Below are 238,427 nucleotides of genomic sequence, written 5' to 3'. Positions count from 1 at the left end.
TTTGTGAAAGAGGCCAGGGAGAGACTAATCTTCCTGCCCCTTAATGCCTCTCCCCACAGCAACAACTAATGACATGTTATTCCTGGTCCAGTTTCATTTTCTCTCTTTCTTTCCATTTCTATTCTGGGCTGTTGTGAGATTCCTCGCATCCTGTAGTGGCTGATTCAATTACCCAGGATCCTCGCGAGCGTGGGTCTCTGCGCATCGCTGCGTTATCTGTGACAGAGAGTAATCATATCATGTTGATTTGTATGCTCGCTGGAAAAAGGGTAAATGTAATTGCCACACGGTGAAAGCAGTCTTTGGGTAAGCCCCTGCTAATGATTGGCACTGTAATCCCATTTGTAGATGAGAGATTTTCAACATGCCGGTGCGCTGAGAACGATAAGGTATCGTTCTGAGCCACAGTCTGCACCCCCCTCCCCCCCTCCCCCCCCCCCCATGTTCCTGAGCAGGGGGGGGTGAAGGCTGAAGGGGGACGGTGGATGGGGGGTTGCTGCTGCTGTTGACCAGTTTGGGGTGGGATGTGGGTGTGCAGATACACCCGCGCCGCTTCCAATCCTGCAGCTGCCTCCCCTGCTCCCAGTGTGTGCCCCCCGAGGGCTGTGGGGGCCAGACAGCCTTTATATTCACTCCTGCCTCCGATATTGAATAATTACTGTCTGTCAAGAGAGGTGAGGAGCTGTTCATGACTGTCTTCAGTCCAAGCCCTGAGGAGAGGGCTTCTTTTTGTACCCTTGTGCTGTTTGCTGTCATATGTGTTTGACTTTTCCAGAGGCCCAGAGCTCTTCTGCCTTTTGAATACTCAAGCAAGCTGGTGCTAAACAGGCCCCTTTAGGACCTCTGTGTGTCACTACCCAGACATAGGAGGGGGGAGAAGGTGCATTAAGAGGCTTGGATTGCTTGCCAACCCGCAGATCAAAGGTCCACCAAACGTGACCCGGACAGTCATTACGATCCACACACCGCAAAAACGGGCGTCCACTGCAGTTTTCCCCGAGTCGTGTTTAACGGCCGGGAGAGGAAGGCCCGGGGCGTTGGTCTGTCTCGGCGCTCTCTCGCGTCACCCTGCGAGCCGTCAGGCGCTCCTGAGGCCCGTTTATTAAGAGAGCGCTTAAATTATCCACCACTGTGGCAGGCGGGCAGCCCAGCCATCTGCTCAGAGGCACAAACAGCCAAGGAAATAAGGCTGCAGCCGCTGCCGGTGTTCTCGGGATGAGTTTATGAGTAACCTTTTCGCAATGATAAAATACAGATGACTTGAATACTTGAAAGGCAAAATCTTCATCATTGCTCCTGCAGTCGACAAAAATAATAAGAATAAATACAATATATATATATATATATATAATTTGAAAGTCAATGTACAATGTCAGATGTTATTTTATTTTTAGGTGTTAGTGTTCTGAAGACACTCTGCATGAGGTCACAGCAAATAAAGCAGCAAAGGACGGAGACACAGCATTACATCACATTACATGCATTTAGCTGACACTCTTATCATAAGTGTATCCATTCAAGTTAAATGAGCAATGGCGTCAGACCAGGCTAACAACACTCCCAGCCCAGTGAGTGTGAGTGTAACGCCACACAAGAGGCATGCGTTTCCATGGTCTGTCTGCCCCCTTTTGTAGAGCGTGACCATGGCGGTGCCTCCTGGGTGTTTGTGCGAGGCTCGGACCGACGGCGGTGTGCGCCGCACTGTTCTGCGTGACTGAACCAGCTCCCTGTCCCGCGCAGCTCCTCTCCCACCATCTGGAGGCGCTGCAGAGCCCATTAATCACCTCCGTCTGGAGGAGCCGCATCAGGCATTCCATGAAGGTGCGCTCTGATTACCTATCCCCTCCCTCTCTCCCCCCACGCCTGTTTACTCGGGCGCACACGAAAACGGACCCAGTTTCGAAGCAGTATTTCGGTTCCGTTTACTTTTGAATTATGGTGCTGTTAGTGGTAATCCCAGCACAGGGCCTAGAGACCACACCTGGCATTTCTCCAGGAGGGGGTGCTGTTTGAACGCACAGCCTGGAACTCTGCTTACCTATCCCTCCCCTTCTCTCCCCATGCCTGTTCATTTGCACATGCCTAAAAAATGGACCAATATCCGAAGCGGTATTTTGGTCCCGTCCACTTTCAAGTTATGGTGCTGTTGGCGGTAATCCCAACGCAGGGCCTGGAGATCGAACCCAGCACTTCGCCAGGAGGGGGCGCTGTTTGAATGCACCGCTTGCAGCCTTTGAATGGAGTGCCAAACCGATCAAAAGCTGATGAAACAGAACCCGTCCGGTTAACCTCGCTCGACCCAGTTAGGTATGTTGTGCTATCCAATTGGATACATCGCCTGCTCCAATTTATTGAAGGCCAGAGGGGTCATAAATCACCAGGTAACCGGTGTCAGCTCTGGAAATAATGTTTTGGACAGTGACAAAATAAAACCTCATATATAAGCAATGCTTTGGCAGCCTTCTTTGCCACACTTTGTAGGAGGAAGAAACCAGGTCCATGACTGAGCATAGAATCCTTAATTCTGTGACATTCTACATTTAATTGAAATACAAGCCTTTGCATTTTAATTGCATTACAATGTTTTTAAAATTTAGGTATTTTTAATTTTTAGGTATTAGGGTGGGTAAAGCCTATGTTTTTATTACTTGAGAATTCTGTTGGTATTGGCACATACCTTCCCAATGATTCAGCACTTATTTCAATGTCATCTTATCATCTTGTGATAATACATCTCTGAGGGTAGAAACTCCTCAATCAAGCTTGCAGTATTTGACTCTGACAGTGAAGGATACCCAACTGCAATAGGTAATATAACATGCAATAGAGGAACATACCTTGTATGACATTACAACATAACCCAAGTAGGTCATTCAAGTGGAAGGCTGGCTTTTTTTAATCAAAATTTTTATATCGTTCCAATCAGGGCAGTATACCAGCTTCATTTGGTATTTTTATACTCCATAAATGTAAAGAGTACTAGTTGACACTTCAGATCCATTCAATAGTTGTTGTTCTTTTTTTTGAGAAATACTTTCAATGGCGAAAACCACCATTGGTACATTACTTTTAGTAGTACTTTTAGATATTTATAACGGATATATTAGATGTGTGTTCCAGGTTATTTTCTCAGCTCATATTCATTATTCATCAATCATTTAGTCAGTTGGGTAGTGAGTGTTCCTTTATGTCTCCTACCACCAGGACTTGTTGATAAACAGCACTCCCTCGACTAAAATCTTTTTAATTAGATTGATCTTCGGGCCGTCACTAATAAAGGATTTGTTGGATAATTAGTGTCCAACCGCCCCCGTGGTGATTCATGGCGGTGCTGAGCGGGGAGGTGTTTGTCTTTGACTGAGGCTGGTGAACCCCCCCCCCGCTCTGCTTCAGTCGATTGCATCGCACACCTGCCTGCTGTGCTTTGAGTCGCCACACAGTGGCAGCCGCGCTGCGGAAACCGCAGCAGCCTGACCGAAATGGCTGCTGCTCACTGCAGACCACATCGGCAGAGGAGGAGAGGGGGGAGAAAGAAAAAAATCTGCGTCAGATTAGAGGACAGAATTTAGTGTCCAGCTCCCACTATGCAGGGATGCTGATATTTCAGCAAAGAGGCAGTATGCACCCTCCCCCCACCCCGCCCTACCCCCCCACACACACTGCTGTGGTGCATAAGAGAGTTTAAGGGTCCCATCAGACATGTGTCGATCTGCGTCAGAGACAGACTACATTTCTTACAAGGCTGTAATTACAGGCTGTTCTCTCTCCTAGAAAGCGTGCCACAGCTTCACTGTCGGTTACGATCCCTTCTGCCTGACCAGCAGTAACTCCCAACTGATTTTCCCTTTAGTTGAGTGTGGCCAGCAGTGAAGTGTGCTGAGAGCTGGAGTTGTAACCAAAATGTCACTGTGTGCCACCTCTTTTGTATCCTCAGGTGAGAACCTTAACCAGAATGGAGAGAGAAGCCAGAGTTTTTCAAAGAGGGCAGGTTATGCACTGTCAAAAGGTGAGCTGAGAGCAAAAGGTACACAGAAAACAAATAGTAACGAATTGCTTCTACTACAATGCATTACAGCCTTTCTCAGAGCACTTCACAGTGAAAGTGGGAATAAGAGTTGATTTTTTTTCCATGGAAGAAGTTAACAGGTAAAAAAGTCTGCTTTTAAAAGCTGCAAAGTCAGTCTTTTTTCTAACTTTCGTATGCTGACTTTATTAGCAGCTGGCTTTTGTCTCCCTCACTGGGTCAAAGCATACCTTAGACATTTGCCTAGCCTTGCGTGTTTTTTGTTTGCAAAATGACGCAGAGAGAGAGATGATGGGGAGAAATTGTTCTCTTTCTGTTCTACTCACAGTAGAGTGCACCTAGTGCACTTCATGCAGTACTGCAGAACCGCCTCTTCTTCATTTACGGCCAATAAGACAAGACTGAATCCTTGTTTTTTCCAAACGGTGGATGAAATATTGTTCTAGAAGCAGGGCCAGAAATGTAACAATAAAGGACAGTGGATGAAGCAATAGAGAGGGAAAGAGAAAGAGCCTCTGATAGCCTGTGGTTCACAGCCTCATGCAACAGGCTGAATCAGCCCTCTCTCTGTGTGCTTGTGACCGTCTGAGTCACAGCCAATGCTAAGCTGTAGCTGCAATACAATGTTCTCAATTCAAGTCTGCACAATGCATCAAAGTTCAAGTTTAAAGCAGAGCTGTTCATCTAAAGATAAATTATCTGCTGCCGAATTACTAATTTTAAAGACCTATTAGCTCACAGACTTGACAGGTAGCTAATGAAAGTACATCATAATTAGATTGGAATTCCTTTTGCATACTTCAGTGCAAGTCATTGCATTGCAAGTCATGGGCTGAGGATATTGTATTCAGTTATAAAAGAGTTCTTTTTGTGTGGCTGGAATTCAAATGGACTGACCATGCTGGGCTGTCACTAACTGGCTAATGGCTGGCTGAAATTCAAACAGCAATTCAAAGTTGTATATAAAAAATGTCATGTCACACTTTCATAGAAGCGTTGATTGGAGACACACTGCAGAGCTATTGTAACAGCCTTTCAATGCCTCTGACTGTGGACTACATCTCCCATCAGCCCCCACTACCAAATGCCACCTGATATCATCCTATTAAAGACAATGCTTTTATGTCAGTTGGTATTTTACACAAAAATTAGTTGAGTGTTTTTTTTTTCCTGCCTCTGCCTGTCGCAAAGTTTGCCACCTACCTAGCTCTGGACTAGCAGTCTGGTGTAAGTGCGCCCCCCATACATCTCTTTAAAAAGCTGAATAGTAAATTCTACTCATAAGTTGCTTGTGATTAATGAACTGCAGCTCCCACAGGTGCGGTGCAACAAAGTTCACCCAGATAGCTAAGGTAGCGTGAGTGGAATATTGCTGCAGAGCTGAATTTATTGCTCTGGGGGTGAACCCGCCTCAGTGCACCCTGGTGATTAGTTTACTGCAAGCAAACCAGGCCCTCCCACCAGGACACCAATATTCAGAAGCAGGTGAGAGAACTGTGAGACTGTTCAGAGTATGTTGTATGCTATAGCCCCTTTCGGGATGTTTTGACTGACTGGTGTGGAGTATGGTGGGACATCTCCCTGTTGGGAAATGTGACAATTATTATTGGATTAAACACTTGTTGTGGAATAATAAATACGTAATAAAGCATGAACAACTACATTATATTTCATCAACAACCTCTGTGACTCATTTACTTATGTTAGAATAAGCACGTATTTCAGAATAATTTTGAGGCTTTTTGAACATTTATAACTGCACTGTATTATTAGTCCTTTCTTCATTGTTGGAAGAATGTTTACTCAAACAGAGGGATACAGGTACGGGTGCTTATATAAGTCATTTCTGTTTGAGTCTCTGTTTTATTAGTGATTAGCAGTAATTAGGAGCAATTGTTTGGTCAACTGGGGCCAGAGCAATTAATTGAACTATCAGTTAAGCTTCATGAAGACAGCTTTGTTTAAAGGACATATGTTGGATATGATCCTTTTTACCTCAAGCAAACATCCACCAGAACAAAAATGTATAGCAATTTAAATGTAGAGATGCATTATTCAGTGTTATTTAATTAACAATTCAGTCTAACCTAATTAATGGTTCAACTGGATTGAATAGCCATATAGACAGTTTCTCCCCAGGTCTAGGGTTGGGGAATATTTATGTGAAATGGTATATCCCTCCAGCAAGAACCTTTGAGCACTGTAGAGTATGCTGTTACATTCTCCTGCCAGGACCTGTGAGCATGTGGCGTTAGTGGCAAGTATGGCAGAGTAGGCCTGCTGACCTGCTTTCGGGTGATGTGTGTTCCGTGGCAGTCCAGGGGAGACCTCTGGTCCGGGGATGTCAGGTGTGTTTGGTGCTGGGGCGACGGTGTGGGTGTGGGTGTGTGTGTGGTGGGGGGGGGGGGGGGGGGAGGGGGTTTCGCTGTCGGTAGCAGTCAGGCACTCCCCCGTCGTCATGGTGAGGAGGGCAGTGGAATGAAGATGAAAGGCTCATGGCTGCTGTAATCAGATTGTCTCCTGCAGTCAGGCCGAGTATTCATCTTAGCGGGGGCCCCGTGCTCCTGCCTCTGCAGCCAACTCCCCCCGTCATAAATCACAATGCTGCTCCGGTCAGCTCCCATTCCCCGGGAAACGGCAGGACCCCGCCACGGCCCGGCAGGACCCGGTTCCCCTGGCCCAGGTCACTCTTGCCAAGGCCCCCGTTATTTACTTTCTAACATGTTTTTTATACAAAGAGAGTACCCAAATAAAGATGGATTCAGCGCTAACAGTATAATGATTCTGTTTATGAGGAGGGAACGCTTTAGATTCCACCGATAAACAGTAGGTGTGTTTTTCAGTGGCTCTTTTGGTCATAATTTATCTAGGCGCCAGAGGGCAGATGAGCGCCTGGGTTGCATGACTGCCACGATTGTCCTTAATAATTAGAGGGAGGTTTATAATTGGCCAGTAGCTAATGGTTTGATTACTTATTCTGTCTACAGCTCTAGATGGGACAGCTGGACTCCAGCCTCCTGTTGTTTTGAACTGAACGGCAGGTTAGTCCGGTCACTCTAATGTGCCCAGTGAATTTCTCTTGCGAGGCTCAAATATGTGATTCTAAGCTCCATTTGGCCCTGGTCCTAGAACAGTTGTTGTGTGGCAGTCACCAAGACAGGATAGGGGACATCTGGTATCGTGAATGATCGTGGAGGGAGGGCGCTCGTCTCTTGAACCTCTCTCCCGCACCTGGAATTCGTCCCGAAATATCTGAACAACTGTTTGTCTGATGCAGTTTAGGAGCACATATCTCAGAATTTAATTTTCAGCATAAATAAAACTTGAACTACCTTAATCCTATTTATCTCTTATTCAACAAAGTAACTCATTTCATGTCTGCTTCTCTTTGCTCTTTGATGAAATAATACCATTGTTCTACAATCAACTATATTTAGTTCCCTCACGATTTTATGTAACAGGTGTGGTTTTGGCAGGGAGAGTTTAAGTGGTGAGGCTCTATTTTTGAAATGAAAAGTATCCTTTTTTGTGGAAAACAGCAGTAGTAGCGATAGGGTCAAGATTGGGATGGCAGTTGACAGGCACCATCTCAAGGGGTGTCTGCTTGGAACCAGTAAACAGATCATTAGATCAGACCGCAGCTGGATAGACCTCTATGGTAGCCGATGAAAGAGGGCTTTGGGGAAGTGGTTCAATGTTGGGGGAGACTGAGAAAGTGAGCTTTGCCCACTGACACGTGTGTTAGACAGTAGAGGTGTTAATAACACAAGGTGCTGCAGCATTTCCCTTTAGAACAAGACAGAGCTCTCTGTTTTTCTTACACTGCCACAGAGACGGACAGGTTATGTAAAAGACGAAGTGCAGCGAATGAGATTTACACAGAGCACATGTTTTTGAGTCGGAATATGGCTAACTGTTGCGTGTTTCAATACCCTGTTCTGTCGTCCCTGTGAAACACAAAAGATATGCCAGGTGGAGCGGAAACGATTGTGCTCACAAACACAGTCTCTCTCTCTCACACAGTCATACGCACACACACAGACACACGAGTACACACACCCAGAGTCTGACAGCTGATGTCACGGCTCTGAGTCCACCTACCCATTCCTGCTGTATGATATCAACTCAGTGTTAGTTTGCCGTAGAAATCCAGCACCGTCCTTCAAGGTGAACCCCGTGTCATGGCATCGGTACTGCGCACACACTCTTCTGTTTATGGATGTATTTTTTCGGGCAGGTGTCTTGGAGTGGGCGTGTGGGCTCGGGGAGTAGAGCCGTCGGGCTGTCGGCGGCTCGACAGGATGAGTTGCGGTGTTGTTCCAGCGCGACAGGGCCCGGCTCATCCGTCTCTCCCGGCATTGCGGACCGATTGCAGCCGCGGCAGCCCTGCCAGTCCGCTGAAGTGACGATCGTCCGTGATTAGACGTTTCACTGACGAGACCGAATTCAGAGGAGACCCGCGCCGGCTGAGAGGGCTGCCGGGGTCAGTAAATAACCCAGATTGTCAAACCTCCCCCATTCACCCTCCAGTATCTGTCACAGTGAGAGATACCTCTCCGAAAGTATCCACAAACAATGCTTACACACACACAGTACAGCACAGCACAGGGAACAGACTACACACACACCACACCGTGTGTGGCACCGTGTGTTACAGACCGTGCTGTAAAAGTGGAGGTTCACTGGACAGGAGCTGACTGAGGTTATGGTTGGAATGATACCACAAAAATAGGGCCGAATACCCACATTCAAAGCTTGTATAATGCTCTCCTCCTGTTGACCTCCTACCCCTCTGTGCCCTGACTGAATCAGGCCTGGCCCAACTTGCCAGCAGTTCCTCACTATGGCTTTTATGACATAGCTTATACCTTAAGTGTATTTTAAAAAGCCTACTGCATGCAAATGCATGAGAAAAAAGGGAGAAATCCCGGGTGCTCCCACATCAGTGATGAACAACCACCGGAGCTCCGGCTCCATTCATTAAAAGGTTAACCTTGAGCACCTGGCCCCTGGCGGACTCCCATCAGGTGCACCTGTGGCAGAGACTGACACTCTGAGCGGAGAGCAGTCTGTCTCCAGACCCATATCAATTAGCTGTCTGATTCATCCCCTAATGTTTGTGTGAGGGAGGGGTGATAGCGTGAGAGAGAGACACCACTGGGACTTCTACAGAGCCGGCCTGCAATAGAGCATCTTTTGCACATTAGGAAACTATTAACAACCACAATGGTATCAATGTTATTGGCAGAGGGTTAATTAAGCCAGGTATTCATAGCAGAGGTTTCATTTTGAAGCAATTTCTAAAGGAATGAATCTGCAAATCGATTCATGTCCTACCTTTAGATAAGAAAGAATCTTTTTTTTTTCCCTCTCCCTCATTCTAAATGATGTTCGCAATTCCGGGAATTTTTCATTTGTTCCCCAAAAATCAAACGAATGAAGTACACAATAAAACCAAACAATCCTGCACTGGTGTTCTACGATTTCTCTCCTCGTGTGATTAAACCAGATCAGCTTCTGTTTCATTTTGTGTTCTTTTATTCAGCTTGGAGAAGACAGCCCTGTACACACAGCTGAGAGTGAAATTGCTCCCACTGCTCTGTTGGCATGAAGAGCCCAGCTGGTCTAGTAACAGTAAACTGAAATGGATTCTGTGATCGCGGGCAGATACAATAGATACATCTGTAATCCCTGAGCATGAGAAATGACCCGCGAGAGAGCCTAATATAACGCTCCCCTTGTCCTGAAAAAACAAACAGGAACCCGGCGAGCTATTCCCCACCGGGCCAGGACAAATGGACCTCATTACCACGGCAACCACAAGAGGCTCGGTCACAAGTGTGCTTGCAGAACTTACCGGGATGAAAATCTCTGCAGCGATGTCACAGGATGAAAGGGTCTCTAGATTGATGTTTGCATGAATTGTTTGTCCGTTTTTTTTTTTTTTTTCTTTTTGGTTGTGGCAAATGTTCTCATATTCCTGAGTGTTATTCAAGTAGACTAAGGGAATGGGACAACGTGCTCCTGTCCCGTCTGTCAAAAGACCCAGAAGCCACACAGAGCCGGAGCAATACCTCTCCACTGTGGGCTCATAGGTAGAAGTGAGAGGTTTGCAAGCAACGTTCTTTTGAAAAAAAAACCTTTGCAGTGTACCACATGTACTCATTCACTGAGTCTTTAAAAGATTTGTTCCTTTTATTTACCAGTTAAGCAGCCCCAGGTGCTTTTAGCGACTCCTAGCAAAACCACAAAACAAAAAAGTGACAATTGTGTGTGGAGGAAAACATTACAATGGGACTGCAGAATATGGTCAGTATATTTCAGTCTGCTGATTTCTTCAGTGCTTCGAGGATGTGGAATTCATCTATGTGGTTCCATACATGTTTACTGTTCCAACAACAATGTCCCCAACAGTGCTGCAGCAGACCAAAATAGCCTAAATTTTTTTTTACATTTACATTACATTTGCTTACTTGTCCCTCCTATCTAGAGTGACTTGCGCATCTTACAGTTTTCACATTATCCATTTGTATACCTGGATATATACTGAAGTAATTCAGATTAAGTACCTTGCCTAGGGGTACAACTGCAGTGGCCCACCTGGGAACTCACAACCTCCGGCCTACAAGCCCTGCTCCTTACCTCTTACGTCATCCTGAGAAGTAGACTAGCAAATGTTGAGTTGGTACTGATGTAGAGTTCTGCTCTCAGTAACTGATTATAAATTAAAATCAAAATTAAAAATTAAATGTTTGGGATTAGGATTTGGCGCGGAAGAAGAAGCTCCCTTGTTTGCTTTCCAATCACTGTGATTGTAGCAAAACTTTATTTAAACATGCACTCGATTTCATGTGGCCCACAAGTACAGATCATGCTTTGCTGTGGCATGCTATAAGAATAATACAATTGTATTATTATATTTGTATTACAAATATAACTATTGTCATACATATATTTTACTTCCTAAGTTAGTTACTAGTGATAGCATAACTCTCAGTAGTTATGTTGAACTGGACACAGATGCCACATCTGTAACATTGGGACAAGTATTAATAGGTACTGTTGAAAGGTTTTTGATAAACTAAGATATTAAATGCAATATGCTTTGAAGACATTTTGTATAAAGATCATTTGATTTTTTTTTTATTATGAAGTAATACTTAACTGTCATTGCTGAAGCACATAGTTAATGGTGTGGTTTTATCATGGCCGCGGTTATACTGAGTGACCTTTGCGATGCCTGTTATACAGTAAAGGACATTAAACTTCATCATTCATTTTCTCTTTGTCACACACACACACACACACACACACACACTCGCACACCTTTCTTGACTGACAGAGGACACAGTCAGTTGATGCCACACCACAATCTCCACGCCTACCTGGATGAACCTGCCTCTTCCTGCATTTTGACAGGGGACTCTGAGAAGGTGAGCTTCGCCTACTAACGTGTGTTAGAGAGTAGAGGTGTTAATAACACAAGGTGCTGCAGCATTTCCCTTTAGAACAAGACGGAGCCCTTTCTGTTTGTATTACACTGAGAGACAGGTAGGTGGCTATGTCAGAGAGCTGAGAGCAGTAAATGAAATTCAGAATAGAACAAGCTTTTTTTGAATTGTAATAACTGCTGCATATTTTGATGCTGTTATATTGTCTGTAACTTTGGGGCAGCAAAGATTTGTTGTGGCAGAGGGTGGGACACACACACACAGACACACCACCCAACTGAGAGAAGACAGACATGCACAAAAACAGTTTTGTAGCCAATGTCACATCACTAACTTCACCTGATGACCCTGTCTGTTCTCTGAAACCAACCCAGTCTTAATCTGTGGTGGTAGAAATCCAGCACTGTCATTCAGACGGGCCCCCACGCTGCGTCTACATTCAAGAGAGAAGGCTATTTCGTCCAGTATGGAGCTGAGCAGACAGCTGATGTGGACGGCTCACCTGCGTCCTGGAGTGAGGAGGAGTAGGAGGATGATAATTATTTTTTAGTTAGTGGTGAGCTTTGTTAAAAGGTTCAAAATGTTTTTAAGACTGTAGATAATGTAGAGTTTCATGTGGAGTGATGTGGGTAGAAGTTCAGAGGGTTTTAGTTTTAGTTATTTAACATATGTAATCAGCTGAGAACCCCTCTCTTACACATTGACTTGTGGAAGTCATGGGTAGAGAATGGAGGGATTGCATAACCATAACCAACTAACATACAGTCTAAACACTATGGCACTCTGACCCTATGACAAATGTCAGCAATTTCTTCTCAGGCAATATTTTTCATTAATTTCATTGACCACAAACTAAGAAAAATTCTAGCTGCTTAAATGTCACAAATTGGGTACAGCACACCATGGTGGTTGGATTGAATGCCTCCTCCCCCTCCTACGGTATCAGCCTGTGTATAAATGTCATGTACAAGAGAGGAGAAAAACAAGGAAGGGAAATGGTCGTAGAGGGCCCAAAGTGCTATTTAATCAAACATATGCTGCTGTTAATGGCCACTGGCACACACCTCAGGAGTCTGCAAAGCTCAGATTGCCTGGTGGTTGGAGGCTCTCAGAGGTAGAGGCAATAGAACGTTATCACTGCGCTGGTATATGGCCTTTTCTGACTTCTGCTGATGTGCTGACATCGGGAAGTGGCTGAGTGTCACTGAGAGGTAATGTGTGAATCCCTCCGACGGCAGGAAGCCACCGCGGCTTGTCTTGCGGCTTGTTATTTCTAAAGGTATTGTGGGTTTTTTTTTTTTTTAGCATTTGCACAACGAGATGGAGGATATTTTTCATGTTGTGAAGCAACTCTGTCTATGTCATTATTTTATGAGGTGCATCATGGAACTAGCCATTGACTTGCTAGTGTTTCCATCCAGCACCATCTCTGCCAGACACTATTGTGAATAATGTATTTCATGTGATGCTAGTTTGGTGTTTGAGACTCTAATGATGTAGGATTGGGTGGCAGTGTTTGAGGGAAGACTGTACATATGCGCTCTGCTTGGACCAACAGTTTGGGGTAATGGAGGAGTCCAACATCTGATTAGCTGGTGGATCAACAAAGATGGAGTAGATGTGTTGGCGTACACATTAACTAGAGTAACAGTTTTCCCATTGGATACCAGAAGAGTCAGAGCACATATATATGGTATGCTTATATCTTAAGCAGTGACATTATCCATAATCCATAATCCATTTTGTTATATTAGTTCATAAATATTTTTCATCCCCTCTTCACCAAAAAAGATATCAGTGTGATTAGAGTTATTCCACACTGTCAATACTCAAACCATTTTTTTTCAAACTTTTATAATTTGCACCACAATTTCATTAAGTATACATTTCACATAAGCTTTTCATACTTTTATCAAAGTCTGCAGTGTCCTTGCAGGAGTGATTGGTTTAAGGAAAACCCATGTTCCAGCCAGCTGCATTAATTTATCTTTTGTCAGAAAGATCAACAGGGCCAAGGCTAAGGATATGCCTAGAACGCTGGGTGGTTCCAAGCGAGAGAGAGCGAGAGAGACAGTAATATTTCATTATTTCAGCATCTTTGGATTCCAGAAGGGTTGGAGGGGATGAGCTTTTGAATGGCTGTAGGGGTGAGAGGGCAGAGAAGATGTATTTTTGATGGGGTGAGGGGTGTGGGCAGGAGGACGGGACAGTCTGTCCGCTCGGCCTTGAAGGCGACTCGACCCGCCGGGGCCTGACATGATCAATGTGGCCATTACGGCTCCACGCTGCTCCTCGCCCGGGCCGACGCTTCGGCTCAAATTTATAGAATGAATTAGGGGGAAATGGACTATAAAGGCAGTAAGATGGTTAAGTAGCTGATGTAAATTCACTGGATGAAATATGCCACGAGCGCCTGTCCATTAGTCAGGCCGCCGAGTGCGGAAACGCACGAGAGCCGGGTGACAAACGGGCGAAAACAAGGCTGTACTCCTGAACAGCGGTTAAATGCAGACACAAACAAGGACCTCTTGGAGCCTCTTGCCTGCTGTGCAATCTTTAAACCCTCCCTGTCCTATCCTATCCAGGTTATGGTGAGCGCAAGGTAGGAAGGTCCCTTTCTCTACCCTACCTACAACCACGTATCGGCGTGAAGAGGACACAGGGGTGGGAGCCACAGCCAGAGTCACACACTTTATAATCACCAATCAGTTGCCTTCATCATCTCTTCATTATGATTCATTATTATTGATTCTGACACATCCACTGTAAAGTGTTCTGTCACAGCACTGACATTCTTGCCAGACGCCTTCATTCAGTTTGGGAAAAGTGGCTACTTTGCTATTACATTGTTGTGCTATCATGTAAGTCTACAGCTGAATTGAACTGATAGACTCATCTGCCAAGAAATAACTTTTAGTATCTTAACAATCTACTGGGAGGGAGACAGAAGGGGTGAGGAAGCCGCGACAATGTAGGAAACTATAAGGAGAGACAGCGGACGCTATAGGGGGAGTCATTATTACCAGGTGGCTAGCTGGAGAGGAAAGATGCTGTCTAAAGCACCATTATTCCTACTTTTCATGTTATGGTATGTAATGTATAGTGATGAATTATGCGTTATTGTTGAAATGTGGACTTTGCTGTTCGGTCATATGTTTCAGATTGTGTGTAAAAACTTTAAAGACATTTATGTTGGATCCCACTGCCTGTCCTCGAAATCAATATTTACATGTTCTTTAAATGGCCATCTTTTCAAAGTCTCTGGCAAGTGTTAACCCTGACACTTTTCTTGTGGGGGACACTGGGGGAACACTGTGAATTGATGTGAATGACCACTAATGAATGTGCACTATTGTCTTTTTAAATGAAAAATCAGTTATCTTTCATATTGAAACAATATGTTCATGTTTGTGGAGAGTATTTCATCATGTGAGTGGCTGAAGGGTACACAGGACAGGTGGCGTCCTGAACAATTAAGGCAGAGACGGGTATATGAGATCCTGGTAGGATTTCCTAGTCACATTGTCAAGTGAAATGAAGAGGTCAGTGTAATTATTACAGAAGGTGTCGTGGTTTGATGCATTTTTGATGTAACTGAGCAAATTCTTGACAGGTCAGAGCTAGTAAAATCAAGTGTTCTTTTCTTTTTATGTGACAGTCATTGGGTGGTTATAATAAATACATGAAATATCAGACATATCAAAAGAAATGTAGAACCTCTCATTCAATTGTATTGCGCTGTGAAACCTTTGTGTAAACGTGTCATTTGACATTTATAAAAGTTTTTAAAACTTTCTTTGCCATTTGTAAAATAAATAAATAGAAATGAGATGCTTCAATGTAGAATGTTCAACATTTCAGCATCAGTGTTGTCAGATAAGATGGCAAAAGAAAATGGACGTTTTTATGACGTGTCTTCCAACGTCATCAAACTTCTGCCTTAAATGATAAATGCGATAAATTAAGAAAGAAAAAAAAGCGATAAATCAAGTGTGGTATCTCCATCAATCGTTCGCTTTGTAGTGCCAAAGTAATATTGGTATTATATTTTTATATGATACGATCTTAAATACAATGTGCATACATTCCCTTTTCAGATTGGTGCTATTATGATATTCCCACCGATTTTCCGATTGCGTATTGCAGGTATCCCAAATTAGTGATGGGCTAATCATGGCAGAAGCATGTTAAAGCCTGTGATGGATGTATATGTACTCGAAACAAAACACTAACATGCAAAAACAAGAAAATTAACAATATACACAGTCTCTCTTAGCACATATTGACAATACTTGCTTAATTTAAATGGTTCTCGATCCCAGTGTATATCGTCGGAGTCGAAAGACGGCGATGTTACAGCTATCATTCCTCAAATGTTCGAATAACTTAAAAACTCATATAAGCATACAGTGTTTGCCTGTACTGTATTCGTGGATATTCCGTTATAACTAATGCAACACTTAGTTGACGGATTACCTGTAAACTAGTTCAACATAGTTACATGTGAAATATAGAAACTGGAGACTAGAAAATGCCCGGCGGAAAATAACACAAAAATAAATGTTTAATGTTTAACGATAAAATGATTGTCTTTGCCAATACCGACATGTTCTCATTTTACGACCTTTCTTCTTTGTCATTTGAAATTTCTTCTTGATTTCGGCAATTTATGGAGCAATTACCCTGACTGGGGAAAGTTTCCAGGCAGAAAAAAGAGGGCGCCGTTTGTTCCTCATATCCAGAGGGGGGCGCTGTAAGACAGTCAGCGTCTGACAAGGGCGAGGGGCGACCGCTATACGCTGTGCACAGACAATTTAACAGAGGAAGGGAGGCAGCGGACACAGGGACGCACTCTCCCTCTACTTCTCTCTAAGCCCCTCCCTGATGCCGTCTCCCGGAGAGTCAAACCGACGGTTCATTGCGCAGTAAGTGGAATAGATCGTGGCAGCCTTCTCTCAGCATGGACTCCTGTTTGTTCTGCACCCGCCGCTGTGATAAAACGTCTCCCGGTGCCCAGTCACTTTAACCTTATCAGATAACGGCAATTTTTATTTCTCTTTTTTGTACGGCCCCCCACTTTCTCATATTTGTTAAACATTTCGGCCCATGGGCTAGAATAATGAAAACGCGAGGAATAGCAAGTGTGATAAATGTTCAGTGTCTGTGTTTTGTGCGTAGCAATTATTGGCATTTACACCCATGTTTTAACCTAACCATTGTTTAAATGTTTTTCCTTTCTGATGAGAGACTCATCAAGACTCAGTGAATAAGCAAGCAAATATTTCGTCCATATTGGTGGTGAGGACCAGTTTAAGGGCTTTGATATTTTAGGAATTTATTATGTGAATTATTATTTTAGATTTCAACCCACAACCCCTTTGGTTAATAGTCATTGTCCCTAGACAGCTTATATAGTCATCTTACCTAAGCTGGATAATTTCTCAATACAATTGTATTTATGTAGTGCCATTCATCCCTTTCAAGAATCCTAAAGTACTTTTAACTGTGTTTGTGGGGGTGGGGGTGAGTAGGTGTGTATGGAGGGGGGACGTTTAACTCACCCCATCTACTGCTAATGTGTAGTCTCCGCCTATATGATGCACAACAGTTGCATTTTGCAAATGGGAATTTTACCAGGACACAATATGAGATGCATGATCTTTAATGACCACAGTGTGTTACAAACACTCTGATGTTTCATTGGGAAGACGAAACGGCTAAGGACCTCCAGCACATTTTCCCCATGTCTGCAACTGGGCATTGAATTTACTTAACCCAGAAGGAAGAGAGGCCCCTCATTGGCTCACTAACACCACCTCCTGCTGCAGCTTTGGTTTCCACCAGAGATTTCCCATTCAAGGACCAATTGAGTCCAGCGCCATTTAGCTTCAGGTATTTGGCAAGAGAAGGAAACAAGGGGGCAGTGGCGGCTGGCTGCTAGACCATCCTTTGTCTCCAAACAGTACATCATGACGCGGGTATCACATGGACTTGTAACTACCGCACAATGCAGTAAGTCTCAGATGTAGGGGGGGCTGCGACGTTTGGTCGGACGCTCTGTCAACGAGAAGCATCCACCATGGATCCCCGTGAGTTTTTTTCCGTGAGTGTTTGCCCACCGCTCAGCCGACACTGCTCATTAAGCCGTGCCAGCGGCGGGAGCAGATGGGCCGAGCATACTCAGGTAATCAAATAATTACAGCAATTATGTAACGGAGCTGAAGTGGAGCCGCAGTCGTTGCAGGGCCCAGGGTTCCTGCAGGAATTGAGATCAGTGGCTTCGGCTTGGCCGGCTCGCGGGCTCGTCCTTAATGACGGGTTTAACACTGCCGTAGGGCTGTTCGTAGTCTTCCAATTCAGGCCGGAGCTCCTCCTGTTCTTCTCCATGGCTTACCCACCCTCCCCTACCCACAAAAAAAAAAAAATAAAACAAAAAACAAAATGTCATTTACAATTGGTGTCTACCTACCAATCCCCCCTGCCCCCCCTAAAAAAGTTTGCAATTTGCAATTGTTTGAGCTGGTTTCCAGATGCATGATTTTCAAACAAACCTTGTTTTCAGTCAATTACGCTCTCCGAAATGACTCTCGTTTTAGTAGGTTGTGAGTCAGCAAATGAGCGAGAGAGTTAATTGCGTCATTTAGAGGAGAATGGCACAGCACGCCCTGAATGGGCGATCAGCTCTGATTTTTTCCCTTGGTGTGAGGAGACAAAAAGGTAACATTACAAAGTGTAATTACTTTAAGCGTCATTAGGAGTACAATAATGCAACCCTTCAGAGGGGAACAGAGTCCTGCTTTCCCCCTTACTACCTGTACTGTACAGGAAGAACCTTCAAAAAAACACCTAAGTTACTTACCCTGGCTGACTTAAATCCAGGTTCTCAGCCAAGATTCTACCCTTCGCTCATGTCAGTGAATCGATTGATAAAAAAGCATGTGTGCCTACCCCACTTTCCTACCTTTGTACTGGCTTGCTCCTGCAAATCTCTTCCCATGGACCGAGAGACATTCAAATAAATCGTATCCTTCACAACCTATACATTGGGTGTAAGCAAGCCATAAATGCGATGTGAAAAGGGTTAAGAGACCATGGCAAAAGCAGGGTTCTCCGGTGTCCAGTACACATTGATTTGAAAGAACTTGATCAAACCATCTGTCTCGCCGTCCTCGTGTGCCACCTGCCATCTGGGAGAGACCAGACATGTAGAGACAGGGACTGCCGAAATCATGTGGGAGGGAGAAACAATGGAGATACTGGCCGAAGCTCCATGATGCGACTGTAGATTAGATCCGGGGCCATCTGTGTGGTGACAGCAGGAGCCTGTGCAGCAGGTAGTTCGGAAGGGTTGATCACTACGGGGGGGTGGGGGTCTGACTGGAGATGAAGGTGTCAGTCTCAGTCTCAGCGGCAGGACAGGACAGACTTCTGTATCTGGGGGAGGTCTGCGCAGAGGATCTGAGCGCCTCCATTTTACCGTCTCGTGTGTCTCTCTTAATTTACTCGCTCTGTGCTACTGCCATTGCAAGGAGCAAGTAAACACAGCCGTCCTTGTTCCAGGCTAGTCCCTGCTGCGGCAGCCAAAGTGAGGGAACTCAGTTGGCAACCCTGTTCCCAGACTGCCGCAGTCCCTCGGAGTTTGCAGAGGTTTCTCCAAACATTAAAATACTGCCTGCTCTGCACACGTGGTCTGCCGCAATGCATTTAGCCTAAGAATTAAGCCAATCGCATAATGGATGGTTTGGATGGAACACACACCAGAAGCACCTCTGGCACTTCAGAAACAGGTTTGCATATCTCAGTAATGGCATTAGTATTAAATTTATTGTGTTTCTGAGCAAGGGAAATTACATTATCCATTTGCTCAACTGATGCCATATCCAGGGCAACTTACTTAGCTTTTTACACATAGATATAAGCTATGACTAGGCCCTGTAGGTCCACGTTTCATCCCTGTAGGCTGCTTAATCACCTAAGATATATATATAGGAATAAAGATGCTTGTTATACTTGAAGTTACATCAGAAAAATCTTTTGTCAAAGAATAATTCCTGAGAGGTTCATCAGGAAAGGAGAACAACATGATTGCTGTTGCTTGATCGTCAACAACAGAAACCTTCCTCAATAGGGCCTTTGTCTTCATCATTATACCTTTGGCTGAGACACAGGGAGCCTCAGTCTCAGCTCACAGAAGCAGGTACTGCGGAGTAAGGCCAGTAATGAAGGAGCGTGTGTCTCCTCCTCTCCCAGGGAAAAAACGAGGCACAGCGGTATGCCTCTTTACTTCCTGTTGGGATGAGGAGCAGGTGCGAGCGATTAAGTGTGGATGGTACAGATCTGTCGATACCGTCCTAGGGCTGGTGTCCTTGCCGAGGGAGGAGGGCCCGCAGTAATGCAGCTGTCAGTGCACATAGGGATGAGTGCAGACCTCTAATTCTCTATGACCTGACTCACTTTGTAGGGGCGTAACTCCACCCCCTACAGCAGTGGCCCACAATGATGTCACAAAGACTTCAGGCTTCTCATTTGCTACGAGCTTGTGGGGAGGAGAAATCAAGTTGGAAAAGGAAAATACACAATGAATCAAATCCTACAATTTGCTGTTGATAGGAGTGAAGACAAGTCATTTTGGAACAATATGATATTTAATATTTGAAACAACATAGATGAGACTCCAGTTACCTTTCCCTGCTCTGTGACTGGAAGCGTCTGTGCTGCTGGTTGTTGATTTGACTGTCTCAATCTAAGTTCAGGCCTGCACACTCTTTATCACTCGGGTAAATGACATTGATGGTCCTAGTCTCTGAGGTCTGAGAGCAGAGTACATCACACTGCATCTAATTTCCTGTTACATCTCTTAGGGCTTCAGTCACTCCATCCATCTCTATTTCGGCTCATCCCGAGTTTCTAATGTACCGCCATCATCTTGTCACGGGGAAGATCGACGTGCGAAAGTCTTCATGGGGCTTGATGGAGCCGGCTGAAGCCGGATGAGGCACAGGTGTAATTATGCTCTGAAACTGTTGTCTCAAATCAGTCATTTCGAAAGCTGGAAGCAGCTGTTTGTTTTGTTTTTTTTTTTTATTTCTCTAATGTCCCTAGGGAAAGGGCTGAGAATGAGACAGTGGCCCTCAGCAAGATTCTACCTGTGAGTCACAGAATAAATCAATGAACCAGCGCTGGAGTGAGTGCACAAGGGAAGAAATGGAATTTACTTTGTAGACGGGGGAGATTGGAAAATTACCAGGCTTCATTGTCATGCTGGTCCAGATAGTGAGGTAATGTATGGGCCATATCAAAACAGTGAGCAAAACACTGGCTGGAATGGAGCAAAAATATCTTTCCATCATGGCAGGAAAAAAATGTAACAACAAAAGGGCTGTTTGGAATTTTTCTCCTGCAGTCATTTTTATGTAATAAAACCATTAAACTGTGTGGCATCTCATTCTTCCTCCGTCCCAGCCATGTGTATTTGTCAACAGAATGAGCTCTCTGGCACGTTCAGTATTATTGAACGTCCTTAAAGATAACAAGATAACTCATATTGGTTCCATGTAGCATTTTTATATTTATGTCCCAGCGGTGCTTACAGAGAGCAGATGGGCCACCCTCCCTTTCATATGGGAAAACCCTGTGATGTATTTCCCCTCTGTTCAACCATACCGTACAACACAACTTCACTGGTGCGGCTCTTAACAGACTCAATACCTTCTTTACCTTAAAACCAGACTGACCTCCTGATAAAGGTTCACGCTATAGATAGTACAAAACCTTAAATTGTAACTTTTTATATAATTTAGTTTATATTTATACCCTTATTGTTTAGGGCAACTCAGTTGCAGTCTTGAAGAATGGAGATTTTCCAGCTCTCTTCAAATGACTCTCAGAACTGGGGAGGCAATCTAAATTGGTTAAATGAAGGCATTGATCACTTTAATCAGGTGGGTATGTGCCTGACTCAATGAAAAGCCACGAGACACTGTGCTCCTCTAAGGACCAGGGTTTGCGTGACCCTGCGAGAGGACACAAATGGGAGGGCAGTACATTAGCTGATTTGTTTTCGCCAGAGTTCCCAGGGTTATCGGACATTGAGCGCGCCTCTCGTGACTGGAATTTGATTTCAGTGGGGTCCCACGGGGAGACTCAGAGGCAGACTCGATCACAGCTGAGAGACCTAGAAGGCTCCAGGCCCTTTCAGTGAAAATTCTCCGAGATTGAAGGACCTCCCCAAGCTTGATGGAAGGCTGTCTTATGAAAGCCGCTCTCTCTCAACCCCTAACTCTATTTCCCAGGGGTTGATGTCCTGGCCCTCTGACTCTCTGATCCAAACTTTATCGGGTTAGACACACATTTTTATTCAGTCTCCACTTTCTCCGAGGTCCTCCAGATCCTCTCACCTTGTCCCCAGCACTTTCAACTCCCCTTATCAGTCACCTGAAAGTTAATCGAGTCCAGCCACCTAGAATTCAGCCCCATGGCTTCTGAACTCACGAAAGCTGTCAACCTACTGCTGTCAACCTACTGCGTCTTATAAAGTGATGGATGAACAATCCGTGTTCAGACAAAGCCGAGCTATTCGTCCATTGCATTCTGGTTATACATTTGGTTACACTTCTACACATCACAAAACAGATGTAGAGGTTTGTGAAATGTTTGTGTGTTCAGTGGTGTTTGTGTTGCGTTTGAAATGTCATGGACCAATCAGCACTGACGAAATGGTTTCTTGTTTCATTGTTTGGGAATGACAGCCCTCGTTTTGAGTCCCGGTGCATTTTGTATGGCGTGTGAGCAGTGTTGTCATATGGGAGTGTGGTGTGTAAATGGCTCTGAAAGAGTTTGTTCGCCATGCTCACCTGTCAGGCTCTGACACAGATATTACAGCCTGATCACCTGTGGCCACTTACTCCATCATGCTATTTTTCAGCACTTTGTTGCGATGACATGGCACTGTTCAATGAGCAATGAATCACTGACTTGGGGTGTGCAAAAAAGACTTGTAGACTGCGAGAGGAGGAGGAGGAGTAGGACGAGGAGGAGGAGGCGGTAGATGAACATCAGAGTCATGTGGAAAAGAAGTCCACTGAAGTGATTATTGGTGGCCGCTATCTGCAGACCTACCGTCTCATTCAAGACTCTGACTCTGACCATCAGCCCAGTAAATGAGCGGATGTAGAAGCCCCACTTTGAGCAGAGCCACCCAGACCTTCCAGCTCTGTGTGATGAGCCGCTTTCTCTTTAATGATCTGTCAACAAGGTCACTTTCCAGGGGATGGCATGAGAGGACAGGAATGGGCAAGGAGAAATGATTCAACAGACCTCAGTAACACCATTCAACAGATTTTTAGATGTCATTTCATAGATTTTATTCATTCATTTCCAAAAAAGCCATACAACTCCATCATATTCAATACAGCCTACACATTTGACTTCATCTTGAAACCTGCAAGATTGTACGGGATAAATTCTGCATTATTATTACACGTTTTTTTTTTTTTTACATTTTCAGTCATTGCTTATCTTTTTCTCTAAGTATTCATCACGCTTATAGCTGGTGAATGTGACATCTCTAACTGCGACAGCACAGTGGTTCTGGTCCTTCAGCAAAGAGACCTTTGTGGGAAGTTGGCAAGGATGCATACAGACTCATGTGACTCATATGCTGATTCATTTGCACAGCACTGAATCATCAACATGCCCCTCCCTCATGCTCCCCAAGTGGAAATGATGACATAATGCACGCCCCCCTGCTGGGCTTTGATTGGATATAGTCAGCAGCTATGCGCGTTAATGCTATCAGGGTGGCAAATTAGCTCTCCTGATTACTGCAGCTTTAAGAATACGCAATTAAAAAAAAAAGAAGACAGTTATAATACTGAATATTTTAAGGCAGCACCCTAATGGACCTGGACAGAAATCAAATATCAAACTGTGCTGGTACAGTTCAAGAGTTTAGGTCCTGCTTCTAAAGAGGGGTTGTCAGGACGGCTGATGTATCGGCGCAATTTTGCAAAGCAACAGGATCTTGGCTGCAGAGAGGAGCAGCTGTCAGATGGCTGCCTGGTGTACCATTCAGAACAATCGCATGGGCAAGGCGAGGCAAGGCTTCTCACAAATAGGGCCAACCCCGCGGATTTCTAAATGAGGCCACTGGGTGTTCCCTCAGCATATTTTACGTACTGTCCTTGACCTCCCCCTCCCTCCCCTTTCTTTTTTTCTCCCTGGCAGCCACTCCGTGCTGCTTCCACTGTTATCATACCCTCTCCCAGCACAGACATGTCTTGTGTACCTATCGGCCCTGGCACCTGCTCCTGGTGTAGTGTGAGATCCCATCATCATTTACCTGTTATACTGCATCTGACTTAAACTAATGAGAATGGGCAATTTATACAAGAGGCTAAAGTCTGGCCTTTAAATGCTGTCTTCTCATTTTCTTAAATTGCCACAAAATAATGGAAGACATTTGAGTGCATTAACATTCAGTGTGTCACCTCTGACACAATCTCTGTACTCTTACTGGTCTGTTTGAGTAGAAATACCACCTTGTTAAACATCAATAAATAAAGCAAGAAAAAGGAGTCAGGAACACCACGATTAGCACTGCAGGAGTCTCAAACACAGAGCAAAGACAAGGATACAACACAGAACAGGAACCTAGAGGAACAGCAAACATTTGCACTCTGACAGTATCCTACAGTACAGAAACGCCACAAAGAACATTCCTTATCCCCAGTACAAGAACAGTAAGCTAATGTAGTGAGAAACGGAATTACTCTTAACACAAACACACACCTACATCTAAAATTGAGTTGCTGTACAGTTTACCGTCACTGCAGGGATCAGACCAGCGAGGGGAAAAATGAACAAAAACACTGTTCACACAGCGGACTTACACAATGCCTACTCAATGCACATACAGACAGTCTGCTCATTGCTCATACACAACACCTACACAATTACCAAACATAAAACCTGCTTGATGGTCATATGTAGCACCTATTCAACACTCATACATTGCCAAATCACATTCATATGAGACCTCGTCAATGCTCACAACCAACACTCGCAACCAAAGCTAACAAAACCTGAGGGCTGCTTGGCCCAGGTCTGCTAACAGGTTTCCCATGTAACTATGAACTACTAACACACACAGCTGGGAGGAAACATTCAGGTAGCTCAAGCAACACCATGATTGGGTAGTTAAGCACCTGACAGGAATGAAACATGGACCTACAAGGCCTGGTCATAACATACAGTACCAGTCAACAGTCTGGACACACTTTTCTTTATTTTTACCATTTTCCAAATTTTAGAATAATAGATTCTCTTCAAATTAGAGAAAATAAATAATTTTGTTGGAAAGAAATTCAAACATAAGCATCAACTTCACCATTTATATTTGTCTAAGAAACAAATTTGAAGCATGTAACCATACGTCTTTGAATGTATGTTTCCCATTATCTTAATCAGGTGTGTCCAAACCTCTGACTGGTACTCTTACTATTGCAGTTTTGAATTAAAATACTATATATCCATTACAACAATGGTGTGCACGACTCATAAACAGAGTAAATGAAACTGAGTATGAGAAAACAATTCTCTGTGAGATGCAACTGGAATGGCAGACAAGGTTAAGTGCTGTTGGTGGTAACACTTGGACTGCTGCTGGATGGGAATGTAAGTCTTAAGGTCACCTACGGCTGTACCCTGAAACATGACCCACGCATGACTGGTGGAAAATGTCAAAAGGATTTTGATATTAAGCTCCAGGGGAAGGATTTAGTGGGGCATACCGAGAACACAAGTGCCCCTTGCAAGGCAGTTCAGTAAATGATCTGTGTAGCCGATCAAACTCTTTCCCCCAGGAAACAGCCCACGGCTGCATTTTAAAACTTTCCAGATTTTAATAATTTCCTTACAGAATATGATACTTGTATGATGTTTTTTTCACAACTGCACATTTAAAACATGGATTCTCATGCAGAAGAGTTTAGTCAGGTCTCTATGATGCTGAGAACAGCAGAGGTCCAGCTGAACGGAGCCCAAGTGTTGGAATGGCATGAATGGTCCACCATTGTTAGCATTGTTTATGAACAAAAGGGGCTTCCGTATTACCAGAAAGTACAGCTTGACAGTAGTATGCTACAATATGTTCTTTGTGTTACAGCAAGTACACCATTTAATCACACATCTATTTCTAGATACATTTTTGGCATAGAGGCAGTAATCTACATCCTTAAAGGGTAACAGTTATTCTATCTTTCAAGACAACAATAAAAAATTACATAAGCTTGTGAATTCACGAGTTCTCACAATTTCACATTGCCTGCAAATCTACCTGAGGGTGAGACGCTGAACCCAGACAGTCGAACCTGAGGCCAGCTCTATTAAGACTCATTCAGGGATGGAGGGAGATGTTTAAAAACCACTCAGTTGGTCTGAGAAGAGAAGAGACCCCTGTTGGTCTTTCATCAAAGCATACCTGGGTTTGCTACTGAAATCAGTTGACTGCATGTTCTTAGACAACTATATCCAATTATACAGTAGAACCTTCCTTTTGCAAAATACAAAGATCACAAGAATTTATCAGGCTTGGTTTTTAATTTGACATTTGAACCAAGCATGCAGCCAGCATACAGAACTCTTGGCCCTTGTCCTGCTAAAGGTCTGTCCTTTGTTTGATATTTCTGTTTTTTCCACGGGTCTTTGCCATTTAGACAGGGATATATTTCTGAACAGCACCCTGATAGTACTGTGGTACTCTGCAGTTGTTTCATATAATTTTCAGGACCAGCACAAGGTGTTTTTTTTTTTTAAAGAGAAGATTCCAAAGCCAGTGCTACAGTTCCCCTCATCCACAGGAAGACTGCAGAGAGGTAGATGTCACTACTACTATAATTTGTCTAAAGGAAAAGCTCTAAACAACTTCTAAGAGAAGCACTGCATTTTGCACTCTTAGTGCAAGACAAAAAATAACCTCATAACCTTAAATTGATTACCCAGAATCCTATTTTTTAACATTCCTTTTGAATGCCATTGCAGTAGACATTGCACTGATGCTAAGCAGATTCATACACTGTCAATTCAATATCAAGTCACATTTGTCAGCGCAACAAACATAATTTCCCAACACCACATTGGTGGGGGTGTGCACCGCCAGATGTCATAGAAACTCTTTAAATTTGCCCCCTGTTAAACTGACTTTTTTGATGATTTTAGAATATTAACCATTCACAGTTGAATTTCACCATTGTGTATCACAGTGAGGTTACATAAAGATGTTTTGTGTCTGGTACAGTTTGCAGCAGATGTCAAATCCAGTAATATGAATGTGTATGTACAGCTACTCAATGAATACATTAACAAAGTTTCTTTAAATAGTTTCCGTACATTCAACATCATTGTGTGGGCAGAAATATTGGTCTTTTTCTCCTTTATAATTATTTACTAGCTAAAATCTTGCTAACCCTGAATGACTAATGATTAGCATGTATGGACATTCCACATTTTAATCAATCTGTCGCACATTAGGGATTTTTAAATAAACTCAAAATGATGATGTATTCTTTTTAGTATAAAACAAGTAAAGTTTACACTACATAATATGGTAACAGTCAAATAAATAAAACTTCTCTTCTCATGGGGCCAGGTAGTATCTTTGTCTGATGATCATAGATTTCAGTCACCATTATCAGAAGGTTACCCAAAACTCAGCCAGCGGGCTGGGATGAAAAGGATAAAAGGGCGACACAGAGTGGCTATAATAGCTTCAGATTATTGAGAACTGGCTCCTCTGACAGTGTACCAGACACCACAAATATCACAGCTAGCTAACAACGCGGGGCATGAGAAAACTACGCAATAGGTCTGTCACACAGAGGATTGAAATGGCGCCATAGCAGTGCAGCACTACCACTGTGGCCGGTGCGTTAGACCACTGTGCCCGGAGCGATCCTGGTGCTCCTGGTGACTCTATATCACAGACGGGACACAGGGGTCGTCGAACACGGGCTGCTCCTCGATCCCTCTCGCAAACAGCCGAATGAGCTGGCAGTGCACTCTGGGAAGACAAAGGTGCGTGGTCAGTTTAGCATTGCAGCTGACGCGACCTGCAATCTTGTATCACCACAGTTGCACTAAAGAGATTTTACTAATTTGTGAAGTAGCGAAAATGCGCCCAGTACAGAGCTGTCTTACATATAATGACATGTACCCATGAGTGCTCATGCACACATTTTATTAAAGACACGACACTCAACTTTTACTGTTATGCAGGGTGACTTACTGAGCGCTAAAACTGGCCTAACTTATCACAGCTCTTGTTATCTACAGAACTGGGTAATTAGAGATGCTGTAGCATTTACTTTCACACTTACAACAAGGGCTTAAAAAAGGAGGATTGTCTTGGGTGTGACAGTATTTCTACAGTGCACTATGGGATTCCCTGCTTTAAAGCAAGACATGGATGACAGTGCAGAGATTACTGTAAAATGCTAGGACGATTAACTATGCAGATTCGATGCTGGCACCACAGCAAAGTCGTTGCGCGCGTTTTGTGAAACTGCTCTTGACTGCCGTATCGTCATCAGTTATCCGAACAACAAGGTTCATTTGCTGACTCACTTCAAGACCGATTACTGGAGGGGAAAATGCAATGAGTGAATGGATTTCAATTTAATTAAAAGGGAGGGCGCTTTTAACGGTGGGAAGGCTATTCAATTAAGGACATTACACGGTCATGCATCATTGACAAAGTACAATTCACTGATTGGTTACAACGATGCATTAAACAAATGACGAATTCAAGCACGAGCAGTCACGCTGTGGAGAGATTTTTCAGCCAATACAGGACTAAATCACTGCTGGTAGCTGCAGTCCTACCGCTGTTCAGAGTATAATGATTCTCACAGTGCTGTGAGAATATGAGCTCACAGAAACCTCTTCGCACATTCTAAGTAGCCTACAGCTGCATGAGTGTGCCAGTGAGGACAGCTGCCTACATTACTGCCATTTAGCAGACTCTCTTATCCAGAGTGACATTCATGTTACCATTTTCACGTTAACCATTTATATAGCAGGATATTCACTGTGGGTTAAGTACCTTGCCCAAGGGTATAGCAGCAATGCCCCAGCGAGGAATTGAACTGGTAACCTTTCGGTTACAAGCCCTGCACCTTACCCCTAGGCTACCACTTTGCTACACTGACGCCCCCATAAGTACCTAGTGAGTGTCTGAGGTGGTGGTTCTGATTGGCCCAGGAGGCCATTTGGTGGGCTGAGAGGGTGAGCTACAGCACTTCCTCCTCCTGCCACTCTGCAGAATAATTAAATTTGGGAATTGAGCACTCCATTTTGGAGTGGAGCTTTCCCATGTGGGGACAGAACTGCCCCGTTTGGGGATGGAGCATCCCGTCTTGGAATGGAATGCTCATTCTGAAACGAAGGGTTAAGCAGGAACACCTGCTGAACAGTCATCTGATTTTTCCACCTTTTTTTCCTGCTCAGCAACTCTACTGGTGTGGCACCATGGTGTTTCACATGCCTTTGTGAAACTCAGAATTCAGATTCATCATTATGTTTTAAACTGGAAATGCTGTCTTTAGGAATGTAAAATGTTTTGTTTGTATAATATGGCCCTATGTTGCCTCTGTTGTATGAAACCTGCCCAATTTATCTGTATTCTGCACTGCATTTTAAAATGCTCTGTAAGTTACCCAGGAAAAATTGCATCTGCTACATAAATAGTAGTAGTAAAAATACTAGCGGAAATCTGATTTATTAATATCTAGATCCAATCCGCACTGCTGGAACAATTGGGTTACGCTCCACCTGTATCTTATACTTGAGACCTAAACTCTGGGCTGATTAAGCCTATCCACAAAAACATTAAGCCCCATTATTTTCTGTATTTTTATTTTTGGTCACGCACTGTCCCCTCAAAGAAATGGAAAGTGGAGCTCAGTAATTGCTGTGAAATGTTTATTCAATCGCTCATTCTTTAATTTTTTTTACCGACAAGGAATCTGCATTTGAAAAGTGCTGAACTACTTTTTATCTGGTAAAAAAAAAGCTGCCTGCATTAATTTAAATTTTGAATATGAATTAAATTGGATCTCTTAGATCACATTAGCCGCCGAGATTACTTTCACTTTTGTACGCGCATGCGGAACACTTTGACAGTGCTCGATTTTCCCTAATAAGACTAATTTAGGATCTAAAGAAGCCTTATCTGCAGCTGTGCACCGTCGCGGTCTCCTCACCTGAAATAATTACGGCGACCAGCTACGCGGAACACTGCCCAAATTAACCACAGGGTCCCAGGTGCGCGCATCTCTGACGAACGGCATTGAACAATGTCATCGTGATTAGAAAACAAATGGTGGTCTAAAGAGCCGGAGACTATTAAAACCAAGTCTACTGCTGTGCGCCAGCTCCACTGTGACGGCATATCTAGTCACACTAATGTGTTTGAAATGTGCCACACTAATGTGTTCCGTGCTTCATGCAACTCCTGTCAGAGCCGGCGTGCTGCGCGCAATCTTTCGCAGCTGACATCGCACATCCCGTTGCACCTGGGCTCCAGGTGAGGGTGACGCACGCTCTGGCTGTTTGACACATCCAGAGAACAACCCTCGAAGTCGAGCGACTGTAAGCCAACGGGTGGCACTATGGCGCCGTGATGCTCATCTGAGCCGTTCCCCAGCAGCCGCGATGAAAAGATACAGCGTCGAACAATTAGCGTAAGAAAAACACACAGGCACACACATATAGAAACACACACACAAACACAGACACACACACACACACGTGCATGAGAGAGAGGCCGCGGCGCAGGCATACCCCACTTCGATGGCGGCGTGGGAGAGGATCTCGCCGTCGCAGTTCCAGCTGCTGTTGACGGGGGCGCAGCCGCAGGCGGGGTGGTCCCTGCAGATGTGGCCGAACAGCCCGAGCTCATGCCCGCGCACGCCCTCCCTCAGGTCCAGCTCCAGGTCGCCCCCGCAGTATTTGGGTATGAAGCGGAACCTGCGAACCCGGTGCACCTCCACGAAGGACAGGTCGAACTGCGGGAGGAGCGGGGAGGGAAGGGCGAGGGCGAGGGTGAAGAGAAGACAGACCCGGGACTGTGGCGGCTTCAAAAGCAGATCCAGCACAAAGAGATTAAATTTCTCCCGCTGCTATCCTCCATAACAGATTGTTATTCTCCCCCCCCCCCGTCTTTGAGGAAGAACGGCTATGTATTCACCATCACGCTCCCTTTGTTAATCCAGCTGCTCCGTGTTCATGCAGGTTATTTTCTTAAAGTGTTCAGACAAAGCGTGAATTTATTTACCGCGCTCTCTTAATCCTGAGCTTCTTTTTCTCAGTGCTCGGCAACTGCAGTCATTACCGCCAACTGAAGGCCTGCTCATTTCCCTTCTCATTTCCTTCAAGGCCGTTTTTGCCGAGACCGAGCTCTCTTGCCAGCGGTCCTGATGAAACAATGATCCGGGGCTTTTAGCGGGGATGGGGATATTTATGATAAGCGGGCAGGCAGCGCAGCGGACCCGAGGTGAACCCAGAGTAAGAAAAGTGCCACCTCAGCCCTACAGCTTGCAAGCATAGCGCTGAGCAATCCTCTCTCTCTCTCTCTCTCCATTTTTCTCTTTTTCCCTCTACCTCCCTCCCTCAACATAATGCCCCGCAGAGAGAGACATGAACTGGGCCTCCCAGACTTCACTACCAACTTCCTACCGCATGGACCTTGGAATAATCTGTAACACTGAGTCCCACTGAGTCTTTCACTATGGCAGATGTTTAATGTCTTCCTTGTGTTTCGAACTCTAATGAGATTCTTCTGTAAGTTGGTGATGGAGCCATGACAAATGTAACATGAACCTTTAAATGGAGTAAAGGGTGCCATGCTAGGACATTTCGGCTAATATATACTTACATTCCTGGCTCCTTGTTCAGGTAAACAGAATGTGTCTGGATTATCCAACTGACAATGTGCTGTACGTTCCATGGCTACCTTTGTAAAGTTTTTGAAATCAATACAAATGTTGGTGTCACCTGTAATGTCATGGGGAGATTTTGGCAAGGTCTGTGCCAATGACATTGACTGCACCTGGCCACTTTTGTCAACTGTGCTGCAGGGGTAATCATGACATTGACCATACCTGTAAGAGACTGTATGTGATTATCTTTGCAATTGTGGACAGTATGAATGGCCGTACCTGGTCATCTTTGTTGGTGTGTCGCAGGAGGTGCCGCAGGAAGTTGATCCGGGAGCACTTGCGGACGAGGATGAGGTCGGTGGTGCCGTCGGCCAGGTGGGCGGAGGGCGACAGGCCCTTGGGACTTCGGGGACAGGCACAGCTCATGCTGGCAGCATTGATGGCCAGAAACTTTCCCCGGATTACCCGCCAATCACTGCCGTACTCTGCAACACACAACCACCGAGGAATAAATACAACTCATCACCTACCCCACGCTACCAAACTGAGTCCCACTGCTGTCACACACACTGAAGAGCACAAGTAGAACGAAATTGCAAAGAATACCTTTGCAGCAGTGTAGCATACCGCAATAAGGAGCAGGCCTGTAACTGAAAGGTTGCTGGTTCGATTCCCTGCTGGAACACTGCTGTTGTACCCTTGGAAAAGGTACTTAACCCAAATTGCCTCAGTAAATATCCAGCTGCATAGATGGATAACGTCAAAAAAACTGTAACCTACATAGGTCGCTCGGGATAGGAGCATCTGCTAAATGACAATCATGTAATGTAACCCTCATACACTACCACTCACAACCAAGAGATGAGGAACATATTTCACAGCAGCAAAAGTGAGGCTGGTCCAACTCCTGCTGCTTTGATAACTCGGATTGGCAAGATTTTAAATGTAACCATTGCCAAAATGCCCATTTGTTTAAAAATTCCTGAGGTGTAATTTCCATTTCCCCTCTTATATTTTGCAGTCATAAAAGCCTTTCCCCAGAGTGCACTGAGGTGAACTGTGAGCAATTAATCAAGGAATTGAAAACCGGGGGGGTAAGTAGAGATACAAAACAAAGGATGCACATTTTCCATTGCGTTTTCTCAACAGAACACTAGCTGTAAGACATTTAAAACCACATAAAAACAGAATATGGACCTCTGGGTCACATTAGCACTCTGTCATTCAGGTGTCACAGTTGCATTCTGGGAAGCTCATTTGCATACCAGCCCACGTCTTAACCTGCCGTGTTTTGTGGTTGTGGGATATTTCCATTCCAAAAGGAGCAGTAATGATGTGGCTGCTCACTCAGACGAGAAGGATCTCAGTCAAGTTTGGCAGCGATGCCATCTCCCTGATTAAGAAGGTCCCCTCTCCCTCCGTCTGCGTCCCCCTCGGGAGCCCAGTCTCCAACCGGCGAGGAGGAACGCTCCGGAAATCAACATGCAAAACTGCCAATTAGGGAGCGGGGCGCGCTATCTGTTGTTTTCCCGTAAACACGACTTATCTGTCGCTCCGCATAAGCAAACACAAATCATGTTTGCCGCGCTCATGTGACACCTTCCCAAAGTCAACGCTTTTGCACACCGAAGCGAGGGAGATAATGTGACGTGTGGCTTCTGATGAACGCAAACCCTCCCCTGGCAGGGATTTGCTGGTCTGTCTCTCCCTGTTTGGCTCCATATTGGTGTATCTGCAAAGGCCGGGCTCTGTTGTAGTTGAGGGAGAATGCACACAACATGCGCAGCTTTGGTAGGACACGAGGCAGCAGGAATACCCACAGTGCCAACGGTCTGAAACTGGATTGTTTTTCTTCTCTATGATACACGCTGGAATTGTTGTAATGACACATGCACACACACACACACACACACACATACACATACATACACACATACACATGCACATGAATACAAAGAACAAACACATACAGTAGTAGACAAAAGTTTAGACACAAGTTTTATTCTTTAGTTTTACTATTTTCCACATTTTGGAATAATAGTAAAGACACCAAAAGTGTGAAATAACAGAAATGGCATTATGCGGTGTCCAAAAAAATTGATATAAACAAAGAAAACTCGTTATGAACTCCTGAAGCTGCTTAATAACAAACTGATCATTTAAATCAGCTGTGTTGGAGCAGGGTCTAAAAAAAGATCTAAAACATGCAGGACAAGGGGTCCACCAGTAGAGGTTTGGGAAACGCTGGTCTAAGAAACAAATTTCAAGCATTTAAGCATAAGTCTTTAGATTAAAATGTCTTTGAATGCATGTTTCCCATTAACTTAATCAGGTGTGTCCAAACTTTTGACTGGTACCGTACACACGAATATGTGCACACATATGTATATGCGTGCACACACACACACACACACACACAGCTCCTCACCACTGTGGAACGTATCCTCATCTGACTTGTAGGGCTGTCCATCTTCAGAGAAGAGCTGTCCATTGTGCTGGCAGATGTAACACCTGTGGGGCAAGGTGTGACAATGTGCAATGTCACCGTGGCACCTGAGCTGGGGACACTTGTTCTGAATCCATCCGCGTCTGACCTGGTGAGGCCCTTCCACCAGGAACAGAGTTTCCACTTGCTATGCACCAGTGAAAAACTGTCCTATTCATATTTAAACAACTTACTAAATATACCTGGTCTGTTGTAACACTCCCCTATTACCACAACTGTTATAACCATCAGAGCAGGTATTTCTTTGGCACATGGGGTAAGCACTGTAGTGGAATGGGAAGGAAATTGAGCATGGTAGTTTTGTAGTTTCAAATAAACAAATCAGGTTATGTAGCCTTGAGCAAGATACTTATCCCAAATTGTTCAGATAATTTGGATTCATAAATAACATTTAAAACCAAAAGCTAATGCCCTTGTGTGTGCAAAGTAAATAAATAATTTAATGTGATAACAGAATCAGAATGCGGGCAGTACTCTGTAGATAAGCAGCCTGTTGTCTGGTACTGTGGTAAGGAAGTAAATCTAGATTTCTTACCCTGCTCTGCACCTTGTCTTGTCTCTGGGAGTCCCCAGTATGTTTGTAGCTGGTAGAAATGATATGGTTCCTTCGTAATAGTGATGCGTAAGAAACGTCTTAAACCCTGTAACATGATAGCATATGAAATTCAAACTGTAACATCTGAAATATGCATGGCAGTACAATTACAGATAAGATTAACAGTAAAGCAGACTTCAGTCAGCCTTTGAACGCGAATTGGCTAATCTACCTGAAAAGTCGTATCTGGCTGGCCCCATCCACCGCTTCCTCTCACTGTCTGTTAACACATCGCCATAGAAACCATATCCAAGCAAGGAGACGGAATACCGAAGGAATGTGTTGTTATGGTGGACAGAGCAGACGTCCAGTGGCTGGGAGTCACCTGTGGAGGTGACCAGACAAAAGCACAGCATTGAAACCCATCAGGCACCCACTGAGTCACATACTAGCCTTCTCTCCCCTTTAAAATCTAAAACACAGGGTACCCTTGAAGAAGAATGCCTATCTTTGAGAACACACTCAGTTATGGAAGATAATTGAAGGTAATTGCCTGAACTGTAAATATCTGGGTTAAGTAACCAGGCTTGTTATCATAAGGATTCAAGCTGAATTCCCTGTATAAATGGGTTATACCCTGTATAAATGGGCCACATAAACCACACAAGCCCTCGATGTATCACAGCTCTGCAGAGAAACCCTGAACAATCTGATAACAGATATATCTGGCTTTCCGCATCTGTCCTGTACATTTAATCATGACTGGAGGAATCTACTCACCCACAATAATATGCAGGGCAGAGGTCACGGGGTCATTGATGCCAACTGTCGCATAGCTAATGCAGTCAGTGGAACCTGGATTTAAAAAAAAGAGGTTTACTGGTGGGTTTTTTTTATACAGTTCATTGAATCTCACACAGAAGAGACATTTTGAAAGGCGGTTTACTCTCAAGGTTAAAGTGGGGGAGTTCGTTCCTGCAGTCTCTGAGACTGGTAGTGGAAGGGGCTCTGCACCTCAAAGCGCTACCACGCAATCAAAGTGCGAGGGCGCATTAGGAAATTCACTTCATACACAGGGCGTGAATCATCAAAGGCCGACAAAGAAAACCTCACGAACAACACCGGCGACGTGACTCCTTCACATGTCACTACCAGCCTTTCTTCTTTTAGAATCAATGGGAGGGGAAAAAAAAACAAGAAAAAGGAGAAAAGCAACAGCACTCAGTGCGGAGCTCATAGGACCGGTTTACACCAGAGCTTGACACTTGCTTGGTAAGGATGAGGTAAGCATATGGAGGGCTGGAAATATGGCAGCAGATTAGACTGATGATTTTATACAAACAAACAAAAGAACAAAACCATTTATGGCCCTTTCCCTGGAGAGTCTTTGTATCCTGTGTTAAAAATGGTTTTTTAATGAGGCACTGAACTAACCCAGTTACCTACCACAGCACCTACCAGAGTGCTTACCGTTTTCCCCAAATTTACAATTTCCTCCAAATTTACTTTTTACATCTTATCAGTATTTATTGTTTATTTTTTAAAAGTGTAAAAGTACAATTATTAGTTCAACTGTCTGGCTGTACAGATAAATCAATGCAAGCATTTAATCAGTGTAGAAGTGTGCCATAAAGGCAAGGGGAAACATGGCATATCACATACCATATCAGTCTAACTAGTTTATGACAGGCTATTATAGCCTGTGGTTACCGCTGTAATGGCTCCATCCACCAAGAGATGTCCACTCTGTTTTTTGTGTGTGCTCTCATCTGTAAATGTGAGCTTTTACGATCCATATTCTTTCTGCCTTTTTCTTTTACGACACATTTAGAAAAATGCTGAACTGAAGCTCAAACTGTGATAAGATTAGCCTTTTTTCATTAGAGTCGGAAGTGATTGGTCAGGGGTGAGGGAGAGCCCACCGTCCATCATGTGCTTTAGTGGAAACTAATCTTGCCTGTAATTTAATTAAAACACAAATGGCAGCAGAGGAATATTTTATGGTCTTTATGTGTAAAATTCAGGCTAGCTGAGTCTCCTCTTTTAACCAACCATATGTAAATGTTGGGCAGTCATTCTTTTGGACTGGGCTTCTTTTGCATGGATGAAATATCGCAGCTGTTCAACACTTCGATCTCAGGGCAGGCGGGGGTGATTTGTTTGGCCTGCTGAGTTGCAGTCAGATTTGTGGATAATGTGCTAAACTGTCCTTTCATTCATTCATTCATTCATTCATTCATCAGTTTTCAGTCTTTCTTTTGAAGGTTGCAACAAACTATAGCCTAACGCACATTCCCACATACACAGAGACAGTTTGGAGATCTTTATGTCTTTGGACAGCGACAGGTGACCAAAATAACCAGAGAAAAGCCAAGCAGAAACAAGCACTACTCACAGAATCATGTTCCAACCCAGGACTCTGGAGCACTGTCCTCTGAATCATCTACTGTGTTGTACACGCATGCACACACAGGCATACACAAAAACATACCAAACCAAAACATACTTTATTCTTCACCCAGATATACATTCCAATGTTTGCCAGTTTTGAGAGCTATGGGAAAGCATCTTGTAATTAGAGATGTTGTGGAGTGGTTTATCCACACCACCCCAGGGCATGCAGGCCCTTGCCAAACTGGGGAAAGGCTTGCGTCAGACAAAGGCCTTTGATTTTTCAAACTCTTTGGCTTTGTGTGCTGAGCTTTGAATGCTGGGCTGTCGGGCTGCGGTTTTCAGTTCGGGTCACATACCAGTGGAGCCAACACTGAACCGGAGAACCCACTGAGGCATGCCCTGAGTTCCCCACATGCACCCAAACACACACGCACACACACACAAAGACATGTTCAGGGAGAAAGGTTTTTGAAGGCAGTCTTGAGAGCTGGATACTGCTGGCCTTCAGAATCTCAGACAGGCAGGCAAAAAAAGCCAACGGAGTGAAACCAAAGCTGTTTCCCAATACCCACGTGAGTACTGAATACTTGTGCAGCAGTGAAGGATAAGTGGGGAACTGCACTTGTGTCTGGAAGGCTACACGTTCGATGCCCAAGTGGTAACCTTGGGTAATGTGTCCTACTTGAATAGCTTCAGTAAATATCCAGCAGGGTAAATACAAAGTGAGTGAATAATTAGTCATCGTAATGCCGCCTTGACTTGGACGTTACTTGTGTGGCCTGCAGCAACTCCCTGCACTGGAGCCCAGACACAATCTCCAGTGACACCAACAAATTGCACATTTTCCCGGATCAGGCAGGGGGGGGAAAGCTGTGTAAATCATTCCCACTTTCTTGAATTTATGATGATTCAAAAAAATGACACACTGCTCTCTCCCTGCAATGGACTTTTGAGTGATGGGTCCCTGGCTTTCCCGAACCATATTATTGCTATGGCCGCAATGCTGTCTCTACAGAAACTCTCTGTCGAAGTTGACTTGAATAACCTGTTTAGCGTTCATTTGTGCCAATGACATGTATGTATTTCAGTTTTGAGGGAGCAACCACTTGGATCATTGCAATCCACTCAAACACAAACTCACTCTTTTGCACATATAAAACACACACACACAGGACTTTCATAGCTAGTACAAGTAATAGGATCTTAGGAACTACATTGACATTTAACCCTTGCAGTCATGCATGCATCTTTTGCACTATTCTCTCATTCCACCCTGTCCTATAAGACATTCTGTTCATGAACAACTTTACCCACTGAGAAACTGTCTGAACAAACAAGTAAAACAAGATAACTGCTTCAAGTGAGCAAAAATAGTTTATTTTCCACTAAGAGCTCAAACAGCTGCAAACAAGCATCTTCTCAATGTTCAAATTCAACCACATGCTCTCTGACCTTGACTCTGTTGAACATCTTCAGTGAGTTCACTCAGAGTTTTTGGAGTGAACCTGGTGAAAAGCCAAAATAGTTTCAACTTCTTCACAAGTATAGTAAGTGCTGTGCATGAATTCTCCCAGCTACTTTCAAGTATTACTTCAGTGTGACAGATATTATCCTGTCAAACACAAAAATATTTATTTCAAAGTCCAAAAGGTTCCACAATGGTCTCGGGGGGGAAAAAAGAGCTTTTTTAGTTTTATGTTGAAAGCACCAAGTGCCTGAAATTGTTTACTTGTTTCTAAAAGCTGCATGAAAAATTTTAGAGACAGTTTTCCTGTTATTGATTTAGAAACTGGAATGTTTCTATTTTGTAATGTTTGGGTTGTTGGATCACCCTTGTGAGAACGGGTCTTTTAAATCTGGCATATAAAGTTTCTGAATATATAAAAAAAATATATACCCGCAGGGATGATGCCGATCCTGAGTCCACACGGCACCAGCTTCTGCTCTGGACGGTTCTGGTCCACCCCGGCATCCCTCTGTGTCCGTGAGATCAGCCCGTGAATGATTTCACTGAACATGCCATCGCCCCCGACACACACCACACTGCCAAGAGACACTCAACAAGGTCAGTCTGGCTATTCCGTCAACACCTTACACAGCACTGACACTACACTCTATGCCTACACATTATACTGCACTAAAGGTAGTCTTAGTCTTACCATCTCCTCTGTGCCCTTAGAAATAACCTTACAACTGTTAAGACAGTATAATCCACAATTTCCTTAAACAATCTTCTTTAAACAAAGAACAATCTTCTTTGAAATAATGTTTTTGAGAGGAAACTTATGAAAAAAACTGCACTGCAATTTACTCATTGCAAAATGCATGCAGCGTGCGTTAAACAGTCCATACAAATAATCTATTTAATCCTCCTGGCCTCAGGGCCATGATAAAGAACCTGTTATCTGACCTTCAATCAGAGCTGATGAAAACTTTGGGTTGGCTGCCAAATCTACTTAGCAGAACACTGGTTAAAATCCATCCCCTGAGTGTGACAGGGCGTGACTCCACTCAGAGCGAGTTTATGAGTCATTGACAGGAGTCTGCCGAAGACATTTGGAGCTGCAATTAAGGTCACAGCTGATACCTCAATCCATTTCAGTGCCTTCACTATCAATCACTTCTCCAGGATAAAGTATTGCTTGAGGAGAAATAAGCAAAATATTGGAGTCTACATGACACAGTTTAAATCATTATTATTTACAGCAGCAATTATGTCTGTCCGTCCCCGTCCCCCCACAGGTTTTTGTGACCAGAGGTGCTGGGACCTCCTACTCTCACTCACCCTGGTTAAAACTCACCCATCATATTTCTTTAGGTCAGCACCCTTCAGTAAGTGGTCCCTGGCATGATTTGCATACTCAGTAACTGTGGAGACAAGTAAGCAGTGACGCACAGACAAGATGTTAAACAACTGGCAAAGTGACAAGCCAAGGTGAGATGCATTGCTGTTTCTCGACACTGAATTTCTCATGTTCCTCTGCGTTTTTATGATCACTGTCTTCCTCTGTCTAAGAAGCTGTTATGACAGGCCCTGTGAGGGACTGTGGGAAGACGCAGGGTTATAACACTCAGACCAAATTTTAGCTGTTGCTGGAGTTTCATGATATCAGCGATAACCTTGTGGAAACAGTCCATATGAAAATGTCCTCTAGGACTGGTTGATTTGCATTAGGATTTGCCTACTCATTGAAAGATGGGCCCAATATGGCTGTCTGCTTAGTGGCTCTACAGACCATCTGCACTGATGAGGGCTTTAGATCAAACATTATTTGTCTATCCGTCGAGAGCAGAAATGTGGTCTACCGTATGTGAAAATGCCAACATGACTGTAATATTCCCTCAAGCTGTTGTAGAATGAGCCATTACTCACACACTGGTTATATATGATCACAAAATGCCAATATCCAGTGTGGACCCGAGTCTCCTTAAAGACTAGGGTAAATAATTAATGTCTCTGGATTCACATGTTCATCGACCATAAGAGCTTCCATTATAGTATTTTAGTGATGGATGGAGCAATAAATAAAATCATATTCCTGGGCATGTTCAGCAGACCGGGCCATTTGCCTACGGAGATCAATTTGCAGGCCATAAGGGCTCGTTTTTATTTAAATGTTAATGCTGGCTGTTGACAACGACTCACCAATCACGTCGGTGGATATCGAGGCGCGGGAGAAGAGTGGAGCCACTTTCTCCTCGTAGATCCTCTTCCCCTGTTGTTTCCCTCCATAGGGATTAATGTACACCAGCAAATGCTTCGGTCTGCTGGCTGCAAAACGATGAGATGCTTGGTCATTTAACGGAACCTGCTTAACTGCAGCGTTGTGGCTGAAAATGACTCCACGGACACTTTTCAGCAGCCACCAAACTTTCCCAAAATGACTTTTATGATGTGAGGTTACATCTCATCCCTACACCAGTGGCTGAGGATCCTGGGAGGAGGACAGCCTTCTAACATTCCTATATATGTGTATACACGGTACCAGTCAAAAGTTTGTGCATGGCTGATTAAGATAATGGGAAACATGCATTCAAAGACATTTTGATCTAGAGAGTTATGCTTAAATGCTTGAAATTTATTTCTTAGACAAATATAAATAGTGAAGTTGCCTTTGTATGAATTTCTTTCCAAAAAATTAATAAAAAAAATATTTTTTGCTACTTTGAAGAATTTAAATATAAAATAGTTTTGATTTATTTAACACTTTTTTGATCACTGCATAATTCCATTTGTGCTGTTTCATGGTTTTGATGTCTTTACTGCTATTCTAAAATGTGGAAAATGGTAAAAATAAAAGAAAAGCCCTTCTATGAGTAGGTATGGCCAAACCTTTGACTGATACTGTATATATATCTGAATCTTATTTGTTGAAGGTGGACAGCCAGGTGAAAACTTAATTCATCTCTTCATAATGTATAATGAAACCAGGTTAAGAACTGACTTAAAGGATATTTGCCGTTTACCTCTATGATCCTCTCATTTAAACAATGCCGCTTTTTGGGAAGAAGAAAACTAATCAAATGACTTGACTTATTCCAAATGCCTCTGTGCTGAGCTGAGGAAGCCGGCAGCAAAATCATCTCCCACTTTCCAAAAAGCTCCTGTTGGGTGAAGTTGTAAAGAGGCTGTGTGTTGTGAAGAGGACATACTCAATAGTGCAAGCTGCTCCCTGATGCTCTGGATCCATTGGAGACACAGTGCGCTGTCAGAGCAGTGGAAGGTGACGTCACTACACCGCCAGCGGTGCTGCCTTGCCCTTTCCACGTAGGACACTGAGGAGAAAGGGAGACAGAAAGAAAGGGGGAGTGATGGAGCAAGAAAGAAGTGAGACAGAAACAGTCAATAGGAGAGATAAAGGACAATCATACAGAGAGAAAGGGAGAGGAAGAAAGGATAGATACACAAAGAAAAAAAGTAGAGGAAAATTGCCAGGCAATCATTATGAGGAGAGGAAGCACACAAGACAAATGACTTACATAATGGCACAAGAACTGTGAGAAAAGCCAGGGTGATAACTATCTTTGACCCACCCGTGGAATTCCTGTCTAAATAGTGACAACATGTTCTTCCTTTGAAAGGACCAAAAGGCCACGCCTGTACCTGTGAAAGCACACACAGAGGTCTTCATACCTGTGAATGCATATGGATACCCTTCAGTTGTTCTCTGAGACATTTTCTGCCATCTTCTTTCATCTTTGGTCCGGCTGTCCACGTCTGTCTCTCGAACTGCTACAATTTCAGACACAGGCACACAATAGCTACCTGTTGAAGACACAAAATACACACAAACATTACAATTCACAACAGATCAGTCAAATTTGACTACAAGATCACACCATGCTGTATTGACTCAAAATTGTACAATATAAAGTGTTGTTGACAAGTAATTATACATTGCACCATGTGCATGAACTCATGGATACAAGGTAAACTGGGATCAATCTCGTTCCAGTAAACATGTACTAAAACTACATGGGTGAGGGGAAGGCCATGGAAAGGTTTAGCGTAAAATGGAAGTCGACAATCATAAAGAGAAGGGGAAACGGCCTATGCAATAAAGACAATAGCTTCATGTTTATCTACACAGGTGCACACAGTACCTATAAACCAGTAAGTGCTCAAAAAACCATTCACAACTAGATGAATGACACACAAATGGCTGTAGCCAGGTAACACATATACAACATACCCAGAACACATTTAGGCTGAGATGTTTTTCTACAGGCAGCACTCTCCACCATTTCTCCATTTACTTTCTAAGCACCTATCAAGTAGATACCCTACACCTCAGAAAACACAAGAGAGAATTACTGTCTTTATTGCCCAGACCAATTCTCCATCTATTTATAAAATGCTAACAATAATATTTCAAAGTGAACCAACCTACAGACAAAAACAAATGCACAATCATTAGTTCATCTTCCAAAAAAAATGTTACAGCTCAGGGAAGATGAATGCCTCCATTTTCTGAAGTTGCTGCAACAACTTGAGAAACTAGCTCCCGTCTCTGTTTTTTTTTTTTTTTCGTGAGCCAAACAAACTGTGCTCTTTGTATCAATTACAGCACAAATTACTCTAGTCCAATAAAGTTTTATGTGGGGAGATGGGAGTATAAAAGAGTAATTACGGCTTTACTTCAGCACTCAGCAGGACGGTCCTTCAGCACAGGTCCCCTGGCAGATTTATCTTACACGTGACTGAGAGTCCGTGATCAGGGTAATTATAGAGCCAGAGATCAGTGAACAAAGACCACACTGTGAAATGATAATGGAGGGAGATAAACAAAGGAAAAAAAAAATAGCACAAAGGCAATTCGAGCACCATAAGCATCTCTCATTACACTCAATCTTAATCGTCAAGGTGCCCAGATCTGCCTTGAATGTTGCCAGAGACACACCCATTGGAGCCAACATTAGCATATAGTTGCCCATCCCACATTTATTTACAATAGGACATATTCCGGGAGGGCGGGGGGGGGGGGACCTGACTTTCAGGCAATGCAAGTGAGAGAACAGCCATTATGCTTGGATTGAACGGGCTGAGAGATACTGGCCGGTCCCACCCTGTGACACACGGTGTGGCAGGATACACAGACACTCTGCTCCTATTACAGCCGCTGCTGTCCACTGTGGAGAGTCCACGTGGAAAAACCGTTCGACAAGCTCTGCTGGAAGTAGAGTGAGCGTGCGAACTTACATTTGAGAGTGCAGTGAGTGTGATGGAAACATAGCATTGAAAGTAAACGAGTGCACCTAGGGTAAGGAACAAGAGCCAATGAGCCGTGAGTGTCTGCTCATTTGAAAGACTGAACAACCGAGGGACAGACATCTGAGACAGACAGACAGGGAGTTGTGTTTCTGGATCATGCATCATTTGGTAGTGCCACCTCCCCGCTTTAGCGTACATACAGACATACTTTATTAATAATATGTGGGCCTCTCTTATATCAGGTCACTGGAAACAGTGGAAGGTCAGTGGAAACTTGTTGCAGTGCTATTTTGTCAGGACAAATGAGCACTTCAGTCTAATTCAGGCTGGACACATTATTACATCTACCCACAGAGGCTGCGTTTGTATTTCCATCTGTGCAAGAGGAGCAAAATGAACACTCCGGAACAGTAGGGTCGATTCTTAAATGTAGTTATATCCATGGTTAATTAAACAAACCATAACCACGGTCATTACAAAGGACACATGTCATTTCCAATAATTCCGAGACTTTCTTCATTCTCTCTCCAAGCACTGGACCTCATTCACTTTTTGCATCTAACTAAGAAACTGGTGAAAGGGGTGGCCAGCTACAGCACAGCTGTGTGTTCTGTGAATCCCCCTGTATAAACATCATTGGCTGATTGGCTGAGGGACACCCAATGAGCGTAATTGGGTGATTTGTCATTCCACAAACAGACATCTGACATGGCTTGTCCTGTCTTCTCTGATTAACTTTCAGATACTCTATTCCTCTGACTGGTGAGATTCAAACAACTCCTCAGCTTGATGTAATACTGTGTTTAATCAGACCAAGTCATTAAGGATTATATAAGTCCTTGTGGAAAGCAACTCAGTTTATAACTTCAAACATTCTAATGAAATTAATCTAAGCAGAAAATACCAAAAGAACCTGCAGTGGATTTGCAAACCACACCTGGGGATTCAGCACATACAGCAGTGCGTAAAACACACAGGGACCCTCTAATGTTGCTAAATGGGAACATGAAAGAATACCATTCTCGCGATTGTCAAGGACAGCACACTTCAGACCTCCTCCACAATCCAGTGCTGTGGAAGGAAGTCCCAAGGCCACAACAAAAGAGAAACATATCCCTCCAACCCCAATTCAGTGGAGCAAATTCAAGACGTGTAATTCTTGGGTGGTCCTGGTTTCTGGTGCTATTTCAAGTTACGGTAAGATTAAAACCTATACAGGAACTGGCCCTGTTCTGGGTTTCAGCCATGGCCTGTCAATGACTCACCTTGCTGTAGAATTTGATTATGTAACAATTGGCTTGACAGACCGCACACCTGAATCTCACAGCACTTCACGATACGGTACGGATGTCACAAAAGCACAGAGGACCACGGACATAAAGATGGTACAGAATTTAGAAATTTGGCAGAGTTTTTAGATTTGCTGAATAAACTATGAATACCCATGCAGTCAGTTACTTTTGTAGCGTTGGAGCAGCAGAAGGGAACAGAGGCCAATCAAGAGACCCATGTCTTTGCTCCTCAGCCACCGTGATCCACTGGAGGTATCAGGGGCAGAAGTCACAGGATGACCTATTCTGGAACCAAGACAACAATTTGGCCTCTACAGAAATCACATCGAAATTTCCTGCTATGGAGATTCATGGCAGCGAGGACCACACGCTCCAGGCGGAAACGGACGGAAGGCTAACCCTGTATCTAGCCTTATAAACATCAAACCTGTTTTTGAAAGGCATGTGGATGGACAGGTTTCCTGCAACTGCATTTTTAGGTCAAAGATAATGCTGGTCTGGTGTGGATTTATGAATAGCTCTGCATTTCAGAATAACTCCACTGTAGAGTGTGGAATGATGACTTACAGTCAGATCATGGCAGGCGACCTATTACCGTGCTGTAGGCCTGGGGATGATTACTGTAGATTCTGTGGGCTTAGCAAAGCCTACACCTACAGAGGAATTTCAGCACGTGATCCTTTTATTGTAAAGTATGACTGGGCTTGAGAAAATGTTAGCTCTGGCTCTCTAGGTGTGTATCAACAGGGATACCACTCAGTCCTTGAGAGAATTAGGGCTAACAGGCGAGAAGGATCTTGTAATCCTGACTGCTCAGTGATTTTTTCTTTGTACACAGGTCACCAACATGGAGAGTGCCAATTCTCACAACTTTTACCAGATATCTTTACAAAAAAAGAGGTCTTTTTGAGGTTCTAGGAACTGGGCAATGATCAGAAGGTCACTTATTCAAATCTCACTGTCACAAACTTAAGCATAATACTTCACTTTAATTGCTTTATTAATATCCACCTGTGTGCATGGATAACATGCAAATTGCAGGATATGTGTATTGGCTAGGCAAATGAATAGACACTGAAATTCGGTTTTAAGAAAATATTGCTTGCACATGTCACTGGGCTTCAGGACAGCTGGGGCAGGCTCTGCAGGGTCAACTGACTCAAACTGTAGTGTAATCTAAACCCTGACTTTCAGTGCAGCTGCATATCTTCTGTGATGCTTGAAGGGCACTTAAACTTATCAGCAAGTAGACAATGAAAGACATGCTGAAAAATGTTTCTTTTTTTCCACAGGTTGAAAACTTTTACCATTACCAGTTTTTTTTTTACCATTTACAGTAAACTCACAGTTATCTTGTTTAATACAGCAAAGACGTGGCACAGAAAAATGAATATTTACACATAATCCACAAAATGTAATTTCAATGGTTTATTTGCCTTTTCAGATTGACTAGTAAAACATACCGTTCAATAACATCACAACAGTAAGATAGTTAGCTGAAAGGTTCAGGTGATTAAAATAGTACAAACAGAACTTCATTTTGTTCAGTGAAAGGTGCATACCATGTAAGATAATGAGTGGCAGCTAAATAATGCTGACATTATTACAGTATTGACACCTAGTTACAAGTACATAGATTGTTTCACAAATGTTCCCCAACATCAGATGTATTATTTGAGTGTTTTACCTTTGAGTGTAGCTTACCGTTTTAATGGTAATATTATAATTTGCTACCTTTATCTTAAACTATGTCTCAAGTTTGAATGTCTGGTGAGTGTTGGAAGGATGCCTACCCCTACCACTGACATGTGGAGAGGGTATACATAGTATTTCCTAAGCAAAAATGTAAATGTGAACTGTTCATACAGACATTTTTGGCCACCAGCCAGGATGATCTGTAAACCGGATAATTCACAGGTGAGTAATCAGGAGCTGATTGTATCCATGCTGCTCACTATCATGAAAAATATGATACACGCTCTTGTACATAATGTAATACACCATATTACAAACTATATTATAAAGCAATTTCCACAAATTTTCACACACATTTACACAAATGCACACATAAAATGAGTCCTCACTGAAATGTTTAAGATATATATAATGTGACCTTAAGCAACTTTAAGCAACTTCGCCCCACATTTTCCCTCCGCGAAACATGTGTTTTACTTTATTTTTAGATAATTAAAAAAAAAAATTCTTATTATTTTTATTATGTTATTTTGTATATATCTTTCCCAAATGTGACTGGACAATGGCATTTACATGACTACAAAGTGCTACATGTAAGCTCCACTATTGGAAGTGAGGCTTACAGCTGGCAACTGCACATAAAACCAGGGGGGCACTAGACAGACCACAACAGAAAGCAGCATACACTACTGTATTTGATGTTAACAGGGGTTAGAATTGCTCACATAAATCTCATCTTGCATAACTGTTTTTGATTATTTCACTCATTTGGTTAAACAACAAAAACAATGAGTCATCTCTACGCCAACCTTTTAATAAGTTCAGTTTTTCAGTTTTCCTTTTTGTTCTAACAAATCTTCTCTTACGTCAACTCAGGTGTCGTGTTCTAACACGTTTCACATGTCAAAATGAGGGCCCCATCAAATACAGCGGACACAAGCACTTCAAACTACTCCGCCTGCCACACCCACCAGACTCTTTCCCAACAGTGTGGGAAGAGCAGGCCTACCTGACTCTTGTCTTTTTCTGCAGAGAACTTTAGCCAAGCAGAATCCTGGAGAAAAACAGCAGGGTTATTGTAGTTGGTCCATACCAAAATGAGAAAAGAGACATGTCACCTTTCAAATAATATGAAAATACTGTCTTTAATGATGAACAAAAGTTGGTTTCTTTTGCAAGTGAACAAAACAAGGAGTGTAAGTTGACCAGTGACTTCCCAACTGGAGCAACAGCTTTAGGTAACGTTGTGAGGGTTGGCAAAAAGACCTCTGTTTAAATACACAAGGTGCTCTACCCAGGTCCAGTGGCCGGCTTGCTTCCAGAAAGGGCCCTGTATTGTTTGATTCCAGACAGATAGAAATTGGAAAAGAATAACCTCATATACGACGTGCAGAAACTCATTTACCCTTTCGGCTGATTGATAAGGTCATATGAAAGGTTCCATTCGTCTTTCGTCTGCCAAGATGGTTATTTCAGTAATGCTCTCAGCGATTGCTTGCTCAGAGCTCACTGGCTTTATGTCCATGCACTGGAACAAAGAGAGTTCTCCAAATTGATTCTTCTTTTTCTAAATCTGAAAAGAATAAGCTTGATACCAAGGCCCTATATATTCTTAAGAGAAAGACCTAAGAAAGACAACACCAGAGGAGAGTGATGGAGAAAGGTACAAGGACATGGCATGGAGAAAAAAACATATATAGCACATGGACTAAAAAGCTGTGTTTATTCACGAATGTATACATTCTTAATAGACATGGATTACACTTTCAATTTCAGTCTGTTATAACAGTAAGGATGGAAAAAGTCCCGTCTGCCTCCCTAACCACAGCCTTTTACCCCAACCCTTTCCTCTTTCATTTTTATGGGTCCGTCTTTGTAATAACAATACACAAGTTTCCAGTAACATGTAAGCTGCTCACCATTAAAACTTTCATTTCACAGAGGTAATTACAACTTTATTAACTTGCAATGAAACTGAAAATGCCAAATGTCATCTAGAGGTATGCAGTAACTGCAGACTAGGCTTCAGTGTTTTTGTACTTAAATGTGTACTCAGTTCCACATACACAACACGCACACACAGGCACACACAAACACACCTATTGTTACATCATTTCACTGGGGGAATTCCCTAATCCATCTTCAAATCTTCTCAACTGTTACTACAAGGAAGAAGCTCTTTTAAATATATGTGGAAACAGTGGTGACTGGATCAATTTAAAATGCAAATGAGGAGGCTGAGCAGGGTGTCTCTCTGTATTGCATTTCATGTGTTTCATGACCCAAAGGGCAACGAACATTCTTAAAAATGGTAGTGGAACCATCTAAGGGCTCCCTTTCTCTGAATACAAGGCCTATACAAAGGTGTATTAAAAAGGTAAAAGAGCCATGAGGACATATCAATCATTCATGAATCTTCCTTATAATCGTTCATTGACTTTGTGTGAGCAAATTACAACAATTAAACACTTTCCATGGGAGCTATTTAGAGTGCCAATAAGATGTAAACATTAAATGACAGCTGAAAGGTGAATTGTTTGGCAAATAACCATTCAGTCTTTAACAGCTATTAATTACAGTCACATTCTAACAAAGAATAGATGTTGGAGTTCCAAATGCTACCAAGTGAAAACTAAAGACACCTAAAGAAACATATCTTCATGTCAGACAGACAAATCAATATTCCTTCATCTGTGGTCTTAGTTTGGTCAGTTAAATAGTTTCAAAAGTGTTTAGTATCTAACTGTTCCTTCCTCAGCATTTTAATGATTACTTGTCAATCAATCATTGATTTATTTTTATAAAATGAAAATAACATACTTAATTACCTGCCAAAAAACCTCTGTGTTTGACTTACTCTATTACTCACCTCAGCACAGTCTACCTCATTAACTGTTCCAGAACTAATGTCACCAACTGTTCCATCACTAATCCATGCACAGGCTGCTTGACCAACTGTTTCAGGACTAAAGCCCCTGACTATTCCAGGACTAATCCACACAGTCTCTCTCACCAACTGTTCCAGGACTAATGTCGCTGACTGCTCCAGGACTAATACACATACAGTCCACCTCACTAACTGTTCCAGAACTAATCTGCACACATACCAACTCAGCAACTGTTCACAAATGGGAAAGAGAGAGACAAAAAGACAGAGTGTAAAAGAAAAAAAAAGAATAAATAATAGATAAATGACACTCTGTGAGACTGGCTTTGTGTGGGTAACGGTTTACCCACTGCAGACGGTGAGAGCTGGGGACTGGGAATCAAGCAGGTGAGTACCATATTTCAGTAAGACTTAGACAGATTATGCACTTTCCAAAAATATGCATCCTCTGTTCTCTCATGGTACACCATGTGCCTCTGTCTTCTGCCACAAGGGTGTGCGGAACTCCAGACTGCAATACACAATCAATCCTTCTACACATTTTAATGAAATTGCACATAGAGGGATGTTTTCTCCAAAATGTGCATTCGTTTTTTGACCCTTTCCTTTCTTTTTTCAGCTTGTGCAGTGAATTACCTCAGTGTCCTTGAGAATTGTACAATTGCTTTTGTCAATTATTTATGGTTCTGTGGCTTTTTCCCTACAATGTCTTATAAATGACTAACACACATACACACCCTAAATCCCCAAAACACATGTATGCCAGGTCTGAGGTGAAGAGAGTGCCAGCCACTGCTTTTCCCACACCCTCTGGCCCTGACCTCATTTTTGCTGACCACAGAACACATACATTGGTTCAGCCATTTCCCTCCACAAGTTAGAGAAAGATCCACTTGTACAAAGGTACAAGAGGCAGACAGGTACAACAGCCAAGTCTATTCTAACCCTAATCCTAACCACCATATACAGAAATGCCGAAGGGTCAGACTGTCAAATGTCAGAACGGTCTCAGCACCAGCATTCTTTTCTTTCCCAACACGGTGACGTGAGCGAACGCAAAACAATTAAATGTGATACACTGCAGAACAATAACCTCCAAAATAACTTGAAGCATTACACCGTCAGCATAGTTACTTGACTTTTCAAGCCAAAAAGTAGATCATCTATGCTGGTACCTATATCAAATATCAAAATATTTTGAAAAAGGAAATGAAAAAGTACAATAATTTTTTAATAATACACCAAGTTCTATACTTGTTATATTTGAATAACTGAATCATTTTGATGGATTGGCAGCCTTTTTGTCTACTACTTAACTTGTCAAAAGTTTTATTTAACTCTGTTGATCCTCTTGCCAAAAGCTTTCATACACTTAAGTGATATATGAGTGTTTCTAGATGAATAATTAATAGAAAGTGACCTTGGGGGAAGACATCCGTGCCAAGAATAAGCACACCACAGTATTCATGGCTCCTCATAAACATTAAGTGTGCTGGACAATGGGCTAGACACTAATTAACTAACAGTACCAGTCAAATGTCTGGATACATCCTTTATTCTTTATTTTTACTATTTTAATTTTTGGGCATCAAAACTATGAAATAACAAAAATGGAATTGCAGTCACCAAAAAAGTGTTGAACATACCAAATCTTATATTTTAGATTCTTCAAAGTAGCCAAAAAAACATTAAAAAAAGAATTTACATACACAAGCATAAACTTCACTGTATTTGTCTAAGAAACAAATTTCAAGCATTTAAACTTAAGTCTTCAGCTCAAAATGTCTTTTAATGCATGTTTCCCATTACCTTAATCAGGGGTGTCCAAACTTTTGACTGGCACTGTAGCTTACATCTTCCTGACATTCAGTCTGAGCTCTTGTGGACAGTTATGATACTGATGATTGCCATTTTTAGTGGAATGGGAGTAGGCTAATTGATCTGTGTGCATATGCCAAGAACAGCCACTACACTGCCCATACAAAAAAAGTATTAAAAATATATTTTAGATGATATATTTTTAGCCCAAATGATATATTTAAAACATGTAGGCGTAAATTAATGACGTTTTGATATATTGCAATACATTTTTATTTCACCTGATTGGAATATATTCTAATAAATGAAGATGTATTTGCAACATATTCTTGGGCCGAACAGCATATTTCTCAATACATTACAGTATATTTTATTTCCGTATGGGTTCATGGGGCCTTCCTAAGTAGAGAGAAAGCAATCCGTAGAATAGAATTCTGCCTGTGACAAGTCAGTTAAACTGCAGATGTGATTCATCTAATGACTCGAACTGAATGGCAATTGCGTTGGTATTAAAAATTACAGTATCAGTTCCCGAACCCTTCAAAAAAATCCCTAATAACAACTTTGGTTCATGCTATGACTCAATCTGCGGCAAATTTAAGAATGTTTATTCCCGCGAGGATTTGTATTTATTCTAAGGCCAAAAACCTTACAGTCAAACACACACTTATAAATACACTAGCTTACGTGTTTTATATATAAATTTATTAGCTTCTACGCCCAAGGCTTCTCTGAAAGTGCTAAATATTTTTTCTTTTTACTTTCCGTGCATTTTTGAAAATAAATGATTCATTATATATACGGCTATATGCCTAACCCTATTAAATGCGCTTTTTAAGTCGCTCTGGACAAGATCGTCTGCCAAACTAAAACATGTAAATTTTAATTTATACATGTATAGGATTTCGGTAAACATATGCCACAAACTGTTAGGATAAGTGGCATTCAATTAATATATTTTTTTCAGCTTAATATCTACAAATTCCGGTCCTAACGCTTTCACCACTATTAGGCGGCCTTAGCATATTATTATTATTATAATATATATTATTATAATAATAATAAAAAAAGTTTGATCATGATTGTGAGCTGCCTTAAGTTGCGTTTTTCTTTCTGACATTGACCTTCTGGACACTGACAGCGACAAAGCATAAACAAACCACAATTCACAATGATATGGTGGAATAGTACACATGTCACGTGTCCGGCACGCGTACTGTACCTTACCGATTGTTTGGTCCTCTGGTGCGGTCAGGCAAATTCACACATGTGATAGCCTGCACTGACTAAGAAAACAATTTTCCATAGTTATAAGCTCGTTTTTTATTTGTATCAATTCACAGATAAGGACTGAACTCCCCAGTGTCAAACTACGCCTCCGACAGTAATGTTATTAGGACAAATACCATAAACAGCCTGGACTGAAAATAGCAAGTTATACTCATTATTTGCTGTAAATCAAAACTTCAAAGGGTAGATTTGGTGGCTTTCGGGTGCACTTTACAGTTTACTGACGAAAGTAATTGGTTGATCAACCGATGATAGTGAACTGATGCACTTTCATTCAACGAATGATCAGCTGTCCACAGGATTACCGTGCGTGCGTCCGGCGCAATCCCGGCTTCTGCGGCCCTGCTGTCCACCAACAAGGACAGCACAGAATAGCTTTCGATCGCCTCCATAAAAATATCTTTAAGCAGTCCCAATTTCCCCTGTTACCTAAGCGGTAAGAAGTTAATTTAGCTTTGTACTGTGACATTATTAAAATTCATTAGGACTGTTCGAATGACAGTAGTGCCCCGGCCGCGTCTTAATGACCTTGTGGATGTTTTATTCACGTTTACATTCAAGATTTAGGGAACCGCTATCACTTCATGTGGCCACATTGTAGAATGAAAGCCCATTTTCTAAATATTCCAAGAAGACAAAGGCGGAAATGCTTTTGGTACACCATCACACAAGGGATAAATCAAACATCCACATCTTTCGATGTACATTCATATCCATATTTTACCGGCCCTTCAAGGGATAATGCAGTCGTGCGTCACTTGTTTACTTCCCAAGTATTGTAGCTTGCTAATGCAGAGATGCTGTTGGCAATGTGTTTTTCCTCTCGTGTGCAACATCAGCCGCGTCAGTCAGTATCACTGCACACATATTACACACTTCGCGCACGGCATAGACCTTTTTGCACCTAATTTCCCGTTTCATAACTTACCAACTTTGAACGTGTTGTGTGCACCCCCCGAGACGCGTTTTTTCTTGGTCTGTATTTCCTTCCATGTCAGTAGTGAACGATTTAAGGTGACTTCAAAAACCCTGCTTTTTAATAAAAACTGAGATGACAGTAATCTTGGCTGTTTTTCCATGACTTCGCCAAGCAGTCCCAGCGATGGGAAAGTGAGGAAGAGATTCAATGTTATCTGATTCCTCGCATCTCTACAGGTAATTGCTATCTAGCGATTGAGGCCGATTGTCCACATTTGTTAACATCGCTGTAGCAGCAGATCCTCTGTTCAATAGCGGTTGCGTTTTTTAGAAAGAGGGCAGTTTGAGCTTTACGCGTGTCGTCACCACGTATGCTAATGTAGTTAAGGGGACCTGTTCATGAGGAGGCACGCTTGCTGACATAAAAGCTGAACTGTTGCCATTATGCAACAACATAATTACACCCCATCATAACTCGCGATTATTTTTTCTATGGTGGCGAAATATCTTTGTTCTTAATACAATTGCATACCGGTGTTTTTGGCACACACCGGAACTATTTATAAGCATGGCATTTTTTTTTATCTCTGTTGTAAACTTGACCATTTATTAGGCTTCAAAGAGTATCTGTCAAGTTGGGTAAATAAAGTTAGGTCAGTACAAGGTCATCAAAGAGACAGAATTATTTTATGTTTCTGTATGCATTTTTTGGTAAACTGTGTGTAGATGAGAACCAAACAAGTAAAGTTAGAAAGGGGCTGTTGGAAAAGAACCAAGAAAACACAAGACAAATGATAATGACAGTGTAATATGTATTACATTCTTCCCTGCATCCATTTCTATTTCATATTATTTTGAAATACTATTTATCTGATACTACGAAAACTTTTTTCAAATTGAATTACGCCTGTCAAGGGGAGCCAAAAAGCTTCCTGTTGTATTTTCTGACCAGCACAATGGATGAGATGTATCATCAATGTCATAGATTTTGCTTGGAGTTGCAACAACTTTTTTGACCACAACATATGTCGCCTGAATTACCACCTTTTCGTGAACTACAATCCCATCACCACATCATGCAAGAATGATAGTTTTATCACATTCACACTAAGTTATTTATGAGAGAAACTCATAAATAGATCACAATGAAATGTTTTGCTGCAAAGGATGACAATATTTTGGACCTATTACTCAATGCATGAATTGTCTCCAGAGGCTTATATCTGTGGATTTGAATTTTGCACTCCATGCATTGATGTTGTGTTTTGAATAATACAGTTACATGTTAAATCCATTTTAATTTGTTTAAGTATACATTATTGGTTAGATATTATTTTCTCTCTTTATTGGCAAATTGTGCAACAGGAACTGCTGCGTTGAGGACTACATGATTAAGGACATATTGCTGGAGAATATTTTAGCTGAATGCTTTTCTAAGAGAACTGACAGTGTCCAAAATCCTGCACCTCCATTGGGTCAAGACACTGACAATTAAATTGGTATTGTGACACAGATGATTGAGTCTGATGCAATCAGCCAAGTCTTGCTGGCAGTGTTAAGAGAGAAGGAGCTCTTCAGAGCAATGGACAGTGAGTTTGAGCCATGTAGCTGTGTCGATCAAGGGTTTGATCCTTGGTTTGACACTTCCCTCCATATAATTGATGATTACAATGAAATCCTGTTCATGAACCACTAGATAAATGTAGAGTGCATGTGGTGGTTAACATTATAATAATCTTCATTTGGTGGGTAACTTTCAGTCAGTTTGACTGACACTCAGGACATAAATGTTACTCTGTGAAATCCAAACAATGGCGTTTGAGCTGGTAAAGCCCTGACGTGGAATGATGTCAATAGACAGCTCTGTCCCTCAGGGGACAGTCTTTATTTCTTAGAGGCTATGCAGAGTACTTAAGTGGTTAGTGTTTGGAGCTTTCTGTTCCATAGTTTAATTTACAAGTAATGTAGCCCTGTAGCTGAGCAATAAACACATTTAATTGAAACTGGTAATAGAGAGATACTTTTCGCCTCTATAAATGTCAGAGTAAAATGTGTTCTGATCTTTCAGTATGCTTTTGATCTTCCCCCAAAAAGTACTTTCCTCACAAATGTGCACAGCATTGCTGAGTTTGAAACTTAACCACTGCATGAACAAGTGAGTAATGAGACACTCAACATTTTGTTAACCTTTTTTAAAAGGTTAGCATTTTAAATAGTGTTTCATTTGAAACACCTAATATTTTCTGCTCTGTGTTCTCTACCTTGCTCCATAACAGCACAGAGCTTTCATCAGCTACTTGATATGTCTAAGGATATAGGTTTTCAGACCCAGGGACACTTCAGAACTGTGTAACTGAATCTGCTCTGAACTCAGTCTCTTGCCTTACAACCAGTGGATAAAAGACAGTTGACTCAATTTCCTTTTTGAATTCTTTCTCCCCCAGAGTAGTGCTATCATTTGGGTTTTAAGTTTCTACTGAATTTTGTAGGACTGATTACATAGTCCAGACCCAGAGAAGCTCAACTGCTGGACAAAGTACTTCTTTCTTAGTCTAATTTATTCAGAACCTGGACAGATCCTGTTTGCTTAAATGAACATGTTTAAAATACTAACTAAAATAATAATAGTTTTTATTTCTCTTAATGCTTTTTCTGTGCATCAGATTTACCAAGAAAACTGTGTAGATGGATGGATGGCTTCTCTTGGGTTTCACTATGCTTTCATTATGCTGATGGTTTCCAAAGAAATTCATGCATAAACACTCAGATTGTTTCAAGGGATCAGTCGATATGCCTGTGTATTTGTGTTTGGAAGAAAAAGAGAGGATCTGACCTTTGTATATGTAGAACAGTTTGGGTAAGTGGGTCATTCACAATTTTCCTATCTGCATGGTGGCAAGTAGCTGCGAAACCCCATGGTTGTGATTCTGAAGCAACAAAATGTGTGTATGTCTATGTATGTCTGTGCATGTGTGTCTATGTATGTGTATACATATACTCGTTTGCATATGTTAGTTGTTAGTTCTTGTGGCACTTGGTCTGTGACAGATGCTATGCCTTCAATCTACTTACATACGCACACACACACACACACACACTTACTGCTCCTCATTCTGACAGATCCTCAGCTGGACTGACAAAGAGAGCTGGCAACTGACACATCCAGTGGAGAATAACGTGTCACATCACCAAACCCACAGGCCCAGACCAGGACCAAAGCACCAAAAGACCCAAGATTATTGGTGTGTGGAGAGCAAAACCCAGGAAAAGAAAACTGATCTAGATCTAGGAAGCGAGGCTCCTGGTTGGGTTGCTGTGTTGTCAAGATTAAGGAAAGACCATGGCAAAATATTATGTTTCAAAATAGCAACCTAACAAACAAAAACAAGAACAAAATGTTCCTCTCCTTTTTTGTAGGCATAAATAATAAGCATAAAGAAACATGAATCATTCTGTGTATACAGATGCATAGAAAAAAGGCAAACATATTGTTCAGTGATTATCACTTGATTAAATGTGTTTATATCAACAATTCTGTGGCTTTTTTCAGATTTTCACCACAGTTGTTGTTTACAGTCTACTGATATTTGCTATTAAATGCTTTGGTCTCATTCATTAATTAATTTTTAAAGACATTCAAGACATTTTTCTATCATACCTCTGTGATTTTGACTGCTGTGTGTACCTTACATCACCACTTTAGTTATTTAAGTGATTTAACAAATTAACAAAGAAAAAAACACAGTACATACATTTCATTTGATGATCAGCAAACTCATTGTCTTGTACTTTTAATTTGACAAAGTTTTACAAAATTAACAGAAATGCCCTTGACTCTACTTTTTAAATTTGATCTCCTGTTCAGAACAAGGAACATTTTTCATTTTTCACTGAAACAGATGGCATAGGCCGTATGTTCTCTCAAACAAAAATATTCACTTTCAGAGCTGTGTTGATGTGTCTTGGCTGCTTTTGATGAGATGTTATCTTTGAAACCAGCTTTGATTAAATTCAAAATTTGATCTTTGCATTTTGGCCCTTTGACCTTCCCCTGTCCTTTTTGTTCAGGTAAAGACTAATGACAGCTGAGCCACACCACTCTCCTTTGGAAGTGGCGTGTCTCTCCAGCCTTTGATCATATCTCCATTAATGAAAGATGGTCTTTACTGTTAGGAACTTCAAGGGTGGCACTTTATTCCAGGAGTCTGAAAGAAACCATAGTATCTCATCCACTAAATCTATTATATTTTAAGGTGACCTTAGGTATTATTTTGACGTCTGCATCGTTGCATTTTGAACCTGAGTATTCAGAAAATGGATTCTGTTATGTGCTGAAGACAAGCTGGATATGCTACTTCTCCTCTTGGCTGTCATATTTTGTGATAATTAAGTGGATCTTAGATTCAGATTCATTTTAGCTTCAAATTTTAAAGAAATTTATAAATTGTAATAATTTGGCTTCATCTGATACATGGATTTTTTTTTTTTACCAGAAATCAAACATCCATTCACTATTCGTAGAAAAAATAACTATTAAGGAGTGAATCATAATAAATAATCATAGGTACTAATTAATCACTTAATTCCTAAACGTTAATTTGAAATGATCCAAACGACAAAATCTGATTTAGATGTGCCTTACTCAGCCCTTGCCCGTCTTTGCTTTATACGGTACGTAATGACGATTGACATTGGTGCCTCTGGATTTGTAACGTACACTGACGTTTCGCCACTTACTGTTGTTGTCACTTCTGATTGGGCGGCAGCCGGGTTCTGCAAAACTAACCAATCGCAGCAGCGCTTGCTCACAGAAGGCCCAGTCAACATGGCGACTCTCTGAGCTCAACAGGAAGAGGCTATTTGTAAATAAACACCCTGGAGGCAACAGGCATCATCATTAAACGTTTGCAATCTCGTTATTCATGAAATACTGCACAGGAAACAGAAAATGTCAAACGACGGCAGCAAAAAACAATTCTGGAAAAGAAACACCGCTAAGGTCCCTGGCAGGTATGTGGTGTGTTGAGCAAACCAGCTAGTATCTTCCAAGCCAACGTGCTAACAAGCTACCTATATTTCACTGTTAAAAAAGAAAGAAAAAAATCTTGGTTTTACACGCGTATTAAATGACAGAATGATCATAAGCCAGTGTCATAAAATATTTCATTTCTCGGTGAGTTGTATTACAGTTTGAGCTAGCAAGCAAGTTGGCTAGCTGGCTGCGGCTGTTTTCTAGCCATCTCTCGAAACTGACAGTGCTCCGTCAGATAAGGTAAATCTCCATCATTACCTAGCTAGATGTCATGGTCTAACCATTGCCAATGGTAAGGAAGTGAGATCTAGTTTTGCTGCCAGCTAACTAGCTAGCTGCGTGTCTGAAAAACATTTTGTGCCTGTGCTAGCTAGCTAGTAGCTAGCCAGCAGGTAACTGTTATCTACTGCTAAGTTAGGTTGCAAGCAACAGACTTCCGTCCGTACCTTGTATTTTACATTACCTATGATCATGCAACGAGCTAGCAGTCTACTTGGCTAGCTTGCTAGCTGAACAAGCAGTTAGTGTGATTATATAACAATAGCAGCTTTTCTCACCCTTGGTAGGTGTCTAGCTAACGAAGTAGGTAGGTTGGCAGCTGGCAGGCTACGTGTTTTGTGCACCTTGCAAGCTAGCTACCAGAGTTACTTCGAAGGGGATGTCAATGGGTTTGGTTTTGTGTTTATTCGTTGTTTGTGTTGGCATACATTGATAGTTAAAGAACCAGTATCAGTGTTTTGGAAGTAGAATAATAATTGCAAACATGTTTCAGTTTTGCAGTTTTTTTTTAACAGTTGGAGACAGTTTCAGAAAGACACAGAATTAAATGTAAACTACTTCTCCGCTTGTGGGTAGCAGCCATGTTGAGATTGTGCTGACGTACTGTTATTCTGGGAATTATGCTTCACAGCATAGCATTACGCATTAACTGAACACGTTTCATTAAGCAAACAAACAAAAATGCTGAAACAACTTAATGTGAACTCGCCCTTAACATACAGAACGTGGTGGCTTGGCGTACCTGCACTCAGAAGCATGCAATACACTCCTCATTCCTCAGTCTTCTTCAGACGGCATAGAAGGGGAGGAAGATTAAGGCTGCATGCACCTGAGTGCAAGTACAAGTCAGTTCCTTAGATTCTGCATGTTCTGATGCTGGCTTTGCCCATCTTCTGCAGTTCAGAGGTTACTCTTTTATTCTTTTAATATTTACCTCACATTTTAAGCACCCAAAAGTAGCAGAATATGCAGGGTAGTAGACACACATCTCTACTACCCTGCATATTCTGTTACTTTTTAAATTCAGAACAGTTACATTTCTGTATGCATTTTGTGACTTATGATTGAGTCACATATCGATGTTGAACAATTACAGGTCTGTTTGATGTTTTTTTGCTATAGCTTGTTATATGCTGATACTGTATATCGCATTTTGGTGCAATAATGTATTTTAGGGGGTAAATCGTTTTGTTGCCTAATTCTTTTCTCCTTTCCTCTCCTCTGTAGCATACAGCATGTCTATGGAGCGCAGCACCCACCTTTCGATCCCCTCCTCCATGCCAAGTATGTTTCTTAAGATAAATTCTTAGCAGAGCGGGAGACTGTTACAAACGTCAATCCATGTCTTTTGTTGCGCGTAATCTGCATGTTGACTTAAAACACAAACACTTTAGCAGAGGCTTTGTTTAAGCCTGGAAATTGGCTGCTTGCCTTTTTTGTGCGATAACCCACAGAAAAGGTAGGGACATATCTACTCATTGCCAGACTTGTCTGATTGCGTCCTCTGCTGACAAAAGCTACGGTTTCTTTCACAGTGCTCAACTTTTCCGTATTTTTGCTGTAAGGGGAAAAACAAATTCTGGCTCGGTAGCGTTGTATTGATTCGTCCTTGCCATTGATTTTTGTGGAGAGTGACAGACCTCTTAATAAAAAATTTCGCTTCATCCACTTCTTTACAGCCATGTAAGGTAATACCCATCAGAGCTACAGTCACTCAAGACCAAGGTTGCTGAAACCTTAAAGCATCTCAGAAAGCAAAGCTAATGTTACCGCTCCTGTTCCTCAGGAAAATTGGGACGGAACACAAAGTACAGCTCGTAACACTGGGGTCATTTTAAAGGGGTAGATAAATTTTTTCTTCTTTGCTCCTTGTCTGTGAGTTGTTCTGAACTTAATCTACTTGTGGGCATGAGGCCAGTGTGTGTACTGTTATGTTTTGTTGTAAACAACCATGTCCACGAAAGGCATGCCAGCACTTTTGGTGATATACAGTTAGGCAGGCCTATGGGGGCGCTTAGGGGTGCATTGCACCCCCAAACGGACCTCAGTGAACCCCCAGTTGTCTCCTTATATCCCGATGTCTACATAGTATTTATGACTTTTTATGCACCCCTGTGGATTGCAGTTGCACCCCTCCGTATTTTCTCCTGGCGCCGAGCCTGCAGTTAGGGTAAGTGTGATGTGCTTGGGAACACTGAGGCAGTTATATTGGTTCAGCAGTCACTTGACCAGCATTTCCTCTTTAGACTTTTCCAGAAGCCCGTGGGCAGTATTAATACATGTAAACAGTGGGTTCTTTGCTTCAGATGGACAGAAGTAATGTTTCAAGGAAAACAGGGACAGTTTTTACAAACTAAACGTGCCGTCTATGGTGTGTAATACCGACTGGGGAGGTTGTGTTGAGCAGGTCTTTGTTGGTCTTAGTGCTATTGGTTTGTAGCTTTCCTGTGCTGGTTGTAATTGTTGTTCCTGTATTTTGTCCAAACTGACTCTGCGAAGTAAAGATCTCTAATCTTTGTAGACCTGTGTTTGTAAGATGGAACCTTGCCTCTGAATGATTTTGATGGATAGAGGCAGTTACAGCACAAACCTTTGTTGGTTTGATAGAGTTTATAGCAATCCCACAGATGATATCTTTTTTTGTATCTGAGGTATGGTCACTTATTGAGGAGCTCTGTGGAGGACTAGATACGATGTATCTGCAAGATGACCAGACTCCTAACCTGCTACAAAATGGAGTTATTTTTGAGGCAATAATCTTGCAATGTCAATAATCTTTAAAAAGACTGTTATAAAACAAATCTTGTTTTCCAATTTCCCTGAGTACAACAATACACAGAAGACATATTTGGAGAAAGAAACAATTTAATTTAATTTGCTTTGTATAAATATTTACTGAAAGATCTGGCATTCATTTAGAGAGCATAAAAATATGCCACTTTTATTTATGGGTAACTTTTATACTTTTTTTATATACATTTTTAAAGGCAGAAGAAGATTTCAAAAGTCAGTGACTTAAATGTTTGACCTTGTGGAAGATTCTCCACTTTTCAGTGTTCTTTTTCTGCCCCATATTCTCTTTATTGCCCTGTATAAACTAGCATTAATTCAGTTTTCCTCTGTCTGCTTTCTGTGTAATTACTGTCTTGGTTGTCAGGTGACTCAAGGACACACTATAAAAGATAATGAATCTGTATTTAAATCCTCAAAATTTGCTGCACAACAGCTAACCAGATCCGACTACCCAGGTCAACCAAAGGGACCATTCAGCTGAAACCACTCCAAACCAAACCACCTAAATCAACCATTCAACTCAAACTACCCAAATGAAACCGCAAAGATCCGTTAAGGCAAATCAATCACCCGAATGAAACCCTGCAAATTAAATAATCTAAATCAACCATCCAACTAAATCAACCCACCCTGCATTTAGTCATGGAAACAGTCATGATTCAACTGTGTTGAATTCTATTTTACAGGCCTTGTACTCATTGAAATGACAGGTGTAGTGGTAAGGACACTTGGGGGTTACAGGTTTGATTCCAGGTTGTAGTGTTGTTTTTGCAGTCTTGGGCCAAGTACTAGAATTTCTCCTGGAAATTTTTAGCCTTACAAACAGGTAACATGTGCATGGGATATTGCCTTGCATGAAGATGTCTCTTATGGGGATAGTCTCGTAAAGTGATGAAGTGCAGTGTATCTGTCCAGTGATCCCTTCTAGCCCCTTATGTGAACTGTAAACTTCTTTCCTTTCTTTCAGTTTAATGAAAGCTGGAAACAAGCCGCAGGTGCTGACACCGGGGAAACCGAAGAAGGCCACCACCTTCCAGGAGTTCGAGAGCATCACCAGCGACGCCTGGGACGTCGGGGACGACGATGACGAGCTGCTGGCCACAGCTGCGCAGAACCTGAACATCGAGGTCGTCATGGAGACGGCCAACAAGGTGATCGAGAACCACAGCAAGCTGCAGGAGCAGCAGCAGCACCAGCAGCAGCAGCCGAAGCAGGCAGAGGCTGGGTTCGACAAGGAGGAGGAAGAGGAGGAGGAAGAAGAAGAGGAACGGGAGGAGCCTGCCTCCGAGCTGGCCTTCAACTCGCGACCCCGCCCCTACGGCGAAAGCCGCATGGTGAAATCGTTCAGCGAGGCCCACATCGAGTCGCCAAAGGGTCAGTAACAGTCTCCCAAACTCCATCTCCAGCTCCACTATGCTTTTGTGCAGTAATTGCCAGCATCATGGGCCCGTCTCCGTAATTTCAGGATGTTTTTCTCTCCAGCTTATAGATTCCGAAAAAAATAAGCACCATTTGTACGAATAACCACAAGCCGGTGCTGGTTTGTTGATAAGACAGCATCTCGGCACGGCGGTATTGCGGCATCACTCAGAGGCTTATATCTCGGGAGAAGACACTGTGAAAGGTGTTTTAGAGCCCTGGCGGCTGCGTGCCGTGCTTTTAGGCCCGGAGCAGGATGCACTCAGCGGCCCTCCACAGGCGGCCCCGGGTCCCCCGCCGCCTGTCCTGCTGCGTCTCTCTGCGCGCCTCCTTCGGGGGCCCCGGCGCCGCTGGTGAAAATGAAATGCCTGGTTTGCCCGCGCTCTCCACGGGTCCCAGGTGTTTCACACCATTCTTCATTCAGCAGGCACTCTGCTCCTCACTGCGGGGGGGGTCCTTTTTCAAAGCAGTCTAGTGCAGTTCTTTTCAGCGACTAAATCGCTGTGCGGTTCTTGTTGGAAGTCTGTCAGGCACTATGAAAACCCACTGTGAAAATGCGAGCTGGGACGGCTGTGAATATAGATGTAGGTGTAGCAGTATGCAGCGGTGAATTGCTGCTCTGTAACTGTGTTTAGCGTCAAAGAGGACAAAGGCACCCAGGGAACATGTGTAGTTACTATCCCTCACACTGTCTCTTGATCTCCTTTTTTTTCCGGGTGTGCACAGAAGGGGGTGGGGAGAAGGGGGTCCTTCAGCGGCAGCAGTCCCTCCCTCACCGGCCTGTCATCCCATTGGTGGCCCGCATGGCTGACCAGAACACGTCCGGGGCCCTCGTCATGACGGAGAGGGAGGCATCCCGCCTGGACAAGTTCAGACAGGTCCTTGCTGGGCCCAACACAGACCTCGGTAAGGGTGCCCTGCGTTTTCATCTCCGTCACCGGGACAGATGCTGTGATGCTTTATCTGTATAGAAAATTCTGCAAACGAGTCATCTTTGTTGTCACACAGTTGCCTGGGAGCATTTCATTTGGTACAGCTCACAGTGCCCTTGGTACCTTTGTTTTCTAGTGAGCCAAGAGCTCACTTTATGCTCCTCTCTCTCAACTATGCAGCATGTTCAGAGGTAATAGTATTTGTCATAGGATGCTGTCAGGGTTTGTGCTGTCCTGCCTTCTGGCTGTTTATTAGACTAATAGAAGGTCACGATCAGACCCATAGTGATTTGAGTTTTATTTTGATCGATTAGATGTATGTCCATTTTCAGTCAGGACACAGTTACTCTAATGATTAATCCACTAATTGGAAATAGTTGGCTCATTTTTTGTTTGACTCAGTTTTTGGTTGTCTCACACCCATTTTGCCATTTCCCGTTCTGAGATTTTTGACAGTCTCTGTCCCTGTCTTGTGATCAGATCTCTACTATCCTGAAACGCAAAGCTGAGAGGGTTCTGAGATTTTATCAAGGGGCTTTATCCTTGACAATTTAAAAGGCACTCACGGCTCTCTGAGACAGTAAAAACCTGTTAAAAGTTGAAATGGTTGGGCTTGTCTGGACTGCATCAGACTGCTTCTTTTTCTTCTGTTTGATTGCTTATTGGTTGTTTGTCCCACCTCCAGGAGTTCAGAAAGTTCCAAGGACTCTGCTCCTTTGTTGAAATCCTCATGCGCAGCTTCTGTCTGTCACCTCCACACATTCACAACAAAAGCATAAAGGCTCCTCCGTCATAAGCGGCATATGGGACCAGGGGATTGTGGGTAGGAGCTGAGTGCACTGTGACTGTTCACAGCTAAAATTAGGACCGCCTTTAGGGGGCTCCTGACTAATGTGGGCACAAATGACCCGAGATTGCGCCTGCGAATAATTTCACATTTTGCGGGATATTTGCAAAGAGTGATCTTATTAAGTGCCACTCGGGGTAAGCAACGCCGCTCACTGCACTTCAGGTAGACACCTCCCTTGTTAAACTGCAGTTTGAATTACAGCCAGCGGAGTTGAAAAATGAATAGAGGGAGCGACATAGCCGAGACGGCACGTGAGCACCCTGCAAATGTGGAGCTAGAAACGGGGGAGGGAGGGAATTTTTTTTTTTTTATCATCGTTCTATTTCTCACTTTGCATGAATTTGAAGCATTCTGTTAAACCAGTGCTGCACCAACTAAGGTCATGTTTAAAACTAAACAGTGTGGATCCACCTCTCTTCTGGGACGAAAATAGCAATTCTTAAACTTGTCTTTCGAAGTTTATGGTGGAGATTGAAAAAATCGTCGTGTTTGGATGTGTCTCATTTTCACCATCAGAGTGTTTCATGCGCATATAGAGGAAGCCTATATTTGGTTCATGGTCTTTATACATGTTGTTTGTTGATCATGGATGTCATTTTATTTTTTAGAAACAACAAAGTACATAAGCCTGCTGCTTGACATAGTTTCGTGAATATAATTACTGATTTTATTTTGTTTTTATTTTGACAGGTTTTATCCTCTGTTCAGTCTTTTTGTTTAGAAGTGATTAGTGCTGGACCGTGTTCTACCAGCAGCTGAGAGCCAAACAGCAGGCTTGTTTTTGCTCTTCGCTTTCGATTCTGCGATGTCCTTCTCACACATTTAGGCCCGGGTTTGGGAAATTGCAAGAGGAAGAAACAACTAGCGAAAATTGCCCACTGTGATGAATCTCATTTTGCTTTGCGGTGCGCTGCTTTGAATAAACTCCTCATTCTTTGGGGGGTGTCCGCTGCGTTTTTGCATAAACACGAAGCAATTATCCTATAATTGCATATACATGATGCTTCTTGTGCTCAGACTGTATTGCGATCCTCATCTGAACTGCATTTGGTATGTGGTTAATGGATACTGTTGGACTGGAAATGCGCTCAGCGGTAGGTTTGCGGTACTGCGAAAATCCAAATAGGGGACTTAATGAGGAGAAACTAAATCTGCAAAACAATCAGGATCCACCCCTTTTGGCTCTCAATAATATCTGTCATACTGTGTTTGACACTGATAGCCTGTGTGCATTGTTATTTTTGACATTTATCTTTAGTAACAAAAAAATTATACTTTCTTATTTTTTTTCCTCAAGCTTGGGTTTGTCAGTGCAGTTGTGCACCGCCTGGCATGGTAATGATGAGTTGTTTGTAGAATTGTCTTGTAAATACATTAGCTGAATGATGCCAGATCTCCCCCAGGAATTGTCACAGCTGTTACTTTTAAGGGAAAGCAGCATTATTTTGTTTATGACAAAGCGTCTTTCATTTGAGGCTGTGTTGTCCTTCCAAGGCAAAGAGTCTCATATCGGCCTGCTGCGGCTGGAGTGTATGCTTGCGAAAGTAAACTCCTTTACCAATATGAATTTTTAACTATCTAGCCTTTAATATCTGAGAAAATCAACCTGACGACATGCTTCAGTGGACACAGAGGCTCCAGGGAATATGGGGTTTCCTTGTCACCAGGTTTTTTGGCCTTGGTATGTGATCCACATTGAATTTCCGCTGGTCTCTGGGGCTGTACTCCAGCATTAAGTAAGTCTCTCTGGTCATCTCGCCCCTAATGGTCATCCACACTCCACTGAACACCAGGAGCGTGATCTTGATCAAGGACCAGTGCAATTGCATGTCCCTTAATGGCTGTGTATTCTGGGAAGAAAAGGGCTGTCAATGGCGATACTTTTCTCCTCAGCTGGTGAAGAGGCTTTGCTAGGGACTTTGCTGAACCAACTGTAAATGTCTGTATGGTGGATCCAACATAAAATGGAAATTTGGAGAGGAGCTTTAATTTTGTAATTGTGTGATCTGGAATGTAGTGTACACTAGCTGTATTATTTTACAAGTTCATTTCAATCATTGTAATTGCAAAGTTGTAATCGGTAGGGCAGTCCATATTGATCATTGCGCTAGTTAAGTTTTACTCATTAAGGCAGTCTTTGAAACTTAAACGATTAACCGTTTAATCACTGACATGTCTGGCATTAAAGTTTAATGACGTTAATGAGTCAGTGAATTTCAGTGAATATCAATGAAGAGTTGTTCAGGGTGTGTTATAGCCTAACTCTCCATAAAATTTAAAAGGTTGTCCATCTTGAATCAAGTTGTTATGTTCTTTTTTTAAGCTGAGTAGGCTATTTTACATGCAGAGACCAGAGCTTATCAGTACATAGACCTAGAAATGTATCTGAAGTTGAACTGAAAAGGGTTGTATGATGGTATTGTCTCATTGGATTACACAGGGTTATGTGACAGTTTTTTGTGTAATGGTTGTATGTGACAATGGGTTTGTGTAATGGGTTTATGTGAGTTGGGAATCAGGGATTCCTGGTGGTTCTGTGTATGATTCAAAATAGTTTAAATGTTTGATGATGTTTGATGTGTACAATAGTGTTGGGTTGTGTGATTGATTATATGTTTGGTGTGTAAAATACAGTAGTCAGGTTGTGTGACAGTTTGTATTTCTGGTGTGTCGTCTGAAAAAGAATTGTGATGTGCTCTTGTGTGAATACGTGTGACTGTTTTGTACAAATTAGGGAATGAGGGTTTTGTAACTGCCTTGTGTGTGAATTGTAATACTGGTTGTATCACGGCCAAGCATGAGAGGTGTATAGACTGTTCAATGATGTATAGAATGGAGTGGGGTTATGCAATTGTTTTTGTATAAGAGATTGTGTAATAGTTTTTGTATGCGCGGCGCATAGAGTGGGATGGTGTAATGATGGGTGTTGACCCTGTGGAACGAAGTGTCGGTGAACTGTGGAGACCTGACCGTGCTGTTGTGTTTCCTTGGTGAGTTATGGAGCCATCAGGAGTGGTGAGGGGGTGTTGGCATTAATTCTAAAAACTGTCAACTCGCATTACGACACTACAGCCATCAAGGTCTCTCTAAATTTAGTTGTCAACGGTTTATTAAATATACAAACTGACTAGCCGGACGTGAACTGCCAGAATAAAATATGAACTTAATTACATGTACATAATTAAGCAGGACCGAGGGGGCATGGCAGAGATAAATTTGCCTGTTGTCATGATGGGAGGTCGATGTCCCTCATTTCTCTCTATGAAACGGCAGCTGCATGAGCACAACACATTCTATACCCTTATCACTGTACGGAATGCTCAGTATAGTCAGGGCAGAAATGCTTAAAAGTGTGGGATCATTTTTCCTTTCTGGTCAGGGTGTGATGTGAGACACTGCCCTCTGGTGTAGCATTTGAAATTTCCTCCTAAAAGGCTCAACTTAAACTTTTTTTTTTCTTTTAACGACGGATGGCTGCAGCGTATTGAAAACGTACAGTTGTCAAACGATGGAACTACGGCCTCTGTTGAAAAATAGGGGCTGTTTTAATGACGCTGAGAGGCCATACATTGGTTATCTGAGCTAATTTTCCCAGCACACCTTTTTATGGCTACAGTAGTGTTACTAACCAGTGTAATTCAGTAGTTGAGATGGAAAAATGTAACTAGGAACAAGAGACGGCAGTGATAATATTAGGGTAAGTGCTTATGCTTATGAAGTCTGTGTGAGGATGCTGTCTGTTAGAAGGTGGCTGTGACTATAGAGGAGTCACAGAAGGGGCGGGCGTCTGTCACGCTGCCAGGATCTGCTGTCCTCTGTCCCCGTTTTCCTCTGTGGAGTGAGGCGACAGTGTGTGGAGGGGTGGCAGGTCTTCGTGATGGATAGAAGTGGACGGTTCCAAACCACGCTCACAAAAAGGCCAAAGGAAGGCCTTCTTATCTCCGCAAGTGAAATGTACTGTGAACACTTTGAGAAACCAAAAATGATGAGGTGGCTCACAGCCCTTGCCAGGTGAGATACACACACAAACACGTACACACACACACACACACCTGCTTCTGCTTGCAGTACACCTCAGACAGATTTGTACACAAAAAATGGTATCATAGTTGGGAGCCTGCAGCAGAAGCAGTAGCTCAGAGTAGCGTGATCAGTGTTGTATAGATGTATGAATGAGAATGTGTGCAGTTAGTTTCTTGTCATGTTGAAGTGTTTGATCTGTCTTCTTGTTTCACCTGAACTGGATTCAGTAATGAAATGCTGCTTTGCGCAGATCATCTTTGCTTCTTAGCCGGGGTTAATTCAGAGGCGGTGATACTGTGTCTGTGACTGTAGGTAAAGCATCTGGCTCTGTTGCCTGGGTACCTGAGAAATGCTGCAACATCTGTCTTAGCAACAGTGGATTTCTCCAGAGCGCTGTCACTCCAGCTCCCGAGCTCTGACAGAAACACACATCCAATACCAGCTTAACACCAGTGCCTCATTACGGTTCATTGCAGCGGAAGCTGGGACACCTGTCTGATTTTTTTTTTTCTTTCCTTCCTTCCTTAAGGTGCGATACATACAGTAGCTTTAGCTTGGTAATTGGAGCCGTGGTCTTTCAGAGCAACGAAAAATAGGTGGAGAATGTAATAAAATAATACTCGCTTGTTTTTATTAATGCAAATGCTATTTATACATTTACCTTTGACCTGGTCCTTGTTATCATCTTTGAGTGACTGCATGCTTGTGGTCATGCAGAGACAGGTGACCTACAGCCGGAGAGCGCACAAGCTTTCTCAAAGCTGGTTTATCTGCTCATTCCCTGCTCCAGAACTGAGCTCAGACTCCTGATGAAGGTCAGGATGTAGTTTTTGCTCTGTGAATGTAGAGGCGGAGATGTGACTGGGCAGTCAGGACTACAAGATGGCCACAGCAATTCGTTGCCATGGTGACACACTCTACCCCTGATGCGGCATCTGTCTCTCTTTCTTTCTCACTCGCTTGCTCGTCTCTCTGTCTTGCTCTTGCTCGGTTGCTTTCCCTCTTTTTCGTTCATTTTCTCTATACCTCCGTCCCTTGCTTGCCCGCTAACCCTCTCTCTCTCTGTCTGTCTCTTTCTGGCACTCCCTCCCTCCCTCACTCCCTCCCTCCCTCGCTGTCTCCCTCCCTCGCTGTCTCTGAATTGTGTTTCAGTTACTGTATTGCCATGGCAAACATGGAGCTATGTTCCCAATGCATGTACAGCTCAAACAGAAGCTTGCTTGTTCTCTCTCTCTCTCTCCCTCTCTCTCTTTCTCTCCCTCTCTCTGTCTGCCTCTCACTCGTTCTTCGGCTGGGGGAGCTGATGATCTATCCAGCGCTCTCTCTCGCTCACATTGATCTCCTCGGTGTATGACTGCACTTCAATCCAAGGCTTACAATCCTGTTACACAGCAGTTCTGTGCATTATAGGCTTTACCATGGAGTTAATAACCAGCATCAAAGCAGAGCGAGACACTTTAATTCAATTTGTTACAATTCTGCTGCTTTTTTGACTTTTTAAGGGAGAATGGGTACTATCTTGTTCATTGTGAATAGAAATTGCAGAAATGATGATGATGCTTTAAGACTGTTTGAGCAAAATAAAGCCCTCCATAGATAATGGTGCCACTTTACACCACGTTAGATATGGCTCATGTCATTCTCTTTGTGCCTTAGTGTAATACGTGAAAAGTTAAACCTTTTTTCTACCCCCCTAATGACTCAAACAGACGAATGTGCCGGGACGTAGATGTAAACTAGCTAAACATAACTGTTAACAGAACCAGGTGAAAATCAGCAGTGTCATGAGAGCAATCTTCCCATTCCCGCTTTGCATGTCTGCTTTTTCATGCAGTCTTGTCTGTCAGTTTTCTTTTTTTTTCCCCCTCTATAAACTATAAATGGCTGATTGTAGAATGTGATCCTGTGGAGCTTTAGCCTGTTATCATCAGAAACCAAACGTGGCCTGGTCTTTTACAGAAGGGAAACAGTAGAGAAGGCTGTGTATGTGGGTTTACATCCAAGGTCTTGCACGTCACACTCAGGTCTCAGCTGGAGCTTTTCCGGATGGTAGCTGGAGAGTGGACATACAGCGTGCTTTCAGATGTACAAGTGCTGTCTTTGCGTGACCTGACAGTCACTCTGAGTCACACTTTTGTACATGGTGACTTTCACTGTTTTATAGTGAAATCATAAACACAACAGAGCAGGAAAGAAAATGTCATATAAATGTAACATTTCAAATTATGGCTATACTCTGGCTACAAAGCTGTTGGCGCTCCTCTCCACCCCAACCCCCACCTGGAGCTCAGAGCTTGAGGACCGGCTTCCATCTGGGCACGCTTTGCGTGTCTCCGAACAGAAGGGGCCGGTACTCACTCAAGGGGGGTCTTTGATTGACGGGTGAAATGCCCAGTGGGTTTTATGGTCAGACAGCCGGCGTGACAGACAGGCGGTATCCTGAGTGACAGCGAGAGAGACTCTGGAACCCCCAGAGCCTCTCCGAAACTCGCGGCCCGCAAACTGACTGACCGCGCCCCCCCCGGCCGTCTAAGGAGAGTGTGTGGTCGCACTCGACTCCCGCCCAGGCGGGGACGGGTTGTCCCGCGACACACGGAAATGCAAAGCAGCCTCTTTGGAGCATTGCTGGTGTCTCCACCCCTCCCTCTTATTCCGTTCTGCTAAATTGACTCGATACATTGGGTTTCCTCCTTTAGATCAGGCACCCGAACAAGCACGCCTATTAGCTCACTTTATCAGTAAATTTCAACTCGTAGCTCATTGGTGTGAGAACAGTAAATGAAATACTGTTTAATTTTGAAGGTGTCATAGGTGTTGAATTCCCAGTGGGTGGATGAACTGTCAAAACAATAAAAATATGTTGAAGCGACCAATAATTAATAGACATCTTGATTTATAAATAAAGATCATGTTTAGAGATTTGCAGCATTTTTTTGTTGATACAATCATTTATATTATTTTTATCTGAACAGGCAACCTTGTCCTTGGACAAGGAAACTGATTTTTTTTTTTTTTTTTTTTTTTTTTACACAACTAGGCTTAACATACAAAGGGGTTATTTAACCAGCTGTATTACTGGAGTTTTGTACAATGGCCAATGATAAAGCTCTGTATCTCTGAAGATCCAGTCAACCTTATGTGTTGTAATCAGTGGTTGGATTAAATGCAAATAAAAACAAATAGCAGGCATTCAATTATATTTGCATTTGATTATTTGCACATTCTGACCAAAAAGTGTGTTCTGTTTATATTTGTTCATTCTGCTGTTTGCCTGCAATGAACCACACATTTTCTTTTGTGTGTGAGTTAAGATGTATTGAATGCACAGTGATTGTATTGATTGAGTATTTTGCTGGGGAAAAAAAAGATTTTTATATATTAAATAAAAAAAAAAGCTAAACCGATTTTCTTATAATATATGCAAGTTACTGAACATTTAATGGTGGAGACACCTTTCACATGGGACCAAGATGGCTGTGTAGATGCCTGCTAGCTAACTCTTCACCATTGACCATGTGAGGCATTAAGTCTATGCAGTTCCCTTTACAGGTTATGTCAGTAGCAAAATATGTTATACAGTTTTCAGCTGCATTAGTGTTTTAATAAATTTAATGGCAACATGTAAATATATATTTATTATAACTCTGTTCACTGCAAAGGTTAATGTATATGAGGCAGTAGCTAGATAAGAGAGCTAAAGTGTATGGACTATATATCCACATACAACTGTATCCTTCACATTTAACCTAACTTTATACCAATGAAATCCCATTAAAGAGAAGGTTTGCTTGTTGCACAAGGTGCCGTTTCCGCTGGTAAAAATAGGACATAGTGGACAAATCTCAGGCTTGGCTGACAGAACTCAATCACTCAGCTCACCCAAGGCAGATGTGGTGTAAATTGTGCTGTAAAATGTGTAACACAGCATTTCCTTTACATGACAGTTGAAATCATACAGCTAAAAGGGTATTTTTATATTTGATCATAGCTTTTACCTTCCAAGTGCATTTTTTGGTGGTACTGTAGTCACTTACCTTCATCACTGACATTCCATTTGGCTCCTGTTGTATTTCCACTACAATGCTGCACCAGTGGTAGAGTCTGCATAGCAACATTTCTGCTTTCTAGTACAGAGTGTACATATCATATGTCAAAGTACAAAGGTCTGAAGAATTTGTTACGGGATGGTTGGTAACAGTGACTCTCCTGTCTTTTTGGCCCTAAATGCATTTGACCTCCGTTCTGATTGATGTTTGAAGTCACAGGAGTTAACAGTGAAGTGTAAATATGTGTTCATGAAAGCGGTTGATTTAGGCGCAACTCCAACCGCAAGGTATTGAATATGTATTTATGAATTCTAAACGAGCCTAACGAGAAAAAGAAAGGCTGTGGTAAAACTGACTGACATATGTTTAACTTTGATGTAACGTGACATTTGTCTTGTGTTCTCAATCAGAGCACAGGCCCGGAGAGAACAGGCATATGTATGAAGGGGATTTCTAGGAGACCCCATTATTTATGAAGGTGTTTTCTCTAGGCTGCACGTGTACTGTAGCTTGTTCATGGGGGGATATTGTACTGAAAGCCTCACAACTTCTGTCTGCTGATTTTTCATTTGACCTTGACTAGGTTGATTTTAATTGAGCTTTACACAAATGATCTGTGTCACTTAAGGCTTCGCCCTGGGCCAAATTCAGCTTTGATGTGGCTGGCTCCAGGATCTACCGTACCTCAGATGCCAGTTATGTCTCTGCTGTAATTATTTATTCATTTAAATTAGAACTTTGCTACAATGTTCTCCTTTACCTTGAGCTTTTGGTAGAGAAAATTGCAAAAAGAAGATGTAGCCTAGCTTTGAAAGCAAAATGTCAGTTGATGCACATCGTAGGTTGGGGAGCATTTTTATTGGTAAACACTCAGTTAAAAGGGTTAAGACCCAAGGTTAACTGCATATAGATCAACAAAGGACTAAGAAGGGCTCAGCTATAGTTTTCAAAGCAGCATACATTTTTATCATCGTCATCAATAACTCTGAGGATGTATGGGTAATTCTACACAAAAGGCTTCATGCTGGAAGAAAGTATGTGTGTGGTTATTCAGTTATCCTAGCTCTCTATCTCAGTTCCTTTTATACCTGCCCAACTTTCAGTCTGGTTACTATGTCCATTTACTTACAGCTCTTCAAGCCACACACCATAACTGCTGACTGCACACTCTATGTACTGGTGTGACTTTGACTAATGGTGCCATCTCTCACCACTTCCCTGTACACATTAACAGATAGTCACTACTCCATCGACCAAAAAAAAAAAAAAAAAAACAGAAAAAAATACCCAAACCCCATGGCCGAAACTGCATTCCATTTCTAATATTTTTGGTATTACGGCAGCCATTGAAAAGATGGCATGAAAGATGTTGAAGCTCAAATTCCGATTCCAAAGGACGCAGTTCTTGACCGCGATTATGACAGGGAGTGAGATCATCGCAGTGTCGACTTTTAATGTTTGTGGGGTTTTTTATTTTTTTATTTTTTAATGTGCCACGGCTTAATATGGCGTATCAATTTAACAACACAACTTCATTTCCAAAGAGGGAAGATTTATAATGCAATCAATTAAAGGAGGCTGAGCAGTAACCCAGAGAGCTATGAGAAAGTGACAGGGTCTTACTGTACGGTCCCCAGCCACCTGGGCTATATTTCATCCTCCTGCTCAGGTAATACAGAGAAGTGTCTTTTTACAAGACTCCCATTAGTTTATGAGCACACTGTGTGTCACTTTGTCCTTTATTTGACTTTTCAACTGAGCCTTACTCTCCCTCCCTCTCTCCCACACACTCCGGCACGGCTGAAGGAAGGGCCAAACTAAACCTTTATTGTTTTGAATAAAAGGAGATCACCGGTTTTAAGATCTGGAATCCCCCTCCTAATGTTGAATTAGCGTCAGTCTCCGTCGTCCTGATGTGACATTGTGTAGGGGTTTCCTGGTCAGGCACTTTGTTTTTGAAGGGTGAAGCCCAAATGTGTAGTTATTCATAAAATAAATCATAGAATGAATAGTTACTAATCGGTGAGATTATAGGCCTACTTCAGTGATTCATTTTTGGCTCATACAAGCATTTCTGAGATATACAGTGTCTTACACTGAGGGATGTAGATGTGTGGTTTGTCACCTCTTCTCTCTGTCCCTCTTGCTCTTTCTCCCTTTCTCCTGCTTGTTGTTTGTCTCACTGTCCCTTTTCGGACTCATTCTGGTGGTCTTCTGGATCATCTTTGATGTTAAATTTCCTAGCCTTGCTGTTCTGGCACTCTGAGGGGTATTCGCCTTATTCAGCCTGAAGGATACAGCTCCAGCATGGAGTGATTTCAGCTGGATATCACAGAATATGTGCTTTCAGGGGATGTGGAATAGGCACACAGTAGTGTACTACAGCACCAACATGATAATTTATATATTACTTGCTACTATAGCTGTTGTAAATAATGGCTGAGAAGCTGAGCTTTTCTCCAGAATGTTCTGCATTAAATTTGCACATTTGCACATTGCTCTGATATTGTACCCTTGAGTGAGGTACTCAACCTGAAGTCTGCATCTGTAAACAATATCCAACATGGTAAATGGATAATGTGGAACCATTTGTGTTGCGTTGGTCAGTTGAGTTGGCACTGGCTTCCCTCTGAGCATTCAGTGCTTGTCTCCAGGCGGTATCGCATTATTCCTGGCTACTCGGCTCGCTGCACCGCGGAGTTTGAATGAGGTTTGAATACTGCATGGCTCCAGCCCATCGACCGGCTCGTCTCGCTCCGCTCGCGCGTGCGTCTGGCAGCGCTCCTGAAGACCCCTCCACTCTCCACCACACAGGGAAACCGTGCAGAAGAGCCGTCTTGCACATTCCGCTTTTTGTTCTGCCTTTTAGCTTTCTGTTGCCTGTTTTATTTACTCTCTGTTTGATGTACCTAAGGTCTAAATGTGCGATCACAGATCCTAATAGCCAGGTTGTTTAGGTGAGGAGGCGGGTGTTCTTTTTATCAGAGAAAGTCAGCTCACTCAGTGGTTCTGTGACATTTTTGATACTTTGCAAGGCCTGTTGTGAAACCAGCTTTAAAAGTCATTAACCACATATAGTGAATAAAAACACTTCAGCAGAATCATTCTTGTATTAAACACTGCTAAATATTCTGCTTGCAAGAATGAAGCAGTCTGCTAATAAGGCTCATTTTGTGCTCACTCACAACATGTAATATAATATTGAATGTAGCTCAATGGTGCATAATAAGGGGGGAAAAAAGCGGTTCAAAATTTGAATGAATTGACTTGCCTATCTGGTGCTAATTAGCATGTAAAATATTTTGCAAAAGTTTTTTTTTTATCAAGTACCTTAATGGCAGTCAACACAGTTGAAGAAAGATGTTTTTTACAGATGAAAAATGCTGCCACCTTACGATAGTCTTAAGACCAGCCAAAGTTTGCAGTGTAAGATTATAAAAGAAACACAAGGAGATAGAATAGTAATGAACCTGCCAGGCCTGTATGATTGAGGTGGTGTTTTGAGCCTACACAGTACCAGTTACCACAGAGACACTAAAAAAATCAATGGGAATCAAATTATAATTTTTTGTTTGAATTAGTTAAGGACATTGACAGTCTTTCACTACCATGCATGGTCTCAGGAATGCACCAGTGACATCCACATAATGTGAATCACACTGTTTTTATGACTGAAAGCTTGTACTAAAATGCTCTACATTCAAGTATGTTTTGTTCCACGTTTGAAGAATTTAGCTAAGGACATTTCTAAATTAAACAAGGGAACATCTAACACCTGAATGTTAATTTCATCCAAATCGTTTGTGATTCAGTTTTAAGAAACAGTCACTTGTAAGAATCACACTGCCTCAGATGAATGGTATTCTTACAAGTGGAGACCATAATCAAGCTACACAGCTGCGTACATCCTTAAGAAAAGGATTACAGGCATTTAGCAGACGCTCTTATCCAGAGCAACTTACATCGGATACAGTTTTTTTTTTTTTTTACAATGTTATCCATTTGTACAGCTGGATATTTACTGAGGCAGTTCTGGGTTAAGCACCTTGCCCAAGGATACAGCAGTAGTGCCCCAGCGGGGAATCGAACCAGCACTTCGGTTATGAGTCCTGCACCTTGACGACTATGCTACACTGCCACCCTGGAAAACCAAACGTGTAGCCTACGCGTTTTAGGCCTGGCCTCTTGACTCCTGGGGCTAAGTTGCTTTTTGTGGTGTTCTCAGGTGCACACCACAGAGTGCCCTGAGCATCTCACAATCTACAAATAACACACTTGGCTCTTACACAGGGACGCACGCTTGGCTCTTACACAGGGACGCACGCTTGGCTCTTACACAGGGACGCACGCTTGGCTGTTATACAGGAAGTTAATGTGGGTGTTGAGGAGAATATTTCCAGCGCATTTTCTGCACTACACACTAAAGGACTGTGACAGCAGTGTGGCATCTCTGAAGCCCCGGGCTGGTCACAAGAGCGCTGGGCTTGATTATATTCATTTGCTTGCTGGTTTCCTGGATGAGGTACAGCTAGTGCACTAGTGAGCACACTGCAGTATCAGAGGCGCTCTGGTAATCAGTGTATTACAATAATATTAACGCTGCCTAGGATGAGTGAAGAGGAAATCTACAGAGCATTAGAATGATTTAATTGAAACACTCAGCGAGGTGCGGGAAGATAAGAGAGGAGGTCCGCTGAGAAGGGGAGTGTACCTCTTAAGTGGTAGGCGCGGGGAGGAGAGCGGGAGGTCGGTGCAGGTGTTTTGTCGAGCGCGGGGTGAGGAGCGCTCGTCTCCAGGGCCCCGCCGTAACCGGGAGGTAGACGGCGCCAGGTGACCGAGCGCTCCCGCCATACGGTGAGGGACTGGCGTTATACCTGTGGCCAGGTTTTCGCGCGGCTGCTGCTGCTGCTGCTGCTGCTTCTGGCAGAACCAGCCCTGCCAGCATCGTCACTGCGAGAGGGAGATTCCCCTGCAGTCAAGGGTGTTTTACCCAGCAACACCGTGAGGGAGATGGGTGCTTTTAATGAGGTGTCTATTGTATCCCCACCGCTCACAGAGGTGAGGATACCCGTGCCCCCAGGTGTATTCGTATACACAGCTGTGGTGATTAAACTGTAATCACATGATGTTGAATAACGTGATTATAAATACCATTATTGTGGATTATATTCCTGTCATTTAGGAATCGAGAAGTCATATCCGCCATCTCAGATGGAGTTGCATATTGTTAACGTTTAAAGTAATGCCACTGGAGTGTCGGCGTTGTGCTTTGAAGACCATACAATCACACACATACAGATGTGGCAAGGTGTCGGGGGGGGGAAGCCAGTACCACATCGCGTTTCTTCACACTGTTATTGCTTACTCACAAGTGGCTCTTACCAGAATCTTCACTGCCATATCAGTTCATTTCATTTTCACAATGCTGCTTATCTGTAAGGGTAGGCTGCCTCACACTCCATGGCACATCTCTACAGAACATTACACAGCTGAGAGACTGGCGTATAGGCAAACCATTCAAGTAGATTTCTGATTCTTGGTATTGGAATAAATTAGCTCTCCATCCTTTCTCTGATGCTCATTTAAGGTAAATTCCTGTACAGTATTTCACCATTGGAAATAAAGCTCTAAATGTTTTTTGGAAAGCATGCCTTTGTCTGATCAATAATGCAGTGTTAAAGACTTCCTGTGCCCCCTCACTCTTCATGTTTGATTTTGTGTGGCTGAGGGCTGCATCTCATGGGACCCCTTTCAACTTATGTCTCTTTTTTTTTGTTGTGTAGAGTGTTGTGTCATATTAAAGATGAACATTGTAGGAAAAGCAATTTATTCAGAGAAAAACAATGACCTGTCTTCACAAATAATGCAAGACACATATCAGTCAGCAGTGATCTGGGGGGAATGCTTTATTATTTTTTTTTATTGTTCTCATCTTGACATGAAATGGAATTTTAAACTGAATTTTGTACTGTACTCTGGTACTGTATTATTCCTTCGTTTGTTCATCTGAAGACCTGCTTTTACTTCCCTCACAGGTCATGCCCCGGTGGATCCTTCACGGTCGTAGAATTCGCTACTGCTTCTGTTTATTTACTTAGCGGAATTACCCTGCTTGGAGAGCTTGCTCAGGGGAACAATGGAAGCGCCCCCGCTAGGCCCATTCCGCACTGCTGCTTCTGCGGAGCTCAGCACGGCCGCAGGGAGGGAGAGTGTCAGGAATTCCGTATTTACGCCAACGCGGGCTTGTAGCGAACATTACAGGTGAAGCCGTCCTCGCGGCGGAGGGGTTTTTGGCTGCCCAGAAAATGGTTTTTCAGCCTGTCGCTGTCCTCAGTGAAAAGAACGCCGTTTCGGCTAGCCTTTCAGAGGCGGAGGAGCGCTCCTGTAAGACACCCGTTTCTCGCCCCCGTGAGAAACAGTAACCTCTGGAGAGGTATGAAAACGGTGCACAATGGGAGTGTTATCTTTCTTTTGTTGTGACACAGGATCAGTATTTTGAGCGGGTTCCTCTGTCTGGGCTCCCTCTCCCCGGCGTGGCGGGCGAAGCCGTAATGGCTCGGAACAGACACTGTTGCTCGCACATTCATCCTGATGTGACGGGCTGGCGCGTCGCCACCTGCCGAAAGGTATCCCTGCCAGGCGCTTGGCGGCGGAACAAGCGAAACGGCCTTTGTTTTCGCAGCCCTGTGATCGCGTTTACCTGGTTATAAATAAACTCGCCACAGAGTCAGGATCCAGCTTTGAGCTGACTCCATCTTTCTCTGAGTTTTTTCGCAACCCAACCCCCCCCCCACCCCTTAAGGATGATCTGCGTGTCTCTAATGGTGGGCTTGACAGTGCTCTCACAGTAGGCCCTGTGAGAAGGGTGCCAAATTTGAGCGCAATTACCTGAGCCGTGTGGTGCAGTGCCTGGCGCTGGGGGAGGGAGAAAGAGTGTGTGTCAGCGTGTGTGTGTTCGTGTGCGTGCGTGTGTGTGTTGTGTGTGTGCCTGTGTGTATGTGCGTGTGTGTGTATGCTTGTATTAATGCAGGTGTTTGAATGCGTGATGAGTGCCATGCTGTGGATCACACCTTTACGAGTCGTTTGACACTGTCAAGGGAAATCCAGACGGTAGTCAAGCGGGATGCTTACAGTGTAGAACTGACCCACCGCTCACAGAACTGTAAGATCAGAACCAGAGCTCTGTAACTCTCAGTTTGAGCCAGAGAGACAGCCCTCTGGCATCAGAACTGGATCTGTGCCTCCGTGTTATAAGAACTCAGTGCTCTATAGCCAGGGTGTAATTGAGAACAGCTAGACGGCCCTCTGAGACCCAAACTGGACCCACATAGCGGCGAAAAGAGAGCTGAGCCGAAAGGCCTTTGTGACCAGGAGGAGACAGATGGCTCTAGTGAGACCGGAAACCAGACAGAACGCTACGAGAGGCCCCCGCGCCCCTGTGAAGTATGTGATGAACGACCGCTCTCTCGCCAGCAGGACGGCGGTAGAGAGGATTGGTCATTCTCGAGGCAGGTCACCGTTATATTTAGAATGTAACTGATTTTATTTCCCCTCATTCTGCTGAGAGAGGAGGGGAGGGGTTGCCGGGGAGGGGGGGTCGGGGCAGCTGTGTCCACTGCAGTGGTGTCAGGTAAATGTACGACCCGAAATGCAAACACAGATGTTTCCCGCAGTACCGAGCCGGCCAGGTGAGGTGGCACTTCGAGGTCACCGTCTCCCGGGGAGAGAAAATGTAACTTTGTGTCCGACTCCTCCGACTGCGAGATTAATGCCACGTATGGAAATATAACAGATAGTTTAATTAAGCTCGGGGTGCGCAAGATTCATCGGCTAATTTCTGCAGCTGACAGCGCAAATGAGGGTTCAAAGGTGCGAGCCGAGGAGAGACAGCCATGCGTGGCTGTGTGCTTAATGAATTGAGTGCTTCTCCCCCTATAAAGTTTCATTGGGAGGTCCGGCGTTCATTAAATCAGCCCTTCAGTGAGTCCCCCCTGTCCCCTCTCCCTCTCTCTCTCCGTCCTCTGGTCTGCTTGAGGAGCGGGTCCTTGGAGATCACTTTGGGCCGCCATGCTGCTGCCTGCGTATGTGACACTTGCAGCTCTGTGGCACAGAGACCAAAACTGAAGGTTCAGCACACATCAGTCTCTGGTAAAGAAAATAGAAAAGATGTAATCTGTGCAGTTTTCTCCTGTGACACTGCGGCAGCTCAGACTTAGAAAGAGCAGGGTTAATGGCCCTGTTCTGTGGCTTTTTAATTTTCTCTGTAACATTCGTCAGGCACAATGCAGGTCAGATAAAGTGTGTCCTTATTTTCTGCCAGGCGAGTATTTCCTCTCTAAAGACTCGCATCTCTGGAGGCTTTTAATTACTGCTTGAAAAAGGCTGTGCACAGAATGCCCTGAGCGCTGTTACAGTTCAAGAATGACTCTGTGCTGCATTTAAGCTCAGACTATTGTGTACTCATCAGGACAATTCGAGGATGAAGAGATGACAGTGGAAGTGCCAGACTTCCACTGTCAACACTGCAACAGCTATAAGCTGTCATCTTTTCTGATCTTTGGTGCTGTGTCTGTATTGGTGTCCAATGAATTCAGAACCAAAACAATGACATATTGGCTCCATTGATAAAGTTTTTCAGTGTTGATGCTATTTACAATTTTGGAAAAACGTGGCTCTATAGACCCAGTTTTATTCCGGCTGCAGTGTGCTTTTTATTCATTTTTATTCAGCACTCCTTTTTATTCATCATTCATTTATTTGTTTTTATTTATCTTATTTATAAAATTTATTGAGAAGTTCAAGTAAATTTTTCTTTTTCCTTTAACGTCCTACACCACATTTTCATTAATTTTAGTGACTACCAAACAGGTTCGTAAAAACTGAAGAGGTAATATAATCGTAAATGCATTATTGAATGCAGAAGACAAACAACACTGCTTTTAGGACCCCCCCCCCACCCCCGGCTTGCTCTGCACCGGTGAGACAACTCAATACGCCGGTGCACTGAAAGCGTTCCAGGGAAATGTGTGCTGAGTTTGGGCAGCGGGTGTAGAGAATGCTAATGAAGCCGATCAGCGTCTCTGAGAAGCATCGACACATAATGGAAGTAACCACACGTGAAGCAGGTATTCCTGTCTGTTCTCTCCGGTTCTGTACCGGCTGTCTGTCGGAGTCTCATCTCCAAAGCAGAATGAATGGAGAGAATCACAAGTTGCTCCCATTATTTTTCCTGTGGGTCTGTAGTTTTTGGCATTTAAAAGAAAAAAATCTCTGCGAATGTGATTATAGTCATAGCTATACAAGCTGGCTTGGTATTACTTAGTAAGGAATATTTCTGCCCAGTCATGAAATTAGGCACCAGACCAGTGGACTAACTTAAATATGTTGGAAGAGAAAGCATAATGACTATTTCAAGTTCATACAAAATTTAAATCTTTCTCAAATAAAAGGCTTATATTAAAGTCAAACTTTAATTAAAGATGAAAGTGCAATATTTGGTCTGTTACTTATGGTGATACTCAATGTTTTACTTTAATGCTGTTATATTATTAAAAAAACATGGTAGTTTTAGTAGATAGTACTGATAGATACAAATTTTATCAGGCTGTAATTTTCAGCCATCTAGCGTATAGTGTGTTATTTTGATAGAATTATGATAGGTGTCTGTGGTATTGATATGTAAGTATTTGATCCTAACATATCCATCCACGCTGTTAAGTATGTCCATATATGGATTGGACGAAAATGCTCTCCATTCCATTCTACAGTATATTGACGGTGCTGGCGTAGGATCAATGACATAATTGCTTGTCATCTTGGGCAGTTTTCCTTCTTTTTCTGTCACCCCTCTAATAAGGAGAGCAAAGGAAACAGGAGCAGGAGAAGTCTGAATCGCAGGCGTATTTATAGCAAGGGCAAACAGGGCTTCTCCTCACATGAAATTGGGCCTTTTCACGAGAGGATTAGGTCTGTTCTCTTTAGAAGAAATATGGATAAGGCAGGGTATAATTGAGACTTTGAAAATCCCAAATCCCAAATGATCCGGGCGAGCTTTTGTGCGAGTTGCTATTTCCGTGTGGGTACGGCGCGGGGCCAGAGGGCACAATCTCACCGGGAAAGGAGCCGGAGCCGGGTTTCGGGGGGAAGGCAGAGAGGCAGGGCTCTAGGAGAGGCAGGGGCTCCTTCGGTGTCCCTTAATGAAGTTCCACAGCTCCCAAAAAAAAAAAATGGCCGCACACGATTCCCAAGGCGCCTCGTTTCTGGACAGAAGTTCTGCGCTGATCCGAGTCTGCCCTCTTCTCACTTCCTCAGATGAGCTCCGGAGACTGAGCTGGTCCGGAATCCCGCGGCAAGTCCGTCCAATCACGTGGAAGCTGCTGTCCGTAAGTACACCTCGCCTCCCCCCTCATGCTTGATTTGTCCCCTCAATGAGCGCGCTCTTTTATTGAGCTGTTTTTCCTTCTCTTGTTAAAGCTCTTTGCGATTTTTACATCTGTTCTCTCCACAGCATCTGACACGGCGCGCAGAGATTATTTATTTATGGAGATGCAGTGTTTACTCATTAAGTCGTTGCTTTTGTTTACAGTGACTCTGCTCGTTCCCAGATCTTTCAGGTCTCTCGACAGTAAATCTGTCTCTCTTCTCTCCCCTGCGCAGAATGTGCGGAGTATATTTTGAAACAGAACGCTTTTAATATTGTAGTGTGACAATATCATATCACAAAAGCACCGCCTTGACCCTCCCGGTGAGGCTCATGTGGTCCTGTCACCTGTTCTGTGCTTTTTCCTGTCGGCAGCCCTGTTTGGAATTGCTAACTGATAGACTTGTCTCACCACGGCAACCTCTTAGACAAGAATGCAATTCTCTGATGCGATTCTCTGATACACTCAGATGCAGCCAGTGGCTACCTTGCAAGCTAGAGGCCCAGAATGCACCACAGTGAAGTGGGCACCGATTTTAGGATAGGCACTACTCCGCTGACGTCACCCGAGCGACTCACAGGCATCTGATGATTCAGAGGCTCCCTGAGAGCGGTAGAATCTGGATGACCTACTCGGCCCACTCCTCTGCAAAGTGAAGCCAATTTGTTCCACCTCTGTGAGCTCCGGGTCTTGTCAGCAGATAACACGGCCGGTTTCTGCACCTGGACAGCAGGGCTCATCTCGCACTCAAGACAAGCACCTTGCTGACTAAGCCACTCGACATCCCAGGCCTCTCATCTTTTGATGTCAGTAATAAAGAGTGAGATGGGGCTGTAAGGCCGGGTTTCATGGCTGGTTTAATGGCTCTGGAGAGAGCTGCACACAGATGATTGCCTCAGTAATGACAGCAGGCTTCACTCAGCTTCTGCCGTAGGCTTCAGGAAACTTGAAATGCTGGGCGATAGCCTGGAGTAATGGTTGGGGAACTTGATGTGGAACTGGAAGGTTGCCAGTTTGAATGCTGCCTGGGGCACTGCTGTTGCTCCTAAGGTACAGAGCTTGAGTTGCTTCTGCAGAAATAGCTGCATCAAAGGATACTGTATAGCATGTTTGCCGGAGAGGGGTGTTCTCTAAGTAAATGGGTAATTGAAATGACATAAAGAAACGTCTCTCCCGCTGTCTCTCGCTCTTTTCCATAACTCTTGCCATCCCTCATGCGTCCAACCTGAGTTATACCTGCTGATCTCACCGTCTACAAGCAGAGCCATCAGAGCTGTTCTGACAGCCAGACAACATTACTGCAACGTGTGCCACATCACCCCTCCTGTCTTATCAGCTCAAAGAGAGGCTTATGTCAGGAAACAGTGAAATACTCTCTCAAGCTGTTTGCTATCTGTGCTGATGGATAAAGCCTCATTTTTTGAAGATTTTCTTTTTTTTGCAAGTTCCATCTCTAGAGAGACTGTTTTTTTTTTTTTTTTTATCCAGAATGATGAGGTGACCCTTTTAGGAAAGCACAGTCCTTGTGCACACAGCTTTTTCAATATACTGCACATATGTGGTTATGAATTTTAGACTGGTAGGTGGTGTTCTTTTGGGTGAGATTATTCTAAATAAGATTTCTGGCCCTGAAAGCTATGTACAACAGGAATGTCTAATGTTGTGTGCTCATTCAGTGCATTGTAGGAAATTTCCTTGTATGTAATGCTAAAATGTAAGCCTGAAAAAGACATGACTTTAACAGGCACTGTTTGTTTATCTTTTCTGCCACTAGTGGTAAGAAGCTGTTGCCCTTCACATGACGATTTCTTGGTCTACTTCCTCCGATCACAACCAAATAAAGGCTATTAATAAATACATAAATAAACTCTGAACATTCGCAAGAAATGTCACATCTGGAGTGTCTGTGCCATGTCAGAGTTTGAGTCCCCGTTGGCTCTCTGAATATTTAGGTTGTAACAATTGAGAGCGATTCACAGAAAAAAAATACATATTTTGTCAAATCCAAGTGTTGTACCCAATCTTTTGTGGCATTTTATTTAAATGACTGAAAACATTTTGCTCTGACATGAATTTGACAGATGAACTCTGCCTGGCTGGGCTTTCAGCAAAATGAGACCAAGGCCACACCTGCTCTGGAAACCCTAGAGTGTTCCTCAAAATGGCCGCTGAGCTAGGGAAATAGAAAACAAGTGTCATTTTCAGAGTTTCACCGCATATTTTGAAATTCATACTGAAAGTCACTGTGACCCCCAAATATTTTTTTGCTTGGCAATATTAAAAAAAATTATAGGGCTGCCTAATCTCTGCTTCTCCTTAGTGAAAGACAGAATCGTGCTGCTCGGTGGGCATAGTGAGGATGATTGGTCCTGACTGTGCTGTTGAAAGAGATGGCTCCTTCCTTCTTCCTTTCAGGTGGCTGTTTCCCCTGTGCTCCCCTCTCTTCACCCTCCTCCCCTCCTCTCAGGCGGGGTTGTAGAACTCAGATTTTGTAGGCAGTGGATGCTGCTTCTTCTCCCTCTCTAACACTCCCATGGCCTCGCTGTTTGGCTGAGCAATCCCCTCCCTGTATATTTAGTTTCATTCCGCAGGTATGCACCCCCCCCCCCTCCCCCCCCTCCGAAAATGTTCACACAGCCTGACTGCAGCATTGAAATTCTGCCAACGTCTTGAGGGGTTTTGAAACCAATCTGTCAGAGGTACGGAGAGCCACGGGACCCCAGCGCATGTTATTCCTCTGCTCTCCTGAAGGACTCTGGGTATCTGAGTGCACGCGTGACCTTTAAATCCGTGCAGTGTCAAGACAGATCCCGCTCAGATAGGCATCTTAGAAAAATGTTTCTTTTTCAAACGGCTCACGCTGGTATTCCGTAAACCGCACACGACACAATAAAAGCACGCCGTAGGAGTGCTGCTCATGACCTTCGCTGCTCAGAACTACTCCCCCATCCTTCCATTTATTCTTTCCAGAGGCAGTTTAGCCGAGCTGACAGAAAGGACAGCAGACATTTTTATATTTTTTATTCACTAATTTCAAAAACCCCGTTGTTAAAGCGAGTCCACCTCTTTGCATCTCGGTCATTAGTAAATTCTTCTAAAGAGCTCTTCTTAAGAGAATTCCTTTTCAGAGATTGAAATGTTGTGTGTTTAACCCTGGTTAGTCGGCTTCCATTTTTGCCTTTTACAGCACAGTCTCACTGCATGGTTTCTAAAAAGGCTGGTGGCCAGCTCACTTTCTGCAGTCTGTCAGCATAGAACTCAATGAGGGATATTGAGTTTACCACATAATGAAGCGGTACCCTGGTGCTGGGGGAGTTTTCTCTCAGCTAATAAGCTTTAATAAGGGGGCCCATTCACTGGACGGCCATGCTGCCGATGTAGGAAGGGGGTTTCTCTGGGAGTTTGTATCGATGAGGCCAGGCGAAGGCTTCATTAGCGGAGCGGGTCAGGCTGTGGGGACCAGTGCTGCAGGGTGGGGAGCGTTAGGCCGGAGACAGAGCTCTGGCGATGTCACCGCCTGGCCCCCTGCGTGAGTCATGTGGCTGTGGGGACGGAGGTGACGGATGGGGTGTGTGTTAGGGCAGCGGGGGGGGGTGATGTGGAGCGGTGCCCCAGCCCACAGAACACCTGCGACTCGGGGGGGGGGGCGTCCTGTTTGAGCCCGTGGGGCACCATGGCGACGTGGGATGCTAGATGAACGGTTCTGGTGGGAGATGGAGCAGAAGAGCCTTTGAGGGGAGAGGTCTGAGAGCAGCCTGCATGACCCGCCTCCGATGCCCCCATCTGTCCTTCACTTTCCTCCGGCTTCTGCGTCTGTCCTCACAGCCCAATCCATAACCCTCCGCGCTGCCCTGCCTTCGTTCAGGTGGGGGCAGCATTTAAACGGCTGGAAACCATCCTTTTAAAAGAGAGATAAGTGGCTCCGATCGCCGTGAGGGGGCCAGTGTGGCTGCCGCCTCTCTCTGAACGGTTCCTTTTAATGCAGAATCAATCCCCCCACCCCCCCTTCCCCATCCTGCTGACTTCACACAACCCGCACACATCCACCCAGGAACCCGCTGAAACGCTCCCCTAAGTAGAAATCATTTCTGTTTGTCAGTTCCCCCGCTAGAAAATAAAGATTTAATTTACTCCGAAAATTGATTCTCCAAGCTCTTTTTTTTTCTCTCAGAAGCAGAAGGGGAAAAAAAAAGATTGGCTGTTTACTGTAGTTCAGTATCTATTAGGAAGAGTGTGGGGGGTGTCTGTGAGAGATTAGCGGTGGCGGGAGAAATGGCTGGGAGTTACAGGACGTGCTGGGACATGGCTCCTCCGCCTCTGTGTGACTCCCCCCCGTTTTCCCCCAGTCTGTCTTTTTTTAGCCTCCGTGGCTAATGCCCCCGTCGTTGTTAGCCCTGCTCTATCGCACGAGACAGTTACAGTCCAATAAAAACCTGATGAAGTGCAGAATTTTTCCCCGCGCCGGCCTCTGGGAGCGCCCCACCGTCGGCTCTCAATTAACCTTGAGCGGAGAAAGTTTTATATGTTTTCATTATGCAGAGTGGTGGCACCTAGCAGCGGACGGCGGAAACACACAGCTGCCTCTAAAAGCGGTATCTCCGCAAAACATCCCGCTCATGAAATAATGAGCGAATTTTAATGGACGAGTAAGTGTGTGTGGTTTTTTTTTTTGTTCCAGATGGAATGGGCTTGGCCTCCCGTATCAAGTATGAACAAACAGAATAAGAGCATGAGAAGCTGTGGGTAGAGTTAGACGTGGGCGGGGGTACAGAGACAGAACAAAACACTCGTTTCTGTCCTTTTGCAAGTTTAATCTCCAAAGCGGTGACTGAAAAATCGGCACTTTTCTTGCATAGCCATGTTGGACCTCTCACTCCAAGAAACAAAACACCTCCCTGCGGTGGACCTCACACAGGTCACAGCCATGGAAGGGTGACCATGTGTGTCATATCTCCAAGTGGCATTTTAGCACAGGTACCAATGGCTTCCTTTTATGAAAAAGAAACCCATTTTACCTTCTCGTCCATGAGAAAGAAAAGAGGAACCATTGTGAGGATTTTGTGTGTTGTGTTTCCAATAAAAAAGCAGAAAACATTTAAAATAGCAGGATTATGTGTTATTCCTCAAGTATAATGTACATTAGGAGGGACGCAAGCATCTGCAGTTTTATGCCATGGTGTCTTGGGGGATTTGATGGAGGTGAATGGGGAAACCCAGGTGAATCAACGTCTGGGTAGATTGCAAGCAAGACCCGCATTTTCTAAATGTTAAGTAAAATAATATCAACTCTATAAATGCAGTTTAATAATGTTGCGCTCTTGGAAAATGCTTTATTGTGTGTTGGGATAATTTAATATGTCTTTGAATAATTTGTCTAATTAAAATTCACTGTCAATATGCCTTATAATTATTTTGTTTTTATCAGACAGTGCAATTATGGCCTAACAGAATGGTAGTTGTAATTTGGCAATTTAGTTGGGCTGTTTTGCAAACGATTGTGTTGGACACAGTTGGGTCCATTATGTGTAATTAGTAACAAAATGACAACCGTTTATGTCATTCTGACATTTGAAAGGGATTATTTCCTGACAAATTGTTATATTGGAGGTAATCCGAACGTAAATTTTGAATGATTGAATTGCTCAGCTGTTGTCAACTCTATAAATATCATAAAGGCGTGTTATGTTGTGTCCGTATCTGCTTGGAGTCTTTGTGTTGAGGCCAAGCATGCATTACAGAGAGTTTTATCACAACAACAGCGTGCTTTGATGACATCATTTCCTGGCTTTGAAGACACCCTTACTCGTAGCTCACGCCTTCTCCACGTGTATCTCTGGATGTCTGCTGAAGCGGCCCAGGATATTTAAGGTAGTCGAGGAGCAAACGCACGGTGACCCATCCGTGATCAGAACTGGACTACAGTTTCTTGTTCGTACTCTGCACTGCTGTCTCAGTGTTCTTAGAACTAGAAACTCACCGTTTTAACTAAAATGAGCTGAATGCTGCTCTGCAGTGCCTGACGCCAGACATCTTTGCTCTGTTAAGAGCCAAGATCCTATTAGGTGCACCATGAGAGCTCCGGTCAGACGGTACCGAGCTGCCAGACTGCGGCGGCTCCGGGGATGGTCCTCTGCACTCCTAACGAAGGCCGCCGTGACTGTTCCCGCGGCGTAGGGGGCGACGTTTTATTATTCTGAAGGACAAATCTGCACAGGCGATTAAACAATGTTTCCCATTTAGTTAATATTGATGGTGGGAGGCTTTGACAAATGGCCTCCCTCCCTGCAACAGCTGGGAGAGAGAATTGATGAAACGCGGTGCCTTGTTTGGGATTTTAAACATTATTTAGACCTGAGCAGCGGACTCCTCCATTCTTTCTGGGTTTGGGGGGGGGGTTGTGTGCGAACAGTGCGCTCGCTCGTCCCCTCCATGCCGAGATGGAGCATCCGCTACCCAGCCTGCTCTCCTCTCTCTGCGTTTGCACCTGTTTCGGGGAGATTCTGCAGGTTTACCACCTCCCCCCTCCGAATGAGGAAAAACGTATTTCCCTGCCAGAGGCGGCCTCTGTATGTTTCTTTTGTTCTTTAAAGCCCCTTTGCCATGTAGTGCTGCTGGGCTTTTTTTCCCCGTTTTGTCTATTGATTTCTTCCTCAGAATAGAAGAGGACAGTTTTATTTCCAGCACTGGCCACTGAGCCTTGAGTTTACATTAAAAGGAGCGGGTTTTGAGGCGCCGAGTGAGCTTGACGGCTTCTCATGTGCAGGCTGCCTGGGGGGGGGGGGATGCTCTTTCAGAGCTCTCTCTCAAAGTCAACCAACAGACGCTGCAGAAACTGCACTTACATTCAGACAAATGTACACCGCCTATCACGGGGGGGGGGCAAATATCATTGTGGGAAAGTTTGAAATGTAGAAATCATTTCAACACGCCACTGAGAGAGAGGCGGGGAGAGAGTCTTTACACACAGGCCTTATGTTCTATTAAAAATCAGCCCTCACTCAGGCAATCTGTCTTCTTTAGATAAGTGCCAGGGCTGTCTGTTTCAGTGCTTCAGAACACATCGGCCAAGTTTGGGTGTTAGGAGGGAAGGGCTGACTCCGCAAGTCTATTCATTTGTGGTTTTTAGGTCGGCATTAAGCCTCGTTTGAGTCTAGTATAATTTTCAGGAAAAAAAAAAAAACTCTGTACTTATCGATTAGCATTAAACATGCATGCCGCCCCGTGCCAGTTGAATCTAAATGAACTTGCCTTCTGAGAAGAGGGAGACAGCCCCGGTGTCTGTCGGAGCTCATGCGTTGCCGTTTGGACCAGACCGCACGCTGCGGCTTCCTCTCTGATCTAAGACACTGTATATATCATTCATCAGAACGGAGATCAGCCCCTTGTTATGAGTGCTGGCCTCATTCCGATATCTAAAAAACCCACAAAGTGCGTTATCAATTAGGCTTAATCTCACTGACATCTGCTAATCGGCCTTATTTCTGCAGGAAAGGGGACGGCGCGGCTCGCATACATCTTGTTGTAAAAGCTGTCTGGGAGAGGGAGTAAAAAATGGGCGCACGGGTTGCGGGTTCGGTGATTAATGGATTTCCGGGGCCGTAAATTTCCCCGCAATCAATTATTTTATCATGAGACTTTCTTTTTCTGGTACAGACATCTGCTGCGCATTTCCACAGAACCGTTAAAGAAAGTTCTGTTCCTTTTTTTTTAAATTTTTTTTTTTTGTGTTTTTTTTTTTTTACTGATAAAAGAAGTTGATATGCTTGGTAGAACTTTAGTGGCAGCTCGACAGGAAGTGGTGGAATCGCTGAAGACTTGACTAGGTCCCTGTTTCCCGCTGTATCCCCTGGAAGAGGAAATGGGGATTTGTGTTTTAAAAGGCTGGCTGCAGGGGGGCTGATTACGTTGGAATGGCGTCTCACGGTGGAGGTTTTCCTGGGGAAGCTGAGTCAGGAGCGTTGCTAAATACTGGGTGCCGTACCGCGCTCCCGCGGCTCCTCCTCCCCTCCCACGCGATGTCACCAGGGGGCGCCGGGCCCCAGCTGGGTCCCGCCTCTTCCTCGTCTGTAGCGTGGGCTCGTCTTTGATCTCCATCCTTTCAAATGTTTTACCTAACCCCTGCTTAGCCGCGAAGGTCAGCTGAGAGGTCATATCTCTTTCACAGAGGCAACCTGGCGGACCGAGGGGAGGAAGAGCAAGGGGCTGCGTAACCAGACTGTTAGGGGGATAATTAGGAGTCCGGTTTTGAGATGAGTGCCTTGGGATCTTTAATGACCACACAGTCATGACCTTGGTTTAATGTCTCATTTGATAAAGTGCTACACAGCACAGGTGTTTGCTTGCTTCAGAGGGAATAGTGCCCCCTACGGGCCCATCAGCACCACTGCTGCTCCCAATTGCCATGCAAAGCACTTTGATGAGCAGCATTTTGTCAACCCTAAACCTTATATATATAAAACCATTCATCCAGAATGTGCCTAGAAGTGCTGATCCAAGGTCAGTTGGATCATTGCTCTCATAGCTGTTAAAGTTAAGATTGGGAGTGGAGCAAGCCGGTCTTGGACCAGTGCTCACACACCATTTCCTCCAGGAGTGGGCAACATATCCCCCGCTTGGAGACACCGATGTCTCCCATCCCTGTGGTCCATCTGTCCTCCTGCAGCTGCCAGAGAAGATAAAGGCAGCGCAGTTTACCGTGGTGCTTCATATTCCCTCACTTGTTACAGAGAGGCTGGAATCCTTCTGTCGGTCTGAGCAGAATTGTACGTGTGGAAAGCGGCGCCTGGTGTAACGGCTCCCGTGTGTTTTGGTCTTTAATTTTCTCCCCCCGCAGGGCTACCTCCCGGCGAACGCGGAGAGGAGGGAGAGCACGCTCCAGCGAAAGCGGCAGGAGTACTTCGGCTTCATCCAGCAGTACTACGCCTCCCGAAACGATGAGCACCACCAGGACACCTACAGACAGGTACGGCCTCCGCGCCCACTCTGGAACACCTGCGCACACCTGCGCACAGTGTCATCGCAGACAGTGAGACGCCTCTGTGACAGCTCAGGTGTGTGGAGTTTGTACGACATCATCTGGAGTGAATCGAAGGCGCGCCGCCGTGTCCCCTAAACAAGACAAGCTGAGGTTCATCTCTTGATATACACTGAGGCGAAGAAATCCATTCCCAGAATCCTTTGTCATCTGCTGTCGACTGTCCGCATAGATACATATATCTTACAGACCAGTAAACCCTTCCTAAGAGGGGGACCCTCCGCGGTGAGCGATGGTCTGGTGTGAAAAGCGCTGAACCAGGTGATTCAGACCCACTTTAAGAGCAGTCAGCGACCTGCTGACAGAGAGAGAGAGAGAGAGAGAGAGAGAGGCAGAGCGTGTAGGAGTGAAAGAGTATGAGGGAAAGGGAGAGAGGGAGAGGGGAAGGCCGAGCCCTGGCAGATAAGATTCATTTAGTAAAGAGAATGATGGCCTGAAGCCCCGGACTCCCGCCGGCTGCTCTTCCCTTTGTCTCGCGTGAATATTCCTGTCCTCTGGACCTGAAAGGGGCCGTTGGCAGGTTGTTGGCGTGGGCTGTCGGGCTGCAGGATCGGGCCCTGAGACGGGATTACAGATCCGGTTATCCGGTGATAAGTGCTTTTTTCCCTGCTGCTGTCACACACGCGGGGATGTCTCCGCGAGAGGCGGAGATGCTCTTCTCTCCGTCTCGCCAACAAAATGGCAAATCCCCGCTGCTCCATCGGGGAGCCACAGCACATCCGTTCGCCCGTTTAAAGAGGTCCGAGGACTGGCAGATAGGCATTCTGCACAGCTACACGCAATGATCCATTGATACCTTTACTTCAGACAGATTATGAAATATAAACATGGGTTTTTAATGGACCCAGTACTTTGTGAGACGACTACCTCCAGGGGAAATCATGTTTATCCACATTTAGCCTCAGTATTTCAATATAAAATGATTAGTTACAAAATGGCGGAATGAATCTGCACCTTTTAATGAGGCAGTAGTACATGTGGCAATCTTTCATTTTAATTTGGTATGGAAAGTGGTTGTAGAAACATTAGTGGCAGAAATATGCCATTGAAAGTTACATATACATTTACATTTATTCATTTAGCAGACGCTTTTATCTAAAGTGACGTACAAAAGTGCATATAGTGGGATATAGACAACAGGCGCAAGGGCAAGATGTGTACAGGTCATACAATGCAGATAGTGCTGAAGTTGAGCACAAGGTCGGTGTAGCGAGACAGCTAATCTGATCTAAGGTTACATATATCAAATACAATCACTGGGACAATAAAGTGCTGCTATACTACCTAGGCAAAAATGCTATATTGAAATATTTTCCCTCTAAAATGTGATTTTTTTTGGAGAAAGGTATACATTTCCTTTTGGAATGTGCAGATTTATGAGGATACGAAGGAGCTGGAGACTGGCTTTGATTAAGCAGAATACAGTTTATCAAAATACGCTAAATAGTATGCCTTCAATGAATTGTTTTGGTTTCTTTTATTTTCCATCAAAAATGAATAATGCATCCATGCTGAATATACAGACTGCTCCATATTCATTCTTATTCTTGCTACATTTGAACAAAAACATGATCTAACACAAAAACTTCTGATATCATCAGTATTGTATGCTTTACAAAGAGTGTTGATCCAAATTATTAATGCCTCTGTGTATCGACAAACCCTCTATGGCCTGGTAAAAGTTTCTTAGACTATCAGTGCTTCCAACACTTGTGTTAACAAAGGATATAAAAGTAAATTGCACTCAGAATGAATGCATTGATAGCTTTTTATTGTGGTTAAATGTAGAAATCTGTCTGCAAATTTCAGGCATATTGTAGGTCAGATCATTGCTGTAAATGATGTATCTTAAAACGCAAAGCTACTGAAGGGGAAATCCAAATGCAGCGATATCATTTTGAGTTTCCTCAGGAAAGCCTGGCATGTTCTGCTTTAAATTTCAAAAATGTATGTTTTTATAAATTTTGTAGTAAGGGAACGATATGATCAATCGATCAATCGTATACAAGGAAATGTTTGACTAAAAATCCCCCCCCCCCCTTCAAAGAAAACAAAGCTTTGGTTGAAAAAGGAAAAAAAAAACATGTGATAATGATCTGAATATGTAAGCATCAATGTCCAAAAATATCAATAAAAAAAAATCATTCTGGAATTGCAGTCTACACGGCTTAGAATGATAGATCTCCTGCAGTTTGAACTCAAGAAAGCAGTTCACAAGTGAGAACTCTGAAGGAGAGGACATCTGAGGGAGATGAGAAGTTCTACCTGGAGGAGTAGTCTCTCATTAGAAGCACCCGAAGTCCAAGGAGAATGTACAAAATATCGTTCGCAAAGTTGTGAATAAACTTGAACATCATGTTTTCTGAAAATGCTGTTGCTCTGGACAGTGTTTTGTAGCATTAACATCACAATACTATGAAATTAGCATATTTTCATTTGTTTCAGCAAATAAAAAAAAAAAAAAACACAAACATTGCATTTTCTCTGCATTTTTAGTGAAGGGAGTGTGAATAAATGAGCGGGGCAGTGTATATCTGTGGTCTGAAACTAATTCTCAGCCCATGCTAAAATTTCCCATTGCTTTGCAGAGTTATGCTTTGGGTGTGTAAGCGAGGGAGTGAAGGTTTTGAGTGGGTGGAGGGAGCGTTGAGACAGGCGTTGAGGGTGTTTGGCAGCAGGGGCTGTGTAAAGTCCACGCTCCGCAGAGCGCCCGGCTCGGTGGCTCTGTTCTGTTGAGCCTCCCACTGTTCCTGGACCGGCGCTCCCCCTTGACAGCTGGATCGCCTTCATCTCTCTCTGACTGACAGCGCTTCAACAGCTCTGTCTGTCTCCGGGTTCCCACAGTCCTTTGCGGCCATGTTAATTTCCCCAGGGTCCGACACCAGCACCTCTTCTCTCACGTTAGAGTGTCTGCGTCTCAGCCAGAGCGAGACGCCTTGCACATTTCCCTCTGTACTTCATAATGCAAATACTTATATGAATATACACAGTCAGTATTAACTACAAAGTGTCAGTACTTTTGGCATCTTTGATTCCCAGTAGAAGCAGTAAGGAATACTATTTTCCACATTGTCTGCTGTCTTTAAAGGAAATTTAAAGCTCCTGTGCAGTCCAAATGATCATGTTCAATGTTCTTCTTTGTCAGTAGTTATGGAGAGTACCAGTCAAAAATTTGGAGACCTGCTCATAGAAGGGTTTTCTTTACTTTTACTATTTTCAACATTTCAGAATAATAGTAAAGACATAAAAACTATGAAATAAAACAAATGGAATTATGCAGTGACCAAAAAAACATTAAACAAATCAAAACAATCTTTTGTTTTAGAATCTTCAAAGTAGCCAAAAATAATTTTAATAAAATGTTTTTTGGAGATAAACATAGGCATCAACTTTGCTATTTATATTTGTCTTAGAAATAAATTTCAAACATTTGAGTACAGTTCTTTAGATCAAAATGTCTTTTAATGCAAGTTTCCCATTATCTTAATCAAGCACGTCCAAATTTTTCACTGGTACTGTATGTCGGCAAACAGGGTGTAAATTGGCTTACTGTTATGGTTTAACCTGAAGGCCAAAAGGCCTTACTTGTGAAGTATTATTTGAGTGGTTTGGTCCAATGTATTGTATCGCTGCTCTGTGTGAACGAGGATCACCAAAATGTGCGATGTAGGACCATTAGGATTACTATTCATCATGTAGGTGTAAATGGACCTGTCCATCAGCACGTTCATAATGAATGATACTGACTAACCAGCACCTCCCCCTCAAGCATTATTCCTACACAGGTGGCATGACAGGTCATATTTCACACGAAATGTGAAGTGTTTATGGCTTTATTTTGCAAATTAGGAAGGCAGAACAGAACGATTGTGTCATTTCACCACATACAAGAATTAAGAAGTGGAGAAAAATCTTTAATATTTGTTTTCTTTTTTGACCCTTAAATTGTTCATGACTGTAAGTGTTATTCTGTGCATGTGTTATACATGAAAAGTTTAATTTGCTGGGACCGTTTGTTGTGGGATGTGTTAACAGTGTAAATTGCTCTGAAGTATGTGTGTGTGTGTGTGTGTGTCTGTGTGTGTGTGTGTGTGTGTGTGTCTGTCTGTCTGTCTGTCTGTGTGCCTGGCTATCTATGTGTTTGTGTTTGTTTTCTCCACACTATTAGATCCACATAGATATCCCCCGTATGAGTCTGGAGTGTTTAGCACTGCAGCCCAAAGTAACGGAGGTAAGAGTGACAGGGCTGCAGGGGGCGCCCCTGTCCCGCCCTGCCCCGCCCCGCCCTGCCCTGCCCGTCAGCAGCATGCCACCAGCTAATCTGCCAAAACAATCGTCCTGTCTGTCCGTCCGTCTGTCTGGTTCTGCAAGGGCCGCGAAACTCTGAGCTGGGCATTGGTGTGCCTCCGGCGTCACCAGCGTGAACAGCTCCCCCAGTCTGCGGAGCGGCGCATTTATCAATATGAGTTTTACCGCATGTTTACCCTCAGTTCCACGTGTAGCTGTCAGTGGCTGCCAGAGCTGGCTCTGTGGGCACAGTGAGTGGACAACAGGTCGGAAGGAGCGATTTGTTTCGGGCCTGACAGCATTGATGTGTTTGCGCGTACCGGTTGCCGTTGTTTGACGCCGCCGGCTCAGACCTGGCAGGGTTCCATCTCACTGGTGACGCGCCCCTCTGTCCCACATGCCCAGTTCAGCGTGTCAGAGTCCGGCCGCCTCTCCACCCCTCCGGCCCGGGACCCGGTTGCACTAACCAGCGGTCCTCTCTCTCTCTCTCTCTCTCTGTCTCTGTCTCTAATGGCTGCTCCAAACCCAGGATAACCTGCCTGCTCGCCTGTTTGTCTTCTCTCCCCACAGATTCACATTGACATTCCCAGAACTAATCCTCTTATTCCTCTCTTTCAACAAGCTTCTGTGCAAGAGGTGAGACTTGTACACGCTGTCATTTGCCTATAGTGTGTATATGCACACACACGCACACGCACACATGCACACACACTCACTATTTGCCTGCTCAGGAGACACCGACTGATGAATTTTTGTATCGTTATGGTGCATAAAAAACAGGTTATTCCAGCAGTTGCAACCTTCCAGTCACAAATCCAGTTCCCTAAAGGTTAGGCCACACTGTCGCCTTTAGTGCATAGACAGCGACGTCTCTCACACCATGGAAACCACTAATTCTTCATGAGCAGTATGGAAAATAATCAACACTAAGGGTGCATTTAAATGTTAATGGTATGGAAACAATGCATTTTCTTTGTTCGGTAACAGCGTCTTTATTATTGCATAGTTTTTTTTCCCCCCAAGTCTATCGATTGATACATCCGTCCAATTTGCACAAAGCTAAAGCACTACCGCCTGCACTCTCTCTAGGTGTTGTGAGAGGACTCACTCTGAGGGAATACTAATTAGCCATTGCCACTGAGCTGAGCTCTAACGAGCTGGAGGTGCTTCCATCTCCTCGCCCCCCCTTCCCCCCCACCCCCCTGCCAGTGCCTGATGTGCTATTCGCAAACCCTTACTGTAAGAAAGCTCCTCACGCCGCTCTGTGGGTAGCGGAGAGGAGGGGGAGATTCTCCCCTACATTCGCCGCTGTTGCAGGCTCTCCATTTGACCCCTGTGTCTCTGACAGCCCCCGCAGTCTTTACCCAGCTCAGAGGTCTTCGGGGTCTAACTGCGGAGCCAAAATGCCACAGGGATACCTGCCAAAAAATCAATACAGAATTTAAGGCAGGGTTTTTTTTTTCCCCTGTTGTGCAGTCACAAAACCTTTTTAGCCACGTTTTAGTTTTAAAACAAAAACGTTGTACGGGTCACGACCCCAAAGCTGTACCACGTTTTATTTTTGTTATTGATTTTTTTTTTTCTGTTATCACTGTTCCTCACAGAACACAGATAAACCAGTTAATAGAGGCCATGTCAATCACAGTTGTTCCTCTTAAGCATATTGGAGATGTAGAAGTATAATGGTATGTGTATTATAATGCAGGGTTTTTTTTTTTAATTAGGGATGAGAGATATAGATTGCGTATATAAATTTCTGCTGCTTTTTTACATAAATATGTAAATCCATTAGTAAATAATGGTAATAAGTGGTCTTAACACTTTTTTTGGAATAATATAATAATCCAAAACGCAACAAATGGCACTGTGAAATCCCTATATTTCTATGTGATGTGTATATACATTCTGGGAATATTTGAATCCCATGCAGGAACTGCTTCATAGACAATGTGAATATTAGTGTTAGGCTCCCAGCTTGTGAGTTGTGATGTGACAGAAATGCTTGATCTCTGAGACTTCTCGTGTCGCTGGCGGCGCTCAGAATGAGAGCTCCCTCGCCGGACGCACGGTCATGTGGAGTTCAGCGGCCCCTCATCAGACAGGCTTCCTCCGAGCGCCGTCGCGCGGGAACGTCGATACGCGAGCCTTTAAGGCATCCGTCTGTAACGCGGCGGGGGTTTCCGCGGCCCTGCCGCGTCCCAGAGGGCCGAGGGAGAGCAGGTCAATGCGAGCTTAATGTCAGGTCCGGCGACGAATGCGCTGTTTGTCAGCGGAGTGAGACAGCGGGGTTAACTAAACGCTCTTTCATGGACGGAATGTTCTGGCTAACTAGCCCCCCAACTCTACAGCGATTATGGTCGCGCTTTGTACTTGACCTCTCCGCCGCGTGACTCATACTCTCTCACTCACACTGCATACTGGAGGCATGGCGCTCATTACATCTCTCCTCTTCACTGGTAAACGTTTGTGCAGGAGACTGCTCTTGCTGTTTACCGAAGATATAATATACCAGCATATTCAAGAATGCACCAGAAAAGTCAATCTCCAATCTGTTTCTTACCTTTTACTATTTAGATCTGGTATTGGTGTAAATTAATGGGCTGATTCTGAAATAATACAAACCACCAAAAACAGTAAATGCCAGTTAAGAAAGCAACGTCTACTCCCAAGCTGAAATCCATCTATAAGAGCCTGTTTTAAAGCTGAACCCAGTGATTCAGCCACAGTGGTAGAGTGTACCCTCGACATATAAACTGCGAGACAGACCCATAACACATTCACTGTGACAAATGCCTGTCACACACTCACTCTTAAACATGTAATATATTTAGTTCAAAGCCTATCTGTAACACGTTGCTCTGTTGTAAATGTACCAGAGCCACGAATAGCCGTTGCACCACACCTTCTCCCCTGCTGCTGTAATAACCGCCTTGACTAACGGCTCTCGGGAACGCATGGCCGCCCGCTCTCCGAGCTCGCTCCCTTTATTCCGGCACGGTGTGCTTCTGTCCTGCATGGCTCAGATCACCCTCCTAAAGACGCCGTTCGGTCTCACACACCCCATGATCCAGCATTAAGGGTTTCGCCGGGAGTACGAAAATGCTCTGTGTTTCTGCTGCTGGCCATGTGTGATGTACCGATTTGGACAGTAAATACGGCCGTGCAGGGATCATAAAAACATACAGAGAAAACATCTTTTCCTGTACTGAAAAGCGTATGCATTTGCATCTGCTCATAGGCTATCGCCTGTTTGCGTCTGTTTCATTTTAAGCCGAGCTGCTAATGAAATGAGAGGAATGCCAGTCAGTGTTACCACTCTGTTCGGCAGAGTAAAGCATAGAGACGTAGAAGCAACACCTTCATCTTCATCTTGCTGTTAGCAGCGGCACACCTCAGAATAGATCTCTTGCAAGGGAGTTAATGTTTACCAGGGAAACTGTCAAAGAGATGTCAGAGCTAGATCAGTATTCAGTTAACAGCTCAACCAAGCCGAGCTGATTGAGATTTGGGTCTGGCGGCGAACACCGGGTACAAGGTCGAGAATCACTGTGCTAAGCAAATACAGAGGCAACACAGTAATTTTGCCGTCAATAGTCCCAGCTCCTCGAGCGCTCCTCCAAGCCAGCCATTGATTTCTGACGCCTGTTTTAGTGTCTAATTTCCCCCTTCTGATGGGCTGGTGGTGTAGAGAGCTCTGGCCATGAATTCCAGTGGGGTTTTTACTGAAGAGAGACTTGTATTAGCTGCCCCCCCCCCGCCTCACCGTGAGAAATGAGACTTTAATGATGAGGGGGAACAGCTAGAGCGATGGGAATACCATACATGTTGGCTCCCGTTTAAAAAAGAAAAAAATAAATAAAAAAAACGTATCCCAGCCCAGAAGATAAATCTGCCTGTGTTTTGTACAAATTGAGAAATGAGTTTATTCGGAAATGACAGAAACACGACAGCCAAAGCGCTCTGTATGTGAGATGACATCGGCGCTTGCTCGTCAGGCGTGAGCGCTGGGTAAGAAAGAGAGAAAAAAAAAAAAATGGAAATCCATTTCTGCGCTTGATTTAAGTTGAACTTCAAGCCTCTTTTAATTCAAGTGAGCTGACAGCAAGGTGAAACATTAAAACCCTTGTAGACATTGCCTTTAATGAAGATGGAAGTGTTTGCCTTGGTGCAGAAGATGAAGAGGAGGGGTGTGGAGGGGGGGAAAAGTTGAAGCCGAGCAAAGTCCTTGATACCCAGCAGCAGAAAGACGGGCAAAAAACGCAGATGAAAAATTGATAGTGAAGCGTATGATTTATTTTATCCTCACTTGTGCGCTCCTTGATCAAGTAACAGAAGTTGGTTTACCTTGACCTAAATCTATAAATACTGCATCCTAACAGGCAGGACCGTCGTCTTGTCACAGCTCACCACACAGATATATACTTTCTAATCATCACCTCACCTTAATTTTACCTTTGCCTCATACTCTCTACAATAAGACTAATAAATCCCTGGTTGTTCTTGAGTGCTATTGATCAAAATAGATTTTTTTTTTGGGCTAGGGGGAAGATTTGAAGCATGTTGGCAAGTGTTCCAAATGTGCCCACTTTATGAATATATTCCATAAATACAGCTTAAAAATTAAAGTCCGTTTGTTATGAGTTTTGTGAGTTTATAGAGAAACAGATCTGTGGAAAGCGACAGCTGCTATGAGTTTTGCTTATGCCGTGTCCAGATTTGTTCTGCGTTTTTTTGTGGTTGTTCTAACTTGTCTTGTTTCTGTTGCCGTCTTTGTCAGATATTTGAGCGAATCCTCTTCATCTGGGCCATCCGCCACCCCGCCAGTGGCTACGTGCAGGGCATCAACGACCTCGTCACGCCCTTTTTTGTCGTTTATGTCTTCGAATACATCGGTGAGTACCTCTCAGCCAGTCTTTTCTATTTGCAAGGGATCCCTCGGTCCCGTTCTTCTGCTGAAAGAGATCCCAGGAGCGGGGGTTTTGTACCTGTTATTCTTGGCGACTTCCTCCATGTAGAAAATCTTTAATTGGCTCTTGGCTGCAGAATCAACAGGAAGCTGCTCCAAAGCCCACAGCTCAGTGCTTCTCCCCAGTGCTACAGGGGTTTGACTCTCTATTCACATAGCCTCAGGTGCCCCTGTATAAGTCATCGGCATGAAAGTGGCGGTATTCTCTCACACTCGCGGATGAAGCTGCTGTCGATTGGGTAGTGTGCCATGAGTAGGGCTTGGGGAGTTGGGCTTTTACCCAGAAGGGTGGCGGGTTCGCATTCCAGCTGGGCGTACTGCTTGAATACCCACGGGCAAGGCACAGTCCCCAATTGCTAGAGTAATTACTCAAGCTGTCACAATGGATACTGCGTGTTAAAGCCAGTCTGCCAAACAAGTAAATGGTATGTGTGATATATCCAGGCCACTTGAGAAATCTCCCATGGTATGCTTTATGGCCGCGTCCCATTAGTGCCTCTCTCCTGACCCTGTGCCAATGTTCAACACAATCACACTTTCACAAGCAGCCCCCCCCCCAGCTAGCGCTAGGCAGCTAACCAGAGCATCTGCAGGAGAGACGGACAATCTTAAAGCCAGCAGGACAGAGGCAGACGCCACTGGCAGCCTTCCTCAGGCATCGTTGAAAAATAACGGCCGAGGTAACGCGGCTCAAACACTGCAGGGGAATGACTGTGCAGTCTGCGTTTCCGGGTGCAGCCTTTTCTCCCCTCGCACGGCATGCCGCGCCCTGTTACGTCCTGAGACGGTTTGTTCCTGAAACCGTGCAAAGGGCACGTCTCGCCTCTGCAGAGTGCCATTGGTGTGCGTGTCATAGCGGTAAAAGAGCTGCATCCGTCCCCTCCGCTCTCCTCTGGCTCCCTCCTCCCTGTTGCATACTCAGGCTCCGTGCTTGGTTTCCATGTGTTTGTATGCTCAATGAGCGTTTCAGAAGCAGCAGAAACGGTGTGACACACAATGTGATGTTTTTGATGTGCAATCTTTTATCTTATTATTATTATTTTTATTTATTTTTTTTTGTCTACGGGAGATTTGCGCTTTGACGTGGCGGGATTAGCGCAGTGTAATTTTGCGCCCGTTGGAATGTGTCGCTGTGCTCCGGCGGACAGGCAGAGCGGCGGGGCGTGGAGGCGCGTCTCCGCCCTCTCCCGGGATGAAGATGTGACGAAGGCGGCGGTTGAGGGGTGAGGCTTCCTCGGGGAGCGAGCGGAACTTTTCCTCTCCCTTGCTCCCCCTGCAGAAGCTTGTTGTGTTCGATCCCGGGCTGGCCCCTGGCCGTTCATTACCCACGATTCAGCTGGGTCCAATAAAGACTGACGTCGGCGAGACAGCTCCTTCAGTCAAACCCGGGCGCTCGCTCCAGCTCTGGGCTGCTGGGGCTCTATTAAGCGCCCGGAAATGGAGCCGGGGCAGTGCTTCAGAGACACAGAGACACAGACAGAGTGAAAGGAGCCATCTCCCAATCAATTTTCACTAGGAAAAAAAAAGCACTTTGGGGGATATATTTGGGATGAAGAAATCTGGTGGTTGACGGTTGGGAAGTGAGTCGCGGTGTTTGTTTTTCCTCTGCTGGACCGTCACAATGGGTGGGTGTGAGTGTGGGTGGGGGGAGGAGCGCAGAAGGACCTCTCCATTCGACTCGCACCCCCGTATCCACAGGTGCAGACTTTTTGGAATAAATACATGTATTCAAAGAAATTGCTTCCCCTGCCAGAATTTCACAGCGTGTCTGTCTTTTTCTTGTGAAATTGTTAAGTTTTTTGGTGATAAGGTTGTCCAGGGAGTTCCTGGAGAAAAAAAAACACCTTTGTATACATTAATACAATTAAGAGCACAGTTTTTTAAAAGGCATTGCGTTATGTTTTATTGTGTGCTTGCATTGAGCTGTGAGTGCCATGCAGTGTATATATTTATGGAATCAAATTTAGGAATCCTAAAACCTGTTGCTTGTGTTTTCCACTCAGGTTAATTACAGTGTAAGAAATGGATTCTGCTGGGGTCAGTAGATAAACCCTTCAATTCTCTGAATTCATTTATCTCAGTCTGAAATCAATGGTTGAGTTTGTTTAGAGTTCAAAGCAGGAGTACAGCCACTTAGTGGCTGCCCTGCAGGTGTCTACATGTACATTGGCAGCTGAGTGGCATGACATGGTGGAGATTTAATTTTCCCTGTGACCAGAAGATTGCATGTTCAAATTCCAGATGGTGTATTGCCTCTGTATCTAAGTTGCTTCAGTTAACATCCGGCTGTAGAGATGCGATGTAAGATGTAAAGCAGGGTTTGTAATGGGCGTCTCTTTAAAGGTGTCTGCCACTCAAACAGAGGTTACACTGAGCGTGACCTACTGCAGCAATGACTGAAGAGAGAGTGACCACGCTTACTGGTGGACCGTGTGTAACATTTTGCCAGGTTGGAAATGGCTGGCTGTGAACACCTCAGAGAACAGGCGACAGTGTGATAACTTCTAGCCTCCAGTGGCAGGAAGGTGCTATTCTCTAGATAAACAGAGCATATCGGCTCCTTTCTGTTTTTCTATTTACCAATTTTCCCAAGGAAATTTTAGTAGGTAAAGTCATCTGTATCCAGTCCTCTGAGTAATGCCGAATATACAGTGCTCATGAAACAGACAAAGTTACTTGACCGGGGTGCAGTCGGTCGTGATTGATCTGTTTGTCAAAATGATGTGCAAATCTGTAATCCAAAATCCAATCCAATTAATCCAATTATTTGGTAATCCTTACGAGTTTTAATCTGAAGACGTGCTTGCGTAAATTGAGCACCAGGCTTCTTTCGGGGCTCAGTAGAGCAATGGGAGAGCGGCTTTTGATGGTGTCCTCCGTAGTGTGGTGTGCCGTTGTGTGGTGAGCGGCGGAGGGCCAATGAGCTGTGTGCTGACCGAGCTGCCGGCCCGCGGCCCTGCCATTCGTGGGATTGGGCATTAGGGGGAACGTCAGCCTTGCAGAAAGCTCTCTCATCTGGCCCAATTACCCAGGTGTAAATGAGCTTCTGAGTGACAGCCGCGGCGGAGGGGAAGTGTGCTGGGAGCGGTCCCGGGTGATGAATTGATGAAGGCTTTTGGTCCGTGGAGCTGCTGGATCAGTGGTGGCTGCACGTGTGTGTGACACGCTCAGAGCTGTCGTTTCCTTGCCTGTCTGCAGTGCAGTGTGTATGTGAGTGGTTCGTGTGCGTTTACATGTGTGCGCATGCAAGATTGTGATTGTGTGTGTATGTGTGCGTATGTGTTTGTTCAGATGTGCATGCGGGTGCTGCATGCCTCTGTACATACTGGTGTGTCTGTGTATTCTCGTTGAAATACACGGTGGTGGATACTTCAGTCTAAAGTGCAAATAAGAGCAAAGTTTTCCAACATAAATCAAAGCTGTGATGCTCTCCCAAAGGTAGACTGCATCAGAAGCTCTGCCAGTGCTTTCAGTAGTTTTATTGATTGTATATAGTGATGTTTAAACAAGGTACGTCTGTTTTTTCTGATTTTATACCCTCTCTTTAACTAACATCATTAGCCATTTATCCGCTGTTTACTTTTATTTTAAACATGGTTATGGTGCGGTTTAATAAAAGTATTATTAGTTTATTTTAATTAAATAAAGCTGGTAAATGATAAGTTGAACTTGCCATGGGAGTTTTAAATTACATAGGATAGGTTAAACTCGGCAATTGTAATCATCGCCAAAAAACTACCAACTACCAATTCTTTGTAATAAGAAGAAAAAAAACTAATTGAAGTACCTAAATGCATTTTATTTATTTATTTTTCTGACAAGTTTACTTTACGCGTGCCATTTTTATTTCATAATTGCAATTAATTCAGTGCCCCTGACCATTGTTACAGTTGCAGTAAATTAAATTATAACTCTGGGTGGGGGAAAAAAGGCAGAAAGGAAAACCTTTGGACTCTTTCCATGTGGATTATATTTCCTAAAGAAAGAAATGAGTGTGTGGAAGAATGAGCGTGTGTTGTGTGGAGCGGTGTGAAGATGCATGAGGAGCGCGTTTCCAGAAGTTTTCTACGTTTACAAGTTGTAATTAACTCTAACTGTTCACTTTGCAGTATAGCATTGCACCTGTTGCAGGTGTTGTGTGTGTGTGTGTGTGTTTTATAGATCTGTGTCACTTTGCTGGTAAAAAATACCTGTTGTAGACTAGACGTTCTTTTACAATAATCTTTTTACAGATGTCTCTCAGAGTGAAATCTGATACTGCTACCTATGAAAACATCAATATCTTATATTAATATAGATAATAATATTATCTACTGACTCTGGGAGGCTGTGAAAGTAGAAGCTTAGATATTGTTTTGCATTAAAGCCAGTACTTTGAGAACTGATCAGAGTTTGTTTTTGTAAAATCAAATATAACAGTAGGGACAAATGGCTTAACCGATAACCTCTGGCAGTTTGCAAAAATGCATTCCAGTCCTTAATTTGTGTTATTGAAAAAATGTTCCAGCCAAGGTGGAGAGAGATGCTGTTAATCTGTTAGATTATTTTTTCTCCAGACTACTTTAATTCTTTAGGACAAGAGCAGCTTCCCATTAGGCAGCCATAAAAGCTGTAATTAAAGTGGAGCATGTCTGATGGAATGGTGTGGGAATGGCACGCTATTGATCGTATGGAGATCTATACTGTCATTGGCTTTGTTTCGCCGTGCAGGTTTTTCTCAGGGGGGTGTGAGGCTGAGGGTTCAGCAGCACCATCTCCATCTGAAGTGCAGGGGGAGCACACTGATGTTTCTCACAGCAAACAGCACCCCGCAGACCGCTCCGGGCACTGCTGAAGGATAGCTGTCTGAGTGGCTTGCCACAGGGTCTTGTGGGTAGCGCCTGTCATAGGCACGGTCTGAACGGTGAACTCACCTGCCAGGGCTCTGCACTCACCGGCATCACTAGACCATTCTGCGCAGCCCAAAGAACCCTCCCCCAGGCTGCACTTAACACCCACGATCCCCGGCGTTCCAGCGCTAGCGTTCTCACCATGCCAGTTTGCTCACAGTGCTGAGAGCAGCACGTTTGTGAGTGATACCTTCCCTGCGAGCGTCCAGTAGAGGAGGCCGACAGTGCCACGCTCCCCCCCCCCCCCCCCACCCCCCCCCCCCGCGCCTCCCCTCCGGGGGCCGTCGTTCGGTCACACAGAGCCGCCTCCTCGCTTTCCGCCACTCTGATTATCGGCGGAAGCGTTCGGCATGCGGGGCCCGCCGTAAATTTCGCAGCCAGCAGCCGTTGAGGAGCAGCAGATTCTGTTTGGTCTCGGGACGCAATAAATCACCCGCCGGAGGGGGATGCGGGGACAAGCGGGCCGGAGTGAGTGATGACGGAGGCGAAAATGACGCTGAACGTCAGCCAAGAGGCCTTCTGCAGGTGTCAGGAGCGCACGAATTATGAAGGAGTTGAAAGCTAATTGCAATTAATGTAATTATGAGGAGAGAAATGGACTCTACGGGGAGGCGCGGGCTTCAGTCCTGGCATGAGCTCCAGGCCCCCGGATCCTGCCGGTCGCCATGCAAGAGGTGATTAATGACGCTCGCCCTGCCGGGCGAGAGGGCCGCGCAGGGGTCACCCGTCTGCCGCAGCACGGGTGTCCTCAGGAAACCCCTGGCGTGTGACTGACATTTAAGTTTGAGATGTAATTAGAAAAAAGGGCTGGAACTATGGGGTTTGAAGATCTCAAAGATGCTGTCTCTAAAGTTTGGCTCTTTATTTCTTGGGGGGGCTTAAAAAAAACAAAAAAAACAAAAAACAAACACAATACTTTCTCAGAGTCTTTTATGGCCTGCTTTGCAATCTAAATCCTCTCAGTCCCTTGCAAAGATATGCTTGTCAGAATAATAATGAACAAGAAACAGCTTGGTTGCATAAAAATGGGTGACTGACGTCAGCGGTGCCAACAGAGCAGTAATACCGGTAGATGATAATATGGATGTTAATGCCTTTGTTCTTGTACTTGGCATAAAAGCTCGGGTACCCGAAATCCTGTATTAAAAAAGGCCTGACAAGAATGTGAATGCGAGGAGGGTGTAGGGCGAGCTCATCATAGAAAACATTTGACAGATGCTGTAGACGGGGCGCGTTGGAAATATTTGCCTCGTAGAGCTGTGTAAACACGAAGCGGTGTGTGATCAAATGCGCTGTCAGTGAGCCTGCCGCTCGCGGAGAGCGCGGCGCCTCCCGCAGAGCGGGACACTACACTCGGGCGGCGGCTGAGGGCGTTCGTCCTCCCTCGCCGCTTGTCCCGGCGGACGGATGGGCGTCGAGTGCGCCGGGCGGCGCGCAGAACCACAGCCGAATGGAGGTCGGAGACGTCACGCGGGAGGGCGTGGCTTCTGAGGCCTTCTGAACGGCGGGATTGGTAGCGGAGCGACAGAACGATGTGGCCGGCAGGCGCGGCTAACCGTGGCGTAACTCGCCCACCCCAGCAGCTGTCTCCGCGGCGCTGGTTTGCACGCACCTGCCTTGCCTTCAGGACGAGGCCTCAACCCAGTGAGCTGGTCGGCCAGTGAAGTGTGACGGGTTGTTGACACGTGGTTAACAAGCGGGTGCTGTTATCAGTCTCCGGCATGGGTGTCTATCGGCTAGGGGTCTGTGCACGGCATTCAGTGAGAGACCAATGCAGGTGGCCTTAATGAATCACTTGGTGGTATCCTAGCCAGAGCTTATTTGCCTCTCTGTTTACAGATTCCTGCTTGTCACAGCATGTTTTAAGACTAGCACTGAGCCTCCCTCATATCCCTCACAAGAGCCAATTGTCCTGATGGGGCAGGGTTTTTAGGATGGTGTTTTATTATCATTTTTGTGCGTTATTTATTTACTTGTTTAGTTTTTTTGCAAAAGCACAGTATTAAACAGCAAGCATGTCATTAAGTAACATCTGCATGCAAAGGAGATTCTGCTTGCATCTCAGGATCCTGACACAGACTTACTGCACTGATGGCATACAGACAAGCTGTTTGCTCGTTAAAAAGCGCAGATTCTAAAATTCTACATGTGCAATGATGATTCAAAGCAGTCTGAATTATTTACCAGATCCCAGTGAAAACTGAAAATTTGTCCGTCTCCTAAAAGCTTCAGGAGAAGTAACCGGTGACAGCCCGCAGTATGTAGATACATTGCATAGTTTCCAGTCATATCATCACTACTTACTGTTTGATTAAAAAACATGCATGATCGTCTATTTATTATACATTAAGAAATGCTAAGTATTCAGTTCATGCCTCTAACTGCAAATTGTGGCTTGATATCTGGGATATGTACTGATAGAAATCTAATTTCATAATTATACATGCATTCTGTAATGTTGTAATGCAACGTGATATAGAGCTGGAACTAATAAGGAGAAATGAATGCCCCTTGTCATAAAAGCATACTTCTTTCTCCATTTTTCCTTGACTAATCATGGTTATTAAATATTTTTGGCATTAGTTAATTACTCTGCTATAAAAAGCTATAAATTGAATTCCAGCACAGATTTATGCCTTGAAAAATTGTGATTTGCTCATTTTTTTCTCAAGAAAGATACCATGCTTGACCAGTGCAATTTATAACAATTAAGACAGTCCTCTTTCTCACGAAGCAAGTGAGACCACTTCATAAGTGTGCTAGCTGGTCATCAGTGTCAATTTGTTTATAACAATATTTCACATATTTGTTAACTAAAACCTACAAGAAAGGCACTTTTTTTCTGTGTGGCTACGGTCATTATCTTGTAATTTTCCCATTATGTCTAATGATATAATGATATCTCATTGGCGGGCAGATTACCAGAAATTAATCCCTTAATGTCCTGATCTTTGCTCATATTTCACAGCCGGGAAACTTTCACTTTCCCCCTGTCCCTTAGAAATTCCTTTTAAACTGTTCTTTGCGCTTGCTGTTCCTAGGGATCACTAGGGAAACAGTGCAAAATGTTGTGCAGGTAGTGGAAAGGCTGCATTACATCTGAGACTAGTCCTTCTGCTGATGCCAGGAGGCATAACCCAGTGTGTTGTGGAATAAGGAGACGAACTGCATTGAGGATATTCTGGGGAAAAGAATGTTTTCCAAATCAGGAAAAATAAAATCCACCCATCCTATTTATGGTTCCACATTGTCCTGAAGAGGGCGACGTTGAGCTGGAGTGCTACACCAAAGGCATAGGGTGTAAGCGGAGACCCCACCTCAAAAGTGCATGCTCAAAAGGGTACGAGGGACAGTCCGTAGAAGACAGCATGTTTTTACACTGTGCAAGGAAGCAGACCACTCCGACATTGCAATATTTTCATCACTACATACCTCTTGGTATGTATAAAAATATGATATTTTATATAAATAAGTATATTAAACTTCCAGGTATTACTGGAGTACTTCAGAAGGTCAGGTCTCAAAGTTGTGCCTTGTGGAGCAATGTAATGCCAAGCTTAAAGCACTCATTCCCAGCAATTATTTTTGTGCTTATTGTCAGCTGTTTTTACCCTCACTGCAGTGTTTTTTTGTTTTTTTTTAATCGGGTGCCTGTATAGTTTTTAATCTCTGCCCAGATAGCTTGAGGGAAACGCTGTGGATTTGCTCAAAACTACCATATAAGATGGCTTCTGACACCCTTAGTCTGGAGGTACCTGCTTGTCACCCCAGGATGGCTGTTTCAAACCCTAGGTGAGAAAACACGCTGTTCCCTGGACTGCTCCGCAATAAGCCATTAGGAGATATCCTCAAACAACCCACAGTGGCGTGTGTGCCTCTTTACCCCAGACGAGTGTGGGCCTGAATAGAACAAGTGTGGAAAGAAAGGGTAGAATGCTTTGCGGGCGACGTGGCACGGAGTCTATATAGATGTTCCAGCTCTGTGGCGGCAGTCCGCCTCACTCCAGAGAGCTTATTTGCGGCACTCTTTCCGCGTCCTAAGAGCAGGATGTCAGGTGGCCCGGCACTGTCGTTGACATCGGACTTTATCGCCGCATCCGAGGCGGAGGTCTCGCAGAAACGGCGTTTCGCTCAGACAGACCTCAGCGCTTCGCTTCAGCCTTTATCAAATAAAGCCGCCGTCATAATGGGATTTCAGAGCCATTATCTGCTCCACATGAGTTTGGGCTTTGGGGTCAGAATTACTGAGCTCTGCATCAGAGGCGAATTCCACCACGTCTGTTTTTTTTGCTATCTGCAGAGAAGTCAAAACTGTGTGGATTGCAGTGTTTTCATGAGATTATGTCCATGGTCAGTTAACTTATAATTAAATAATTTGTTCCAACATTTTGTAATAGTGTGCAAACAGGGGCTTGCATCTTTCTAACTTGCACAGATGAAAGACATCAAACTAGTTTTTACTTGTTTCAAAAGAGGAAGTAACAGAACATTGTACCTAATGATTTGTATTTAATTTAATATTATTACACTGACTTTTATCAGATATCAGAAAATCATAATAGAATATCTGAGATTTTAGTTTAATTTGTTGATAGATTTCAGTTATAACAATGATTTTTAATTGGGGAGATTTCAGGTAGTGTAATGGCATGTAAGTGATATAATTGTTAATGTAGTGACTTGTAGCTGAAAGATTTGAGTTAGTGTAGCAAATTTTATCTGATGGATGGATTTCAGTCAGTGAAGTGAATGGTAAGAAGAGTGAAATGTTCTCACTGCAGAGAGAGAGAGAGAGAGAGAGAGAGAGAGAGAGAGAGAGAGAGAGAGAGAGAGAGAGAGAGAGAGAGAGAGAGAGAGGTCACATTTTACCCCAGCTAACACTGCAGATGTACCTCAGAATCACACTGTGCAAATTTTGGACGCAGTCATTAAATGACACATGACACAGTATCAACACTGCGTACACACTCATTACACACTACAGATTGTGGTGACCTTAATGGTTCATGGTGAAGATGAAGATGTCCATTAATCCTGAACAGATCCACACATTTCACACCGTACCTCTTTCCCATTCTAATTACTTTCCCCCAGTCTCATTTTCTGGTGTGTTAAAATGATGGGTTAGCCAACTAGACTCCTCCATTAATTTTATGTGGTTTCAATTACACCTTTGTAGTTCTAAATGAATGGTCATTAACCAACACTAAGAACGTAACGTTTGATTTAATCAGAGCGTTTTTTGGCGAGGGAAGACTACCACCTTAGTGTATAAAGATGACTGATTGGCTTTGTTGGCAGAGCTCCGTGACATCAGCCGCCTAGATGCCCTGCCTCGGGACCGTCGCTCGTTGTTGTGGGGTAGGACGGCGTGTGTCACCCCGCTCTCTGTAACCGTGCCCACGTCGCTCATATCGCTCGGGGCAGATGGCGGGGTGGTACTCCAGAGAGGGAGCGCGGCGTCGCAGCCAGTGCCACACAGCTGTCCAAGCCCCCGGTCCAGAGAGAACCTGTCTCTCGCCTGGGCCGCCAGCTCCGGGCCAAGAGGAAGTCCCAACTGGGCCAACAGGAAGTCAGAAGTGGGCCAAGAAGAAGCCTGTGTCACAGATGGAGGGGTGGCTGCTGAATGGCTGGGCTTTCTCTGCACCCTCTCCGTTTCAGCTGACAGTGAGCACAAAGTACAGATGGCGAAATCCAAAATCTTGGAAAGTCCGGAATTTGTAATTTAATTGTCCTTTCTTTTGTGACAGCATTATGCTAGGAGGGTGCCCTAACAGCATAATGTATTGTATATTATATTTTACTAAAAAAAAGGCATGCACATTGTAAAACATAACAATTGTATTAGTTGGGGAAAAAGACAAGAGAGGTTAAGAAAAAAAATGAAAGGGGGGGATATGTGAGAATTTTTCCCTGTCGATACGTGAGAAAATGAGATGTGAGTTTGTGGAGCGTGAGTGTGCCGCGTGTTGTTATTTCCTTCTCGGTAATTAAGCCCCAGGCTCCTGCACATCGGGGTGTGCTTGACGTGCGAGTGTCACCGAGAGAGCCGCTCCTGCTCGCTGGATGTGCTAATTAACACCCCTGTGGGTCTGAGGGGCCTGGCCCAGCCCAATGAGGCTGACAGGGTGTCCCAGCAGAGACCCAGCCCAAATGAGAATGTTCCCCTTCTGAGCCCGGCGTTTTTATTTCGGGGGGTGGGGGGGGGGTCGCTACCCCCCCCTAACGGAACCGGGCAGACAGCGGCGTCCAGGGCAGTGGCGGTAAAAATGACGTGGTGGAGAAGCGCGGGGGAAAGAAGCGGTCACACGGCTCTGCTGCATCCTGGAACTGCCAGTGTAGCGGAATATGCGCGCCTGTCTGCTTTAATATGTACCCTGCTTGCTCCTTGCTGTTTGGCAGGGCTTATCTCCTGAGGTGATCCGTTCACACGTGCTGTTTGCCCTCTCCCTTTCCTTCCTGTTTCAGGATGTTCCTGCTTGCAGCTTTGCACTGCTTTTCTGCTGCGCGCTCTGAAGTGTTCCCCGACAAAGTCAAATTTGACTGACGGTAATTCCTTTACAAACAGCTCTTAAGCCTTTTTGAGAACGTACACCGGCTTTGTGAGGGTGTCTGGCAGCTGTACCTCCTAATCCGGTTCTGTTTCCGTCTGCGGGGGCGCTGCGGCGGACTCCGGAGGAGCGGCGAACAGACCTTGGGGTGTTTACGATCCGTCCCATTCAGAGAGTCGTTAATCCCAGCACAGACTGGCACGTGTATCCGGTGGCTGAGAACATCAGAAATCTTTCGCTGATGTACCAGCGGTGATGTGTGCTTGCCTGTGTTCAGTTGCTTTAGCCCCAGATGTAGTGTGTTACAGCGTGTGTTACAAAGACAAAAAGTTTGTACTTGTCACCTGTGGAGCAGAGGTTTACAGCGGTGTCACCTGGCCCTGCTGCTCTTCTGGATGCATTTAGACAGTTGTCTTCAGGTTTCCCTCTGTGGAGACACAGCTCAGTGAGCAAAGGGTTTGTGGGAGTTCATCCTGGCCCAGTACAGATTTCAGCTGTCTGCTGTTACAGCCCGCCCTTCCATTTATCTCGCCCAGCACACGAAGTGTCGTGCGCTAATAAGAGACAGACTTAAAATAAGAATGAGTCAGCCCTACTTCCTGATGAAGTCTGTTGTTAGAAAGCCTCTCAGGTGACTAAAGATACATTCAGCTGGGTAAAAGCGGCATCCCAGTGGCATGTTTTAGTAATGAATGAGAGGGGGGAGGGGGGAGGGAAGCCTGCTTTCAGTGGCTGAGGTAAATAATGTGAGGCACTGTGTTTGACCTCTCTGAGTCAGCTGCAGCCCGTGATGAAGATCAGTGAGCTGGTGGAGGGAGTCTGTGTAAAGGACAGTTAACACAGCAGACAGGAGCCGTGTGTCAGGCCTGATGACCCTGCTGGAAACTGAGATAACGTATACGTAAAGGCTGACCAATCAAAAACGTCAGTGGGTGGGCCAGCACACAGCACACCAGCACACTTTTCTCATTACCTAACTGACAAGTGGGCAGCAAGTAGCTCTCCTCCATGTGATTTGGAATGGTCCAAGTGTACTTATCAAACATATATTTGATACTGGATGTGGCAGGTCATTACACATAGTTGAGGAGAGAGGTTAGATGGACACTGTTGGTTGGTTGCAGTAACATTCATGACCAAAGGTCATGTAGGGGCTCGTTGGGCAGCCAAGGCCTGAGATCAGTATTCCCGCCCTGTGATAAGATCTGTTTTGTGTACGTAAAAAGCATAACAGTGCCTCCTACTGGCTGCAGACAGGTGTGATAAAGAAAGGTGTTTTCAGAGTGACAGGAACTGCTGATAAATCACAGGGCACAACAAGTCAAAGAGGAGTGAGTGCTGGGAAGAGGAAACACAGGTGCAATCTCATGCCATTAGACCTGGCTAGGCAGGCCAGCGGGCACGCGTCCAGGGCTCACATGCACAGCGGGGGCCAGGGCAGTCTGACAGCCCAGCTCTTAGCGTGGCCATCTCTCCAGGCCAGTCCTCCAGTCCTCTCTGCTGCATCCCCATTTCCACCTGAATGTAAAAAGGGGGAGAAAAATCAAAGCTCTGTTTCTTCATTAAAGAGCCTTATTATCCGTCATCGCTTTCAGCGTGAAGCGCTGGCGGCTCTGCTTCCAGCCCAGGAAACCCGCATCAGCTTCTCTCACTGCTGTCCGTCGGACATTCAAATGAAATGACACCACGAGAACAGAAGCTTGGTAATTGCCAGTACCTGTATCAAATGCGAAAACGTCCCCCATCCACGGAGGTGCGCTTCATGTCTGGGCTGCATCTGTGTCCCCCTGATGTGCTGCTCCATGCTCTCACCATCAATCTGAGCGTGCACAGCCCTTCAAGGTTTTGCTCACGTTACCACGGAGACGGCAGAACTCGCAGCCCGTCCGTAATGAGTATGTCTTGTCTGGAGGATGGAGCTTTTTTTTGAAGTCAGTGCCTTACAAACATCGGTTTTTGAGACAAAGAGTTTCAAGAGGGGAGGAGATTCTTCAGTTGTTTGTAAAGTCTGGGAAAACACACTGGACTGCTGACAAACGCATGTAAAGATTTACTGTAGATACCCATACAGATAACATTAACCAAAATATAAGAGATGGTGGTGGTAGAGTGAGGCTTCATAAACCTGCTGATGCACAGACAGTTTTTGATGTGTGTGAACCAACCCAAAGACTGGCTGTCCATACTGAATGCAGTATTTTTGCTTCAAAACAATGAGTCACTGAAATGATTCTCCCCCTATTTTTAGATTCATGGAGTCACACTCATCCTATCACCAGCACAGCATCGATATAAATGTTGCTTCGGATTGGTGGAGATATAGAAAGGCCTGCGCACATATGGCTAACGGTGTTATTTCTTCAACAGGGGAGAAAAGCACAGGAACAATTGCTTTCCCTTTGAGAGGAAATGCATATCTTTTTTTATTCCACTGTCGTGAAAGTGCATTTGGAAGCCCCCACTTTAGCGGATAATCCTGTTCTCTCCCGGATTTCGGCAATGACCCTCACCGCCTCTCGCAGTGAGTTTAGGGCCCGCTCATTGATTCGTCTCCCTCTCTCCCTCTCTCCCTCTCTCCCTTCCTCTCTCTCTCTCCCTCTCTCCCTCTCTCTCTCTCTCCCTCTCTCTCCCTCTCTCTCCCTCTCTCTCTCTCTCTCTCTCTCTCCCTCTCTCTCTCTCTCTCTCTCTCCCTCTCTCTCTCTCTCCTCTCCTCGCAGAGGAAGAGGTGGAAAATTTCGATGTTTCCAGCTTGCAGGAGGAAGCGCTGCGGAACATCGAGGCTGACAGCTTCTGGTGCATGAGCAAACTGCTGGACGGCATTCAGGTAAATTGATTCCCCGTCCGCCGCCGGTGTGCGCCGGCTGATTAATTTCATGGCTGTGCGGAGCACCTCTGGGAGAGAGGGAGAGGGGGATGTGCGTGCAGGAATGGAGAGGGAGAGAGAAGGAGAGAGAGAGAGTGGGGGAAAGAGGGCTTCCAGTCCCCAGCGCTGAGTCGCGCCGTACCGTCCTGCACCTCTCCAGGAATAAAGTGCATGATGAATATTCCCGCCCCGCTCCGCAGTCAGATGCTGCCTTTTTACCCATGAGGCCCGGCGGTGAGCGCGCGCCCAGGGAACACGGCACTGCTCCACACTGCGTCTCTCGCTCGCGCTCTCTCCCTCTCTCTCTCTCTCTCTCCCTCTCTTCCTCTGTGTCTCTAATTGATTGAAAGCTATAAAGGCACAAGTGGTGTTGTGGTTGCCTTGATGTATCTCGCCCCAGGGACTCGTGGGTAGACAGTATTGCCAGGTAGGTGGTTAGCTCGGGGTAAAGCGATACACCATTATAGTTAAAGTGCTGGGATCCAGGAGCCGGCGCTATTCCCAGGTGGCGTGCTCAGGTCTCCGGCAGTGTTTGTGTGGTGTTGTTTTTCCCCTGCCGATGAGAGAGGGTGCAGCTGTGATGGGCCGTTTGATGTGCACACGAGTTGACTTGCAGCCAGGATTGGGGGGAGGGGGCAGGGGGGGTCTGAGGGAGGCGGGGAGTAGGAGTACATATCAAATCAGCATGCCAAAATAGGTCTCTTGGGGGTATGTGTATGCTCACACGAACACATGGGCATGCCAGGCACACAGATGCACATGCTATACATATGCATGCTTGCGCACACACACGCGCTGCACACACATGCTCACTCATACACACATGTGCACATACACACAGGCACAGATAGGTATACATACATGCATATGGACAGTATGCTTTACGTATTCGTGCTTGTACTCATGTTTACAGACATACATGCACTGTGTACACACACACACACACACACACACAGTGCTCCTGCCTCGCCAGAGGACAGGGGGTGCATTAGTATGCAGTGATTGATCTCCCTTCACTCATGGTTGAGATTAAAGATTCACTCCAAGCCGCACAACCTTTGGTGCTGGTTTTGTCTCTTAATTGCCGCAGTAATTTGTGTGTTCAAAGCTGGTTTTCTCAGGCATTAATGGTTTTTAGCTCATTGTCTCCCTCGCAACCTCGCCGAACTGGGAGGTCCCGGGGAGCGTTTGTTCGGGGGCGGTTATCTGAACTGCACCGTGCTCACGCACACAATCGCTCCCTGTCAGCCCTTTGAGAAATCCCATCCATCGCCGTGAGAGCAAACGTCAATTGTGATTACCATTGTTGCCCTGAATCCCATTTCATCTGGAAATGAAGTTTGTATTCTTCAACGTTGAATGTATTTAACAGTGGTAACCCAGCTAAATGATTTCTCTTTGTCTGAGCGAAAGAGAGGAGAGATGGTATTTAGCGTGGGTAAATGATAGGCTGCAGTGTGATGTCGATGGGTGAATGTTTCTTTTGAGGGCTTTTATGAAGGCCACGGTGTAGCATTCAGTCGAAAAGATCGTCATGTACTCCTGCCCTTTACTCCACGTTGTGAATCAATCAAGTTTTATTTGGTTCAGAAGCCTGTACAATTGCATAGTCATCGGGTACCTTAGGGGGCACTATTTCCAGAGGGGATAGTTTAAAAAAAATGTACTGAAAAAATGAAAGACTATTTCATGACTGCTTGCAGCGAATAATTGTGGAAAAAGGGGGTAGAAAAATGAATGAAAAAGCACTTGTGTTTTTAAAATATATTTATATATTGTTGTGTGTTTATATTTATATTTCATATGTTTAAGTAATCATATTACTTACACATATGAAGTTATTTATAATATATTTCATACGTGTGAGTAATTGTATTACTTACACATGTGAAATATATTATATTTGTTATATATGTGTGGTCAGTCTGCTGCAGGGCATTGTGAGAGAGGGATCCACTTAATCTGTGGTTAATGGGAGCTTGCTGGTGATTGAAAAGGTCAACGGTGTAAAGAGTTCTCTGGGCGCTTTGACATGCAGAAGATCCATCACAAACACCAGGAGTGAATCCATCTGTGCCAAAATGAGAAATGCTTGTCACTCTAGTTGTTGGAAACACCAGCCGTTATCAGAGAATTCTCTCCCCGAAGCCACGGCATGACAAAAAATACATCTGCAGCATTTCCGCTGTGATGGAGTGTGTGTGTGTCTGTCTGTGTGTGTGTGAGAGACAGAGAGAGTGTGTCTGTGTGTGACTGTGTGTGAGAGAGAGTGAGAGAGTGTGTGTGTGTGTGTGTATGTGTGTGTGTGTTTATGAGAGAGAGAGAGCGCGTGAGAGTGCATGAGTGTGTACGTGTGTGCTTGTGTGTGTGTACGGCAGATAACTTGCTCTGGACAAGTCTAGTCCATGTCTGCTGGGTTGTCTCTCCTCTTGGCCATACCAGTATACCAGCATTCCCAGTCATGTCCTGTGCAGCTGGGCTCAGGAATACTGCCCTGAACAGTGCGACTCTCAGCTGCATAACGACACCCTCAGTTTCAGTCCAATCTCCATCTCCGTCTCAGTCCAGTCCCAGGACACTCCCTCTGTTCTGCCCCTTAACCAGCATGTTTGGCCCTGTTGCTTTCTCTTGATGAAGAATCGGCCCCCGGTGCATATCACTGTACCTCAGGTCATGAGGTCTCTTTCCTTCTGAAGAAGTCTTACAAGCAGCTCCCCCGTCGCGTAAACTGCCGCGTTTTAATTTCTGTTTCACCCGCCTGAGAGCTTATTTGGGTAAATTCCCCTGGCCTGTTACTTTTGTAAATGTGTCTGTTTAACTACAGAGGAAATCTTAGCTTTTTTTACGGAGATTGATTTGTCTCCCCAAAGGCTTTGGCACAATAATCCGTCAGACACAGTGAGGCTTGTGTGGCAGACATCACCATTCCCCTGTGTAAAGCAACAAGCGAGAACAAAGAATGCCGAAAAGGGAGCGCCGGGTTTGTGCTGTCGAAGTGGATTAATGGCGGCGGTGCGTACCCCAGCCCCTGTTCTGTGACTGAAGTAGTGTGGAGCCAGTTAAATTCCTGGAAATGCTCATGCCAGCCCCTGTCTGATGACTGACAGTAGTGTGGCATTGTAGAGTATTGGGTGAGCTGCGGGTTCAAATCCTAGGTGTCACCCTGGCGTTGTACCCTGGAGAAACCTTCTAGCTGTACTAACACCAAGTCATTTGTAGAGAGGGCACAACAATGTAACTCGTCAGTGATGTTCCTCTTTATGTACAGTGCCCCTCTGACTCCAGCTGCTGTACTGCAGGTTTGGATAGCTCCCTGAGGTTTGTCTCATTGTGACCTCCTTGGGGATGGAGTAGACATGTATCCCGTTTTCCTTTTTCCCCGTGGTCCTGTGAGTTTCTAACAGTTGGTCAGAGGAGCCTGTTGATAATACTGCACACATCAGTACATTGTGGCTGCTTTCACATATTCGTTTCGCATTCGGCACATTCAACAGGAATGGACTGTGGTCATGTGTGTATTGCTGGTCAGGGCTGTGGGTCCCTGCCTGTGCCCAGGTACACTCAGTATGACTGCAGCTGCCTCTATATTTACATACACTTCCAAACATGATTATTATGTAGGTTTTTGTCAGCATTCACTGATTAAATTAACATTGGGCGCATTTTGCAAACATTGTGTCTGGATGCGTTGTTGACCAGAGCTCAGAGCCACCAGCCATTTGGCTTGAAAGCCCTGTGGTTGCGTGTTTACATTATCTCCATAAGCTTATGTCTACACATGATCCGTTCCATTGCCAAAACTGTATGTTACTCTCAGATATCCAGCACACACTGCTTGTGTGACCACTTGCCAATGATCTTGTGCATGGTCTTTGCTACAGTAAACACAGGTAGCTGGGCCTGCTACCCAGGATGCATTGGGGGGGGCAGACACAGCCCTCCAGCTGCCTCAGTAAGATTAACAGTCCTCCTCTAGGCCCCCCCTGCAGCTTGGGGATCAAGGGGTTTCGGGCAGGGAGGCGGGAGGGGGGGGGATCACAAACTAATTAAGGTCATAATGGAGTTCAGGACTGTTAAAATTGTTTATAAATCATTAGGGGGAAACAGGCTTTCCCTTGTGTCCTACACATAATTAGCCAGAGCCAAGGTCATGATAACAGCCGCACACACCCCGGTGTGGAGTGTGCATGCTCAGAGCTGTGGTTGTGGCAGAATGCTCTGTATGCATGTTTGAAGGGAGGGGTTGGCGGGGGGGGGGGGGGGATGGGTACACACCAGCATGCCTCTTATATTATTCCCTAAATAAATATAGAGTGGCCCCCAGGGGGCCTCAGCCAGTGAGGCACACTTCCGACAATATTAATGAGCTGCGTGCTTATTTAGCCTATTCATTATTCGCAGAAAAATCAGGAAGAACAAATAGAAGCTGAAAGCCTTTACTTTGTTGCTGCTGGAGGTTTGTTTTCTCAGCACCCCGACGTCTTGATGCAAACAAAGCAAATACGATGACAAATCAAAATCCGAAGTCGACCTTGTTCTCCTCGATTTTCTGTGTTGGCGGAAGTACATTTTTCAGATTTCTTCATACAAAGCCGAGGAAATTGAGAGAGCACTCAGAGAAGAATCTAAGCTCACAGTCTTCCTGGCATTGGTTAAAGACACATTCTGTAATGGTGAGAAACTCCTCTCGCTGAAGGTTGCTTTGATCCAGCCTAAAGGCAAGTTGCTCTCAGATCAGGGTTTTGCTTGGTCGTTGGTTAGATGTTCAAGCTTCAGCTGCATTAGGTAAGCGTCTCTGCCTTTACGTTCTGTTCATCTAATATGTGTCACAGCTTCGTTGGGCCTTTGTCCAAGAATACAGATCTACAGCCCCCAGAGACATGTTTTCAAATGAGAGGCCATCGACGTTCCAGAAATAACAGAAGAGATTTGTTTGTCTATTAAGCCTCTGGTTGAGTCATGCTCTGATAAAGATTTACTTGTGTTCATTGAGAAATAATATCAATCTGACTGGAGCGGGCAGTCAGACAATTTGATTTGGCGAACGTGTCTTTTTGACGTGATGGAGGGGTCATATTGACAGAAACATTGGGGCGAGCCGCGTAATGACTTACGGGTTGTCCGCGACTTTTGAATCGGTCTCCCGGCAGCCCATTCATCTGTCCGTTACACGGTTAGCATTGATTGACGTGTCATCCTCGATCCCCGGGCAGCGTTAACCTCGAGGAGCGGCGCCGAGCCGAGACGTGGGAGGGGGGACCGCGCCGTCCTTGAACACTCTGATTGGACGGCGCGCCCGCCCGCCCGCACGCATACGCCACGGCTGACGGACTGCGCTCCTTCCATTGGTGCCGCCACTGTGAGCCTGTCGGTGCGGAGGAGCGCGGAGAAACGCAGCTGCGGTTTCTCCTTTAGGTCAGAGGCGTGCCTGAAAGCAGGTGCCTCTGTCCCTCACGGTGTAGCATCTCGCTGATTACCTCTCCCCCTCATCCCCCACACGCGCCTCATCACATTGCACACGCAGAGCAGACGAAAGAGAGGAGATTCTCTTTCTGCCAGCGCTGCAGGTGTAGCCACGAGCCCTGATCTGAGAACAGTGCTGCTGTTCGGCGCTGTGCTCTGAGATGTGAATGTGTATCGCAGGGCTGATGAAGATGGCGCGTCTCTAGCAGGCAGCGGGGGCCTGGCTCAGTCGGACGCTCCTGACGGGCAGGTGGGGGTGGGCGGGGCAGGGAGAGCTGCTCTCCCTCTCCTTACAGACAGGTGTGCTTCTCTGTGTCGGGTCAGTGCTCACTCTTTCAGACACACATGCTCATGCACACACAGACACATACTCTTTCAGGCATGCATGCTCACTCACCCAGGCACGAACACCCTTTCGCACACTGACGCGCTCTCTCACACACACATACACACACTCATTGAGTCTATGAAGCACACATGCTCTCACTCATGCACACGCGTACACACGCTCATTCACAGGCACACGAGCTCATATCCACCCGTACAGATGCTCCACAGTCACACAGAGGGGCCCTCGGAGTGTTTGAAATAAAGAGGCGCATGTCCCGCGGCGAGAGGGAGGAGGCGTGGAGGCATTGTCATGCGGTTGTCGCTGACAGCGACTTTGAGATGTCGGGGAGATAAGCACGTGATCCGCGATTGTTTGCACACAGAGGAGAGGGCTCGAACCGGGTCGCCTCCGATAACAGGCACGCCCGAATGAGCGGGGGGCGGGGAGAGAGGGAGGCGCTGACGGAACCGCGGCTCAATAGCAGACAGGCCGCGAGCCCGGCCCCCCTCCGCTCGCCGGGCCGCTATCCCGGCTCTTATCTCTGTAATTGATACCGCCATCGATCTCCTTTTTTGTTGTCGTGTTGTGTCCTGTGCTGCGGATGCTTTTACTGAGGGTGTTTTTACCCGCAGCCGCGGTACCTTGTCCGGCCATTTCATTTAATGTGTAATGGAGCACAGAAGAGACACCCCCCCACCCGCCTTCATTAGACCCTGTGCAATAGGATCGCCTCGGCTTCAGCCTTGTGAGCAACTGTTCGCATCTGGTTCCGCTAATCAAAATGAGTACGGACAACGTGGCGCGAGGAGAAGATAAGAAATGATTGATATAGCGCCTTTCCAGAAAGGACGACCCGTCGCGTGCCGTGACCACGAGCTTTGATGGACAGCTTGCATTCTTCCAGGCCCGCGGGGTCCGCCGGTTTTCGCTCCCACTCAGCGGCGTAATTCAGGGGCCCTCGTGTGAAAACACCACGCGTCCTGGGTGCTAATAAGGTGCAAATTGAAATGTAATTGTACAGCAACACCTACGGGACTATAGGCAGGGGGGCTGGGATTGCCCAGCCCTGCGTTACACGATCAAAGCATGATACCATCCCAAACTCACAGCTCTTTTTTTCTGTTTTTAAAATGAAGTCCTCAACTCCCCTTTCCATAAGCCTATGTAACGGTGTTTTTTTCTGTACAAAATGGACGGCAGAGTCACCCCATACACAAAACACAAGGCTCTCTCCCCATCTTTCCTTTGAGGTGCGGGTTTTGAGGGGCTAACTGATAACTGATTGGATCTAAATGTACAGTGTCCATTGGGTTTGGGAAGTGTTTGGTGGTGTGAACGCTCTCATGTGGGTGTCCGTGTTCTTGTGGTGAGTGTGCAGTAAATGAGGGCCTGTCCTCATGGGTTTCCCTGTCGTGTCTCTGTGTGGCCCCAGCTGATTATCATTCAAGCTGGTTCTCTGCGCTGAAAGCCACCTGTTTTGGGCAGGAACCTGTGCTCTCTCTGAGACCACCACCCGGTCTCAGAGAACGTCAGGAGGCCGAGGTTAAAGTTCACATCAGAAGAGCTCACCCGTGCACCGCAGAACAGGTTGACCCCCCCCCCCCCCGGTCATGTACCCCAGCGATAGGACAGATGTTCACAGGACGTGTCGCACGTGCGTATGAGAGGGGGCAGCGGGTTAATGACAGCCTTTTGTCACCGTGGAGACCCGCCTTTTGCCATTCCGAGGTATTTAACGATGGCCGTGGTCATGATAGAAGGATTCATTAAAGCGGAGAGGCCACCTCGTCTCTGGAGTGGCTTTAATAATGCAGACAGAATTAGAGGAGCCTATGGGAAGGCTTACCGCTCACTTAAGTCTGACCCTGGGCTGTAATTTAACAGGGAATCGCATTATGGTATAAACAAAGCATGGCAGAGCAGTAGATTTAGAAATAAAGGACCTGCCATGTGGATGAGCGTAATGAAAAGAGCTGCCTCGTGAAACACCTGGTACCAGGACCAGGCCGGGGGCCGCCTCTCCAGCAGCGATCAGCCACTATCCCTCTGATCAGAACACGTCTGCCACAGGTGTGACCGCACCTCTGCAGGGTCGCAGGAACCAGGGGTGGCGGCTGAGGGTGGAGGTGGGGGGCGGCGGTCGTTTTGTATTCAGTTCGTCCCTCTGTAGCACACCCCTTTGCACTGCAAGCTGCACAGCTGGGCTTGAAGGACGGGGAAGTTGTTTAGTGGATAATCACTCCCTTCTTTGAAAAAAGAGGGGAAGGAGGGAGAGAGGGAAAGAGGGGGAGAGAATTAGGGAGAGAAGGGGAGAGGGGGAGGGAAGGGGAGAGGGGGAGGGAGAGTGTTGGCAGATGCTGTTTTTCTAAGCTCAGTAGATTGCACACTAAAGCACCTCTCTGTAAAAGCACATGGAAAGTGGAGCCCTGTGCACTGGCCTGGGGAAATCTCAGGCTGAGCCCTCCTTCTCCACTGCTCTCTGTCCTCTCACCCAAAAACACTACACTACACACCTGTGAACACCCAGCATGCTGTGCTGTTTACACTGGAAGTGAAAGTTCAGTCTTGTCTCCATACTTGTGCCTGTATTTAGAGTTGATTAGAGCAAGCTGGTTTTCAGACCTGACCTTATTACGGTGCTGTAAAAACCTCTTTCATTTGGTCTCTGTAAGATGTCATTAGGTTTTCTGAAAAGGTGTCAACTTTTTAAATATAATAAATGTCATTTTCTTTTCAGAGAAGAATGTTATGTTGAAATATTTTAATCCTAATGTTCAGCAGGTTGCTGTGATACTCGTCCTCTCTGATATTTGCAATAAGGGCACCGATGTGCCGTCTCTTTCCTTGTCTTGAATTCTTTTATCTTGAAAGGGTTTACTTCATATTAAAATATGACAGTAGTTAGGAGAACACTGACACACACACACACACACACATCCTGTCCGAGGTTTCGCCCACCTACACGCTTACACACACGCACACACACACACGCACACGCACACTCACTCTCAGCAAGACAGGGCTTGGGGGCGTAGTGTAATGCTCTCAGCAGGGTTTTCATGGCCAGCCCACTCAATCTGTGCTGGGTTCACCCGCTCCCTGATCTCACTCTGCGTTCAGGTAATTGCTGTGAAATATGTGTCCGCATCAGAACTATTGTTTATCAATATCCATGTCTGGTGCCTTTGTGTTTGGGAGGGTAACATTATGATTCATCGCTCTTAACCTTTGTTTCCCTCTGCAATTGTTTCACTGTTAAGTGCGCTGTGAGAGGGCACTGCCGAGAAATTTAACCCCCCAAGAGTTAATTTAACCCTTTGATAAGGCAAGGCTGGTTTTCAAGTGCCAACCACTCGAACCCGGGGCAATACGAGCACGCACCTTCTCTGTTCTCTGCTGCTGTGACCGTTATTACGCAGAGAAATGAAGGTGCTAATGAAACCGCACCGAGGGCGAGAGGATTAAGATGAATATTATCACTTAATTATCCCGCTCACTATTCCCGGCACGTTGCCAGGGGATGCACGGGCGATTGTGATTACTCTTCGTTAGCAAGTGGATGTGGTGGCTGTAAATGTGCTCAGGTGAAATAGTGAATATCGGTGCTGAATGTGCTGAGATTGCATTCGTCCTCTTTTCCGGGAATTGCGGCGGTGAATTAATTGTAGCAATTGTAGGATGTACCGAGGACCGCTACGTACGGTTTTTCCCCCACAATGCCTCTCTGCTACTGACCTTATAGTGTGTGTTGGCCCTGTTACTTAACCTCTCTGTGAGAGACCCACACTGTTCAGCCATCCAGTAATTTTCCCACAGTGCCCGGCCTCCCTCGCTGGTGACCCCACAGTGTGCAGCCACCTGATAATTTACCCACAACTCCCTGCCTCTTGGTGACCCTCAGTGTGCAGTGCCCATAATTACCCACAGTGCCCTGGCTCTCTCCTAATGACCCCGTCTTGCCCCGTGACGTATGTGCGTAGCATGGTGGAGATGTGAGTGATAGGGCATGCCTCCATGACTCCGGAGACCAGTCTTTCCGTTTCTGCAGGGTGTTTCTTGGTATCCAATTTTACCTCTGGGTGGAACCAGGGGGCTCAGGGAGATGTCGGGGAATGGGTCAGGTAACGGTCCAAGGGCGGGCTGTCACTCAGGCTTGAGGGGAAGGAGTGTCTGGAGCTCACATGGATGGAAGGAACAATTTGGGAAAAGAATAATGTGTGCCTTTGTGAATGTGTGCTCAAGGTCAGCAGTGAATGAAAGGCTACTCTTCCAGTGCTAAAGAAGCACCAATTACTGCCTTAATCTGACCTTATTCAGCTGCTTCTCAAGGTCACTGAGGGCTCTTCTGTGGAAGAAAATAAACCAAATACCCAAGGAAAGAGCTTTTAAGCTAATAAGAGCTAATGTAAGGGTGTGGCAAGACATTGATTCTGGATTTAGGTGTCTTGACTCTTGCCATTTTCCCAAGAGTGAAGAATGAAATTCAAGTCTCAGGTATACACTGGTCAGGTTACTATAACACAGAACAACCAGAGGCGTCCTTTGACACATAGTGGGGAACCAATTCGCCGAGAGGTCGTAAATTAAACACAATGACAAAGAGTCTTGAAGGTTACCTCTCCGTAATGAGAGGGAGACCCACAGCAGCAGAGCACATGTTGTTTTGGAGTGAAAGCTCACTCGAGCGTGTCAGCACCCGGGCCGGCTACAACAAGGCGTCGCGTCCCAGTAATTCTCCTCCTCTCTCTCTTTTTTTTTTTTTTAATTTCCCAAGGACAACTACACCTTCGCCCAGCCTGGGATCCAGAGGAAAGTGCGTGCTCTGGAGGAGCTGGTTAGCCGGATCGACGGTGAGTACCAGCGACCGGTTCCCTTTCCGGACGGGCTGCGCCTCCGCTGTTTAGCAGGGGGGGGGTGGGGGTGGCGGGGCATTCTCCCAGGACAGGCCGGCCAGCGTGACCGCGGCCTCCCCGTCACAGATGTGTCACCCTCAATCAGCCCCGCCGGCGGCCTGGCCTTTCCCGAGCGCGCCGCTGTGCGCCGCACCGCGCGGCGGTCGAGGGGAAGGCAGCGGAGCGTGGGCTTCTTTCATTACTTTTTATTAAGGCAATATAATCAAAATTCAATGGCAATTTTCTCTGAGGTGGAGCTGCGGTCCAGTGCAGAGCCAGCCAGCGTTCAGCCTGCATTAAACTCAATGATTGTTTTAATTTGGGGGGAGGAAGAGCGCGTGTGCACGAGGGCCTTATTTTTCTCCGCTGCATTTCGGATTTCTCTGCAGGTTTGTTTTTGAGACTCTCTGCTTCACACTGTTACACTAGTTGCTGTTGGTTTTTTTCCTTTCTTTCAGTGTTATTCTGGAATAATTTTGCTCTCGAAGGATCGAAAATAGAGCTAGGTATTTGTTTTTTTGTTTTTGTTTTTTACATTTTTTAGGTCACAGGTTGAAATTATTCCCCTACAGAAATGCAGAATTGAAACATGAGGTGGCTGTCCTTTTCCTTGTAAATATTGTTCATATGGTTTGTGATTAAAAACAGCAACTACAACAAAACAACAAAACATAATATTATTAATAAAACCTTATTAATCCTTGTGGTGAATCACAGAAACAGAGATAAACGTCTGTATGAACTGTTTGGTAGGCATTTTTTTTTTTTTTTCGTTTTCCAAAGATTTTCAAAATTGATGGTGATGAAAAGTATGTTATTATCTGAAATCATCACATTGTAGATAGGCATTTTTGTAAAAGGGCTTATCAGTCTTATTCCTCTGTGCTCTGGCTTGTTCTCCACTTCGCTTCACCTTGTAAGACTTGAGTGTCCTTTTCATGTGGTGTTTATTGTTCTTGTTTCTGCTTATTTCTTAGATGTGCATCGTCTCACTGGCAATCCGGCAGTGTTGACTAAGTGCCTATGAAGAGACTTGCGAAAGAGAACAGATAATATTTGAGATCGGTTTTCAAAGGAGTTTTGCTCCGAGCTGAACGGTCATGCTGTCATTCTTATGTATGAAGCCTCTGTATGAAAATTATCATAATGTCTCTAATATCTGCAGCAGGGGATATTTTTATGTGGTTCCCTTTTACCATGTGAATGCCACTGCGCCTTACAAGCCTACTGGCACTAAAGCGATCCAGAGATATGTAACATTCCTGCCCAATGAGGTTCTGCTTCCTATCGTTTGGGCAAAGATCATCTCTGTGGAGTGAGTTACAATGGATAAAAAAAACGGTTCATGCCTAATGAAAAGCTTAATGTATTGTGCCTCTCTGTTGAATGAGCCTTTGGTTCAGGTTGCAAGTTTAAAAGATGTTCTTATAGGGATAACACAATTACACAAAAAGGAGACCATAATACTTCTACATCAATAACCTGTTTGTGTTAGTGTCATACAAATATCAGTTTCTTTATAAAAAAAAGACATTTAAGTTGAAAGTAAATGGTCGTTGTCAAGCATGCAAGTATTTACTTTTGCCATTGAATCGCATGGCATTGTCTCACCATATTTGGACTTCTAATGAGGCAATTCTACATCTCATCTCAGATAAATGTATCTTGTAAATGCTGACAAACATAAGCCTTTTTTCCACAAGACAACATGCTTGCATTGCGCACTAGTAATACTAATTCTGGCACAATGATCACTATATATGCATCATTGTGCCTTATCATATAAGAACGACTCCTTTGCTGATGACGCAGGTCTCATTGTGTCTTTTAGGCCACCCGCCACAAGAACTTTCTCTCTTTCTCTTTTTCCCCTCTCTCATTCGATCTTTGATTTTCTCCTCTTTGACATGTCAGTAGGTTTTTTTTTTTTTATCAGGGAGCTATTTTTGGTCCTTTATTCCTGTCACATTTGTGAATGAAGCAAAGAAAGTTTCACTACGAGACCAAAGACATCTGGATGTGAAAGCAAAAGTCCATTAGCATATGGCTCATGTTCATCTCTGGTGACTCCTATCATGACTGCAACAAGTAGCTGCTAGCGGCCTTTGTAAAGGCATGATGGGACTTCCATTGCCTTCCTTTACTGAACACAGTACCATCTGTCTACCTCTTTATCCCTGAGAATTGTAACATACATTCTTCATCTCCATCAGATTTTAATGTTGTTTCAGGAAAATCTTGAATGAGAGTGGACATCCACAATGTTGCAAACAATGTTTTTTTTTTTTTACTCATAATTTGGTTTTTAGGACACTGAAAGTTAGGCTTGTGCATTATCCTCAAGAGTAACAAAAGATTTGCTTTCGTCACTCATGTTAAACCACAGTTCAAACACGAGCTACTAGTGATTTCACAGCTGGATCGAGGTGTATTTCTCAAACTTGTCTTGAGCTGGAACGAATGAGAAAGCAGCTATTAGCTTTGCTTGCATAGTGTTTCTCAGCCTACTGCGGAGCCTCAGTCAGAATCTTATACAGGCTTTGAAGCTGTTGCACAGCGAGTGTGGCAAGTATCTGAATGGCTCACTGCTGAGCATAATTTCATTTCTGTTTTATCTGATGTGCTGCCCTGAATGAGCAATGTTTTACTAGGTTTCATCATCTAGACAAAATTGTGTCAGCATGCAAAAAAATCTGAAAATTATTATAATTATAATTCTTCATAACTTCCATTTAGGGTGCTAAATAATAATTTGTGTTATGAGCGGATCAACGTTTTATGGCGAAACGGTCACATCCACCAGTGAGCGCAACCTCTCCCCGGCCCGCTAACTGCCCGGTTGCTCATTGTTCAGTCAGATCGTCAGTCCAAATCGCCCGGCGGCTATCTGGGGCTAGCTCAACCGAGCAAAGCCTTCACTGTTTCGCTCAGCCTGAGCTGCACATTACATTATATTACGTTACATTAAATTCAATGCTATTCAATTAGGCTGAGCGCTCTTGGTGCGCCGGTCTTGCCGAGCATCCAGTGTCTCCAAGCTGAAGCTGTTGTCCAGATGCTCTGAGTGTGTCTCCTCATTGTGGTAGGCATCTGCACGCAGGACACGTGTCAAAGTGTGTGTCAGAGACGGACGGGGGGACTCAGCGGTCGCCCTTCTCCTCTCTGCGGCCGTGACGTCTTCCCGGCGTCCTCCGGTGGACAGAGCCGCTTTGTCATTGTCCAATCGGAGGAGCTGACCTCTTCGTCAGTGTCCAATCTGAGAGGCTGGGACAGACGCTCCTGCCAGAGCGGTTCAGACGGGTCTTTCGAGAAGAGAGCGCTACAGCTGTTGAACATTTGGCGGTTTTCACGCCTGACCGGCGCTTCATTTATCAGCTAATTGAAGCAGATTCGGCTATTAGGTGTGCGTGAGGGTTTCTGTCTCTGTGGGCACAGGAGGCCACACACCGCGGCCATGTCAGGAGACAGGCAGCGTCCCAAAATCTCTTCCGAAACCCGGCGTGTACATTAGACCTCAGCCCATATCTTAAGTGGGTCAGATCCAATGCCTTACTGGACGGAGCAGAAGGTATGCAGTTAATAAGCCTGAGACCCGGCATTTATCATTCGATGCTTGATCTGTGTACAGATTTTTTTTTTTATAGATCAGTGAAGGTGTAAGAGGAAATAGATCAGTTGAGATGCTGTCAGTGTCTGCGGTCAGCCTTTGCTAGGTTTTTTTGTAGTGGCGCATTGGCCGAGTTGGCTAGGCAGGTTTGCGGGATGCCTCACTGCTCTGTCACCTCCTCACAGATGGGGAGGGCAACAGGACCAAATCTCCGGGGGCCTCTCTTGGGAGTTCATGAAACAAGGTCAAAATATTTTTATCCCCGCGGCCCCGACAGTGGACTGCCGAGAGGATCTCTCTATCTCTCTTCCTCTCTCTCCTCCTCTTTGCCTCCTTCAGTCTCTCCTTTCCTCGCTTCAGCTGAATTCAAAATGCTTTATTGGCATGGAATGCAATATAGTAGATATTGCCAAAGTGTAGAACTTTGGAATGGAACATAACCTAATAAAAAAAATGTACAAGATTTAGGCTTGTAGGAACAGACAACAAATAAGAAAAAAAGAAACACAGCAAGGTGCACAGGATGAAAATGTCACCCCTTTCCTCATCTTTTTTCTGTGACTCTTCCTTTCCAACTCCCTCCCTTTATTCCTCTTGCTCTCCCTCCCTTTCCCTCCTCTTTTCATCTGTCCCAATATGTCTGTATCTTTACCTTCCTTTCTCATATTTCTCCTCTCTTCCCTCCATTCTCTTTTCCTTCATCTTTCTATTTCTTTGTCTCTCTTCCACTCTCCCCCCTGTAGGACACCCCTTTTTCCTCCTCTTTCTGTTAAACGCTCCCTTTGAAACTTTCCCCTGTGAAATTGAGTTTGAATGGTGGTTATTTTTAAGTCACTCAAGGGGGCTGTTCTTTGCTGTGGAGACTTCATCTGAACAGTGGATTACTTGCCTATTATTTTTAAATTGCCTCCCTGTAACAATGTACAATGTCAGCTTTAATCAGGCTTTAGTTAGATCCGGCAGAGCACTGTGTTTTACATCTCATTCAGAGCTATAATGGAACGCAGGCTTTGCAAATCAGTTCTCGTGTCTTTTTAGAAGCCCGAGCGTCCATGTTACCAGTCTGACTGCTTGATCCCTGTTCCGGCAGGGTGGGGGTTGGGTTGGGTTGGGGGGGGGGTGTTGGGGGGTGGTGGCATTCTTCATATTTCACGAGTCTCGAAGACAACGTACAGGTTTGGGGCCAAGGGCCTCATTTGCCACAGAGACATGCTGTAATCAGCATCACCCATGTAGAATCCCAGTGTTTAAACATGTGCCTTTAATGGTCTTGTGCATTCTCAGCCATATGGCTCTTCCCAGTCAGGTGACAGGAAAGACCTTATTTGTCACGCCAGGTCCCAGCACTCTGGTGCAACATGACAGCTGCCCCCCGAAGACTGTTAACAGGCCTGCAACAAGACATGGAGCAGACAGAGAAATATGTTAGAGAGAGGAGCCTTTCTCTCTATCATACACACGCATGCACGCACGCACTCACTCACATACACCCACGCTCACAACGCGGAGGTATGTTCACCCATGATCTCACACACACACACACACACACACACACACACACACACACACACACACGCGCGCACATAGACACTTCACATGTGCACACAAGTTCACAGACAGACTCACACTTGTACATAATCCCATGAATGCACAGTGAACAAACACACACACATTTGCATCATTCAACACAAACATGCCTTTGGGAAGCAGGGACAGGCCTCTCAGAATACAGGGATCTCCCCTGACAAACGGGTCCCTGTGAGTACGGTATAAAACAAATGTCTCACCTGTTCCCTGTAGCCGTCACTGATTGCCTAATTTCTCCCTGTCTTCATGGTGTTCGATGGCTGTGCGTGGTTTGTCTCACTCTCGGTCCCGGTCCGGCAGAAGGGAGTCCTGGCAGCAGCTCAATGATAATGGCTGCGGCCCCACGCTGGCTGCGCCCAGGCTTTCAAACAAGGGCCTCAGGGCTCCTCCATGCCTCTCCTGTCCCCCTTCCTGCTCTGCCGTCTCTGGCCTATGAGTGGGTCAACACGTGGGAAACACACTGCTTTCACACCTGAGAGGGAATGGGCTGCTGTCCTGGGTTACAGAAGATGGATATCAGGGTGAGAGGTTACCTGTGATCTCTCGTGGCACTATATTAATATTATGACGGGGAGTGCCCATTGACTTGCAGTTGGAGGACCTTCAATTAATTTTAGGGTAGGGGTGTCTAATCTTTGGCGTTAGATTAATATCAGGGTGGAGGTGTCTGTACCCTTACGTGACATCCGATTAATATCAGGGCGGGGGTGTCCATTCTTTGACATTAGATTCATATAAGGGTGGAGGTGTCTGTGCTCCTACGTGACATTAGATTAATGTCAGGGTGGAGGTGTCTGTAAGCTCTGGCATTAGATTAATGTCAGGGTTGGGGTGTTACTCCCACTGTAGATGGCATTCTTGATTAAGATCAGCAAAGCCTCAGGCTAATTTTTCCGCCTAATTTTTGTTCCCTGGGAGCTTGCATTTTCTGAATTGAAAAGTTCAGAGGCACTCACAGGGATTTGGTTCACTCAGATTCACCCGTTATAAACATTTCTTATTTGTGGTAAAGAGACTCAGCTGCAATCAAGAGTTTGTGTGGCTTGTGTGGCAGCAGTAATAATCATAATAGTATCTCCCATGTATGTCCCATCCCACTGTGGAATGAGCAGACAATATTTTGCAGTCAGCGAGGTCAGAAGTGTCCAGCAAACACCTCTCCGGTCCTCTGAATCTCTGTGCACAGAATCCTTCCTTCTCCTCTGGGCAGAGAAATCTCTTTCACATGCCATTCACACCACAGGGGACATTGATCTCACAATGTACTGATGTAAACTTTATGCTGCATTATAAGCGGGATAAATTTTGTGAAGGGCAGTCCGTCTTTCGAAATGAGCCTGGCCAAATTGAATTTGATTTTCATCGGCCTGATGATGCCGTCATTCGATTTCAGGACTGTTGGGTGAGGGGGCAAACGGTCAGATTTTTTGGGTAGACTGGCATCTCTGCACAATGCATGAGGAGAATTCTGAGAATTGTGTTTACTGATGAAGGCTGTTGTAGAATGTCACTTTCTTTCCTCTTCGCTCGGTATGAGACAGGAGATGCAAGCATGTTTTATGCATTTAAATGTAGAAACCCTCCCCCCTTTTTTGATGGGAAGGTAGGTATGGAGTCTGCCAAGACAGTTTGGAGGGGAAAACCCCAAACCCAAACAGCATTGAGATGCAAAATAGTGAGAATATATGGAGGCCAGTTATACAGTACCTTTCCGGTTGCATTGCCTTAGAATATCGCTTGTGAAGTTTGTATGAGCTTCATTTTGATATCAGCGGACCTACGGCATTTTCACTATTGTTTCACTGACTTATACAGAATGGTTATTCTAAATAACATGGCTATTTTGTATGCTGAAGGTTTGTTAGTGGAGATATAAGTGTACTGTGACCACTGGCATGGATTCAGCTTTCATTAGCGCAGGTGAAATTTTCATCCTTCCTCCATGAAAAAAATGAACGGCTCTGTCTTTTGCTTTCTGTTTACTTCAGCTGTTTTATGGAAATGTAGGCTGTGACCAATGAATTTGCCACACATCTGACTGCTAAACTGATATTAAATCACAGTGTTAATGTGCTGTGTGACATGTTAGATTACACACACATTACCTGAACAGATGCAGGAATGTGACATTGAGGTACTGACTGTTTTCTACATTGTGGTGCTTGACTTGACATGGACGTAGGTGATTTTCTGTGTTTGTCTGAGTATCTCTGGGACCGCATCTGAGCTTGTGTGTGTGTGTGTGCTTGTGTGTGTGTGTGTGTGTGAGAGAGAGAGACTGTATTTCATATTTTGCTGTCTTTTTCACCGAAATCACCAATGTGTGTTATTTCCCCTGCAGGAGTCACAGAGTTCACAGTTACCTTCCTCTTTTTCTCGGTTTCTCCCCCCTTCTCTGTCTCTGTCCCTTTGTTTCAGTGTCTCCCCACCCCCAGCACTGTCTTTCTCACTCTCTCTGTTTCTCTGTCTTGCTCCTTTCTCTCTCTCTCTCTCTCTCTCTCTCTCTCTCTCTCTCTCTCTCTCTCTCTCTCTCCCTCCTTCCTCTCTCTCCCTCTCCATGTCCGTCCTGTCTCCGTTGTTCTCAGTCAGAGGAGCGGCGTTGGACTGTTTACAGCGGTGCACAGGCTTGAAGGCCCGGTCCTGCTGCTTCTTGCTGCCACCCGGGGCTCTGTCACAGGCCGTTTTTGTCAAGCCTCGCCCCCCCCCGCTCAGCGCCCCCCTTCCCAAGCCGAGCCTAAAGAGCCCGGCCACTCGGCTTATTCTGGTTCTGTCATCATCTGACTCCTGCACGTGCGTACACTGAACCTGCCTGCGTGCACACGTCAATCCCTGCCCCTCTTCTGCCCCCCCTCTGTTCGTCCTCCACTCAGCTTGATAAAGGAGATGCCGTAGGAAAGGGGACCCCTTTCGCCACCTTCGAAAGACTCAGACAACATGCTGTTGTTGCAGATGAATCGGATAAAATAAAGAAGAAGGAGAGGCAGAAGACGAAGGGAAAAAAGCGTGAAGCGATATCCTTCGCATTGATTTGCCGTTGCTGGCTGTGCGCCACCCCGCGCGGTTCCTCACATCCCAGCGCTCTTTGTGTCTCACTGACTGATGCAGGGCTGAGCAGGTCTTTTGTGCCAGTGCGCTCACGGCCAGAAAGGAATCAAAAGGAGGTCCGTGCAGGCCGAACGCGCACCGGAAGCCAAGGTCAACTCTGCCCGCTGCGGGCTGAACCGTGCCGCCACACCGGCCCTGATTCTATTTACCTGTCCTCCGCTTCTGATAAATTAAGGATAAAGCACGTTCTGATTAGACTGAATGGAGCCCACAGACTTTTGAACCCACAGAACACAAGGGATTGACACGGAGGGCGCCAGTGAAGGTCTTAATATGCACATTGTATCATTACTGTGGAGCAAAGGCTGTAATTCTAAGCAGGTAGTTGACTGTGGGAAAGATAGCGTAGCATCAGTCTGTGCTGATCTCACTCTGCCCCTATCTGTTGCTTTAAACGCATCATTTATTCAAGCATTTGTATAGTAGGTGGATTGAGCTCTTTCATAAAAACGGGGGACTTAAAATGGTCAGTGTCTTGCTTGTAAAATGCGTAAATGCCAGCGAAAACCCAAAGAGCTGAGTTCATGTAAATTAAATACTCCTGTGGGAACATTTGTGTTCTGTAACAACTCACCTGTGATCAGACTTTGCAGACTATTTTCAGAACGGCTATGGCGTTTTGCTTTCCTGATGGTTTTACTCAAGTTCTGTAATTACCAAGTTAAATAATCACCAGATTGAGTCACAGCAGAACCATGGTCATTAACACTGGGCTCCATCAAGGTGCAAGTCCAACAGTGGATCCTTTTCTCTAACAGAGCCAGAAAAGAGTCTCTCCTCAAATGTTTCTGAATTCCATTGGCCATAATGCACAACCAAAATACATTTAGTTAACAAACACTTAAATGCGCTTGCTATGTACTTACCTCTCCAATCACATCCAGCTGAGCGGTAATAATGGCCCAGCGACGTTTGGGTTCCGTGAGGCTGGATAAATCGGCCTCTTGTGATTTTTTTTTTTTTGGCAAATGCATATGATTAAAACGTCAGGCGGCGGTTGACAAAGCGAGCGGGCTTGCGGGGGTGAGGCCGTGATCGATGGCTCTACTATCTGCTCCTGATCAGGCCCAGATTCATTGTTCCTCCCCGGCCGCTGTCATATTTCACAGCTTTTAAATGGAGCTGAGAGGCCCACGGATGGAAATGAGTGTGTTCACTATTAAAATTAATGCAGTGAGGAGGCAGGTAGAGAAATGAGGGAGGGGGCGCAGTCACCTTCAGTGCAGAGGAGACGGTGTATCTGCAGGGTGGGGGGGGGGGGGGTGTCCAACAGTCACTTGTCTCTTCTCACTCTTGTCAAAGCTGTACTGTTTGGGGTCCTCTATGCACTGCTGCATGTGTAGCTAATTTCTGAAAGGATGTCTCTTCTCTTAATTTGCACTCTGGCGTTCTGCCTTATTTCTTGAGTAAAAGGCTGAACATGTCACAGCTCATGGTGGGTCAGCAGCACATGGGTGTTCACGTGTGTTTCAGAAGAAACACACGTGTTTGCTGTGGTTGGTGCTGTGTGCTTTCTGGGGTATTTGCTGTGTTTCTGGGACACTACCTGTTACAGATCTGTTGGTTCAACCATCAGTCTGCAGTAGCTGACTCTTATTTGCCCTCAGTACTAAATTTTACTCCACTGAGTTCCACTGGAGGGGCACAGGTCCTTTCTACTGAGAAGTTTAGTTCTACTACACCAAACAAAGGAAACGACTTGTGGCTTTTGCAGTTCCTTCATCATGACTTCTCACCTTTGCAGGTTTACTGTTCTTAGAGGTGATTTCTGAGCTGTTGAAGTCTGTAGTTCCGCTGTCCTGAGAAGTATGCTGCTGACTTTTGCCCTGCGTATTTCCACTGGTTCAGTGTACAGTGTACTGAAGGCAGAAATCCTCCTTACTTTTTTTTTTTTTTTTTTTTAACTTCTCCATCCCTCAGAGCTCTTGAAACCTTTATTCCTCCAAGTGCCTCCTCTTTAATGTTCATTCAGTCCTCTCCACTTAGAAACACAAGGCTGGAACAGTAACACGCTGCTCAGTACAAATTGTAATTAGTGGCTTTGCAGTCAGTAATAGCCTGCAAGCAGCTTTTGATGTTAAACCGTGTCGTTTGTGAATACAGGGCTTCCATATGAGCAGAGGTGGGCATTTTGTGAGCATTTTTTTTTCCCATTTTCTTTTTCTTTATGTCGGAATGCACTCAGGTTCATCCGCATGCAAATTGCTCAATGGTGAATGTATTAGCGTTAATCAAGGCATTGCGTGGCTTTAACATGCAATTATGTAAATGTCGCTATTCAATTTTTGAAGCAGGCACATTTAAATTTCACACGGAGCGCGGAGGACACGCTTCCCGGCAGAGCGGAATATGGAATATGACTATGAATGTGAATCCACGTAGACCGAAACAGGGAATGAAGCCGGCGCAGGATATTACGAGCAGGTCTGCGGAGTCACAGAGGGACGGAGATGCTCAGTTTTATATGAGATGGCGTTCGCCGGTAAGCTAAACACAGCCCGCCTGTGTTTACAAGCGGCGGTGTTTTTGAGTGTGTGTTCAGCCTTGCAAGTTTATTTTTGTATTTCACACTGTCTGCACAATTTCATCTCCACGCGGGGCGGAAGATTTCTTTCCCCCCGTCTAGAGAACAGCATGAAGGACGTCTCTGAACCCTTTTTTTTTTTTTTCTTCTTTTTTTTTTATACAAAGTTCATTTGCTGCGAACCTGTTAATGATTTCTTAACACATAAATCTGGAAATGATTTTGATGTGCGCCTGCTAAATCGTGATGGCCTCCCCAGGGAATTTGTCATTACAATGTGCGCTTCCTGGAAAAGATCTCTCTGTTTTTTTTATTTATTTTTTCTTTACAGTGTTGCTGCCGGTCCAATTAACAGTTTTGTGTTGCACTTGTAAAAGCCTTTGTGTGGGCTCTAATTAAAGAGTGGGAAGTTGTGCTGTGAGCGCTTTTGTTTATTTCGTGGCCTGCTCGTTTCCAGGGAATAGTGATTATGATGTGAGCCCACTTGTAATCTAAACACTGCCTGCATGCGAAAGGTCACATTGAACCGGGTTTGGAGCAGCACTGGCGTTTCGCTCCTAATTGGTACCGTTTCCACTCTGCTCTCTCCGATGAAGTCCTTGTTCTGGGTGCATCTCGGTGTTGCATGTGCGCGTGTCACGCGATGAGGGACGTCTCTTCCCCCTAATTAGTTGTTTCTTTGGCTCCTTCAGTTTTACCTCGTTATTGACAACAATAGGAGCCAGGGTAAATTGCTAGCTGTTTAGCATCCTAACTGATGATATAGTTGGACATTAGTGTGGCATTGTGGCTTGGGAACTGGGTTCATGACCGGGAGGTCTAAGGTTTGCGTCCTTGAGCCAGACACGATGGCAAGTCATGCGTTTTGCTGAAGGGCACCGCGGTTCACCAGGGACTCAAACCGACAGCAGGTACAATCCTAGTTCCTTCACAGTGCCAGCGTTGTAGTGGAGACGACAGCAGCGTGTGTGCAGTTTCAGCTCTATCAAAATTGTCCTTTAAAGAAATGAACTCAGATATACACACATACTCTCTGAAGTCTCTTCACAAGAGCAAATGAATCATGTCTGAATCCACTTTCTTAAATGCATTTGGCTTACTGGGTAAGATAAGGAGAGGCTGCCAGTTTGAAAGGAGAGGATCTCAAAATTGCCACCAAGTCATATACTCTTTTGCTGGGTTTGGTTGTTTTACATATTGAGCAGTCTTTTTCAGCAGCACTGCTGTTAGAATACTTCATTTAAATAAAGCTGTTCCTTTCCAGAACGTCAGCAGATAAGAGCAGTTATTTTATACATGAGCCGGCCTTTTAAAAGCATGTCATTTGGTAGCAATTTGGTTTACAGGTGATGTCTCATCCACCCTTTCATGTATCCAAAGGCTTTCTGAACTTGCGGAATAAGCATTAGTTCATCATGAAATACAAAGTAAAATGCCGATTCACAGAAACTAAGGAGGAGCTGCCCACACGCAGCTTCAGGTGTCAGCTGGAAGAGAGACGGCCAGCGTGCTGTTGGGGTGTTCGGGAATGTTGGGATGCTGCCTTCCAAACGACTTTCAGATAGCAGAGAGGACGCAGCGCCTCATTTCCGCACACATCTCTGTTTACGTTTCATCTCTGAAATGCAAAGCGCCCTGGCAAAGCAATCCCACAATTACTTCCATCTCAATGCATGGGTGATTTGTGGATGACTTGTTCTCCATCTCCCTCTATTGAGTTATCTGGGAAATGCTTTCCTCGTTTGGCAGAGGGGAATTACTTTGTCAGTTCCCCCCCCCCCCCCCCCCCCCCCCTCCCAGGATGAAGACTCACGATGTATATCAAGCAGTTTCATGCATTCCGGAACTATCTGAGTGGCCTGGAATGCCTTATCGTGTACGCTGGATGTTCATACCACATTTTTACTTTGTTGTTTCCATTGCATTTATGAAAGAAGCACTGTGGGTGCCCTCAAACAAAACGCAACAAGCGGCACTCTTAAATGTTCGAATTTCTGCTCAGCGCAGTTTGTTTAACGCTTTTAATCATCTCTGTGATTCCCACTGCCCCCCCCCGTCGCACGCGGCCTCGCTCGGCTGCCTTTCTCCCTCCCACTCTGGAGTCCTGCGCAAAGATCTGTCCTACTGTGAGGTGTTTACCGTGGCTATACAGAACACATCTGAGCTGAGTTTAGAACTGCGCATATAAAAGAATAATCATTTGCCTCTGCTGTTGTGTTGACACTTATTTCATGCTGTGTTGGCATAAATCATTAATTTGAGAAAAAAATATTCTTTATGCTTTTCAATGTTTGCCTATGATAAATGTATATTTTAGAATTCCAAATATGTTTATTCAGCCTGTGTGTAATGTGCAGGGAAAGGGTTGTTTTTTTCTCTTCCAGGAATGAACGATGCTTTAACAAATGCAAGTCTTCATTGATCAAAGGTGGGCAAGACAATGAATGGTAGATTAAATGTGGGTACGCGGTTCAGAGTGATCTATAGGATAACGTTTTGCTAATGTGGGATACTTCGGGCCCTGGTGTTAGTTTAAAATGTGTGATTTCGGGTGCAGGCTCCTGCCTGAAAGGCCCGTGATTGAAGTATTGTGGATAAGATGTGAGTGTTATTGTGCACTGCCTCACTGAGGACAAATGCCATCTGCGTGAGGAAGAGGGAAGAAGTGCTGATCTAGCAGTGCCGGAGTACGCTGTCACACACAGGCACAAACAACACGCGCGCACGCACACACGCACTCACACACACGCACACACACGCACACACGCACACACACACTCACACACACACACACACACACACACACACACACACACACATACACACACTCACACACACACAACCACACACACACACGCACACTCACACACACACACGCACACTCACACACTCACACTCACGCACACACTCACACTCACACACACACACACACACACACACTCACACACACACTCACACACACGCTCACACACTCACACACACACACGCACGCACACACTCACACACGCACACACACCCACAGCGCACCCACCACGCGCCAGAAACATACAGAACACACACAGCATGATTTACACAGAGTGCAAACATCAGAATTATACAAAGCACACACACGCACACAAAGCACACACAGAACGCATGCTCCAAAAACATACAGAACGCATATAACAGAATCACACAGAGCATACGCACGCACCAGACACACAGAATTTACACACCAGAATCACACGGAACACACATTATAATGCACACATCAGAATCATACAGAAGACGCACACACGTTATGCACTCATCCGAATTCCACAAAACGGGCACACGCCCCAGACACACAGAACACACGCCCGGCGAGCGCAGAGATCACACGCAGTTCCTCGCAGGGCTCACAGGGGAAAAAGCATTTCTTCATTCCTTATTCATGTCTCTCGTGGAGGAGTTGAATAAAGTGTCATCCCCGCCGTTGTCTGTCTGCTGTGCAGAGTGTATTCTGCAGATGCACCTGGTGTTTGGAGTCTGATCTAATGGATCTGCGCGGTGTGATCGCTCTCGAGCGCACAGGCTTACACGTTATTGAATTTGCGGAGGGCAGGGGAGATGGAGGCCCGCATGCTTGCAGCAGATGGGGGAATGTTTCTCGTGTCTGTTCGCTCAGCTTAATTGCTCGGAAGAGAGCTGGATTTGAAGTGGACACAGCCCTTGTACCTGTGTGGTGGAAATCTGTTCTCAATAACTGTGGCCATATAGTCTTGTGCTCATATATTTTCCATTTCATTGATACGGTTCTTTTTATGATTTCCAATACACAATCTAGGAGTATTCACTCTGAGGTTGAAATGTACCTTCAGAAATAATCTAAATGTACTCAGGTCTCAGCCGTATCTGCAGTGGGCCACAGTCCAGCAGAGTGCCCTGTTCTATTTAAACTTCCAGGAAAGAAGTTAAATTGGTTGAATCAAGACAGTGATGTGTTCGACCAGGTGGCTGAGTGCATGCATGGAATAAATGCCTGCAGCTTCTGTGGTCTTCCAGGATCAGGGTGGAGAAGCACTTCAGATGCAAGGGATTGCGTGGGTCGGAAGGACCGGCAGTGGTTGTCTCTCGGTGAGCAGAAGCTCTGATTGGTGGATCCATATCTCTCATGTGTCATGTGGAGAAGCACTTCAGATGCAAGGGATTGCGTGGGTCGGAAGGACCGGCAGTGGTTGTCTCTTGGTGAGCAGAAGCTCTGATTGGTGGATCCATATCTCTCATGTGTCATGCTGATCTATTGATAATGATTGCACAGGCTCAATGCATTTCACAGTGGCTATGTACTGTACATTACAAGCACTTTATATCAAACAGATTGTATATATTGCAGGTTTAGTATGTTTTTATTTCTTTTAGAAGTGTGTGATCCTGCTGCTGCCTAATTTCCTCACAGGGTGTTTTTTACCTCTTTCGTTTCTAAGAACCACAATCTCATGCTGACGAGTTAGTACTCTTTAACTGATCCACACAGCTCACTGTCTACCTTAACTGGCAGTGGCAAACATGAGATACATCCCAACCGAAAGCAGAAGCGTTAGCTAGTTATTTAAATATGCTTACTATGTTGAGATGGCCAAATATTAAAGTAACACACACGCACATCACTTTCTCACAAGAGGATATTTTCACAGAAGTAAATAATATAAATATTTTAACAGCGTGTTGGAAATTCTGAAAAAAAAGCTCTTGCAGACTTTTAAATAAACATTTTAAGTAAATTCATAAGAGCTTCAGTAATATTTGTCACAGAAGGCATATCATTTTTGTGGCCTGTGGTCTACTGATGGTCTGTAATGATGGTCTCCATTGAGCTCATCACAGCTGATATAAAGCTCATGGTCTGAAGGGATGATCAAATGGTTAATTTGTCGCAGAATTCTCTGGAAGATTACACATATTGTTTAAAAAGGCAAGTGGAACAAAGTGCAGACCTCACAGTCACCACTGCCCTAGAAATAGGGTGTTATGGGATGGAAGGGGAGTGGGCGGGAGTGGGGAATGTAATTATGGGATGGTTGAGGAGAGCAGGAGTCACGGAGAAGCGCGTGGCTCAGCAGAATCTCCAGCGCCGCTCACTTGTCTTCCTGCGACCTCCGACCCTTCCTGTCCACCCCCTCCCCCTTGCCCTTCACCCAAAATCTATGCTCCATCGGTGTGTGTGTGTGTGTGTGTTTACTCCGGGTTGTAGTGCCTATTCAGATCTGCTACAGCGCTAAATATTTTACAAGGCTTTCTTTAGTGACTCGGAATCCCCCCTAAATTTCTCTAGTAATCAGGATTGGAGAACAACTTGAGCCAAGTGTGCTTGCATCGGCAGATAGAGGGAGAAAGCCGCATCCGAGTGGCTACCATTTTGGAAGGCGCCCTCTCGCCCGCATGTTAATCGTTTCCGGAGATCTCCTGTAGCCAAATGTAGCCGGAAAGGTGCGTGCGGAGATCCAGCTCCGTTTTTAATTGGGCAGATACCCTTTGCTGCACGCGGTAGCGCCTCTGCTTTCCCTCAGATGAAAGGTCAGAGCGTGTCCGAGCTGCGCCCATGTGAGGGTGCGCGCCGGGGTTCGACAGGGTGGGGCCGCTCTGTTCCGGGTGTGATCTGAGAGCGGCCCGCTCGCCCCTTATAAATGAATAACCACCCATCAGAGGCCCGCTTCGCTTTGTACTCAGTCGTGCCAAATGCCACCTGCCACGTAGCTGAAGCGGGGAACTCAAATTAAACTCTCACACTAGGAGGGGGCAGGCCCACGTTACACAGTACACACCGTACTGTTTGAACAGAGTATTTGAACAAATTACACTTTCATCATTGCATAATTCCGTCTTACTGTATGTCGCTCAGGTAAACTGAGAAATGTCTAATGTCCACACAACTTTCCTGTGTGTTTCGGTCAGGGTAGTCATTTTGAAGTTCCTATATAGACCTGGTCTAGAGAATATTTACTTTAATTACCCACAGGCCAGAGTGTTGTTCAAATGTTTGCCCAGGTAGGCCTACTCTTAAATCGACCTGGTGACAAGTGGCTTGGATAGTCTCCCCTCTTAAGAACGAGGCCTTCAAAATGTAAGCGGGTGCCTTTGAGTAAACTTCCAAAGAGAAAATAGCGACCGGCGTGTTCGTTGTAGGGATCACATTTAAATTTGATGTATTCGGTGTTAATGGGTTTTGGTTGTTTATGCCATGCTTTTCTATGTGATAATTACACTGCTGGGAAGAGTGTGAGAGCTGGCAGGACTGGCACTGTGTATTTCACCTGTGAATGCGTAGTCTGCGACAGGTATAACGCTGTGTCTTAATGTGAGACAGATGTGTGTGCAGTTTTTGTTGCGTGACAAATGAAGAGTGTGTTTGTGTGTGTGTGTGTGTGTGCGTTTAATGGAGTATGTTTGTGTGATGTGGTTTGAAACAAATGGGTGTTCTGTTTAGTAAGACAGATGGGGTGAGATTTATTGTGAGATGGATTTGAATGTATCTGTCATGTAACAGATATGAGGGCATCTGTATTCAGTGATATAAGCTGTCAAGCAATATATACCACATCCATGTTATTTCACCCAGGCACTGTGCATTATTATACATTCATGAGTTGTTATCGCATCCACGTTTGTGAATATTTTTTTTCATGTATTTTGTGATGGACACACAATTCCTGTATGGGAGCTATGTGACTAATATCTTATATGGCGGTTGTTTAATCTTTTTAAGTCATGAGAGCTGTGTAATAGCTGTGTGATCATTTCTGTGCTGTATGATGGATATGAGATTATCTGTGCCTAGTATGCTGTGTGTTTATCTCTATATTGTATGAAAGATGAGTGATTATGCATTTATTGTATGATAGATGTGTGATCGTGTCTGTATTGTATGACTGATAATCTCTGTACTGTTTGATGGATGTGTGATTGCTGTTTTGTGGGACTCCTCGGTGTGGTAGAGGGGTGACGGATGTGCCTCTGGCTTGCCCCCCCCAGAGTCGGTGCACCGTCACATGCAGCAGTACGAGGTGGAGTACCTGCAGTTCGCCTTCCGCTGGATGAACAACCTGCTGATGAGAGAGCTGCCTCTGCGCTGTACCATCCGACTGTGGGACACTTATCAGGTACCGTAGGCACACACACGCATGAACATACTCACACCCACACACATACACACACACACACGCACAAACGCACACGCACGCACAAACACACTTCACTTTCCTACTTCTCGAGTTTCGCAAAGTTAAGGACAAATTGCACTGTGGTTGGATTGAATCCGGGACTTATTCTCCAAGGGTTCATTTCAACCCGGCCCTTTGTTCCAGGATGAAGGAAGCACAGTGATCCGATCCCGTTTGTCATTCAGACCATATCACTGTCTTCTCCAGTCAGGTGAGAACAGGAGGGATTGATGGTCCAGGTCTGGAGAAACAGCTCTGCAATAGGATTATTCACAGTGCGGGATAGCTCACAGCGATGCTGTTCTCTCTGGGCTCCGTCATACTCCCTTCTTATTGCTCTTTTATGATCCTGCCGGCTGAAGCAAAGAAACAAATGGTGCAAAAATAGGAGGTGGTAATAATCAAACTTTTTCATGTGTATGTTTTTGTCATTAACCGTCTGCTTTCGTTTACTTGACTAAGCATTTGGAATGGAATGATGGATTTTAATGCCTGCTGGGGGTGCTTTGAGTGACAGTAGCTCCATTTTTTTTGCGTAAATATAGGTTTGTTGTGTTCCTCATGGCAGAAACCTGTTTATGGTGTTCTCCATAGAGCAAATGCTCTGTTCCTGAAAAACTGAACCATGTGGCGACCACAGAAACGTTAAGATGCACTAGACGGGATTGTAAAGCAGGTATGGGATGTAATACATTATGTTAGATTTAATTATGTGGACAGGCAACAGGAAACGTGCAACACAGGATTTGGATCTCAGAAATACAGGATAAAGTAGTTCACATTGTGTACCGATCAGACAGACTGAGGCCATTTTGCATCACACCATTTTGTCACCTTTATTAATGCCGGTATGGATACCTCAGGGCCCTGGTGCCTGAGCTTAATGCCAGAGCTTTTGTCTGTCTGCGGGGGGGGGGGGGCAGACGGGGGTGGCCGGGGTGCTCTCGTCTTCAGTGACTTACGTGACCCACGTATGTGTGCATAATTACACCTCAATCGCTCTGCCTGAATGGTGCTCGTTTCATGCCTCATGTAATCCATTAAACCTACCTCAGGTTACAATCAATGGAAACAAAAACTGTGTCCAAGTCTGTTCTGAAACATTTCTGTGCTTGCTAGCTGTAATTTAGAACATGGTCTGTCTGTGTTTAAACAGCTAAAGGGGCATTATTGTGTCATTATGTCCTGGGGGGACTGAAGGTTTTCAGCTGAAATGTGCATACCATGTTTAAGGGCAGTTCTGCTCAAGACAGTGGAATGGCTTTTCATTTTTTTTTCTGAATGCTGCTGCTTTGTGTTAGTGGGAACAGCAACATGATCATGTGTGCAGTGGAAAGCAGGGCCAGGCAATTTGAGTCCTGGAGGGCCAGGCTCCCTTAGGATTTACCAACATCATTCAATGATCTGCTGCCTTACACTGGCGCACGTCGGGTTCCTACTGAAATGACTTTTTAATTAAACAATTAAGATGTGAGCTCTAGTCATCTTCCTCAAATGTGAGACCATTTTATGATCAAAATGTAGATTGGAAAGATATGCCATTTTTAGCTTATGAGCAGAAATTTTGCAAAATATTGCACTTATACACCCACTTGGTACTTCAGCTCCCACCGCATACTCAGATTTCGAAAACAAAACACGGTAGTCGCGTAAGTCTCAAATGCGTTATTTGTTGTGTTTCTAGTTAAACAGTGCGGGTGTCACTCTTAACACTGCTATTAATTAGCTCGCTTCGCTTTCAATCAGCTCGTCACCCAAAGACCATACCGGTAGTTGTCATGACAACTCCCTTCGGAGGAGACAGATTTGCGTGCAGTGGGACCTCTCTGGCGATGCGGTTACTCCCTCGCGGGGCTTTGGACTGCTGTCTGAATCCTGTCCAGCACCTCCTACACCCCCCCCCCCCCCCCCCAAAACTCTCCCTGTGTCAACAGCAGTGTCTCGGAGTCGTGTAATCCTGCCAGCTTTCGGGCGCCACTCTCCAGGCCTCTCTGCTTGTTCAGCTCCAGACCGGGCGTGGCGGTGCTCTGTGATGGCAGGGCAGGGCTGGGGGGGCGTGCTGGCACCCTCTCCGTGTCACCCCGCATTTCATTGTTCCAAGCTTAACCCGACGAGCGCCATCTCATAAGGGGGGGAAATATCAGGGCGCTCCATCTTTCCGATGAGATGGCGCGACCTTTACGCTTTATTGCATTCCAAGGCCCGTCTCCTCGTGATTGAAGTCCTGGTCTGTGATCCCCGCTGTTGTGTGTGTGCGCTGCGCTTGTGCGTGTGAGCGTGCACGTGCGCGCGCGTGCGTGTGTGTGTGTGTGTGTGTCTGAGCGTGCGTTGGGATGTGTGTGCAGCCTCACGCTTGCGTCGGGGTCAAAGCACTTCAGCCCCTTCCTTGGAATCCTGTGATCTACTTCCTGGGTCAGAATTCACTTCTGTAATTGTAACAGGAAATGAAGGAAGCTGTAGTGTTTTATTTCCTTTGCATTGTAGAGAGGGAACCAGACTTGATCTCCATTTTTAGAGGCATCTTTTTCACGTTTCAAATCTTATCATGACAACATTTTGGCAAGTCTTTACAAAGTCTGTTGGCTAGTTCTTCAGTTGTGTTTTATTTTTTCTTGCACACAAATACTTTCAGTTCTACTGAGAGTCCAGTCATCCTTCACATTTGTCCTAGATTTAAAGTGTCTCAGAAATGTGCTTGTTATGGTGCCGTTTGACTTGACACTGTGGTTTCTTGTATATTCATTTATTTCAAGGCCTATTGAAATGCCAGTGTGAGTCTGTATCCCATCCAGAGTTACGGTCTCTCTGGTGACCCATCGCTATGATTATCCTGCCCTGCGCTTGGGCTGCTGGTGGGATCTCACTAATCCCTAATATTTCTCCTTCACGAGGTTGTGATGAGGGCTAATGTAGCCGGATGTTTAAAGGAACCGTGGGCGCCTCGTGAGAAATGGAGGTGAAATATGGAGCCTGAGAGTGTCATTTCCTGTCAGCGTCGGTGTAAGACTATTGCATCCCCGACCACATTGACCGCCCTGTCTGGTCCCAGGTGACCAGGTGACGAGGAGACATACCTATAACATAGCTTCGGTATAAAAATCGATACCTCTCTCTTTCTCTCCCGCTTTCTCTCCATCTCTCCCCCCTCTCCCTGTCTTTCATCTCCCTCTCCCTGGGAAATGAGAGGAATTGATTTAAAAAGGCCGGCTTTTGTTTGCCTTTGTTTACTGTTAAACAGCCACTCGGCGTTTGACTGCGGAGGAGACAGATAATTGTATTCAGCGTCCGCGTGTGCCGTCTGTTTGCGGTTTTCCTTTGTTTACCGGAGAGTGAGAGAGGGCACCCGCGGCACCAACGCTATCAGCCCCGCCATTGATTGTGACGCTTGTTGACATGTGTACTTTGTTGTGCGCGGGCATTGCGATCACACTCACTTGTTAGTCAAGGTACAAGTCAATAATCCAAGGATATTACTTAATGCGGCGCATCGATTTCCTGCTCTCCAAAGTAAAAGGGGAAGGAAACAGCAGAGAAATGATGGATTAGACACATTAGACTGATTTAAAGAGCGTTCACCCCGTTTCCTTTGATGACTCACTTTAATTATTGTTTCTGGATTCTGCGAGGAATACGAGCTTGTGGACCCTTGGGTTTTCTCAATTATAGATAACGAATTAAAAAATGGCTCTCCGTTGATCCTTGCTGAAACCTGCGGAGGGTCAGGCAGGTGGAGCCACTCCTGTGGGAGCCCTCAGAGGCGTGAAGGCCAGTGGTGTGTTTGATCGACGCATTTCTCAGAAACCCAGGAAGCTGCCATGGCGACAGCCTGGTTAGGTGGGGTCAGGTGTTGGACACAGACAGGTGCAGAAAGAAGGCTGGAAGGTGATGTCTGTGTGTCTGTCAATGTTTGTCACACCAGGGACAACATGTGTCTTCACCGCTGCCTCTCCCTCTCCTTGTTTCCTTACTGGAACCAAACTCACGGAACACACAGCTAGAGTTTTGCGTCACTTAAAACACAGAACAGGACTCACTTAACTCACAGCACACTATTTTTTTTTTTCCAAAGTTTTGATGGAGGCCGTTCCAGGATGAAGGAAGCACAGTGATCCGATCCCGTTTGTCATTCAGACCATATCACTGTCTTCTCCAGTCAGGTGAGAACAGGAGGGATTGATGGTCCAGGTCTGGAGAAACGGCTCTGCAGTAGGATTATTCACAGGATTATTGACATTCAAAGTTCTCTGAACTCCCACAACCCCTCAGTTGGGTTTGTCTTACTTGGGCATTCTTTATACACAGTGCACAGCTGTAGGATTTCAGTCCTCTTAACTCACAGAACGCTATTTTGGGTGGCAATGCACAGAATTCAATGCCAGGATCTGCGTTCCAAATCGACAGATTTGGTGTCCAGGAATAGATCATCTGTGCCAGTACCAGTGTAACTACCACCGTACCCTTATGTAAGAGCAGATGGACCCGACCTGCCATACGTTTGGACTGGGAATGAGGGAGGCAACTGGTCCCAAATCTCTTGGCACAGCTTCCTGTATGTGCACCAGTATCAATGGCTGTCTTCAGCAGGAATAGAATATATTCTGATTTCAGACTTGAATTCTCAATAGGATCAGCATACCACTCTGAAGTTGCCAAGATGTGGGTAAGGATGACTGTATGCATTGTGTAAGGATGATATTTAGCAGTGCATATGGAGCACAGTAGAGACAACATTAAGGAATACAGTATTCATTTTGTAAGGATAACAAGGTGCAGTGTGTAATAATGATAATGTGCAGTATGTAAGGATGTCAGTGTGCAGTGTGTAAGAATGGCAGTGTAGAGTGTGTAAGGATAACAATGTGCAGTGTGTAAGGATGGCCGTGTGCGGTGTGTATGGATGGCCGTGTGCAGTGTGTAAGGATGGCCGTGTGCAGTGTGTATGGATGGCCATGTGCGGTGTGTAAGGATGGCCTTGTGCGGTGTGTAAGGATGGCCGTGTGCGGTGTGTAAGGATGGCCGTGTGCGGTGTGTAAGGATGGCCGTGTGCGGTGTGTATGGATGGCCGTGTGTGGTGTGTAAGGATGGCCGTGTGCGGTGTGTATGGATGGCCGTGTGCGGTGTGTAAGGATGGCCTTGTGCGGTGTGTAAGGATGGCCGTGTGCGGTGTGTATGGATGGCCGTGTGCGGTGTGTATGGATGGCCTTGTGCGGTGTGTAAGGATGGCCGTGTGCGGTGTGTATGGATGGCCGTGTGGAGTGTGTATGGATGGCCGTGTGCGGTGTGTATGGATGGCCGTGTGCGGTGTGTAAGGATGGCCGTGTGCGGTGTGTATGGATGGCCGTGTGCAGTGTGTATGGATGGCCGTGTGCGGTGTGTAAGGATGGCCGTGTGCGGTGTGTATGGATGGCCGTGTGCGGTGTGTATGGATGGCCGTGTGCGGTATGTATGGATGGCCGTGTGCGGTGTGTATGGATGGCTGTCTGCAGTGTATAAGCATGACAGTGTACAGTATGCAGCATGCAAAGATGACAGTCCTCTAATCAAAGTGCTGTGGGGGAGTTTGAACAGTAGCGTTCTCTTTAGTTGCGCCAGTGCCTGTCCTTGCGACAGTAGTGTGTCAGATTAAAGACAGAGCGACTGACCTTTAGGGGAAGCGGCGCCCCTTCAGTCACGGCCTTCCTCACATCGCCGCCCACGTTTCAGCTGCACAAGGATCTTTCCACAAGGCCCCCCTGAGCCCGTCCGTTCTCCAAAAAAAGCACTCCTTCCTTCCTTTATCGTGGGCTGAAACCCGCCGAAGTGACACTCACATCAAGGGTTTTAAAAACCCGGCAGTCGACTCCGAGGCGAGTGCATTGGTAACGCGGCGCTCAAAGCAAAGTGACACCAGCTGTCATTACGCTGTCAGATGAGCGGGCTGTGTGTCGTCGGGCAGATTTACAGAAGCTGCTCTGCCGGGTGAAGGCTTTCTTTACTAAGACTTCAGTAGATTGACTTGTCACTTTGCTTCTTTCCATACAGACAGTGTGAACATGTGAAAAGCTGGGAAAAGGGAGGACGGCAATGATTTGTAAATATTTCTGGGCCGGCAGTCTGATTTTTCAAAACACTGACACGCTGTACCTTTCCACAATTAAGCACGTTTCATTCATGTGTGGCTGCCAGTCTTATATGATCTAAGTCACCACTTACTGTGGTAAATGGCTAATTATTGCAGTTTAAAAACTGATTAGAACAGGTGATGAATGAGATCATTTAGTTCTTCTGTAAAGGAACCTGTCTGATTGTTTGCCTCATAAAAGAAGCGCAGTATCACCACGGATTCTATATTCGGGTGTAAGTTTCTCCTTTGATGCCAGGAATAGAATCTAATTCAGCGCGTTAATATTTAATACATAACAAAATAGTCTGAAAATGACTGCTCTCCCTCTCCCTGACGATCTGTGTCATAGTAACTCACCTCGTGTTGGCCTGAATTAGCCTACTTTTGCAAATTAATATTTCATCGCCCTCCAAAAATGAAGTGTGATTCTCTCTGAGGGGAACGGGGCCTGCTAGGACAGAGCTGTTCTTTCAAAGTAAGACCCCGATCTTTCAGGTAGCCTGCTCCAGGTTTGTGTCACGTCCGTGGCAAAGTGTTTGTGTTTCAAAGGCTTGTTTTCCTTTCAGGGGCGCTTTGAAATAACACACAGCGCTATTAAAAATGCATGTTGATTCTCCTGCAAAGCACGCCACAGCTAGTCAAGGTCTGTTGCTTGATCAGATGTCAGTAGCGCTCGTCTCGTCCAAGGAAAATCTCCTGCTTCTCTGAGCCCCATGCGTTTTAGTGCATCAAATTACAATGCATTGGGGTTAACAAAGCTGGAAGTGAAGCCCTGCCAGTGCGGTTTGACCTCTTCCCCATCGCAGAGCCTGAACCTGGCTAGCAGCAGCCGGAGCCAGGGCTGGCTGTCCCAGGACAGAATGAGACCAGAGCTGTAGCACTTGACATCACATTCAGTGGCTTCTGCTGAAATTAAGATGACTGCCTGGAGTTCGTCTTCAGTCCAAAGCTGACGTTTTCACTGCATTATAGCTCCATAGGGCCTCTGTCTACTTCATGCTCTGTTCCCTTCATTCTCATTTCCTCAGTTTCTAGCAACATCGCTGATGGCTGCTGCATAGTGTCAAAGCTTGCCAGCCCCACCCACATCTCGTTTGCTATCGGGCCAGCGGCAGTCAAGCTAGCGAGTGAGCTGGCGTTGCTCCCCTTGCCATAAGAGATGATGGAGAACCACCCAGAAGCTGAACAAAGCCAGCCAGCCTGCTTTCAGCTCTGAAGTGGAGAAGACTAACACCGAAGCGCTGAAGGAGTAACAGCTCTCCCCTGTACTGTGAAGAAACAGCCATGTTTTCCCAGGGGGACTTTTTAGTGAGCGCTCCTCCATATGGAGCTAGCTCCCCACCAGCACAGATTCTACATCAATGAAAAATCAGGCATCCTGGTTGGAATAGAACAGGGTTGTTTCTTTCTTGCTGGAAACATTGACATTTAAATGCAACTGACACCTATCATCATAGGTTAATTTCTCCATAATGGCGAGAATAATAATAAATAACAGTAAAGCTTCTGGGAAAATAAATCACCATGGATACTGTGCCAGGAGTCATCATGCATCGGTAGGATGAAGAACAGAGGAATGGGAAATGATGTCAGTTGCAACTCCACCTAAATGCTCTCTAACTATAGGCAGAACATGGCGTATGTCTCCACTTAAAAGCCTCCTAACAGCAGAGGGAGCGCTCCAGGAGGGCAGCACTCCAGCAGAGACCGACACATCGGGAAACGAGAGCTCTCGCTGGGCGATGTTTGAGGCAGGGCCAGGGTGTCTACGTAACGCGCACCGGGGGGGGGGGGGGGGGGTCTGTGTGCGTTTCCCCGGTTGATTTATTCATCTTTTTATTTTCCTCTGGATCTTAACTGGAGCATGCAGGCTTAAGGATGCGGGCCAAAACAGCATTTCCTGCTCAGGATTTGAACCGGAGACCCTCTGGGGACAGGTGCTCTCGACTCGAAACCTCTACGCCGCGCGGCTGCCGCGTCAGCGTCGTTGCGTAAGCGTTCCGCCCGGCGGAGTGAGGGAGCAGAGCGTTCTGGAGGCGAGTCAGAGCCGCCCTGTCACGCCCCGCTCCCGGCCCCGTCTTCAGGCGCCCAGCTCCGCGGCGCAGGACCGGGGAAGCAGCAGGGCCGCCGCTCTCCTCCCATGTAATCTCTTACTTAAAGCGCCAGTGTTTCAGGATGTGCTCTAATTGGATGTGGGGAACAGCCCCTCGGTGGCTGTTCTCTGCAGTGGCGCCATCTGCTCTCTGTCTGCTGCTTTCGCGTTAATGAAATGCTAATTCTGCCCAGCGCGCCCTAACCCCCCCCCCCCCCCCCCCCCCACACACACACACACACACACACACACACCCCACCCCTTCCCGTCTTCCCCTGCGTCAGCGACTCTCTCCCGGTCCTCAGGTGTTTACATGTCCTGATCTGCGGTTGTGGGGGGAGATTAAAAGCGCTCCGCGATTAACTCACTTCTGTTTGCAGTGTTGCCAGATCCCTGCTCTCGCGGCTGACCTTTTGTGTACACTGACGCACGTGTGCGCCTGCGTGTGTGTTCACTGCAGCGCGTGTGTGTGTGTGTGTGTGCGTGCGTGTGTGTGAGTTCATTTATTTGCGTCCGTTCTCTGATTTCATTCCCGGCAGCAAGTGTCTTTTCCAACAGGAATGGTAATGATTTGGTGCATTAGATATAGTTCATGCTGTTATCACTGCGGTCTCTGGTTTAGTCGACAGCAGTGTGACATAGCTTTAATGAGCCTGTGACCAGGAGGCTGTTGGTTTGATTGACAGGTGGGACACTATGGCTGTACCCTTGATTAAAGTACTCAATCCCCAGCTGTTTAAAAGAATTATGTGTTAAAAAAATTGACAAAAGCATAAATGACTGTTACATAACAGTTGCATTTACTTTTGGTATTAGGTATTATGTTAATATGTATAGATGAAATCAGCTGGATTCATTCTTTTCTTGGTAAACCATGGGGTGTTTACAGACCTGTACAGAGCCATGCTCGAGGGTTCTTCCTTATTGCTCTTTATATTCTTTTTAAATTCTTACATGACCTTTGGAACGTATTGATCCAGCGATACAATGCAGGACTGTGGGAACCAGACACTGGCTCCTGTGTGGGCCATTACAGAAGTCACCTGACTCTAGCTGTGATTTAGAGGAGCTGTGATATTAGAGATTTAGAGGAGCTGTGATATGTGCATTTATTTGTGTTGAATAACCTCAACATTTAACACTTTTCATGTAGCTTTAATTATTGAGCAATCTGAAATGCATCTACAAAGCAGGTAATGTCAAGTGTCAGCAGCGTGACCCAACATCTGAAGCGGGATGTGGTCTGAGCCGTTTGAGAGCTGACTGCAGAGACTCTGATCTGAGCGAGTTAGACTTAGAAGCCATCCTGCATGTTAAACGGGGCAGGCGGTGATGCGCCAGCGCTTTGAGTATGGCCTGTGTGAGTCGGTGGAGGTGTCCGGCGGGGTAAGGCACAGATCAGAGGGGGGGGGGGGGGTCCTCTCGAAAGGCGGAGAGCAGAGGCACGCTGCGGTCTCATTGATATTCCTCTGGCGGGATTGCACTTCCTCGCCAGGCCTATTGAATCCTTGGCATTTGTACTCCGGCGCTGATGTGATAACAGAATAAAAGGGCTCTGAGGCTGATTGAAGTCAAGTAGCCGTGGTGTGGAGGAGGCGGGGCGGGGGGGGGTATGGGTGCTGCTTCCGCGGGGCACCGCCAACAGCAGCCGCGTTAGCCTCCCCGGCCCTCCAGGGGGCGCCACATCGTCCGCACCCGCATCATTGCCTACTCTCCGCCATTATCGTCTGACCCCCACCTGCTCTTAACCCCCCCCGCCCCCCCGACACCCAGCCTCTCAGCTTCATCCCACCCTAACTGCCAGGCAGGCATTAGAATAATCCATATTAGACAGAGCATGAAATTAGCAAGGGGTTCTAATGTAAAGCTTTTATAGCAGGTGTTAAGAATGAGGATTTCCTGCCTCCCTTAAACTGCAGGCAGAAAAAGGAGGCTGACGGCTACGGATCTGGCACAACAGGATCGCGAATCAAGGAGCAAGGCTTGCTTCCCTTTCCTTCTGTTACACAGTGAAGTCTTATCCAAAAAATGGAAAAAAAAAAAATTAAACGTTAAATTTAATTTGGAATAGATGGCGTGCCAATGCTTCACCAAACACCCGTCTGGATGGACCTGTAAGAGCAGTTGTTCCGAGTGTGGCACGTCTGCCCTTAAAACAGGCAGTGGTGTTTCATTCTTAATTCCCTTTGTTTCATCCTGTGAATTAACAAGAAAAAAAATCAGTTGTTGTGTCTTACCCTCAATGCCTTTAATGAAGCCAGAAAAAACTTATTGCTATAATGAACTCATTGATCCCATGGGACAGCCTTACTCAAATGTAAGCACTGTTTCAGTCTCTAATGGCGGAACATGAGCTAGTCAGCCAGCTAATGACTCTTGATCCATCCTTGCTTATACTGTCTGCTGCTAACTTTATATTCAGGCATAACATCACAGCACTGTTATCCTCAGCATTGTATTTTTTTATCTCCAGCATGCAATGCTCTGGCAGTTACAAAATAACAGACAGATACTACATGTTATCCCCCGCACACTGGCCCAATACAGGTGAAGCTCTCTGCTTGAGGGCACAGCAGCTGTGTCCCTCCTGGGATTTGAACCTGTGACCTCTCCCCTCCTTCCTCGCCCGCCCCTCCCCGTGCGCCTGACCTAATGATTACCTGATGTTTTCTGACACAGAAAGTCAATCCCCGGCAGACTGCACTGCAGTCAGGAGTGCAGCCTGAAACATCAATATTTCATTCCCTCTTCTTCTGATCCAAACAGTGTACAGTGCATGGAGGACATCCTCAGACACATCACTTTGGGCGCACTGCCGGACTCACTTTTGAACAGACTGGAATTGTACATAAAATACACCTACGCAACACTTTGCCCTGGCAATGCTGGAGTCATGTTTTAACAAACTGAAGCTCTACATAAAATATTTCTACCCAGCACTTTGCCCTGTAATGCAGGACACACACTTTAACAGGCTGAAGTTGTACATAAAATATCTCTACACGCAGCACTTTGGGCATACTGCTGCCCTTGTGCTTTTATGGACCAAAGCTTTACATAAAATAGCCCTCCACAGCACTTGTACCGTCAAACTCGCGCATTACCTGATTTTTCTGGTTTTTCTGCAGCCAGCATCAAGAGTTGGTTCTCCTGCTGTTAGATTGGGTGTGTACGGCTACACGGCTGTGTTTTTTAACGCTTTAATTTAGTTTGATCACGTCCGCAAAAAGAAGAGAGAGATCTTTATCGCAGATCAAACAGCAATGTGCGGGGTAAAACCTCAGAAGGAGACAGCACAGCAGTTAGAAGTTTGTTGCTGAGCAGTATTTCTCTGAAGCGTTGGGGAAAAATTTGGCAGTCATTGAAGGGGCAGCCTGTCTCTTCTAGTATGGCCTTGTCGTCTGTGTGCTGAAGACTAAACAATTTTCATGAAATTGCAGGTTTTTTTTACTTGTTTCACGCAGTTACATTATTTGATAAACCCCTCTTCATAATTAGTTTTTTGTGGCTGTAATTAAAATGATTACCTTGTGTAAAATGAAAAACAAAGCAGATTATGTGTAGAGAGATAGTGTACTGTCTGCCTGGTGGGGCCGTAATCACCGTTTCAGGTTGGTCGCTCTCTCAGTCCCAGAAGATCACAGCAATTTATCAGCAACTCAAAGAGTCAGACCCCAGAGAGAAACACTGCTGAGAGATACATACTAAACACACAGGCTCTCATGCACTGTATCTCACATACACACACAGAAATACACATTCTCACTGACTCTCTCTCTCTCTCTCACACACACACACACACACACACACACACACACACACACACACACACACACACACACACACACTCTCACTGTACCTTACCTACACAAAGACACTTGAACTTTCACTATATATATCTCACTTTTTTCTCACATACACACAGACTTGACACACAGGTGCGCACGCACGCACACACACACACACACACATACTCACAGTCACTCACAGCTGTAGGGAAAGCTGCTTCTCTGTCTCCTCCGTCTCCCAGGTAGAAGAGTTAATAAAGTAATAAAGCACAGTTGTTCCGTGTCACAGTTTGATACCCTTCAGACAGCGGTCTCTTCAGCTGCTCTGATTAAGGCCGTGAGGTTAGACCAATAGGCAATCATCACCCGCGACATAACTCAGAAAGGGAGTTTGTCACCGGCACACCAGGCTGCCCCGCTCCGCTTGCTCTCTCTCTTTCTCTCTCTCCCTCTCCTCCAGTATCCCTTTCATCCCTCTCCTATTGCTCCAGGTGATTGATGCAGGAGACAAATGGTGCGTTACCCCCCCCCCCCCAAACCATCACCAACCCCCTCCCCTTCCCCTTTACTGTCTGACATAAGCTGATGACTCCTCCTCCCCACTCAGGGGACTTCAGCCTCTCACTCTCTGGCCTTACCACCCACTTACCAGTCTTACACAGCGATATACTGTAAACTCACTCTCACAGACTACCTCTGTCTCTCTTAAGGTTCAGACCAGGTGTATGCAGGTTTCCAATTCTCACATTAGTGTGCCCCTGTCACTCTGTTTTTCGACCAAACAGCCTACATACTACACACCAATCTTCACCTCCAGCCTCCTCTGCCACTGGCTCTACGGCTACCCCAGAGAGAGAGAGAGCGAGAGAGAGCGCAGGCTGATGAGAATCAATAATCTCCCCTGATAGCACATTCGGTGCAGTTCACCACCATCCTTTGCAGTGATCAGCTGCACTGAAAACAAAAATGTCCTTCCTCACCGTTTGTTACAGTGCATGGATTTCCCCTGGTGGAGATGTTTATTTTCGTATGGTAATTTCATACCATTAGGACTGGATCTCTTCTGAAACACATGAATGTGGAACACTGAAATTACTGTTTCGTGTATCATCGTTTTGAATCTCTTCAATTCTGGTTTCACACGTTTTGTTAATCAGATTTAAATAGGTGTTTGCATGACACCCTTGCCTGTATTTGTGTGTACCACAGTGTGTTTAGTATGTAAAAGGTGCTTCTCAAGAGCAGAATAAGCGCTTATTGGCTCCCAACACACCTCTCTTCCTCTGTCTATCCTGTGTCAGAAAGCACAAAGAGACCTGATAACCTGGGACTGTGGTGGAAGTGGAGGCCATTGTTTTTTTTTTTCTTCATTCCCCTCTGTGGTTTGCGCCTTTTTCTTTTCTTTCTTTTTTTTTGAATGAGTTAATGGTGTCACCCTGGTGCCTTTGTCAGAGACGGAGAGGGGACAGCGTAAACGGGGCTGCTTTGCGGAGCAGCGGCGAAAGAGGGCCGCAACTCCTCCTTTATTGTGCCCATTAATTAAGTCCCCATCATCAGTGCACCCCCCGCCCCCCCAGGGAATGCTGGGAAAAATAATTAAAATGATCCATGAGGTTGGCAGTTTAGCGGTTCCAAAGGTGAGGCGCGGAATCGGTTTAGCGCATAATTAGACACTTTCTGGTCCAGTCCCGCGCACGATTTACCGAGGAAGAGAGCGAACCGGAGTGGCTGTAGGTGTCTGGAAGAAGGAAGTTAGCAGGAAATACTGCACCAAACCTACACTCCCCATTGCTGCATACACAGAAAGCCTGTTGCATTCATTTATGAATACACAGTACTTATGGAATTACAGCATAAGTGCACGTATGCACTTATTGTACCTTGTACGCACATTGTATACAATAGGCAAATGGGTTAGAAGATTGCGTTGGGTATATATGCTGTCTTCCCTCTCTAAATGTTAATTTGGTCCCACATGGACACATTGGAGGCTTTTTGGAGTATGTGTTTTTCTTTTAGAAAATCAGACTTAAAAGATAATGCAAATGACCGAGATATACATACATATTTAAACAGACAGGAACACATACAGACAGACATACTCACACTCCTACCGCCTACTTACTTCACATCAAAATCAGGGCACTGGGTGCGCTTTAAATAGCCTATAGCACAGGGTGTCATAAAACCATCCGAGCTTAACTAAGACACATACCGTCTGGCCTGCCTGTCACATAAACTGTTAATCAACTGGATTTAGAGCTTTGTGCGGCCAGTCTTATAATGAGACGATCAAAGATGACTGGTTGGAGGTGGCACAGAGTGGGGTTTGAATTGCAGAGGCGCCGATGGGTGTGGCTGTGATGCGCTATATGCTTTGTGCTTCCCTGAAGGGGGGTCTTTCTATTAACGGCGTGAAGCCTCGAGGCAGAACGATTCCTGCTTGTTTATGACTGTTAAGGAAGGCGACAGGTTGTTTTCCCAGCAGTTTCTCCACATTTAAAGGCTTCGCCCATGTTTAATTATGTTCCATATTGGCTCTAAAGATGACAGTGCACTTGCGTTGTGAGGACAGGGAGCAGAACTGGGGGGTGTGCGACTGCGGCGAATCGACAGAGACTTTGTGCCTCAGCCCAGCTATTTACTCAGAAAATTGGGTGGACGTCTCCCTAGTGTTTGTTCAAATAGTGCATCCATAAATATTCAAATTGAAGTTTGAGTGGGGATGTTTGATCTTTTTTTTGGCTCAGCCTTGTTGTGCTGGAGTGTTGGGGGACTTGTGGAGTGACACATTCATAAAATGGGGGACAATCAAGCCAAGAAAGTTTTGTCACGGGCCGAAATAATTCATGACATTCCAGCCTTTAATATTATTTTTTAATGTTTTTAATCTTTTCCTAGTCCTTCATAAGACTGTGTGGTTGCGGTGGAATGATTTGTGCAAGTCCGCACAAGGGAGGCTTGTTACGTTGGGAATTAAGTTGCATTCTGTGCTTACTGTGATGGAATACTGAGATTACATTAGTACTGAAACATTTGCCCTGTTCAGGATAGAGTGTCCTGCATGCTGGTTTAATTACCAGCCCCAGATCAACCTTCTGAGAGCAGCAGACAGGATCATCTTGCTCTCTTCTGTCCTTTGAGTCAGTCTTTTATGTCTGTGCAATAAAACAGACCAGATCTGTAATAAGCCGGCAGAAGAATGGGGGAAAAAAGTAAAGGTCACTCTTAAATGAAAGATATTTTTTCTCTTGGGTCTGTTAACGCAATGTAACGACTTGCGACTATAAAAATTTTCAACGTTTTTTACTAAACGAAAAAGGAATGGTGCATTTGTCATTCAGACTTTTTTTTTTTTGGAGTAGGTGTCTTTTTCTTCAGATTGTTCTATAAATTGGGAAAAGGCTAATCAATTGTCAGAGCCAGATTTTTCCTGTTTCCTGTGTGCATTTTGTCAGTCTGCTGTAATAACCGGATAACCATTGTCATGACTGTGTGTGTGTAAGAATGTGTGTTAGTTAATGAGTGTGTGTCTGTATTTGTGGTGTGTGCGTGTGTGCGTGCTGAGGCACTATTGGTCATTTCTCTCCCTCTGTCTCCCTCTCTGTTTAGGCAGAACCAGAGGGTTTCTCACACTTTCACCTGTACGTCTGCGCGGCTTTCCTGGTACACTGGCGGAAGGAGATTTTGGAAGAGAAGGACTTCCAGGTGAGACTGTGGTGTTTTCTTCCCCCCCCCTCTGTGCTGAGAGTCTCTCCTGCCTGTCCCTGTGCTCTGCCAGTGTCCTCGCTTCCTCTCCACCGTCGTTATTAACTCCTGAGGTCAGGAGGTCGTCGCGGCTGCATTAGTGTGATGACAGCGGCAGCTGCTGTAAGGTGACTTTGCCGCCGAGCTCCAGAGTCCCCCCCCTCCACCCCGCCCCCCCACCGGCCCTGCCCCTCCCCACTCTGCCTACCTCCTCTCCAGGAGGGCGAGCCCCACGCGGCCTCTCCTCTGTCCTCTCTCGCCTCGGCCCCCTTGTGCGCGTGCCGTTGTGGTTCAGGAACCGGGCTTGTAAGTACAAGGCTACGGGTTCGACTCCCAGGTAGGGCGCTGTTGTTCGCCCCTTGAGCAAAGCACTTAACCTGAATTGCTTCAGTATGTAACATCCAGCTGTATAAAAGGACGACGTCTGAAATGTCACGCTGTGGAACTGGCCCTGCATGAGGGCACCTGCTAAGCAGGTAGATAATGTGTTTTATCTGTGTGGGTAATGTGTGGGTTGCTGTGCTGCAGCGTGTCATCTGTATTCTCTTGTCTCACCAGCATCCCACCTCCCACCCATCACGTGCATTTTGTGCATTTGTTTTGAAGGGACCTTTGGTCTCTCATCTTTGAACTCGGGCATATGTGAACAACCGAACCGCTAGCATTCACGCGCAAGAAGAGGAGGGGCAGGCTGCGGTTTCCGTGCAGACGATTGTCGGCTCGTGTCACAGTAAATGAAGCTCACACATGACTTCTGCATTCTGCTTGACTGTTTTAACTGTCAACAGCAATGAATAACTTACAATAATATGCTTTTTATACTTTCAGCTGGCGGTGCATATTATTGGGCTGCATTTTCTCAAGCATTAAATAAACTATAAGTAGCTGGTTACTCATTGTAGCAGTTGAGTTGTACTAATGCTCTCTCTGTTGCTGAGTCCCTCTCTTCCTTTCCTCTTCTCCTCCTGGACCTCAGGTAGGCTTATTGGAGATTGTTCCCATTTTCACCATGACATATGGGGCGGCAGTGTAGCATGGTGGTTAAGGAGCAGGACTCATGACCGATAGTGGTAAGGCGCATGGCTTGCAACCAAAAAGTTGCTGGTTCAATTTCCCACTGGGGCACTGCTGCTGTACCCTTGGGCAAGGTACCTAACCCTGAATTGCCTCAGTAAAATATCCAGTTTTGTAAATGGATAACATTGTAAGTCGCTCTGGATAAGAGCGACTGCTTTATGCCAATAATGTATTTGTAACATAAATGGTGTGATAGGAATCTATATTAAGGTCACTTCTGTTTTGTGCAACTAAGCCACTTTTTTGAGTGACCTCCCCTTTAACAATGCCACGTTCATCAATGACCACTGCTTCGACTAAGCCATTGTTATCGGTGGCATACCCTTCAGCTAAGCCATCTTTACCAGTGACCCCCCCTTCACCCAGACTCCCTTTGTCACTGATCTCCCTTTTTTTGTTGAACTCGGAACAAAGTCCTCTTCCGTCTGTAAAAATCCGTGTTTTTGGAACCGTGAGCTGAGACCTTGGATTTGTATCCCAGCATTCCCTTGTGTGTCTCTCTCTCTCCCTCCTTTCCCCCCTCCTGTATCTCGCATGCAGTAGGCAGTGTACAGTGTACAGTGTTAAATATGCAGAGAGCCAGCAGAGCGCAGCAGCTGTGGTCATGTGCAGAATCGCCCTGTTCGTTTGATTTATGGTGTTTGCGGTACCCACTGATTCTGCACTATCCCCTGCACCACTGCGGCGGCGTTCACATTCAGGGTGACAAGCCATAGGCTCCTGGCTTTGAGCGTGATGATATTTTCAGCTCTGCTTGTCTTAGCGGTATAGAACCCTGTCAGCGGTGAGAAATTTATTGGCGATGCCTTTGAGGAACGTATTATTATCATTATCATAGAAAATCATGTGGAAAGGAGTGCATTATTAGAAAATCTGGAGGGTGAATTGTCTGGCGAGTCTTTTTTTTTTTTTTTTTTTTTTCCTGTAGTAATCTGTGTGATTCATCTGTCAGTGGAGGCAGAACAGGCGTCATGAGGAGCCATAAAAATAGGAAGCACTTGAAAGGTGGGCATTGGATTTGATCCGACCTGTGGTGAGCCCGTGATGTTAGTATTACAGATTGATTTTGTTGGGAAAGGCGGTATCTGTGCAGCGGTAGATTGTGTGGGGAAATCAGCAGTTCCCTCCTCTGACTGCAGGGTGAATCTCTGAAGTAGCAGCTGCGGGACTAGCAGCTGTGCGCGTTCTCTCCCCATCACTTTCACCCTACTCTCACCCCACTGCCCTGGTCTTACCCCACTCTCACCCTATTGCTCCTTTTTTTTTTTTAACCTACCTCTTATCTCACCCCCACCTTGCCCTCACCCCACTGCCTTGGTGTTACCCCGCTCTCACCCCATTTTTTACCTTCATCTTGCCTTACTCTCACCCCTTCTGCCCCCTCTCACTCCACCGTTCCGTTCTCACCTCACTTCCCCTCTCTCACCACTCTCTCACTGTACTCTCTCTTCTCTCGACTCTTTCCCACCCCAATCATGCTGGACCTTCCCTTCCCTTTCATCTTGAGCAGTTCAGACCGGTCCTGTCTGCACTGGTTTCATTCTCCTGGTGGTCCACGAGAGCATCTCCCGCGGCAACAGCCGCTGATGTTATAGAACACACAGAATTGCAGCCCCGGGCAGAGCATCGATGGTTGCCGGGGTTCGATAGCATGCTTCGATATCTCTGCTACCCCGGTGGGAGGGCGCTGATGATCGGGAGACGTCCACGCTGTTGCAGGCCTGATAGACTGGTGAGGGAGCGAGGGAGGACAGGCGGTGTTTGAATTCAGGAGAACAGATCAGGAGTCAGGCTAACCGATCGCTATCGCAGCTTGAGCCTGTCCAGGCTAAACTGCGGGTTTCCAGCTGATTCAGAACGCATCAAGCGTGTCTTAACCTTATCTTCCGCTGGCACCTGCTTTATCTCACTTCTAAAACCGCGGCGTTTTCTACATGCGTCCCCCGACAGACAACGTCAACGTCAGGAACCCGCGTCCCCCACTCTCCCTGCCTGAGGATTCCGGCGGCAGCGTTGATCCGCGGGTAACTTAGTTACCGGATGTTAATCTGAGTGCTTTTGATAAGTAGCTGCTGTATCTGATCGGCGGCCCGAACGCCGGAGCTCGTTTGCATGTGGCCCTGAGCCAGTAGCACAGCATGAGCAGAGGAGGGCCGCCTTGATTCATTCACCGGCTGCAGCGCCTGCATTCGCAGGGCATTCATGCGTTCCTTTGATGCGATTTCTGCACCTGCGCCGAGAGCCAGAGGATGCGTGCTTGTAGCGGCAAGCGCCACTCAGCGCAGCGGTGTTTAACTGGAGTGTGCTTATTACATTGTGTAACTCACTAACACATTACTCTGCTGTTATTCCTCTCTATCACGGGAGTGAAGTCTCCAGTCCTCACACTTTGATTTTTTTTTTTTTTTTCTTTTTCTGGCTCAGAGGCTGGGGACTGGGGGCTGGAGGCGGGGGTCTTGATTAGTCTCGATTAAACAGCATGGGGAAGGCTGAATCTGGAGAGGAAACTGCTGGTGCTTAAATGCTGGCAGACAGGCCGTATCCAGCATGCTCCGAGAATACATGTGTTCAGCGCAGATCTCAAATGAGCAGAAGCCCACAGTGGCGGGCGTCTCTGAGCAGGTCTTTTGTGTTGTTTGATCTGCGGGACAGTGCAGGACGGCCATGAACCTGAGGTCCATTTACCACGTCAAGTATGCCAGTGTTCCAAATAGTCTCCAGTATTACGTCATTACATTACTGGCATTTAGCACTTTTATCCAGAGCGACTTACATCTGTTACGTTTTTTTTTTTTTTTTTTTTTACACGTTACCCATTTATATAGCTGGATATTTACTGCAGCAGTAGTGGGTTAAGTACCCTGCCCTAGGGTACAGCAGCAGTGCCCCAGTGGGGAATCGAACCTGCAACCTTTCAGTCCTGCTCCTTAACAACTACCACCCAAGTTTCCAAACGCGTCTCACGGGGGCGCTGTTTGCGTGCTCGTCAGCGGGGGAAAAAAAAAGCTGCTGTTTGAATGGCGGTGACAATGTTTGCACTTTCACTCTTCTGCCGGTTTGTTTTTTTGTTTTTTTTTTCCACATGGGCTGAGCAGTCTTCTCACACCCAACCCAGGGGGGGAGCGGGGGGGGGCTCTCAAATGGCTCTGCACCACTACGGGTCACATGGGTCCAGAGAGCTCCCCCGCTGTGGATCCCGCCAGGTCTCGCGCAGCCAAATGTCAAACTCAGTTGGCATTTAGTGAGGGCAATATGCAGCAAATGAGCTCTCATTAGAGTGTTTGTTTATCGCATTATAACAAGTCCTGTGTGGAACTAATGAAACGAATACGTCAGCTAGAAATACCGTCCACTGTGATCCTTTAAGTCTATTTCCTGTATCATTGCTGGAGAACGATAGAACTATGTAGGCATATAATGTTGTTTATTTCTCACATTTCACTGCGAGAAGTCACATTCTGGTGGGCACAGATCCCCCATGCAGCATATAAAGTTCTTCTTAATTGTTGAGCTCCCTTATGTTAGAAATGAGACATAATGGTGGAAAGGAAGGTTTTGTGCTGGGGGTTGTATGGCTGCGTGTGAAGTCTGTCACATGTCTCCCAGCGAGCTCCCAGGGTCCACACAGGTCTTTATCTCATCACATGAAGGAATGAGCTGAGCTCCTGATGTAGCGGGAATGAAAGCGTGGCTCGATGATCAGAGATTGCTTGCGGTCCCCCAGGTGCTGCCCCCCCCCCTCCCCCCACACACACACACACACACACACACACACACACACACACACACACACACACACACACACACACACAGTTTCAGATAAACCCAACCTGCCTGGGAGCCTCACCTGCGTCACCACTCCGGGAGGGTCCCGCCGGGGCCTCTCGGGCCGCTTCCGAGTGGCCCCGGAGACCCGGCACGAGAGAGAGGCATGGAAACAGGGGAGCTGCCAGCCAATCAGCCGGCCGGAGCGTTTCGGTAGAGGGTGGATGGTTCATCGCTAATGTGGGCACGGTTCACTGCTCATTATCGACCATAAGGGGGTCACATGTGCATGGCAATCAGCGGACAGATTGATTGAGGGGCAGCGTGCCAACGCTGCTGACTGCTGGACCATCAGATTTGTATCCCCAGCCAGGCATGCTGAGAATTGGGACTCCCCTAGAATCGACTCCCAGGGAAGAGAATGCGAAAAGAGACATTAATGTAAATGTATTGTTCTTCCATTATTTCTCCAAATGACATAATTATGGCAGGATATCAGGAATAACTACATTACATTGTATTATTGTCATTTAGCATATGCTGTTATCCAGAACGACATATGTAGGTTACATGTTTTACATGTTATCCATTTATACAGCCAGATGTTTACTGCGGCAGTTGTGGGTTAAATACCTTGCCCAAGGGTACAAGCGGCAGTGCCCCAGCGGGGAATCAAGCCGGCAACTTTTTGGTTGCAAGCCATGCGCCTTACCACTATGCTACATTGCCACTAACTAAGGACTTCATACTGCACACTGCCATGGTGTGTGAGAAGTTAAATATTGTGTCAACAGTCAGCTTTGCAGGGCCTCCTTTCCTTTTCAGTTAGGTAAAGGGTTGTATAACTATAGATCTGTCAGGATTCATTGTCATTTGGTTGAGACATTAATCTGAAACAGATTCAGGGGTCCATACAGGCTTTTTCATTTTCACTTCAGTATCCCAGGAAGACAACCTTGATTTCCAGGCAAGGGTCAGAAGGATCTCACTGGAGATCTGAACCCAGAACCCTCTGGACAGGCACCTGCCTTTTTAACCACCGCAGGGTGTCACTGGTACAAGCAGCCCTGCCGCGGCGCGTCCCTTACCTGTCACCTCTATCTGTCACGGCCCCGCCCCGTAGGAGAGTGCACCTGACCTGCCATCTGCCACCCCGCCCCTGCCTGACCGCCCCCCTCAGAGAAAACAGTCGCCCGTCAAAATCAATTACCGTCCCCCTTTCGACCCCCGTCCCGATCACGCAGTCTGGTTCCCGTCCGGAGCCCGTCCGCAGCAAGGACAGAGAGTGGTGACTTTGCCCTGGCCTTGCGCTCCTGCTCCTGCCGCAGACACCCGACGTCCTGTCAGGCCTCCTGCACTCGCTCTGAGGAGAGAGGCCCAGCCCCGCCTCACAAACTTAGAGCCTCCTGGCTTTGACATTTCCACCACAGACAGCGGAGTACCTCCAGGCCCGCTGACAGCCTCTCGCGAGTCTAAGCCGAATACATTTAAAACATGTTTAGAACTGGATGGAAATGGGCTGTGGGAGGGAGGGGGGAAGAAAGAAGAGAAAATCAATCTGCTCCTTAGCACTTTTAATGGTTTGATTTAGAGCGAGCCGCACTCCGGAATGCGAGCCCTTTGAACCGTGACTTGAAAGGCAGACACGCGGTTTTTTATCGGCCCTGTACTGCCCCCCCCCCCCCCCCCACACACACACACGCTCAGTGCACCCTCACAGATCTCAAACACCAAGTAGAAAAGGTGGAGCAAGGCGCTCATTAGCAACCACATTCACCGTTTGGACTCTATCAGATATTCATCCTCACGCATCGCACAAAAAATCTGTAGATTAAACATGAATGTGTTAAATACGCTGAAGAAATTGTATTTATTTTATATGATGGATTATTAATCCTAGAGTATTTCGTAAAAGTGTAATTAGCAAATTCACAGCTTTGGAGCTTATGCTTTCTGGTAATGTGATACAATACAATATCATAAGTTAAATATCTGTAATGCAACTTTTATATATATTTTGTCATTTACATTTGTGGCCTGCAAGATTTCAGTGAAGTGCAATCTACATAATTATTCTTTTTCAAGGACATTTCTAATGAGCATTGTATAGCTCGGAAAATAAGCAGTCGTCCCCAATAATATAAAGTCGTTTTTTTGGAAGGGGGATTAACAAACCACCGTATTTAAAGCTGAAGCTCTTGGTGAGAGCGTCTCTCAGTTTTTCAATCACCAGGTAATATTTCAAAACCATACTCACATAATAGAAAAATTCATCTCATTCATCTTTTCCTATTGCCTCATTGCTAGGTGCCGTATCTCAGGTTGTGAAAGCAGCCAGGCGTTAGATTATTTGAGTTCTGCCCAAGTCTGCCACCTTCCCCACTTGTTCAGCTAAACTGTCATAGAGCGAGATTTCAGGCTGAATGACACTGAAGGCAGGGGTGGTGCCGTATTCAGGGCCTCGCCCACCCTCGCTTGGTGTTCTCCCATGCCTGTTTTTCACGCCATTTCCCTGTGAGAACGCGCTGAGCATTCTACATCACACATTAAACTGGTCAGGTTGCACAAGTTAACTTGTAGTAGGGTTTGAATAGTGTTATGCTCACACTCACTGGTCTGGGCGTGTTGTTAGCCTGGTCTGACGCTGCTTCTCATTCAACTTGAATGGATACACTTCTTTTCTTTTGTGCTAGAAGTCGCTTTGGATAAGAGCAACCACTAAATAAATGTAATGTAAATGAAATAAAAAAGCAGTTGCGCAGCTGTTATTTACGTATGTTGTCCCTACTGGTACAAAATGCATCGAGAGGCCCTTTTAATTCTTACTGGAGGCCATTCGTTCCATGTCACCTGATGCACACCTGCAAGGCCTCATGGGAAGGACTGTCTCCATGTACTGAAGATTAGGCTGAAGGTACTGGTGTCACAATATGGCATTGCATACAGTAATGCTCAGTGAAAAGAATATGCCTCATTCTGTCATTCTGTAATTTCGTACACCATGCTGGGTGGTGAACCTTCCCCCATCGTCCTCACTAAACTCTATTCTCTCTTTCATCATCCAGTTAGCCCTGCCTTCATCCTTCATTGAAGTGATACACAGTTTCTCCCTCTCACTCCCCTGGGTAGCCTTAATCCCCTCTACTCTCTTCAGAGCATAAACATCCTTACATCAAAGCCATATACTGTATGTCTGCATTTGTGTATATACGTGTGTCTGTATTAATGAAATCCAATGCAATGGTTAATTTAATATGTATCACAGGAAAATCAAGCAGAAAAACATTGCTAAAATCTCAACACATACTGCTGATTGTTTTAGCACAGACATAGTACATGACAGTTATACTCAAGATCAACTTTATGCAATGTCAGCCACATTCCATGATACAATTTTACACCTCTCTTCTGGGTGTTACACCTAGGACATGAGTTCTGAGTTCTGGGTGAGATCTGAATGTAATACTAAGGATGTAGCAGTGTAGTGATTAGGGTACTGAGCTTCTTAATTAAAGGTTTCAAATCCGCAGGTGAGCTTTTGTGACTAAGAGCAAACCATTTCTCTTGATCAGCATCAGTGAATATTAAGCTCTATAAATGGATAATGTTTGAAATGTAAGCCATGTAAATAATGCTGGATATGCATGTCTGCTAGGAAAAAAAAAAACAGATAAAGTGTGAAAATAATAGTAATGAACACAAACCTTAGACTGTGACAGTTGAAGCTGGTGTCCTCCAACTCGATTTCATCCATTTCAATTACTGTACAGGTTTAGAGTGTGTAAAATCTAATAGCCTGAGAGAGGAAAAAATGACATCAGTTTCTAAATACCCAGCTCATCGACAGAGGGAAAAAAAGTGGAAATCAGTTCATGCTTGTTAAAGTCATTATTCTGCCAAATTAAAAACTGGCAACTATCCGTTTCCAATGCTCCCTCGCATTCTACCTCAGCTGATGAGAGCAGTTATTAAATGGTTCCCCCTTCGCTCTGAATGACTCAGCTGTCGCTTGACAGTTGCCCGTCTCCGGATTGGTCGCTCCAAGCGCCAGGAGATGTGAGGGCGTCGCCATGCCAGTGAACGGGCTTCATTCACAATGAAGCGCACCGGGCTCTAAACAGACGGACGTGAGCGCGGAGCAGAAAGTTGACATTTCCGCTGTTCAGAATTTCATCACGCTAAACGTGCGCGTATGCAGTGGTATGCGCAGTGAATTCAGTAGGAAATACATCTGCTTATTTTTGTGCAGACGCAACTCTTACCAGTTGTGAATGTGCACTGCGATGTGCCAGAGCGGTTTGCGGTAATGCAGGGAAGGTTATTTTTCACACGGAGGGGGTAAAGATATTGACAGATGTTGGCGCTGGAGCGGTCGCAGTGGGAACCTTCCTCCTCTGTGCCCCAGTTGTAAGGGCCCGTGCAGGGGATTGCGTCTGCTGCCTTGTCTGCTTCGCGTGATGCCCGGACAGCCCTCTTTGTCATGCGTGGCTGGAGACGGTGTTTGTAGGGGTGCAGGATGGTTTCCCGCACTCGCGAAGGAAAGGATTCCCCGTGCGATAGGTTGGAGGAGATTTCTCACTCGTTTGTCTGGCAGCAAAACCGGTATACATATGGATAGTGCATGAACTGCTCTGTGTTCTGCGGTTGTTCTACACACCGTCCTGATAATCATCCTTATCTCATCCTTATTGATATTTAGTTAGGAAAGGCATCCGGAATGTTTTTGTGAGCACTGATTTGGTTGTGTTTTGAGGAGTGCACCACCTGCCTGTCTCATATGGATTCTGCTTACTGGGTGGTGGGTGTGTAAGAACCTGGCGGGAGAGGAAAGCTGGGAGTGGCTGTTGGGAGTGACGGGGAGCTGTGGAGGGGTTCAGGGACCCCTGTAGTCTGTCATCTGAGCAGGCATAATCCTCTTTCTCTGTTTGTTTTTGTTTTTTATGTTGTTTCTGCCTACTGTCTTTGTGGAGTCTTGTTTTCTCTGATCCAGCAATAAACAGCTCCCTGACTTGGATATTCTGCTGCTGGCCAATCACTTCTACATAGACTGATCAGAGCTATCCTGGTCAGTAGGAGGCCTACAGCCTACTGAAATAATAACATGAACAGAAACTCTCTCTGAGAATAACAACCCCCTCCATTTGAGTAATCCAGCACCTGCTGCATGCAGGCTGGTCACGTTTGCTCCACGGGCGTGGCTGCTCCCTCGAACGGAGCCGACATGGAACAACACTATTATCCTCCCTCTGCTTTAATGTGGATTACGGTATGCCTTCTGCGTCTCCCAGAAACAAAGCAAACAACAATAAAAAAAAACACACACCACACGCTTGTATAATTCACTTTGGAAGCACGACAGTCACTTTATTATTCTCGCCACCTTCCCTCTGTTGCGGAGTAATTTGGCATAATGTGCAATGCATAAATAACTGACGGTCCCATTCAGGTGCATGCAGGACTCCTCGCTGAAAGCGCTGAAGAATAGGGGAGAAGATTCGCGTCTTTGTTCTGAAGTCCTTTCCTCCCCCCCCACCCCCCCCCCCCCCCCCGTGCAACGCCTTCTCCCGCAGAGTGCAGATTGAGTGGATCGTGCTGTGGCTGTAGCCATTTATCAAGGATCTTGTTACTAATGAACAGAACAAGAGTATTGAACAAATGCTTGAAAAGTAATTTGGAAGTTAATTTCAGTTCCAATCTAGCCGGAGACACAAAGCTATTAGTTTTGTGTAAAAGGAGAATCGCGGACTCATTGCCGGTTCTCTCGGAGAAGGACAAAGTTAGATTCAGGCTGACGCGCTCTTTGCCTTTGCGCAACGTGCACACTTCAGTTAATTGTCTGGTAGGTGCTGTGGAACTATTTAAATGTCAGCTTCTCCGTGGAAATTAAATGTCAATTTAAAATGCATCTTGTTAGTGCTGTAACCATAGAATTGTGCAGAATTCCTACACAAGTAAACAAAGCTCACTACCAAAATGTGCAGACCAGTCTGTTATTTATTATTATTTTTTTTAAATCACCATACGTGTTCTTTAGTTTGGAACTGTTTGTACAGAGCCAGAGGTGCACAAAGCTGACAGTCATTAAAACACATTGTGTCAGACACAGTGGGCACTGGGTGTTGTGTAAGGAAAGCTTTGGCTTTTAAGAGCTGGAACACCTCTTAAGAGAACAGTTCATGTCACGTGGCTTTAATGAGGCTTTTCTCATTAGTGTGCCGCCCACCTAAGTCTTTGTTCTTCCAAATGTTCCACATTCTTTCACTGGGGGGGGGGAATTCACTCTTAAATACTGGTCCAGATATGAGCAAGCAATTTATTTTGTTGACTCGGGCGATATTTTTTAATTGATTTCAGTAACCGCCCAACCCGCAACGATGTTGAAAGGTCTGGAAAATAATGGAATGCTAGCTTTGCTTAAATTCTGTCCTCAAGGTCGGGAGCAAGGCGCTTTCAGCTGGAGCAGATACGGCGGGACACGGTGTACGCGAGGGAGTCTGATCAGCGTTCCGATCGAATCAAAGAGCAGGCACACTGATGAAACGGCTGCGCGTGTGCGCAAGACCTGTTTGAAGTCTTCCCCCTGTTAATATTACAGTGATACTGCTGGCGCTATTTGCGTTACAGCAGGTTTCCCCAGTACAAACATGCCTACTGTAGGTGTTGTTAAGCACGCAGAGTTCTTGAGAATTGCACTTGATTTGTGCAAATATGGCTGCTTGGATGCGGCTCCTTAAAGGCCCTGATTCTGATTAATTATCCTTCAGTCTTTATTACTGGAGGACCCATTCCCCGGTTGCCGTGTTTGAGTACAGTGTTTTGATGAAGTGCCGCAGACGTGGCGTCTGAACGCCCTCAACGCGAGGCCGCTTTCTCACAATTGGAGTTAATATCCTGGAAGTAATTACATTGCCTCCCCCCCCACCAAACCCCCGATCCGGCACGTGGCGTTCTATCTTACTGAAGCCCTGCGAAACAAGCTGTTTGCAAAGTCTGAAACCATCAATCACCCTTTCACGCTCGTTCGTCACAAGGATACTTAAGAAAAGGGAAATCAAATGTTAGCAATCTGCGGGCTACAGTTGCGTTGTTTGATTGAGTGTGTTTGTTGCCCCCGAGCCTGTTGGCACTCATGAGCTGCTGATAAATAGTCACAGATTAGGAGCTACGGAGAGAAACGTGATGAAGAGATGAGGAGGGAACCGTGCAGGGAATTGTCCTGCCATTTGATTTTTTTTTTTTTTTTTTAATGGTTAAATTGTATATTCCATGTAACTATACTCTTAAAGCTGAAAACACAGTAATCACTCTCTGGAAACTATCGGACAGTTCTCTGCTGGCAGCCATTATTAAGGAGTTGGGCTGTCAATGTGATAACAACGATCTGTAGGAAAAGCAACTCTTTTAGCCAGCCTGCAGAAAAGTGCTGAATAATTGAGCTGCATTCTGGGATTTATCACTCAGAACCCTGTGAGATGATGCGGACAAACAAGAGCTGGCTTCTTAACTTTGATGTTAAAATAAATAAAAAAATAAATACCATCACAGCAACAGATAAGAGAACCATCTCAAAAAGAAGAAAACAGTGAGCTTCACTGCATGAACTGAGAAAGATGATTGAATAGAGCTCGATTGAAAGGAGCGGTCTTTAAAATCAGGTTTTCTCTGTTTTGGCGGTCTAGTAAGTCTACTAAATACTGTACCTGCAGAGGGAAAGATTCTTATCCCATGCTTGGCAGGACTTGGATGACGCCTCTTTGAAATGGAGGAGGAAGGATTGGGGGCTGGAAAGCTGGAGTGGGGACAGCATTGTCAATATGGTGGCCATTCCCCTAAACATCTCCACCAAATCAGGTGCTGCCCTGGTTCTGTTTACCCAACGGTGAAGTTAAACTATCCCAAAAACCAATTTGCTTTGCTGTGTCACCCTCTCTAATTGCGGAGTTCAATGAAGCAGTTAGGTCACGTTAACACCATCGAGGGAAAAAAAACATTTTCAAGGAATCTTGTGAGGGGAAAAAAGTGACATTTCATTGAGCTGAATAAGGTTCAGATATGCCTTATTTACCTTGAAGAATAAAAAGTCCGCCTCGCCGAGCAAGTCTAGGGAACGGTCGCGCAATTGAAATATCCGCGGGTTCTAAAGCCTCTCTCACTCATCTCTCAGCGAGTATCCCTCAGGCAAGAGCCTCTTCTTCACTCTAATGAAATCTCTCGTCGTGATCACTTAATGGAAGATATATTTAAAACATTTTTAATACTCCCTGATAACTCTTCAGAGGAAGATTAAGGTTTCCACAAGGGACTCGCAATCATATTCACATTTCATAGCTCCGTCTTTCCGCCCCTTTGCTAATTCACACAAGGTAATTTATTGTGAGGTGGTGGGGGGGAGATGGTGGCGGGTGGCGGCCTGAGACTCATTGTGTTTCCGAGGGTTATGTTACATTGTAGCAAGTATGGATTTTTGGGAAAATCGGAGGAGAAGAGGACCATGGGAGTTTTATTGGAATGAAAAGGTTGTAGATGTAGTGCAATAAAAAAGTCCATTACTCCAAACACTGTCGTCAGCTGTCGTCTTCATGAATGTACCAATAGATGTGTGGAGAATCAGAGATGCACATTAAGAGAAGGTGAGGGTGAAACTGTATTGATCCATATTTGGTTCAGAAAGGTGCGCTATGTTGTGGAATATTGTTTCTACATTGTGTAGAAAGATTTTTTTTATATTTTGTACAATTTTATAGTCGTAGAGGAATGACAACCATTCCAGCTTACGTTAAGTATAAATCACTTGCTGGAGACATAAATATTATTTGACAATTTACTTAGCTCATCCCATTGAAGAGTGCACTTGATTATCTTTTTCTTTGCTCCGCCATTCATGTCATTGTGTGCAGATATAAATTACGTTGAACCAAAATTACATGTCATTGTGATAGATCCATAAATGTGAACTGAAACTACTGATACAGCCACCATTTGCTACTTTTCAGTGTTGCTTAAAAAGGGCAGTGAATGCTGTGGTGGGAAAACCTTCCACATCAATGTTAAACAGTCTGCCCAGAGTCGAGCACTATACACCATCACATACATTCATAGGGTCTGAAACAAGCCGTGAAGGGAAAGTAATTAGAGGTCAGACGGGAGTGTTATTGAAGGTCTTAAGGCTTTACCAGTGGAGCAGTGTGTCAGGGACACGCGCCTGTCACTGTGCGAGGGGTCTTTCGCAGGCGTGAGCGGAGTGCTGCTCTCAGTTCTGCATTATGGACTGCATTCCTGCCGAGGCAAGGGCACTGTTCCGAGGCGGAAAATTAACCATCAGATTCGGGGTCCGCAGCGTGGACAGGAGGAGAGGAGGCATCTGTGACTATGACAACGTGGCAAGTGCCGTTTTCGCAGACAGAGGGCTGAAGATTGACAGTCTTTTTAGTCCGTCCCCCCCCCCTGCGCAGCATGATCCAGTAATGATGCAGGAGTCTTGCTGTATCAGTGACCGCCCTAGACGTCCACACAGCCCCTCTGTGGAACAGGGCACACCCCCATGTCCTAGCGCACCGCCTGCCGTGGAGCAGCAGGTCTTGCGCCCTGCGGCAGGGGGCCAGCAGATACCCCCGCGGTATTTTAACCCTCTCCATTCACACATCGCACAGTTGCTAAAAGGTGTGTGAGTGCACTGTTCTCTGTGTAGGATCTATGACCTCTCGCGCTGTAGGTCAGTATGTGAGGAGAAAGCATAAAGCTGTCCGATTCCTCCCACGCGGTATCCATCCTCTGTATATATTTGACCTTCTTGACATAAACATATTGATCATTATGACTCCCCACAGAAGGAGGATTCTTATTCTTGTTTCGGGGAGGAAATTACAGTTTTAACGATGTACACTTAATTGTAAGTCACTTACCTCCTAGGTTATGATCAGATTGGCGCGGTGATTAAATCGGAAGCGGCGCTGAGGTCGGAGGGAAGGTAATAGCTATCAGGCTGCCGTGATCTCTCTGAGCCTTGCCTGGCGGAGTGTATTCCTCTCTGGGACGCCCGCTCTTAGAAAATATGAAATTAATTAAGCGGTGGCCTGCCTCCCTCTTTTATCAGAGGGATTGGGAGAATTTTCGGCGGAAGATTGACCTGTCAAAAGTGTCTCCTTCCATTTCTCACCCACTGGCCGAGCTGTCGTCCGCGGCCGTCGCCCAATTTGAGCGGCTGTCAGCGGCCGCTCGTCTGGCCGTCACTGTCTGCTCCGTCTCACTCCCGCTCTGTCTCTTCTTAACCCTGGACTTGACGTGATTTTCCCAAGCCGAGGCAAAAGAGGCCGGAGGGGAGAGCTTAGGTGGAGAGCCCTGTCGAAGCCGGGTCTCCGCTGCGTCTCTGGGCCTCTCTGTGCCTCTGTCTGCCTCTTTCTCTCTTGCGTGCTCACTGTTGCTCTCTCTCAGTCTCTCACTGTCTGTAGCTGTTGTTGTCTGCCTCCCTTTCTCCCTCTATTTCCCTCTCTTCCTTTGAGAAGGAGTGTTCAGAGGTGTCTCTGCCCTGTGTCAGAGCGGCGCAGGTGATGCTGTGAGTACAGTCTGTAACGAGAAGGCAAAGGTTCTCTGCATGGGAGCTGGTGGCTTTGATGCAAATCTGCTCTGGAGTGAGGGAGTGAAACGGACAGCTATAGGCATTCTGTAAAGGCCGCTCTTATCGGTCCATCTGTTTCATCTCTTCCAGGACCCCTGGGTTCTGTACCCCTGTCCCCTTCTCATGATTGCTTCTTTGGCATGAAAATGTTACAGGACAATAGAAAAAAAAAACACTGTTAAAACTTTTGAATGGCACGGCATCTGTTGCATTATGCATCTGGCGTAATTGGTTAGCTCCAATTGTCAGAGTTCCACTTCCCAGCATGCTTTGTTTCTCCAAATTAATTTACCCTGCCTCTGGAAATGATCATTAAAGCCCCATAACCATAATCGGTGTGAATATCACTGTAGCACAAATGGTTTGGCCACAGGCATTTTCATTACCCATTGTGTTGGGATTTGCCTTGATCTTCTTTTACTTCCTTTCAGCACACTGTATTCCTCAGATTACAGTTTCCAGTTTGTGTTCTGCTTTACAGATGTTTTATCCTAAGAATTTGAAATTCGTTGAGAGAACAATGCAGGATGCATGTAATTATCATACATTATCTCCAACTTTTATCTCTCAGCAGTGAGATCTCTGTGTGTACCCTTGTATCTCGGTAATGTAAGAAACGACCGTACACTGTCTCTCATTAAACCTTTGTTTCTCTGGGTTGCCGGAGTAATTCCCTCTCATCAGAGCGTGGTTTTAACTTGTGAACCCGCTCTTCAACAGAGTATTAAAATGTGCGTCCGTGGGCGTGCTTTGATGGACGTGTTAATAACTGCTGTCTCATCAGGCTATAGGATTTAAACACACTCCCCCCCCCCCCCCCCCCCCTCCTTTTTTTTCCCTGGTTTTCATCTCTAATTTCTGTCGTTATTATTTTTCCATTTCAAGCATGTCTTCCCTTTTTTTACCCTCCTCCTCTTTCTCTTCTTCCAATTATCTGTGCGTCCCCGAGGCCTGGCGCGGGCCGCGTGATCTCAGCGCACCCTCACTCACGCCTCTGACGGACAGCTTCATTAATTCCCCCCCCCCTCCCTCAGTGCGTTAACTTTCCTTGCGCTCTTTAAATTGGACTCGGATCCCGGCTCTGCGTTTGGTCGCTTGGCCGGAACGGGTCTCTGACACCAAGGTCAGGAGCGCGGGATCGCAAAGCAGGGGCGGGGCCCGGGGGTTCTGCTCCGCTCCGCTCTGCTCCTGCGGGACGGAACGACGGGGTTCCCGCACAGAGAAACTCTGCGTTTGTAACCCTCCCGACCTGGTGGGTCCCGACTCACGTCAGGTCACCAGGAACAAGGAGGCGGGAGAGACAAATCCCAGAGACTTTGATATCTTACTTAAGTGTTGGATATTAACAGTGGGAGAAAGAGATACTGAGCTTTTAAGTAGAGTCAGCTGAGTCTGAAAGAGGCCTGTGACCTGGTTTCTTTTTTCTCATAATCATCTTACCTTTCAAGGCTTGTAAATGACCATCTCTCAAGGCTTTCCCTTTTCTTTTAAGTGACAGCAGTGTGGTCACACATTATGGAGGTGATGATAGCATTGATGATAGTATTGATGATGATAATGATGATGATGGTAAGTGAATGCACATAAAAACACACAGTAGGACCCCTTAGCCAAAGCTTAGTCACCCTTGGTCTATGGTCATACCTTGTTAAGAACGGTGAGTGTTCAATACACTCCAACGCTGATTGGAGTTCCGTTCTGCGTGTGCAATGAGGTGTGAGCGAGTGTTTACACGAACACCAGACAGGAGCTCGCCACCATTTAGCAAATGCGTGGAGCTGGTATAATCTGCTGAAGGCGTCTGCGCCAGGCCTCTTTCATCACTGCTCCAGCAGCCCATCAGAACATGGTTAATGCATAATTAAAGGAGTGTGTTTTTTCTTTTCAATTAGCTATTTACGGCGGTCAGGGCAGCCGTGCCTTAATTGCTTCCCGTTCCGTGCGTTTTATCCCAGCTTTGTCTGTGCCCATGCGTAGCTGCACGAACGCAAACGGGACCACACACACACACATTGGCATGTCCAAATGCACACGATTACACCCGCACAGGGGAGTACATATGCGCTCGTTAGCACACGGGCGCGCGTCGGCAAACATGCGCAACAGCAGTTCGGCTCCCGAGTGGCTCATTGGGTTAAAGCGCGCGCTCTGAGCGCAGGCTCAGCGCTGCAGCCAGGGTTTGAGCCCAGCCGTACAGGAAGATGAGCCAGTCCTCTGTTCCTTGGCGGTTCCTCTGGTGTCCTGTAGGACTTGTAGTGGAAACTGTACGGCTGTATTGGAAGGGTAGTTGTGCTTCATTGCAGTGGTTGCTGCGGGGAAGGGGAGCCTTTTGTGAATACAGCTACTGGTGATTCCAAAGTCCGGCCGCATGCATATGAAGGGGAATTCAAACACTCCTGCTTGCATAAGCACACGCAGGAGCAGGCATACACTTAAATCAGCACACAGACAAACACACGCGTTCTCTCCCTCAGTACGGTAAAGCCGTTCGTTCGAATCGGAGCCTTTAGGTGAAAGGCTTTGGAGGATTTGCAGTCTGATACCTGCTTCAGTGAACAAATCCGCGCCACATCTGAGGCAGCGCGGGTCTCCGTTTCCCCTAGCACCGTATGTCCTGCCTGGTTGTCATGGCTCTGCAATTCAGCTAAATTTGATTTATCATCCGCGCAAGCAGGAGAACGTGTCCTCATTGAAAAAGTGCCCTATTAAAACATATTAGTGGAATATGAATGGTCACAGTCTGGCATTAATGTATTAGAAATATGTCATTAATTAAATGTCTTGTGGCAATCATATTGGAGGACCACTTCCCAATATGTTATTTGACCTAATGGGATGCTCTGAATGTCAATGAGTGTTCCTCTCTGTCTTGTGCTAATGCAGCCACATCGTTACGTGCTTTATCTGAAAAACAAACACATCTCTGTGGCCTAGATTAGTTTCACATATAGAAAAGTCCCTAGCTACTGTGCTGCAATATAGAGAACAGGGGCTAATGTGTGGCATGGTGGTGAGGAACAAGGCTTGTAACCCAAAGATTTCCGGTTCTTGTACCCATGGACACAACTTAAAAATGTAAGCTCCACAGGTTGCTGTGTGTCTGCAAAGCGAATCTGAGTAATTTAATGAGCTCACTCCCTGTGCTCTAATACCTAGAGCTCACTCACTGTGCGCTAATACATACAGCTCATTTGCTGTGCAGTAATCAAGAGAGTTCATTGGCTGTGAACTAATACACAGAGCGCAGTCACTGTGCTGTAATGCATTTAGCTCATTCACTGTGCTCTAATATGTAGCGTTCATTTACTGTGTACTAATACATACAGCACATTCGCTGTGCTCCATTACAGCTCATTCACTGTGCTTCCAGTCTGATAATGCCCATGTAAGGTTGCCCATGTGAAAGAACAGCTCTGTGACTGTTTTTCCACTTAGAAAACCATGCCCCAGCCTCCGTCACCGCCGCCTGGCCTTGCTCTTCAAGCACACGGTAACGGGCTTCTCTCTATTCCGTATGAAATGCGTTCGGAGCTGTAGTCATTTGGCATCACTTTCGTTTTGATTTCGTTTTGAGTTGCGTGCGTAGTTACGAGGCGCGGAATGGCGCGCAGAGGACGTGGGTATGAGCGCGCTCCTCTGCCACACCGCCAGCCTGGATGCTAATAGGAGAAGGCTCATCAGAAAAGGAGGCTTCAACCGCGTCGGAGGCGATTCAGCTTCCGTTCGCAGCCTGGAAGAATAAGTGACTGCCCCTCTTCTCTGAACAACCTGTAAGATGTGCCTCTTTTTAGTATGGATGTCTAACCTACTTGTCTTTTTTCATTATCTCTCTCTTCTGCTCTGTATGTAGTGTGTCCGTGTGAGTGTAGTGTGTCTGTGCTCTCTCTGCCGCTCTCGCGCTCTCTTCCCCTTAAAATAAATAAATAAAGATGCATGTCCTACGCCGGCTCTTACTCGGCATTACTCATGCCGCGGAATTGGATTCTTTGGAGTGTCCTCCTCGTTCAGGCTCACTTTGTGTCTGTCAGGACCGTTGGGGGACTGAGAGAGGAGCGGAGCGGGGGGTGGGGGGGGGGCTGAGCGCGCCGCGTTAAAAACAGCATCTGTGAATGCGGAATTAGTCTGACAGCTCCGAGAGGGAACATCAGAGCACGGTGATCAAGTGGGATGGAAAGGCCAGGGATCCACGCGTGAGAGGAATCTCTAACTAGAGCACACCCCCCCGGCCTGCCGCTACCTTTCCCCCAAAACGATTTACATACGCCCTCACTCCCTACCCCCTACTCCCACTGCCAGTTATTAAATAATAGGAAATGCCAAATGACAGGTGGGGAATGTCCATTGCTCGCTCTCCTGATTGGTGCTCATTGATTTACTGCGGTTGTTCGAGTGCTGTAGGTGTTGCGCTCGTGACAGCGGTGACCGTGTCCCCCAGACTGCCCCCCCTAACCCTAACTCACCCTGCTGCCGTCAGAAAGTTCACCAGTCCCTCAGACTCGCTAGATTGAGTACCCCCCCCCCCCCCCCCCGCCGCTAAGTCTGTCTAATGCGCCGATTCTCTCCCGGGGATGCGTGTCTGTAGCCGGAGCCACATTAACTGTGACTGGAGTGGATTAAAGCTTGCTCTCTAAACCAAAGAGGCACAGGGCCTTTATTCCAGGGGGCTGATGGTGGTGATCAGGTCTTGTTTGCGCCTTGTTTACGAGCGGGAGTCTTGACACCGCTCCACTCTGGGGAGAAACACGCAGAGACCGAACTGAAAACACCTATTGATTGAGTGTTCAGGACTGTGACCCTTACCTGAATGGCGCTGGCTTGCGATATTTCTGTCTGTTGCAGATTTAAAATGGTAGAGTTTTCAACAGCTTGTGAAACTCCTGTGTGATTCATCCTCCCGCTGGGGTGAGAGCAGAACAGAGGCTTAAGTCCCGAGGCTTTGGTAGCTGTGGCTCTGAGAGATGGTGTTGCAGTAGATATCAGCCTTCATCTTGTTACCGCAAGTCATACTTGAACAAACAAATCTATAAATCATGCTTGAACAAGCCAAAAAAACACATATATGGTACACCTGCTTAAAGCTAAATTGAACAATGGGCTTTTGAGTTGAAAAGCATTTTTGAACTTTACATGCTGCAAAAATGAAACACATCACCCCCTTCATACACAGAACAAAACTGTTCTGAATGTTAATCTTTAAGTAATTCTTGAAAGTAGTTTTTTTCTTTTTGTATAAATGTTATCATTCAACTAGTGCTTGAAGATGTGTCTCTCATGGTTACTAAATATCCAGTGGGCTGGCAGAAATGAGCATGGTCCATAAATTAGCATGAAGTGAAGGCCTAGCAGTAAGCCATACAGGGTGGACCAGTCCCATCCCAGTAGAGAGGGGAGCTCTGGGAGATAGGAGATGGGAGAGGGGAACTCTGGGAAATGGAGTGCTCTCTTGCTGTAGGGTGTGAGGCATGTAACATGTCCTGTCTTTTCATTGAAAAAAAAATATGAAGACCGGTAGGACCCATGCAAGAGTTTCACAATCCACTGATCCTGTGGCTTAGGTGCTGATGCTCTGTGCTGTTTTGTAACAGGACTGTCTTGACACTTCAGAATTACTGCCCCTGTTTAGGCTGACATTTCTGCTGTTCGTAGGCATCGCTGTCACAGATTATACTGCTGCTGTTCAGCAAATCCATCTGCATTGTAGAGGAGGACGTTCCCCATCCCCAAGTGACACTCTTACCTTCTAACTGCTGCATACGGCTGTCGGCTTTGACTTCCAGAGAGGAAGCGGAGCGGTGAAACCAGGGGCCTACAGTGATCCAGCTGAAAGAGAGGAGGAGTCACAAGATCCTGCTGTGGCTGGGCATGCACATGAAAGTGCAGAGCGCGGCCCGTCTGCCGCGGAGCTTTACTAACTCTCTGTCTTTTGTTGCCTTTGTCACCCGCAGGGGCTGATGATTCTATTACAGAACCTACCCACGATGCACTGGGGTAACGAGGAAGTCAGCGTTCTCCTGGCAGAGGCGTACAGGTTGAAGTTTGCCTTCGCAGATGCACCCAATCACTACAAGAGATGAGAGTCACTTACGGCCCACAGAACTAGGGGATTCGAGGTCCCCCTTTTTTTCTAAATTCTCCCGACCGCACAGCTACAGCGAGATTAGAAGTGTGCTTTTTCTATTCTGTGTACAGTTCTTAACAGCAGCTCTTGATATTACAGATGTGCTCACCAGTTGTGGTTGGTGAACTACTCATAGGGGAGACTGAGAATCTACCTTTAGCCTGATAATAGTCCTGAAGCTGTTTTTGTGTGATGCCAATTTAAATAATGATCACCCATCCTTTTTACTTAACTCTAATGTGGGAGCATTACTTTTTGCACTTTACATATGAATAATTTTGGTTATAACAAAGACATGGGGTTGCTATAGATCATTTTTTTATTATAACAAAGAGATCAAAGATTTCAGCATTTTTGTTACCTGAAATGATTTCATTAATTTTGAACATGAAGGCAGAGGTACCACATTAGATGGATGATCCTGATGTGGCATGCTAACCGGTCATGCAGAACGATCAGGAACAGGTCCGGGGGTCTTGTTGACAGTAAATTCTCTGCCCGCTGCCTCTGTTGCACACACTCCATTGTCACCTGCATCCTGTCGAACTCGGTTAATGCAACCGCAGCTAACCAAAAAAAGCCCATGTATACGCAAACGTTCAAGAGATCAATACTGTATCCCTGCCCATGCCTTCAAGGCCTTTTCATAGAGTTTGATTTCAGGAATCATATTACCTGCCATGACAGTGGAAATTGCCTGTTAATTTAAAGCCTATCCTATTGGATAAGAGCTACTGTCGTGGCATGGGTCTAATAGAGGTATCTTTCCCTGCATGGAGCAGGTTTAAACTTAAGCTAATTGAAGCTAGCCAAGACTTTGTCATTCACACGTCAGCAGTTGGAGAGGACAGACACACTCACACACACACACACACACACACACACACACACTGCTAAAATAATCATACACTGCAGCAATGCTTTCCCCATCCATCCACTTAAGGTTTCTAAGAATTCTCTGGCTATAGTGGCATCAGACATGGGTTTGCTCGAAGGTAATGCCAGGCACATTTCACACATTAACCCATATTATTAAATGGATGTACTTCCCACCACAAAACCCTTCTCAGAACTAGCGTTAGCACTAGTAACCCTTTCTTAACCAAGGACTACCTCAGGAACCAGTCGGGTTTGATTCATCATTAAAGTGAATGTAGCTGGGTGTGGTGATCCATTGTCACGTGATACTGATAGCCATTTTAATTCCTTAAATGCTAGTCTTTTACCACAGAAGAATTTCATCAGATTGCCTTAACCTGATTGGTTTATCCATTTCTGTTTACACTGGAGACAGAGATGTGATATTACACTTTGGCCATTGTTGCAGTAACATAGATGTGTTGACATTTATACAAATTAGAAGTAACAGTGTATGTTGTTTTTTTTTTTTTTTTTTGAAAACTCTAGTCAGATTAACTAAGATTAACCAATACAAATTGTACAAGCCAATTATATGTGTGGATCCCTATGTATGAAGGCAGTTAGCACTTCACATCTTAATAGGGAAAAAAAACTGCTCTTGCATTTTCTTTGAACGTGACAAGCTTATGATTTATGTGCCAGTTTTACAACTAATTTCTTTCTCTCCACGAATAGAAACTGAAAAGTCTGTTCTTCCTTTTTTTTTACAAAGTATACTCTTTGAATCAATGTTTTATTTTTATTGTTTATATTTTTCTCTTTACAATTGTTTACAAAAACCTATAATGTTGTGCCTAATACAGTGATACTACATTATAGATATTTATTGGATCTTTTGATTATTTAAGGTCCCCTGAAAATTACCATTAGAAACCAGTAACAAGATCCATTTACTCACTCGGCCCACGGAGTTGCATCAGTCAGCCGACCTTTAGTTTTCTTCCGATGTGAAAGCTGTGTGTTGTACAGAATGAGTTTGTTCTTGTTGTCGGTGTTAAGCCCCATGTGTAGGGTTGCGCACCCCCAGTTACTAAGCTGTGAGCAGTTGCTTCAGCGGCTGCGAGGCGTTGAGCCAAGCTCTGTTTACACAGGCTTAGAGATACTTATTTATGCTTTAAGGTGTTTTGAAATAAAACACGAGTATCGGATAGCATTAATAAACTGGCCCTGGCCATCATCAGAATGCAGGTGGCAAGACAGTTTATGGCAGTTTGATATCAGCTGTCAAATTTGACAGGAGAAAAAGCCACCCCCTGTACATTGAAGTCACCAGAGCTTGACTGCAGCCAGTCTGCTTGGATGTGTACGGACAGTGTATACATTCCCTGCCTGCAGTTAGTCGGCCCCGCCGGATCGCTGGAGTGTGGAGGCGTGTGCATGGCGCAAGAGTCAGCATGAGCAACAGCTCTTTGCAGCCATAGACAGTGATTCCAGACTTCCCAGCACACCTATAATGCCCATATACACATACCGTGCATCAAAATCTGCAGCAAGGGGGGTATGCAACCTCCAGCTGTCGTGGGCTTTGCTTTTGAATGAGAGTGAGAGATTTGTTTTTTTGTCTGTTTGTCTCTTCCCTGGGACAGTTGTGAGATGTTTAGAAATTTATGAATACCAAAATTAACTTGAGTCCTCCCAGGACTCTGTACTAAACATCTGAACGTGTAGCTTATTGCAGTAAAAAAAAAAAAAAAAAAAAAAAGTCCTTGAATTGAAATTATGTACAAAGTAATGGATTTTGAAAGAAAGATCTGTAAATAGAAACAAATGTGTAAATAAATACTATATGACAAACAGATTGCTTCAAAAGCCTCTTTTTTCCTCAATTCCCATTGACACCAATAACAGTAAGTGTTACATTAATAATTATTGATTTTCACATAACACTGTTAACTGTTAACATAACACAGAAAACTGTTCACATAAGCTCTATTATAAATATAAAATTCACCTGGTAAAATAAGACACATCGGCATCAAATCACATTTGTATGACTTGCAAGCTGGTATTTATAGAAACAATATATGGAAGCTCTCCTTGTATCTTCACAATATGACCATGTTAATAACCTTATGGCCAATAAAATGCAATTTTTCTCTAATGTACTTGAAGGCCAGAAGTGGCCAAATGTAGCCTCATCATCAAAAAGCCATGTGTACAGATATTTACTTTTGTATTTATTTAAATTCTTTTCATCTATGAACCTTAGTTTAAAGCCACTAGGTTTAGATAAAAGCACAATGCACTCATTGAATACCATCAACTTCATAAAGCCTACATACAGTAACACATTCACAAGCAAGGCTTTACTGCTACATACATCAGTTATGGGCAAACATGCTTCATAACATCTGACTTGGGGCTGATACACACATCATGTACACAATGAATTTGTATAGTGCTCCACATCAGCGCTCATGAAGCCCAACACTTGTTTATTAATACCTTATAAAGTGTTTATGCCATGCTCATAAAGGTGTTATGTATCTAAGCTTTATGAAGACCTTATGAGGTGACACTATAGAGTGTAACCTATTATGGAGCACCCAGAAGCACACAACCTGGGCCTTGGAGTGTCATGGCCATTTCTCACCCGCATTGTTTTAACGATGAATTTCAATGATTTTTTTCAATCTTTATTATTCCTCATGGCCATGCATCAAGACAGTGCGCTATTTAGAGAGATCTTAGACCTCCTTAGAACTGCAGTATATCGGAAACACAGCTTTCTTACCAGACTTATTTATAGAGCCACTTCAAGTACACAATGCACAGAATGTGTTCACACAGTTTGACACACAACAGGCTACGTTTCATGTGCCATTCATGCTGTCCTGCCGTAGTTAATGGCTAACAATTTACCCTCCCTTAGCGAAGTAGGCAAACAAGAATGCAAATTCCATCAAGTCGAGTGTATGTTCAGTCGTTATAGTAACAATAATTACAACATTGTAATGTGTTTTAGCGCTACATAAATAAATGATTGGCGATGGAGTTGTGCGCTCCCTCAGGTGCTGCGACATGGGTTCGGGTAATTAGTGTTTTAATGTATGCAGCATCGCAAGGAAAGGGAGTCGCTCTTGTTTGAGTGACTGATGCTCGCGGTGGCGCGTAATTAAGGGCCTGGAGCGGGAGCAAGCCGCTCGGATAAATTAAAAATGCATTTAAAATGCTTAAGCATGGGGAAATGTGACAAGGCGGGAAACGTTCCCGAAATTGGATTTAATGTTTGGAGAAACGTTTCGGTCAGGTAAATAAGAAGAAAAAAAAAAAAAACAAAAAAGAAACTCGTGTCAAACTGGCACAGGAACTTGCATTTAGGGTAACTGCGGTGATAGCCTAGGGACAGTCCTCAGACACCCGGTGAGCAAGGCGTGTTCCCAACCCCCAAGCTGGCACAGAGCTGTTGGTCGTCACGACTCAGATATCTACCGCAATAATCACAGCTAGCCCCCCCCCGCTATTGAATGAGCACACCAAGTCCCTTGTGCATTTACGTGAACGTCCACGCGGCTTTTAAACTCAGAATCAAGCTTGAAGCAGGCCCATTTTCTCCTCTGTCCAAAAATAGCTCTCACACTCAACTGTCACCCAGTCAGAACACAAACAGCTGAGCATGGCAGTGACAAAGCTGGCCTCTGCTTTCCACACAAAAAAACTGGACAAATGTTACTATACATACGTAATACTAACACTTTACACACACACACACACACTTCTGTTATTTCATAGTTTTGATGTCCTTACTATTACCCTACAATAAACTTTTGACTGGTACTGTATATCCAACAAAATCAAACATTGGTGTATAGTCAATTTAGAATTGGTTACCTGTCAATTCCTGATGTAAGCACTAAACAACAAGTGTATAATCAGGGTGTTAATGGAAGTCAATGCTGTACTGTAGCATTCAAAGGTTTGGAGGCACCTCTCTGTTTATTTTTCCATGCACATATTTACACGTAACAAATGAACAAAACGGCAGAACCACATGGGTAAGTTTCTACCTTGACACTTTCACAGAACTGCAACTTACAGAACACAGGCCCCGATATGTCTCACCCAGCCGCCTTCAAAGCTTCAAAGTGTAGCAAACCATACCTGACATGCACAGAGGTCAATTAACACTGTGCTGCCTAAGGCCACCCGGTACGCAGTAACACCTCGCACAGACTCTGCTTAGTCACACGTGCAAGTCCACTGCAGGTGCAACTGATAACTAGTGCTGTTGCATTAGGTCTTTCAATGGAACGAAATGGACCAATCACAGCTGAAATATTTGACACACAAACAGCTATTTACACATATGTAGTCATACGAAGAATGCCCATGGTCTTCTCCGGTTGTATTCCATGTTTTTATATTCACAGGCAGTTCAAACATTGATCACAAAGTCTGTGATAATTATCCGGGCTACATCCCCAAGGTACTTTCAGTCTAATTTCTATGACGCCAGTCCTTTCAGTAATAAATGTAAACAAGCTGTACATTTACTTGATTATATTTCAGTCAATGTAAAAAATATTATATGAGGATTGGGTAACCAATAATACTTCTTACATTTTCAATTTTTTCCTCAGAGTTATGCACAAAATTTTAGACTTTAGACTATTGCACTGTTAGTGTAGAAGCCATTCGAACCTCTTCATTTTTACCTATAATATTATACAAATAGGGTTTTGGAGATGCAACCAGAACTGTAAACATTTAGAAATTCCAAGGTCGCATGAAAGCGTCCCATTATCAGATTTTTGGCATAATCCAATCCTGTTTCATGTCCTGAATAAGACTTGCAAATACGGGTATAAATCAGTTTAATCGTATGGATTAACAGCTTTGCAGCAGAGATCATTGTATGTGCACCTTGACTCCAAATGTTTGTGTTGTTCTTACCCCTGGGTGTATACTGTAGGATAAATCCTTACCCAAACTCTATGGCGATTATGCTTGCAGATGGGGGTTGGAAGCTGCAAGGGAGACGACAGAGAGAAGACAGGGCTGAAACTCTCTGGTTTTCTGGTGTTGAACTTTGTGAAGGAGGTCATTTATTTTGAACCAGTCAAAATAAATCTCTCTACATTACAAAGTACTGTCATTGGTTCAATCAGAAAGCCAGTGGTACCCATGTTGGGTTTATGAAGCCTCACAAACATCCAATCCCTTACAGTTTGAAATGGTTCGTCTGCACTGACTTTCCAGTATAATTTTGGAGCTCTTTTGGTTCAAAATAAAAACAGATAAAGCAAAAATAGTTGATCGTAGGATCAAATTTGAGACAGGGAAGCCTGGGCCAGTCTTTACAAGATATTTTTACAAAATTTTGATTTTACAAGACTTCATAAGATTTTTATTGGACCAGTCTGTAATACTTTTTCAACTGAACCTGTAGAGCTGTAAACATATGTAGTCTGTCTTCTTTGAAGTATTATGTGTAAGACATATGTTGTTGGTTTGCTTATGCTCATAAAAGATATTCATGTAAAGGAGTTAATTCAACATATTTTATCTCTCCTTCAGATGATTTTTTTTCTGGCAGCTGTCTCCATGATACATAATCTGTTCTGCATTTATTATATATAACTTCTTGTATTTATATTAGACTTTCTCTTTATATAAGCCCTCTTCCAGCTAAGTATTGCTTTCACAAAAGACTGATCTATCAGGGGATATTTAACTCAGATCAGTATTCAATTGACAGCCGAATGAAAGCTAAATAATTAAGAGGCCTGAGCTTGAACGAAGACCAGCATATACAATGTGTCCACAGGACTGGGTATGAGGGGGAAAAAAAAAACACAATCAAGCCACAGTATCTTTACTCACACCTCAGTTTCTTGGTTTCATCACATTCCAAGTACAGGCAAAGACAGCTGAGAACTCATTCACGGCCAGACTTTTGTGACTTTCAAACATGCTAATGTGTCTCTAGGTTTTATGCGTTTGGTTTTTAAAGCAGGATGCTGTTTGATGTTCCATGACTAAATGCAATGTGGCGAGCTTTGAGGTTCTGTAGAGTAAATGTGAGTATAGATTCCCCCAAAGTTTTTTTTTTTTTTTGGACTAACATGGATCTAACATATATTCTGACCTTCCCTCAAGAGTGTGACACATTTGGTATGCACCAGTGTGTGTGATAATCCTCTGCAGAGCAGAAAGACCTTTTTTTAATGCCAGCTCAAGTCTCCAGACTGCAGCTGAACCGCCAGTTTCTTCTAGGAGGAGAAGAGTTCAGCTGCAGGGTGGAGCTGGAGCTCTTGCCACAGGGCTTGAGCCACAGGCTGTTGTGCATGTTTCAAATAGAGCAAACCATTAAAATGCCATCACTGTGTTCAGACCAAGTCAAGATATCCACCCTATCCCTCAAATGGCCCTCTTTTGTTCCTGTTGGGTAATCTTGGGATTTTTACAAAAACATGCTTATGACAGCTTGAGGCTGGAGGTGCCAACAATGAGCGTTCACAGCAGCACCCTGTAGGTAGATATGTTTGCCTCGGGGATGTGGAGCAGGAGACAGACACCTGGACAGACACCTAGACAGACACATGGACAGCCACACCTGCAGTGGGAAGTGGCGCTCCTGGCAGAGGTGAAGTAACCGGGTTGGGGTGGGAGTGTGTGTTGAGTGAACACTTCCTCGGGGGGGGGGGGGCTGCAAGGCGGCAGATGTCGCGGGAAGAGCGGCTCACTTCAAAGCCAGCTGTACATATGGGCACTGCCATCAAATGACAAGTTTCCGCGGTGGTGCCTCGGTGCTGGAATTCCCATGATCCTCCTCAGGATCTCACCTCCCTCCCTGCCTCCCTCCCTCCCCGTGTCACTATTTTTACCCCGCGCACCTGCGCCCGCGTCCCCGGCCAGGGGAGCCATTACCGCTGGTATTGATGGCGTGGATATGAAGCTTCACAACAGCGGCAGTTACCGCGAACGTCCCATCAGTCCAGTCCGGGGTGTTTTTACAGGGATGATGGAGTGTGAGAGGCGCAGAAAGAAAACTGTTAACGGCCCCAACTGGAAATCAATTTGAAATGATTTTTTTCTCTTTTTTTTTTTCCCCGCCTCGTCCTTGGGTTACACGTCCTTTATCAGCGCTTGACCATAATTCTGCTGCAGCGGGATTTGTTTTGTTGGCTGGAGTTTGCGCGGCGGCTCGGTGCTGGCGGTCCATCGTGATTAAGACAGAAATATGGGCCCGCTCCGTGAGAGACGCATAATTGCCTATTGTGTCTGACGTGGCCGCAGACTGAATGCACACTCAGCCAAATGCCAAATGTCGGCGCGTATTTAAATCGCCGTTCCTGAAATGACACGCAAGCCGTTGCCCCCCCACATAAAGACGCTCTGACTGCACAGATAACAAACTGTGCCATGCACATCAGTGAAAGTGGGATGCACTTCAGCCACCCGAACACACAAGAACATGCAAGGGCACGTCTGCTACGCTCCGTTTGAGGACGGAGGCTTAATTTATCGGGAGCGCAAAAGTCGCTGTGTGAATATGTAACATGCCGCTGCCTAGTGCGTTGAGATGCTCGATCGAGGGCAAAGTGACCCCCTGGCGCGAGCTGCATATATTTCAGATGTGTTTGTTGGCTTGCTTAGTCCTGCCTGCCTTGACATCCATCAGTCCTGGCATCGGCCGTCCTTATTGAGTTCAGCAGCCACCCCGCAACCGATGTCATCCGCCATTTTTTTTTTCCCTTTCCTTTTCTTTTTGGAGGAGGCCCCAGAGTGAATCAGAACCCTGTCGGCCATTCATTATGCAGCTCGCCTCGTAAGCAAATGTGATAAATATTCATCTTGTTTTCAGAGAGGCGCTGCTGAATTTTAAGAGGGGAAGAGTCGGAGGGGGAAAAAAAGAAGAAATCGCAAAAATCATAAAATGCAGGCAGAGGTTCTTTTCCCCCCACATGCACCCAAGAACGTGGCGATGCTGTTATATCCATCTCCTGAACAATCAGGACCGCCTCTCCCTCCGTCATGTACACTTATCTCGCTGTGTCCTTGATTGCTGACCACATGAATAATGGAAAGAGTGTGAGGAGCAGAGAACACGTTGCCAGCGGAAGGGGGGTGGAGCGTGGGTAACCTCTCTGCTTGTGTGTGGGGTGAGAGAGGGTCACGGGGATTTGAGAGAGCTGGGCAAGCTACAGACCTGAGTGTGTTTAGAGGGCTGGAGGTTTGGTCTTCGTTTGACATGACCAGCTTGAACTTACATGACGGTATTATTCGTTTACCTGCATTGAACTCATCCACAGTAAGCATGCAGGCACACATGCGTTTTCTCTTTCTTTTTGTCTTGATGAATTAGATACAGCAAGTCTTGAGGAAGCAGGGATGTGAAAGCGGGTTGCCATGCATGACGGGTAATGTGTTAGAAAAGTGAGTGGGCTTTTGGCTGTTTGAGTGTGGATGCTTTAAGCTTGTGAGAATTTGGGAGTGGAATGGATTTTTTTGTGCACGCCATCGATCAGGCCTTGATCAGGGTAGAGCGTGGCAGATGTGGAGGGTAATGCACCCCTGACGGGGGACATAAGTACCTGCTCTGGGCTGCACTGAACTGTGACCTGATTCTGCTGTGTCCTTGTTTCAGTGGTAGAAGTTATCGACTCTTGGTCCTGAGCGGGACAGCAGCCCTGGGCTTTGGGGGGGGGGGGGACGTTTGAGCATGCGTGGCACGGGAGGTGGGTGTTTCTGCATGGCTGCTGATGTGTTCGCCGCGCTCCCTTCTCCTCCCGTAGAGCCGGAGGAGAACGTGTCACGCGGGCCCCGCCGAGATTTCACGCCGCCTGCGCGCTAATAACCTCCGAAATCTCATCAATGGCGGTGCTTTTATCTGCCCGTCCCATCCCTCCCCTCTTAAAGACGCATAATTGAATGTGATTAAAGAGGCTCCCGGATTAGTCCCCCCCCCACCCCACCCCCCAACCCTCAATGGCAGTGACTTCCTCGACAGTTTGTTTCAACTCGCTTTTCATTAGCGGGTCTCCGCGTCACCTTCCCCAGGATGTCTGAGGCGCACCGCGGCTGGCTGAGGGGTTGTCAGTATACATAGCGCTCACCAGCCTACACCCATTTCCCCCCCGTAAAGAACTGAAGGCATATGCTGAGCCTACTTTCATAACGGTTCAGACTGTATCCTTAACAGGGGAGAGCTAAGACCCTCTTTAGTGATGAACAATGGAGCATTACATTGTCCACGTGGAATTTGGAAATGGCTTGTGCACTTCTATGATTCTGTGTGCCTTCGTGCTTCTCTAGAGTGGAGCTTCATGAGTTAGGAGAAGTGACAGTTAATGCACAAATAAGCGGATAGAGTTTCATCAGATGTCAGGACACACCCGAGATATCCGTGTGACTACATGGGAGGCACAGCTCTAAGGCTGCTCTGGGATCAAGCAGGGACAGCTGGGGTGGCTGACCACTGGTTTTCATTAACCTTTCAGGAAGAACAATCAAGGTGGATTTTAAACCTTAAGGCTGAACAATGTGTAATTGAACCCCAATCAAAGGATTTATCATTAATGAGTAATGGGCAGCAGTGCAGCATAGTGGTAAGGAGCAGGACTCGTAAACGAAAGGTTGCCGGTTCAATTCCCTGCTGGGGCACTGCTGTTGTACCCTGCAAGGTACTTAACCCAGAATTTCCTCAGGAAATATCCAGCTCTATAAATGGGTAACATGTAAAAAAACTGTAACCTATGTAAGTTGCTCTGGATAAGAATGTCTGCTAAATGCCAATAATAATAATAGTAATCATGAGTTTGAACAATGGGGTGGGACTTTCCTGAGCAAATGAGGGTCCCGCCAAATACTGTGAGCAGACAAGGCCAGATCATCAGCATCTTCCATGCTATTAATTTCCTTTTGTGTCACTGACTGCTCATCTCTTGAAGAGAAACCACAGTACAGTTTACTCATAGCGGAAGCGACAACGCAGTCCCCCTTGTCTGTCTCTTTGGCTTTCTGGCTGCTTTGAAGACTGAATTTCATTACCATTTTCAAGCGTCTCGGATACTGTACCACACAATTTTTTGTGAGACACAACCCTAGAATTTGGTGGATTTTTGTCAGTAGCCAATCAGAGCTTTAACATAAAACTTGGGAGGGGATTTTCAATGGTCAATCCTTTCCGTACTGCTTGAAGCCTGAGAGGCTAACGTTAGCAAGCTGATCTGCATGCCGGCCGAAGGATCAAATCAACCCTGCTGTTTTAACGGCAGTTCTCACCTTCACCACCAAACAAACAAATAACTCAGAGAAAGCATGGAGATTCTCACTTTTTCCCAAAGCCAAATTGGTACTGTCAGTCATCATGCTGGTTTTGTTGTTTCCGATCTTAGCATCCGCGGACTGCTCCTGAATTGAAATTATTGTGAGCGCCTGTGGGTGTTAGTGATTTTAATATGCGTGGGTTATGAGATCACAGAATCAGAAGCCCCATGTGCCTGCCTGCCACTTAAACTTCCCTGAAATATTAAAACACATTTTGTAGTGATATAGATAAGTACTAATTTTGATGAAACAGTAATTCCCCAGTTGCAAAGCACTACAGTACTGCTGGGTCAGAGGTGTTTGTTTTTGGATTTTTTTTTCCTCCCCTGAATTTCCTCGTCAAGCTTGCAACATAAAAGCTACTTATGCGGCACAGCTCTGAAGGCCTTTTATCTGCATATATGCAAATCAATTTGTCCCCAGAACAGAATACACAGAGCAATTAATGAATGAATAACATGCAACTCTACAGTTGTTTGAAATAAACAATGCTTAAATTAACCTGACAAAGTGTTACAAATTCATGTACGTCTTCTTATTTACATCAGAGTATTCTGCCTTATTAGCAACAACAAAAAAAGCTCTCTAGTTCAGCGGACTTGAAGCCGTACCGTTTTTTTTCTTTGGACGGACTGAAATGTCATAATTTAGCAAAAGGTAGAGCAGGCCTACTTCAGTACCGATTCCCAGTGCTGTACAAATGGCAGACTGTATGGATGTTGGATGAGGATGTTGCTCACCTGCAAATGTCACCGCTTCACCTCCTGACCTTACTTAGCGGTTTGATTTTCTTTCTGGTGTGAATTGTGCCGGGAGCGGGCCTAGGCGAGCGGGCTCCTGGAGGGAGCGGGAGAGGAGCGCTCGTTCCCGCAGTGGGGCGACACCATTAAACTCTCCCCTGTGCTCACGTAGGACAGAAGGCGCTGGAAAACATCACTGCTGAAAATAACTCCCTGCATTTAAATGAAAAAAAGGGCTTAATTACAACGGCCTCGAGTGTTTCTTTTTTTTTTTTTTTCCCCTGCAGCTGACTCCAGATCAGCATTTAGAAATTCTGTGAGGGTTGCAAGCTGTTCTGGACCTATTTGATTCATCGGTGTGGATGTCTTCTGTCACATACTTAGCAAGTAGTAAGGAAATAGAAATTCTGTGACAGATGTGTGCCATTCTACACATATTTGATCCATATGTGTGGATATCTACTGTCATGTGCTTAGGAAGTAGGAAGTATTTAGTGTCACATTTGTCGCAGCAACATTTACAATCCACGTCTGCAAATCTGTCTCTGAGACTTGCTCTTAGAGTGCAAGAGAAAGGCCCTCTGTATGTCAATAATGTGAGGAATTGTGGCTTATTATGCAGATATTGTGCATAACCACAAACTATAAATAAATTACTTCTTGGAGAAACAGAGAAAAAAAAAATCCAACATTTTCAATGGGCATTTCTTTGTTTAATATTTGATTTCGGGTGATGTCCTTGCTCTGGTTCCAGCTACAACTCATTCTCTATTCATAGAATTTGGGGCTTCTCTCTTCAGGAGCCATATGCTGCATGTGGTCAGGGCTCTGGAGCCCTGCCCTCGGCCTTTTCCACCTGCCCTTTGATTCCTGGACTCTCTCTGCCATCGGAGCGATCACGCAGCCCTGGTGACAGCATCACCAAAAGCCTCCTGCCTCCATTGATTGCAATCCGGGAGGAATACTGGTGCGTGCCTCTCATGGTATTTCTCTCTCTCTCTCTATCTCTCTCTCTCTCTCTCTGTCCCAGCCCTGTAATAAATGTTGGGTTTTATTGATGACAGCGCTGCTTATTAAGTATGGATTTTTAGATTAATTAAGCAGGCTGGTGAAGATGTCTCACTGTCCGCGGCATGTCTTTGAAGCCCTTAGAAATCCTTGGAGATGTTCTCCAAACTGCTCACCCGGCACATTTTGAATGCTGTTCAGGACTCAATCAGCACTTTCAGTCAATAAAAGTAAACCAGTAAAATTTCAGCCTGGGTGTTTGTCAGTGTACAACAATACAAGTAACACCACGTATGGGTTTAACATCAAGAACACAAGCAGAGAATAATCACACCACGACTGTAAAAATGCAATGGAAAGATCAGGGCTCCATGCTGTGTGTCCGTGTTGTCCGTTGGAGGAGAAAGAAATGGCTTGCTGGAAAACAGCTCACAGAGGTTATTTGTATACTTCACCCATGGTTAGCTTTGGAGTGCCAGTGGGGTTGTTGCTTAGCAATGAATTCATTTGGAGCGCCCAATGAATCTAGCCAAATGGCTTCTCTCCTCTTCTGCAATTTGCCAAACTATTTAGCAGAGCTGCTGGATACATTTTAAACATTGTAGACTGCAGCAGCATTGGCACCACAAAAGAGTAAAGCTTCATTGTCCTGTCAGAAGATAATAATATTGTCTGGGCCTTGTCACTCAAGTTGGGATGCGAACACTATGTAAACTTCACATAAGACTTATGTGCAGCAGGAAGTGGTGCACAGTGGTTTGTGTGGGTGAGTGGTGCACTAGGTTTGTGTGGTAGCTGGTGTTTAAGGTCACTGGTTTTCAGGATTAGAGATTATGAGGGTTAGATGTGCTCAGATGTATAGTGCAGTAAGATATTTATGACTCAGTGATATCCCGTCATTTTCTGTTGCGGCTTAATCATCAGCACATCAGTAATAGCTGATTCCTTAAACACGTATGTAAGGTGATACAAGTTTAGAAAATACTCATGTGGTTTTTACAAAGTGAATTTATTGAATAAATCTTATGTGGGGTAATTTTATAGAACTATGGACCATCTGGAATTTGCTGGTGTTTCTTTCCATAATCTATTATCCGCTACCAGAGATTGCTAGGGTATGATGCTGCACAGAGAGTTACACTCTGCGGGTTAAGTGTCATGTTGAACATCAGCGGAAAAGCTACGTACTGTACATGAAAACCCTTTTTTTTGCAATTCTGTTTACACGCTTACAGCTGCAGAGACTCTGCACCGGGTATTAGGCCATGGCAGAGGGAATGTATGCATGAAAGCCGTATGTCATCTTTCATCAGATGAGCGTGAGGTTGCACACACCACAGAATACACATTTGTTTAAGTACCCCTGACTGCAGAAAGAAAAACATCAAAAGAGATGCAGTAAAGATGGCTTATTTATCATACTGTTAAGTATTCTGCACAGAGATCCCTCCATGGTTTCCTGTGAAAATATTTCCTATTATCATTTTTTAAATGAAAGTAATTCATTTTAAATTTTCAAATTTTTAATTTTTTTTGTTGATTTATACTTTTATTATATAGTTTATATAATTGATATGCTTGTTGGTCTCATTGCTCAAACATTAAATAAAAGTTTGCGTAGACTTTCATTGATTTGAAGTCCCCAACAATATATTCTGTTAATTCAAAGTGAGTGAGGAGCAGGTTCTTGAATCTTGAACACTATTGAAGCTGCATATTTCAGCCAGATCAGTTTCATTTCAGTGATGGAAAAATTAAAAGTTTTCCAAAAAATCTGGTAATCTCACACAAACATTTAATTTTACATTAATCAAAGTAACAATGGCACATTTGTAGTTGACTGAGCCGACTGAACAGACATGTTTTCTTAATGCCGAAAATTGAAGCATTTGTTTGTGGGCTGAGTCACAAGGGGGTTCAAACTGAGTAAAATTTAAAGCAATAATATTTTTTTTATTATTATATATTTTGTTTTGTTTTGTTTACTGCAAGTGTTTAGGGGATACCCTCAGTCTTTTAACATCATTGTTGGCCCGGTCAGATGAGCCGTCTGCGTGGAATCACGCTGTCAGCATGCTGTTATCCATTACTCAGAGCTGAAATGAGATTCCTGACAGCTCCGGACACAGTCCTGACGAGGCGCACGCTGCTCTCGCTTATCAGCTGCTGGGAGTGGCCTTACTATCAGCAACGAGGGCCTAGTGAGCCCGACGGCGGCTAATTTCGCTAACCGCGTGCCGGCTAGGGCTGCAGGACGCTGTACTCTCTGGCAGGCCTGAAAGTGATGAGTCTGACTCATTGGCTATTAAGAGAGGCTGTAGAGCAAAACTGCTGAAGCCGTGCTCCAATGCCTGTCTTTTGGCTAAACATCGCAGTCATCCACTGAATTATATATAATTGCCTAGGTGGTGGTGGAAGGGTGGGGAGGGGGGGGCTCAAATTTTGAAAGATTTCCAGGACTGCATGAAATGTTAAGCCTGTTGTCACAATGCAATTATAAGCAGTCTTGTCTGGGGTTTTTGTGTGTGTTTTTGGTAAAATACCGTTGATGTTTCAAGGTAACTCACATAAAAGCCTGTAAGAGCTGTCCTGTAATGGTTTCTTCTTATTCTTCTCAATGAAATGTGACTTGTTTTTTAAACATTCCATAACTACATTGTAAAGTAAGATCTCCATTTTAGTAGTCGTTATTTTACTTTTGTCAGGAAGTGACATTGTAATCCTAAAATCTGACATTAATTCAAAACGACAAATCTGAATATGAAGAAGTACATTTTAAAAACACTGATAAAAATTGAAAGTACATAACCCATTCACCAGCACCTCATTAGCTGCCTGCTAACTGCTTTAAGAACAAAGCATACTTAATTCTCTTCTCTACTCTTTTCTACTCTCCAGTCTAGTTCCCCAGTGGTGGAACAAGCTCCCCACAACAGTCAGAACTGTCAAATCATTGTCTTCTGCCGCAGACTGAAAACTCATCTCTGAATGAGTTTCTAGCACTGAACTCTAAATATTCATCCTGTATCCTCAAACGCATTTACTGTATCCTCAGACTTCCTCTTGCACCCACTATGGCACTTAACAGAAATGTTATGTAATGACTCCTGCAGTTGGATTTTGGCGCTTCTGATTTAGTAGCATCTCCGTTCTTATCTTAACATCCTTGGATACACTTTTGTAAGTTGTTCTGGGTAAAAGAATCTGCTAAACGGCTAAATGCAAATATTAATTGGTAATAGGTATACTCGCAGTGTATGTATTAGCTGGTTTATAACAGTGTAAATAGGGCCTAGGAATAAAGATGTCCCAGAGGTTGAACTGTTAGAAGTAACATGTTAGATAAAACCACACCACTTCATTATCTAATCCTCTCTGGGTAAGCATCTGTGTACTAGTTTGGAACCATAGTCCAAGCAATGGTGAAGAAGAGATGGTGTGGGCAGTGGGTGGAATTTCAGGTGCTATTGTTAAGAGAGAAACACCACCATATAATTGGCTTACTAGAGCTGCATATGCCAGATGACTAACCTTTTCCAGAAAAGCAATGACTCCACAACCTATCACTGGAATGATAATGGAGAAATCATGACTTTGTAAGAGACACTTCAGAGCAGAACTCTCCTAACACAACAGATATGGACCCCTTCATTATTATAACAGTTAATAAGACATCTGCGCTTGCTACCTCCCTTGAAATATTCAGTGCGGGCACACATGCTGGGACCAAGTGACTCATGACTCATGGTCCCTTTTAATGTAGTTTAGTTAACATTTCCTTTATCCGCACCCAGACCAGTCTCTCCCTAAAGACTACCAGGCACAAATGCTCTGGCATTTAAGGAAACAAAGTGTTGATGGGGTTCTGTGGTCTTGGTGATATTTAAATAAAGAAAAATAGCTAGCACCTAATTTGTGGAAATGCGAAAGGTTATTTCGTACATTGATGCAGCAGGAGTGACAGATGGCTGCCTTTTTTTTAACATTTCCAATGCTCTCTCTGGGTTCGGCACTGCAAGGTTCGCTCCACAATTTCTGTATTGTTTCATCATGTACAGCTTAGAGGTATTCATCCTCTCCTGGTGTCACACGAGGACAAGTGTTCCCGCTGGACTAAAATCACAATCTGATGCTCAATCAGCAGGCACAGCGGTAACGCAGCTAGCCGCAATATGCCATTACGGTTTTGTCATAAATCCGTAATAAAGCATTGTTTCCCACAACACTTCTATTGTATCACTGCGCTGATGAGCTGTAACATTTTAAACAGTGCTACATTGTTTGAATGTAAGTTTTCTTTTATAAGTTAAACTTTTGATTGTCATGAAATGTATAATAAGACAGTAGTCCTCGCACCAGTATTGAAAGACTGTATTATATTTTATAAGCTGAGCACAGTCTGGCTTATGTTTGTTAGCTTACTTCCCGAAATATTTTAAACCTTTTTCTGTGTATGGGGCAGGGTACATATTCAAGGATACATGAATAATAATACAAAAAAAACCCCACAAAAAGCAAATGTATACTGCCTGTTCTTAGCATATGCCTAAACACGTGGTCTTTGGAAGCACACTGAATCCACGTTAACAGTTCCATGGCTTTCTACTGATTGCTGAATTACCTTGTCAGGACGTGGTGGAGACTTCCTCCCGGTCTCCCCGCTGTGATTGCGATGCCCTCGGCTCGAGCGTTCTGGCGAGAGCGCGTGCTAGTGATTTCCACAGCGCTCACCCACCCGTCGCAGACTATCATTTATGTGCGTCAATGCGAAAACTGCGGAGGCCCCCCTGCGGCAGCGTGGTGGGGGGGGGGGGGGGGCAGGGACGCGAGGCTATTAAACTCGATGAAAGAGAGTTCAGATGCAATGCGCGCACTGGAATGAGCGCTCTTACAGGGCTCCACAGCGAGGGGCGGGGAGGGGAGATTATGGCTGAGCAGCAGAGCAGCAGAGCATCAGCGCCGACATGAACCTGACTGCTTTCATGTTTGCATTCAGATCAGCAGACGGGACAGAATCTGCGCGTGTGTGCGTGAATGTGTGTGTGTGTGTGTGTGTGTGTGAGTTTGGGTGAATGTGCACATATGCAGACAAAGCAATAAATTCAATGCATTCTCATCTATGCATGTGTGCAATATATACTGGCTTTATCTTAATCCCGCTTTATCGTAGGGCTCGAACATATGGCGAATGCCACTGCGTTCTCTTTATAAGACTATAAAGCGCAGCCCTTAATAGTGATAAGAATGTAATACCCTCCTCACTTTTAATTCTGCCGCTCTGAATCAGGCTGTAAAAGAGCACCCCTGCTGCTTTTTATTAAAGTGACACTTTGACCTTTCACTTAAACACGGGATTGATGCCACGCGGCCTCGGCCATTATGATGTTGCCTCCCTCTAATTCGGTGCTTGATGTAATTGATAGTGCCCATTTAACGCCGACCTTTTTTTTTAAAGTCCCGAGTTTCGTGCTCTTAAATGTAAATGGCTGTCTGGGACGGATCAAGCGGAGATCATGCATGATTCAAGGCGCACCATGCTAACTAACAGCAGTGAGATGCATAACTGACCACAGAAGCAAACCTCCTGGTCTGATGTCACACACAGAGAGACAAAGCAATACATTCAATACATTCTCATCTAATCTTTTTTATGGTTCATTACATAATTTTCTACATGTTGTTTTTCAGCGGCTGTCAATCACATTTATAAAACAATTCTAAATAAAGGATTTTATTTCTGTCGAATGTCATGCTGCTATATATAAATAGGATGATTTATCATTGAAACAGTTGTGTGTGTTCATATATTTAACACATGGACGTACCCTTTAATATGACATTAGTAAACCTGGAAATTTGTTCAGAACTTCTTTTCATTCTGTGCTCTTTCACAGTAGACTCATCATAATTGGTACTGTGTCTCTAAAAAGAATAGCCTTTTTGTCATCTCTAAATTTTATGTCTCAGCGCTATTTGCACCTTAAGTCCTACTCTGAACTGTGACATATGCTTCCAAGTTTCTCCTGTGTTCCTCCTCTTTTTGCTACTTGTAGAGACCTGCGATGAAATGTTAAATACAGGGGAGGGGGCTGTGTCAGAATGTCATTCTGCTCCTATCGAGGCCTGTTGTTTGGGAAATGTGTAGCTCTTCAGGATGGATGTAGTTTTGAGCTGTCAGGGGCGATGCTGATGTCATCTGTTTAAAAACTTGTGATCACCGTTGTCACAGGATCTGTGCTGTTTTCGGAGGATCAACACCTCCAGATGGGCTCCAAATGCAGCAAAAGCTTGGCTGGCTTTCGGAGGTGTTGGAGTTGATTTCTCTCTCACAGTCACCATCTGATGTGATGTAGATAAGTGGAACATGGCACCACATCTAGTACTGTACTATTTTGTGTGATTAGTAGGTTGGCACCAGAGTTAGTTTTTAGTGTTAATCTTTCCTGTGTCTAAAATTTAGCCAGAGGTGCTGCTCACAAACCAGCATGACTTTGAATGCACAGCATCTCATTGCTTTTTAATACAACTACTCTCTGTGATTGTATTCTCTGTTATCAAATTGTAACAATCTGCACTAAATAATAGTGTTTTAGTTACCAATCGCTACGGGTATTATCTGAATATACTTTTCAATTGACCGCAAGCACAAAAACACACAATGCATAAACTTAGCTCGTAAACACAAATACACACAGTACACGCACACACCTCAGTTGATCACACATATATTTACAAATTATCCCTCTCCCAATGCATAAATGCGCCTCCCCAAATCACCATAAAGTCCGATAAAGTCCCACAAGTCTCACAAACACGCAATCGCGAACCCCGACGTTTCTTCAGTGTCACCCGATAATCCCAAAACAGTCCGACACGCGTCTTCAGTGACCACTCAATAATTCCTCGCAATACAAGAAAACAAATCAGTCTCACCGCTTCCGTTGAGTCTCGGCCGAGATATTCCTTGTCGCTGAGGCGTTGTGGTCAGAGCTAGAACCACCTTGACAGAGTTTCTTCGTAATCCAAACGCACGCTGCTTCCACATTTCAAAAGCTCCCTCTTCACTCTTCCGCGTTCTCATCAACCTCTCACGTCAATCAGCTGACTCGTTCCCCTACTACGTCAGCCCCCCGTTGATTTCACACTGGATAATCTTCACATATTCAGGCATACATACAGGTAAACACACATTTTTAAAGGCTTATTATAAAACGGAGCTACCCTAGTTCATACAAAGGAAAATATTGTTAGCCTCGTCACTCTTCTTATTTTCTACGACTGGCCAACAAGAAAATGCTTATGTGGCAGTGTCACAAAATGGAAATTTAAGATGTGCCAGCAGCCATACCACCCTTTGGCTTCCTCCTGCCTGTCTCCTGTTGTCTGGGTGATCCCACTTCTCCTACATGGATGTCATTGTGTCAGCTACCTTCCTGGCAACCAATCAATGGCCAGGTTTAAGAGATATGAGGACAGGATGCCGCTTGTTCTTTGGCATCAGTTTACAGCAGGGGCTGTACGTGTCCTCTGACTATAATTATCATCTGTATTGGCTAATAGACGTACACATGATTAGACTGCTGCATCCATATTTAGTTTATATATATATATATATATATATATAGGATATATATATTGTGTGTGTTTCTGCAAGTTATGTGTGTCTTTTGTCATTTTTGTGAATTGCTACTGTAACACTGGAATTTCCCCTTGGGGATAAATAAAGTACTCTATCTATCTATCTATCTATCTATCTATCTATCTATCTATCTATCTATCTATCTAATATTAATATCAATGCATCATCACAGTCCCTTCCCATGAGTGTGCCACTAGTTTAAGTACTGAAGGTTTCTGATAAACAGCTTCTGTATGGGCTTCTCATTTGACATTCTTCTGCGGGGTCATGGTGATGTTGACTACCTCCAAAGTGCTGGGGTGCCACAGTGCAGAAAAAAAGACCGTCTGAGGTGCTGCATCCTCAATATTGGCTATGAGACTGCATGTGAAATCTAGGAACAATTCTGTATAAAAGCCATGCTAGTCCCCCTGCACCTTCATCCAGGCCCCTCAATATGTTTCTAATACAGAAAAATGACCTTGAGTGAAAAGCAGCTGATAGGATTTTAAGGTCATGGAATGTGAGTAAGTGAATCATTTCATTGGATAAAGGTCATGTACAGTAGCTTCCTGAAGTGCTGGATTGAATGTTGCTCGCTACAATGCTTGGAGTTTGTTTGTGTGAAGCCTTGAAAATCGTATGGAGAATGCGCAGCTACATGTAACATTTCTTTTGATATTATGTTTAGACAGTGATTTGTTGATCTATTAGCAGGTCGTAAGTGATTATTATCATAAATAATCTTAATGATCATAATTAAATACTCTGCAAGTTTCAGACTCTACTGATTTATTATGACTTTACCGACGCTTTGTGATTGATGCTATGCTGAATTGTTCCTATGATATGGAATGGCCTGTGTAATAAATTGAAAAACTATATATATATATACTCTACACTTCCATGTCTTGTTTCTGCCTTCCATTGATCTGAAAATAAAATTGAAAACCGTCTCCAGATAGGGCAGATAATGGTTGCAGGAAGTTGTTGCATTGCAGTGTTTGGTACTGATGAACTGCTTTTTGTTTCTCGAGAAGCGGTGCTGCTGGGAACCTCCAGGTGATTCATGCAGCAAAGCTGACATTGCATTTCTCTTGGAACCTTGAGATAGCCATCTTGTGCACAGCACCTGTTCTCTCCAGCTCAACCAATATCAATTTATTTGAACCAATAACCTGCAGGTGTACAAGCAGGCAAGCAAAGCATCCAAGGCCACTCAGGTATGTATTTTGTATGTTTTTGGTGGCAAACATAGTGTTTTGTTTGGACAGTATTCTACCCATATAATCTGTTTTTTCTCCTGACCAGTTGTGTTGTAGCTAATGGACTTTACAGGGTTGGTATGTCTCAGGGAACAGCTATTCATAAATGCATTTTAACCTGCTTCCTACCTAGCCTGTCCTGGTCTATAACACACTATAACACAAGATGTGTCTCAACCTTGGGAGCAGTAAGATCACTGAAAATCTCTAGATTCTGATTAAGTGTGAGCTAGGTAATTATTTAGCTACTGTGTGTGTTATATGTTTTTATGAAGAAACTCAATACATGCTTTCATTACTAAGTTCATGTGAAATGTTTGTTACAAAACAAAATAGCAGTTTGATTCTCTTCCCCCCCTGCCATGTTGACACTTTTTTGTTTGACTGAAAAAAAGAAGTCAACAATGAGTTAATGGAGATATTTCTACATCTGGGATCAGCATTATGTCGTGACAAACACCTCCCTTGGCAAAGACAGATGCTCCAGGTTCCTCTTTGGGATTGTTCAAGGTTTCATTCCGCAGAATGATTTAACCCTGGAGGTAATTAGTACCTGGCAACCACTTCTGTCCCTGAGGGCAAGACTCAAACCAGGAAGCTGATTTGCTTTGTTTGCAGTTTGTGGAACAATGTCCAGCCCTATTTCTGATGATTTTTATATCTTCCCCACCCCACACTCTCTCTCCCTGCTTCTCTCCTTCATAAATGCCATCTTTAAAAGAGGCAAACCCCACAGTTTCAAGACAGGCCAATGCCACGCCAATTTTTAGAGAGCTTGGTAGAGGACATATTCATTTCTTCATCCATGTAGAAGATAAACACTGCTAGCATTGTGTATTTTTTTCAGCAAAGACCATTCTGGGTAATTCTGGTTAAAAAAACAACAAAAAGCAAAGAAAATATGACATTTTCTGGTAATCAGCTGTGTATGAAGTGCCCTCAAATGTCATTTGTGACATGTGCAAAGTACTACATTTCCCAGTGTGTCCCTAGGTCCAGTTAAGTGTTCAATAATGGGTTTAATTTCATCGCAGTTCATCTCCCATTGGCTAAGATTTACACTGACACATTTCCCACAAGGAAACAGAAAAAAACATGAATGAATAACCTTTATTTTTCACTAAGGAGCTGAGGGAATGCTTGTTTCTCAAAAGCCCGGGCCTTAGTGTGACAGCTCATTCCTTAATAGTGCTCAGCTGTAAAATAACAGTGTCAGTGAACTATCCACAGCAATAACATCATCTCTATTAAGCCAGTGCTTCTGTTTTGTAGTTATTTTCCAAAGTGTATTGATCAGTGCAGCAGTAATTTATAGAGGTGAAGGAGATATTATCTAGATGAAATAGACATTTGCTTTGGCCCCAGGTGAAGAGAGGTAATGAAGCAAATGGCCTGTTCTTCAGGATAGGTTATTAGAGGGAGATTCAGCCCCTTAATCTTGTTTGGACATTCCAAATGTTTAGTGCTCTATTGATATTAAGAATTATAAATTGTGTCATTTTTTTCATCTGTGAGTGTCCACAACAAAAACATTAAAGATTTAAATTTCGTTGTCTAATGTGAGCAAAACTTGCCAGAACTTTTCTCTGCTGTTCAGCAATGACACTTCGAATAGAAACGACAGAAATTCTCATGCAGTGCATTACATCTTACATACACTGTGCTGCTGAGCAGGAGAGAAAACGACACAAATTAGACCTCTAAATACTTAATTAGATAAGGCACCATCTGTGCTGAGAGATCTTAAAGAAAGAGAGGTGAAATGCTCTTGTCATTGTGCAACATTTCACGGTTTCCTCTCGAAAATCACTCCGCTAAAAATTCATCGCGTCGTTTCATAAGAATAAAGTTGAACTCGGCCCACTTAGCGTGTGTGTGTGTGTGTGTGTGTGTGTGTGTGTGTGATTTCCTGTTTTAAAAAAGATTCCGTTGACGGTGTGGTATCGTTCATGCCTTGCAGAGCAGGAAAGGGAGTCTGGAAGAGGATTTTCTGTGTATTTCTGAGGGAAAAAGTGCGGCCTGGTTAATTATGCAGTACCTGTGTGCAGTGGAAAATCCCGGTGCCATACATGAGTGGCAGTGCAGGAGGGGAAGGGATGTGGGGGGAATCTGCCTCTCCAGACGTGGCACAGCCGAGCTCCTCCGGCCGGCACTGAACTGGAATGATTCAGATGGCGCCAAACCCTGGGGCATTTCAATGGTAATTACAGCCTGCTCCTGTGTTATAGTGTTCCGCTCACAATTACCACGTTCAACCATCTTCTTCTTCTTTTTTTTTCTCCTCCTCTCCTTGATGAGTGTGGAGATTATAGGAGCGCGGGTCGTTCAAGTGTAATTTATGGGCTCCTGCCTCCCCACCCAGTCCTGTTTAAGAAACAAATGTTAGCATTTCAGTCCCATTCAAAACCACTTCTCTACATTTACAAACCCTAAATCGGAAGTCGAAAGTAAGAAGTAGATGTACAATAATAACACTGAACAGCTCTGCAGACAGCAGATTGCAATGTCTTAATTGCAGAATTGCATTACGTTAACAAATGGAGTGTGCTGAAAAGATACTTACACCTCCACAGTTTAGAATACATTGGTGACTGGAGAGCGCACAGGTTAGGAAACTGTGCTTCTGATCAGATATTTGGCCTAATAGAATTTATTTTAATAGAATTCATTTTTAATAGAAAGATCAAGTACCTTAACTCCATTTGACTCATTTAACATCCAGTTGTATGCATGATTAATTTACTTAAAAATGTAAGCACATTAGTAACATCAGTTTTTATTGTATTGCTTTATAGTCCATTCATTCAATTGAGCATTTTCACTGCTGCATTGGACACAGTGCCCTACCTGGGATCTAAGCTGTCAACAGGCCAATTCCTTAACAACTCCCGCTCATATTTGCATGTTCAGGTGTAACTGAAACAATCAGGGCAGCTACTTTAAGGATGACACATAAATATTTAAAATGTATCTGATAAAAAGTCAGATATCTGACAACAGAAAGAGATGTGTGCCATAATAGATTCAGAGCTCTGCTTAAAGAGCACAGTATATTAAAATTCTGAACATGCGCTTGAACGTCTTGCAGTGGCCAAGTGATCCTACAGAGCTCCTCTGTTTTATTTAGTGTTCTTTTGGTGTTGTCATGGACACTTACTGAATGCACACTCGCCTTTGCCAAGTGATCTGGATAAAGGGCTTCATCCAGCAAGTATATCCTAAACAAACCAAATCGGGTTTACAGTGCTTATTCTGATAAGTATGCATCATTGGATGCTTTTTTTCATTTGTTTCAGAAGGAGTCTGAGTGTGATGTAACAAGCATCCAAAAGAAAACTTACCACGCAACTGTCTTTCCCAATTGTCTCTCCTCTCTTATCAGAGCTTATAAATAATCTGGGAATGTTCCAGGGCTGTCTGTATTTCTTAAAAAAGGAATTTCTATCCATTCACTTTGCAGTCACCCGCACCCATGACATCTTATCTATTTATACGTCTTGATATTTCCTGAATCAATTAAGCTGAAGAACCTTTCTTAACAGCACTTCCTCACCTGGGAATCAAACTTGCAACCCTCTGCTCACAAGTTAAATTCTCTAACCGATGTGTCACACTGCTGCTCAACTGTTTGAGCTAGTTAACATTGCAAATTATGCCCGTATGCAAAACTGCCGAGCTGTCTTAGACTATTCAATTAAAAATAAGACACCCTCCCAGATTAAAATGCCACCATACTGCAATAAAGAAAGCCCTGAATTCCATGGACACTGCCAAACCATCTATATAGGACTTTATAGTCCTAGAATTCTAGTATGCCACAGGATTATTCTTGCAGAGTCTTTTCATATTGAATAGTTCCCTCCCTTATGACTTTATGATGGCAGTTTGATCGAATCCAGAGCCCTTTGTTTCTAGTAGCTCAGGAAGGCAACTGTAGATTGCAAAGTGTGTTATCTATCATGTAGGTCTGTGTATATAGACCCACACTAGTGAGATGCTCAGACACAAGCAACAACAGAAAACAAAGCAAAGACTTGAATGCTTGACCCAGGGAGCAACAAACAGGGTACTAGGAGCTGTGTTCCGTTCATTGTGTATGGCTAAAACAAGGCAAACACTCATTACATATGTTTTGTTTTATCGCCTGCTTGTAGTGAGACCAACAGGATGCCGTCTATTGCCTTTGTGTGATTAATTCCTTTAGCTGATGGATGAAGCTCTTATTTTAATTGGGGGCAGTGCCTTTTAATGTTTTAGAAAGTTCTCTAAATTCACTCCGTTTCTACGTTGAACCTTTCAGACGTCATTCGCACGCCTCTTCACTTTCGAAACACCATGTTCCTCTTGGCTCCGAGCTACCTGGTGTAATCTCGAGCCATTACCCTGCAGTTCTAATTAACGTCCTGAAACCTACTTGTGGTAGCGCAGTCATTATTCAATCAACTGTATCGATGGCGAAATGCACAGGGGTTAATGAAAACGTTCCAGCTGGCTGCCAGCATCATCGATCATCCTTTGACTGTGAGGGCCACGGTTTCAAATTCAACCTGAGATTAATTTCTTTATTTGGAAGGAAAAAAAAAGGTATCATCCTTATCATTTTATAATCCTATTCAATTACCTCCCTGCCTCAAAACAGCCATCATTCATGTGGAATAAGCCTTCTCAGATATTAATTTTAAATGCATCGGGTGGAAGATGTTTGGACATTAAGGGGCAATGTGTTGGACTGAAACAACATGTCCTCTAAAATAGTCAATCCCCCCTTGTTCCATGATTACAAACACTGATGAAACTACAGTACCCATAAGTCTTAAAGCACAAATAAAGCCCTCCTGCCACTACAAAAAAAAAAAAAAATCATGGTAACCTTGGCAATGAGTCTGTGAACCTTGCTTTGCAGAAATTAAAGTGAAGGGGACTAGTGAAGCAGGAAGGACGACAGAGAACCTTTTTGCTTTCCAAGTTTTGATCCTATACCAGTAGGTTGATAGTGTAAAATGCATCTTGACCTTTCAACAGGCCTGTTGAAGACCATATGAGCATGCTTATTTCAGATACTGTATGTGTGTTATATGTTACATACTTCATTTGCAAAACAGTGTGAGTATGACATGCATTGTAGCTTTAAAAAAACTCACTAGAGGCACATGGCACATTCCAAAGGAATGGAGAGGAGCTATATATCCAAAAGGATTTTTTTTTTTCTTACAAACAATAATGGTAAAAAACACACGTAAACAAAATAATTTGCATAAGCTTCAATGGGATGAAATTCCTTTACATGAGGCAAACAGGGTAATGGAAGTACAACCAGAAACTGTTTCTGTAGTCTTTTTAAGTTGTTGTACTGGTCTTTTTAACATTATTGGCTAATTGTATCTGTGCTCAAGCACGATTTGAAAAAGTTCTGCTTTCTTACAGTATACTCCTCGCTGAAGGCGAAGAGGCCCGTGGAGACACGCAGGCTTTTTATGTTTCCCTGCTGTGCTGCGTGCTCGCTTGGCTGAGAGTTTGACTCCTACTGCTTCCGCCAGCGATACAAATTGAGATGAGGCATTAAACTTTGCTCCAGCGGTGGACCGCCATTCCAAAAATAAGCTCTCTCTCCTCCCTGTCGAACGTGCTGAGCTGGATGGAGGGACATGCCTAGAACATTGTTATGTTTTATAAAGTTGGAAAAACCTCCAGCTGCTATGCGGAGCAGAACCGGACGTACAAGGGATGATGGGCCTGAGAAAATAGACTGGACCAGTAGGAGGTTGAGGGCAGCCGTCAGCCATATTGCCTTGCAGCCTTCTCCTGGCTGAAGCTAAGTGGGGTTTGGATTGGTTAATGCGAGAGACCTCCAGGGAAAAACCAGGTTGTTTCTGACAGTGGTAGATATGCAGGGGGGCAATCTTTCTAGTAGAGAAACCAGTGTCCCACTGCATTGATAGGGACATGGCTGTGCTGTAGGACACACTGGCTGGAGTTCAGTCAAAACCACCAAATCATCTTAACAGAAAATTTGATTTTTAAAATTATGCTTAGACATATTCAATCAAATCAGTCTTATTCCTGTATGAATCCAAGTTACTGTCAAGGATCATCAGGCTGGAGACAGGTCTATTTTTTTTAAGTCACTGCTTCTGTCCAAAGATACTTTTTGTTTGTCTATAACCTCACTGTTGTAAGTCATATTTGATAAAATCACATCATCATATATGGACAAAAGAAAAATGCCTCAAGAGCTCTCGCAGTCTGGTTACTTAATCCTCACTTCTACAGTTGATTGGCTGTGCAATGCTTTGCATTCTCTACACAATTTTTCTCCCCCAAGTTGTCAGTGAACATGAGAAATTTGTTTTCACATCACCTTCCTTGTTAAATTACCCTCAGCAAATAAGAGTGGAAACCAGCAGCTGGAAAAGAGGTCCAGTATCATGCAGTCAGAGTGGACTGGCAGAGACCAGATCAATCATGACGTGTTTAACTGATGCAGTCACACTCTCACACATGACTGATGCATACAGATATGACAGATTCATTCCGACCATTCTGCAAAAGCGGTTCTGAAGGCAAACAAGGAGTGCGATATTTTTCAAATTAAATCAGTGTTCATGTTTTGAATGATCTTATTTGAATGTGACGGGGCACAACACTCCATTTTTCGGGTACAAGGATGTCTGTCATGTTTGTCATCATGAATCAAGTACATGTGAAGTCAAATCTCAGAGAAACGAAATTCAGCAGTGGCTAATGTATCTTTGCTTACCAGCCAGGTGTCAGACTGACCTCATCCATCCAGCATTATTGTCATATTCCTCACGTAACTGGTATGCAAAGCCACATTGGTCACTCTGAGCTACAGTTAATGCAGATCGGATTAACAGATTAATTGTTCTACAATTTTGGATCTGAGTGGACGTTTTTATTTGCTGACTCCCCTTTTAAAATGTGGCTTGTTGCAAACTATGGAAATACAGTGGAATAAATGGAGGCTAAATTGGACTGCATTTCTTGAAGTCTGACAGATGGCAGTTTCCACCCCATGCTGTCTTGGTGAAAGGACCTAGGGGCTTGCTCATGCCCTGGGACTGGGTGTCCTGCAATAGATATTTGACCTCACAAATTGCACAATCGTGTTAAGGGAATTTTGGTAGGCTACGCTGAATTCAACAAAATGAAATGTGAATTTAGAACTGTAGAATTATGGAGTTCATCCAACTGTATATAAAGGCGATTTTATTTGAAGGTGTTAAGCACAGTGTGTAAGTAAACATTTGTTACAACAGTTGAATACAAGTTAATGCAACCTTCCTCAAACATGCACAATCCCATGCACAACCAAAAGATTTTCAAAAGTAATGCATATTTCTTGTGAAATATGAGTATAAAATGCAGGTGAAAATATAAAGGACAATGACTTGTGTTACGCACTCAAAAACAAACTTCCCCACACACGTGTGTAATATCCACATTTTACAATTGCGCATGATTGTATCTTGGTAACAGGTATAAAATGACTGAGAAACAAGAGCTCCCATGCCTAAAATAACAAACCTCTGGGGGTGACAAGGATAGTGGATAATTCATCTTCACTTGAGTGTTCTAGTGTAGCAAGGTTTGTACTGCATTTCAATCCCTCTTGAATTCATGTTAATAAATTCTATTAAAACCAAAAGAAAGGTGACAGAGAAAGGTGATGATAAGCAACTGGAGCCATGTTCACAAGAAACAAATACTAGATCTCAGGGTGTCAGAACAGTGCATGCATATATTTGCTCTAAATATGTGGGATAAACTAAACAAAAGATTTTTTGTAAGAACAACTGACAAGGTAATCAATCGCTGCTCTGCTCATGTGGCTTGGGGCAAACATGCCATGCATACTACCTGGAGGATGAAGTCGGTGATGTTAGTTATGCAAACAGTGATACTGGTAATGAAGTATACGTATATGTACATGTATATGTATATTTACTTATAGTGAAATGAATCTATATGCCATTTAGAGGTAAATGACCCTGAGATATTGAACAAACACCACCTGTTGAACTCACTGTCCCAAAAGCACTTTATGCTGATTTCACTGACAATAAGGATGGTGATTAGGAAAAGAAGTAGGAAATCCCATAACGACACATAGAGCCTTGGGGTAAAGCACATGAAGTGCTAGTGATGATTATATGACACTTACCAGAAGGAGAGGTATTCAGGGGTGAGGTCAGTCAGACTGGCGTGCTTCTTTGGTGGCTGAGTTCGGCAACATCTGGGTGTTTAAATATTTCTTAAAATTGGCAGTCCAAGTAAAATCAACAAAAGGTCCTCAGAGGTTTACCCTGGTTCTTGGGGCACCTCTGTCACTAATACATGGTGGCTGGGGAATACAGAGGGCTGGATAAATATCTTAAGAGTCTAGCAGCCAGGATAACAATCCTGTAGGCGAGTCACATTCTTGTACAGCCCAATGAATGGAGGTCAGGAATGGGCTTACCTGTCGTCCCTCTAGTAGTCTCTATACTACAGGTTATTGATCTGTGTTTTGTATGAAGGCTATTGCTTCAAAGATGGTGTTGTGTAACTGAACAATTTACTTACTGTACAGAGCTCCAGCAAATATCCAGCTGTACAAATCAGCATGAAAAGAATGTAAGTAATCTGTATATGTTGCCTTGGATATGGGCATCTCCCAAGAAAAAAAATGATGTGATGTGAAATGTTAAAGTTCTGTTCTAAAGACTAAACCAAAACTTTCCCATGATTGACAGAAACATGAGTAATCGGAAGGTGATGTTATGTTCCTCTCTCATAACTTGTTCTGTACCTGGGGCAACATTGTCTATTTATGCTGCTGGATATTTGACCAAAAACAATTCGTGTTTTAAGTTTGTTTCTTAGAGGCACCTTGACTTGAACCTACAACCATACCATTACAAGTCAGTTATACATCCTGACCACTACAGCATAATTCTGCACAACTCTTTGGTTTGCTCAGGGGTTAATAGTGATGAATCTGATACCAAAAGGAAACGTGTACATTCAGGGGATTTATCAAGTAACATTTTATCTCTGGGAAAAAAAGGATAAAACTGACAACAAAGATGAAGTCAGATGAGGTCAGGAGGGGGTGGCTCCATTGAGCCGTGCAGTAAAAGGACTCTTCCTAGGGAGCAGCCTCTCTGATCTCACTGATCTCCACTGTCAGCTTGCCAGAGGCTCTGTGAGAGTTGTTCCTGACCTCACAGGAGAACAGGAGGCAGATCTGTGAACAGCACTGTTTGAAATGAACGCGTCTGTGGGTATGTTCCGTTACTTTAGAAATAAGCCCTCACATCTCTTCTTGGCATCTCTTCCACAGTTCCTTCGCAAAACGTATCGAGGAGATGAGGAAGAGGTGTGAGGAGGAGAGAGGGAGGTGTTGAACACATATAGAGAACATCCTTGTTCAATCAAACATTGTCAATTCTTCATGACGTTCAATAGGAATTTCCTCCCTCTTTAGGACAGGAAATCATTCTCTTTAGCATGGAATGTATGGAACAGGAAAGTCTCATAAATGTGTGAGGAGGACTTACAGAACCTTGAAAAACTGTTTCAAGCTGTATCTGCCATAGCCGACAATCGAGGAAATGGTGGTCAGCTTTTGATTATCTGGTCACAGAATATATGAGGATGTAGGAATTTAGGAAAGGAAGCAAATGAACAACTTTTGGAATCCAGCCTGTTTTTCCTCAGTTGTGTTGAAAGCACCAGGGTCACCTCTTTGGTGTATTTATTGGCCGTGAGAACAGAGAGCACAAGTGACACTGAGCTGTGCCGTTTGATTGGCTGGTGAAGCTGTCACTCTCGGTTTGTGAGTTGAGTTTTATGTAGTATATATAAATGGATATTCATTGCTGTCATGCACTCTCATAAGAATATAATTCAGTTAAATGTACTGTGGTTGCATTGACCTTTCTGGCAAATGTTTCTAGCGCATGCAAACAATGGTTTGATGGCTGTGTGCTGTAGCTGTTCATCACCATTAGGCAATTAAACTCCATAAATCTGAATATGAGCCTCTCACATATTTAGCTTGTGTGTTTTGTGGATCTGTGTCTGAGACGAAGAAGAAGAAAAAAAAAAACATTAGCCTGCACAGACATAACCATTCAAAGAGGCAAAAACGTTAAGCATCTCGATAATGAACTGTTAAAACCACTTCAGCTCTTTTCACATTGTTTAACATTTTATTCTTTATGAATAATATCCCGTATCATTGAAACTGTCTGCAAATGAGCCTCCCGGATTTGAGCGAGAGTATCTCGCTTACAGCTTGTAAGGCAACTTGTTACAGCCTTTCCTCAGTGAGCAGCCATCCAGCCATTAAGTGTAATGTGCAATTAAATATTTATTTTGAATTCGGCTGCTGTATTCCGCTGTATTCAATTACATCTGCATATTTGGTGTCGGCCCTTTCCTCGTTTTTTTTCTCCTTATTTATTCATGTTTATGCGGCAGTGACTTCACACCGCTCCACTTCCTCAGTCTTTGTCTAAAAGAAAAGGTTGACGTCTCTGATTTCTATTTGTTCTGAAATGAGCTGAATGAATCCTTCAAAATATGAGGTGGGGCTGGTATAACTGGCCAGTGGAGGAGGAGCGTGTCTCTTGAAATTTAACACCAATCTGGGGCTGTGAGGATTCTCAATTATAAACATAGTAGGCTTATGTATTATGTAGGCACATTCATGCATCTAAATTTTTGTAATGTTGGACTAGATAAAGTTACATTGAGCACAGAAGAATGTCCTTATGCACTGTGTTCTGATAACATAGGCCTTTTGTTACATCATCAAAGACATGGAGCTGCAATCTCAGATGGCACCCATCATGGGTTCACAGATGAGTGTACCAAATCACTTGCCCTCTTCTGAGAGAAGAGCTTGAAACCAGGGGCAGAAGTCCACAGACTGACCTTCTGTAACCTGACAGTGATGTGTCTCATCTCATTTACATTTACATTTGCATTTATTCATTTGGCAGGCGCTTTTATCCAAAGCGACTTACAAGTGATGCAGAGTACAGCACAAGCAAAAAGGCATATAAAGAGTCAACAATATTAGAAGCACTGCATGACCAAGTTTCAATAGTTGGCCAGACAAGGTACAAGCTAGCTGGTAGATTGTACATTCAAGATAGCTGGTGGCTTATACATCTCATGAACATAGAACTTCTGAGAGAGGAAAGCCATTAGAATAAGGCTGAGTACTGATCTTTGTACTCTTATCCTGACCTGCAGTAGCTGATGGGTTGGAGTGATAAGGGGTAAGGTAATAATTCATACATGTCACAGGGTTACAGGGTGGTCTGGGCATTTTATTGTATTTTGTATTGTATATTTAATCTTATCCAGGCTGACTTACAGTACACCCAGCATGTTTTAACAAATTATTCATTTAAACAGGTGGACATTTTATTAAAGCAAATGAGGTTAAGTACTCAGGTTAAGTGCTCAAAGATAAAACAATAGAATCCCGTGTGGGATTCAAACCTCTGGTTATATAAGATTCTGTTCATTCTACCCAAAAGCACAGGTGTGCACCTCCCCTGTACTTAAATGTACTGAGCATTACAATGAAGGAAATTTCTTCTTTAAAGTGACATTGTACATATGAATTTCCTGTTTAACTGATAGCTCTTTATGTCCACTGCTTACAAGCCACTATAAATGACACTGCAATATACAACAACAACCTGTGCAAACAGCTCTTATATAAATCATTAAAAACCCCATATCTAGGTATTGAGGGCTACTAATGGGTAATAGTATATGCATCTGTAGGACATCCTGGCAATTAAAGCTGGTATCTGTCTCTTTGTGGTTGCTGTTTTTAGCCTGACTGCTGCCCCGTAGCACATTCACATGGATTTATTCTACAGCGGCCCCTTCTACACCACACTCCATGTACCTAACGGAGATGCTCAGACAAGCTGAACGCCCCAGCCTTCAGACACAGTGGTAAGAATCCACAGTTTATTTTCAGAGTACCCTAACTGTAAAAAGCTGATTCTGTCCCGCAAATCATTCAAAGCGGTGTGTAGTTGACTGTGTGTGTAGGTGTGTTTGTGTGTGAGTTTCCTCTTTGTTTGGCTCAGGAGGTCCTCTGTAATTTCAGCCTTTTGACTGATTCCTCTGTCCTTCCCATGAGAAAGCCATTGTCTGTTTTAGCTCAAAGGAAACAATTCATTTCAAGGAGGGTCTCTTTAAAGCTCACATGGATTCCACCCGGCTTCTAATACAGGCAGTTTCAACAGTGTCATTTCCCAGCAGTGGATGCAGGTGTGAATATGGACATGGCATTCTGTGATATTCACAGGTAGTGCTGAAATATTCAGCAACACCCAAAGGTGATGCAAAGCATATATCCATAGTACTTTGTCATGTTATTTCAAAAATATACATCATATTGCATCACACCACGTATCCATTTTGTTGGACTGATGTTTCAGAATTTGGGCTTTATTATTGTATGCTAGATATTTGTATGCTGCGACGAGGGCCAGGAATCGCTGAACAGGGACTTCAATACAACCCTGTTATCATCTTTCTCATGGCTATAGCCCTGCAGGGCTGGACTTACTCAGAACTTGGTTCCATCCTCTTGGGAAAACCAAGTTGTTGCAAGAGTAACAGTTGGTCAGCCACTGGGACTACTTTTTACTGTGAATTGAGTTGGAATGAATGCCTTAGTATATTGTTAGGGACACTGTGCTGTTGGAGGTGCCATTCTTCATCTAAACCCATCTCTGAACCCACTGTCATTCACAATCCCATGTCACCCATTGCATATGAGATGTACAGATGATAACAGACAAATGATCAGTTCACTGACTGAAAAGCTATGACATAAACTGGGGCTGCTGGGCTGGCATTGATGTCTAAGGCAGTGATAACAGACAGGGTCAGTTTTCTGGGCTGTAGATGTAATGACAGACAGGGACAGTTTTCTGGGCTGTAGATGTGATGGCAGACAGGTTTGGTTTGTTGTGTGTGAGATGGATATGATAGATATTTGGCTGGGCATGCCATAATGATGACAGGGTCAGTTCATTGGGCTGCAGCAGTGGTGACAGACAGGGCCAGTTTATCTGGCTGCGGCAGTGATGACAGACAGGGCCAGTTCATGCAGCAGTGATGACAGACAGGGCCAGTTCATTTGGCTCCAGCAGTGGTGACAGACAGGGCCAGTTCATTTGGCTCCAGCAGTGGTGACAGACAGGGCCAGTTTATCTGGCTGCAGCAGTGATGACAGACAGGGCCAGTTCATGCAGCAGTGATGACAGACAGGGTCAGTTCATGCAGCAGTGATGACAGACAGGGTCAGTTCGTTGGGCTGCAGCAGTGATGACAGACAGGGCCAGTTTATCTGGCTGCAGCAGTGAAGACAGACAGGGCTAGTTCATGCAGCAGGGATGAGAGATAGGGTCAGTTCTTTGGGCTGCAGCAGTGATGACAGACAGGGTCAGTTCTTTGGGCTGCAGCAGTGATGACAGTCAGGGCTAGTTCATGCAGCAGGGATGACAGACAGGGTCAGTTCGTTGGGCTGCAGCAGTGATGACAGTCAGGGCTAGTTCATGCAGCAGGGATGACAGACAGGGTTAGTTGTTTGGGATGCAAGAGTGATGACAGACAGGGTCAGCTCGTTGGGCTGCAGCAGTGATGACAGACAGGGTCAGTTCGTTGGGCTGCAGCTGCGATGTGGGACAGGAAGGTACCTGGCACGGTGCCACAGCGCTGGGCGCCCCGAGGCGGCTGCTGTCTGCTACCCCAGCAGGGCAGCACTCTGATGCCGCTTTCCTGTCGCCGCAGCAACAGGCTCCTGCTGTATAAATACCTCCCTTGGGTGACACACCAAGCTGACCTCTGACCCAAGAGACCTCGTTGTGGTGCTGACATCGATCTTTGGAACGAATCCAAAGTTCCTCTAATGAGGGGCTCTGGAATAGGGAGAGGAAACTGAACATTAAATAAAACTGCCTTTTTCTAGTGGGATGTATGAGTGTTAGCCTGAAAAAACATGCTATTACCCATAATAAAATATGTCACAGGGCAGAAAAATAAACTGCAGGATATTGATTTCAGGGCAGTAAAATGATTTTGCCCACCGACTTACACAGTTTTGTAAGCATTGACAGTTTGTACAAAGTTCAATGTTTTTTTTTTTCTTTTTTTAAGTCCACTGCAGTGTTAGCAAACATAACAGGCTATAAACACACTGCATATTAACCTAGTGTCATAATCACAGGGTTGCCAACTCACATGTTTTCACTTTGATGTCCCTCCTTTGAGACTGTGCAAACAGGCAAAGCGTAAATGCCAGTGTGAGTGTTCAAAAGCTGTCAGATGCACAATTAGTATTTTTTAAACAATATATCTGAAAGGGAACAGAGTTATACAAGCTCTGTGGTACATGTGATCAAGATCTATGTCTTTCTACAGATTTAAATGAGCTGCCTGAGGCAGTCCTTACATGACTGGAACAGAGTGTTCTCCAAGGACACCAGCGCATACAATCACAGGTGCTTGGTAGTGTCAATTATCTAATTATCTAATTATCTGGCTTTGCATAAAGCTGTTTCATCGGTGTGAACTAACTGCCACTAACATCTAACAATTTACACTGGCATTCCCAGCCCATTCCCCATTGTGAGGAAAAAACAAAAAGCCAAAGCTCCTGTGCAGTCCTGTGGTGGACAGTTCGTTGAGCATTTAATGTGAGATAGATAATGTGAGAGAGGCTCAGTGGTAGAATCAAGTCCTACTGGTGGCTCGGCGTGACGCTCAGAGGACTGTGGAACACAGTGGTACACTTTCTCACATGCGACTCTGGGCTGGCGGAGGGGTAATCGCTACAGACTCAGACAATAAAAGGCAGACATGCCGAGCTCCCTGCGTCTCATGCAGCACAGAGGTGGCACTTTAGCGCAGACTGTCTTCTCTGATGACACGAGAGCGCTCTTAATTGCAGAATCTTGTCCCTTTCTCTTCTCATCTTCACAGTGCGGGGAGACCTGAATGAGGGTGGGGGCTGATTTGATTGTGCTCTCATAAATACATTTCATCTCCCCTTGGCAGGATGAAGCCATCGCAGAAAACTCCTTGACCATCATCTGGGCAGCCTGCTCCCCTGCTCAGGCATGGGATGTCTTCAACACCGCATCGTGACACCAAATCAATACCGCCGCCGTGGTACACTTCAGAGGACGCAAAGCAGGTGGGTGGTTCCAGCCCCACTCAGCCCTGTCACCGCGCATCAATTAAGCAGTGCTAGCCAGAGTCCTGAAAGGGTTTGTGTAGTATCACTTTCCTTTTTTATATCACATCATTTCAATGTCAGTCTTTTTAAAAGTGTATGCAAAAAAAACAACAATTTGAACCAGTTCTTAATGTGGAAAAAGACAATGCAGTACCAGTTGAAGGTTTGGACACTTTCCTTTATTTTTACTATTTTCCGCTATTTTTCTACAATTCTACTTTTTCTACTATATCCTTCTGTATTTTCTATTAGAATAATAGTAAAGACAACAAAACTATGAAATAACACAAATGGAATTATGCAGTGGCCAAAAAAGTGTTATAAACAAATCAAAATAATCTTATATTTTAGATTCATCAAAGTAGCCAAAAAATATTCTTTAAAATAAATTTTTTTTTTGGAAGGATGTAGAGGCATCAACTTCACTATTTATATTTTTCTAGAAACAAATTTTTGACTGGTACTGTATATGTGGTACATGCCGTGAAGTTCCTTATAAGGTAATCTGGAAAATGACATGCTTATGCTAATATTATTAATAATAGTGCTGGTTATGATAATAGTGTCAATAACATTGTTGGTACCTGGAGGTGGAGGTGAGGGTTAGGGGCGAGGGGAGGGAGGAAATCAATGTTCCTTGTAGTTATTACTTCCCTGATTTGTGATGGTGGTGGGGTTCAAGAAAGGGAGGACAGCTTACAAAGATTTGTGGGTAAAGGCATGCCAGTTTGGCAGTGACATAAATCATCCTTTGAGATTTATTGTGAAGGAACTTGAGAATGAAAGAGGATTCTTTAAAAAGCTGCAATATTAAATTTAAATTTGAAAAGCCACTGCAATGCACAGTTCCAATTCCAGCTGTTTATATTACATTATTGTCACTTATTGTCACTTAATCTCATCCAGAGTGACTTGCACAGGTTACAAGTCTTACATGTAATCCATTTATACAGCTGGATATTTACTGAGGCAGTTGTGGGTTAAGCACCTTGCCCAAGGGTACAGCAGCAGTGATCCAGTGGGGAATTGAATCGGAAACCTTTACAGTTATGAGCCCTGCTCCTTACCACTATGCTACACTGCTGCCCCTTATTGGTTCAATAGGTGCCGGGCGATTTAAATAGCTACATTAGCGACATATTATCCATTTATACAGATGGATATTTACTGAAGTACATTACAACAGTCATACCCCACCTGGAAATTGAACCTTCAGCCTTAGGATTCTTCAACCATTGAATTATTGCACATACATATCTAAGCACACACACTGTGAAAATAGTCCTGAGCTTGCTGGGATAAATCTGTGTAAGGAGAGACCTTTGAGAAGGTGGACAGAGCTGTGCCCGAGAACAGAACCAGAAATGAGCAAGACAGTCTGCAGAACAAAGACAGTCTGCTCATCAAGAGTTCTGAACTCCATTAAAGACACAGAAACATCTGAGAGTCTCGTCTCTCCCCCTAATCAATATTTCATGCCGTTATGAAATGACATTTCGATAGGCAGGAGAGACATGAATGTAGCGGCGTCTGAAATCGATTTCCACAATCCCGTGTTCATAATCCACTTATAACTCTGAATCCATAACCAGCAGAAGAACATTTCAACTTCAAAATATCTTCTGCATAGTAATACACTGCTGAACTGAAGGCAAAAATCATTTCATGTGTATAATCACATTAAGTGAGGTAAAGCCTGAAAATGAATCATTTTGAATATCTTTTTAAACTATCGTGGGGCTGTGAGCAATCATAATCTTTAGACTCTCTTCTTAGTAGACTCTTCCTCAACATAAGTAATGAAAATTTTACTTTAACTACCGTCAAGACATATGCATGGATTTGAGTGCCTTCAGCTTGGGCGTTGTTAAGTACTTGAGTTTGTATTAATGTTAAAGCTTCTTTCAGACACTCTTGTATTATATTTTGAATATTGTATATTAAAGCTTGCACTTAACATTGATTCCATCTTAATGTATTCCACGAAAGAAGGCGTTAATGATTCAAAGACATTTGCAAAACCTGAAGAATTAACTGTCTGGAAACACAGCCTCGCCAGTGGTAAAAATAGTCCTTAATAAAATAATCATGGCATTGTTTTTAAATGGTTCACAGGCTCATTCGTTTCCAGCTGAGTTTTAGGTTTCCACAGGTAGTCAGCCATCTCCTCCCTCAGCAAAACCCTAAGGTGTTGTCCAGTCACTATTCTCTTAGACCCCATGCGTCCTCTCCGATATGGTATTTGTGTGGGAGGCTGGACTGACATACTTCTGTCCTGGGGCTGGATATGCAGAAACTGGGCTGACTCCTCCCCACACTGCCCTACTGCCGTATTTGACGCCTAAGTCTGCAGGCTTATCCAGATCAGCTAACTTAACCCTGAATTTTGTCTGAACTTTCACTCACAATTAAATGTAAGAGTCACTTTTTTCGTCCCTAACATGGTGGGGGGAGTGGGGGGAGTTAAACGATCACCAAGATGGATAAAAAGGTTGCATTTGTTCTGAATAAAAGAAACACTCATATTTGCCAAAGTCAAGATTTATTTGTTGTACCTTTGTACATTTGTGTTTTTTTTTCTCTTGTACAAAGCTGTTGCATACATTCTGTTACTGAAATATACAAAAACGTACTTCAATCAAAAATAGCAACCACTTGCTTTAATTCATGTCTCAAAATTAAGGACAAGCCACAACATGGTTATGTGCAACACTGAATGCGAGTCCAGTTACAGGTATTGCTGTTAGAGCTATCTTGTGACATACACTGCCTTTCCTTCCTTAGGAGAACACTGGTGTCTCATTATGTGGACACCCCTCCCAAACCCTAAATCCCACACCCACATTGCCCCGCCAATTTGTTTCCCCCTAGTCCTGTGCAGTGGCAAACCTCCTTCCCGGACGTGAAATCACTGGCTTTGTGGTCTTTGAGCATCACCCAGGACTCACATTATTAATGATGGCATTTATGGGGGATTTTTCTCTGTATATTCAGTACAAACATTGCCCTGCTGATATGACGGTAGGGTGAAAGGAAAGGTTGATAAGGGCCCTGGGTGGGTGAGATTCTCATCTGTATCATAAATATTTTACTACACCTGTATGGGAGGTTTTGCCTGAATGTCAGCACACAAGATTTTCACAACGCGGTCTCAGCATTGAGGCAATGACATATCGATGTTAAAAATGTCACGGTAGTGGTACAGGGAACTTGCATGTTATCTGGGAGGTAATGGGATTGGAACTGGGACAATTCACAGGGAAACAAATCTTTCAGTGCTTAATCCAATTCTTCATGAGTGATTGCAAGTGCAGTGGATAGTGCTGACATTATTGATTTTAAAATTGCGATTTTTCCTTCCAAAAGTATTAATCCGACATCAAACACACTTGAAAGACTTATGAATACAAATTCTTATGAATGTTCACTTTGTAATACGATACATAAATATATAACATCTTCTGTAGGAAAGCATGAGAGGCATTAGAGAGTAGGGCTATATTAATATTTTCACTGTCTGAAAATGGTGACAAGATGGGCAAGTGAACAACTGAAATGTATTGATGTTTGCATTAGAAAGTGATCGTAGTGATATTGAATTGGCATCGATAAAGATCTGACAGAATCTAATCAGGGTGAAGATCAGTCATGCAGAACATACTGAATTATTCATCGTCACAAATGTTATGTGTGTAAACATTTCCTATTATGTTGGTACAAAAGCTGTCTTTTCTTCTTGGCAAAAAAGTGTAAAATTGGGACTGTCATTTGATTTAAAAAAGTTGATTAATACAGTGATTACTGAATTATCTGTGATGACAGAACAAAATGAATCAAACTCTAGCTTGTTTGGACCAAATTAGTGAATTAAATTAGAACAGGCCTTTGAAGAAGCCTTAAACCATAACTCACATCATATACTCATAACTTGCATGTATGGTTTTGTTTTCATTTTAAAAATGATAACAATCTGGCAATTTAAATGCTTGGCTAATTTATAAATTCAGCTAATCAGAGAACTACTCTCTTAATTAATTGCTATACCCCTGTCTGAAATTGTCCTGCAAAGTGTAACCCCCCCCCCACTCCAAAAAGAATGAAATGCAACAGATAACATTCGGAGTATTTGAATATTAAAACACTTTGGTGTGATTCATCTTTAATTATTCATCAATTTTAAATATTTATACAACGGATGAATACCCCTGAGAAGCGGCATCTTTAATATGGATATTACTGCATATGAGTGTCTCCAGGAGAGTTATAAAGGAAGACAATGCACTCACATCTCTCTTCCCACTCACTAATATTCCCATCTGAGAGTAATAAAGCAGAGTACACATTTCATCGTTGCAGGACTGAGCAGTGGAACAGAATGGCCATGCTTTTCAGCCCCAATACACAAACAAGCAACAGCCCTGTGTTCCCCCACCACCGCAACACACTGATTTTTTTTTTTTTTTTGTTTTTGTCATCACCCAATTTCCATTCCATTTTAGCATCGTCATTTTATTTTGCAGCAGCTGGGAGTGAGGAAGTCTGTAGGACTGCACTGTACTTTACTCCGATGACTTTTACATTGCATTACAATATTGTCATTTAGCAGACACTCTTATCCAGAGCGACTTTTTACTGTTTTTACATGTTATCCATTTATAGAGCTGGATATTTATTGAGGGTTGAGTACCTTGCCCAAGGGTACAGCAGCAGCGCCTTAGCGGGGAACCAAACCAGAAACCTTTTGGTTGCGAGCCCTGCTCCTTACCACTATGCTACACTGCTACCCAATAGGAATTTAATGCATGCCAACCACATATCGATTTGTAACAAGACTACCACCTAAAAAAAATAAAATTCTATATTCATTAATCCTTTAAATCGGCATCAACAGCGTTGACAACGTGAATAAAAAAATTCAGTTAGGATCTTTACAACAAAGTTATTGGGATTACCTAAGTGTACTACAAAGTCAATTTTAGCATTGTGCCCACTTTTACATCAGTTCCTATTGAACAGCAGTGATTGTGCTCTTTAATTGATCAACCTGTAAAAAGATACTGCATGACACTGCACGTTACCACTCAAATGTATTGCTTTACAAAAGAACTGTAATTCATACAAGCGTAAACTAATGTAGCACTAGTAATTGACTCGTTGGTGCCTCAGAGCAATCAGACTCGAATGAAATTTGATGATAGTAATGAATCAGTCGACATCATGAAGCACACAGCACATGCTCAGTGTCAGGTTGATGGAAAAACCAGAATTAAAACCCATAGCAACTGGAAAGGTTAATGTTGTATGTGCCATCCGTGACATTTGGATGTCTTAATTACCTTTCTGCAGGCAGGGCCTTATGCAACCACAGGAACTATCTCTCATGTGATGTTGTTTGACCACTTTTTCTCAGCTCAGCAGAAGAATTCACAAACACACACACAGTTCACAGCACCTACAGTCATATTTATTTATATGAAAAACACAAACAATGACTGTAGTCTATGCAAACATATATGCATGTATCTTTGTGCTGCTTGAATAGTGTCACTGATGTGATTGGTTTTATGATAAATATATTTTCTATGTGTGTGTGTGTATATATATACTGTATATGTTGTGGGATCCAGCTCCACCTCATTTCCCTAATCCCACTCTTCTCATTTCAAAACTAGATGATCAGCAAATCCAATATCAAATAATACCTGTCTTTTCTTGTGGACATTTGAGCAGCAAAAGACAACAGGGCTGTGGCACTGCCATTGATGACTGAGGTTGAGGTGACAAACGCCAAATGCTGGGGGTCGATTAAGTACCCTTTTCTTCTTCTCCAAAAGCCCTTTGTAAATATCCTCAATGGTTGTGAGCTTTTCTCATTCCCCTGGTTCACCTCGGATCATCTTCAGTCTGAGCCGAAATAGTCAGACAGCCAATCTAATCAAGCCGTAAATTCCCAGGCCCACATAGCTGTTGGAATATTTCTGTCACTTTCCCACTAATCATTTTACAGGTCATGTTCTATAGCTTATTGAGATTATCATTGTGCCGAGCTTTTATCGCCTGGTAGTCTAACCTCTACAACACTGCAGAGTACTGCTGGATTGGACAGTAAATTTCTCTATAACAACCCTATTTAATACCCCATAAAACTGATATGTTTCCCAGTGCTTAGTCAGTGACATGTGTCATAAATACTCTGCCTATAATTTTATATTCAGGGCTTCGTCTTTCCACGGTTGTATCAGATACCACAATGTCACAAAAACACAAGGAGATTGCTGTGAAGAGTGAGTGTTTCCTTGTTGTATATACTTCCAGCTTTAGGTTTTAAATCTGTCAGATTTTTAAGTGGTTCAGATTTGTACAACCTCAATATTGTACTTGTTCCAGAATCTGAAATTACTTTTTTGCTGTTGTCATTTTGATCTTTCATGTGCTGTTACGTGACTAAGCTTCATTATATTGTAGTTTAATTTTCAACCAATGTAAACTGGCAAAATATAACATTGAACATCACAGCCATTTCTTAACAATTTCTGCTGAGATTTAACACACCAACTCTGACCATGACAAGTAACAAATTATGACTAAGGTTGCAAAAATCCATGCAGTAGTTTTCATGAATAAGGCAACACAAATATGTTAGCATTTTCATCCTTGAAAACTTTGCTCTCAAATACCAAACAATTTACTGAACAGTTTACTGTTAGAATTTCAAATGATTTATACCATGAATAATAGCATTGCCTTTTCCTAACTGAATAAAGCACTGTAGATGTTATTAAAATGGCTGAAATGTTGACTTTACTCCCCCACTGGATTTAATGGTATGATATATTACTCACCATGTAGCAACTAATGTGTAAGTACATACAGTAACCAACTACTTACATGATTATTTCCTTTATTCCACTAAAGACTATATATTTTGCTGTTTAAGATAAAGTCTGAGTCTTCAGCAGTTTTCCTAGTGGTGAGTACATACTGTGGGAAGTAACCTGATGTAGCTGAAGTATCACAGCATGTATCACATCAGTGTGCTGAAAAGTCATAGCAGTGAATAGGCTGAGTTTAATGCAGAAGTAATTTCATGAATTTCCCATGTTTTGTTGCTTTTGCCTGTATTAAACTTGAATGTAAAAGTAGGTATTTATTAATGAATATGCATATAACAATTGTTAAAAAGTGAACATTAATGAAAACGAGATTTTTAATCAAGTTTCTAACATGTTTCTGTGACAAGTATTGTGATATAGTAGAAATTTGCTCAACAAAATACTGTATTATTTATTTACCATAATTTATATGATGTGCATGTGCCAATATGTATCTTTCATGTGTCTCACAGACTGACTGCACTGCGGGAGGGAGGAAGATTCATTACATTAGGACAAATAATAAAATAAATAATAATAAATAAATAAATAATGAAAATTCCCTTACATTCAGACATACACAATGCATGTCAGACATGAATCTACGATCTCTGTATACCTATGTGTTCATTTAATCTGATTTGGACATACAGTACAATATATTCTACAATGAAAAAAAATACGTTTATAATGTTTACACCATGAAGGTAAGACATACAAGTCACACATTTTATGATTCATCGTTAAGAATAAAAGATACAAGGAAGAAAAACAAAAGTAATTTCTCGTCAGAACAATCATAGCTGTAGCACGGTGTGCAGATGAACAGTATAACAGTTGAATAACAAGCTGAATTGTTACTGGCCATTTGGCTTGGCAACATTACAAAAGACTGCATTCCTCTCATGGCGAAAACAAACAAACAAATAAATGCATATAGAAAAAAGAGCCCACATGCTTGTCTTTTTCTCTGAAAAGATATGGGCTGGGGAGTATCCAGACTGTTTAGGTTATTTTTATCTCATTTCACATATGTGTGTTCAAAGGGCTTCCCCTGGGCTTCCTAATCTATCAGGTGAGAAGCAGTGGAGTGTGCGTGTGGGTGTGTGTGGGCGTGTGTGTTGAATGAATCTGCTGAAGGTCCACACTGCACATAGTACTCTAGCATTGCTCATCCTGGTCTCCTTGCTTTGTGGCATTACCAGGACCTGTGCAGAGCAAGGCCGAAGTCACCACAAAGATGTATCCCATGCACCAAAAACTTGTATGATACAAGGATAATGACTGAATCTCATCAATGAAGTGATTACTGCATCCTAGTCTTTTTACTGTACTGTAGCAGCTTGAATTTTGAGATCAAGCTTAAACTTTATTTCAAAGCTATAGCATTCTCTAGCGATCTTGACTAATTAGAAAAAGAAAAAAGAAAAATATATATGTAATAAAATTGTATTTATTGCTCATATACTCATGCATATACAACAACCAGTATAAGCAAGGCTTAGCAATATTTATACCCCTTCTCAGAAATGGTGCCATCTATGTGTCCACATGTTTAGAAGTGGGAAAAAAAAAAGATTTAACCTCATTAGTGAAGATTTGATGCATGGCACTATATGTTACAAGGACACATCACTGATATGTGCACAGTATCTCACACATAGAGGTGTCTCAGAGAGTACAGCAGGTTCCCTCTGGGGAGAAATGCTTTACGGAGGGAGAATCACGTTCACACACAAGGCAACCCAGGAGATGTGACCTGTTCTAATTTCCCAGTAACCCCGGGGGTCTGACCAGAACTCTCTAGTGAAAAGAGACAGAGATTATAGCACAGGAAGACGGGGAAGCTTGATTAGTTATTAGATGCTTGAAGAAAGCTTTTGCGGAAATCATTTCCATCTGTTTATTAATCAACCTATGTGAATGTCATCGTTGTTCATGTGAAATCCTCCAAGACGGGATCCTATGGGAGCAGATTGTGTCTAATTTCCCACATTACTCTGGCCCGACTTACTGCCCGCATATGAGAAGATGGAAGGATGTGTCAGGAAGGTGCCAACTCCAACCACAGAGGCCACTGACCTCGGTGCTCAATCCATTAAGTATACGTCACGCAAGAATAACAAGACTCTCAGCCACATACTCAGAATCTACACACATTTTGTACCAAAAAGAAAATATCAAAGGACTCCGACGGAGACGGCATACTGCGCCAGCAAACTATGGGGCTGTTTGACACTCCCCATGTTCTCTTTAAATTCCCTTCATAACTGTATCTTAATTTTAATATTTAATTGGCACGTTTATTATTCATGCTTTAGGAGCGTGGCGCAGAGGAGCACGCAGCTGTGCTGAGCGCTTGCGGGGACCGCGGGCTTGCAGAGAGGGGTACTGGGCGTTCATGAATTCACTCCAGGGGAAGTCACAGTGTTTGATGCCTGTTTGGAATGTGTGTTTATCTGTTTAAATAATAATACATTTATTTAATATAAGAGAACACACAGATACAATGCTTTGTAATAGGGTAAAACAAACAGATGTATATGTAGGCTTAACTTAATATAACAGGCTGTCCAAACAGCATTTTTAGGGGTACCGGAGATGATGGTTTGGCTGGGAGACAAAGAAGACGGAGAAGGAGAAGATAAAGACGAATGAGTAAATGGGCCAAGTGTGGCCATTTATTCCACAAGCCATTCAAATATTTATCCTAATTCTGTGTGTTCAGATGAGATTAGATGGTACTGAAGGAAAAGCAAGAAATCAGAGCTCAAGGTCATTTGGTTATTTCTGGAGGGACATCACTCTTGTTGCTGTACAGGGTATGCCGTATGTTCTGCCAGTCTTTATGTTGGCAGATGACATACCCACAATCCTACAATATGTGTGTGTTCAATATATGTATGTGTACATCTATCTGACTCTCTGTCTCTCTCTCTCTCTCTGTCTACAGATGGATAGATAGATAGATAGATAGATAGATAGACAGATAGATGGATGGATAGATAGATAGAGTAGATGGAGTCAATATGGTTACAAAAATAGGTTGGTGTTCATTAAACATTTGATGCTCAGGCTATGTCTGAAAAAAAAGTAAACATGCATTTCCAAATTGGCATCTGAAGTAGATCTTTACTCAGCTCAAAATGTGGATTGAACACCCACCAAACTACCATAAAAAAGTAACAATAGTTCAATGATAGATGCAAACACACACATATGCTATTCAAAGCTGAGCATACTCTTAAAAAGCTGTTTTGCATAGTTCTTTCACATTTTTATGTCTTTGCAACAATGTCTATGTTTATGACCTTTAGCAACTGATATAACCATGCTGAAGAAAAAATGATGGTGGGGCCCAGTGCAAATTTCAATCAGGGAGGCTATAGTGTTGTAGGAGTGGTTGTACAAGGTAAAATAGCATATATCTGTTGAGTGAATCAGAGGTGTCCCGGTAAAACAAAGGGCTGGTAATGGTATAACCCATTTTCTTAATAGGATTCAATCATTCCGCCAAAAGCAAAGCTGTATGGTTTAGCTTCATTTTTTCATCCTTCTCTGGTACTCTTCAGTTACCTGCTTGTTTATTCCATGGTCAACTCTTGATGGCGTGTTCTCTCATGTAGATTGTACAGTTTATTATTTGCTTATTACTTTGCATTTTAAGTGGATTTGCGTAACTACAGGGCATTCATGAGATTGAAATGAGGGTGCATTGGCAGAGCAATTTCTGCTGTCCTGGCCTTGGGTAACTAAATGCTTTAAGTGTACAGTAGTGGAGAAGGAACTGATTTTATAACCGATAGGTTGTGAGTTTGAGTCACAGCTGTTGAGCTCTTTAGCAATGCACTTTGCCTGTGGTGCTTCGGAAACTACCCAGCTGTATTTATAGATAACATGAAAAAATGAAATTGAACCATGCCAGATGGGTAATTGCTAAACAAATAAATAACAACTGCACTCTCCAGTTCTCCTTTGAAAGCCAGACTGGATTTAAACTCCACAGAATGTAAATAGGTAATGTATGATTTGTTGAATGAGAGCTGAAGTATTTTTAGATACCGTACTGCAAGGTTCTTTCCAAATGGCCATTTTAAATCAGGTAGAGTTTGCGAAATGTAGAAACGCAAGCTCTGTATGGATTTTTTGTAAACAGACATTAATTCAAATATGAATCACAACTGGAGACATATGTCAGACTAAGAGGAGGGTAACGTGTTGGGTTCGATCTGGCTGGAGCACATTGGCCTGTAATACCGCTGAGAAAAATCAATTCTTGAATTGTACAATTAATGGACAAGTGTCAAATGGTTGTTTCATTGGCAATCAATAAGTATTAAAAATATTGCTCAATAACATTTCTTTTCGTGTGCTGCATGTTCAAGAAAATGCCATTTTTAAACCCTGTCTATATAAAGCAAGGAAGTGACAGGCATGAGATTAAAGACGTTTAAGTTAAAAATGATGTTTTCATTACTCTAAATCAATTAAATCTTTCACTGTTTTACCTACAGTTCCCTCCTAGAAAAGGCTCATAGTGTTATCTCAGAATGACAGCCGCTCTTCAGCTGTAAAGTAAAAAAGTTGCAGCTACTTCAAAGACGGTCTGTCTTTCTGCAAAATCAACAAAACAACTTTTTTATGGGTAGTCATGGAAGGACAGTGAGGCCCAAGGAGGATTCTCATTTGAATGATGCACCCACTGACCCAATGTTTCTCAAACAGTAGTTTACACTTGCGCCTGGAGATATATGGCTTTGAGTATCCTCAAAATTAGATTTTTATGACAGCACATCGCCTGTAATTAAAACATAAAATATGAAAACCGAGACCTGTTGTTTCTCCTTTTTTTAAAAAAATGGGTCAAAATTGCCCCCAAGTGTCTCCCCCAGGCAGGCACTCAGACTGATTGCATAGCAAAGCGGGTTCAGCATTAACATGTTCCAGATACAATGCACGTGTCCTGACAAATACTTAATGTGACAGTACATTGTGAATGCACTCCCTTGTAAAAATTGATTCAAGTTTTATAAGCAAACTGAAAAAAAAGAAAAAACAGCAGGGAGACATTTTCTGCTGAACTAATGAAGACAGAACGTTCTCCTCCCAAACAGTAGTCTCTACAACAGAGTCCGATCCGAGGGTTTCACAGACTTGACCTTAATTGGCCTGAACTTGGAAAAAGGGATGCATTTAAAGTAACTGCTATGGTGTTTTGTCCTCTACTTTGGGTGAGGAACTTAAGCATTACACTTTAATTTTTAAACACATATTCAACAGTTCCTGAAATTATTGAAAAGTATTTTGATACACTTTTGATTAAACTGGTTGCCCAAAGTACTTTTGGTTATACTTAATCTGCCTCAACTCTGCCTCTGAGATAATCAGGATCATAAAATAACGGCCAGTATGGACAATCCATTAAATGCATAAAAAGTATGGACAAGAAGTCAGGCTTTTGTTGTGTATAACATTGCATGGATATTTAATGTACATGTATGTGTTTAATGTTTGTGCAATGTATGTGATTATTAATGTCCAATCATTTCATTCAGAATTTTAAAAAAGTATTTATTAGTTAACCTGAAAGGGGAAAATACAGTTAAACTTGAATGCTTTGTGCTGTACATTTATAGGTATTTTGGTATAAAGAGAATGAAAACAAGACATGGAAATGAGATACACAATTATCAGATGCATTTTGTTATATGGAGAATGAAAACAAGAGAAATGGGAAATGGTTTCTCCTTCAATTTTGATCTCCCTGCAGTGTACGTACATCACCATAACAATGTCAACCTGATTTATAATCCAGTTCAGGATATCAGTGCAGAAATCAGTGTTTGTTTTATTTATTTTCCATTGGCAAGGCAGGCCTTATCCTGGGTAATATGCTGTGGTGAAACAAAATTGTACAGCAACTCCCTAAAGCTCTGCAACATCAAATATTCTGGTGTAACTTTATTTCATTTTTTATAGTCAGTAAGCTCTCTGATACTCGAAGTGGCAGATCTTCGGGGAGTAGCAGTCCCCGCCTTCTCCACTTCATACTGTCACACCTGTATACAATCCATTTACGTGCTGCTCAATGCAAGCAAAACCCCTGCTGTAGGGGTCCACTGGTGCTGTGTTCTCTTCCCCTCTGCAAATAGAATCAAATCTGTCCATCCAGTAGGCTGACCAATACATTACATTACATTATTGGGATTTAGCAGACATTCTTCTCCCGAGCGACTTACATCAGTTACAGTTTTTTTTTTTTTTACAATGTTATCCATTTATACAGCTGGATATTTACTGAGGCAATTGTGGATTTAGTACCTTGCCCAAGGGTACAACAGCAGTGCCCCAGCAGGTAATCGAACTGGCAACCCTTTCGGTTACAAGTCCTGCTCCTTAACCAGTATGCTACACTGCTGCCGATTGTCGCGGTCATACTTTCTTGGAGTGAGCGGTTCCCTGAGTGAGAGCATAGATGGCTTTAGCGCCCCCAGAGGTGACATGTCGTCAGTGACCTAGACTGCCGTCTGGTAGGGACTGGATAACGGCTTGCTCCCGAAAAAGAAATGAACGAGTGACATCACCAGAGGACCGCTCTGCTCGGGGATCCAGTTCAGTCGCTCGATGTAAACCCTGAATGTGCCAGACACACTGAGAGACTGCCCCGGGGCAAACTGAATTGAAATGCACACAATGGGAAAGCCGCAGCCCGCGCTGCTCTACACAAGCTGCCGTACAGGCGTCCTGTGTCCTAACCGTTTAAATGTGGCTGTGATCGCCTCCAGTCTGGCTCATCGAGAAATTAAACCCATCGGAATATGGATGTGCACCTCAATATGTCAATCTTATAACATTTGTGTGTTATTGACTTTATCTATCGATTCTAGACTAGCCGATGGCTAACTATTTTCAACATGGTTTCCCCTTTGATTTTTTTTTTCCCTCTAATCTTGGCTTTGGAGTTCCATAGCTCCCATCTCCAAAGATCAATAAGTAAATATCTCATTTAAACAGATGGTTAATGAATTATCCATACAGCACTGAACTATAGTATTCTCTCCACTGACATATCAAAGCTGTTTTTTTTTCTAGTTTTACATGCTGAAATAAATGTAGCCATTTGCAATAGTGGTTTGAGCAAGAGCATCAAACAGATATGTCAGTATAGTTAACATTTAAATGTTTAACTTCACAGAAATAAAAAAGGGAAATTAATCTAAGACAACATAATCTCATTACAAGTTCAACCTGTCATTTAAAAAGACTAAAACTATGTCCACACTATGTGTAAAATGGAAGTCAAGAACATTAATAGATGTTCATAGTGTGGCTTTTACGCTTCTGTCTTGTCTCTCCCTGCCAAGTTTGCCTTGTCCTTAATAATTCACATGTCAGAAAAAAATATAAGCTTGTTCAAAATGACAACTCATCACTCACAAGCAAATACTCCTGCACTCATATAAGTCAGTGGATTGAATGGCTGCAATTGTTCTTTTTCATTTACAAAGGAAACTAACAAACACAGTGAAAAGCAGACTGTTTTCTGGCAGCAATTATAGTGCATTGGTTAAGGAGTAACCAGAAATTGACAGATATTTCTGTCCTCTGCCTCTAAGATGGAGCTGATTAGGTGGAGTGGGTGAAGGGGGAATGGGATTATCAGTGTGGACCTATTAGATATAATAACCCTGGAACATACACACAGCTATTTACATGCCGTGGAGGGGACAGGGGGGAGGCGGCTGCTCATTGTCATGGATACTCCCACATAATAGGCCACTCCACTTCACTGATAAACAGGTTTTGGCCCTCTCCAGAACATCCTGTGTGAAGAAATATGACCCCGAAGACACACAAGAGCTGTGTGGTGGCACAGGCCCCTCCTTGGGCTTGTGTTCATGTTTGTATGGAAATCGGCCCCATTACTCTGTCAGCACGCGCCTTTCATGACTTTGTTGCCTGATACATAAAGGGCAGGAATGGCTGGTCGACCACCTCTTGGATACACTGAACTCCTGAGTGCATTAAACGATATCAAAATAACAGTGCACCTTACTGCCACACTTCTTGTCCTCCATTGATGTAATTTTTCCGGTAGCTGTCCTTACGTATTGTACATAATTGTGGTTCAAGTGTTTTATGGACACCTCAAGGTTATTGTGCAAGGGACCGTTTGGAATTTATTACGAAGCGGGCGAAAAATAAAAATAACAGATCAAAAATCAAAAGAGGCCTAAAAGAAAAAAGGATTGATTTTCTCTTGGGGATAGCTGAGCAAATACCGTGCAGTAACCAATGTCCGTGCTACCTCCCAGCTGACGCTTCTGACACTCACCCGTTGCTCGGCTCTCCCCATTAATGAATTGCATTCACTCTGTCATTGCAGCCTGCCAGTCATCTCTCATTCCCACCACTCACAACTGTACTCTGTGTAAGCCAAAACATTGGGCCTGCCAGAGAGGTCAAACATGATTATCAATTTTAAACACACTTCAAACACATTAATGCATATATAGGATTTGGGATAAAACAGGACCAAGATAGCAATATAGTGAAATTGCATATGGAAAATAATAGACTGGACACAGAAAAAGGCTTGATAACATTGTGAGTAGAATAGATGGATATCACAGAAGAAGAAATATTTTAATGCCTTTCGTCTGGGGAAGTCTTTATGAAGTCAAGCATGTGGGTCACAGGTGAAATATCCTTAGCTGAACAAATAAATAAGAATGGAGTATGTGAGGAAGAAAAAAATCGTTAAAGCCATTTAGGTTCTCTGCTCTGCGGTGTTTGCACACAAGGACTATTTAGTGAAACCCTGCAGACAGTAATTCATGAGAGTAATTAGGCTGTTTTAAGCAGACCTGGGACCTGTGGGGACAGACAGATATGGGTCAAAGCGGTTAACCAGTCCAGTGCGAGAGAGCAGCAGAACAGCCCCGCATAGGATCCATTCCTGAAAGAGCGCTACAACTGACTCTGGGTCTCTCTGGCTTCTTTTCACTGTGGCTGCAGGAGGAATTCTGGGTCACGTCACTAAAGCAAAGAGAGAGTATAGAATCACCCAGAAAAAAAGTTTTTAAACTCGGACCTGGACACACTTTGCATTTTGTTCATAGAGGTTGAACAACACTCTTCATGGTGCTTTCATGTACAGTAGCATTATGTGAAGATATATTTTCATAGACCTGTATGTATGGACATGCCAATTGCAAAGCATGAATAGATGCTTTATACTTACAATGTTACATCAGTGGCATTAGTGTCTTGTCAATTTCTTAATTTGCAAGCGGGTGTCTTTCATTCGGAAGGTAGTGTGGTAACTGGAATAACATGCATGCACCTATCTTTAAATGCAGGTGCAGATTAGTGACAAAGTCTTCAACATTAAAGCAAGAACCGAAAACAAGTGCATCTCTTTGATGTCTTACACAGCATTGTGTTCAGTGATTACTGAAAAAATACGCCATTTGTATGTGTTGATCATTTCTTGATAGAGTGCTGTTCACCATAACTGCTGAATTTATGTGCATGTATGTGTATTTTTTGCACATTGATTACATTTAAATGAGGTGTTTGGGTATTACAAAAATGTGGTGAAACAGAATACTTCAAAACCAGCTTTATTCCACTTGATGTTTGAAATTTTGTCTCGACATTGACCTACGACATGGTGTTCTGAGGACAGATGGTTTCCTTTATACAGAAATTTTTACCATGTGAGACTGACTTGAAAATGGTCATCTCGACCATCTTGACCCGAATACTGTTTGCTACACAATATAAAAGAATAGAGAGAACTCTAACATGGTTGCTGTGGGTTCCTTTTTATTGCCTTTTTTGTACTGTCTGTCTGGAGATTGTTTCCTCCTGCTATACAGACCTAAGTACAGTATGTGTGTCAGTATGCCTGCAAAACATAAATAAATGTCTACCATATTTTGTCAAAGGATAAAATGCCCTGTATATGCATTGAATGAAGGTAGTAACTTTGACTCAGATGTGACTGCACTGTGTCTTTCAAGAATGTCATTTTATTTGCCTGCTGCTTCATAGAGCCATATGACATTTACTGGAACAGAGAGAGAACTCATACTGAAATCAAAGTGAAATCACAGTTTGCAATGAACTCCACTTTGGTGGAATGTTACCGACAGGAGAGAACATAATCCAGTGTACAGCATATGTCCTCTACCACGACTCATCTTTTCATATCAAAGATTTCTTGTGAGCTCCAGGACACAGTTGTGGTGATAAGTGTCTGTATATATGTCTGCTTCTGCTCTAATTGCCTAATGAGTACATTACATCTGCCATCTCATCGCCATCATTGCTAGGACGGTACACTGTGTCAAGATGAGGAGGATGTGGAATGCGTTTATTATCGGTGTTGGTATAAGGGCATAACTTTGAGGGGGTAGGTGGATGGAGGAGGGGATGGAGGATGGAGCTGTATTTTGGGACCAGAAAACTGCTGCGTCATCTTGTTTTTCCCTCTAGCTCAGACTGTGCCTAGACCAGCTGTCAAGAACTCTTGCTATTTATTGTAATTCCATTATGCATTTACAAAGCATACATGTGGAATGGCAGCACAATGCTGAGGCAGGGACTGCACCTTATCCCATGTCCTAATTTGACCAAAAACTAATGTAACTGTCAAACGCACAGCGCAGCTCGCCCAGAGCACCAATTGAGACAACTCTGCAATTCACAAATTAAACAGCACACTGTCTGGGAACAGTACTATCCCCTACAGCTGGACCGAAACATACAGGGTCTCCTGTCCCAATGCTTTCAGCTCTCTGTGTAATTAGAGCCTAAAATATGCGAAGCCTGGGCATGATGAGATCCATAGGGAAGAATGCCATTACATTTCCATTTCATCCCCACCTTGTGTTTGGTACACACACTGAACTAACATATACAGTATACAATTAGCTTAAACAGAGGTTTAATGTAGGTCTCACGGAGTAATTAGCAGCATGGGTAGATTAACAGACGGTTTCAAGACAGAACATCTTGTGGCCTGTGAGTAATTGTAATACTATGGAAAGTATGGTACATAGCACTGACTTCTGCCTCGTTAAGAGTTTCAGAAGTGAGGGAACAAGTCTAGTGGGTGTCTACCTTTCCTTCGGAAGAGAGATCTGGATAGATTAAAAAATTATGTGAACCTAACTGCATGTGAATTAAAACAGTGGTTCATGATAAAAATGTCATTTTTACTAATGTAAACCCAATAATGTGACACCAGCTAATTCATATCCCAAAAGGTTACCTTGGGATGAGAGCAATATACATGTTATGGCTGCTAAACAATATGATCGAGCCTATTGACAAAAGTCACTCATGATATAGCTGCGACAATGAATGAAGTTCTAGAGGTACTAGATGTGAATGATGTTGCATCAAATGCAAACATGGATTCCTCGTAGTTCTACTGCAAAATGAATGGTGAAAATTTGATTTCCAGTGTGTGGCTTTTCAGGAATCCCAGTGAATGTCTCTCCAGAGTGCTGTGCAATGTTTTGTGACCTTTTCACAAACAGTCAGTGGGCCCCTCCCGAAGAGGGATTGTCAAGCAAGATGTGGGTGATTCTCAGTTCTGAGAGGCAATTAGACAAGGCCAGTTTGCCAGAACAGTTGCAGAGACATTTTTTGGAGATTCAAAAAGGCACCCAATCTAACCACAGTGCCCCTTTGTCCTTAATTTTGAGCAATTAATTTCAGAAACTGTAACTTATTATGAACTAGTATAACGTGATGTGTTCGGTCAGTGCTCACTGAGTCACTGATTTTTGTGCAGTTATTGAATAAATGTAATACTTGTTTAGATTCATCGCTCAAAGTTAGTGCCTTTTGTGATTTCTTTGAATACCCCCCTCGTTTGGGCCCTTCTATGTGGGTACAGTTCACCCATGCTCTTGATGGAATCACAAGAGCTGCCTCTCTAGTAGGTGACAGCACAGAGTCTAATTCATTGAAACCACAGTGACAAAATTCCCCAGGCTTGCCCCAGGTAGATACAGTCCCATTATCAGTAATGACAGAGCCCACACTGCAGTATCATTCACACTGCCTAGTTACATTTTCTTTTGGGTTCTGGGCATAAGCTCCAGTAATCCCAATCGTAACTATTCAGACAGGAAGCACAGCGGGCACCCACCCAACTCTAAACATTCCATTCTAGAACAGGGGCAGGAAATTACATGCTTGTCAGTTTTAAATGTAGAAACTGTTCAATACTCTAATGTCTTTGCAATGCTACTTATGTGAATTGGCTAACAGACGTCTGTGCTTTCTATACTGCTTCTACATATTTGCATATTACAAAAACACTTGTCCCTCAGTGTGATTGGTGCATCCGACCAAACCGCCTCCTCCTCTGTCTTCCATTCTCTACCTGCGTGTGGACAGGGTGCTCCTGTGTTTTTAGCAGGTGAATCTAAATAAACAGATTCTCTATTTTCATCCGCGGAGAGCCCGCAGAGATCTGCCAACCTATTTACACTGCGTGGACAAATTACCACCTGGGCTCGTCGGCTCGGGCCTGCGGGACTCAGGGAACCTGAGAGTCACTCCGGAAAGCTCTCTGTTATTAATGAGGGAAAT

At 44.3% G+C, this 238,427-nt stretch overlaps 2 protein-coding genes across 5 annotated transcripts; one reads left to right on the top strand and one right to left on the bottom strand.

The window, feature by feature from the left end:
- Nucleotides 1-26,581: 26,581 nt before the first annotated feature.
- Nucleotides 26,582-53,730, bottom strand: LOC118770367 (ceramide kinase-like). 2 transcript variants are annotated; one of them, XM_036517990.1, is made up of 14 exons: nucleotides 53,467-53,730; nucleotides 47,553-47,597; nucleotides 41,979-42,110; nucleotides 41,498-41,620; nucleotides 40,491-40,616; nucleotides 39,646-39,712; nucleotides 38,742-38,887; nucleotides 35,231-35,305; nucleotides 34,683-34,835; nucleotides 34,451-34,556; nucleotides 33,838-33,920; nucleotides 31,689-31,894; nucleotides 30,313-30,536; nucleotides 26,582-27,532 (listed from the first exon to the last, which is right to left on the bottom strand). In XM_036517990.1, the coding sequence occupies exons 1-14, from the start codon at nucleotides 53,615-53,617 to the stop codon at nucleotides 27,445-27,447; spliced, it is 1,725 nt and encodes a 574-aa protein (XP_036373883.1). In that variant the 5' UTR covers nucleotides 53,618-53,730; the 3' UTR covers nucleotides 26,582-27,444. The 2 variants fall into 2 exon arrangements, with proteins under 2 accessions (XP_036373883.1, XP_036373884.1); XM_036517991.1 differs by lacking the exon at nucleotides 47,553-47,597.
- Nucleotides 53,731-58,272: 4,542 nt separating this feature from the next.
- On the top strand, nucleotides 58,273-183,407 carry LOC118770366 (TBC1 domain family member 22A-like). 3 transcript variants are annotated; one of them, XM_036517987.1, is made up of 14 exons: nucleotides 58,273-58,466; nucleotides 59,995-60,051; nucleotides 62,528-62,934; nucleotides 63,706-63,885; nucleotides 83,142-83,212; nucleotides 92,085-92,213; nucleotides 96,454-96,516; nucleotides 97,143-97,208; nucleotides 101,350-101,464; nucleotides 115,696-115,802; nucleotides 126,410-126,485; nucleotides 144,341-144,468; nucleotides 160,124-160,219; nucleotides 181,661-183,407. In XM_036517987.1, exons 1-14 carry the CDS (start codon nucleotides 58,405-58,407, stop codon nucleotides 181,787-181,789), a joined length of 1,686 nt encoding a protein of 561 aa, XP_036373880.1. In that variant the 5' UTR covers nucleotides 58,273-58,404; the 3' UTR covers nucleotides 181,790-183,407. The 3 variants fall into 3 exon arrangements, with proteins under 3 accessions (XP_036373880.1, XP_036373881.1, XP_036373882.1); XM_036517988.1 differs by lacking the exon at nucleotides 96,454-96,516; XM_036517989.1 differs by lacking the exon at nucleotides 97,143-97,208.
- The last annotated feature ends 55,020 nt before the right edge of the window (nucleotides 183,408-238,427 follow it).

Source organism: Megalops cyprinoides, chromosome 23 (genome assembly GCF_013368585.1).
Source record: "Megalops cyprinoides isolate fMegCyp1 chromosome 23, fMegCyp1.pri, whole genome shotgun sequence".
Lineage (NCBI taxonomy): Eukaryota > Metazoa > Chordata > Actinopteri > Elopiformes > Megalopidae > Megalops > Megalops cyprinoides.
Note: the sequence above shows the minus strand (reverse complement) of the source record. Positions and strands in the feature narration are given on the sequence as shown.

Excerpts from the sequence above, each read along its gene's own strand:
- LOC118770367 (XM_036517990.1), bottom strand. The coding sequence starts at position 53,617 with ATGGAAAAACAGCCAAGATTACTGTCATCTCAGTTTTTATTAAAAAGC. Across the intron at positions 39,713-40,490 it reads GATATCCACCGACGTGATTG|TTACTGAGTATGCAAATCAT; the intron begins GTGAGTCGTTGT and ends TTGTCTCCACAG. Across the intron at positions 34,557-34,682 it reads AGCCAGATACGACTTTTCAG|GGTTTAAGACGTTTCTTACG; the intron begins GTAGATTAGCCA and ends ATCATGTTACAG.
- LOC118770366 (XM_036517987.1), top strand. The coding sequence starts at position 58,405 with ATGTCAAACGACGGCAGCAAAAAACAATTCTGGAAAAGAAACACCGCT. Across the intron at positions 96,517-97,142 it reads TGCAGCCCAAAGTAACGGAG|ATTCACATTGACATTCCCAG; the intron begins GTAAGAGTGACA and ends CTCTCCCCACAG. Across the intron at positions 97,209-101,349 it reads AACAAGCTTCTGTGCAAGAG|ATATTTGAGCGAATCCTCTT; the intron begins GTGAGACTTGTA and ends CGTCTTTGTCAG.